The 222,948-nt window shown below is 46.8% G+C and overlaps 1 protein-coding gene and 1 long non-coding RNA gene across 11 annotated transcripts; both read left to right on the top strand.

Moving 5' to 3' along the window:
• The first annotated feature begins 50,321 nt into the window (after nt 1-50,321).
• Nucleotides 50,322-57,075, top strand: LOC122461698. Its single transcript, XR_006283807.1, has 3 exons — nt 50,322-50,403; nt 54,399-54,635; nt 54,748-57,075. It is a non-coding gene; the product is annotated as an uncharacterized LOC122461698 (long non-coding RNA).
• A 16,534-nt stretch (nt 57,076-73,609) lies between these two features.
• Nucleotides 73,610-220,974, top strand: TP63 (tumor protein p63). Of its 10 annotated transcripts, none has more exons than XM_043522574.1 (14): nt 73,610-73,628; nt 116,393-116,521; nt 118,315-118,447; nt 159,637-159,891; nt 197,961-198,147; nt 199,646-199,761; nt 200,120-200,229; nt 200,987-201,123; nt 202,069-202,151; nt 203,234-203,358; nt 214,089-214,246; nt 215,585-215,729; nt 216,756-216,849; nt 218,198-220,974. In XM_043522574.1, exons 2-14 carry the CDS (start codon nt 116,448-116,450, stop codon nt 218,492-218,494), a joined length of 1,914 nt encoding a protein of 637 aa, XP_043378509.1. In that variant the 5' UTR covers nt 73,610-73,628; nt 116,393-116,447; the 3' UTR covers nt 218,495-220,974. The 10 variants fall into 10 exon arrangements, with proteins under 10 accessions (XP_043378509.1, XP_043378508.1, XP_043378514.1 ...); XM_043522573.1 differs by lacking the exon at nt 73,610-73,628 and adding an exon at nt 104,909-105,012; XM_043522579.1 differs by lacking the exon at nt 73,610-73,628 and adding an exon at nt 104,914-105,012 and having other exon boundaries at nt 200,987-201,111.
• Nucleotides 220,975-222,948: the final 1,974 nt, after the last annotated feature.

Below are 222,948 nucleotides of genomic sequence, written 5' to 3'. Positions count from 1 at the left end.
TTGCTGATGCTTCCATTGAAATCAAAGATAAGATGCCTGCTGACTTCAGTGGAGCAGGGTCAGACCCTAAACAAGGAATTTGGCCGTGAGTTTAGTCAGAGGACTCCACAGGGCCTGACTGAACCCAGGGAATTAAAATGGAATATGGGTCTTTCATTCTGAAAGGAAGATGATTGACTAGTGATGCTGGACTGCTCCTCCTGTCTGTAAAGATATTTTGTCATGAGACGAAAAGAGGCAGAAGAAGATGGGTCTTTCACTTGAGGTTCACAAGTTCAAACCTAGCCCCAGTGGGTAATAACAAAACGTCTTTGGTCGGCTGTGAGGTGCTCTGTGTGAATTGAGGTTGCAGGCTATGTCCGGTTTGACTACCCCTGCCAGGAGGCGAATGGGATGAACTATTCTTTGACATTATCATTATTAGTATTACATGGAGCAGCTCCCCATTGAGCTAGGCGCTCATTCATTTATTCTTTGAATCTATTCCTTTTTTTCTGGTCATGAATTATCTGCATACAGACTTGGATTTTCCCAGGTATCGTCATTATTTAAAATTATTAGACAAACCCTTTGCACAAACCTCTTTCAGCCCCCGGATTGCTTGCAAACTGTTCCATTGGACTGTGTCTTTGATAACTCAGTCTCTATGTGACATAGCTCAGGGGGTTAGATCAGTGGCCTCAGAATTCAGGGGGTTGCAGGTTCGAATCTTGCTATGTCTGAGTAGCAGTCTCTGCCTTGGACTCTCCTCTATGTGACAGAGTGCTGGGAAACAGCACCTATTAGGAATCTGAGGTTGGGTGGGCACAAGCCCTCTGGTCACTGCAGACCAAACCAGTTTCTCCAGAGCAGACCTCATTAAGAAGAGCTGTCCCTAATTGATAGGCTGAGAAGAACTACCAGGCTAAATTAATCCATTAGGCTGATGGTGCAAAAGGCACTGGAAGGAAGTAGCACAGAAGGAAGCAAGTAGCTCCTGAGGCATGCAGAGAAAAGTGGAGGGCTCTGTAGGAGTAAGGCTGTATAGTATATGAGGGTGACAGAAGCCAATATTGTGAATAAACTGCACAGGTGTTTTACCAGCAAAAGGTCACTGAGCTGTGTGTGGAGATGAAAAGAGGTAGGAGTGAGTGGGCCCTGCCACGATGCATTATTGGTGGTGTGGATTCTCACTCTCCTTATTTGGTTGTCTAAGTCACATGACATTGTTTCTACTTGCTGATTGGATGAGTGAAACTTTTGGAGGACCATAAAAACATTTCCATGCAAACACCCTCCCTGCCAATGTGTGGTCATGTGAGTACTCACAAGGCTCTTGTTCTCTACAAACAAAGGTATTGCTCATATGGATGATTGAGGAAAATGAATTAATGGGGTTCTGAGTGTGGTTTAAGAGAATGCGCTCATGGTTCATGAATGCTTTTGTACGGTATTTTGTCCAGCTCCAGTTGGCGGTCTTAGGGAAGTGGCCAAAGACCGCATAGGCATAGAAGGGCTGTCTAGTGGCTAGAGCATAGGACTGCAAGTCAGAACTCCAGGGATCTGCTCCTGAGTGGCCCACAGCTCCAAAAATGAGTTGGTGGCAAAGTCACTTTACTTCTCTGAGTCTCCTTCACTTACCTATTTACTGACTTGGATGTAACAATACCTGCTTGATGATTATTAGCAGCTGCAGTGTGATAGTAACACCCAAACAAGATTAGGGACCCGTTGTTCTAGGTCAGGGGTGGGCAAACTTTTTGGCCTGAGGGCCACATCGGGGTTCCAGAACTGTATGGTGGGCCAGGTAGGGAAAGCTGGGCCTCCCAAAACAGCCTGACCCCCGCCCCCTCCCCCTTCCCGCCCCCTGACTGCCCCCCTCAGAACCCCTGACCCATCCAACCGCCTCCTCCCGGGACCCCACCCCCTATCCAACCCCCCTGCTTCCTGTCCTCTGACTGCCCCCCTGACCCCTATCCACACCCCCACCCCCTGACAAGCCCCACAGGACCCCACCCCCTATCCAACCCCTCCAGCTCCCTGTCCCTGGACTGCCCTGACCCCTATCCACACCCCCACACCTATCCAACTCTCTCTGTCCCCTGTCCGCCCCCCCAGAACCTCCACGCCATCCAATCCCCCCTGCTCCTTGTCCCCTGACCGCCCCTTCTGGGACCCCCCCACCCCTAACTGCTCCCCCATGACCCCAACCCCTATCCAACCCCCCCTGCTCCCTCTCCCGACTGCCCCACCACCTATCCACACCATCACCCCCTGACAGGTCCCCCAGGACTCCCATGCCTATCCAACCCCTCCTGTTCCCCATCCCCTGACCACCACCCGCCCGAACCTCCACCCCTTCCAACCCTCCCTGCTCCCTGTCCCCTGACTTCCCCCCCGGGACCCTCTGCCCCTTATCCAACCCTCCCGCTCCCTGCCCCCTTACCATGCCGCTCAGAGCAGCAGGCCTGGCAGCCGTGCCACCCGGCCGGAGCCAGCCATACTGCCGCGCTGCCTGCCAGGAGCTCGCTGCCCAGAGTGCTGGCAGCGTGGCGAGCTGAGGCTGCAGGGGAGGGGCCGGGGGCTAGTCTCCCCGGCCGGGAGCTCAAGGGCCAGGCCAGACGGTCCCACGGGACCGTTTGCCCATCTCTGTAAGTGACACACACACACACAGCCCCTGTCCCATACACTCATAGATTCCAAGGCCAGAAGGGACCATTGTGAGCATCTCGTCTGACCTCCCCTATAACACACCCCATAGAACATCCCCAAAGTTATTCATGGAGCAGATTTTTTTGGAAAAACATCCAGTTTTGATTTAAAAATTATCAGTGATGGCGAATGCAGCGCGATCCTTGGTAAGTTGTTCCAATGGTTAATTACTCTCACGGTTAAAAATGTCTGCCTTATTTTTCAGTCTGAATTTGTCTAGCTTCACTCTAGCCATTGGAGCGTTAGACCTTTCTCTGCCAGACTGAGGAGCCTAAAGAGCTTACAATCTAAATAGACAAGACCATCAAAGAGTGGGCAGGCAAAGAGGTCTCTCAGCGGACCAGCGGCCAAGCCAGGAATCAAGCTCAGGCCTCCCACCCAGTCTAGGGGATAGGCTGCTTTTCCAAAGCTCTGAACAGATTTTAACCTCTGTGAAAGCAAAGACAATATCCCAAGCTTGCAAAATTTGACTGCCCCAATAACCCATGGTGAGTTTGTTTGGGGACAAATGAGTAAAATATCCTTATTTTTCCATTAGCGACAGTTGTGTAAATGACAGGCATGTGAATTTCTTTCCCCTCATTCTCCCCTGGCTGGTGGTTTGTTGGAGCCCCCTTTAACATGGTGTCAGTCCCTGGATTGTGAGCTCTCTGAGCCAGGAGCTGGCTTCTTGTTCCATGTCTGTGCTGTACCTAGCACAGTGGGGCCCTGATCTGCGACTGGTACCCTTAGCACTACAGTCACGCACATCAGACCTTTTCAGGAACCTCCCCTTTCTACCCAAGGAGAACCATGAGGAGAAGTTACTTACCTAAGGCCACTGGGAATGTGAGAGGCAGAACTTGGATTAGAAATCAGGAATTAAGGGCTTGCAGTCTCTTGCTCAATCCACTAGGCCAAGCTGCTGGTTCTTAACCCATCACTTCCCATCCGCTATGCCATCCACATGCAAACTCCTCAGGAAAAGCTGCAGTAGTCCCCCCCCCCCGAAGCAGCATGCTCAGAAATGCTGGGGTGGGCCCACTCATAGTGGCAACACCAAAATGGTGTTTGTGCTTTCCTACACCAAAGAGCTGGATTTTCCCTGCGCTGATTACAGCTCCTCCTGCAGCTGATGGCAGCATTCCCACTGCAAACCCTGTCTACAGGGCTGTGTGTTAAATCACCTCTGCAATGGCAATCCAGGCGGAAATGTAACATGCACTGTGTGAGCCAGGCAAGCAGCAGTCAAACCAGGCCTTCCCAGCCCTGGGAACCATTGGGCTGGGCTGGGCTGAGCAGGGCAGGCCCCCTCTTTGAACCACGTTGGGGGGATCCCCCTCCTACCTAGGGTGACCAAAGGGCAAGTGTGAAAAATCAGGACAGGGAGTGGGGGGGTAATAGGTGCCTATATTAAAAAAAAAAGCCCCCAAATTCTGGACTGTCCCTATAAAAGTGGGACATCTGGTCACCCTACTCCCACTTGACCATGGAGGGAAAGTCCATGGTAGAAAGGGGGTGGGGGCTGAGAGAGACTGAGAGGAGCGATTCCTTGTCCCCAAGAATAGCCAGTTGGTTGGCCCCTCTGAAATCATGAAGCCAGCTTTGCTGTCAAATAAGTAAACTGAGGCATAGCCACTGAGTGAGTCAGTGGCACAGCTGGGAACAGGACCCAGGCTCCTAGTCCAGGCTGTAACCCTGGACCACACTTCTTTAGAATGGCAGCACCCGAAGGGCTTGTACACAAATTCTGAGGCGGCCCGAGCATCTCCTTTTAACTGTTGGGGGGTGAGCTCCTGTCACCGGGGCTTGGGGTGGGAGCGCAGCTCTGAAGAATGGCTGTAGAGGTAGCTGTTTACTGGAACTGCAGGATGCCTGCTGTCTGGAAATCAATGCTGGGAATAGAAACGTGGGACAGAATTAGAACAGGGCTGTCGATGGGGACATTCCAGTTTCAGGCACCAAACCAGGATTCTAGCAGTGCGTTAACTTGCAACAGCCCGGGTAGGCGCCTGATCAGGACGAACTGATCTGCAGGGTCGGAGGAGATGCACGGTGCACTTGGAAAGCAACGCTCCCCACACGCTGACTGGGCCTTGGGCATCTGTCCCGAGCAATAAACGTGGCTTCCTAACAGCCTCCCCCGATATATAAATTAACCCTTTCTTCCCTGCTGCTCTGCCTTGTCCCTACCTTTCTGGAATCTCTGCACAGGCTTCCATTCCTCTTCCCCATTTAGTTCAAGCCCTGCCTACGTCTCTGAACCACATAACATGGGGGATCCTTGCTAGGTCTGGCAGCCAAATTCCAGCTGTGCTTCTGGTAGGGTGACCAGATAGCAAATGTGAAAAATCGGGACGGGGGGGAAATAGGTGCCTATATAAGAAAAAGTCCCAAATATCGGGACTATCCCTATAAAATCGGGACATCTGGTCACCCTAGTCCTGTGATGGGACATATACAAATATTTAGTCCTGCCTTCAGTGCAGGGGTCAGGACTAGATGATCGCTTGAGGTCCCTTCCGGTCCTACGATTCTATGTGGGAGGAAATGAAGTATTTTGTCAACCCCACCTCTTTCCCACTGCTGCAGTGGTTGCCTTTCTGGATGGTATCACACCAGAACATTTGTCACCCTTTCTGCCCCACTCCTGCGCAAGGACAGTGCCTCAGGACACTGCTACAGTGATGCCAGAGTGGAGGCTTAGCAGGCGAGGGGTAACTAGGTGCCCTGGAATTGCAGGTTCAGTTGATTCAATCCTTCATCCTTCCGAGGTAGCTAAACTGAGTATCACGCAAGGCGGTCTTTCTGATGAGGTCTCCTGTGAGGATATTAAAAATCCCATGTCATTTTTGCAAAAGCACTTCTCCTAAGACAAAATCCCCCTCCTCCAGTGCAATTCATGGGTTTATCGCTGTCCTCCACCCCAGAGGTGGCTGCATGTCTGGTGCTGTCTATATACGCAGTAGATTGTGAAGCACTTTAAGATCCTTTAGAATGAAAGGCACTATAAAAATGCAAGATATGATCTGCGTTAATGATACCAGAGTGTGAGGAATCATATTCCACTAAGCAGCAGAGGGGAGAGAGAGATGAAATATTTACTTGGGCTGCATATGCCAGCTGGATAAAATAGGAACCAACATGAACTTTCACCCAGACCTGGGCTCTCTCACCTTCTGAAATTCCCCCATTGCTGCTACCTTCTGGAAACGGTGAGGGGAGAAGACCAGCCCCTGTTTTTACCAGCTGCTGCACAGTGAGAGCGACTGCATTCACAATGGCCTTTGCAAAAACCACACACAGACAAAGCCATGAGACAGTAAAACTGAAATTAAGCAGTTTGAACATGATTGGGTGACTCACACTAAGACTCAGCAAGTTTGAGTACCTCAGACCAAACAGATACTTTTCTATCTCTGTTAAGACCTCATGGGACTTTTTGTTTTTCGCATGTGTCCCCCAAGGGGAATATTTCAGATTAAATAGTTTCTTAAGTTTTCTCTGTAGCCATTTTTTGTGGCTAACAAGGTGGTGGGGAAACCCCACAACAACCGCTCTGGTTAGATCAATCTAATTTAATCCAGTGCAGCTGCATTTCCAATACGCCCCTGGCTGTAATAGTAAGACTTTTTGCCTTGCACCTTCTATTGCTATTTATAGCTGCAGTAAAGTGAGTGTTTCATACACATGTAGGCCCAGATCCTTGAGGTGTTTAGGCACCTAATTCCCATAGGAACCATCCTGATTCGTTAGCATTTAAACACTCCCTTTGCTCCAGGTGGTCATGGCAATAGAAGGTGCATGGTAAAGAGGAACTGGGCCCCGAGGAGTCTAGGTATCATAGCCATTGGCATGTTAGAAATGCAGCTGGACTGGTTGAAATCTAGGGGAGTTAGGTGCATAAAAAGCTTTGAGGGTCTTGGCCTTCATTCCACCAACACTGAGGAAGGATGTTTGATTGCTGAAACATCCAGGTAAAGGGACTTGTGTGCACCCCCTGGTTAGGGACCTCTGCTTACCACACTAAGTTGATTCCTCAGTGCCATGCCATTTACACCAGTGCAAATTGGGTGTCAAATCCCACAGAATCCAAATGGTAGCGTTTTACTCCATTTGCACCGGTGCCAAGGACGGAACAGAAAGTGGGGCCTGGAGAATATCCATGCAGAACTAAAGAGCCAGCAGCTCTCTTGGACCCATCTGGCATGGGGAGGTCAGTCTGAAGCTAACCAAGCTCCCCCGGTGCTTTGTCCCAGCAGCAGCTGGATTTCATGAGCTATCTGGAGGGATTCTTTGGAGGCTGTCTATGTGTTTGTTCTTCCATAGCCCTGATCTGGGGTTGTACAAATGATGGGTCCCACACCCTGGTACCAGGAGGATATATAGTGAATTGCAGCTGCTCAGACTCTGGAGCTGAACTTTCTCGCACTTGGGAATAGTTCAGATCCTCGTTCATGTCAGTCCCCGTCTATGTGGAATGGACTTCATTAGCCCTTTCTTCTGTGCGTCACATACAGAGCACCTGCCCTTTGGCATGCGTGAATAACGAATGGAAAGAAAGGCTTGTCTCCTTTGCTAACTCCTCCCCCCTCTCCTCCAGGTCAGGCGTTGGGCAGGGTTAAGGGCTCAGGCATTACCATAGACAAGGCTGTGAGAGCACCTGGCTCAAGAATAATCACCCCTGCCATTACTAGTCCTGAGCCTATTGACGTTTCAAAGCCGTTGGCCAACCCAGGCATTGGCAGCAGCACGTGGCGACTTACCTAGATTCAGAGACTCCTAGGCCAGAAGAGACCACTGGGATGATGTAGTCTGACCAGTTCAGAGCAGAGGCCAGAGAGCACCCCCAAAGTTATTCCCAGAGCAGGTCTTGTAGAAAAAGCATCCAATCTTGATTTAAACTTTGCCAGTGATGGAGATCCATCACGGCTCTTGATAAATTGTTCCAGTGGGTTAATTACTGTTGGTTAAAACAAAATCTGTCTCATTTCCAGTCTGAATTTGTCTAACTTCAGCTTCCAGCCATTGGATCGTGTTAGATCTTTCTCTGCTAGACCGAACAGCTTATGGTTAAATATTTGTTTCCTATGTGAGACTTACAGACCATGATCAAGTCACCCCTTAACCTTCTCTTTGTTAAACTCAATAGATGGAGCTCCTGGAGTCTATGGCTATAAGACGCGTTTTCCAATCCTTTAATCGTTCTCATGGCTCTTCTCTGAACCCTTTGCAATTGATCACCATCCTTCTTGAGTTGTGGGCACCAGAACTGGCCACAGGGTTCCAGCAACAGTTGCACCAGTGCCAAATACAGAGGTGAAATAACCTCTCTGCGCTTACTCGAAATTCCCCTGTTTATGCATCCCAGGATCGCATTAGCTGTTTTGGCCACAGTGCTGTACCGGTTCAGATGCTTATCAGCCTCCTCCAACCAAATCTTTTTCAGAGTCACTGTTGCCCTTTCCCAGCCTATCAACCCCTGCCTGCCCCGCCCCCAACACTAACCTCCTCTATCAGGGAGCTGGCAGTGATCTGTGCTCCGGCTCTTGTATATCCTGATCTCCTCGTAGACAGCAGAAACCTGGAAGCCTCTACCCTTGTCTTGATCTTCAGACATTAGGCACTGGAGACCGGTGACGTCTGGAGGTAGGTGACAGAGGCGTGTGCCAGTGTCACTGGGAGATAGGTTCCAGGCGATCACCGTGCGTCGGTGTCAAAGCCAGGAAGGCAGCGCCCACGCTGCCTGCCCCGAGGAGCCGTCACTGCCGTGTAGCTGGGGCAAAAGTGACCTCTTAGCTGAACTTCCCTTCTGTCTCAGACATGGGCAGGGAAGGGCAAGATGGGCTAGCTGGGGAGGTTCCTTAGAGCAGGTGCTGTTCTGTGAGAAACAGCAGCAGGTTGCTAGATGCAGATACAGTTTGATTATGGGATCGTTTTTAAAGTGTCCGTATGGTACGATAACAATCATAGCTCATGATCTTTCCCCGTTGTCTTCCACATTCCTCCCTCTTCCCCGGCTCCCCCCTGGGCGTGTCATGTCTGATTTAGGAAACGTACTCAAATGGTACTGCTCGCTCAAGAGCTGGCCAGAGAACCGGCCCACTTGTTTCATACCAGGCACCATCAAATCTTTCAGCTCACTGGCGCGAATATGAAACGCTCCATTAGTAATCAGTTTTGCTTTCCAGTTCTCTTATCCACTGGCCCAGTGTCCATGTGTCTGGGTTTCCAGCACCGCCGTGGAATGTTTAAATGTAACCTTCACCTTGTAATCACGGAAGTTCATGACAGGTCCCCCCTGGCTCTGCTGACGATGGAGATCCCTGGCCGTGCTCACAATTTTCCCTCTCCATTTTCTGTCAAGGGGACATTTTTCCCATCGATGGTAATTCACATGAAGAGCTCTTAGGTCTTGCTCAGTATGACGCCTCCATCTTCTTGGCCTGTCATGAGACCAGAGACCATAAGGCTGTCCATCCAGAAGAGGCCTAGCTCGTCCATCTTCCACTATGCTAACTGCATGCCCTGCTCACTGAAGTTGCTGGGACTTCACTACATTTATTATATTTGCATAGACCTCCTACTGTTCCCTGTTAGATCTGCATCTCCCCTCTCCATACCCCCAGCACCATGCCTGGGAAGAGAGTAGGGGAGCGAATAACCCCTGGAAATGCCGGAGGAGCACAGGTGTGGCTGGGCAGAAGGAGGGCAGAGGTGAGGGTTGCGGGGGACAAAGTTGATGAGGGGGTTGAAGGGTTGCATAATTAATTGCCAGGTGGGGGGAGGGCCTGGGGGCAGAGAATGAATGAACGAGACTAGTAGGGATTGGGGGGGAACTGGATGCTCTGCCCCACCAGGCAGCCATGAGAGCCCTGCAGTGAGGCCAGAATCACCTTGCTCTGTGCATTTGGGAGTATTTGCAACACTGTACCTGTCCCATGCACCCTCCCAGAGGGGAGTTCAAAAAGCAAAAGACAGACCAAAAATCCCAATATCTCTTATTTAAAAAATCCCATGATTTTCAGGGGCAATCTCAAGGTTTTGGGTCTGACTCATGGTTTTTTTAAACTTTCGGGGGTTGGTAACACTGGATCAGCCATCCGAGCATTAAATGTTGTTTCTGCTTTAAACGATGAAGAGCTATTCGTAACACAGGGAAAGAGTTGCTCTTAAGACATGTGGACATGAACATATTACGTGTACACAATACAGATGGGGAGCCAAGTTGTGTCCTTGAATAATTCCAGGGGGACTTCCATGCCCGTGCATCCCACTTTGACTTGCCTTGTGGGGTAGTTTATTTACCATGGGCCGGGATGCATCTTCAGTTGAACTCACTGAGCACGCTGGTAGTCTCCGCAATGAAACGAAACCCATTGCTGAAATCATTTATCCAGCCTACCAGATAAAACACAAACATCCTCGACTCTTAAAAATCAATGAGGGCTGGAGCCAGCTTGACTCTGGAAAGAGCCTTGGCACGGATGATAGATTGATGAGCCGAGAAAAAGATGCCAGCCACTTCCCCCCTCATTTGTGGCTTTCCAGTCCAGGAAAAGGGACACAGAGGCAGGGGTGACCGATACGCTCTGTGATAAGTGTTGGAGCGGGAGGTGAGAAATATGAGCTCCCAGAAGGAGTGGGGGAAGCAATGCACTGTTAAACAGGTCACAGTTCAGACAGCATAACCACTTGACAGGCTTTTGGCAGCAGGTTGGGGTGGGAGCAGCGCCCGCGATCAAAATACCTGTTATCGAATGCTACCCACAGGTACTGGGGAAGCACAGCCCATGCTTTGAAACTGATATTGTATCTCTCCAGTTGCTTGCAAAGGATATGGCAAGGGGCAGCGAGATGAAAGGGAGAGAGAGGGGAGATGATATGGATAAATAATTCCTGCCCTTTGCTAAAGATACAGTAACACCACAGTGTAAACAGAAAGGCTTCCAAATGCAATTGACTTTTCACCACCTCTGCGACAGGCTTAATGTTTTTTGCACTTCACTGATGCAATGGGATGGTCAGTTTCATTTTCTAGATCCATTTTAAAAACACAGGTTTTGCAATCTAAGAAGAATGCTGAGGAGCCCAGTGTTTCCAAGTCCTGTGATTTTTTTTGGAAGACCCATAATATTTGGTGTTTTTCTTAAAGCCCCAGCTCTAGGAGTCATGTGATCAGGTGAGAATCTTGGTTTTCGTTAAAAAAAACCCTGTTCCATTCTAACCCTTGTGGTTGCTAGAGAAAAGCTTGCAAATGTGAAGCAATTGTGCCCTAAAAGCTGAGAAACCAGAAAGTCAAGAGAGAGAGCCCACGATCCATCTTTTAAAAAAATCTGATAATTTTTAAGCCAACCTCGTGATTTTGGAGGGGGCCTGACTCATGGTTTTTGAAGGGTCGGGACTGTCAGTCGCGCACCGTGACACTGGAATAGTCTCGTCCGTTACAGCGTCCGTTGTCAGTTTCAAATGTAGGTTTGGCAAGGACAGTAGAAAATGAAAGCAGAACCATGACTACAAATAGAAATCCTGGTAGGCTTGGGTCTTTTAAGCTCAGTGACATTCAGCTGCCGTGTTAGTAAGCAAAACGCAATAGCACTGCACCAGGAGATAACTAGAAGGTGAAGCTGCTTATATACAAGTCGTGAAAGCAGCAGCCTAAGGCCTGATCCTGCAAACACTGAGGCACATGCATAATCCTACTCATAGGAATAGTGCCTTATGCTAAGCATCTGCACCAATCCAGATTTCCCCCTCTCAAGTGCAAAAATAAATAGCATGGGCCAGATTCAGTGCTGGGCCGCCTGAAAGACACACGACAGAAGGTGCTGCCTGAGAGGAAAGAGGAAAAAGGTTGCTTTATGACATCTTTGCCTCCCAGATTCTGAGCTGCAGTGGGAGACAAAATGGGCCCCATCACAATTGTGGCAGCTTCCCGACCACTGCCTGTGGGCTGCACTGCAGTCCAACATCTCCGTTCCTGTCAGCGATTCAGGCATGTCCTACCTCACGCCCCCCACAAAGTGGGGGAGCTTAGGGGCACTTACTTCAGTCCTACCCTGTTCCTGCATAGGGGGATTTCTCCCCCGCAATCCATTGAGGCTCCTTTACACCCCCTGAGGGGTGCATAGGAGCCTGAGGGATAAAGTCAGCCCCCATCCATGGTGATATGCAGATGTTAGACGTATGGAAACAGTGCCTATGTAATATGAAAAACTGTTTGCACTCCCTGTATCTTTTCCAAGCAGCAGGGGTAAGAAAGTTTGAATAAGGAGTGTACTGTGCTTTCCCATCGAGAATGAACACAGCCACTCCTCTATACAGGTGGATCATTTTAAATCAAATATCTGAGGCTGCACTACAAGCTGATAGATAAAGCTCTGGCAGAAATGAACCCTGATCGTTTTGTGATCCCAATGTCTCAGCAGCTCAATACTTCTGCAATTCGCTTTGACTGATGCAGATCCAAGTGCATCTCTGCCCTGTCTCCGGAGCTTTATCTCTGGCCATTATCAGACATCTACTCTTCCAAAGGAGTGGAGAGGTGATGCTAACTCTCCTAGCTAATTCCATTAGTTCCTCTGGTGACAATGCTGAGAAAACTCAGTAATAAACAAATCGCATAGCAAAATGATCTAGAGGAAGTGGTTAGGGGGTATTTTCCTGGGAACAAGTGAACCATGAAGAATCTAAATCCACCTTTGTAAAGTCTCACAAGTCTCTCCACTCCATTCTGCTTTCTAGATTGTGCTCAAAATACACATATGGAACCAGAGGGTCCCAGATCTTGCTTTTTTTCTTCTCTCTTCCCTTTCACTTTCACGGTGTCTTCAGAACAATGACAATGGGTGAAAATATCCCCATCCCAACCACGTGCCTTGATGGGCTTGTTACACAGGAGGGTTTTTTCCATTCCCAAGGGGCAGGCAGGCCTCGGTTATCACTGTAATAAAGTTGATTACAACTCCAGGGGCTTTGTTTTCTTTTGGGCTGGAACGTGGAAAGCATCCCAGCCTGGATAGACTCCTGTGATGCATCTCAACTCTGTCCCAAATTTTGTCCTGCAAAACAGCCAAAGAAAACCCAGCAAAAGGATCTTCATCAGCCATATGTTCTTTGTGTCTTCTTCCTAGTCTCACTGTACAGATATTTGGTCAGAAGAAGGCAGCTCTGGTATGTGAGCTAGTCCATCTTCCTTGCTTATAGAAGGATTTATTTCATGTCCCTAAAGGCCCCAGATAGATGGGGTTCTGGCCTGGGCGATATGTACTGTGACGACATTTACCAACGCAGGCCTCCAAAAGCTCCAGGCAAGATTGTGATTTGGGGCCACAATAAAGAACCAGGGTTGTTCAACCTTTTCAGCGCTGTAGGTCGGATGCTCGTTTTGGAGCACTTCCTTGGACCCCTTACAGAAATATAATCCCAGGTTCTGGACTCCGGGTTTTAGGATTTAGCCATTAAGGGGATTAACAAGTGCTAACGTTGCCATCAGTAAGAGAATAGCTCACCTCGTAGTAGGAAAGGCTGCAGAGATGCAGCAGCTGCTGCCACCTCTCCATGGCCATGCCTGAGACAGCGGCACGGGGAGCCCCGTGGCCAGGGACCCGCTGCCTGCCACTCGCTGGGGTGCCTGCATCCCTGACCCTTGGGAGAGCCCCTGCCAGCGTCCTGGTGCTGTGGACTGGGAGGGGACAAGAGGCCTGGGCACTTCCCCTGGCCCCAGGCAGGGCAGCTGATGTCTGGATGCTGGGGTTTTTCATGGGGCGCAGAGGACCTGCAGGGATGCACAGTACTGGCTTCCCCTGCACTCTCTGGGCTGTGCCCTGTGCAGGTACCGGGACATGTCCCAGTGCAGCTGAAAATCATTCAGGGGCTGAACAGAACCATCCCTTGGACTTCCAGTTGGACCCCCTGATCTAGGGGCTGAATCAGCAAGATGTGGAGCACCCCAGAACTGGCCCCCACTTATAGCACTAAAAGGGTAGGGCCCAGATGCACAATGGTATTTTTAACCTCCTAACTTCCACTGATTTCAGGGAGGCTCTGGGCCTAGATCCCTGGAACAATCTAGTTGCTCAGACAGCAGCAGATTGTCTTATTACCAATAAACAGGGCTCAGGTGTGGTTCCTAAATGTCTCCAGTTGGCAACAGCTGGTAGAACTAGCCCTCCAGACACACCATCTTCCCTTAGCTCCTGTAGCCTGGCTGCGAATCACTGAGATCAGGTAAGTATTTCAAAGCAGCAGAAAGGAATATGGTGTCATTCTCATAAATTAATAACATGCTTTTATGTGGGAACCTGACTGTTTTCCAGAGGGTTGTAAAGATCAAAGGTTTGAAATGGTGGATAATTGTAAGTGAGGGAACAATGAACAGCAATGGTGTATGTGAAATAGAAATGTAGGGGTAGTATCGAACCCAGGCCTCAGATCTGAACCCCCTTCCTCAGCTTTAAGGAGGCCTGCCTGAGGTCTGGATCTTGTTAGCGAGCAAGCCCACAAATCCTAAAATCCCACCTGTTCATGCTTGAAATGTGGCTCTAAAGCAAGAGGTGCTAGGTTATGTGATAGGGAGCAAAATCTGGTGTGAGGAGGATAAACCAGCAGAGCTTCTGTAGGGAAAAGTTGTTCCCCTTCAATCTACTTGCATTCTTTGTGTGTCAACAAAATAGGGAATGAATGGGGTGAGTGGTCAAGGGCTGCCACGCATTTGAAACTGGTGGAGAGCCAGAAAACAGTAAGAATAATCTGTTCTCCACAAAGCAACAGGCTGCCTGTGAGGTGAACTGGGTTCTGCACTGGATCTGGTGCTATTTAATAGTGCTCTGAAAAAAAGATGAACTCTGAGGAAGGAAAATTTGCAGATAAGTTATTTAAGTTAGACAAGATGAAAGAAAACTGCAAGGGACCTGACCAAGCTAGTTAAATGGGCAACATGACGGGCTGATGAAATTCAGAGTTGACAAATGCAAGGTAGAACACGCTGGAAAGGATGATTTGAAAAAAGAAAAAAATATCTCTTTCCCCTCCCAGTCTTCTAAAGGAACTGTAGGCACTCAAGAAAAAGACCTGGAGCCAGCTCAGTGCGAATATGTGCTGTGTGGTGGTCAGGAAAGCCACCAACCTGTCAGTATGAATAAAGAATGGGATAGAAAAATATACTGGAAATATCATGCTATTACCGAAATGAAAGGCATGCCCCTGTCTGGAAGATTGAGCCCACCCCTGAGATAGGGTGATGCATCAGAAATTGAAAGGGGCCAGAGACAAGTGCTGAAATGATTAGAAGCCTGGAAAGACTTCTGGGCCAGTTTGGCTTATAGAGAGACAAATGAGAGGGATGTGATGGAGGTGTGAATTCTAATCCGTGGTCTAGAGAAGTGGGGGAGAGTACTCCTGTTTGCCCTTCGTCTTATGAGTAAAAGGCATTACTTAAAACTTAAAGCTGGTCAAAGGAATCTTTAAACAAAAAATGATTCAAAATAGTTAACTTGTGGAACTCTCTGCCACTAGATATCATTGAGTCTGAGATTTTAGTAGGAATAAAAAAGGCTCACACATTTTATTGGGTAATGAGGATGCTTAGCATAATTGTGGTGAGAACTATAAAACCTTAGAGACAAGGGGACATAAATTCGTCTGCTGTCTCACACAAGCTAACAATCTCTTGGTTTAGGCGTAGGCTGAAATTTCTGCTAGAGGCTGATTATTCCACAACTGGCCAGTAGGGGGTGTCTTGCATCTTCCTCCGAAGCAGCTGTTCCTTGCCACTTTGACAAGATATACGTATATACAGGTCACTTCACTTCACCCTCCACTGAAACTGAATCTGGGGAGGGAATGTGGCAGTGGTTACAATGGCACTGGTGATGCTATGCAACTATTGGGGCTCTGATTCAGAGGCGGGAAGCACTGTCTGTCTCCAGGTAACTCTCTCCTTGTTCTCTCTCCTTCCTGGCCCCAGCAGCCTCCATTTTCCATCCTTACAACATCTAGATCAAACTGTCCTGTCCTGATGTGCCACGAACCACTACTGGGGCTGCCAGCTGGCCCTTCTTCATGTAAAACAGATCCCCTCACTGGGAGCTTACCCGTCACATGCCGACACAGGTTGGAAACAAAAAAGTCTTCAGTTAAGCAATTAGTTGTTGCCAAAGCTGGCTCGGCCATGAGATAATTGAATGCTTTAAGTAACGTTTGGTTCTGAAATGTAGCAATTATCTCTGTAATTAGTTGGATGTACCTTGAATGCTAGCGATTTTTATGGCCACATGGAAGAGCGTTCCGGTTCCGTGGCTGAACCGACAGCCCTGGCGAACCTCGGCTAGAGTGCCCCGCTACAGGGAGCGGGGGAGATGGGCTTGCTGGGCCACTCTGATGAAATCGATAGGTTGGTGGGAGCTGATCTGCCAGTGGGTGGTTTTGTGGCCATCTGTCTGCTAGGAATTGGGCTGAGATCACGCAGGCTCCCCACACACATGGAATGTCTTTGTTAACGCCAGCCTAGGCTGGGATCAAACTGGAGACTGACACCTGGAGGGTTCTCTATGTTGTGACTAATCCTTGGGTGGCCCAGTCCACTGCTCAGCTCCCCATACTAATGCACATTCATATTTTAAAGTAGCTTTTGTGCAGTAGCAATCTCTGTTATCTGTCTATAGGCCAATCATCAGTAAGATTGCACAGTGAAGAGGATGGTATCTGAATTTAAATAGAACAGAGTTAGCCACTAGAGGGCAGCACAATTAAAAATATGGGCCAATCTGATTCCTTCCAGCGGCGGAGAGGATTATAATTATTTACTTGGATGAGGGTAGCACCAGCTGAGATCGGGGTGCTGTACAAACAGACAGTCACACACGGTCCCTGCCCCACAGAACTTCCGGACTGACTGGCCGAGGCAGGCAAAGGGTGGGTGAGAAAACAGAGGTGCAGAGAGAGGAAGGGACTTACCCGAGGTCCCCCACCCGGTCAGTGCCAGAGCTGGGAGTATCATCCAGCCCTCCGGACTGCCTGTTGGGTGCCCTCTGTACCATGCTGCCTTTCCTGATCCTGGACAGTGTCACAAGCTCACGCACTAGTTCATTCTTTATACATTGCCTGTTCTCCTCCACACACACCCCGGACGTAATGTAGAGCCCAAACTCAAGGCCCCGATTTTGGCTATATGGGCTGCAGAATGGAGTCTAACATCACTTCATGAATGAAGACCTCTATAGATTGCACATCCCTGTTCAGTCCTCAGCTATTCGCTGGCCCAATCCATCCTACTTAGGGATGCAATGCCCTTTCTCTGTTTTCTGGACTAATCCATCCAACCAAGATTCTCGGGTTAAAAATACCAGAGTACATGTCGCTCCTTTCTTGGCCTTTGCCAGCTTGTACAGGGTGCCATGCACACAGGCAGCCAGTAACTCGTAATGTGAGTGACAAGGTCTTACAGATCTTCCAGTATATGAATGGAGAGAAACTAGCGCCATGTCCCTCCAGGAAGCAAAGGTTTTGATTTTAAAGCATACTTCTGGAGCCAAAGATGAGCACAGAGCTGTCTTCTCCTGAGCACAATCCCCATCAGGACAGTGCCTTAATGTTTGACACCGAAAACTACAGCTGTGCTCTCGGGTTAAAGTCCTGGCTCTGCCGTGAGCACGCCGTCAGGATGAGGCTGTAGGAGAGGGAAATGGGTGTGTGTGGTGCACGCTGGTCTTTCTTTCTCCTGATCTTTTGAACAGCCATGTGTCAAGTACATCTTGCAGCGTGTGTTGTGCCAATTGCCAATATGCTGCGGGGGCGTTTATTTATTGTGCTAAAATATTTTAACTGGAGGTGAGGGTTGGTCTGGAGGCAAGAAAGCAAATACTTGCAAATGCTTTGACCATATTCCGGCAGCTGGTGGAATTGTTACAGCATTTACAGAGCATCAGTTATGTGTTGGGTTTTTTTCTTCTAGACTGTTTGTACAAAGCCCCTGAAACAGCATCAAGATGTGACTCAGTGTTTTAACTTAATGTGGCATCAGACCATGGGTGGGACGCTCCGTGATGCTCTGATACAATGCCATAATGTTGTTGGGCAGGTGCCCTGGTGACCCATGGTAGGGATTTGTCTTCCTGGAGAAATGTGCCAACTCAAAACAGCCTCTTTAATTACAGGCTATCAGTGCATTGGCCTCTGCGATAACAAAAGGCAACAGCAGAAGGTGGTGGTTAAATCCTTAAACCTCCCCTTGCTAACAGCCTATGGGAGAACCTGCAGCCTTGCTGGTTGCACATAGAAGAGGTTTCACATCTAAGTCTGCAGAAGACGTTCGGGTGGGTTTCCAGAAAGCCTGGATTTTCCCTGACTTTGTGCTCGCTGTGTTAGGTTTGCCATGACCCTCCAATAAAGAACTGAAAAAAGGATCTCTGGTTCAGTTGATTAGAGAAGCCAGGGCATAGAGCTCTCCATCTGCTCTCAGGTTACCCATCATGTGCTGCAAACCCCGGGGATCTGCAAATCAGGTGGATGACATAGTTCACAAGAACAGTTTCCTTGTGTCACGCAAGCTCATTGCAGAAGCTGCAGGTATGAGGCTAGGGATACCCAGTGTGCTAGGAACACGCCAGTGCTCAGCACCTCGGGGAGCCAGGCTGTAAGGTCCCATGTCATTTAAACACCCAACTCTTTGGCTGTCACCTCTTTGGGGGCAGGGACTCTCTGTGCAGCGCTAGACAAACAGTCTAGTTGGGAGAGGGGCTACACTCTCACAGCTGTAAAAGAACTGAAAGGGAAGAGCCGGAATTGAAGCTTGTCCCTTGCTGAAAGAAATGTCCATTCACCAGATGGCAGTAAGGGTGTGAGCCGCTCCCCCAGGGCATTCGAAACATGAGCAAGTACAGTAGCAAGTTGCGTTGGTGGTTTTTTTTTTTTTTTTTTCCCGTTGCCTGAGGGAACAAATAACTCCATGCTGCTTAGCCCTGGGGCTGCCTGCTTAATAACCGCTCTACTTCAGTGGTAGCTGGGCTTTCCTAGCCCCGGCCTGACCCTGGCAGGGGAATGTAGCTGAGATCCACAGAGGGAGGAAGAGGAAGGTGGGGTTAAGGAGGGAGGGGCTATTTTTTGCTTTCCTACCATTGTCTAGGTAAACTCTAAGATGCTGTCCTTTCCTGCTGTGCGTTCTCTCTCTTGCTTTGCAGCTCTCAAGTGTTTACCATTGACAAGCTGGGAGCAGATGGACTGGCAAGAAGAGATAAATTTGACCCAAGAAGATGTCATTTGAGCAACAGCTGAGTCTCGTGTTTCACCAGATGTCCCGGCTTTAACCCCTTAGCAACTTCAAGAAGCTCCATCTAAATGTTGTCAGTGGCTTAAAGACACTCAGTTACTGCAAGAAGCCAGACCACAATGGCTACTGTTCAAACTTGCCTGATAAGCAAATATTTTAGTTTCCCAAATGCCTTGGCATAAGATCAGGAGCAGGAGAACCAGAGTGGGGCGGTGCCTACACTTCCTCTACCAGCCTTATCAAAGATCTGGAACTAGTATTCGCTGTCCTAAGGGCTTGTCCACGGTCACTTTTCACTGTGTCTATGTGTAACCAGTTGGTAGCATGGCTGGCTCTAAACCTAGCTGGTATCTACACATAGTCAGTTAGCAATTATGGCAACTAACCACATGCCACCTTTCCCCGGCAACCTAGACTAATGCATGATCCTGTAAAGAGGTTGTTACAGCAGGAAAGACAAGACCTCTGAGGAGTATCTGGGTCAGTAGGGTGGTTGGTCTTCTTCCTTCCCAGCTGTCTCTGCGTAGGGTACCCCACAATGCATTGCTTCACATCCTGCTGGTTTTGCTTATGCTGCCCCACGTACGTCTTGTGCTAGGATACTGTGGGACTGCTGGCCGGAGTTTTTCCAGAATGCAGTGGCAGGGGAGGCCATGGGATAGGTGTGGGTGTGCAAACATGAGTGCGTTGTGGGGAAAGCTGCTTTGTGGACACAACACAACTGTATCTGTGGTGAGCTGCACAGATGAGAGCGCCCCCTGGTTACCAAAGTATGGTTATGTTTACAGCACAGCTGAGGTCTTAGGGCAATTAGCAGAGACACCAGCTGTCAGTGGGAGGAACTGAATCCTCAGGTTGTTGGCTTGGTCTAGCTAATACCATAAGAGTTGGCATTTGAGTTAAAGAGGGTGGTGATTTCATAGAGATGGGCCCAAGGCAAAGAGCCCCATAAAGTTCAGAGCTGGTCAGATCCGGCTTGTGGCCTCATCTCTGGTTCCTAAAGGCTAATCAGAGCCATATGAAACTGTCGGCTCAGTCTGACTGGGCATGTGAGGAAACGTTCTCTGGGCTGGCACAGCCCAAGCTGCACTGGGAGTCTGTGGTTCAAACAGACGCGAAAATGCAGTCCAAACTGCTGAGTTTATTCATCTGTCCACATGGCAATTGACCCTGATGTGTCTCACCGTTTGGGTGCAAAGCCCTAAATTGTCACCAGGGACTTGTGTCCACTGGTGTGACTTGTGGAGCGGTGTCCCCTTCTGGTGAACTCAGCAGGGTTCCTCTGCAGATATTGGAAGGCCTTAGAGTTGGAGTCTTGTTTCTCTGTTTTCATAGCCAGAGATTTCTATTTGCTAGAGGGCAGATTCTGCTGTCCCTGCCCTCTCCCTACAGACCTGGACCACCTGTAAGATAACATGGGCAGAAGCAAGCTGCAAAGCGCCTGGCAGGGGTGGGAGAAAGAGCATGGCAGCTGCAAAATGCACCTGCAGAGTTGTGACCTACAAGGTCCTTTCCATGGCAATGGCCCGGGGAGGGGCTGAGACAAGGGGATCTGTGGCTTGGCTGGGCAAAGCACCTCTGCACAGAGCAGAGCCAAGGGCTTGTCCTGTGGTCAGCTCCATGCTGAGAATAAAGCAATGCCAAAATGCACAGACAGTTTTTTGCCGGAGTGGTTAGAGGCCCCTGGGAAATGCAGATCAGGCTCTGAGAAGCAGCAGCTAAAATATGTTGTCAGACTGAATCTGAAAGGCACCATATGAACCAACCAAGTCCCTAAGCGTGGCACGCAGCGACGTCCCAGAGGAGGCTGCAGGAGGAGCACTGGACTCGGAAACAGGGCACACAGAACAAATCCTGAGAAAAGAGCCAGAGTGATTCTGCAAACACAGGGAGCCGTAGGAGCTGAATTGGAGGGAACATGCCCAGCAGAAGGCAAGCTGCCCAGCCTGCCTCCCAAGTGACAGACATTGCACTAATGGATGATGTCCTGCAATGTGCAGAAGAAGATATCCACGTAACCAAAGGGAGATCCAGGAGAAAAACCCCATGTTCCTTACATTCAAGGCTATAAGCAGGATCTGAGATCTTCCATCGTCCTCTTATCTGGATGTAGGGCAGTGCCACGGTTAGCAGAAAGGAGTCCACGTACCCACTCTTAAGACTTACCAAAGTCAACAAACTCTTGGAAGGTACGCAGCCTACTAATAATAGGTTCTTCAAACAGCATTTGATTGCACAAGGCAACTCGATAACTTTAGCCTAAATTAACCCATGGAACTCATGGCCACATGATTTTAATAAGGCCAAAAGCTTAGTAGGATTGAAAAAAAAATATTTGTATTAGAGCCACATCCACAGTAAAACCTGATGCTATGAAAAAGTCACAACGGTTACAGATCCCAGGGGGTTGGACTAGATGACCTCCTGAGGTCCCTTCCAACCCTAACCTTCTATGATTCAGGGCAAAAGGCAATCTCGAACTGTTGGGGGGTGGGGAGTTTGAGAACACTTGTCCCTGCTAGGCAGGTTATTCCATAATTAGGCGTCATTATGGGGCTGCCTTGTACCTTCCTCTGAAGCAGCTGTTAAACCAGATGTACCATGTGGTTTAATGCAATGTGGCAATTCCTCTCATGGGACAAGCTTTGTGGAGAATAGACACGTGTGTGCTCACTCTCACACACACACACTATCTAGGTATTTATATGGCTCCCCTTTCTGTAGCATCTCTGAGTACCTTTCTTGTGTGTTGAAGACCTCGGTATCTTTGTTTTGTTTTCCCACCAGAAATCTGACACCAAGCCATTTTTAAATCTCTCACCATAAATCTTGGTATAGCTCTTCCTCTAAAATCAACAAATCCAACGCTATCACTTTCCAGCTCCAGCTTCCATGAATCAGCCACAGTGCTTGCTATTGCGTAACGTTCCCAGAGAGACCCGAGGAGAAGGGATAGCATCTGACAAGGGGCAGATTCCTGAATGGGTGTTTTTTCCTGTGGCAGTTATGATTTTAATCAAATTGTTTCCCTTGAATTAACGTAAGTAATTCAGGGCCTGGTTCTGCAGGGTGGTGACATCCCTCTGATGTCAGTGAAGGACACTTAGTACTCCATAGGATCGGGCACTTGATCTCGGTGCCATGGGCCTCCATGTACCTGCTTGTGGGGAACCAGGGGTTCAGCTCTGCCTCTCTCATGCTGAAACGAGGGGGTAGCCCTCTTTGCAGGGGTTCTGCCAAGTTCCCTACTTCATCCTCTAAGGGCACGGAGATTTTGGGCACAGTGAGCCAAGGTGCAAATCTACAGCGCACTCACCGGCCGCGCACTCTCTGAACCCCGCTACCAAGCACTGGATGTTCCATAACACACTTTGACGTAGTGCCGCTTCCGACAAATATTGAGGGCTAGGGATTCAGTGGGTGTCGACCGGCGTACATTGACTTCCATTAAGCTATGCCTGCTTAGATCACCTGAGGATCAGGCCCTTACTTTGCTGCAGGCTTTTGTTCTGTCGCGAGGCTCCAAATGTAAGGCACTGGGGGTACCCTCTTCCCTTTGTATGCATTTGAATTTGTTGCTCTTTGGACGGGCTTTCAAGGTGCAGGCCCTGGAAACTCCCAGGTTCAACAATGAGAGCTCAGAGCCCCTTGCTGCAATGATGGTGTTGCAGAAAATTTCCTCCGCAGTGTAGCTCAAACTGCCAAACTTTGGATGCCGGTATTTATATAAGCTGCCCAGCTGCTTTGGACATGTGTGCTGCTCACATGCAGATCTCAGCTGGCTTCTACTGCAGCATAACCAAAGGGAGGCCTGCAGCTGAAAAGCGTGCGTTTGCATCCCGGGTGACTTGCCAGCAGTGTGTTTAGTGGTGCCAGCACACGTGTTTTTATTATCCTTCGTACTGTCTTTTGAACAGGAATTGCCTCTGCAGTTACCGCTGCAAGGGGGAAAGCCTAAAGACTGGCCCAACCAATATCCCCGAGCCATACACCTCTGTACTTTAGGGATAGTCAACACCTGTGTCATGAGCTGTATGTCCCCAGTGCAGATTGTACCTTTGCCCCAAACCTGCCTCCTCTCCAATAGGTGCCCCTTCACCACCACCCGTTCTAGTCTCTTCATATGCCTGGTTCGTGAACTTTTCTTGGCTAGTTGATTACATAGCATTAAAAATTGTGCTCAGCTAGACAAAGATACAGGCCATTTACCAGACAGGCGGAGAGAGCCACCTTTGATCATTTTAAGCATTAAGACCATTCTGCTTCAAATCCAGCCGATGAGATGAATCCGAGCCTTCAAACGCCTTCAATATGCTGATGTTAAAGTCTAGAGACTAGATGCAAACTCTAGATCTCGGGGGATCTTCCTAAAGTGGGGAAGTTCATTCAGGATGAAAAGCGAGACATTGTGCGGAGAGTGTGTGTGTTTCTCTTTCTAATATGTTAACTGATGTACAGTATGGAATGTACCATAGGTGTTTTCCTTAGTTGCTCAATAAGACTTGGCTTTGAATTCTGCAAAGAACCTGCTGCAATCTATATTTCCTCCTTCATATGCCATTCAGGAGCCAGTCCAACTTCGTTGTGACACGTACAGTTGCTGAAGTTTAAAATCCAGTGGATCTGGGCAAAAATTTTCCAAATGGCCACCCATTTTTGAGGCCAGATTATTTTTGGGGTGCCCAACTTGAAATAGCTTTCTCCAGCATTTCAGAGGTGCTGAGCGCTTGCAGGTGTCCTAGAAAAATACACAGCTATCCAAAACCATTTTTTAATTAAATACACTGAACAGCTTAGCACATTAAAGTCTAATAGTTACTAAGCAATAGAGCTTAGTAATAAATAAAGGCTATTTTGTTGAAATGTCAATTTTTCAGAGAATTTTTAGGGCAATTCAAAAATTTGGACTGGCTGGGCAAACAAAAATTTTTTTGTAATTGAAAGCTTTCATCTGATTGGCTGAAATTCAGTATTTCAATGAAACTATGAAAAATTTAGCTTTTTTTTTTAAATTAAATTGTGTCAACATTTTTGATGGGGGAGAAATGTTTCCTGCCTAGCTCTATTAGACAACAGTGCTGTATTTTGTAATTTTAAAATTATAGTTTAATAATAAAAAAATGGCCTGGTTGTCCTCATGCACCTTGGTGTAAATCAATGGAGTTACATTGAAGTAAGAATGTGATGACATGCACTGTAACCTATTGGCTAGAGCACAGGCCTGGGGCTCAGGAAGCCTGGGTTCAAGTCCCAGCTCTGCCACTGGCCTCCTTGGTGACCTTGAGCAAGTCATGTCCCCTCTCTGTGCCTCACTTCCCTATCTGTAAAATGGGGATAATGATACTGACCTCCTTTGTACAGTGCTTTGGGACTGGCTGGTGAGGACTGACTAGATAAATTATTTACAGCTCCCTCTGGAGTCAGTGAAAATCAGACCTTAAGTGAGAAGAGAATCAGGCCCAGGGAATCACCTGGGTTCCCATCCAGTGCTGTTCTCAGCCTTGCTCCCTCCGCCAGGGTTATCGATGGACCAGCAGGGAGGAAGTTATGGCTGCTGTGTTGCTTAGATCTTTAAAATTGCTGAAGGCTAAAATGGGACTGAAAAGCAGCCAATGCAGTGAAGATTGATTGGTTGGTTGCCTCGAGGGCTGGCTGGGGTTTCTTACCTTAACAAATTTCTACAGAGTTGTAAATCTTAATATGCTTCCCGAACAGGAGACTTTATTTAAAAAAACAACCACCACCATCCCCGACTCCTTCGCTTTGACTCAACGCACTGGAATTCCTGCCGGCTCGCTCGTGAGAGCGCACTGGAACAAAGGCTGTGTTGGATTTAGCCACACCTCATTTGTGACATCCTGCAATAGATTGACTGACCCTGCTTCTCTGCCTGCTGAGCAAGGAGACTGACCGCGTCTTGCCAGGGATACGTCAGCAGGGGTCGGCTCCGATTAACATCCCAGACAAAATGCTTGCCCTGTCGACAGGAGGACTTGAACCAGAGGCCTCCGAAGGGGAGGGACAGACGATTTGCCCACTGAACCTGTCAGAAGCCAGCGTGAATTGGTTTAATACTTTCCATGTCTTGTGGCAGCTCCACAAGACCAGTCTGGCAATTGTGTATGCCCTTAGCTATTTCTGGGAATGGTGTGGGCCCTCCAGCGTGACCTGGCATGCATGGAGGACGCCATATTGAAGACTGCGCTGCTCTGTCCCTGCCAGCATGACCTTGCACGCACTGTGGAGTAGCGTGGTCTTCAAAATGATGCCCCCCCCAATCTGATACCAGACAGAACCACGTCCCGTTTTGTCTCAGTATCGGACAGTGAACAAACCACTCCAAAAAAGGACTGTTTGGTTTAAAAGCGGATGAACAGCTCCATGCCCTAAAAATAGCAGTGTGGCCATGGTGGCTCAGGCTGGCCTTCGGAGAACAGCCCTGTCCAAGATCCGAGCCGCTATTTTAGTGCTCGCACTAGGTTGAGCAGATCTAGCACATGTACATCTGGCTGAGCTGCGAATTACAGCTCCCAGCTGCAGTGTAGACCTGCACACAGACACACGCGTGGCCTTCGAAAATGCTGAAGTAACTCCTGGCATTTAAAGTTACAACGCTGACAAAATTAGAAATGGGAATTTAGCACCCAACTCATGTTGACTTACAATGGGAGTTGGGCCCATAATGGCATTTGGAAGTCTGCTAAAGGGACACTGGTGAGATGCAAATAATTAAAACCTTGGATTTGCGCCCTAGGCATCCAGGTTTCCACAGGAATGTAGTATGGTGTATGGTACTGTCATTGCTATGATTCTGGGGGTTTGTGCAGGTTTGTGGGGGGGCGAGGGGGGAAGGGTTTGTTTGCTTTGCTGTGCAGTTAAGAATATAATAGGAGCTGGACAGAAATATTTCACAAAATCTTTCCCCCTTTTCAAGCTGTTGCCATGTCGGAGGGTTCAAAAAGAACACAATTTGTGAATTTTTTAATTGAAATTGTTGAAATTATTGGAATTTTTACCTTACCAAAACCCACATTTTCTGACTGAAAACTGAAGTTTGGTAAATAACAAACGTCGATGATGATTTCAATAAAAAAAATATCAATTTCAAACCTGTCGTGGACATTTTTTCAGAAAATGTTGGTCATGTTCGTGACTTTTTGCCAAAAGTTTTGTTTTTGACAGATATTTTTCGGCCGCTCCCAAAAAACCCTCTTTGCAAAGAAATGTAACTTTCTGGAAGATGTGGCCTGTTCTATTTAGAGAGGGGGATCAGAACTTCATAGTAATGGCCCCTTGCATTTTAAGGCCAGAAGAGAGCATTGTGCTCATCTCATCTGATCTTCCGCATAACAGGGAAGAGTGGATTAGATTTTTAAAGCGTGCCGTTTTAAGGATCTGTTTGCATGTTATTGGATGGTGAAACTAGACTGGCCAGATTTGCTTCTTTGTTCAGGTTTCTGAGCCAGGTGAAAATCCCCAGATGAAACTCTTGTTTTCCTTTTGAACATTTTGGCAAACAAATACATCCCACGATGCCGTAGTGTTTTTTAAACACTTGTTAGGTCACGTGCTACTTGGCAGAATCCACCTTTAAACTGAAACTTCCAATTTCAGGCAGGTTAACTTGCTAAACTGCATCTTTCCTTTCAGGACCATTGCAGTAGCTACAGGCAACAGAGAATTGGCCAAGCAAGTTATTTTCATCTGTCATCTTCTTCCTCCTCCCTTACCCCTCCATCCTCCCACAATGCAAGAGAGAAAGCTAAACTGTACCCTCAGACATGGCTCATTAATATGTTGTGATTTCCCCCACCCAGCTGTGGTATGGCCTCAGGAGTACAGCTACGTGCTAACATAGAGAGAGAGAGGCATCCCTTGTATTGGGATAACTTAGCACTCTCCTGTGCAACACACCAGGCAGACTTTACTAAGAGCTCTATTAAATAATAAGGTATTAGGCTCTTTGGAGCGCCCCCCTGCCTCTGAGGCAGAAAGAGATGCTCTTCTTCTCTGTCCCCTGGTGGCTGGTTCCAGGCCCCCATCGCTCCAAAGCTAACCCCTTCTCTCATTTCCCTGTTCTCTAGTTTGCCAGGGGTTGCCAATGCAGGTGTCACTCCAGAACTTCCCGAGGGCTTTTGCCCTGAAGCTGTTCCATAGCTGTGCCCCATCCTAGCTATAAATTTTTCCTCGCCCTCATTCCCCGTTTACTGCATGCTTCTCTGAGAGGTTTTGTGCATGGCTGCAAGAAGGCAGCTCCGCAAACAGAGCTGCACCAGTGGCCGGCCACTTAAGCTTAGGCTGGTCAATGCAGATAGCTCCTCCACTGAGCAGTGGGGTCAAGGCAGATCCAGGGTTTTGTAGAAGCTATCCCCACCCCCATTGCTAACACAATGGAGATCGAATGAATCAAATTGTATTCAATGACTCCTTGTGCATCATCAACAGAACTCTTTATGAAGCGCCCAACATAGGCCCGGTTACAGCTGTGCAATCCCTTTGATCGTAATGGGGCAGAGGAGTGTCACTGAGGGCATAATTTTAAAACTGTGGGAGGTCTCGTTGGTCTGCAGAACTCAGAAGCTGTTGAGAAACCAACACGTGAAACTCCAGGAATCCTAATACTGTGACAGAACCACTATTCAAAGAAGAACCACGGTTTGAGTCTTCCCCTGAGGTTATGACCAACAAAAATTGATTCATCTTTTGAGTGCTCAGGGCTCCCTTTGAACTCTTTGGAAGTAGCACTTTGCAGCAAGAGCTGCCACCTGCAAAATGTCCCTATCCTGCAAAAATGCCAATGAACTATGACACGGCTCAAATTCTGAAATGCAGTTCCGGTAGGGCCCATAAGCAGCCTCAATAAAAGTCCAAAGAGAGCTTCTGTCAGCTCTGAATTGGCCACCAGAAGTTACCCCAGCAAAACGATCAGAAGTTGTCCCAGCTGACTGCAGAAATGACAAAGTCAGATCCTGGAAGCTGCTCCCTCAAAGATTGGAAAACCTGTCTCACTTCTGGCCTCATAGCAACCCTGGCAGCTCTGTTTCTTCTGTAGATAAGTTAGAAAGGTCTTTGATGCAAATAACTGTGTATGCACATGCTTGCACCTTTTTATATATCCTGTCAATTTCCCTTTAATTGCTCTTAAAAAAAAAAATTAGTTCCTGCCTGAGAAGTGAAGTTGTAGGAATCACAGTAACTAGAAGATAGAAAATACCTACTATGTTAACTCCCCCCGCGGAGCCAGACCAGTCTGGTGTCCTGAATAGAGAATACATCAGATGTTCACCACGTTTCATATTATTATTTATGTGTTTTGTAGCAGTGTCTAGAGCACGTATCGGGGCCTTCTTGCGCTTGATGCCACAGGTGGTGAAGAGACCGCACCGGCTTTAAGGAGTTCTTGTTCTAAGCGAACGACAAGTGGATGAAATGGATGACGGCGGTCTAGGTGGGTGGAGAAGCAGACTGAGCTGATAGAAACATGCCAGAATTTTCTAAAAAAAAAAAAAAAAGAATTTTCCCCCAAAATTTCTAGTGTGAAAATTTTCAGATTTTTGATAGAAAAATTGAAACGCAAAACTATTTTCAATAGAAATTTTCGGTCTCTCTGAAAAAACAAACTGAAAATTTTAACCAAAAATGTTTCCGGTCAGAATTTGTGATTTGATTGTTTGTTTGTTTTTTTAAATTAAAAAACCGGAAAATTGAATATGGTCCCTTTGAAATATTTAGCATTTTCCATAGGGGACAATATTGGGAGGTCAAAAAGTCCTTGTTCTTTGTGCTTTGACGAACAGATTTCATCCAGCTCTGGTGCCTGTTAATACACCTGATGTCACTGCATTGTTCCTCCCATCTCTCCATTCCTCTTTCGTCCAAAGTGGCTTTATTTTTGTCTAATGCCAGCTCAGTGGCAGGCTCCTCATCAAGGGGGTTGCGATGGCTCTAACGGAGACATCACCACTGCAGAGAGAGCAACTCCCCCCTCCTTCCCTCTGCCCACCCGCGTGTGCCCGCACTTACACGTCTGTCAAGGGCACCGACAGGTGACGCGTTCCCCCTCTCCACCATGTCAAGGCTAGAAAAGACTGCTGGGAGGGGAACACGGACAAATAAGGCCCTATGTGGTGGCTGAGATCAGTGACGTATTTTTTTATTTATACCCACACACACACGCTCATGTGTATGTTGCAGTGACTTCAGGGGACTGGAGGGGACTTTCCAGAAGGATTAGCCGAACGGATCTCAAACAAGGTGACGCAGTGAGCTTGTCGTGTGCTGCCTGGTGCCTCGTGTAGGATGCTTTTTAGAAGGGCTTGCGTGGATAAAGAAAAATGTAGTGTGTTTGGGCCGGATCCCGGGCAAGCTCCCATTGACTTCAGTGGAGAACCCAAGCCAGGTTGGGTCCAGTAATCTCTGTTGTCAGGGCATTTGTTGTTCGATATCGTGGTAGCGCCACGATTGGGCCACTGTTATGTGGGGACCACATGATGAGGCCCTGCCCCCAAGATCTTACAGTCAAAGAAGACAAATGATGTACACCGGGTGGTGGGGGGAGAGAGAGAGACACTGAAATATAGCCAGATTTCACATACACACGTACGGTAAGTGCCACCTATCCCCATGTGCCCCTCAAGCCCTGATTAACTGGTGGGCTTCTCATAGGCATCCTGGCAGAGCTAGGCCCTGAGGAGAGACTAGAAAGAAGGGAGGGGAAGGGCCTTTCTGCTCAGTTCAAGGAGGCCAATCCTGGAGTTAGGGGCACTGGGAGGGAAGGCCCAGAGAGGTCTGTGTTTGCAGCTGGCAGACGGGCAGACCCAGCGAGGCAGTAGCCCCAGCCAGGCTTGCACTCAAGGGACTGCAAAGCCTCCGGTTCTGGCCAGCCCCTGAGTGTGGACAGGTAAGGGTGGGGGAAGCACAATGTATGGGTGGGGGGGGGGTGAACTTTCCATGTGCTTCCTCCCCCTCAGACACCAGTGCAGGGGCCAGCCACAAACAAGGGGGCTGCCAGGGTGCGCAGGGGCTTCAGGGGCAGCTTTAGCATCTGCCAGGCTAAACCTGCCGGGATCACTGGTCTGATCCGTTTCTTTCTAGGCCCTCCCTCGTTTTCACCACAGCCACTTGCCTCTGTTCAGATGGGGCAAGTGAGCCCAGGCAGCCGGTATCTGCCTGTATAAAATAATTCAGCAAGATGCTTCTGTAACCCACACACCCAAAGCCAACTGGCTGTTAGCGAAGGCTGTGTAGCAGATTCATTTTCTCTCTCTTTAACTGGTCTCAGTGCCACTAGATGGGACAGAACACCACACCCAGGAGGTGTGTGGGTTACACTTCCGTGCACCCTAACCCCAGTGGTGTGTCTGTCCATCCCACTAGTCACTCGCCATCGGTAAATGGCAACTTTGTGTAACAACCACCCACGTGGTTTAGTGGCTGCAAATGCATACAGGGCTCTGCAGCACGCCTCACTGTACGGTGTACAGTGGTGGGGTGGCCATGGAAGGAAGGAAGGAAGGACATAGCCTTTCCCTGCTCTATGCAAGTCATCGAGTTTAGAGAGGGTGTGTGGGCCAGTGGCTAGGACGCGGGGTAGCATTTCAGTAGGCTTGGGTTCTTTTCCTGACTTGGCCATTGACCTGCTGCATAATGTTGGCCAGGTCACTTCCTTTTCCACTGCTGCTCCTCTCACCTTTTGTCCTTTCAGATTGTAAATTCTTTGGAAGGGAAGGGGAGAGGAGGTTGTAAAATTTTCAAAGCACCCAAGTGACTTAGGAGCCTAGGCCACATTGAAAATCAATGAAATTTAGACTCTTAAATCACTGAAGTGCTTTTGTCAATTCTACCTAGGGCCAGCCTTACTGTGTGTTTGTACAGTGTCTATCACAACGGGACTTTGATCCTACTGGGGTCTTAATAATACTAGTAACTGGGGTGCAGGAGCCCTGTGTTCTATTCCCAGCCCTCCCACTGGGTTTCTGGGTGACTTTGAGCAACTCCCTTCCCCTCTCTGTGCCTCAGTTTCCCCATCTGTGAAATGGAGAGAATGACACTGACTTTGTTTGTAAAGCATTTTGAGAGATACTGATGAAAAGAACTATACAAGCGCTAGGTGGTGGTATTATTATTAATTATTACTACAAATAATGGTGCCTAGTGATGGGCAGACTCAAAAATTCCTGTTTCCATGTGGACAAGCATCCTCAACTTGTAAAGTGGGGTTGACACATCTCATGAGAACAGTCCCTTCTCCCTCTCTCTCCTTCTGAATGGAAATAAATTGAAGTATATTTTCTGGCATGACCCAGAAGTGGTGTGGGGAGGAACTGGAGCAACATGTTTTAAAAGGTTCAGTTCAAATTTAGTCCTAACACATGAGGAAATCTCTCTTTAAAAGCTATTTTACCTGCCTTCAAGGGCTATTTCTCATGTGCAGTGTGCTCTCTCTCTCTCTCTCTCTCTGTTTTCATGGTAAGGATCTGAGTCACATGCCCGTTGTGGCCGATGCCATCACAGCCATGCGGTACATAACGTGTTACTGGTCAATGATACCTAGCAATATGTACCATATCCTGCATTCTGTGAGCTTCTCACATTTACTTTCCCTTCCACAGCCAGTATTTAGCAAACAGAGTGTTCTGTGCCGTGGTTACCAGCTGCTGTAGCTTAGGACCTCTGTGTAGTTTACCTGCTTCTGAGGATGTACCATGGACTCATCACTGGTACAGCACCCCTTGGGAATTCAGTGTTTTCCTGGAATCTAGCCACAACTGGGGCTGGCTGGGAAACAAGAATTCAGGTTTGGGGAAAAAGTCAAGGTTTCAAAATCGGTTTTTGTTCCTCAGTAGAACAAAACATGAGACCTTCCAAAAATGTCTTTTGGTGGCAGGAGGGGAGGAATGCAAGACAGAGGCTCTCGGGAAGAAAAGAGACTTGAACCTGGCTTCCCCATGTGCCAGGTAAATGCTTTAAGCACCAGGATATGGAGTCTGCCTTGCTAGTTCTGGCCCAGTGAATATGTATACGAAGTGGAACAGTTCCAACAGGAGAGGCTGAGAGAGGCTGTTTTTAGGGCCTGGTGGGTAGGACACATGCTGGGCTGTGGAAGCCCCCAGTTCAAATCCTAATCTGCTTGATTCAGAGCAGGAGTACAGGGTTTCCTGTATCCCAGCTGACTAGCCTAGCTGCCAAACTATTGGATACGTGTATGTATGTGGGGGTGTCTTTTTCCCCCCCACATCACTGGTTTTGACCAGAAATTCCATCCTGGACCTAAGAAACCTTCCAGACAAAAGTGTAATCAAAACAGCTACATTTGTGCAAAAAGTCTGGTTTGGCAAATCAGCATTTTTCAATGGGGGAGGAGGGGGGTCACTGAAAAATTTCCGACTAGCTCTAGTCATAACAGGAGGGGCCCCACTGTGCTTTCAGCCCCAGTCAGCTCTCAGTTATCAGTCTCTGGAAGTTCCATGCTGAAGACTGCAGAGGGCTGGTGAGATCAGTAACTTTGAGGGGAGCGGAGGTGCTGGGAGACTGCAATGCTTCAGCATCTGGAATGTGAAAACGGGAATGCTGGTGCTCCCCATGGCATAGATGGAAAACTCCCACCTACAGCTTGGTTGTCTGTCTGTCCTGTTTCTGCCCACGTACGCAAATCATTTCCTGTTTATTGTATTGCCCAAGGAATCACAGTCTGGGTGGAAGTGGCGTAATACAAGAACAAAAGGCTACTTGGTGAACTGAAAGGGAACACACTTCATACAGATCAAAGCAAATGCTCGTGCCTGTACAGCGGGGCTGGATTCTGATGCACTGACTCACAGCAAATAGGGCTTTGTTAGCCAGTGGGGCCACTTCTGGGGCAGGGTACAGAATCTGGCCCAGTATGACTAGCCTGTGGAACTATATAGCCCAATGCAGGACACGAGGCAAATGGCTCAGTGTGCTTAAAAAATATTTAAGGTGGAGTTAAGTGTTGGTTTCACTTTCTCCCATTGATGACCGTGATAAAAGCCACACTGATTCCAGGAGATCGACACCAAGTTCGTCTGAAAACCTTGTTTGTAGGCTTTCTGTAAGAATAGCCCCTGCAGTTACGCTAGATAAGATAAGAACAACAAGGGCCATCTCTAGACTGACTGCAAGCTGGGGACATCCCACCTCAGGGACTCTTGGAGAGGTTAGTGGGCAGAATCTGGCAGGGAGCAGGGAGAGGAATTCCACAGCTCTTTCGTTCTAGGGACCGTAACATGGATTTTCTATTGCTTGACAGCCCCAGCTCCTAACTCTGCTGCATTCCCTGCTTTGCTGAGTTACCTGGCTTCAGGAAGGGTTATGGGAGGGGACCAAGTCTGTAAGTAGAAAAGGATGAGTGTGCAATACATGCGTCTAGATTCATCTAAAGGGGCAGGGGGAGATTTCTCCTCCTTCCCCACGCTAACTGCCAGATGAAGGGTACCAGACTCCGAGGTGATGCGTCGTGTACCCAGCAGTAAGCAGGCCTAAGGGAGAGCATCTGATCTGCTGTCACACTTTTCCAGAGCTCAGCTTGTTAGGCACCTAACTAAGTGACAAGATATTTCAGCCGAGTGCGCCACGTTGAGATCTCTGGAAAGTCTGTGACCAGCTGTGGGTGCTGAGCGCTTGGAAATCTGCCCAGAGTCGTGGCGCAAGAACTCAAAGAGCCCAAGGAGAAAAGTAGAACTGGAAAAGCATTGAAGGCAGAGTGTAATAAGGTGCAAATTAAAACATCCCTGACCACCGTGACTTTCCTTCCTCCCAGCTGTCGGGTATATCTCTGAGCCATCGCTTTCACCTACAACTCAGACCACCTGGCACATCCCTTCTGAATGTGGCCCTGTGTATCTCTGATGCCTCTAGTCACCACACTGGCCTCTGGGCAGATGGCGCTGGCCTGAAGTCTCTGGAGAATTTATCTAGCTTTAGGATGGAACCCCCTCAACTGGAATAATATGTCCAGTTCTGGGCACCACATTTCAGGAAAGAGGTGGACAAATTGGAGAAAGTCCACAGAAGAGCAACAAAAATGATTGAAGGTCTAGAAAACACGACCTATGAGGGAAGATTGAAAAAATTGGGGTCATTTAGTCTGGAGAAGAGAAGACAGAGGCGACATGATACCAGTTTTCAAGTACATAAAAGGTTGTTACAAGGAGGAGGGAGAAAAATTGTTCTCGTTAACCTCTGAGGATAGGACAAGAAGCAATGGGCTTAAATTGCAGCAAGGGTGGTTTAGGTTGGACATTAGGAAACACTTCATAGAATCATAGAATATCAGGGTTGGAAGGGACCTCAGAAGGTCATCTAGTCCAACCCCCTGCTCAAAGCAGGACCGATCCCCAATTAAATCATCCCAGCCAGGGCTTTGTCAAGCCTGACCTTAAAAACTTCTAAGGAAGGAAATTCCACCACCTCTCTAGGTAACGCATTCCAGTGTTTCACCACCCTCCTAGTGAAAAAGTCTTTCCTAATATCCAACCTAAATTTCCCCCACTGCAACTTGAGACCATTACTCCTTGTTCTGTCATCTGCTACCACTGAGAACAGTCTGGATCCATCCTCTGTGGAACCCCCTTCCTAACTGTCAGGGTGGTTAAGCACTGGAATAAATTGCCTAGGGAGGTTGTGGAATCTCCATCATTGGGGATTTTTAAGAGCAGGTTAGACAAACACCTGTCAGGGATGGTCTAGATAATACTTAGTCCTGCTGTGAGTGCAGGGGACTGGACTAGATGACCTCTCGAGGTCCCTTCCAGTCCTATGAGTCTATGATTTCACGGGAGGCAAACCCCACCCCTACGACCAGCATTTCCTCCCTTGCTCAGTTTCCCACCCTCCCGTAGGTCTTGGCATGGAAGGAGGCAACCTGGCCCCATGACCATTTCCAGAAAAGCCCTTGTCTCCTTGGACGCCATTTCCTCCCCTCCCTCTTTTGTTCAGTGTGGTATGAACCAACTGATTCTCTCCCCTGCCCCCCGGCCCCTGGAGCAGTATGGGTGCTGCACCCAATCCTCCTGGCCCATGGTGCTTCTCCAACTCCACTCATTGGCTGCAAGGGCTGCAGGATCAGGCCCCCCATTTAAAGGCACACTCTGTCCAAGAAGAGCCAGCCAGTGTTGTTAGCATGGCACAGGGAGTCCACTGGTAAAGCTGGCCCCTCCCCAGGGTCTCCGTGGCTCTCCTCCCGCCGGGCCTGCCCCGAGGCTGCCATGGGTGTTTACGTCGCTGCGATGGGTGCTCTGAATCCGTCACCCTAAGGGAGGGCGGAAGGGGCAAAGCAGCTTGGAAGCAGGGACTCGGGACGCGCTGGCGAACGGACTCCGTGGTGATGAGGGCACCGCAATCCTAGGCCCATGACAGCCTGCACAGGGAATGTGGTGAGAGCAAAACAAACGAACTACCCATGCTCCCTTTCATGTGCACTCGGTGTGGGGGGGCCCGGCAGCTGTTCCCCTTGACTGACAGATGACAATCTTGCCCAGGCACCTCCACATACCCTCCTCCCCTTCCTCTCATCTTTCACCCCCTGCTGTCACTGCCCGTGTTCCCTGCATGACCCCACTGGAAACAGCAGCCTTGGCAAAAGAGCCAGTGAAGCCGTTACAGTCACTCTCCGGGGCGCGAAAAGGCCTGCTGCCCCAGTGAAACCTGCCTCCCTCCAGAATTCACATTTACTGGCTCGGGTGCTTTTTTTTTTTTTTTTTACAAGTTCGTTAAAGAGGTTGGGAGGCTGCTGGACAGTAAAAGAGACTGATGCAATTAAAACCAGGCTGCTGGGGGAGCATGGCGTGTGTGTTTCCTGTTGGTGGCATGCTCTTTTAGCTGCTTCTCAGTGGCATGTCACTGGAGGGCCGTGAGCAGCCACCCCAGTTTGGGCCATGTAGCCCCTCGGCTGGTCGCCTCTTCACGCGTCTCTCCTCTCATGCTGTGTGACAGTGCAAGGCGCTCCAGGGCAGTAATGTGTCTCCTATTTCAGAGTAGCAGCCGTGGTAGTCTGTATTCGCAAAAAGAAAAGGAGGACTTGTGGCACCTTAGAGACTAACCAATTTATTTGAGCATAAGCTTTCGTGAGCTACAGCTCACTTCACTGGATGCATTCAGTGGAAAATACAGTGAGGAGATTTATATACACACAGAACATGAAAAAATGGGTGTTATCATACACATTGTAAGGACAGTGATCACTTAAGATGAGCTCTTACCAGCAGGAGCAGGGGGGGGGCGGGGGCAGAAAACCTTTTGTAGTGATAATTAAGGTGGGCCATTTCCAGCAGTTAACAAGAACGTCTGAGGAAAAGTGGAGGGGGGGGGCGGAATAAACATGGGGAAATAGTTTTACTTTGTGTAATGACCCATCCACTCCCAGTCTCTATTCAAGCCTAAGTTAATTGTATCCAGTTTGCAAATTAACTCCAATTCAGCAGTCTCTCATTGGAGTCTGTTTCTGAAGTTTTTTTGTTGAAGAATAGCCACTTTTAGGTCTGTAATCGAGTGACCAGAGAGATTGAAGTGTTCTCTGACTGGTTTATGAATGTTATAATTCTTGACGTCCGATTTGTGTCCATTTATTTCTTTTATGTAGAGACTGTCCAGTCTGGCCAATGTACATGGCAGAGGGGCATTGCTGGCACATGATGGCATCTATCACATTGGTAGATGTGCAGGTGAACGAGCCTCTGATAGTGTGGCTGCTGTGATTAGGCCCTATGATGGTGTCCCCTGAATAGATAGGTGGGCACAGTTGTCAATGGGCTTTGTTGCAAGGATAGGTTCCTGGGTTAGTGGTTCTGTGATGTGGTGTGGTGCGGTGCGTGGTTGCTGGTGGGTATTTGCTTCAGGTTGGGGGGCTGTCTGTAAGCAAGGACTGGCCTGTCTCCCAAGATCTGTGAGAGTGATGGGTTGTTGTAAGAATGCTTGATAGAGATCGTGTAGGTGTTTGTCTCTGTCTGAGGGGTTGGAGCAAAGGCAGTTGTATCGTAGAGCTTGGCTGTGGACGATGGATTGTGTGGTGTGGTCTGGGTGAAAGCCGTCAGGAACAGTATCCCTGATAATGTCACGGCAAACCTGGTGGCTGAACTTTGTGACTTTGTCCTCACCCATAACTATTTCACATTTGGGGACAATGTATACCTTTAAATCAGCGACACTGCTATGAGTACCCGCATGGTCCCACAGTATGCCAACATTTTTATGGCTGACTTAGAACAACGCTTCCCCAGCTCTCGTCCCCTAATGCCCCTACTCTACTTGTGCTATATTGCTGACATCTTCATCATCTGGACCCATGGAAAAGAAGCCCTTGAGGAATTCCCCCATGATTTCAACAATTTCCATCCCACCATCAACCTCAGCCTGGACCAGTCCACACAAGAGATCCACTTCCTGGACATTACTGTGCTAATAAGCGATGGTCACATAAACACCACCCTATACCAGAAACCTACTGACCGCTATTCCTACCTACATGCCTCCAGCTTTCACCCAGACCACACCACACGATCCATCGTCTACAGCCAAGCTCTACGATACAACCGCATTTGCTCCAACCCCTCAGACAGAGACAAACACCTACGAGATCTCTCTCAAGCATTCTTACAACTACAATACCCACCTGCTGAAGTGAAGAAACAAATTGACAGAGCCAGAAGAGTACCCAGAAGTTACCTACTACAGGACAGGCCCAACAAAGAAAATAACAGAATGCCACTAGCCGTCACCTTCAGCCCCCAACTCAAACCTCTCCAACGCATCATCAAGGATCTACAACCTATCCTGAAGGACGACCCATCACTCTCACAGATCTTGCAAGACAGGGCAGTCCTTGCCTACAGACAGCCCCCCAACCTGAAGCAAATACTCACCAGCAACCACACACCACACAACAGAACCACTAACCCAGGAACCTATCCTTGCAACAAAGCCCGTTGCCAACTGTGCCCACATATCTATTCAGGGGACACCATCATAGGGCCTAATCACACCAGCCACACTATCAGAGGCTCGTTCACCTGCACATCCACCAATGTGATATATGCCATCATGTGCCAGCAATGCCCCTCTGCCATGTACATTGGCCAAACTGGACAGTCTCTATGTAAAAGAATAAATGGACACAAATCAGATGTCAAGAATTATAACATTCAAAAACCAGTCGGAGAACACTTCAATCTCTCTGGTCACTCAATTATAAACCTAAAAGTCGCAATATTACAACAAAAAGACTTCAGAAACAGACTCCAACGAGAGACTGCTGAATTGGAATTAATTTGTAAACTGGATACAATTAACTTAGGCTTGAATAGAGACTGGGAGTGGATGGGTCATTACACAAAGTAAAACTATTTCCCCATGTTTATTTCTCCTCCCCCCGCCCCCCACTGTTCCTCAGACGTTCTTGTTAACTGCTGGAAATGGCCCACCTTGATTATCACTACAAAAGGTTTTCTGCCCCCCCCCCCCTTGCTGGTAATAGCTCATCTTAAGTGATCACTGTCCTTACAGTGTGTATAACAACACCCATTTTTTCATGTTCTGTGTGTATATAAATCTCCTCACTGTATTTTCCACTGAATGCATCCGATGAAGTGAGCTGTAGCTCACGAAAGCTTATGCTCAAATAAATTGGTTAGTCTCTAAGGTGCCACAAGTCCTCCTTTTCTTTTTGTGTCTCCTATTGCAGCTCATGGGGGCAAAGTTACAGGATCAGAGAGTTGGTGGTTTCTGGGGTTAGGGATAAAACAACAGCAGAAGATGCACAGATTACAGTGCAGTCACCAAAAGGCAGTGCAGCCTTCGGCCAAGGTTCCCTCTCCAAAGGGCTGCTTCTGATTTTCGCTCCTGCTTCTGGCCCCCAGGGGTTGACTATGAGTTTGTATGAAGTGCACAGATTTATTTCCCCTTTGCTCTTTTGTGTCAGATCTTCTGTAACTTTGTCTTTTCATCGCTGACACGTGTCTGTTAGAGACTAACCCAAACCAAAGCCACGGATCTAAATGATCTTGAAGTTAGGAGGTTTTTGACATCCCAACCCAGATCTAAATTTTGCAAGTACCCTCTCTCCGATCCACCCCTGGTTTTACATCCGGCCCACCTGAGCCCTGGGTTCTGAACACTCCCAAAGTCTGAGCTGTTCAAAATCCAGAGCTGGATTCCAAGTCCAATGCTTGTTTTTGTTTCACTTTAAAATCTAGCCCTGTATGTTGACTGTGGAAGCCAGAATGTATGTGGGGTTGGGGGAAGCCTTAACCTTTTGTATTGCTATCTGTGTCTGATTCTAAACTGGCTGTGGAGACCTCCTTGGCTTTAAAGTTCTGGAGGTTTACTTCCACCTACGTGCAAAAAGAGAGGGTGTCTCTTTTACAGGAACTCAGTGCTATTCAATGGAATTCACCCAGTGGGCAGAAAATCACCCACAGCACGGAAGAAATGTTCAGGCTTGAGGACTGTAGTTTTCAGCTGCCCCATTTTCGTTGTGTGTAATGTTTTGTAGATGGGTTAACTTTTGTCAGCGGAGCCTACGTAAGGCAGTAAGGTTAGTTAGATTTTTGTTTGGACTTTCCATGTCTTCAAATGTAACACAATACCAATGTTTTGTGTGCCCCCAGAGTGGCTGCTCCACATAGAAGTTAACAACCTACCATTGCTGCTAGCTAATGGGAGTTGCTCCTTTGGCACAAGTGATAGAGGTCCATTGTAGCTGTCTTTTTTTCTTTTGGGGATTTACTATGCTGTTGAGCCGGTAGTGACTTCTTTGCTAATTGTATTTCTTCTGGCACCCAGCAGAGGAGGATAAAGCAGCTGGATCAATTATCTTTGTGAACAGGTTTGGTGGTTGTTGTTTTTTCAAAATGTCAAGGCTGGAAAACCTTGCTGTGTGAGAGCAGGAGCCACCCCCTGCCAGCCACAGGCTTGGGAGGGGGCTTTTGTCTCAGATGAAAACTGATTCTTTAATTCTGCTGAGGAAACAATAATAATCACCACCCGGAAGGAGCTTTAAGCGATTGCAGCTAACATCCAAACATGGTGAAGGGGAAACATCCCTCCCTGAGGAGTTTTCAGAAGTTGACAAGTGGGAAAATAGACTGGTGATATTCAGACCAACGGAAGGGAATACAAACCACTGCAAACTAATCATTAAGCTGCCAGTCGTTACTGGCACTCAAAGCTGCCCTTACTTACTGCTACCCCCGAGTGTGAGTGTGAGGGTCACACTAGCACTTATAGACCTGATATGGGGAAAAGTTCTTCTCTCCTAACGAGTCTTTATTTACATGGCGCAATGTCTGGGTTGCGTACGTAGCCTTTTTTACACAGCATGTTTCTACAAATGGCAACAATGACCACTGCTTATCCTGCTAAGCTGGTCTGTCTCCTTGCTTCCGTGTGTTCTTCCCATCTGTCTGGTGCATCCTTCTGCTGTCTCTTGTCTTATACATCAATTATCAGCTCTTTGGGGGAAGGGACCATCTTTTTGGTCTGTGTCTGTACAGTGCCTAGCACAGTGGGGTCCTGGTCCGTGAGTGATGCCCTTAGGTACTACCAGCATGCAAATAGTATATAATAATAATGAATAATACAAACAGCATTAAATCAAGCTTCACAACCCACCTAATGATATAATGGTGAGCCACAAAGTCTGGATCCAGAGTCAGCTACAGAGTTTGAGAGTATTTGGATCCTTGACCCCTCTGGGATTAGGGCGAGCAGCGAGATCTGGATCTAGATCCAGAATTTCCATGAAGTTCATACGGTGTTTTTGGATCTCGTCAAGAGGAATTTCCCATGTCCTGCTAAAGCTGCGTAAAGGGAATTGTGCCTTGCTTTGTGGCAGAACCAATGCACTGCGGTAGAGTCCAAGCTGCACCAACTCTTAAGCATCCTGAGTGGTATATCATTGCCCTGTTGTATATGATGGAGCATGAGGTTCCTATTCTGTGGCCCATGGACTGCTAGTGGTCTGCACATCCTGGAGGCTGGCAGGAACAAACGTGCTGAGAACTCTGGAATGCTGGACCCATGAGATGAGATCTCTCCCTGTTTGTTTTAAGGAGTAGGCCGCAGGCTGGAGAAGCTCTGGAAGCCTCCATCATGGAGGGTCTTCTCCAGTTAGGTCAGCTAGACTTTTTATTTTTTTTTTTTCTGGAACTATTTAATTTAGCCCCTTTATCTCTTCACAAATCACCTGTGACAGACTGATTTTTAGAGATGTGTTTGTTTGAAATTATTCATCAAAGCCTTTGTTGGGCAAACCCCAGCCTGTTGGTTACTCATCAAGTGCTCACCACAACTCTAGTTTTGAGTGTTCACTCATCCGAAGCTGCTGCTAGGGATGTATATGACTGGTCACCTACCTCACATGGGATTGTTTCTGCTCCCTGACTGGCTGACGCCCAAGTCGACAAAGTTTTCAGGATTGCCGCACAAACACTTTCAGTATGAATGCATCACGGCATGAGAGTTTGTGACCTTTCCTCTCTTCCCCCCACTGGTTTTGCAAAAGAAAAACTTGCTTACCAAATGCTCATGCAAAGAAAACGCCCAGGGGTCTCGAATACCATGCCACCAGAGCTGTGGCTTGATCAATCGGAGTGTTCACCATTATTATAGTTGAACAAGTCTGCCTTGGTCAGGATTTCAAAGCTCTTTAGGTACCTAACAATGCGGAACAGTGTCGAGTCGGATTTACCAAAGTCCCTCAGCAGGTTGTTAGCACCGAACTCCCAGTGATTTCTTCTTCTGAAACACCAGGGACTTGCCACAGCAGGAGACAGAATTGAAACTAGCTGGATCTGTGTTGCGATCTGCTCTGGGGCCGCCTGTGTTAGAAATATAATTCCATTTTGTTCATTCTCGGTTTTAAATTTTGAGGGAGTCTTTAGCGTTCGAAGTACCTGTATTAACTTGGGGGAGGAGCTGCAGCTGGATGTCCTAGCCTGCTGTTATGTACCTAGCTTTCCAGATAGTGACTCAGCTTCCAGAGGGTCATGTTCCTTTCCTCAAGGTCACACAGGGAGTCAAGTGGCTCGCTGGAGTTACAACAAACCACTTGCCTGGCTCCCAGTTTGGCGTTCTAATCACTAGACCTACAACCCCAATGCCAGAATTATTGGGAAAGATGCTGGTATGTGTAATTCAGAAAGACTTTCAGCAGATACAGTTTTCAGAAGGTCTCTAGCTGAAAGGGTCTAAAGGGAACTTTCCTTTTCAAAATCAAATACAGCAACTCTTTTCCCAGCCTGCTTTGGTTGCTTTAATTTCCCAACACAGGGATGTTTGGTCTGTACACAGGGCTTAATTAGTAATGAAAGAGGTGCTGGGGCTCACGAAATTAGGAGTCAGGGCTCCAGCAATTTTTTTACTTTAATAGTTCATGCGCCAAGCCTAGAGGTGCCGGGGCTCTGACCTGCCAAGCCTAGAGGTGCCGGGGCTATGACCTGGCACAAATTAAGCACCATCCATCCATTTTCTAGAATTTGAATAGCTGTCCAGTCTAGACCCGCCACCTTGCTTGTGGTCTGTGCTTTTTTTTATAGTTATTTTTTAATGACTGGTCATAATTACTGGCCATTTCAGGAAATAAATAGACCATCTACCTCTCTTTGACTCTTTTGTGCCTCCTGTTACATTCTGGGGTGCAACCAGACTAGTCAGGGGCTGCATCTCCACTTGTCCTGTAATGCTGGATTCCTTAAAATGCTCTGCTGCTGTTGCTCCCTGTCTGGATGCTCCAAGCCAGCATCCAAGCCTGCACTGCGGGTCAAGCAGCCCTCGTGCAGCAATTCCGACCCCGGTAGCCTGTTTGTTACATCACAGGCGTGCTCTGGTTTCCACCCGGCTTGGTTACTACTGGACAAGTGACCCCAACACACCCCCAGTCCTGCATTTCCCCCAAACCATCTGTCCTGAAGTGTCCAGGCCCCTCCTGGACCATGCAGGGAAATCATAAGGTTTGTTTGCTCCTTTAAAGAGACAATACCCAGCAGCTATATTAACTAGAGTTAACAGTCACTTCCATTCAAACACAGCACTGGGTTGGTTGAGATTAAAAGTAGAAGAAGTTGGTTAACAAAAGGATGTAGGGTAAGCAATGCCAAGTAAAAGAAATAAAGGTAGAGATGGTTACAAGCAAATAAAAGTGAAAACACACCTCTAAACCCCAAAATCTAGCAAGGTGCAGTCTTTGTTCAATTGGTGGGAGAAACCATCTTAGTCTTCATGCAGCTCAGCCGGATGTCTCTCAGTCAGGACTTTCCACAGAAGTATGAGGTGCTGGTTTCCCTTGTCTTAGGAGAAAGACAAAGATGGAGTTTCTCTCTGCCCCTTTATATTCCCAAGGGAATTGGCTTTGTCCTAAAAGGCCTCCTTCGGGATTCAGTCTCCTGTGTCTCTCTGGGGTGCAGGAGCCATGTTAATTCCCTTGTCTCTCAAGTTCAGAATCAAGATGACCCTTAGATTTGTTTATGTGAACTGAGGTAACCCCCCATTCCTTTGTCCAAGACAGACCTACTGATCCCCTTTACCTAGGCTAGGCTGTCATGTTTAAGACACATTTCTAGTAACATCATGCACAGGGAATTCAGAACTTCACCTATCAGGTTAACCCATGCATTTTACAATGATATGAATGGCCCGTGTGGTGGTAGCTTTCATGTGGTACCTCACAAGGCATGTTTTGTACAAATATTATTGCAGTGGTGTGGGAGTGTTGAGAACCATTGAACCAAACTGTAAACCCTGCATATGATGGAAACCGCTTCAAGACGGGGGGGGGGGTGCAGCCGCACACCCAGCATCCCTAGTTCCAGCACTTAGGAGGGTGTCTAGGGTCACCCCCCCTTCACTGTCGTATCTGAACACCACATCATCTGTCACGTATTTACCCTTGCAATGTCCCTCTGAGCGAGAGAAGGGTTTTTATCCCCATGTTAAGGTGGGGAGCTGAGCTGAGGTGACTTGCCAGGGATCCCAAAGGAAGTCCATAGCAAAGCAGGGACCTGAATGCAGGTCGCCGGCTCCTAGGCTGCTCTGTCCTTCCTCCCACCCCCCGCATCGGCCTGTTTCCATATGCTGTACTGACTTCGGTTTTGACCCAGCGTCCTCTGCAGAGCAGAGCGCGGGCTTCACCTCCGCCCTCCATGTCCTTTGTGCAGGGATCATAGCTCTGTATTTACTAGGTGGGATATTTTTATAATGTATCTAGTGACCAAACTGCCAGGGCACCCTTTCTAGTGTTACGGAAGGCAGGACATGGATCCAAGCTGGACTTCTGAACATAGCATCTTTGCTTACTATTGGAGTGCCATTGGCCACAGGGTCTTCCCTCTCTGCCCAATCAGGGTGGCTGCAGGATGGGAGCTAGCAGTATCTTGGTGACTGAATATGAGACTCTGGGGGTTTATGTCATCACTATATTTCAGAAGTTACAGAACATGAAAGCTATTCTTACCTAAGAGGCATGTTGCTGAGCCAGCTTCTCTGGCCTCACGACACCTTCTTTTTAAAGGTTTTGATGTAATGCAAATTTAAAATAAAGACGGCCCAGTGGCTCTTATTTTACTAGTGATAAAATGAAGCATGGACCCAAGCCAAACCCCAAACTTCACTAGAGGGAGGACAGGAAAGCCTTGCAGCACATTCAGATCCAAAAGTCATCAAGGGAGAGGCCCGAGCGGCAAAGTTCAGACTAGTTTAGGGTCTAGTAGCGTTTGGGGGTGTCTGGTTTTGCGTTATGACTTACATGCCTTATCATGAAGCAGATATTTTTCTGACCTAGTCCGTGCATACTGCTCATCTGTATCTTGCTGAGGCATCCGCTAGCTATCCCCTCCATGACAGTGGGCCCCACTGGAAGCCAGACATCTTGGTTAACAGCAGAGAGCATTCAGGGTCTCTGCAGCTGCCCCATCTTCTGAGAGTGCAGTTCATCCTACGCCTATAGCTGCAGCACACTGAATATTTGGGAGAGCCTTCCGTTCAAAATTGCGCTTTTAATGGGCCGTACGTACAGGCTGGGGATGTCCTAGTGCCCTCTACTGGATGGAATGTCAAATCGGAGTAGCTTTCACCCTCTAGTGGCTGCAACCTATACCGGCTGTAAGCCCTATTACTACGACTAGGGCTATGTCTAAACTACAAGCTCGGGGCGCGATTCCCTTGCGGGCATACGCATTCTTCCGCTAGCTTTCACCCATCTGTCATGAGTATAAATAGCAGTGTAGCTGCAGCAGTATGGGTACTAGCTGAGCCAGGCCGAGTACATACCCACTGGTTTCAGGTGGACTGTGCTCAGTGCGGCTAAGCCGGGACTTCACTTCCCTTACCCATGCTGCCACTGCTACAGTGCATGAGTGCGTGTACACGAGCCGGGGAATCACACCCCTAGCTCGTAGTGTAGACATTGCCCAAGGGAGATTTTACCTTGTGTGTATTTTTGAAGCAGAAAGCCCTGAAGTGGAGCCTAGCTAGTGAGCGTAAAACCAAGTGTGAATTAGGAAAACCATTATTACTTCTACCTGGGCTAGTCCACCCCCAGTGTTTTCCAGACTCCGTAATTCTAGTTAGTGACTCACTGGTTATCAATGTTCAAGCATGTTGCCTTTTCCTAAGAAATAGACTGTCTGAAATATGACCAGAAAAAATGGTGGAGACTAAAATGAGGGTGAAGTTCATTGTGTGACATTCGGCACAAGCAGAAAGTTGCCCTGTGCAAAAGGAAGAAGGCAGGACAACAGAGTGTTCCATGGCTGAATGGGAATGACTGGTTCTTTCACCAAAACTACCAGCTTTGTGTTTGATTTTTAGAGAGATGATACAAAGTCGATCAGACCCTACATTTAGACTGAAATTTTCAAAGGGTGGGTGCGTACAATGAAGCCTAAATATAAATGGCCCAATTTTTCAGACGAGCAGAGCATCTGCAGTGCCTATTGACTTGGTGCTAGGAGACTGTGCCTTATCGGAGCTGCTGCTGTTCACAGACCTATAAATCCAAACTCCTGACCATTCATGATCATTAGAGATCCTTTAGCTCCTTTTGGAAAGGGAAAGGTGTCAACGCTAGTGTCCTAGCCAAATTCGAGTAATTCCTGTTGCATCCTATGAAGTGAGCTGTAGCTCACGAAAGCTTATGCTCAAATAAATTGGTTAGTCTCTAAGGTGCCACAAGTACTCCTTTCTTTTTGCGGATACAAACTAACATGACTGCTACTCTGAAACCTAAATTCACCTGGTAGTTTCAGCTGGGGAAGCTATTAGTTCATGTCCCTTCCTAAAAATTGTTGTGTGCAGAGTGGCTGCCACATTCCACCCCAGAGGTGGCTGCATTTCAATGGGGGATGAGTGATTCTCTTGGGCCTATGTATGCTGAATTATCTGGGGACCCTTGGATGAAAGTTGCTCTCTAAATACAACTTCTTATTGTAACTCTCCCATGTGGTCATTTTAGTTGAATTTTCCTTTCACCAAAAAAATCAAACACCAAGTCCTCTAAAGCTTCTAAGTGAAAAGAGAAGGGACATGTGTATCATAGAATCATAGAAGATCAGGATTGGAAGGGACCTCAGGCGGTCATCTCATCCAACCCCCTGCACAAAGCAGGACCAATCCCCAACTAAATCATCCCTGCCAGGGTTTGGTCAAACCTGACCTTAAAAACCTCAAAGGAAGGAGATTCGACCACCTCCCTAGGGAACCCAGTCCAGTGCTCCAGTGTGAGTTGCTCTGGTCTGAGAGACTCCCTTGGGTTGATGCTGAACCTGCTTATTCTTGTATTCTAACAAGTGTGCTTGCAACGGCAGGCATCGTGCGATCTCTAGCCTACATAGAAATGCTAAGCAGTCAGCACAGGCACCCGGCGACAATATTGTGATTTGTTGGGAAGAATTAGCAGTTACAAGGAGACACGGGCCACATTCCTCAAAGGGAAACCCGAAGGAAGTGTGGTCAGAGCAGGGAGCCGGGAATCCTGGATTCTATTCCATCTGTGCTGCCAGGCCGCCGACATAAGAGGTGCCGGGGGGTGGGGGTGGGAAGGGGAGCAATTGTCCAGGGGCCCGGATTTAAAAGGGCCCAGGGGCCACCACCACCAGCCGTGCAGCGGGGCTAAGGCGGCTTCCTGCCTGCCTTCACTCCACACCGCTCCCGGAAGTGGCCAGAATAGCCCTACGGCCCCTGTGGGGACAGGGGATCTCCACGTGCTGCCCCTGCCCCGAGCACCGACTCCGCAGCTGCCATTGGCCGGGAACTGCGGCCAATGGGAGCTTCCAGGGTGGTGCCTGCTGGCAGCGGTGCACGGAGACCCCCTGGGCTCCCCGCCTAGGAGTTGCTGCCAGAGAGGTGTGCCGGTTGCTTTCAGGAGCCGCCTGAGATAAGCGCCAACCCCCTAACCTCCTCCTGCACCCCAACCCTCTGCCCCAGCCTAGAGCCTGCACCCCATACCCACTCCCAGAGCCTGCACCCCACTCCTGCACCCAAACTCCCTCCCAGAGACTGCACCCCTCACCCCCTCCCACACCCAAACTTCCTCCCAGAGCCTGCACCCCGCACTCCTTCTGCACCCCAACCCCCTGCCCCAGCCTGGTGAAAGTGAGTGAGGGTGGGGGAGAGCAAGAGACAGAAGGAGGGGGGATGGAGTAAGCGGGGGAGGGGGCCTCAGGGAAGGGACAGGGGGTGGAGCAATGGTCTTTGGGTTTGAACAATTAGACAGCTGGCAACCCTACCGGGCGGGCATGTAGAAGCCCTGGCCCATACTGGAAAAGCGTGCCTGGCAGCTCGCTGGGCACGAGCAGGGCAGGCGCAGCACCGCCCAAATGTCAAGTGGACTGGGTCCACGCGGGCGTGGCTCATGTGTGCGTGGGAGCCCATTGACTGTTCTGCCCTGGGGCCCAGAATTGCTGTCGGCTGGCCTGTCTGTCGCTGACTCTGTATGACCTTTGGGAAAGCTGCGTCACTTTTCTGTGCCTTGGTTTCCCCATCAGTAATGTGGATCTAGCCAAACCAACCTAGAGTGTGATCTCACAGGCAGTTGCCTAGACACCCTCACAAGTGTAATTCCTCTTTCACAGAGTCCCACTGAGCTCCAAGGGCCTCTGTATGGGGGTCAGTGATGGTGGGATGAAGCCGATAGCAAGGTGATGTGAAACTGACTGGTAATTAATAAAGGTCTGTAAAGAATTTTAAGGCCCTTGGGTGAACAGAGCTATATAAAGTGTTTTCTCCCCTGCCCCGTCCTCCTAACTAATAAACATCATTTTGTGCTCATTAAATTCAGAAGCAGATAAGTGGCATGTAGTTACACTCATGGAAAATTAATTCCTGAATTTCATAAGTGTTAGCAAATTTGTACATTTCCAGGAAACTGGAATTTCATGAATACCCGAGTGTGCCATTTCTTATCTCCCTTCCAGGGGCAACAAGTGTCAGTTTGCTACAGATGGCTTTGGCCCATCTGTCCTAGAACTGAGCACAGAATTCTTCACGATTACTAGGTTACTAATATTAAAACACTGGACTGCTAGTAGTTTTTAACTTGTGCTGATAGCCATTCCAGCATGCGTTGCTCAGCTTGCTTGGCTGGGTGGTGGTATTCGAATTCCCTCAGTTACTCAAACCTAGAGGAAGTGGTCACAAAGATTTTGGAATTTACCAGCATACCACATATTGCGCATCAGCTTCTTTCACGTGCAGTAGGATGATCCTGAGTGGGAAGCCACAGTGGTGCTGACAATGGGGTACTTACCTTCCCTTTGTCACCACTCCCAGTCTCCGGGGTTCAGCTAACGAATGTTTTATAGGGAAGAAACAGTCCTGCTAGGTCTCCCTTCCAGGACATGAAAGGGCTGAGGGTTATCCCTGCATTAGTCACCTAGTCTGTCTATCCATTTCTAAGGCACTGTTTCCGAAGACTTGAGTACTCTTTCTGTCTCTGAAATAAACAAAGCCCTAGGCTTTGCCCTCTAGTACATCGGTGTAACTCCATTGATTTAAAGGGGTTACTCCAGCTTTATGCACTGTAGCTGAGATGAGAACCTGCCCCAACTAAATAAAAGCAAGCAAGTCAGGATTTAGGATCTGCCTAACCTCTGCTGCTCCTTCACCTGGGACGCTAGAGGCCATCTTCAGCAAGACTGGGCTGGGAGGACTGAACCTCTGAGTGCCATGTGAGGTCATGTGCATGGCAGATTCCAGAGAGGCATCCTCAGGATTGAAGCTGTTGCAGTTGCTGTGGGTTCATTGGGTACAGGAAGCCTCACACTGAGACTAGCAGCATCCAGAGGGGTGGACTATGTGTGACTCATGGGACTGTGAAAGAGGTTGCAAGGTGTGTGGTGGAGTGTAACTGGCTGAGGGTGCAGACACCAGCTCCTGCTGCTGCCATGGGGCGGAGGGGTGCAGGGAAGAGCAGCAATATGGCAGTGTAAGCAGGAGGAAAACCAGAAGAGGCAGCCAGGTGACGCGCCAGAAACCTCAGGCAGCATGACACATCAGGGTGGGAGAAGCAGGTGAGGGAGAAGCAGCTGCATCCCAGAGGCACTTAAGGCTGCTAATGAAAGGGGGGAGTGAAAGGTGAATGAGGTCATTCTGGGGTGTACCAAGCTGGGCTGCGTTCATGAGCCCCTCTTCCACAATGTAACCCACTTGTTTTAATCCAAGATAATTCAGCGCTCACACTCGCTCACAAAGCCTGTCTACGTGAAGGGGATTTTTGTACTACGCTTTGAGGCCAGAAGCCAGTGGAATGAACCCGATAGTCCCCATGCAGATGCAAGGATCCTTGAACCCAGGGCCATCAGCAGTAAAAACACAAGCCTCTACCACCTGAACGACAAGAGTCACGCAGCTGTCAGCAGAGCAGGCTGCTGTAGGGGCCAGCCACTAGAGCACGACATGGTTGCCAATGCTAAGCCAACGTTAACACCCTAGGCTGGGTAGGGCATGCGGGATATGCTGTTTTGATTTTTTTCATTGGGACTTTTCTCCCTCTCTCTCTGTTCTTCCGCCACTTCCATTTCTCACCCCATCGTCACCATTTCTATTGGCTTTTGGCCCCTCTCCCTTGGGTCCTTCCTAAACCCATCAGCATTTGTCTGAGTCAGGATTACAAACTCGCCGCGACCCGGGGGGTTGGAAATGAGGCACCAGGGGTCAGATTCTGAGCTGGTCTAAATCGCCGGAGCGCCATCCACTTTGGGGCTCTGGCCATCAGTGGAGCTACATCAATTCTGAGCCGCCGAGAATCTGGCCTAAGGAGATTCCCCTTCCCTCGCTGTCACCAGTCCAGTTTCCCCAGAGTGCTTCTGCAGCAGAACGATCATCTCGTCTCCCTCCTCTGCCCACAAATATCTCCACTTAACACCACGTCCTTCTGTTGCAGGAGCCCGCGATGTTGCAGGACATCCTGGAAAGATGGAGACCTGATCTCCCCTGCGACTGTGTGCACCACATGCTAACAGGTTTGGCTCTCCCTTCGATCGGCTCATGGAAAGTGTAGGTGTTTGCTTTGGGCTACGATGACAAGAGAAATACCTTTGTGAGGCGAGGCCTGGGTGGATTGGGGCGTGACGCAGAGGAAGTCAGCATTCAGGGATTTGTTCTCTTTGTGTGAGACCTAGTCACTTTAATTACACCCAGAGTGGTAACTAACTTTTCTTCTTAATTTAGAGTATTAATCACTGTTAATATCTCCTTTCTTGGCTAAACTGATGAAGATTGCAACTGTAATTTTAGGGAGCCCAAGATTTATTGCAGGAGTGTCTGACTGCAGGCGGCCAGGGGGTTCTGCTGGGAGTGCTGCGTAATGTATGACAGAATGGAGTAGAAATCAGATCGGCGTGTAGCCCGGGGCAGGATACCTGGCTTCAGAAAAAGACTGTGGTGAAAGGAATCTTTAAAACCAGGCTGGGGAAAATCTAGTCAATTCAAGGAAAGATAGGGGAGGTGGAGACAGCAAGATGCAAAGAGGACGGGACTGCTGTGTTTTTTCTGATCCTGATACCCGGGAAGTCATTGGCAAAGCTCCCACTGGCTTCAAGGCAGGCACATGCTTGTGCTCTTTTGTGTCAATTCATCTTTACCTGGCCCTTGTAAAGAGATCAAATTAGTTTGAACTCCCACACAGGGTCAGAATCTCTGCAGGGTGGTGCTGGTCTGTTCTGTCCGAATCCCTGGATTAAGTCTCCAGGGGGTAGCCAGGGGATGGGGTTGTGTAGGATGTAAATTGATCACGGCTCCAGATTTGAATGCCTTGTCAATGCTATTCTCAGCCTAGCTCACGCGGCGGTCCCGCTGGTGTTTCTCTAAAAGATCTGGTCTCGGAATTACTGTGGGGCAGGTCTCTGGCCTGTGCTCTGCGGGAGGCCTGACTCAAGGATCGCAATGGTCCCTTCTGCCCTTGCCGTCTAGGACTCTAAGATTCTGATCTCCTTTACTCACGGCTAAACCAAGAGACACTCCAAATCACTCTACATCAGGAGTTGCACTGGTGCAAAATGAATGCAAGTGAGATGAGACCAGACCAGACCCACAGCATGCCCCTGCCCCGCACCGTACAGAGAGCACTTCCTGCACCGGGATGCACACTCAGCACCTTGCATTTATGTCTCGCGCTGCTGCAACAGGGTAATGGCCCAATGCCCCAAATACCTAGTGGACCAAAACCACACAGAACAATCCCCCATGTTTCTGTTGGCCTCCCAGGAAAGTTGCACAGTGAGTGCCGGGTATTTAGAGCAAATCAAAGCCCAATTTCTAGTGAGGAGCAGGCACGTGTCTTCAGCTGGGAGGCACAAGAACCACGATGACTGCAACCGACTTTAGATTTAGTTAAGTTTGAAACTGGAAGCAGCATTTTGGGGGCAGGGGGAAAGGAGAAGATGATCCTGAGCAAAGCAAAACCAGGAAAGGCTCCCACGAATTCTATCATATGGCTCCCCTTCACTGTAGCATCTGTGCTTCATGTATTTACATAAGAACGGCCCTACTGGGTCAGACCAATGGCCTATCTAGCCCAGTGTCCTGTCTTCCAACAGTGGCCAATGCCAGGTGCCCCAGAGGGAATGAACATAACAGGGAATCATCAAGTGATCCATATCTGTCTCCCATTCCCAGCTTCTGGCAAACAGAGGCTATGGACACCATCCCTGCCCATCCTGGCTAATAGCCACTGGTGGACCTATTCTCCATGAACTTATCTAGTTCTTTTTTGAACCCTGTTATAGTCTTGGTCTTCACAACATCCTCTGGCAAAGAGTTCCACAGGTTCACTGTGTGTTGTGTGAAGAAATATTTTCCTTTGTTTGTTTTAAACCTGCTGCCAAATTTTATTTGGTGACCCCTAGTTCTTGTGTTATGAGAAGTAGTAAACAACACTTCCTTATCTACTTTCTCTACTCCAGTCATGATTTTATAGACCTCAGTCATATCTCCCTTTAGTCATCTCTTTGCCAAGTTGAAAAGTCCATCTTATTAATCTCTCCTCATATGGAAGCTGTTTCATACTCCTAATCATTTTTGTTGCCCTTTTCTGAACCTTTTCCAATTCCAATATATCTTTTTTGAGATGGGGCGACCACGTTTGCACGCAGTATTCAAGGTGTGGGCGTACCGTGGATTTATCTAGAGGCAACATGATATTTTCTGTCTTATTACGATCCCTTTCTTAATGATTCCCAACATTCTGTTCGCTTTTCTGCCGCTGCACACTGAGTGGATGTTTTCAGAGAACTCTCCACGATGACTATTTGTCTTCAGGGCACTCCTCTGAGGCAGGGCAGGGCTATTATCCCCATTTTACAGATGGGGAACTGAGCCACAGAGAAAGGGAGTCTGTGGCAGAGCAGGAACTTGAACTCAGGTCTCCTGGCTCGCGCTCTAGTCACTGCACCGTCCTTGCCCTCTGTGAGCCTGCTTAGCAGAGATTCACATCGTTCTAGTCTGAGAGACGGAAAGGGTTCCTGTGGCTTGCCTGGGCACAGACTGGGAATCAGGAAACCTTGCTTCTCCTCCCAGTTTTGCTGCTCACTCACAGCGTCAGCCCAGCCAGGTCACTTCCCCATCTGTAAAATGAGGCCGTGGCCCTCGGGTGCCTTTTGTAACAGCCCTTGGTGATCTCCAGGTGAAATGCATGACGTGAGAACTCAGCACCAGGATTTCAAAAGGGCTCAGCACCCGCTGTGCACCCAACTTATATCGGGGTCCCCAGGAAAGTCTGATATTTCTACATACCTGGAATGATACTGTAAACATTTTGATGTTTTGAAACTAAAGTTTTATGTTGGTCTGAAATGAAAAAATTTGCTTCCAATCAATGTTTTTTTTAACTGGAAATGAAATTGTTTAAAGTCAATATGAAACAAACACCAAAAATTTTGAGACTTGGTCTGGTTTCTGATCTGTTGTGCTGAGCACATCCCAGTGTGACCCCGAACCCAGTGGCATGTTAGTGGATGGCCCTAGGGGTGCACAGGAGGTATCTGTGCTGATCAGGGGATGGGGAGCCTAGTACTATTTTGGCTCATTCATCCTTTGGCCAGGGGAGATTCCATGCAAGAGTCGCTGTCCCTTCTGCGTCTTGCTCCCGATGAATAAATAGCATCCCTAAAGAATAAGGGCTAACGCTGCAGGGAACAAGAATGACAGAAGTCGTAGCAGGTGGCAGCACCTGTGCCCTATCTAATTCCAGCCCCATCTGCAATACATCCCAGCTGGAGAGAATGCAACCGAAATAGACTCTGAAAGTGACTCAGAGTCGGGGTTGGGGGCGGGGGGGAACAGTATGTGGTGACCCTGGCTTCAGAAACATAACCTGCTGCGGGGGAGGGCTAGTGTCTGTGGGGAAAACTTTGGCCCTTTCTGTCAAACAGCTGTGGGTGATTCCCCTTCCGAACTCACCCTTCCCCTCCCCAAAGCTGGCTGCTGGAGTCTAGCTAGCTGGAAGGGGACGAGCTAGAATCCCCATGTGCTGGAATTGCAGAGCAGCTGCTGTGGTATTAGTGTTTGACATACTAGCTGGTCTCTGGACTAACTTTCAAGTGGCTTCTTCTTCAGAGAGATGTGTGAGCTTCTCATACTGGAGTCCCTTGTCAGATTCTCTTTTTTTTTTCCTCTCCTTTTTCTTTCCTCCCCATTTTCTGGTGCTTGTCTGAACTGTAGCCCCAAGTTTTTCAATGTTCATCCATCACTAAGACACATGCACGGTGGGCTATGAATTTCCAGGGGTCAAAGCTTGGAGAAATATATTGCTCTGCATGGTGTCACTAAGCGAGTGCATACTGCATGGTGCTGCTAACCTAGGATGTGTACCTGTGGCCGTGTTACGGACACTGGATGTGGAGGACGTACTCTGGCAGAACAATATTGCAATAGACTCACGAGGGAAACGGGCAAGGGAATGAGAAAGGTTAACAGGCCATTACCTATGAAAAAACTATAGACTGTTTGTTTATCTTAGGGTTGAATAATGACAAGAGCAAAATAACTTCCAGACCCTCTTCCTTGTTCCTCCGAGTGGCTCGAGTCCGTGGTTGGAGTTCCCTCAACTCATTGCTCGTATCTTACAAACAGAACTTAAATCAACACAGACAGTTGTGACAGCTGACACAGCCCACAGAGAGCAGCTCAGCACAATGGCAATGACTTATTCCACCATCAGCTCGGATCTGGGGCAGACAGAAGCCACGTGAAAGGAGTGAGTCATAATTTTTTTTTCATTCATCGCGGCTTTTGTCTGCTTGACAAAATGTCCTTTTGGTGTGTTATGGTCTTGACTTTATTTTTTCTTCTTTGCTTCCTCCATTCAGGATTGTCTCCCAATGACAACATCAACTCCCACCACCAAAGGGCTAGAACCTGCACAAACCACCAGGCTTCTGAAGAAGTAATTCCACATCCTTACCAGGAAATGTGTTTTGCAGGTTTATAAGCCAAGGTGTAGCTGGTGTTCCCCGAGCCTTTCTGCCCTCCTTAAAAGCCAGCAGGTGAGAACTCAGCAAACGTAACACCATAGGTAACGTGTTTAGGGATGGGCACGCTGGTTCAGGTAGAAGGAGCAATAACCCAAACTGGACCTTTGCCCATTTTTTGGGACATGACTCAACCTAAACTGGACTTTCATCCATTTCACAAACCTAAACCTGAACGTTCACTGGAACAGACGCCTGTTAAAGTTCAGAGAAATTTGGTTAACTCTCGGCTGTGTTCATGCACCGCTGCCCTCCTCCAAAGTCAGTAATTTGAACATCAGCTTATGTTGTACCCCTGGACCGCTGTGCACTTCAAGTCTCTGAGATTTACGCCACACTTGGCCTCAACCCAACCTGTTCCTTCAGCTTTGCCGACAGTGGGTTAGATAATTGGAGCAGAGGGGATGAGTGTGGTGAGACCATCCAGCCGCTTGACATGGTTTGACTGTGTGTGTGGTTTTGACGAGGAGAGTAATTGGATATTCCTCCTCTGAGTTAACACTACAAAACAGGAGCAAAGGGCTGCAGTGTAGCAGGGGTGGGATTTTTTTTTCTTACTGCACTGTGCACAGTTCTGGTGCTCGTTCCTCCTGGATAAGAGCTATACAGCAAAGGAGCAACTGGCTTCATAACCTCTTTCCCGTCGTGCTGAAACCCTAACCTGAGGAGTTCTTCAGCTACTCAGGGAATCTTCTAGGTTTCATGTTCGCCCTGGGGCGAGACGGTTGTCTATTGTATTTCCCTGTTATGATATGAACAATTCTCTTGGAATTCAGCTAGCGTCGCTAAGGGTCAGGCTGCATGGGATCTTCCTTTTATCTCCCTCGTTTCACTGACTCAAGCTTATGATGAAAGGCTAATCTCCCTCTTTCTTCTGCTAATACCCTTTTTCTAAAGGGAATCTAGGGTTGGTGAAAGGGGCTGGATTGACATCCCTGGAACCTTAAATCTCATAGTTCTCCTAAGAACAGGTGCCCAGGCAGTAACGGTGTAAGAGTTTACTGGGAATCAACACGGGATTACTCCCTTTCTGCAGTTATACTAGCCAGGCTATAATGTTAGTAGGGTAGATATCAATGCTCAGGCTTGAGGACAGAAGCCAGCCGCTAACTCTCCCCAGCCCTACACTCCCATAGCCAAGGGTAGCAGAGGGCACCGGCCCCTTTAAGAGCAGGCCACTGCCAGCTCACCTCTTCTGGAGGTTAGGCTCTTCAAGGGAGGGGGGTTTCTAGGAGATGCACTCTCCCAAGAGTGGCTGAGCTGAATGCCCCCCGACTGCATAAGACAGAAATCACATGGTGGCCAAGCTATAAAACGAGCTGCTCTGTTCTCAGGGGGAGAAGTGAGTGGCAGGAGGAGATGTCTCTCCCCCGCAGTGCATGCAGACGTATCCAGGGAAGGGGCTGTGGGGAAGGGTCAGATGGAGAAGGACACTGAGGAAAAGAGAAGCAAGAAGGAAAATGCCTGGGGGCAATATAACACTGGTGGGCTGCAGGTCCTGTGTTGGGGGGTGAGCTGTTATTTAGGGGCCTCACGCTGGATTGGCTGGAGGGCTAAACCCCAGCAAGGCCAGGGAGAGAGCGTAGACCACCAGCAGGGAGAGAGGCAAACAGAGGTGTGGGCACGTGACTCCATACCAAGAGAGGTAAGAACCCATTAGGGGGCTGTTTTGGAATAACTTTCTTTGTGTGGATTGGAAAGCTGCTTCTGCGCTATCTGGAGATGGATACTGAATTAGCTGAACTACTGGATGTCCCTAAGCGATCCCTATCCTCCTCCCTAGCCTGCCTGTGTGCCCAGCCAGGCCTCGGAGTGGCTGCCCCTAGGGGCAACGAACCAATTCATATCTCCAGCATTACTGAGCCCTGCAAAAAGGGGATTAACAGAGCTCGAGACACCTATCTAATGCGGACTGTATTAAGACGGGTAACCTAGTCCAGATACTGTGGACCACTGCGGAGTGATTTTTGTTCACTACTGACACAGACCGCAGCCTAGAGATGAAAAGCTGGAATCAGTGTAGAGGAGAAAGGCCTTGGGTTCCACTGCTAATCTCTGTTGGAGGCACAGTCCTGCCCGAAGGATAATTGCTGCTTTTTAGGGGAATAAATGAAAAATTGAGAAATATTTGTTGCAAAATTAATGAGGAGGAGGGTTGGCCCGATCTGAGCAGCAGAGTTCAGCAGTCACTCTGAGCTCGTGTGAGGAAAGGGACCAGGAATAACTTGCTGCTCAAGAGACTCTGGAGAAAGCAAGGTGACCTAGCTCCGTAAATTCGGCCTGGGATCTGGAAGGCATGCTGAGCGCCTCCCCTTTCTGCCGCCAGCACCACTGCCAGCCACCACGTGGGGTAAAGATGCTGTTCTGGTGGTGTGAAATGCTAAATGAAATATGGCTCGCACCCACTGCCGTAATGGCTCCGCTGTGCTGACAGCCAAGACGCGAAAGAACAGGACCCTGGATTTTTGTCAGGAAAAGTGCACTTAGCAAGACAAGCTGTTGGTTCTTAGTCACTTTTCTAATCGTTAGCCAAACTCTTGTGACAAAGTTTCTGAGCCTACATAGTAGATGATTGAAGTCTGTGACTGTTCCTCGCTCCCAGTGGCTACCTAGACCTCTCGGTCATTAGAGAAGAAAGAAAGCAGGACCCATTATGCTGAAAACAATAGGCACTTAGCATGGGGTTTGGCTCTGAAAAGTGACTGTAAAAATGCCATCGTGGGGTTCTGTGTTTTGTTGTTTCTAAATAGAAGTAGAGGATTTTTTTCCCTAACTGTTGGCCCTGCAGTCTCAGCCTGGGATCTGAAAGTCAAGCTGGTTTCTTTCTTCCTTATGTATCATCACTAGTGATATAAGTGTTTGCAGATGCTACTAGCTTCTCAGTGGTATCTGTACAACCACATGCCTTCAAATGACACTCTACTGGTATGGAACCTGTTGCCTTCAAAGGGGTTTGCACAGATGATTAGAACTTAATCCAGAGTTCTGCTGAAGGAATAGAATCTAGCTAGCAATCCCATATCTATGTTGGCTGCACAGGGCTAACAGGAGTGAAAAGTTGTAGAGGCTTGTTTTAGTCAGTGAAGTCAACTCTGAACGCATCTTCTGGTGATCGGAGGTTCCACTTTTCATTTGTCCCCTATTAAAATAGAACTGCCCTTTAATTTAAAATAGAATCCCCATTTGCTGTAATACCACTAAGGCTTGTGTCTTCTGAAGATACTACGGCATGACAAACGCTTGATGCGTCTACGCATGAGAAAGCAATGGTCCCCCTATGCACGCTCCCTGCTGCTTTTCTGAGCAGAATGCACTGGGAAGACATGTAATAGACTCACTAATGGCATTAAACACAGGTCAGGAAGGGGATTCTCCTGCAGCTGCTGCGGCATGGTAACAATTTCTAATAAAGGCACAACCTTTGGCCGGGTTGTATTTTTCTTCCCTGCTGTTGGTAGAGGTTGGGGTTTTTACCTGCATGCTTTATCTGTGGCTGAATTTGCCTAGCTCAGGATTGGAAGAGGGTCAATATTTCTCTGCAAGAGGTGATGTGCGAGGCTGGCAAACTGTTGACTCAAAGAGGAATTACTAATTTCTTAACAGCTTGTCAACAAATCTGTTTACTTCAGCAACCAATGGATTTCTCCAGCTCTTCAAATATAAACAGAGGGCCTGTTTGTTTTACAGGGGCACAGCCCGGGGTTATGTCAGTGCATATACTCACCAGGCATTCCTGTGGCTAAGGGCTCACTGCTGGTTAGTATAGCGAAGCGGTGCTCCAGGAAGGGGCACTGTCATGCGATATGCATACTCTCCTCTGGCTCCTTTGGTGGTGAGTCCTGGACACAACTCTCAGCCCTATGCTAGGTCTCTGCCATCTTTCTAATAGTGTGTTGGGATATTTGTTTGCATTTAAAGCAGGAAATCCAGGGCTCCTCCCGGAATTCCCGAGGAAAGGGTTGTTACCCCTCTTATTGATTCATTTAAAAATGATGTTACTATTTATCCCATTAATTTTATAACTAACTTTGCCTATCTGTGTAGGGATGGAACGGCAGAGGGGCACAGTAGAATGGGCTACCCAGCTGCTTGTCTCATGGTTGCTTGTTCAAATCCAGCCCCACTAGGTAGAAAGCAGTTAGAGTGTGAGAAAACTGGGAGAAACGGGCAGGTGGCCATTTTAGTCTGGTTCCATGTGTACAGGTATCCAGACTGTGCACACACAATCCAAATTAGGCCTGTCCCTCTTCACTAGCACTTCCCTTCGTTGTTTTCATGTCACCTCTGAGATACCAAGAAATGTCTTGGTGGAAATGCATCCCCTCCATTCCTCCTTGCCTGGACTCTCTTGATGACAGTCTTTCTGGTTGGAAGGCAAGGTAGAATTGCACAGAGGCTGGCTGCATTAGATGGCTTTTGCTCTGCTTTTTGTCTGCACTGCAATAGCCTTGCAAAAGGCTCTGCATGCCTTTTAAGCATTTACACTGCTTCCAACAACAGCAACCCAGCTCTGGTCAGCCTCTTCTCTTGCCTAATGCACTCTGCAGTGCACTTCCTAATGTTAGCACAGAAATAACGTACAGAAAAGTTTGCCTTCGGTGTGTGTGTGTTCTTTTTGTTACACTATAAATGTGTGTTGATTAAAGTCCCCTAGGGTAAGCTAGTTTGTAGCGCTGAAAAACTTGAGAGTGAAATAAAAAATCTGCTCCAGTCTATCTACACCAAATAAATAAAAATGTTTGCAATGCTCTGACATGCCCTCAGAGTCTAAAGAGAAAAGGTTCCTAACCCGGCCAGGCTCTAGGGGCAGCATTCATTTTAATAATGATTTTTTGCACACATGGCGGTTGGTCTGCTGGCAGCCAATCTAGATTAAACCTTCTAAATTTAGATGAAAATTTTTGTCAATTTCAGTGACTAATTGCAAAAATCAAAATGTTTGCAAAATATCTGCCCCACCTGCTTCAACACACATGGAGTGTGTCTGTGAAAGCCCTTTATCCATCCCTGTGTTTGGCATTTACCAAGCAAACTAGGGCACGTGCATGCAGATACCAGTTTGAATGCACAAAAGTCTTGGTGAAAGGCATGCAGCTGACAGTTCTGGGGCTTGAAGTCCTGGTTTAGCTCCAGAACAAATACAGCAAAGGCGGTAGCAGGTGGATTCTCCATCACTGACCGGTTTTAAATCAAGATGGGATGTTTTTGTAAAGGATCTGCTCTAGGAATTACTGTGAGGATGTTCTACGGCCTGTGCTCCACAGGAGGCCAGACCATGATTGCCACGGTCCCTTCTGGCCTTGGAATCTCTGAATCTATAAGGTACGTCTGCACTGCAAAAAATCCCACCTGCAGAAGCAAAACTCAGAGCCTGGGGCTACAGACTTGGGGTCACACTAAATACTGCACTGTTGACGTTCCCAGTTGGGCTGGAGCCCAGGCTCTGGAGCCTGGCGAGGGGGTTCTCCGAACTCCAGCAGGAATGTCTACACTGGTATTTTTAGCGCCGTAGTGCAAGACCAAGTCAGTAGACCCAGTCTCTGAGACTTATTGCCCTAGGGTTTGGTTTTTATTTGCAATGTAGACATACCCTGACGCCCCAGCTGAGATTAGGAGTCCGTTGTGCAAGGCGCTACAAAACACATAGACAATTCTCCTGCAGGAGCTTGCAGCCTAACCAGGCAAGATGGATAGAGGGTGGGAGAAGAGAGGCAGCTCTGTGGCAGAGAAGCACTCAGTAACTCTCCAAGGTCACACAGGGTATCTGTGGAAGAGCTGGGAAACAAAGCCAGATCTCCTGGATCCCAGTCCAGTGCCTTATGCACAAGCCCATTCTTCCTCTCTTGTCTCCAAGAACAAGCTTCACTGCTAATGTTCCTTTGTCCTGACCTGGTGCCTCTGCCCAGCTGGAATGCCGAGCCCCAGCAGCTCCATTGACTCCACTGTCAAGCATGGGCTTGACGGCAGGATCAGGACCTTAGTAATTTGGACCCAGAACAACTTCTGGTCCACCTTTCCCTATAGTTTATCCTCAGCTCAGTGAGCTCCAGCTTTATCCCCCATCGGGCTGGAGAGGGTCTGTGCTGTTACCTCCTTTAAATAATCCGAAAAGTTGTACATGTCTGCCTTGAAATAATCCAATTCACATTTAGCTCAGTTCCATTCAAAATAACCCGCAGCTGCAATTTTTAAGGGTGGTTTTTAACTGAACTCCCTTTATCCCAGGGTGTGTGGGATTTCCCCCTTATGTTTCAAGAGCAGATGGGCAGTGGGAAATTCCTGCAAGTCCCCCAGTGTACAGTTGCTCTGTGGAGTCTTGAAACTTGTATTGTGCACTACCAGTGCATCAGATGTGACTTTTTGCATCTGTATTTGCACAGCAGAAAACTTTCTATATCGATAACTGGCACAAGCTCTATAGTATTATAGGTGATAGTTATGGCATTATACAAACCTTTGAACCCTTAGCATCTTCATGGGTTGTCCTGTGCTGTGCGCAATGGCCGCTCAGGGCTTCACATCAAGAGCCCCCAAAGCAGCGCAAAAGCAGACTCTCCACTAACTTCTAGCAGTGCAGGGACTAAGACACACAGCACAGCAGTACTTATTCCATTCTAGTTGGATATTGTGTGAGTACCTTTGATATAATTGTATTGCTAAAATTGTTTTATACTGTAAAACATGTCTGGATGTTCAAATATTTATTTGTTCCTTTGTTTTTCTTAATAGGAGCTCTTTCTTTAAGAGTAGGGAGGGGCGCTTCATTTAAATTTTCAAGAGCAATCTGCGATTGTTTCTTGCCTTTGTTTCCAGAGTATGGGGAGGCTGCTTGTGTGATTTTTGAGCTTTTGGAATTTAAAGTTAGGAAACAATTTCTCATTCAAGAAAGCAAGCCTCATTCCTGAAGCTGTATCAGTTACCATGTGCTGTAGAAGAGAGCTGTAGTTAAGGTTGTCTGAGCTTTTCCATTCCAAGTCCCCATCGCCAGTCATTCATAACTTTTTGAAACTTTCAGCTACTCGGCTGAAATTTCCCATGTTTGGTCTCTGCACTAACATGAACTTTCTTGGGAAGTTTGGGCCTCAGAGGCTTAGCCATTTTAGACTAAGGGAATGGAGGTGGATAAATGCAGAACTCTTGCTACTAATCTTTTTAAACAATCTTAGCCCTGCAGAAGCTGTGGATATAAACCTACATTTTGCATAGGAAATGGTCTTCACTTCAGGCAAATGGCTTTCAGTGTTGCAGTGAAAATTGGTTTTGTTCCAGTAGAGAGCTATAAGCCCTTGATAAAACTCCCCCCCATGTACAGTGTGAGTAGCTGGAATCCTTGTCTTAGCCCTTGTCGCTGATTGAAGGTAAGTTCTGGGAGCCTTTTCATTGACTTCAAAGAGTTTTGGATTAAACTCTACATACACATGGAATGAGGCAGGACTTCCAGCCTGGTTCCCTGTACACCTTGCCTCATTCTTGATGCCCTTTGTACATTTCTTGGCCAATGGAGGAGCTCCTATTTCTTTAATGGGCCAAATCAAAATCCCAGGGTGGAATCCTGGGCCATTGAAATCAATGGATGTTTTACCATCATCAAAGATTTCATCCCAGATCGGGGCAGCTCCGAGCACTGGGATGCTCAGCGTATGCATCATAATTTTGATCTTGAGGCTCATTCCTACTTCAGGGGGAGAGTTTGAATATTTGCCTTTCTTCCTGCCATCTGTCATTGGAGCCTTGGTTGCTATTGTAAGGGGACTGTTGCCCCCTTACTAACATTCAGTTTTAGTTGCTTGCTCCCAGTACTAAAAAGGGGGAAGGGTCGATGGAGAATCAGGACCCTGAGACTGACAGCCCCCAGGAACAACGGGGAGAGGCCAATGCTCCAGGTCAGCCTGAATGACATGGTGGGCAGGCTAATCAGGGAGTCATGAGGCCAGGGAGGTCCTGTCCTCCATGTGAGCTGGATTTCCCTGGGTCAGACAGAGTGGGGTTGAGCTAAGGAGAAAGCAGGGGCCCGAGCTGAGCTGGGGAGCAGAGCTGGGCCAGATCCAGAGAGAGCAGACCTGTCCTGGGAGCAGAGCTGCAGCCCCAAAGCCAGAGGCACAGCCCAGAGAGAGCAGACTTGCCCTGAGAGCAGAGCTGCAGCAACCAGAGCCAGAGGGGCCAGAAAAGCAGCCCAGGAAGCAGGTCCGTGCTGGGAGCAGAGTCAGAGAAGCAGCCTGCAGAGCAGACCTGTCCTGGGAGCAGAGCTGCAGCAACCAGAGCCAGAGGGGCCAGAAAAGCAGCCCAGGGAGCAGGTCAGTGCTGGGAGCAGAGTCACAGAAGCAGCCTGCAGAGCAGACCTGTCCTGGGAGCAGAGCTGCAGCAACCAGAGCCAGAGGGGCCAGAGAAGCAGCCCAGGGAGCTGGAGGCAGAGCAGCAGCAGCCGTACTGAGGCAGAGTGCTGGAGCTGGGGCTGGAGCAGTCCGGGGCTGGGTGCGGTGAGCAGCTGGGGAGACCGAGGGGGACCCTGGGCAGCGGGCCCAGCACAGGGACATGCCTCAGCCAAGGAGCTCTGCAGGCCAGGCTTGGATCGTAACCCCGACAGGGCGGGGGCGACACTGGGAAGAAGGGTCCAGCCACTTAGAGCCTGAGAGCGTGTGGCCACCACCAGAGCAAGTGTCCAACCCACGGCATCCCTAGAGCACAGCCAGGGCCGGAGCAGGAGGCCTGGGACTTACAAGGAACAGACTGTGAACCCCCCTGACATTCCAGAGACACTGTTTGTGATGTTCCCTGCCACAGAGCGGGCTGATGTGTTTCCTTTAACCTTTCCCATTATTCCTTATTCTTTTTCAAATTAATTGTTGATTAAATAACTTGCATTTGCTTTAACTTGTGTGTAATGGTCAGTGGGTCAGAGACGTGCCCAGTGCAGAGAGAGTACCCCGGAGTGGGGACACCCTAGCCCCTGTCCTAGGTGACCACAGCAGGGTTGGGGGTTGAGCCCCGCAGGAATCTTGGGCCCAGCCTTGCTGGGGTTACGAGGACTCTGCCAGACAGGAGAGTGGAAGGGGCGTCCTCAAGGGCAGAGAGGCCACTGGGTAAAGGAAGTGGGAGCGAGGACTCAGATCCTTTCGCTAGCCCACTTCACCGGGGTAGTGCAGAAGCCAGGAAAGTTCCCCACAAGAGCGGGACTATTCCCCCGCTTACACTATGATCCTTTTTGGCGGGTTTCTGGGAGTGTCAGCATTCACGCAGGTTAAATCTCTGGGGAACTATTTGCCAAGTAATTAACATCCCTGGGTCTATTTGTTATCTCTCCTGAGCCATTTGATCTATTTCTTTAGAGCCAGCTCGTGCCCTCCAGCCCACCAGTGTGTGGCTCTCCCTGGGGGCCACTGGAGCTGTGTGCGCTTATCTGCAGAGGTTTTCTAATAGCTAACCCCCGAAGCGCTGTGTGATATACAGCCAATGCCCCTGTGGGCATATAAATCAGAACACCCTGCACAAAGAGATATGTAGATTATTGACCTGTCCCTGCTTCCCATACCCAGAGTCTGGGTCAGGCCCTCTTCTTGGGGCTTCAGCTTTAGAATCATAGAATATCAGGGTTGGAAGGGACCTCAGGAGGTCATCTAGTCCAACCCCCTGCTCAAAGCAGGACCGATCCCCAATTTATTTCTTCCACATCAACCTACTATAGCACATCAGTCCTCCCTTCCCCTAACCCAGGGTCTTCTGCCAGGATCTGGCTCTTCCCTACAGGTTTCCATTCTAGAGGCCTTTCACTTCAGGTCATACTCTGCTCCAGGTCCTCCCACAGGAACCAACTTGCTCCTGGCAGTTGCCCTTTGGCTTTTATGATCACCTGATCCCTAGGTGATCAGTCTCAGCAGGGAGATAGTTGATCTGTTACAGGTGAGCCGGGGGCCCAGCTCCTCTCGAAGGACCAGGCACCCCTGTGGCAAGATACCTCGACTGGGACGGTCCAGAGGTGTTTGCCCATCCTCCCATTTGCCCAGCCCAGGAGCTGCGTTGGTGAGACCCAGCGGGAAGTAATGCAAGCTGATCCACTGTGTCGTTCAAACCCAGAACTCTTTAGCTTTGGCCTTTGTGAGAAAGATGAGTTTGTTTCATTTGGTGTGGAACCTCCCTTAACACTTCTTCCCAGTGTAAATGCAGGGAGGATAGAATCAAACAAAAGGGGCACATTCCCAGCCTCTCTTCCCATCCCCAACGCCCCCCTCCACTGGGGAGACATTCGGAAAATTCGCAAGTTCAACAAACACATGAAATAGTCGTGAAAACTTGTTCAAAACTGACATACCATCTCTTTAACCATATCCTGTCACCCCCATGGGCGGAGTTTAGGATTCAGGTGCTCAGATGCGTTGGGGCCGAGGGCCAGATTAACAATTGAGGAGATTTCCCCATCTCTGTTTTTTACTGAGGGTGGGCATGTGAAATGGGAACAATATTTTCCCCCAGAGAAAATGTGACTTTGTTCCTAGCACGGCATTTTTCCCTGTGTCCCTTGAAAGCTTCAGGTCACTGCACCCAACATGCACCAGCTTCCAATACCACCCAAGACTAGAACCCCAGAGCACCCTTGATTGAGTCTGGAAAATCCTTGCCAGATAAAAGAGAGGAGTAATCCTGATAGAGTTGCTGCAGACATTTCACCTGCCTCAGCAACGCTTCTTCTTGGCACAGGTCCTCTGTCCATTTCCATCTCCAATTGTTAGCGTTTTCAGAGATGTCTGTGCATCTTCGAGGGTTGATCGACTCCCAAACTGTGAGGCTTTACAGAGCCATCTGAAGAAGTCCAGTAATGTCCCATGACCCTGTGCGGAGCTCATGGCACTTTCAAATGACTGGAGCACTTCCCATTTTTGTGTAATCTCTTTAATGTGGGGGCACTTGGGAGATCTCGAATTGCAGGAGTTCATGGTAATTTTAACTTGCTGGAGCACGTCAAGGTTCCACAGATCTAACTGTGGCACTTAAGCAAGGTCTGAAGCCTGAAAAGCCAAAGGCTGGATGTGAACGGAGTTGGGGAGCGTCTCATTTGGCTTCCCAGCGAACTAGGTGTTCACAGCACAAAATCTGCCACCACACTTGGCACGGATCGGCCACCTCCTGGGCAGGCCCAGCAGGGGAGTCAAGGATTGAACCGGCCATGGAGGCTGAACTCCCCTGCCGTCCCTTTAGGTGTGGGTCAGAGCTTGAGGCTTGTTATGGGGCAGCGATGTGGGATTTAGTTGTTTGCGGGACAGCTATGATTTTGTTTTCCAGGGCTGCCACTCAGTTACCTCTTAGCAGCACTACGTGGACACGTGGTTTTAAGATGAGCCGCATGTCACTTAACTTTGTCAGTTTTCCCAAAACAATATTAATATACCACAAAACCTGCCACGAGTATGTACACACACACACATACACACCTATCTTGATACGGAATTGGAGGAGGCCAAATCACTGTGTAGACCCCTGCACGCTCTGGTTTCTGCGCGATTGGGGTCTGCACAGTGGTTTGGCCGCCAATCCTAAGCAAGGTGAAATGTGGACTTTTTGATCCCCAAATAGCAGCTAACAGTCTGTAAGTGGGTGAGCTAACTCCCCAGCCCCGGCACTGCAGAACACTCTCCAGCCACGGGATTCCAGCCCCTTTGTTTTCACAGCTTCAGCCTTATTTCTTCAAAATAACACAAGTTCAGCCTATCAGTCATGTGCCTTGCATCCTGACCCAGGGTCTTCTTCAGGGGCTGGCCTACCCTCCGCGGGCTGTCTGCCTGGTGTCAACCCGAGCCTCTCTGCTCTGATCTCCTCCATAGCCTGCTCCTTGCAGAATTACACTCCACAGGCCTTCAGCTGAACTGGACTCTTTCCAGGCTGCCTGGCCCAACTGAACTACTTGCTGGTTTTTTATGAGACTCAAGTGAGCTTCAAGCCATGACCTGATCCCTGGCCACCAAGCATCAGCTGGAAGGCAGCTGGTTAGCTACACATGGGGCTGGGCCTAACTCCCCTTAAAGGGCCAGCCACCCTGTGACACAGACCAGTCATGTCCTAGAGTAACTGTCTGGGGCCACAGTTCAGGAAAGCATCCCTATGTAGGAGGGCACGCAAGTCCCATTGGAACTGAAGCACATGAGTAAGTGCTTTCCTGAATCGGGGCCTAAATGGGCTCCTAAGAACTGGCATGCACTGTCCAGGGTTTGGAGCCCAGGGACTGGACACAGTTGAATGACCCTGGGTCTAGATACCGCTGCTGCTCTTTGCTCTGGCTTGTACTTCAGTTTAGGGCATCTCTCAGCAGCAACAGCAGGAGAGGGACTGGGGCTGATCCTACTGCTGCAGAAAGCGGGTGGGTGGGATGGGCAGTGCCCCAGCAGTCCCTCAGAAGAGACCCGTGTGTGTCAGAGAGCTGTTAATCCTGGCGCTGCCCCCGAAGGCACCAGATGGAAGATGGGCCGGCCAGCCACGCCCTAGCAAATCCAGATGTTGGGGGCAGCTAACCACCTCCTGAAGGTATCTAGAGGGGATGGGTAATATTGACGGCTACGCTTTCACTCTCAACAGCTGCCCTAAAATATGTGGGGAGGGAGATGTGAAGGGTGTTTGGGAAGGAGTGGGGGGTTATTTGGAGGTGGATGGTCCTTGCTTTCAACTCCAAGGACCAGGAAGCAAAGCACCAGCTGGGTATGTTTCCTCGGGTCTCTGTCTCTGCACCCTAGGGAACGGTGAGGACTGGATAGGGTCTTCACTTCCCTCTCCTGGGGGAGGAGAGGGGCAGGTCTCTCTCGCCTTCCAGAAGCCTTGAGGAGCGTGTATGCCCAGGGGTCCAGGCGTTTTCCTGGCAGCAAGCGGGATTCGGGGAAGGGCCTGAGCAGCATGAACACTGGCCAGGATGGCTGAAAATGGCAGATATTCAGGAAATGAATCATTTCCGTGGCCCATCCCTACAAAATAATGCTGTTCAGTATGCCCAGAATGTACTGTTTGCCTCCTGTGTGTGAATTCTGGCACAGGAAAGTGCAATCTTATAGGGAAGCCTGAAGTCCAGGAGGTTTCACAAGTGATATGCTGCACCCATGACCTGTAGGCATTCCCACCATGCAGAGAAATGCAAGAACCTGGGCCAGCTGAACACTGCCTTTTTTGATACCTCTATCAAGGCTGACACAGGAGAAGGAGCCGGTTACCTATAGCTTGCTGCAGCGGACCGCCTAAGATGATCTAATTTAATTAATTAGAGCTGAACTGGATCCATTATTTAATGAGATCTAAGACCAATTAATCTTCAGAGCCATGGTGCAAAAGGCATTTTGTTGCTTTTAAAAAGATAATTAAGCGAGGTGTTAACAAAACCCTGCATGCCTCTGCCTTTGGAGAGGAGATTTTCTCTCTTACTATGTCTTGTTTTTTCAAAGTGCTTTGGAATGAGCAGTTAATTGTCTTGTTGCTGTTTGTGTCTGGTGTCATTGTTTCCCTTTGAAAATGCAGTCTCTATCCAAAAACTAAAGGTTGGTCTACACGGGGGAAATCAACCAGAAAAGCAATCGCACAATAAACTGTTCCAGAATAGCTCACATGTGTACACTCTATTCCAGAATAATTAGTCTGCTTTGGAAGTGCACGAATTATTCTGGAATAAATCACTTTTATTCCAGCATAGTGTGTCCACATGGGAGTTACTTTGCAACAGCTATTCTGGTCAATTACTCTCTGTACACATGCGTTTAGCCTCATCTTGCTCTATAAGAACAGCAGCACATTCCCTATCGTATTTAGTAGTTTGCCTCTGTATTAAAGATTTCTAAAGGTTATAGTATCAGAGGAAAGGAAGACTTGTGGCACCTTAGAGACTAACCAATTTATTTGAGCATAAGCTTTCGTGAGCTACAGCTCACTTCATCGGATGCATACGCATGAAGTGAGCTGTAGCTCACGAAAGCTTATGCTCAAATAAATTGGTTAGTCTCTAAGGTGCCACAAGTACTCCTTTTCTTTTTGCGAATACAGACTGACACGGCTGTTACTCTGAAACCTGTCAGTATCAGAGGAGTAGCCCATGTTAGTCTCTATCCACAAAAACAACGAGGAGTCTGGTGGCACCTTAAAGACTAACCGATTTATTTGGGCATAAGCTTTAGTGGGTAAAAAAACACTTTTTTCAGATGCCACTAAATATTATAGTGATCCTGTGTGTGTACCACTGCCCTCCACTGGACAGATTGAGAACTGATCAACCGCGTGTCTTGTGCTTTGTACTGCGGAGCGCTAATCAAGATTCTCCTTCACATCTATCGATGTGATATCGATGTGAGGCCTGTGGATTTGGAGCAAGAGGATCTGAGTTCTGTTCCCTGTTCGGCCCAAGTGGCCATGGTGTGTAACTTAATGTTAAATATTGCACCATTCGATAGCTATGAAATTGTTACAGTGGGTGCAATTTTCAAAGTGGCTACGTGACTTAGGCACCTACATCCCACTGACTTTCATCGGGACTGAGGTGCACTTGAAAATGTTACCCAATCACTACGAATCAGCAAACACTCTGCAGTATCGCAGCAGAGTTCTTGTGGACGTTTGATTCCAGGGCGTAGTTTTCAGCATCATTGGAAGGCGCTGGGATGTGCGCTGGCTTGGGGCTATTAAAAAGGTAACCTTTGGGGAAAAGATTTAAAGTGGTTCTGTCTTTAAAATAAACCTCTCATCTGTTGTTAAACGGAAAGGGTTGGGGTTGCGTTCTGACTCTCCGCTTCTGCAGTTCACGCATAACTGAGGTGGGAACGTTTTCTGTGCAATCGAGGGGCGCAGGAAGCGTGGCATGAAGTGAGAGAGGGGATTGAGGAAGGGAGACAGTTCACCGGTCGGTCACACACGGGCTCACGATGTCACTGTTTGCCTGTATGGGGGCAGGAGGGGAAAGAACTGGGGACCTGTTAAGCAGGGATTTGAAACAAGATGGGCTTAGCAGTTTCCTGAACAAGCTTCAGGGAATGACGTGTCGGGTGGTCTCTGAGACGCAGGCTGGAATTGGCTGTGTCCGTCATTCCTGTGGAAATCTGTAGCCCTGCAGTCACAGGGGTGTGGTAGTTGTGCACAAGAGTATGCAATTTACACTCTTCCGGGCCAGCGAAGGCAGCCCCGGAGAGTCACAGAGGCCTTTGAAGCCCAGTTCTGGACTCTAGTGGGCCTGCACATCTGGCGTACGGAGGTGCTCGAGGGAGCAGAGGGATTCCCTCATCGGCAGTGGCTGTTGTGTCTCAGCATTCACAGGAGCTCAGCCCCTCTGCCCAGAGACCTGATCTTCTGCTTATTGCCACCTGTCAGCAGTGTTCGCTTTACTGATCCATCCAAGTCTTATCATACGGACTGTAATCTGCAACCTTGGACCATGGCAGGTGGGACTCGGGGCTCATGGTAAAGGAGCTCTCTCTACAGACTCCTGCTTTCACCCCTCAGTGACTTTCACTTCCTCCCTTCTTGGTTGGAACCTTCTTCAGCGGGTTCCTGTGGTACTGTACTCTGGCTTCTCTCACTGCATTCTCCTTCTGCTGGGGAAGCTCCATTCAGGATGCATATTTACAAACAGTGATGGGAGTCAGAGCTTTTAAGGGCAGAGGGAACCATAAATGGGGAATCGTCGTCGAGCGGGTCTGTTTCCAGTGGGGTCCTGCAGGGTTCAGTTGTTGGCCCTACACTATTTAACATTTTTATCATTGCTGCAGAGAGATCCAAATCTGTTGGTTAAACTGAGCACAAGCAAACAATATGCTTTTTAATATGGCCAAATGTAAATGTATGTATCTAGGAACAAAGGTCATTCTTGTAGATTGGGAACTACCCTGGGAAGCAGGGTCTCTGAAAAAGATTTGGGGGTCGTGGTGTATAATCCCGCTGAACAGGAGCTCCAAGTGTGATGCTGTAGCCCAAAGAGCTAATGCAGTCTCGGGATGCATAAACAGAGGAATTTCAAAGAGGAGCAAAGAGGTTATTTCCCTCTGTATTTGGCACTGATGTGACTGCTGCTGGAATCCTGTGTCCAATTCTGGTGCCCAGAATTCAAGAAGGATGTTGATAAATTGCGGAGGGTTCAGAGAAGAGCCATGTGAATGATTAAAGGATTAGAAAACCTGCCATATAGTGATAGACTGAAAGAGCTCAATCTATTTAGCTTAACAAAGAGAAGGTTAAGGGGTGAATTAATTAGTCTATACATATTTCAAAGGGGAACTGTAAAGGAGCGGACTCACCCCTGCGGCGCCTCCTGCTGGTCGTTGGGAATTAGCTCTTTTCCAGCGCGGAGCGCCCTCTGCAGGCTGGTGATCCGCCATAGCTCTGGCCCCCATGTCCCTCACAGACCCTGGTGCCCCTTTCTCTGGAGTTCTGCCCCCTGGCAGTACCCCCACACCCTGCCTCTGGGTTTCCCCTTCCTAGGGAACCCCCAACCCACTATCCCCACCTTGCCTCAGTCTGGGCTACTGCCAGTCATCACCAAGCCCCCGCTCCCTGGGGCAGACTGCAGTGAAAGGCCACTCATCATAGGCAAGGGGTTTTGGACCTGTTGCCTTCCTCTGCCTTCCAGTACCTCCATGGGCCTTGGACCAGGCCTACAGCCTGGGGAGTTGCCAGCCTGGAGCGCCCCAGCTCAGCCTGCTCCTTCCCCAGCACGGCACCACCCTCAGTACCCGGGCAGGCCCTGCTCTCACCTAGCCTGGAGAGAGACTCCTTGGGCCTCTGGCTCACAGCCTTTCGATACAGGCCAGCTGGGGCCTGATGGGGGCATGGCCCAGCTGTCGCTGCTTCCCCAGTCAGCCATCCCCAGCCACAGCCCTCTGCAGGGCTGCTTTTAACCCCTGCTATTTTAGGAGCGGGGTAGCCACCCCGCTACAGGAACAAATATTTAATAATGGCTTCTTCGGTCTAGCAGAGAAAGGTCTAATATGAGCCAATGGCTGGAAGTTGAAACTAGACAAATTCAGACTGGAAATGAGGTGTACGTTTTAAACCGTGAGAGTAATTAACCACTGGAACAATTTACCCAGGGTCGTAGTGGATTCTCCATCACTGGCAATTTGTAAATCAAGGTGGGATGTTTTACTTAAAAGCTCTGCTCTAGGAATTATGCTGGGGAAGATCTCTGGTTTGTGTTCTATAGGACGTCAGACTAGAGCAGGGGTAGTCAATAGGCAGACAGGAGGTCAGATTAGACTAGTCTGACCTTCTGTCTGACACAGGCCATAGGATTCTGCCCAGTTACCCCTGCATTGAGCCAATAATTTGTTTGGCTAAAGCATCTCTTTGGGGCTATGTCTACATGCCCCTGCAGTTTGGACTGCGGGGGTGTGAATAGCAGTGCCCCCCAAAGGACTGCACTGAAATTCCCCCATGTGGACGCAAGCTGAAAGGTACCTAGTTCACGTTAATGTCGTCCTCTTTAAACAGGATGAAAGTAACATGAACTAGGTACCTTTTACTTCACACCTGTCACGTCCCCCTGGGGGAGTTAGTGAGCTCTGCAATTCACTCACACACACGCGCACACACACACACACACCCATGGTCCAAACTGCAGGGCCCTGTAGGAAAGCCCCAAGAAAGGCTCCAGCCTTGATCTGAAGACTTCTGGAGAAGGAGAATCCACTGCTTCCCTGGGGAGTTTGTTCCAAGGGTTAATCACCCTCACTGTTCAAAACATGGGCTTTATTGCTAATTTGAATTTGTCTGGCTTTAACTTCCGGCTATTAGTTAGTATGTCCGTCTCTGTTAGACTAAAGATCCCTTTCGTGTCCAGGGCTCCCTCCACAGGAAGGTCCTTGTATGCCGTAATTGGCCAACAGGGTGTGGTGTTTGGAACCAGGGCAGGGTTCTGCTCGTTATGGTCATTATCTTATAGAGTTGATCTTCGTGGTGAGGGATCTAACGGCTGGCTTGAAATGGTAGGAACCTTGCCAAACCAGCTATTATGGTGAGATTTCTGCCTTCCCTGGCAGATGGTGTGAGAGGGAGAGGAAGATGCTGGAGAGATGGCAGCTTCTGAACCTAAAATCTTGACTCAACCCCAGGTGGATCCAAAACTGGGAGGATGAGCCCAGATTGGGAGGTTTCGCCCTGCACACCTTCTCCTGAGAGGGTATGGGATGAAGGTTGGCTTTTGGCCCATCTGTATCTACAAAGCTTTCCTTAGTAGAGGTTCCTCAGATCAGCACAGTGGGACAGCTCACCTTGCGGAAAAACTGATATTTAAGAGTACAAAAAGAATCGTTTCCTCCCTGCCAACCCCCACCCACCCTGATCTGGCTGAGAGCTTATCACCTGTCTCCTCTCCGAAACGTTGACACTTCAAAAGCACATGCTTGTCCCTAGATCCTACCAGCCTCAAATGGTCTACCTGCTGCAGTAGGCAAAAGAAAGGGGCTGTTATTGGGCAGTAACTGGACAAGATCCTGAATCAGGAGGTGTATCCAGAGTCAGCGTTAATCTTAATTTAAATCCATCTTTCGCCTTTCACTTCTGGGGTATGTTTTACAGCCACAAATTAAGATCTGCTTAAAAGCCATCATTTTCCTGCCCCGTGCTAATGCTGATTGGTTTGTTTCTTAGGAGTAACAAAGCGTGGCAACGCATGTGGCTGCAATGGGAAGAAATTCACTTCTAGGTGTGCAAGACCATCCAAGTGCTTAAGTGTACCATTGGGAGAAAAAGGTATCACTCCCTACCACCTACTCCTGGTAAGCTTCTGTTTGTAGACTTAATGCATGTTATGTGACATGGCCTCATCTGCCCATATGCTGTGGCCCTAGTATATTGGCAAATTCTGATAGGCACTGAAATATTATTATGCTATTCCCCTTTTTTTGCCTGAGCAATTTGCGGTGTAGTGGGTTTTTTATGTTAGGAGGAGAAATTGATGTCAGAGGCAGGTGTTTCTTTGATGCAACCCTGTTTATTTTCAAAGGATGTACAAAGTCCTATTTCCCTGAACACAGGAGGAATCCAACAATGGGAGATAGCGTCTTTGCTCCCAGTCCCAAGCCTCTTTCAGCCAGCACTGTACCCAAAAAGCACGCTCTCTAGGCTTTTTTCCTGTGCTTGTTCTGGCTGTCTCCTTCGCTTTCTTTGCTCCGTCTGTGTCTCTCTGCCACTTCTCTCACACAAACAGCTCTTCCAACCAATGTGTTTTGCCAGGAGTTCTGTTGGGCCACATGGTTCAGCTTTTACTCAAGCCTCTCTGGATGCTTGTGTTTTGGGTGGCGGTGACTATTGTCTCAGCTATAAGGGTCCAGAAAGGAGCTTAATTGTTTCTTGCATTTATCCTAAATGAAGCGTGGTGGCCATGCCCACCAATTTCAATGTGGTTTCATCCAAGCCCCTAGCATAACAATGTTAGAGATTGGGGCTCTACAGTGGGAGGTGCTGTACAAACAGATTGTAAGAGACAATCACTGCCCTGAAGAGTTCATAATCTAAACAGACAAAGCAGACAAAAGGTGGGAGAAAGAGAGAACAATCCTTTCTATCTGACAAATGAGGAACAGAAAGATTAAGTAATTTGCCCAACGTCACACACAATCTGTGGAAGAGATGAGAATTGAACCCAGATCTCCTGAGTCCCAGCCCAATGCTTTAACCTCTGACAGTTAGGGTTGGTCAGGTAATTAAAAACAACCACGAATAATTCATTTAGTGATGGAGGAGGAGGGGAAAAACTCAGTTGAATAGACTTTGATGGAAAAATTATTGAAACCAGTTCAAGGGATTCCACTCAAAACATTACCTTGCATGGTGACAGGTTTCAGGGGGTAGCCGTGTTAGTCTGTATCAGTAAAAACAATGTTGTTTTCACTAAAAACATTATCTCCTGGCCTGATCCTGAAAAAAGTTGAGCACCTCCTAGACTATTCAGACCCTTCTGAGCTCAGCACCTCATGGGGTGAGGCCACGTGCAACTATCTCAAACAAGAATGCCAAGTGTGTGTCTATAGAAACTAGTAATAGACCTTGTCCAAATTCCTCCTCCATTAATCTTCAGATTTATCTAGCATAACATGACTTGAGGTCACCAGTGTTAAGATCAGCCAAAATCAATATCAATCTACATTGTTAATGTATCCGGAGCACGATGCAGCTGTCCTTGCTATGTAGGGAGCATAATTTAATCTCCCCGTGCAGTATGTATTGAATTTATTACTTGGTGGCGTTCAGTGAATGCAGAGTAGTGGGTGGGGAAGATCTGGCTTTTGGTTGTGAATTTATACTACATGCATGAGTAAAGGCACACGTCTGGTGTGCTGACTCCAAGCAAATGGTTTCAGTTCAATCCGTAATCTTATACCCCTCCTTTTGGTTGGTTTTCTTCTGTCTAGGCACTTGTATTATCGATCTGACTGGATGCTGAGATTGGTTTGGTGGAAAAAGAGAGAGATCTTAGAAACAAAGAGGAATGGAGATTAAATTCAAGTGATCTTATTAAAAATAATTAGCGTTAAAGTTTATCTTTTCAAAGATGCCACACTGAATTGTAGACTTTCCCTAGGCAGCTTCCTGATTTAGCTTCCCCAAAGGCAACCGATTGCATAGTGTCAGTGTCACCCTCTCTGAGCCTGTGAAGACACTGCTTGCAGTGCTGATTCCTGTGCTGGGAGCATCGCTTATTTCCCAATACTCTCTTCCCAGACTGACTGACGGATTGATACCACCCAGGGCAGATATGGGGACAGAAAAGATCTGACTATATCCTGTGGTCTGGACTAGACAGGGGCGTGAGTTCAAGCCCTCAGGGCCAAACCCTGGCCTTATTGAAGTTAATGGGAGTTTTGCTAATGACGACAGAGTTTCACCTCCAGATGGTGTCTTGTTAGAATGCTGGGTTTTTTGGCATTTGAAATCCAGCTCTCGATCCACAGTTTTCATCCCAAGCTCCCATCGAATGCAGGTGCCATCCCTCAGGGCGAGCTGGGGGCCAATCTTTATTCTTAATTCAGAGCAGCTACCACACTGCGCTAAATGTTCAGTGCAAAAACCCAAGGAAAAATAAAAACAGGCGGAAGCTTAAAGTTGCAGGTGCCATGTATGTTTGCAGAGACACCGACTGCCCTGCTACACCCAAGGCAATGGGAATTTGGCTGGTGGGTTGTGGATTTTTCAAATGCACTCAGCTTTGGTCTAACTCTGCTGCATTGAAATCAACGGGAGGGGTTTTTTACCATTGATTTCAAAAGGGTTAAAGTTGGGCCAATGCTGGGCGAGTGGTTTTACAAGTCCCACCTTTAAATAGAATGTCGTCCTCCATTCTTCTCTCTGAGATTATCCAGAGGGGAGTTAGGGGTGACTGTTTCCCTGCCCCGAGGGGGTTAGATCATCACCCCCTCCTGCTCAATGTAATATTTGAGGCCACTAGAAGAGTTAGTGAAAAAACACAGGCGGCAACGTATTCAGTGTGCCGCTAATGCTCTGCACTTCTCCTGAGCATAACCTGCCTGTATCTGCAGTTTGTTACTTGCTCACAACTCAACCACTCGCAAACCTGACTCTGGATTCCCCTGAACCTGGTCAGTTACAGTTGCAAGTGGAAAACACATGAGAGGTGGTGGTTTTGGCCCCCATCTAATCATGGTAGAGTGGTGCCAGCTGAGTTTTGCTTTGAGGTTTTTTTTATTCATTTGAAGAATGCACTAAAGTAAAACATGAAGTGTGAACCACAAATGAACTGATGCCCAAAGAAGGGCTCACACACCACTCTGACCTGAAACCACTGGCTTCCATCTCACTCCGCTGGGCATAGTGCTAGAACTGGGTGACATTAGCAAACTTTTATATTTATATATATAGAGAGAGAGAGTTGCATGAAGCTGTTTCAGGTTATTTTGACCCTCTTGCTTTTATCTTGTTTGCCAAATTCCGTGAAATGGTTATTTTTCTCCAATTGAAATAATGTAAAAATTCAAATGTCAACTTTCAAATTTCAAAATCTCTGTTTGTGCTGCTTAAAATGGGCCCGCTTTCATTTCGGGACAGATTGTGATAGCTTTGCTCATGATCTGTGGCACCTCTTAGTGCATGCGTGATGCCACTTTGCGGGAACCAGGTGGAGTAAAGTACGGCTCACTGTGGGTAAAGGGTTTGGAATCTGGACTGCGGGTAGGCAGGTGTGTGTGTGTGTGTCTGTGTGCGTGCCTGCAGCCTATTGCTGCCATTTCCAAAGAAGGGGAAATACAGAGTTACTGAGTTAAGCGGCTGTCATATTCAGTCCTGTTTGCCTTAAAAATAACAATGTAGGAAATGTACTGGTGGTGGAACAAGCAGTTTCCCTCTGGACTTGCACTTGGGAGGGCAAAGGATCCCAAAAGAAGCCAGCGAGTACTGAAATCTCTCAGATCTTTTTAACGGTTGGCATTGTGAAATATTGTTATGCATCTATAATTAGGGTGTGTAACAGATGGCTAACGCTTAGTTATAATTAATGTCTAATGCACAGGAAAATAGCCCAATGCAGCCAGTGATTCACCAGCACCAAAAGAATTTTAATTCCCTCTTTGCTGGGCTTAAGCTTCGCTTGGAGAAACTGGGACTGGAGGGGAATTCGGTTGCATCACTAATTTCACAGGGACCCTACTCTGTATTAAAAGTTGTGTGTGCAAATGCTTCATTATGATGGATTACATTATATTGTGCTGTGTCACCTGCTTTAGTAACTTGAAATCATGTATTAAAGGGGTGCACACATTGCTTTAGCAGCGCACCATGTTACAAGCTGCCATAGAACAGACGCAGTCTTGCTGCTTCAGAACCGATTACTCATGCTGTAGGGTAAATGATTTAAGAAGAGACTTTAATTAGGTGCTTGTAGCATTCAGGTGGGGAAACATTTTCTTTATAAAACTCTAAGTATTTATTATAGGTAGTAATCGCTTAACACCGCTTAACAACGTCCTCCCTGAGCCGTTAGCAACCTCATGACATTAGGCTGTAAAGGTTTCCAGTTCCTGGAAGCTGCGACACAGTTGCTGTGAGGTGGCACTTGGTGGTGAAACCTGAAGAGGTGTTTTGGTGAGATGTCACTAAGCTGCACTGCAATGCAGTGGCTGGCATGAGGGCCAGTGAACAAGTTCGGGGGAAAAAGTGTGAGTGGCAGGTTCTCCCCCAAAAGAATCTGGGACCATCTCGGCAACCCCTGGATGGCTGATGACAGAGAGCCTTGAATTATACTGTGCAAAGAACTTATTAACTGTTTTCTGCCTGTTCCCAAATATTTGCCAAAAAGCCTTTTCTTACCGTTTGGCCAGTTTTCTAGATAGCAGAGATTCTCAATCATGGGTTGTTATAGACCACTTCACATCTCTGTAGAGAGATTGTCCTGTGGTCCCCTCCCATTTGCCAGCACTTAATATCCCTCAGTACCTACATCAATTGCTTTAATGGAAAAGTAAACATTAGCAAGGTACTTAGTATCTATTAAGACTATTTTAGTGCGATTTAGTTGCAGAAAAGAGGCACCAGTACCATGTGTCCAGCCAGAATCTAAGCTGGTTTTTTGAGCGCTTGTCCATATATACTCCACCTTTGGTGCAGGTGCACCCTGTGTGATTAATCTTGGAGCCTTTGGCCCGGTGTGGCCATCAGGGCAATGTGCTGAGTGCCCTGGCACCCCCCTTTCCAGAGCATAAAGGGCAGAGTGAGGCCAACCGACCTTCAGTCCCTTCTTCCTTCTCCCTGGCTGTGAAATGGAACTGAGAGCAGTGACCCTGTCACTTTCACACTGGTGATTAAAACGGATAGTTCTCTGCATAGTTTCTTATTACTGGAGGTGGGTTAATAGTTAGCTTGGAATAGCTTTTTATAGTAGGTTTCTATTCTGGGTAGTTCTTTTTCTCTGTCATTTAGTTACCAGGATTCACCCCTTATGGCTGAGCAAAAATTGCCGGGGTTCAAATACTGCGCCTCATGCAAGGTGACTGTACCCCTCGGTGACAGGCATACTTGGTGCTTGTTTGGTTTGGGTGAGGGGCATATCACTGACAAGTGCTCCATTAGTCCTTTTCTAAAAGAACCCCATACACCAGGGAGGCTCATTTAAAGCTTTATCTGCTGGACCAGTGGAAGCAGCTAGCCTCGGGTCCAGATAAACAAGATCCACCCAGCCCTGAACAGTCCTCCACCAGAATTGCTCTGGTGACTGTGAGTGCTCTGATTACCTCTCGGACCTCAGCTCATGATAAACATTGCGATGATGCTTCCAGTCCTAAGCCCTCTTCGTCAGCAGAGAGGGGTAAGGTGCCACACTGCTTTTCTGAAGAGCAGAAGGACAGGTCTGCCTCTGAGGAACCCAGTGAAAGGAAGAGGCATAGATCGCCTCAGCTTTCCTCTCACAAGGCCTAAATTAGGTCCCTCTGGCGCCTGAAAACCTTCCGGTCTCCATACACCAGTCCAGGCCAAGAGCATCCTCCAACAGTCTCCACGACTGCCCGCTGGGTGCTCGGTACAGACCTTGTCGGCACTGTCTGCTGCATACCGAGCATCTCAGAATGATTGCTCATGGTGCAGACGGTCTTGACACCAAGATTCCCGGCACGGGGAAATCTAGCCATGTCTGCCTTCGCTGAGACCCCGCTGTTCTCCTCCACAGTAAATGTATTCTCAGCACTACTGATATTGGATATTTCTTTGGCAACTCACATTGCTTACAGCTCTGATTCCTGGCCATACCAGGCACTAGGGACATCCATCAGGCTAAGAAACGATCCGCCTCAGCATGGGCGGTGGGTATCGAAGGCAGGGGGATGCTGTGTCTCCCCAAACAGCCTTGTGTGGCCCCGCCCCCTGGCGCCTTCCCTTCCTGCTTCCCGGGCTGTGCTGTGGGGGGGCTTGTCCCCCCGTGGTCGGGGCCCCAGGCTGGGGCTGAGGGCTAATGGGGGCCGGCCTGCGCTTCAAGGCTCGGGGAGGCAGGTCATGCCGCCTGCTCACCCGCCCGGTGTTCCAGGGCTGGGGGCGCTCGGGCGGCCTGGGGGGTGCATGGGGGGAGGCTGGCTGCAATGGTGGGAGTGGGGGAACTCTGGGCTCCAGTGGGAGGGGAGGAGCCTCAGGCAGAAGGGGTGGTCTGGGCCAGGGCCTAGCCTCCCTGAGCCCCAGGGTTCACCTGCCGCCCATGCTCCTCAGCCCACTCTAGATCTAGGTCTCCCTCCCCAGCAGGGTCCACCAACAGCCACTCCAAGGAGCAATTGCTGGTCCTTCCTCTCATGAAGAAGTCCATCCGTCAGCTGGACTTGCTTCCATTTTCACCCAAAGAAGCTGTGTTTCCGTCTGCTCTGTCACACCTCAGTGACTACAGGGCTTTTCAAGACCTCCTTTGGATAGCGGAGATCTTGAGATTCCAAATGCAACAGTGCAGGAGAAATCCTGCGTGCTCGAGATCTTGCACAACTCAGTACTGGATAGGCTGGCTCTGCCGGTAGATGAGAGACTGTTAGAACCTGCACTGCTCCCATGCAGACGCCTGTATCTATTCCTCCAATGTCTAAAAGGGCAGACAGAAGGCACCAGGTGCCGTCTTTGGGATTTGGATACTTTTACACTCCTCCCAGAACTGGATCCCTTTTTCTAACCACTGCTCAGGAGAGGATGAAAGAGCAAAGCTCTAAGGTGGCATTGAAACAAGAACCCAAATGTCTGGGTTTTTTCCCCCAAAGGAAAAAGGAAGGAGCTGCTAGCGTCCATCTTAGAATTGCCAATTATCAGGCACTCCTCACCTACTATGATTGTATCAATTGGCATAAGATGTTGAACATCACAGACGAATTACCACAGGAGTAGAGAGAAATGAAGATCTGCAATCACAGAGGCTTAGCCGTGGGAAATACCTGCCCTTTCTACCAGGAACTTCAAATTTCCAGTACAGGGTCCTACCAGTTGGGTTATCAACAGCACACCCGATCTGGTGCCGCCATCCGAGAGATGGTGAGTATGGAGTGCTACCAAGACACCTCTTATCTGAGAGGCAACTCGATAAGAACTGCCCATTAAATTCTGCAGAGCGGTGCCCTGGTTCGCTAAAGGGTTTGGGTGTCCCCTGAGAGTTATGGATAATTGAGACTGCATGTGACTTATAAAATATATCTAATTATACTGTTGTGGCAGCAGTCACCAGATGGCACTGCTACACATAACGGCGCAAATTCTTTTTCATGGCATGCAAGCCGTGCCGTCTTTGAGGGCATGCTGTACTGTTGCTGTTTTCTGAAAGAAGTTACCTGGGGGGCAGATGTTGCAAACAGCAGGAGAGTTGCTCTCTCTTTTCATCTGTCTTACTTGAGTCGGTTCTTGGGGCGGAGTTGCTCCCTGGGAACAGGGCACTGGTGTTCAGACTGCGATTCCTGCAAGAGGGGGTTGCCTGCATGCCACTTGCGACCACCTGTGTTCCAGGGATGTAAATAGACATGATTCTGTGTCACTGATTTCTTCTCCAATAGGAAACCAACCTGAAGGAGCTTGGTATCTGCTACCTGCGGGCACAGGCGGGGAGAGAAGTTTTTTTGAGAAGAACCAGAGTTCCAAAATTTGGATCAGGATTTGAACTTCTCCCATGTCTGAGTGTGTATTGCATCTGGGTTTCTGGCTTGGCCCATTGCAGAGGTAGAATCTAGATCTGACCTTTGCTAAAGGATGTGGGGTGGGGAGAGGTGGGTTTTGATTCGTTCCCAGCCCTGCTAATTTCTACTTTGCTTATGTGTGGCCAGATTAGTGCAGGGGGTGGGAGGATGCAGGGAACTATCGTGCACAAGAGCCAGGCATGGTGGTGACTTCAGGCCTTCACGCCAAGAGGGAAATGTTTGTACTGGGGAGATAATTAATAGTCCAACCTTAACATGTGCAGTGTTAACTTGGGTGGCAGCAGGTTAGTGAGCCTCAGGCCTACACGTTCTGTTATGGTTTGTAATCACTGGACTCTGCCCTGAATCTCCAGCGTTCTGCCTTTAATGTCTATGCTCCTTATTGTCCTGTCTTTTCATGTTTCAGAGTAACAGCCGTGTTAGTCTGTATTCGCAAAAAGAAAAGGAGGACTTGTGGCACCTTAGAGACTAACCAATTTATCTGAGCATGAGCTTTCGTGAGCTACAGCTCACTTCATCCGATGAAGTGAGCTGTAGCTCACGAAAGCTCATGCTCAAATAAATTGGTTAATCTCTAAGGTGCCACAAGTCCTCCTTTTCTTTTTGTCTTTTCATGGGCAGACTTAGGACCCGGGAAAAGCCTCACAAGCCCAATACGGGGAGGGTGTCATGGATCTAAGTTATACTGGCTCATCCTGTTTTGAAAATGTAGCATCCCTGGGAGCCCTTGTGGACACTAAACTGATCTGCTCCGGCCAGCAGAACAGTTAGTTATAAATGTGTATTTATGAAACAAGGAATCTATTGGCAATCGTGCATGTGTGACTTTCTGTAAGCGCTGGTGAAAGGTGCTTTCCCCAGATGCTCAGGTCTCAGCTTATCGACAGAGCAGGTACATCATGGGCAGAAACAGGCGTGTTCCCTGCGAAGGTGTGCCTCACCTCGGACCTGGAATTGCTCCTTGAGGGCCGCTGAAAGGATGGTGGAATTACTATCACCCTTTCTGGCTTTGGTGCCTCACGTGAGGCTCTCAGCAGGGGATGGGTGTGATGGTGAGTTTCTGGGTGTGAAGCTCTCTCCACAGAGACTCATCAGCTTGCTTCATCTAGGCTGCTTCTCTTCTGGCCCCAGGGCCACTCGTGCCATGGAGCACCTTAGAAAGACAAGGCAGGTGAGATAATATCTGTTATTGGACCAGCTTCTGTTGGCGAGAAAGACAAGCGACACTGCTCTATGTAAGCTCAAAAGTCTCTCTCTCTCATCAACAAAAGCTGGTCCAATAAAAGATATCCCCTCACCCACTTTCTCTCTCTCTCTCTGTCTCTTATATCCTGGGACCAGCACGGCTACAATAACGCTTCCTACCAGGAGCTCCTTGGCAGTCGTCAGGGAGGTCTCTTCCCATTCCCTGACTGTGGTCTTTCACTGAAGCCGACTGCGCTCACCTCCTTGCAACCAGATCTTCCTTAGATGCCAGACACATCCCAGAAACCATTGCACTGATGGCCGGGATGCCTACTGTCAAGTGTCACAGGAATGGGGGAAGAGATGCAAAGGATGTTGGGATCAATCAGAGGAGGAAGAGGCTGAGTTATGACAAAGAATGCAAGAAAAACCCCAGGTGCTCCTGCCCCAGCTATCCAGCATCCAAAGCTTCTGGGGCTGCTGCTGTTGGGACTGTACCAAGGTGATACAGGGAAGCCGCCCTCAAGGAGAGTATTCCCCGCGGGGTTGACAGCTCCAACCTGGGCCTGACCCTACTGCACAGTGATGCTGTATATATCTGTGGAGTGGTGTCAGCCAGAATGCCAGACATGCAGAATGTCAGCTGGAAAGGGAGGCCATGCCCTCCACCTACACAACAACTTCCGTTCCTTTGATATACGATACACATGAGCTGCACTCACTGGGTTGCCACCTGTCCCGCCATGGGTGGGGCTGTCTCGCCTCCAGCACAACACCCCCTGTTTTTATCCTGGGCCCAGGGACCCACCAAGGCTCAAAAATGTCCTTAAACAGAGCTGCTGCTGTAAGAAAGGGAATTTCCCTCCACAGCGTGGAATTAATTGCTCCCTGACCTACTACAAGCAGGGGATGCCTGCAGTCACTCCACCGCACCCCCAGGAGCTTTAGAGGGCTATACCCCTCTCTTAAGAGCAAGGCCTGCTCTACGGATCTGAGTAGTGGACCGGGAGCCAGCAGCTCGTGAACTCGGCCTCTGACACTGTTGTCCTCTGTGACCTTGGTCAAGTCACTTCCCTTTCCTGTGTCTTATTTTCCCCACCTGGAAAATTACGGCAGCGATGTTTCCCTGCCATACGCAGATGGCATGGGAGTTCATTAGTTAATGGCAGTGACATGCTCTGTGGAGAGGGACCCAAAACGGAATCCCAGATCCCCAAACCCTGTGAATATTGGGGGGGATCGTGTCTGGATCTGAGCCGCTTCATTCAGTCCCCTCTCTATGAAATCAATCTCACACGTAGAAATCCAGAACCTTCACCCCCTTGAGCTGAAGGGATGCCTGGAGATGAACATCTCTAGCATCATTTACAGTAATTGCTGTGTGTCTGGCCCCATGTTAGCAATGGGAGGCTGGCTTGGAGGCTCCCCCTCAGTGATGCTAATGGTGAGATTGCATCATTCCTCAAGGCATACCCCAGTTTCAAGCCCATGTCATTTTCAGAGCATTCCTTTAAAGCTGGGGAATGAGGAGGGGGATATTCCCCCATTATCTACAGAGCCCCCTTTATGCTGGTGTGTGACCAGAAAAGCGGGGTGAAATCGGGAATGCCTCCGGAACAGGTGGCCTCCCAGCAGCACAGGGCTGGTGGAATGGCTCTGTGCTGGGTCTCCGGCCAGCCCCCAACCTTGGGGTCAGGGAAATGGAGAAGGGGGCTTGGCTTGACTAGCATGCTGAGTTCTTGCTATTTTCAGTTGCAAGAAATGGCCCCAGGGAAGGGGGCCTTTGTCCCTCTGCTTACACTGGGGCCTGATGGTGGTGGGAAAATGGGAACTATGTTTTGTGAAAAGTATCAACATTTGGGGGTGGGAGGAAATTCTTCAGTCTCCCATCCCGGAGCCCCCTTTTTCCCTCGTTCAGTGGCAAAAAGGCAGGGGGGAAACCCCCAAACTCAGAAAAACTGGAAAATATGTCCATGATTTAATTGAAAAATAGGAAAATGGGGGTGGGGTAGGAGGGATCCCACAATTTTCCACATACGCAAACCCAACTGTACTGTGGACTGATCCCCCAGATCTGGAGGGTGGCTTCAAGCCAACCTGACTTCCCCCTCCCCCTGAGCTGCAACAGGTTCCCCTCAGCCGCAGAGAGTGTCACAGTGAATCAGGGCAGAACCGGGAATAGAACCCAGGCGTCCTGACACCCAGCTCTCTGTGGTAATCACCAGAGAATTCAGCCTCCTTCCCTGCCATATGAGATGCTCCAAAGCTCAGCTTTTTTATTTCCATCCAAACCCTCACGTGCACTTAGACAAAACATCTTAAACGCTGCGCACTAGGGGAGTGTGGGAGGGGGAGAGCCCCGCAGCTGTCTGTCTCTCCCAGACTCAGAAACAACAATGCTGGAGTGACACCCAGCATTCTAACCCACCTACACACATACCTCCTCCGCATACCCTTATGCCACCTCATTCATGTGAGACTCCAACTGCAAATCCGTCCCGCAGACAGATCTGCAATGCCCTGGCTTCCTTCGCGTAGCGAGGAAGTATCATCCCATTGCCAGACTGTGTGACAACGTCCTCTGAGATGATGGGACCAGCTGGCCTATTACAGGCTCTTTGACCCTCCAGAGATGCTGCCACTGAGTTACCCTCCTCACAATTGCCTCTTTAATTCCAGCCTGCCAGGGTGAAATTGACCAGCCGCAAAATGGGCAGCTGCCCCGCATCTGAATTCTTTGCTCCTCAACATGAGCCTTTTTCTCCCCCATTACCAACAGATTTCCTTCAAGGAAGGATAAGTATGTGGGCTGGATGGCATTCAGCCTGGAGAACCTCCCAGCTATGTGGGAAAGGGTGCTGGCAACGCAGCGGGTGGGAGTCTCTCTTTCTCTCTCTCTCTCTCTCTCTGCCCCAGATTTCCACTATAGAGTATATGTGGGGAGCAACTTCCAGCCGAGAGATGCTTAGCACAGTGCCTGTAACTAGCTCAGCCAAAGCGAGGGGCTCCGTGTGGTTCACCTAATAGAACTGAGCAGGGAAGAAAAAAATTCCACCCCTGAGATCGAACAGCCACTGTGTGAATTCCACAAGCCGAACGGCTCTGCCTTCAGGAATGAGCATTAGCTGTCAGAGGACGGGGAAGGCCATGAAGAATCTCACCAGGTGGTCGAGGTATAGATCACTTCGTCCACAGTGGTGGTCTACACTTCCATCTTCCAGCCAGGACTGGAATAGAAGCATCCAAAGAGCGTGGGACAAACTGTTCCAGCCCTGTTCTGTAGGCGAAAAGGTTTGGCTAGATTGGAAGAAGCATCCAGATTTTGGATGTTGATCCAAAATTCACAAAACTTTGAACCTTTGGGAGTTTCCCCAGCTGTAGCCATGAGGGTTCCGAGTCATTCATGTGCCTGGCTCTAAGGTGCATGGCACCTGTTCAAGTCCTTAAGGAAAAGGCCTAGAAAGTTTCTACAAGGGATGCAATCACTAGTTGCTGTCTTTCAGATGAGATACAGAACCATGTTCCTGGACCTTTTAAGATCTTGTAGCACTTCTTACAATTATTTATCTTGCAATAGTGGGGATGTTTTCAGTGTGAATTGCAATTTAGGGAATATCTGATTGCATTCAGTCCATTTGGGATGGCCACCATCTTGGCCAATACCAGGACCATGAGTCTCTACAGCTTCAGCTAAATTGCCAGGCTCTGTGGCTGAGACTGTAACAGACTCTCATCCTCTGTGGATGAGGCACAGAAAGGGACATGCAACAAGCAGTGACCAGGAGATTACACATCTAGTATATGTTCCCTTGAAATTTCCTTTGGATATTGCTGGATTCCCCTTCGGTTCCTGGCCTAACTGTTGTGCAGTGTTCATGTGGTGATAAACTGCTGCTATGTTCTACCCCAGAGCTGACTGCATTTCAGTGGCACAGAAAGTGATGCCATTACATGCATGCTGTAGTTTTATAAAGCCCTTTGGGCTCCCTTGGGCAGAAAAGAGCTGCATGAATGCAAGACGTTATTTTGCCACATACTAGGTAAAGACTGGTCGAAACCAGAACCACAAGTCTGCCTTTCTGGAACTCTGGATCAGAATCCTCAGGTGCAAATTTCTCCCAAAGATTTTGGTCCTGGGTTTGATCCCGCACTGGAAGGGGGATTTTTCCACTTCCAATTTAGATCTGACCACAATTTCAAGGGCAGTACCATTTTTATGAGGTTTTTAATTCTATGAGAGTTCCACCATTTGGGCCAAAATCTTATGGAAACATGAAATCCTTTGAGTTGTGTTAAGAGCTCACCAGATTTTGGTGCTGCTTAATCTGACCCCCAAGGCCAAACTCTGATTCAATCTTGAACTTGACTCCTGAAGCCTAATCTGACCATCCTGGCCTGTGCCAGGCCATCTTTAATGATAGGTGAAGACTACCACAGTGGGAATAGAATAGAACAGAGGTGAATTCTAGCTGTAAGCATGGATTTCTCAGGGTATGTCTATGCTGGACTTTTCTTTCCTTTGAGGTAATTACCGATGAACTGGAGATACTTGTCACATTTGTAAAGGCTAGTGCTGACACTGATCCAAGCTGCAGGTTCTTAACCTGGGAATCAACCTGGAGCAGGAAGGTGAAAAGCTAGGTATAGGCTTAATGTTAATGGAGTCATTGCAGTGTGCAAACAGTGAGCGGATCTTGTAGACAGCCTTATGTCTGACAGGGACAGAGCCCTTGACTTCCGTTTCTAGAATTAATTACCAATCCCCCCTTTCTCCATGAACTGCACATATTGCAATGTTAACTGCCTGGACTTGGCCAGGGCTCAGGGCTGCAAGTTTATGGGATTCACAATTCACAGATGTTAGGAACTATCAGGCTGAGTGTGGGTGGAGAATGTCAAGTTTTAAATAGCTTCCCTGCCACCCTGGCACAGACAGCAAAGAAAATGTTTCCACATGACACGCTTCCAACCAAAATTTCCTACGAGGAAAAATAAAAAGCCCAGCTCTCTGTCTCTGAAGAGGGCTCCTGGCTTTTGCTCATGAGGTTGGCATTTGCGCTGACATCAGCGCCTTGCAGGTGCATTGTGGGTAGGTGAGTTGAGGGTCAGCTCCCCCTCCCCCTTCTGCTTGAAGATGCAATCCTGTTGGTGGATAGATACGTGGACGCTATTTTTTCCTGCTGGAATCCATTTTAATTTAGCTCCTGATTCATATTTCATTCATTCTCCAAAACCACAAAACCAGGATAGGTTTACAGCATGCACTATTTGAGCGAGACATGGAGGGGCTGAAGCAGTGGGAACAGAGCAGGTTGTTTCCCTCGTGTGTTTCCTGGTGGTGAAAAATAAAAGCTTGTTTTATTTTTCTTGATGGGGATCAACCTGCTTTTTATCTTTTCCCTTATCAAGGCTGATTTCCTCCTATGGACTTGACTTTGCTGCTGTTTCTAGCTGCTTTGTAACAGCCCAGAAAATAAATGGATTTATTCTTTAATTCCTTCCTGGGAAAGGTTTTTTAAATATCCAAGTATGTTGCAATTCTCCGTGGGAGAGTTATAAGAACTATAAAACCATACTGGGATTTTTAAAATTCCTTTAAAAAAGGGAAAGAATCCTAGAGAAAAATTGAAAATTTTTGTTTTTTGTTTTTTTTTTTTGTTTTTTTGTATTTTTTTTTGTTTTGTTTTGTTTTGTGGGGTAAAGGAGCAAGTGTTCAGAGTTAAATTTAATTGAGGAATTTCCCTGGGTTTTTGGTTGTTCAGCTTTTGAAACTGTGACCACAACGGACAGTTTAACTGCAGCGAGAGACTGACATGAAAATTCCCCTAGGCGACTCTGTAAACGTGTTAGCCCCAGAGGTGGTCATGAAAGCATGCAGAGCAAGATCAAATTCAATGCAGGCGCAGCGCCTAGCACAGGAAACTCTGGCCATTTGGAGGCAAAGTTGACCAACGAGTATAGCAGTTTGCAAAATCCCAGAACTGCCAAAATTAAACTCTGAGGTCATCATGGAAGGCAACCAATGGCCAGCAAGATCAGAAGTTCAGAGATCCCCGAAATGAGTTCCCAACAACAAGTGTGGCCGATGTGCACCAAAGATTATTAAGGATGTAGAGAGGAGGGGGAAATATCTCTGCAGAAGATGCCCAGCTGGTAAGGAGTGACTGTGATGCTCAGGTCACTTGATGAATCCCATTGGCCAAGCCTCTGGAAGATCCCACCCATTTGCAAGTGTAAAATAAGTCTCTAAAGTGCTATCTCTTGTATCACTTGACCTTATTGCATTTAGCCTGCTGGCTTTATATATATATATTTGTTTTGTTTTGTTTATCCCTGAAGAGGGATCGGAGGAAATGAATTTTGAACCTGCACCATACACCACCTTGCAATATTACCCTGATCCCTGCATGCAGCGGTGAGTTAGAGTGTGACATAAGTTTCTCCTATCGCAGATTTGATCCGAGTGCCTTGTGTAATTATTATCTTTTCTGCTAGCATGCAGTGGCAGCTGGGCTGCATGGGGGAAAAATGTGCCACTCGCTTCATGCTCGGTGGAGCTGATTATTATTTTTGGCTTTCTAACTGGTTATTGTTTAATTATAAACATCCGTTTAAAATATCTCCCCTTTCCTCTTTGGCTACAGAAAAGATATCTGATAAATAATGTGAAAGCCAACAATATTTTTGCCTTGCGCTTGGGTTAGACTATTACTGTGCTTTGAGAAGTATCAAAAGTACTTTCATTGTATATAGATTTGTTTTTTAAATGAAAAGGCTCCTGGCAGAACATAAGCATTAGTGGGATACCTTGAGTTCTGGGTATTTAAAACATGAATCAAGTAAGTTGTGGAGAAGATCCAAACTGTCGAAGTTTTTTTGCTGTCTTTCTGAGATGCTGTCATTTCCAAAGAATATTTTCTTGTGCTGCTTAATAGCAAACATCATGGCTTAACAACAACTCTTATTTTTAGTTTTGTTAAGCTGTTTTATAGCTTTCCAGATGATAAAAAAGCATGTCACAGAATGGGGTCTCAGTGTATCAGATTGTTTGTTTCTTCTAACAGGCGCTTGCTATATTTAAACATGCAAATGACATGCAGACGGTATTTTTCCAGTCATAAAGCAAGGAGAGGTGAAGTCCTTTCATTGTGCTCTCTTGTGGAGACACTCCTTGAAGGACAGTTTCTATCTGCATTTTGAGAGCTTGTTGGCCAGAGACTCCTGGGTTAACTCATCCTTCAGCGCTTTGCCTAATGAAGGCTGCTTATATTGCAGGGCTGTCTGTTTAAGTAAGTGCTTGGTTACTGTCACATAACCCAGGGGATTATAGAAGCTTTGTGATCTCGCTTTCATTAACAAGATTTGCCATAATGTTTTTCTCTTCCCCTACTCCACGCTGATATGTACCCAGCACTTGCCCCATGTGATGAGCCCTGTGGGCAGTGTGGAAAACTGGCAGGGAGAGAGAGAGCGCCTGAGGTTTGGGGGAAGGAGGAGGGCTGGCGGTGAGAAATAGCAAGCACTCCTTGGCTGCGCTGCCTTAGTTGGGGAATGTGGAACATAGCAGGAGGGTATTGGTTTCCCCTGTGAAACCTTCCACAACAGAAGTTGTATTGCTCTTGAGACAAACTCCGCCAAATTCTGATCTCCATGAAATCTGTGCAATCCAACTGACCTCAATGAAGCTGTGTTTGGTGCAAAAGAAATACACTACCTACACGGGGAGAAGATTTCTGATGATCGCAAAGAGCTCTTTAATCCATCAGACAAAAGCAGAAGGAGATCCAGTGCCTGGAAGGCAAGGCTGACCAAATTCAGAGTAGAAATAAGGAGCAAATATTTAAAAGTGAGGGTAATTAATCTCTGGAACAACTTGCCTACGGATGTGGTGAACTCTCCATCACCCAAAATCTTGAAGTCAAGATGGACATCTTTCTAAGATATATGCTGTAGTTCAAGCAGAAATTCAGGGCTTCACTGAGTGAGGTTCTCTGGCCTGTGTATCCAGGAGGTCAGTCTATCATAACGGTCCCTTCTGGCCTTAAAAATCTATGAAAAAGCAAATCCTTTGTCTATAGCTTGTGGTCCAAGTTTTGTGCCTTATGGTCACACTGAATTTTTGCAGATACACGTATAAATAGTGTGGGAGGAGGGTACAGGGTGATTTGGGACTGGTAATGTTTGACAGCCAGTCATATCAGGTCCCTGGCTCAAGTCCAGCCCAGAAATGCCCACAGGCTATTTGGCTATTTGCATGAAATGAGAGGTGGGCTTGGTCCAGTTCCTAGGGTTCTGAGTCTGCATTATAAAAGCCACCCCTACCATTGGCCCCTGTGTTGGCAGGCTCAGAAGCCAAAGTCTAAATCTTTTCCTTCTCATTCCTCCACGAGGGGTAAGGCATGTTGACTGAACTCTGAGTGGGCACGCTTACCTTGCTACTGCCTAAGCTGTGCTGATCCTCTGGGTAAGAGGACGTAACAGGATCTTTCATAGTGAAGCTGATCGGGATTTTTCCAGTGGAAGTTTTCTGTTGGAAAATGCTGCTTATGAAATTGAAATGTTTCACGGGAAGTATCTGCTATTAAACGTTTCCTTTGAATAAGGTCAAAGTGCTTCTTTTTGACCTTTATATGATGATGATATTATTTATATAATACAAAGTAGACAATCAAAATGAGAAAGTTGGAAGGAAGCATTTTAACCTCATTGAAATGAGACGATGCTTCAATATAGTAGTTTTGATGTTTCCTAAATTAAATCCTGGGGAATTTTCTTTCTGATTTGTGATGAAGGGAAATTTCAAAATGTCAGAATTACCCCCCTGAATGGAAGTTCCAAGTTGCAGCTAGCTTTACTTCATGAACCCCAACCTCTTTTTTAATAAACATATTTAGTGCTAAGTATACAAACCCTCCTGAAATTAGAGCTGTTTCTCATTTTGATTTAGGGTATTTTCTTAAACACGACCTCCTTGTTCCTGTGTGATGCTTTAGCCACGTATCCATGGGCTCCCTCCAGGAAAGGAGAAGTTCTGTGCTGATTCTGGAGTGTCTGGCAAATGTGCTCCCAGGGGTGGGAGTAACGGCAGGGAAAGTGCTCTGCAGGTTTTACGCTTCCCTTTGCCATTGAGGGCTAAGAACTGTGGCTTTTAGAGTTTTCCTCCATGTCTTTCCATTGCGCTGTCCCCAAACCTCTTCAATATTACAAGGGAGATTGAAAGGCAGATGATGTGAGATGAGCCCCATGGAGTTTCCTGGGCCAGCAGGTGAGTAGAACGGGGCCCTGTACCATTAACAGTTATTTCCTTAATAATACTCACATATAGCACTTGTTGTCCATAGGTTTCTAAGCTCTCAAGGTGGAGAGATTGTGGCACAGGTTGTTGAGGGGAAATACCCATCTCATAACACTTTTGAGGCTGCTTACCACTTGCTAAATGCGGCAGGTGAAACCAAGAACACTCGTGGGTCACAATAGCAGAGATGAGCTGGGCTAGCTGCAGCATACAGACCTCCCTTGATAAGCAGAATATATTGCCATGAGCAGTTCAGTGCTCCGTGACCTGAGCTCACGGCCTGGATAAAGAAATGGACCACTCAACTGGACTATTCCCTGGGCAGTAGTGAAGACATCCAAGGTAGAGTGTGTAAGTGCGCTGCAAAAGGTGCAGTTAGCAGAAGAGGCGTGTGGCTAAGTTGTTTCATGTTTTCCCTCGAAAGGATAAGATCCCAATGACTGGTTAACGTCAAAAACCAATTAATTCAAAGAATAAACTAAAAGCAAGGGTTCCATTTTTGTTATAAACCAAGAGAAGTTCTATAAAGAGTCATTCATTAGTTCTAAAGATAGTTCAGCTCTCTGGCCCAGATCCAAGGTACTTAACCACATGCATAACTTTAATCACATGATTAGTCTCAGTGAACTGTCTACTCATTAAGAAAAGGAGTACTTGTGGCACCTTGGAGACTAACCAATTTATTTGGGCATAAGCTTTCGTGAGCTACAGCTCACTCCATGCATCCGATGAAGTGAGCTGTAGCTCACGAAAGCTTATGCTCCAATAAATTGGTTAGTCTCTAAGGTGCCACAAGTCCTCCTTTTCTTTTTGCGAATACAGACTAACGCGGCGGCTACTCTGAAACCTGTCTACTCATTGTAGTCAGTGGAACTACTTGTCCATAAAATGACATGTGCTCTTAAGTACTGTCCTGGATCAGGACCTTAGATATACTAGTAACAGGTATGACAGAAAACCTACAATAATTGTGAGTCATCAAATAATCTACCTCTCTAAAATAGATGGGGGTTCGACTTTCAAGAAGTGTCTGCCTAGCTGCAGTTGAAAGCTACTAATGTAAAACCAGGAAGGCACTGTAATTATGATCAAAGTCCCAATGCTTGGAGCTATATAATTAGTTCTTCTCTCCAAGCCACTTTTTTCAGCTTAAGTCTAGATGGGGGAGTGATGTTTACAGATAAGTCACTCATGTTTTTGGAATTGATGGTCATTAGACTGTACTTTACCTAGAAACTCTGCTCCCTTCGGATTATGTTTTTCTTTGTAAGAGACGCACCTGTTAGGAGAAACAGATTAACATCCTGCTTGTCCTTACATCTGGCTCCCTCTTTGCTCATGTGAGTGCAAAATCTGTTGTCTCAAAGTCTCTGATTGCTGGCATTTCATAGGTATTCACTGGAGCAAACTCATCCTTGGTGTAGTTCCATTAACATAATGGACTCACTTACAAACTGCTTTCTTCTTTAATTTCGGTCCATATAAATCACACTGCTGATTGGCTTAGAGCCCACCCTTCTAAAACTCTCACTAATTGTTTGGGCTTGAGAAACAGTCCTTGAATCTTACTGATCACTTCTAACCCCTGTTGAATCTATGTCAGAAATATGGGTTCTTATGTCAGAAATATGGGTTCTTAGGCTTGGTCACAGTCTTCTTTATCCAAAAGACAGTTAAATCTTGAAGATTTTTTAAAAAAAGAGGTTAATGGAAAAATCTCCTCCCAGAAATTTGTTAGGGTGCATGGGAGGATGAGGAGGAAAAGTTTTAATAGCTTCTTTTACATGAATGACCATGACTTAGATTCATGGATTTCAATTATTGGAGAGATGTGGTCTCAGTACAGGCCCGGTAACCAAAACTCCTGAGTTTCTTAGATTCAAAGAAGGGTCCATTGTGATCATCTAGTCTGACATCCTGAAGAACACAGGCCAGAGAACTTCCCCAAATAACTCCTAGGGCAGAGCTTTTAGGAAAACATCCAATCTTGAAATTGATCTGTGATAGAGAACCCACCATGACCCTGGGTAAATTGTTCCAATGGTTAATTCCTCTTACTGTCAAAAATGTGTGCTTTCTTTCCAGTCAGAATTTGTCTGGCTTCAACTTCCAGCCATTGAATCATGTTACACTTTTCTCTGCTAGACTGAAGAGCCCATTATTAAATATCTGTGCCCCATGGAGGTACTTACAGACTGTGATAAAGTCACCCTTAACCTTCTCTTTGTTAAGCTAAATAGATTGAGCTCCTTGAGTCTGTCCCTATAAGGCAGGTTTTCTAAGTCTTTAATCATTCTCGTGGCTCTTCTCTGAACCCTCTCCAATTTATCACCATTCTTCTTGAATTCTGGGCATCAGAACTGGACACAGTGTTCCAGCAGCTTTTGCACGAGTGCCAATACAGAGGTAAAATAGCCTCTCTGCTCCTCCTTGAGTTTACGCATCTAAGGATTGCATTAGCTCTTTTGGCCACAGCCTCACCCAGGGATCTCATGTTCACTGATTTTCCACCACGACCCCCAAATCTTTTACAGAGTCACTGTCTCCCAGGATAGAGTCCTGTAAGGACGGCCTACATTCTTTGTTCCCAGATGTATACGTTGACATTTAGCCATATTAAAACATATTGTTTGCCTGCCCCCAGTTTACCAAGAAATCCAGATCACTCCGAATCAGTGACTTGTCCTCTTCATTATTTAGCACTCCCCCAATTTTTGTGTCATCTGCAAATTTTATTTAATTCTAATAATTACTTCATATGTGTACGTGGGCAAGTAACTGCTCTGCCGTAGCTCCCTCACATGTGGAATAAGAGAACAATGTTACTATACTAATTTGCCAAATAAAAGTCTTGTGAAAGTTAATGCTTATAAGTTACTTTGAAGGTGAAAATCCCTATATGTAAGTGCTCATTATTATTCACCTGGGGTAATAAAACAGAGATTTCCATGTTGGTGTAGGAAGGAGGCCCATTTGAATAAAAAATGCAGGCCCCACCTTGTAAACAGGGACAACCGAGAGTTATTCACAGCACAGAGATGTGCGCTGTGTCCCTTGTCCAGTTGTGAATCAAAAGGAAAGTTATTCATTCAGTGGACCTGTAGTCAGGGCTGGCCCAAGACCAAATGATGCCCCAGGCGAGGAGCATCTTCAGTGCCCCTCCCCTCAATTTGTTAAACTTTTGAATATCTTATTTTGTATTGCCTTTGTAGCCTGTTTCATGACTTTGATGCATGATTTATCCCTGTCATGCGAGACAATAAATTTGCTCACAACGAAAACAGCCCCCACAGCCCGGCGCCCCCCAAGCCCAGCACCCAGTTGCTGGGTCGCCTGCCCCTAAATCTGGCCCTGCCTATAGTAATTTTAGTGCAAGTCGCTCATCTTTCTATTTAAGACAAGCTGGGTGATATGATGATGAACCGTTGTCAGAATAATATTTAAACATAGTATCTGAAAACAAAATCAATACCTCACTCTGGCAGACAGGGCTAATCTGGTTCCACAGATTTCTTGCTTGTGGACAGTTGTACTCCTTACTCCGTAGGTTATGCTGTACTATTTAATAGCATAAATATTACTACGCCAGGGCAGAACAATCATCTAACCAGTCTGGTATCCTGCTTGTGGCAGTGGCCAGAACTTGCTGCTTTAACTGAAAGCACCAAACCCAAATGAAGAAAACCATGTGGCTTGTTATTAACGCATGTATGAAAGCATCTGCTAGGCACTAGGTGCTTTCCAAGCACGTAAGGAGGATGGTGCCTGCTCCTGATGACTAGGGTGATCAGACGTCCCGATATTAGAGGCTTTGTCTTATATATGCAACTGTACCCCTCCCACGCCCGAAAAAAAGTGTCCCGATTTTTCACACTTGCTATGTGGTCACCCTATTGCTTAAGCCCCTGACCAAAACTGCCAGTGACTTCAATCAGAGCTGGACTGAGCTTGCTCCACAGAGGTGAGGGGTTCAGGAGAGCTGGTTTCCCTGACCCTTCCCCCCTACCCACCATGGGAATCGCTTGAGTCTCAAGACTTATGAGCCCTTGTCATTTGTAGTCTAGCCAGTGTAATTGTGCAGGCCGTTCTCCTTGGTAGAAGTCTTGAATGGCTGGCCAGACATTCCCAGGGCACATCACCCACCACTGCAGCCAGATTTGCATGAGTGACTCTTGGTGTGTTACACTCGGGGGAAAATTTGGCCATAGGTGTCACAACAGGAGCTGCTGGGTGGTGAGAACTTTTGAAATCAGGTCCTAACTCTGTTTAGACCCTTATACCAGTAAATTATTCGCCTTGATAATACCCTATAGCAGAGAGTTCCACAGGTTAACTGTATACTGCATAAAGAGTGCAGAGAAACCTGTTTCAATTGGCCACTCTAAGAACCAATACAAATCAGTGCTTTAGCTGAGGTGACCTAACAAAGGGGGAACACAAATGAGTGACAGGACAACTTTAGGCTCCTGATGACAATGTTTTCTTGTATAGGTTTCACTATTGTTTTTTAAATGTTGAAGTCTGTTCATTGAGTTACCCCCTTCTTCCTGTGTAATGAAAGTGCAACAGAACACAGGCTAGGTCTTCTCTGTACCAGACATTATTGCTAGCCTTGCTTCTCTGGAGAAGAATAAACCTTTAAATAATGTTGGTCCTTTTTAATGTCTCTGTTTATAGAAACCCCGTTCTCTTTTCCCATCCACCCACTCTGGTTTGGTGTTGCCCTTTTCTGGACCTCTTCTCTCTTTATTAGGGAGACATTTTTGTGTGGAGGATACCATATACTTTTCATAGTCATTTTCGTTCAAGTTTTTTCCTTAAGACCTCGCTGCCCAGAATGTAGGCAGAAAGTGCCAGTCTGCTTGGAGATCTCTTTTGTGTTCTTTAAGGGATTAAAGTGGAACTGAATTGTCTGTTGTCTCTGTTTTTTCTGGCTCTAAAAGGGGATGGATGGAGAATTTATAAAGTCTTCTGTGTGGTCTTTTTTGCTCTGGGGAGAGAATGCTTGATTCACGGGATCCTCTCCCCTCCCCCTTTCCACCTCCAGCAAGGCTGAAAAAATTAATGAATCAGACACTCAATGGCTCATCTGTTTAGATGTGCTCATGATGTTCATGGTAAATGTTGTAAATATAATCCTTCGTTTATTTGCGTGGTCCCACCCTGCTAATAGTTAACTTGCCATGTCCTCTTTCAGCAGCTGCAATAATTCACAGCCCCGGATCCGTCTTTTTTTTTTTTAGCAGCGAATAAAAGAAAAAGCCCAGGTTTGGGCCAGATTTGCAGGATAACCACTGTGTGCAGGTGGGAGCAAGGTGGGGAATCCACACAATTCCTGTTCTGTAAACATTTCTATTGGTATTAGGTTTTATAGCGGTTCTTCTCCTGATCCCCCACCCACACATTCCCTGTGCTCAATGTTCTATTTGTATTCTTGGAAATACCCTCTCAGTCCCTTCAGAACAGTGCTGGCCAGATTTACAAATGTATTTAGGCACTGAAAGAGGCAAATGGGCACCTGGTGCCATTTACAAAAGTGCCAGTGTCGGTTAGGTGCCTAACTCCCATTGGAAGCCAATAAGAGTTAGGTGCCTAACTCACTTAACAGTTTTGTAAATCCTGCTAGGCTTCTATCTGCATTTTTAAGTGCCTAAATACCTCTCTACATCTGGTCCCGTGTGCTCAGAATTTTAACAGGAGCTGCTGGGGAACGCATTGCTGCTACGATGGGGATCCCGAAAGGGAGTCTTTCCTTTAAGATGTGGCTCTTCAAGCGAGAAGAAATATGAGACATGGCCCAAATTACTGCCTGAATTGTCCAAAGCCAGGAGAAGAAAGATGGGCCTGTAGCATATCATAGAAGAAAACCAGCAGTCGAGTGATCTTAGACTCAGACTAAAATACCAGCACAAAATGAATCTGGCTTTCCAGGGAAATAGAACATAGATGGGCCAAGTCACTTCATAACATACTCAGGTGTAACGATACCACACCAGGCAGGGTGTAGAATGACTGGCTCGTCTGTGAGTCTGCATGCTGCTTGCTTAGAAAGTGCCCGATGCTGCCTCTCTTACTCTGCATTAGCAGTACCTTACTCTGCAAGTATTAGTGGGCAGGACTTGTGGGGGAAGGTACTCCACACCCTGGGGCAGAATTCAGCCCAGATTGATTGCCGGCACCAAATACTGGCTTGACTTCCTCCTTCCTGTCTGACAGTTACAGCCAGTCAACGCTTTTCCCGTTTTGATTTTTTTGTTTTTAATGAATTTGTTTGTTTAAATTAAAATGTCGACAGAAAAAGCCCCTGAAAAATTCTGATGCAAATGAAAATATTTGTAATGTACCAATTTTAATAATTACAACTGTTTTGGGGTGTTCTTTGTCAGCTATAGTTCACATCAACAATTTTGAAGAATAAGTAAGAAAAAAATTCATTCCCCCCCCCAGCTCCAGTGATAAGGGATTGTTAATACTCTTCTTTATTTCTGTTTACATCATTTACCTATATAACTTCCTGTATATTCTATATACCTGATTGCATCACTTACCTTCTTGCAATGACTTATAACAGACTCTAGCTCCTTGCATAGAGATGCAGGGCTCCTCTGTTACCAGGTGCTTGAACCTCACATGTGGTGCTATTTAACTAGTGCTGATTCATGGTTAGTAGGTGGATTCGGTTAGGTCCCTCTGCATCTGAGGAGCAGCTGCCTGTAGGGAAGAACTCTGAACTAAATTACAAGTGTTTAAATATTCTCATTTTAGACAGCAAAAAAAGAATACTTTAAAATATTTTAAAAAACCCAACCCTTCTCTGTGGGAAGGCTCCATTTTCCATTGGGATACAGCAATAGATGCTCTGGCACTAGCCACAAGCACGTTGAAGAACTTCACAAAATAGAAGCTGGCAACGTGTAGCTGATCTGAACATCACACGTTTGAAATGCTCACCTGTGTGTCATAGATCCTAGACAGATAATGGTGATTCTCCTGTAATGCAGGAAGCAGGCTCCTGTGCTTTTGGAGCAGGAGGATCTGGGTCCCATCCCTGCCATCACTGTGGAGTGCTGAGTGGTCCGTAGCTTAGTGACCACCAGGAAGGCTTACTTGCAGTATTGCCAGCCATAAGCATTCCCAAATCACGAGTCAAGCGCTTAAAAATCATGGGATCAGTTTACAAATCATAAGATTAAAAAAATAAATGTGGTGTTCTTTGCATTTGCCTTCTAACTTTTGAGCCTTTTGGGTTCACGTCTGCAAGCTTTTCTCTACCACCATGAGGCAAGAAACTTACTTTTTAAAAAATCAAAGCTGAGATGCTGGTGTATTCACATGATTCCAGGAGTTGGTGCTTTAAGAAAAGCACCAAATATCATGAAACTCACCATAAACTTGTGAGAGTTGGCAATACTGCAGGCAGCTACGGGTTCCTTGTGATAGAAGGGTCCAGTCCTACAAACACATATCACAGTTACAGTTGTAGCAGTGAAGGAATTGGAAGCACTTCAGGTAGCATATAGCAGTATACTGGCAGAGTTTATAGCAGGTAGCTTGCTAATTAGTTCCTGAAAACACTCCTGCTTTTACTCCTTTTTTATATTTTTGTCCTTCAGAAGCCCTCACCAAATGTAACAGAACATCTTATTTTCTGTTGTTATCGACCAACCAATGGGAATAATTTTATTTTGGTTGGTTTGTTTTTATTCTCCAAAGCACCATTGGATTTCCGCTCATTGGGGTGGGGAGGGAAGTCAGCTAAGCGGAAGAAGCCAGCCCCACTACATAGAATAAAATGACAAGAAACAGAGTCAAGACTTTGCATGTACCATCTGCTTTGCTGGTGTTTCAGTTTGCATTTTAATAATGCTACACTGGGAGACAGGAAGCTATGTTTTACAACTTCTCTCTTCTACTGAGAGATGGGAATTTTCAGCATAATTATGATTTTTTTATAGCAATTCAGTGTGACCAGGCAAATGTGAGAGAGGAAGTTAAATAAACCTCCTGAACAATTTACGGAGCCAGGAATTTGCGTGATGAAAACCATGGCTACGTTCTGAAAAGCAGGTGCCTATGGGAGCCAAAGTCCTACCTGGCTCATCTTAAAATGTCTGAAATCTGTGAGCAGTAGACAGTATAAGCATTCCTGTTCTAAAAAAGAGCTGTATATGTGATGGTCTATGCCTGGGGACTCTGTCCCTCTCTCCTAAGATAATATGTATGAGGCTGAACGCCCTGAGTCCATATATAATGTGACAGTGCCAAGAACCAAATGTAGCCAGCATGATTTCACCTGCCATGCTTCCTTCATGGCTTGGGTCCCCTCTTTATACGAGGGCATGATGTCATCTCTCCAGCCTGTCACTCTGGCCTTCTCATTGCCACTGAATTTAGAGAATGTCTGTCTTGCGTGACCTGGGATGACAACAACTCAGCACCTGCTGTCCAATGTGCTCCAGTGTCTAGTGTCCTCACCAGCGGACAATCTGCAGAACTTCAAGCACTCGTATAAACAAAGCCTGAGATTTGCTTGGGAGGACTTCTGGGATAACCTGATTCCATGATGCTTCAGGAAGGTCTAGTCACGGAATTAAAAGCGTTCCACACTGGGTGGAATGTGTAAGTCACCTAGGGCAGTGGTTCTCCACGACCGGTCCGTGGACCGACACCAGTCCCTGAGATCTCCCGGACACACTTTAGGAAGGCAGCAAACCGGTCCCTGGTATCAAAAAGGTTGAGAAACTCTTGCCTAGGAAATGTCTCCTTGGACAAACAGGGAAGAGGCGGCCTTAATCCACTCTGGGTTTTGTACTGAGCTCAGTGTTGGCTGGGACAGGACCTGGGAGAGTTAGTCAATGCTGAACACACGGCAGGAGTAATCCGTTAAGCCCACACTGTGTTTCCCTGACAAGTGGGGTTCCCATCACCTGGGTCAGAGAAGCGTGCGACAGTCACTGGTTACAACAGGGTAAGGAGGCAGAAGGGAGATTTGTGGCTATAGTTAGGGATCTGAATGGTTTCCCTTCAGACTTTTGTAAGAGTTTGTGAAAGGGCCTGACCAGCGGGACAGGAGGCTGGTCTTACTTGGCCAGTGCACTGGTACATAGGCAGTAGCAGTATAAGTGTCTCCCACAGGGACCTGCCCGTGTGCAACACAGCCTCCTTGGCCTCCAGAGGAAACATGAGCTGAGCCTGTGATTGACCACATGTAGGTCAGGCACTAGGCGTAGTCCTCTGCATTAACCAGTGCAAAGTACCCAGCGCAGCTTGGTGCTGACCCTACACACACGTACAAAACTAAGGGCTCAGTTTTGTGCACTGTGGGTAGTTCCAGAGACTTCAGTGTCTTGGTGTGCTTTTGCAGGACCAGGTCCCGAGTTGTAAGTAACTGCACAAAGTAAGAGGGGTGGGGCCTGGGCGTGGGCATGGAATGGGCTCCACTCTGTACAGGGCATGTGAAATACTTTGGGAATTTCCTTCAAAAGATTCCATATAAATGTCCAATATTTAACAGTGCAGTGATTCCAGCAGATCTTATCTGTATAGACCAGTGGTTCTCAACCAGCGGTACGCGTACTCCTGGGGTGCACAGAGCTCTTCAAGTGGTACATCAATTCATCTAGATAGTTGCCTAGTTTTACAACAGGCTACATAAAAAGCACTAGTGAAGTCAGTACAAACTAAATTCCATACAGCAATGACTTGTTTATACTGCTTTATATACTATACACTGAAATGTAAATACAATAATTTATATTCCAACTGATTTATTTTATAATTATATGGTAAAAATGAGCAAGTAAACAATTTTTCAGTAATAGTGTGCTGGGACACCTTTGTATTTTTGTCTGATTTTTTAAGCAAGTCGTTTTTAAGTGAGGTGAAACTTGGGGGTACATACCACAAACCAGACTCCTGAAATGGGCACAGTAGTCTGGAAAGGTTGAGAACCACTGGTATAGACTGTGTATGTATTTGTGTACATTAAGCAGAGGATTACAAATACCTGATGTTGTCTTCTTAACTAGAAGCTATCTATTAACCATAGATCCAGGACATAAACTATACGGTAATAATGTGAGAATTCCTGGCTCTCAGTCCTTTGCTCGGGCCGGATCATGCTTTCTGAGAAGTTACATTGACACGACATACATTGGTGTATATTATGACTCTCCCTGCCCCAATATACCCAATTATTTAACCGGGTGTGTTTTTTGTTGCAAATAAAGATCCTCTTCCTTAACCCTAAAAAGAAAAGGAGGACTTGTGGTTCCTTAGAGACTAACAAATTTATTTGAGCATAAGCTTTCGTGAGGTACAGCTCACTTCATTCGTTGGGATTAATATTCCATTGGTCTTTAGTCCACCATAGCGGATAGTTAGGGCCCTATCACATTCATGGCCGTGAAAAACGTGTCACGGACCATGAAATTTGGTCTCCACCCATGAAATCTGGTCTTTTGTGTGCTTTTACCCTACACTATACTGATTTAATGGAAGAAACCAGCATTTCTCAAATTGGGGGTCCTGTCCCAAAGGGGAGTTGCAGGGGGTTGCAAGGTTATTTTAGGGGACTCGTGGTGTTGCCACCCTTACTTCTGCGCTGCCTTCAGAGCTGGGTGGCTGCAGAGCAGTGGCTGTTGGCCGGGTGCCCAGCTCTGAAGGCAGCGCCCCTCCAGCAGCAGTGCAGAAGGTAAGGGTGGCAACACCATCCCATGTCTGCGCTGCTGGCTTCAGAGCTGAGCAGCTGGAGAGCGGCGGCTGCTGACCGAGGGCCCAGCTCTGCAGGCAGCAGCTCAGAAGTAAGGGTGGCAACACCGTACCGTGCCATCCTTCCTTCGGCGCTGCCGATGGCTCTGCCTTCAGAGCTGGGCTCCCGGCCAGCAGCCACCGCTCTCCAGCTGCCCGGCTCAGAAGGCAGCAGCGCAGAAGTAAGGGTAGCAGGACTGCAAACCCCCCCACCCCAACAATAACCTTGCGACCACCCCCACCCTGCCCCCCCCCCACAACTCCAGGACCCCTACAATTATAACACTGAAATTTCAGAGTTAAATAGCTGAAATCATGAAATTTACAATTTTTAAAATCCTATGACCATGAAATTGACCAAAATGGACCATGAATTTGGTAGAGCCCTACAGATAGATGTTCCCTTTTATCCACATTATCCTGTATTTTAAAAAAGACAGCAATAACCTCCCAGATCCAATTGGCAGCCCCTCAGGGCCGTGCCTATCCTGATTTGAACCAGACACTGTTGTAATTTAGCTGGAGGTGTCCGGTTCTCTTTTTTCTATCCACTTTCAAATGTCACCAGTCTCCACTGGTGGAATTGCATAGTGTTAATTATGAGGCAGTTTCAAGTAACGTGACTATCTTGCTGAAGATCAGATGCAGTTGGCTGAATTGTCTTTACACTAAGTATAATAAATAGTTTCCTATTTTGCGCTGTGGTCTGTGTGTGTGTGAGAGACAGACATAGATGAATGAAAACTGAGGAATGCTGATTGCTAGAAGAAAGGCTGGAAATGTTAAAAGTACACCCACCACGAGTGCTGTAGTCTGCTGTAAGTGCTGCAATCGGGTGACTGCTGCACTCACAAAAAAGCGTCAACACTAATGACAGGAAAGCTTTAAAAGGGCTGAGGTTTTGTTCAGAAAAGCACCTGAAAGTTTGGATTTTTAGCCAGACCCTATCCAAACCTGTCAGGTTTGCAAATCTAGGCTCTCGAAATCAATGGACAATTGTGATGGTTGCATGTGCAAAGTAGACATAAAAGTGTACTCACAGTTATTGGCATGGCTCTATAATTTCGAAAATAGGCCAGGAAGTCTAGCAGTTTGTTTTTTTAACTTTTACTATTTCCTGTTGCTCCAAGGATCGGTTTAATAAGAAACACAATGGTTGTAATTTGTAACTGTTCTAGGCATTTAAAAAAAATCTAGCCCCCTTGACAATGTTTCTTTTGTAAATGGATGAATTTGGTGGCAAAGCCGTTCTGTGATCACAGAACACTGCCGCATAGTAGAGATCTCTGAGTCTCTTTCAAGGCTTGCTGGCTGCTTCTGTGTGCACCCTATTGAACTGTCTGGTGCAATCCATTATTAACGACGGATCAGCTGGTTGCTTGTTGATGTTAAGTGCTTGCCCAGAGGCATCGAAAGACAATTCCTTTTGATTTTAATTGTAGCTGCAAAATAGTTGTGAATGCCATTGTTATGAGGAACATTAATGTGTGACAGCATTTTAGAAATGTCATGAGGTAACTATGTTAATTGCAGTATCTTAGCTCTGTCTGCAGAAACCTTCTCTGTCTGTCCAGACTGCAGCACAAACAGTCCCTCTACAATCAAGTGTAAATGCTGTTTCTGCTCTTTTCTTTGCAGTCTTGTTGTAGCTGTATTGGTCCCAGGATATGGGTGAGATATAAAAGATATTGTCCCCCTCATCGCTAATGTCCTTCTTTCACCATTTCCCTGAGGAGAATAGGAAGGCAATTAATTTTCTTACAGCTGTGGTGTAGTAATGGTTTGTTGGGCTACCTAGAAAGCAGCTGACCTATCCCAGGGCTTCCAGAACCAAAAAAGAAAAAAGTCCATATTGGTCAGGGAAACAATGCAACACGGTTGTTCAGTCACACTGGGGCTAGATTGCCTTGATGGGAGCTGCTGGGTGCTTCTGAAAATCTGTCCTTTATTTAGGTGCCTAAATAGGCGCTGAGTTCATGTTAAAACCTGCTTCCTTTTGTGAGTGCTGGGCACTGAAAAATCTGACTCTGTGCTCTTGAGAAACCAGCCCAGGGGGTGTGTGTCAGGTCACCGGCCACGGCTTGGCTGGGTGGCGCTAGTGTGTACTTGTGTGTTGCTCTGCTGAGAGGCCTGTTTGGAGCAAGGTTCTGGGTGGAGGTTCCTGGCATGCTGCAGAGTGTGCAGCTTGCCTGCACTGCTAAGCACTGCAGGACGTCGTGGGAGAAGGCCTTTGTGCCTGCAGCAACACGGGGTCATTTCCCGGAAAACAGAGAGCTGGAGGTAGAGTCCTTGCACGATTAAGAACACAGCTTAGGTATATTAATGGCTGCTACAGTTTAGACTCCACTTACTTTTGTCTCTTGTGTGGCAAGCAGTGTTTCCACCCAGTCCGCAGGAGTATGGTCATGACGTTGTTAGATTTAGGGCCCACTAGGGACCCTGTGCCAAGCAGAGGTTAAAGCTTGAGGAGTACCTTTTATTAGTTAATTTACAGAGAGATACAGTAATGCAAACTCATGCATTTGGATTTTATTTAGGGGAGAGCTCTGTGTGTTTGTGTGTGTGTCTGTGTAAGTCCATTTCATACTGTGCTGAGTTTGCTTACATGAAGTTTACATTACTGTCTAAGCAACTGTTGGATTTATTACCTGGACTGATTGATATTTATACCTAATACGTGGGCACGTTGTGGGATTGCACCGGCACTGGACTTATTTTACAATACTGTTTGCAGTACACTCTTTATTGCATACTCGTGGATATTACTAATGCTCTCCAATACCACTGGGTACCTTGCGTACGCAGGACCAAATCCAGTGCCCCCAGGGGGCTTAATGGGATTTTTGTGCGAGTAAGACCTGGGTAAAACTGAGGAATTGGCTCATTGTCACTGTAATTGCTTCAAATGGGAAATAACAGGTGGAGGCTAAACCTAACTAAAACAGACAAATATATGTATCTCAAACAAAATGTCCTTCTGTTCTTATTGATTTGTAGGACCATAGCTTCTAGGAGCCCGGGTTGTGGATCAATGCCCCACTGGGCTAGACAACTTAAAAACATGAAACACAAAGATGGCTGCTGGGCTATAAAGCTTCTGTTGTTTGGGGAAACCCTGCATAACTCATGGGGACCTGTATCCTTAGCGAGTAATGTAGGCCCCCAAAACTAATGGCAATAACACAGGACAGTCTGATAAAGGGATTCTTATCCCTTTGTTCTATGGGCAAAGCTTTCAAAACTATAGCCAAAATGTTCTAAATTGGGTGCCATATTCACGCAGGTAGTAATGTAGGAAATTGCTTGTTCTTAGCACCTCTGAAACTTGGGCCATTTATATAGATGCTTGACTATGGATTTCAGTGCCCTTTTAGGATCTCTAGTTGAAAATATTGGCCTAGGGTCCCAAACCGTGTATCTTGAAACAGGATCAGCATCCAGACAGCTCTTACAAGATCACAGACTAGAAGGGAGTGCAGTCCCCTGCTATCACAGGCAAGGCCCCCACACAATTCTGTTCATATTAGATTTATAATCAATTTCAGCGAAAACCCTGAAGCCACAAAGGCTCAGGTATTAAGGTGATGAATTGTCTAGAAACCTATGAATAAATAATTATAAAGAAAAGAGATCTGAAGCTCGAGTTCAGTGGTTTCGTGATGTTGATGGACACTCCCCTCCTATTTGATCAGGAAAATTTTGGGCTGTCGGGATTGCTTTAAAAGATGAAAAGGCTGATGAGCAAGTTCCAGGTATCACTGGACAAATATTTCAATGGGCAAATTTAGGGCTTAAACAGATTCAGATAGAATGTGAGTTTCCAGTTTGGGTGGGTTTTTTTTTTCTGGAATTTTGGATAAAATTAAGGGTGGGATTTTTAAAGCACTTATGTAACTTGGGTCTCTTAAGTCCCATTTTCAGAGTCACCTGTGTGCTTTGGAGCCTACGTTCCACTGAAAGTCAAGTGCCCAGGTGACTTCTGAAAATGGGATATAGACTCCTCAGCACCGACCTAGGTGTTCATGAAAATTTTACCCATTGTGTTTTTATTCTGCAATGGAAGGAAGATTTTCAAATCAAATATTTTGCCTTTTTCTTTTTCTTTTTTTTTGGGGGGGGAGGAAGGGGTTTTAAAAAACCCCAAGGATTTTATTTTGAGAGCACTGAATTTGAATTTTCCATTAACTTGAAGATTTTTTCCCCCCCGAGAATGTTGTGCAGATAAGAGCTTTTCCTGTGTCAAGTGAGACAACCGTTAATTACAGTTCTCCCCATCTCCAGCTGGACAGCATTATTAAACATCTCAACAACACACTTGGGGACAGGATCTTTCAGAAAAGTGTGTGTGGGGGGGGAAGTATTTAAATTTCAAAATTGCCAAAAAATTATTTTCATTATTTAATAAATAAAAGACTGGTGGGTAGGTTTTTCTCTTAAAACCTAAAACTGGAAACCCTCTCTGTAACGTTTAACTGCTACAGTGGTGGTACGGAGACCAAGCTCTTATATAGCACTTTTCATTCAAGCACTTTACAAACATCATTATCATCATTTTACAAATGGGGAAACTGAGGCACAGAGAGACATGACTTGCTCAACATCACTCAGCAGGTCAGGGCAGAGATGCTGTTAGAACCTGGTAGCCTGATCCATAGGCCAGTGCTCTATCCACTGGGAAGCACTACCTCTAACAACTAAAGAAATACCCATGATACCTAATGAGCGGAGGTCACAAGTGACAGTTGTCAGGGTGATTCTGATGAAGCATGGAGGGCAGAAGTCCCAGTCCTCTGTGGTTTGCTGGTGTCTTTATTATGGCTCTTCCATTTCACCTGCAGAGGTGACTATCCTTGGGAGGCAGGGATGATTCCTTGCTCTCAGCTCTGGTGGATGTCTGAGGGGAGCCTACTCTGATCAGGTTACTGTCACGTGGCCACAGTCAGTAACAAGGTAACATGCACTAAGAGGGTGATGTGAAGTGGAAAATGTCACGCCTCCTATGGGTACAATAACACCCAGATGACTGTAAGTGAAAGATGCTGGTGAATAACAATAATTTTTCAGTTTGTGGATGTGTTTGTACAGCGTTTTTGGCTGTAGCTAGTTTCACTGTTTCTTTTGTACAGTCAGTTTCTTCTTTGCAGAAAGAACCCAGACCAACAGCGACAGGAGAACTAAACGCCTCTTTCCCGCTCCTCTGAAAAAGGGATTAAAATGGAAAATCAGGACATGCTATTAAAGATGGTTCTACCAGAATTGAAAAGTAGTCAGTGTCCCTTTAAGGGTCTCTAGCTCCTATCCTCAGCTGTGCATGATTGATTCTGTAGAGATGCCTTCCTGTGTTACACAGATATTTTGCTTGCGTGTCTTGAGCCCAGTTCCTCTCTCCTGCCCTGTTGCCGCTCCCAACTCCGACTCGTGTTCTGTGTGCGCAGCGCTTGGTTCACCTTGAAGCCAAGGAGTTCCTACTGGATGATAAAACTCCTAGCCCTGTCCTGCTGCCCTTCCCTATGGCACAATCAATTTCCCAGCCCATAGTTCCTGTCCTTGTCCTGATTCCCCAGGTCTCGTCTGGTCTGATATCACCGCCCCAAATTCTTTGCTGTTGTCCGTGTGTTTTCTGGGATGATGGTAGCTGAGGATCTGGGAAAATTGAATCAGGCCCTAGGGACCCAAGAAATACAGGAAGAGCTGTGACTTGTGCTCTGGGTGGGTATTTTTTTGCTACAAAAACCTCCATTTGCTGAGGATAGCTTTCCCTTCTCTATAGTCACATTCATAGATTCATAGATACTAATGTCAGAAGGGACCATTATGATCATCTAGTCTGACCTCCTGCACAACGCAGGCCACAGAATTTCACCCACCCGCTCCTGCGAAAAACCTCTCACCTATGTCTGAGCTATAAGTCCTCAAATCGTGGTTTAAAGACTTCAAGGAGCAGAGAATCGTCCAGCAAGTGACCTGTGCCCCATGCTATAGAGGAAGGCGAAAAACCTCCAGGGCCTCTTCCAATCTGCCCTGGAGGAAAATTCCTTCCTGACCCCAAATATGGCGACAGCTACACCCTGAGCATATGGGCAAGATTCACCAGCCAGATACTACAGAAAATTCTTTCCTGGGTAACTCAGATCCCACCCCATCTAACATCACATCCCAGGCCATTGGGCCTATTTACCATGAATATTTAATTACCAAAAACATGTTATCCCATCATACCATTCCCCCCCTACGCCATGGCTACCTCAGTTTCCACATGCAGGCATTTACAAAATAAAGGTCATGGGCCTAGGATGTGGTAGAGGAGTCCTAAGGTATTTGGAGCAGATCCCTGAAGTCTGGCTGCTGATTGAAACTACTTGGATCTGAAATCTGGGCTGGAAACCTAAGTAAGAATAACTAATTGTGTACCATTCAATAATACCCACTGCTGCCGGGCCAGGAATCCCCAGACACCAGTCTCTGTTGGGGTTCCATAAGCCAAGCTCCTGAAATTCAGTGGTAGGCAGGGAAATAAGGGGAAAAAAATAAAAAATATGTGATCCAAGTTTGGGGTGGTTCCTTGTTTTACTCACATTGTTTCACTAGGCCTCAGGTCCGAGGCCTATCAGGAAGTTTAGAAAGCGATGAAGTGGAGGGTGTGGGGGGAGTTCAGGAAGGGTCTGAGGCCCAAAGTTAGGGTCCAGATCTCCAGCCTGTCACAGAATATACAAGTGTTTGGATCCAAGGGTTTTTATTTAATGAATTCAATTTTATTTATTGGCCCATCTTGGAGATGGGGGACGATGGCAAAATTCAGATCTGAGCCTCCCCAATCGTTGGGGTGGAGGGCTGCTCACACAGGGACATTTTATTTTGGACCCGTCCCTAATGCAATAAGCCTGTTTGGTTATTGGGGGCCTTTAACAAGCTCTTCCAGCGTGTATATTGATGCGGGGGGGGTATGAGCCTGTCCCACAGAGTTAGGGGAATTCCAGATGACACCGCTTGCCAGATTCTCTTGCTTGTCCCACGCTGCCAACTCCGCCTCCTTCTCTTCTTGCACAGCTGTGTGCTTCATTAAATAGTGATGTCTACAAATCACTGCAGTGTTAAAATGTAGAGCAGGGGGAATTCCAGCGCTCTGAATGCTGCCAAGTTCCTAGAGTTTTAGCAGCACACTCAGAAAGAACAAGGGCCCCCACCCCTTTCAAGAACTAAAAATATGACTATACCAAGATTTGGTCAATTATGTAGACGGCTTTTGAATTCTACTGTGGTTGTATCTTGTGCCTCTTCATGTACTCGAATGGATTTCCTCAGCTGTCGCAGGGAGAGGCCAGTGTTTGGATTAGAATCACGGAGGTCGAGCCTGAGACCATCGACTCATCTCGCTGTTGACCAGCTTCGCTATTTGACCCCAGCCTTCAGGCTGTCGAATGCTAATGCGTTAACCAGCTATGCCCCCTAGCCATGCATCTAGAGGGTGTTAAGGACTAGGTGACATGTAAAGGGTTAATTACTCAGGAAGGGCAGTTTATCTAGTTAAATCACTAGAGTAAGCCACAGGGGATTAAGGTTCAAATCCTTGTCCTGTGAGTTCCCTATGCGACCACTTGATCTGTATGGCCAAGATGGGCAGAAGTGGGTACCTACCCTGAGACACCTTAAAAGGGCCTGACTTTTCAGAAAGTGCAGGGCACCCACTGCCTGAGAATCGGCCCTTTAAGGTGTCCCTAGTCAGGCATCCAAAATCACTGGTCACTTTTGAAAATGTCCGCTTGTGTACCTCAGTGCCGCGCTGGTAAAACGGGGGAATTACTGCCCTACCTCACAGGAGGGCTGTGAGGACAACGTGATCTAAGGTGTGCAAACTGCTCTGGTGCCGGGGGCCGGGTCAGTAGACGTTTATTTGGAGCTTGGCTCCTGATTTGTAAATGCGGGCAGGCTTTTTTAGAAACCAGCTTTCTAGCCCTTTTGTTTTCCATGAGATGCTGCAGCCTTTCTCATGTTATGTGAGCCCCTCCAAATGGGCCCCAGCAATACCGAGTTTGTCTTGGGAGAGAAGAGGGAAGCAAGAGGCTGTAACCCAAACTTTCCAGTCTTCAAAACCAGTTTGCTTTAGGGTGGGATCTGCTCTAGTTTGTCCATCCTTAGCATGAATTATACCCCTCTCCCCCCAGTGAGACTCCTCCAGACTTCTATACCATGGAGTTAAGGTTTATAAGCCAAGGCAATTTTGTATCAAGAGCTCATATGTATTAGTGTTATGGGGAGAAAATTCCTACCCCCTGCAAAAAGGCCTGATTTTCCAGAGATGCTGGAGTCCATTAATACTGCAGGTCAACATCTCTGAAAAACAGACCATTAAGCCTTAACTAGCTTTAGACTTCCCAATGATTTCTTATTCACATCTGTTCTCCCCATGTACTATAAACCCTACAGCTAGCCTGATGACAGTTCAGATCTTCTCGTCCCTGACACCTGTACTGAAGAGGGAAAAGCAAATAAACCCTGGCACATGCCTTGCTGGGGTGGTGTTTTTGGTTTTTCAATATCGTCTGTCAAGAGCAGGGGTTCTCAGACTGGGGGTCGGGACCCCTCAGGGGGTTGCAAGGTTATTACATGGGGGGGTCACAAGCTGTCAGCCTCCACCCCAAACCCTGCTTTGCCTCCAGCATTTATAATGGTGTTAAATATATAAAAATGTTATAAACATATAAAATATAATTATAAGGAGGGGTTGCACTAGAGCCTTGCTGTGTGAAAGGGGTCACCAGCACAAAAATTTGAGAACCACTGCTCAAGAGGCAGATGGACTCAAGCATGGAGCTTTATCTTTAGCTCCGCCCCAGACCCTCTCCTTATATAAATATGAAGCACCTGGCCCTAAGGCTGGGTGTGTCTGGTCTCAAACACAGGGCTACTTTCTTGAGGTGTTGTGGGCATAGAACGGTTCTCTCCTTTCAGAAGTGTAAGTAAAATAGGCTTTTGTGCTCCGTTTCATTAGTGGTTTGTAAACAAGAACATATGCACTGAGTAACGCTCCTATGGTAGGAATATTAACCCTGCTACAGTCATCATGGCAGTTTTCTCCTCTGTCATCATTCCCTGATATCAGAAGTGTTATTTCTGATTAAGAGAACGCTGTGCCCTCTTTCTCCTAGTGTAGAAGAGGCAGAATCGTTGTGGGTGAATGAGTTGATGCTTTGAGGTTCTCCTGTCTCTTCCTGAATCTGCTAATGACTTGTTTGATGGTAAACTAGTCACTTAAGGCTTGATTGTCAGACATTCTGGGAATCCACAGCTCTAGCAGAAGTGAATAGGAACTGCAATTGTTTAAGTATCTGATTTTCAGAAGTGCTAATCTGCTGTGCCTCACCTTACCATCTGTGTGGTGGTGGTGTTGTTTTTTATTCCTATCTGTTGGGAGAGTTAATATTTGCAAAGCCCATTTAAGCTAGTTAGAGCACAGGTGCTGTGTAAGTTTTAAAAGTGACCTGGCAGTCAGTTTCATGGCAAATTATGTTGTTTTCCCACCTAAGGGATATGACATAATTCTGCCACACAATGTAGTGTAATTCTTGTAAAATTATTGGAGAGAGATAAGCATTCAATGCACATAAGGCTTTATATGCGAGGATTGCTATGCATGTGTGAAAAGCCCCTGGAACTGTGATACAGAGCTGTGATTCCATCTGGTCTTGCAAGGTAAATAGGATTGGGTGGGTCAGTGTTTTGGAGGGGAGGCACACGAGTAACACTAGCTGATGCTGAAAGTGATCCTGGTGATTGAGTAGGATGAACTCTGAGTCAGTATGGAAGCAATGCTCCAGCACAGTGCTAGGGAAAATTGTACTGATGGAGAGAGATTGCCTCTTAGATGAGACAAAACCATGGTCCTTTTGATCACTAGAGATCCCCTGGAGCTTTTTATAAGAGGAGAGTTGTCAGCTCCAGTGTTCAAGCCAAATTACAACTTGGTGACGGTCTACATTCCACAGTCTGTTGTAACTGGATCTGGTAATTCTCCGCTTACCGTCATATAATGTTCCATTTAAACACTCGCTGTGTTTCACCTTAGAGGTTCCTACACTGAACCCAGTTTCTAGTTTGTGTGTCAGCATATGTTCCAATTGTACAAACATTTGCTACCAGGCTTCAGTCCCGTTAAAGTCAGTAGTCTGGTAGTAATGCCCAGCCGTAAGCCCTGTACGTGGTAGTGTTTGCAATGTCACACACTAAATAGGTAATACACTTTGGGATGCGAAGTACGGCATGAAAGTAACACAATCTAGTGACTGGAAGTAGCAATCCAACTCCCCGTCCTGAAAATGCTTACATGTGTGGTTAACTCTGTACACACAATCTCATTGAAGTCGGAGACTTGGCGTGACTTAAAGATGCAGGTTGGGGGGCCTAAATGCATGGAGTGAGGTCAGATGAATGGAGTTCATGCCCTGCTTGTTTTTCTGAAAAAAAAAAAAAAAAAATCATGCATTCCTGTAAACTATTCAGTACAGAGGCTGCTCTAATGCCTAGCAGGCTAAAAGGGTGGTGACGAGAGGTTAAGCACCAAATTTAGGTTTTGTGGGGAGGGGAAGGAAACACCCTAATCTGTACTACGACTTTTATTTTAAATGTAACCACTTCCTTGCAGCACAGTAACCTGGGTATTTTAGTGCACTGGAAGCAGGATGCTTTGGAAAAGCCTCAGCAAATAAATAGAAAGTGACCTGCCAATTGCCATGTCCCAGCTGAGCAAAGAGCAATACTGACTGCTCCTGTAAGATTTTCCCTCTTCAAACTCTTTGCAGATGTTAGCTAGTGAACCCATACAGCCTCCCTGTGAGGATAGGGGGGTTGTTGTAATTGCACAAATAGGGAAACCGAGGCAGAGGCACTAGCCTACAGAGGGGGAGTACAGAGCTTGTTTGTTTAAAAAGCTTTATATTGGAATTTAAACTAAAGAAATAATGGTACGTTTCTGTTGGTCTAGGGAAATGTAAAAGCTCTTTTTATTTGCACCACTTGAAAAGTGTGGACTCGTAATCTAACAGGGCCCCTTTGCAAATAAATACACATGGGATCACCCTGTGTGGGGCGAAAGGACAAACGTGTCATGTCCTATGAATGTGGCTCAGGGGAAGTCCTAGCACTAGAGGAGGGCCAGAGAGGACTGAGGCTGTACAGAATGTGGGCAGAATTGCATTCTCACAGCCAAGCTCATCTGATTGTACCCTCTGCCTGGCCACATATCATGCCTTCCTCGGTGCTGGTCACTGGAGGAGGTGGGATACAGAATCTGAAGGACCCAAACTGCCTGATACTGGATGGAAATTCCCAGGTGTTTCTTCCCCTTCTCCCCTCTTCCCCCCCCACCCCAAAAACCCCCCCAAAACAAACAAAACACAGCCAAGGCAAATTAACTCCCCAAAGCAGCATAACTGAGGGTTTGTCACAGAAGGGCTGCTGAGAATACCTGATTGTGGGCAGAAACAAAAACAACCTCTGCAAAATTCATTGCACTGCTGCGGGTTGGGATGTTTTCCTCCTCTGCCTGTGTGCCCGAAGCTGTGTGGGTTAGTTCCTAGCCATGTGGCCTAGCGCTGAGATAGCTAGGAACCAAGTGGGGCAAGTTGTAACTTGCAGGAGGACTCTGGTGCTGAGGAGTTGTTGATTAAAGGAAGACCTGTGGGGAGAGGCTTGGTGAGTAACTCTGAGCTGATGCGATTGGTCATAGTCACTTCCTAAGGGGTGAGTTTTTGGAAGTCAGTGATTGTTAGCTGCTGGCTGGAGCTCCTGGTGGGTCAGTGGCAAACAGGTTTGTGCATGCAGGGAGCTTGGCAGAGCAGACGGTTCGGTGGGTTGATAATATGTATTGACATTGATACGAGGTCAGGGATAGGTACACCAATTGTGAGCAGTGACTAAGGGCCTGTGAAGTTTGTGGAATCCATAGGTCTGTTGCATGTAGCAAAGTGAGTGATCTCTTCAGCAATGCCCAGACCCCTGTTCAGGATCTATGGAGAAGCAGAACACCTTGATCCATGAGACGAAGGGGTCAGGAACTGTGGCAAGGGGAGCTCAGGGTTTAATGCTTTTCACCCGTGTTTTCTTTGGCATTCTCAGGAGCGTGGGGCAGTTTGGTGGGGTGCTGGTGCAGGGCTTGGGGAGCGGGAGAGGAGAGGCAGGAGGCGTTGGAGCTGTAGCTGGGGAGTGGGTAGGCAAAGCAGGCAAGTGGAGGACTGTCACTCCTGTTTGTGCTCAGTGGCGTCCTGACCTGCCTGAGGCCTCTGGATCCTACTGTAATAAAGTGTGATGTGCTAAATTATATCAAGGTTCGCACACGTGCTCTTGTCTTCCTCCTCCCTCACCTGACCTGCAGAGCATGGGAGTCTGCTCTAGCGCTCAGCCTCAGAGCCTTGTCCTTCAGATCAAGCTGCAGAGACTTGCTCTGAGCTCTGGAGGTGCCCAGTTCAATACTGGACAGTGGCTGTCGTACTTCTTTTTTCTTAAGCATTTGTACAAATCTAAATAAAGAGACAGCTTTTTCAAAAGCTCTTGTGCTTCATCCCATCCTCTCTTGGACCGTGGGAGGCCAGGTTGTGTCGTAAGTGGAAAGCAAAAGAGATTGCAGCCCATTTATAAAGCTGCCTGTTCCCAAGTGCTCTCCTGAGGGCTTCTCGCTGTAACTCAGTCACACTTAGTGGGCGGGATGGCTTTTACCATAGCTCTCTCACCTGCTGTCGGTAGGACCTTCACTTGAACGCCCCCTGCTAAACGGAAAGCCCATTGCTGGCCATTCAAGGTACTCTGTGCGAAAGCTTTGCTGTCCTCAGTGGAGTTGGGGCTGCTTAAGTGTGTGATGACTTTGGCTCTGAGAGAGAGAGTGTGTGTACTTTTGCATAGGAAAGTGTTGCATTTTCTGTGTTTTGAGTGCTTTTTGTTAATGTAATCTTTAAACGTTTAATTTACTTGGGCTTCTTTTTTTCAGCAAGAAAAATGAGATTAAAATACCACTTTACATCTAATTTGAGCATGTTCGATCACAATTCTACAGTTAAAATTGCAAATAGCTCTAAAGCAGGAAAAGTACATATGCTTTTAAACCAAAAAAATGACAAAAGTTTTCTAAAAATCACCACTTTTGGCCCAAGATAAAAGCTACAGTATAATCATTTATTATTTACATAACAGTACCACTCACGGGGCCCTGTTATACTAGGTCCTATGCAGACACCAGTTAAAGGCAGTCCCTGTGCCAAAGAACTTACACTGTAAATAGACAGATGCAGGAGTGGAAACAGAGGCAAACTAACTTGTGCAAGGTCACACTGCAGGTCAGTGATGGAGATGGGAACAGAACCCAGATCTCCTGATTCTCAGCCCTGTACTCTGCCCTATTTAAGTGCAAAATATTGTGGTGATTTATGTGAGGATGACATAAAGTTTGATTGTGAGATTCCATGTAATACAGAATTACAGTGGAGTGGGTGGCTGGGGAGTGTCCTAAGTCTCTCCCTTCTAAACACATCCCTAGTATCAGGGGCTGCAGGTTGTACAGCTATGAATGTTCCAGGCGTTTAGTGTGTCTCCCTTTTTCACACAATTGTTTCTGTTGATGGGTTTCTTAGTAGTTTAATTGAGGATTCAATATCATCTATTTGTTTACTGTAAGGTTTGTGGAAACTCCAGGCCATTTCTCCTGGACGGAGAGTTACTACCGATCCACCATGTCCCAGAGCTCGCAGACAAGAGAATTCCTCAGTCCAGAGGTTTTCCAGCACATCTGGGACTTCCTGGAACAGTAAGTACCAGCAGACAGAGACTGCTGCAGACGGGCATTTGGGGGGCAGGCTGTGAGTGCAGCTCAGAGAATTGGTGTTGTAAATTCCAGAGTCCTTTGTGTCTAGGTGACTGCTAGGGATCTAGCCAAGTCCCTGGTGACTCATGGTTACTGGGTGGCCGCTGGGGGCACTGAAGCGGGTCTCAATTTGGTTCATGGTGGACAGATGTCCATTTCACAAGTGGCACCCTTGACGGGCTCGGTAGAGAAGCTATGGACTGGTTGGACATGGGGACATGCTTTTCCCCCTTGAGGGAGGCTGAGGGAACAGATATGAAACAGATGTTAGTCACGTGGCCAAACGCACGGCTGGGAGATGCTCGGACACCATAGTGCTGAGTGCGATATAAGAACTGGAAGGGAACAGAACTGGGACGCTACGCACCCTCAGGAGGGCAGGCATGTCTCATCAGGTCAGGGTTGAGGCAGGTTGATGTGGGAAGTTTGGGGAAGTTGCTGGGCAGAGCTTACTTCAGTTCTTGCAGGAGTGACCTCAGCTTTTTTTGCTGATCCAGGGTGGAAAATGTTTTCGGTGTCCTCCCCCAAACGGCTGAGGCCTCCCAGAAAGCTGAGTGGCATGGTGATGTGGCTCACCCTAGACCTAGGGCCTAGGGTAACTGCCCTGCAGGGCCCTCCTTAGGGAAAATGGTGCCCTGGGTGAACTTGTACCCCCGCTGCATCCCCTGGGCTTCCATCCATCCCTCCAGGCCCCGTTGCCTACCCCCTCCCCATTGCCACAAGCTCCCTTCTGCAGCTTCGCACCCCAGGCCTGCCTGCTCCTAGCCTCTTGACCACGGCGCCCTGGGCAGTTGCTAGGGTCGCCCACTCTGACTGAAGCTATTCCGGGAGACTTTTTTTCCCCCTAACATGACCTAACGTCAATAATTGTACTGTACCTATTAAAATCTCCCAGATTGCTTTCAGTAGTCACTGGGAGATTGATGCTGATTCCGGCAGACTTCTGGCCAATCTGGGAGGGCTGGCAGCCCGAGCGGTTGCCCACCCATCATGGCGGCCCTGCCACCCTGCTCATCCACCCTGCCTACTAGATTTCTTGAAGTAAGCCCATCGGTAACATCCACCTCTCCTTCCCTCTGACTCCTCCCCACAATGCGTCTCCTAACCTCTAGGTGCTTTGCTGAGGGGAGGGAAAGATTTCAAGGAGTTCCTGGTCTCAGCCAGATTGGGAATCATGGGAACGTCCCTTCTCCCCCAGTATCGATCCTTTGGTCCTAACCGGCTCCAAGACCTGCGGAGAGGAGGGGAGGAAAGTGAAGAGGTTTTAGTGAAACCTTCCAGGGAGGTTTGGGTTGGACTTGGGTTTCATTGGCATGGGGTTTCTGGGGAATGAGGGAGGACTGTGTCCCCTTCTTGACACTCACTGTTAGCTATAGCATGGTGAGAGGAAGGTTTAAATCCTCTCTTGCTGGCTTTGAGCTCCCTTATTTCCCCCAGTGGCTTAACAGATTTGCTGCTCATTGCTTGACTCCACGGGCAAGTCCCTTCAGTCCCAGCCCGGTGCACTAGCCACAGTGGCTGCTATTAAGACTGTTGGCAAACACTCATGCTTTATCTGAGGGGTCCCTGCTTTCCACCATACTTGGCGTAGGGGTTCTCGGTGCTACCGGCTGGCAGACACTTGGCTGTTGGGTGAAATTCTGGCCCCACTGAAGTCAAATGGGAGCTTTGCTGTCGACTTCAGTGGAGTCAAGATTTCGGTCATTGTTTTAATGATTCTCTTTTCTTCCTCTTAGGCCGATATGTTCAGTTCAGCCAATCAACTTGAACTTCATGGACGATACCTCAGACAGTGGCCCTACAAACAAAATAGAGATCAGTATGGATTGTGTCCGGATGCAGGATGCGGATGGGAGCGACCCCATGTGGGTGAGTCTGTGTAAACCTTTGCTCTGGGCCCTGTCTATGCTGCGGCAATAGCCCTGGTTCTGAATGGTGGCCTGACAGGCCTGTGGCTAACCCTTGGAGGTGCTCGCCCTGTGAAAGGCCTCGCTCCCCAGCGCTGATCTCAGGAGCCAGCTCTCTGCACCTTGCCTGGTGGCCCTGCTGGTGGAGATGTTTGCATTTGCGTTCTGTGGTGCCTCTGCTTTGAAGCATTGCTGAGCGAGGGGGGCAGAGTCTGGGAGTGCAAATGGAAGGAAGGGCCAAGCAAAGCAGGTTTTGGAGGGATCGGAGAGGGAGCTCTCTGCAGCCCCTCATTCTTGCCCTCCAGCCAGCTCCTGCCGCAGGCTCTCTCCCCTGCTTACAGCGCACTTATGTGGGCTGAGGGTTTAAACACTGGTGGCTGCCGGTATCCTGACTACACTGGTGCCTTCACCAAGGGAGCAAGGCTAAAGGAGCGACAGCAGGAATTCTTTAACCGGACAAGCAGGGTAGTGCAGACACAGCCTGAAAACCTGGGTCCCTAGCCTGGTTATTGCTCCTCCCTTCCCCCATCCGGACAGGCAAGAGTAAACGGCGATTCTAATGAGATTTGGCCACCGCTCTGTTTCACCAGCGTGTTTGGTGGTGACGTGCAGGGGAGGCCTTGGTGGTGGCTGGTTTATTTGCCCTTGGTTCTTTCTCTTGGCAAGCGTTCTGGGGGATGACGGTTCCATGTGTCGCTTTACAGGCTGGAGAGGGGGGTCGTAGCGTTTGCTGGCCGTGCCCAGCTCCTGCTTCTGCAGTCATGCCGTCTCTTCTCCTGGACTAGGACGTTCTGTGCCAAAAGCTTCCACGCGAGCAGTTCCTTTTTTGTTACGTTGCAGCTTGCGTGTTTTTTCCCCCCTGGACTTATGATTATTGCTAGAGCCAGCAGAACCAAGTTCTCCACCCCCTGTATTCCACCCACAGAATCCATAACGGTTAAGTCACAAGATCATTAGGATATTTATAGGCTAATCTCACAGGTTTCTAGTGCTGCAGCAGTCCACCATAGTGGCCGATTCGCATCCTGGCAGTGACCACCGTGCTTGTAATTCAGAGGCATGAGTCAAGGACCACAGGGGTTTCCAGGCCTTGTCTACTCCAGGTCTCAATGCTGGAAGGTAGAGGGATTGTCCCATCAGGGAGGGTACGTGTCACAAAGCCCACATGGAATGGAGATCCTGCCTCTACCACCCATGAGGGGGCAAAGTTTGGCTGTTTCCTTGAAAGGTTGCAGGGGCCCCAAAAGGTTGGACAGTTCTGGTAAAATGGTGCCCTTAGAAAGTTCCTCCAGTCTGAAAGACTCTCCCTGTTCTATGGGGATTCCCCATCTATAAAATGGGAAATTTCGTTAGAACTAAGCTGGTGGAATCGCTTAAAAGCATCGGCTGTATCTTTGCCAGCTTCCCTCCCACATCCAACTGGTTGAGTTCCTTGTGGCTTTGTTACAAAAGCCTGCGCAACTCCGCTTTCTGGTGCGGCACTGCGTTAAGGTGACGCTGCCCTGAGTCCTCCTTCCAAGCCTCCCTCTCCTGTGTGATGGCTCACTGCAGCCCTTTGGAAAATCCTGTCTCCTGCTGGCTGAAGAGCGTTGCGATTGCTGTACACAGTGCAGCCTTCGCTATGATTTGGTTTTCTTGTTTTGGGTGGCTTTGATCTCTCCACCCTTCAGGGCACATATTTTCCAAGCTGCACTTAGGGGCTGGGTTGTGTGATTTTTCATTAATGTTAACGAATGTCACGGGGATACATCACAGCACAGAGCTTTGTTGACAAGCTGCTTAATGTAATTCCGTGTAACTTGGTGCGTGGCTGTTGGTTCAAGCCCTTTAAGTGCTGCGTGCCCCTGTGTTAATTTATTAATGTACCAGAGTCTTCCAGTAAAGGAGAACAACTCCTTCGTTCAATCAAGTGTTATACAAAAGGCTTTACAAAGGAAAAAATGCATCTCAGACCTGTGCAAACAGCCTAGTTTTAAAATAGGGAAAGTTCTTTCTCCCTCTCCCCCCTGTAAATTAGCAAACAACACTTGACGGGTGACAATGCCGCATTGCAGAGAACTTGGTGTTTGCTTTGCTGTTTCTGGGGCGTGCGGAGGCTGAAGCTTGCGCTGGCAGAGAATGTGTAGCCTCGGGGCAGGTGTTTGCCATTGTTATGTTTAATCTGAAATACCTTCTAACCCTGTATCTCCTCTCTTCCTGCAGATAGCTGCAGGGCAGTAGTTCTCCTAGCACCTGTCTCTCGCGTAACCTCGGCCATGTCACTTGAAGACACGAGGTGCTCTGTGCATCTGATCGGAGCGAAAGGGTTGAAGAGGGCAGATAAACACAAAGGAATGTTGTGGTAGCGGAGGTGCCATATGAGACTAAGCTTAAAACAGAGCGATCTTTAATATATTGTCTTATGGGAAGATAAAGGCCAGCTTTCTGGCTGCATCTAAGAGATTTAAACTGGGGCAAAGTAAATAGATAAGGGCTTATCCAAAGGCAACATCTTCCATTGACTTTCCGTGAGCTTCAGAGGAGGCTTCTGTCCTTCTGTCTTTTCCATGTAGCTTATTAGTTTTTACTCCAATTAGAATTCTAAATTAGAAGCACCATCATAACACTAGGGCACTGGGGTGCTGCAATAATTAAAAATCTCATTCTTTTACTCTAAGGCTTTCCGTCCAATTGGTTAAATGTGGGGTTTTTAAACCAGGGATAGGAACCCCTGAGCCCAAAAAGGGGCGGGGGGAATACAGTACAATAACTGCCCAGAGCTCTGCTGTTTTTAAAGTAGTCTGTCTCTAGTGCATGGGACTATTACTCTTCGATATTGTTTTAAGGCGAATGGCACCTCTGGTCTTGACATGTTCGCTAAACAGACCTGCAGGCAGGCTGACTGCTCCCAGGGCTTTCTGTGCTGTCGCTGTGTCCCAGCAGATGGGCAAAGACTATTAGCATAGTTTAACAGAGCTGGAGGCTTTGGAGAAAGATACAAGGCCCTGCCTAAGAGAGTTGCCCATGTAAAGTATGCACATGGCAGAAGGTGTTCGGGTGCTAAACAGAGAGGGGCGGAGTAAGGGGCATTGTAATCCGATCATGTGGTTACTCAGAATAGGTGTGTGCCCACCTTTGTGGGGAAGTTACTAAAGAAATAAGCGACTTTTACAGTTTCACTAGAGAGGAAGGATGGTTCAGTGTTTAGGGTGCTGGCTGAAGTCCTGGGTTCAATTCCCTGCTGTGCTGTAGACTTCCTGGGGGACTCTGGGCAGGTTGCTTACTCTCTCTGGGCCTCAACTCCGCAGTGTAAAATGGAGATTGTCGCACTTCCCTAGCACACAGGGTGTGATGAGGATAAATCCATTCAATATTGTGAGGCACTTGGGTGATATGGCAATGGGACCGTAATAAGTCCCTTCGATAGCCAGGGCATCCCAGAAATGCGGAGTTTTAAGGCGGGATTTAGATGAGAAGGGGGCTGGCTGCGCTGGTCCTGCCGAGATGCCACTCTTCATACCTTTCTGAGCTTGAACGCTAAGTCTCCTCCCTGCTGTCCTGCTTCAAAACCAGCAGTAACTCCTCTGCTTGGGCACAACCAAGCTCCCCCGAGACCGAGTCCTGCCCGTGGGGGCCACATCGGGGAATGGTTTGGGCAGAGGATGTGGATTCCTAGGTGCTAAAGCCAGAAGAGACTATTATGGTCATCTGATCTGACCTTCTGCATTACATAAGCCAGAGAATTTCACGTAGCGATTCCTGCATCCAACCCAGCACCTTGTGGCTGAACCAAAGCAGATCTGTAGAGAACAGAATTATAGAGGGGGCAAAAATTCTGACCTGGACTTTCCCACAGCTGGGACGTGTTTGTGTCCCATCTGCGAATGGAAAACCAGGGAGCAAGCCCTGTGTTGGTTTATGTCAGTCGGTTGCATTTGTAATCTAGTAGGGAAACAGAAAATGGAGAGAGATAAGGGGGAAAAAGTCCTCTGTTCCCGGTGGCAGCCGGTTGAAAAGGAAGCAACGTCTTCTCCCGTGGAACCCAGACCTCCCATTTCCCCATTTTTACAGTAGAAATGCCCTGTTCTTGGCATGCTTTTTTCAGAGATGCTGGTGACCAGGGCTCTACTCAGATGAAAGGGAGCTGGAGGTGGCAGAGAGGGGAGCAGAGCAGGATTTAGGGGTTTGGGTGTGAAATAACTCAGGTAGCATCCCTTCCCTTCCGCCCCCTTCTGTCTTGTGACTGGGTCCCTCACAAGCCCCAAAGGGAATGTCCTCCTTTCCCCTGTGTTTCTAAGACCCACAACTCACTTAGGTTGGGAAGTAACACAGTGGAGCCAAAGCTTGACTTCCCAAGAGGGTAGGAGCGATCGGAGATGGGTGGACAGGGGATTCACACTCTGCCAGGCATTCAGCATGGATGGGTAAGCAGGGAGGATGCTTTGGCTAGGGGGTTGCCTGCATGTTTCCTGTAGAGCAGAACGCTGTAGCAACGACCTCCTTCCATCTCCTGGGTCGAAAGCCTCCCCTGAGAGGAAAGGCTGTAGCTTGTGTTTCATCTGGACAAAGCCCATGAGAACTGCTCTGGCATTGTTACGGCATACCTTGTGTAGCAGGAGTGCTGGTGGTATCTCCTGTCAGTGGCTGCCTCGATCTATTGCTCACGGCTAAGAGGGTCATTCCGCTAGCCCGCATGCTAGAGACCTGTCTCTCTTCGTGCTGAAGGCCCAGCTGGGATCTCTGCTGCTCACTGCAGGGGCTGGGCTCCTCATCACAACTGCCCCACACCCTGGCTGCACCTGGCAGGGACATGAGAGTGCTGATCATAGGTTGGTGTCTCTTGGATGTAATGCTGCTTCTCCGGTCAATTGGCCAGTGGCGTGCTATCAATGGCCTTTTGCTCTGATTTGTCACCATTGCAAGGAACTAGGAAACTTTATTGATAGACACAGCCACATGACCAAATGCTTCTGAGCTACAGCATCATGGGCGCTCTAGACCAGCGGCACTCAACCTTTCCAGACTGCTGGACCCCTTTCAGCAGGCTGATTTGTCTTGAGTACCCCCAAGTTTCACCGCACTTAAAAACCACTTGCTTACAAAATCAGACCTAAAAATGCAAAGGTGTCCCAGCACGCTGTTACTGACAAATGGCTGACTTTCTCCGTTTTACCATGTAATGATAAAATACATCAACTGGAATATACATATTATACTTGCGTTTCAGTATCTAGTTTACAGAGCCATACAAACAAGTCGTTGTCTATATGAAACTTTAGTTTGTCCTGACTTTGCTAGTGCTTTTTATGGAGGCTTTGGTAAAACTAGGCAAATATCTAAGTGAGTTGATGTACCCCCAGGAAGATCTCCGTGTACCCCCAGGTTGAGAACCACTGACCTAGACTATTTGGGAGCTCTCCAGCGGCTGGTACACCATCCAGGTAATACCGGTCTCTCTCTGAAGAACTCCTCTAGAGAACTGTCTAGCACCCAGTTTGTCATCTTTCTTTGAAACAGCTCACTCTTAACCTGGAAAAACTACTGTTTCCACCATAGCCCTCGAACTGGGAATTGGCCAGGGGGTCTCTTCTGAGGGCCCTGATAAGCTCTACCCACTGGCCGCATGAGTGCTGTTTGAGGTGATATAGCTGGGGAAGGTGAGTTTATGACTCCCTCTCCCTCCGTGCACATACCTTCCCTGCATGCCCCTAAGCTAGCCTTCCTCCTGCGTGGGCCCCTTGCCGAACCAGTTCAGCAGAATGCCTTTCTACCGGCAGTCTCCTTGGTCAGAGCTTTCTTAGCGGGTTCAAAAAAAAATCCCTGTTTTTAAATCCATCTTTCAGCCTCTGTGGAAACCAGGCTTGACTGCTGTCAGAATGTTCTCTGCCGGGCCTTTGTGCACGTGTTATCAGCAGAGAAGTTTTTTTGCAATTGCAGTACCTTGCATCGCGTAGTCCTTGACGGTTTGCTCGCACTGTACATTCTGCCATACCTGCAACAAAGGGCTTGTCTATGCAGCAAGTAACTGCGCGGCAAGCCAAGGTGGGAATCCACAGCGCGTCGGCTTCCTGCACAGCAACATCCCATGTGGACGTTGCTACAGGACAGTGAAAGTCACAGACTGCGGCTTGCTCTTGGGTAGCAAACTGTGCTCCAGGGCTCTTTCGCACCCTGGCTTGCTGCGCAGTTACTCGCTGAGTAGACAAGCCCAAAGAGAATTGCTGCAAAACTCTCCTGGGATTTACCCTATAATAACAGGCCATCAGTTCCAGGGTCTTCACACAGTGGCCTGTGCATCTTCCCTTCCCCTTGTCTTGCAACCTGTTCATATGGACTGTGTTCCTGGCTAATTGCAATGCTGCATCACTGGTATAAGAGCAATCAGAAGACTGGTTAGCAAACTAATTGTAGGTGCAATGTGGGATTGTGGATGCAGCATGAGTAGGATTGTAGCCGTTAGAGGGATGGGGGGAATCTTTAAGTTGTTAGGTTTCAGGGTTAACACCCATTCACCTCAATGAGAGCAGTTAACCGCCCCTCCTAGAGATTGTTTCCCTCTCTGCAGACTCTCTCAGCCAGCAATAGAATCGTAGAAGATGAGGGCTGGAAGAGACCTCAGGAGGTCATCTAGTCCAGCTCCCTGCTCAAAGCAGGACGAACCCCAACTAAATCATCCCAGCCAGGGCTTTGTCAAGCCTGACCTTAAGGATGGAGATTCCACCACCTCCCTAGGGAACCCATTCCAGTGCTTCACCACCCTCCTAGTGAAACAGGGTTTCATCAGTTCTTGTTTAGAAGGTTCCCTTAGGACGGGGTGGCCAACCTGAGCTGGAGAAGGAGCCAGAATTTAACAATGTACCTGGCCAAAGAGCCACAGTAATACGTCAGCAGCCCCCCCATTCCCAGCGCCTCTTGCCCACCGGCAGCCCCGCTGATCAGTGCTTCCCCCTCCCTCCCCGCACCTCCTGATCAGCTGTTCCGTGGCGTGCAGGAGGCTCTGGGGGGGGAGGAGCGAGGGCACGGCAGGCTCGGGGAGGGGGCGGGAAGGGGTGGAGCGGGGGCAGGGCCTGTAGCAGAGCCAGGGCTTGAGCAGTGAGCACCCCCCGGCCCACTGGGAAGTTGGTGCCTGTAGCTCCAGCCCCGGAGTCGGTGCCTAGACAAGGAGCCGCATGTTAACGTCTGAGGAGCCGCAGGTTGGCCACCCAGCATTAGGAACCCAAGAAGCTTGAAAGCTGAGAGTTTTGTGTTAACTTCTAACTCCTGTAGTAATTAGGTCTGCCAGAGGGGTACTGGTATGACTTACTGGTGCAGCCCACCTGGATTGATTTCTGAACTCCGCTGTTGATCAGTTTATGGCCTGCAGAAGCCCATATGATGATGATCAAAGCAAGGTAAAATGTACCTTTTATATTCCACTATAGGAACCACAGTCCAGGACCTGAGTCCCCTTTTGTCACTTGCTGTACAGACAAGTAACAAAGAAGCCAGTCTCTGCCCTACACGTTGGGCAGGATTCAGGAGGCAACAGATACTTAACTTTAAGCACATGAACAATCCCAGGGACCTCAATGAAAGTTAAGCACATGCTTTAAGTGCTTTGCAGGGTAAGAACTTTAGCAAGTGGAAGACGGAGGGCAGCTGACAGAGGTGTGAGATTGAAGGGCAAAGGGGAAGTGACTATACAAAGAGGTAGCTGCATTCTAGGGGCAGCTGGCTAATACAAGACGTACACCAATTGGCTCCAGGGGGCATGTCTGTATTGCAATAGTTGACTCAGATGTGATGTGTGCTTCCAGGGGCAGCAATTGAAGCTGCTTCATCACAAAAGGGCACTGGAAGAGAGAAGCATTATGTAGCGCGATCAGCATGACGGGTAGATGAACCCGGATGGCTTGTGTGGTCCTCTTTTTCCATCCCTAAACATTCCGGGATTGACCACGGAAGGCTAGATGGGAAGCTTGCAGACCGTTCAGACATTTGAGCAAACTTTTATTTGCACTGCTGTCTGTGTTCATGCATGAAAGGGTTTCTGAGTCTTGCCAAGTTTTTAATTCTTCTGCATGCAGATACATTTGTTTAGTGAAGGTTGAGATTATGCAAAAGTATTTCTGTAATGAGCAATCTTTTCCGCTTATTTTATTCATCTCTGGTGCCTGTGACCTCCCCTGCAACTCCTGTCTTGTTTTCAGCTGTATTTGTGAGCACTTCCCATTCAGCCTTTGCATTTTAATCTTACTGAATGTTTATCTTCTGCAACATATGTACCTCTAAACTCTGCTCACCAGGTTTGAAATGGGGTCACAGGTTCAAATCCAGAAAGGGTCAACTCAGCCCCTTCAGAGGCAGATACATTGGGTACTAAGATTCTTTCCACTTTGCATGGACTCCAAAGCTTCAGTGACGCTTTTGTTGTTGTTGTTAAAATATGTTTGCAAAGTTTCCCTTCCTTTCATTGCTGTCTGGCTGCTGCCCAAAGTCATCTGCATTTCTGTTTGTAAAGAGCTTTGGAGATGAAGGGTGCTCCTTAGGTGTAAAAATATTATCATTTTCCTGAAATCTTACTTTTTTTAATACCAATATCTTGAAAGTTTTATTCAGTCTTGAATGGCTTTGGATTTGACATGGACCTAAAATTATAGTACTGGGTTCAGATCTACGGAATTCCTACCATGCTTCCTTTGGATGACTTTATGGATCCACAGAGTATTCCTTGCAAGCTCCTTGGGACAGGGACTGTCTTGTCTTTGTAAAAAGAAAAGGAGTACTTGTGGCACCTTAGAGACTAACCAGTTTATTTGAGCATGAGCTTTCGTGAGCTACAGCTCACTTCACGAAAGCTCATGCTCAAATAAACTGGTTAGTCTCTAAGGTGCCACAAGTACTCCTTTTCTTTTTACGAATACAGACTAACATGGCTGTTACTCTGAATCTTGTCTTTGTGCGTCCTGACTGCACCTAGCACACTGTGTGCACTTCTGGAGTGCAAACAATCCTAAATAAAACTAACTCCAGTTAGCCAAGAGCACCGTAGGTGTTCACCGTGGTTTACCCAGTTAAAGTAGCTGCCCTGGGGAGCTGAGCGTCTAATGCAGTTTCATAAAATGAAGTAGGATTAAACATCAAAGAGAGAAGGGAGAGAAGATGGTGGGAACACAGCATTCAAAGCAATCCCATACCTCCTCTTTGAGTAGGATGGGTTCAGAACATGGGTTGGACAAGGTAATTTAGCTTCGCCAGTCTGGGGGCAGTGTTGGAAGCATGAGTCGAGTGCCCTCGCTCAGCTTCTCCGGAGACTCGGAACTGATAGGAGTTGCTGTTCTAAGCAACCTCACATCCTGCGTCTACGCAAATAGTCTACCACCACAGCAGCAACCACCCTCCCAAAAAACTGATCTTCCTGGAGCAAGCAGGGTAATCTCCAAAATTTTCCGTGATGCTGCATGTGTTAGGAAGCAATAACACTTACCATCTTCAGAGGGCTCCAGGAACATTAATCTAAAGTGATATTGATCTGTAAGCAACGAGCTCGGGGTGCTTTTGCTGCCAGTGTCTGGGAACTTGCAAAGAGGAAGCTTATACTGTTCCTATAAGAAACGTAATGTGCTGCTGTCTGTCCTGATTGGTAGGATCCATTCCCAGTTGTAAACATTGTTCCTCTTATTTCTCTTAAACATTTTAACTGGGTTAGAGCCCTTAAGTAGTAAATACCTGACTTGGCCTTGGGCAATTGAAGCTCAGACAAACCACTAAGTGTCGTAGTACACAAATGTAAGTGGACCGCAGCCATCCTGTTTCTCTTATAGTTTGTTTTCATTAGTTCATACTTACCTTGTAAGTTCATGTGGGGCTGGGGTGATGAGCAGGATGTTTCCTCATCGCTAACCTTGAATTAGAATTTGCAACCCGCTTGCCCAAATCAGAGTTTGTGTTCAAAAAGCTATATTGGCATGACCTGGTATGGCCAGAGCATGAGACCAGGCTCCTAGCTTTGGGTCAGGGAATAGAAACAGGGCGTCCAGCCTTGCCCAGGACATGGGTTCATGGTGCATTTGGTGTTTTATCCCTTTAGTCTATTTCATTGTTGTCCTGATCTCTAACCTACCCCGCACGCTGCTGTTTCCTTTCTCCCAGGGCTAGGCGAGGTTTTTCCTTGCCACTTTTTAATGGAGACTCTCTGTTTTGAACTGTTGGGTTCTTTCTTCTGCCCCCTGAGGTTGTTGAGGCAGGAGTGAGAAATGTATCTGCACTGCAAGAATCCTAATTCGCTAGAGCTCATGCTCCATGTCATCTGTGCTCTGCCAGTTGTCAGCTGCGCTAACTTTGTTCCTGTACCACGTTCCACACGGTGCCCGGTCCATGGCTTGACCTCCCTGAACTCTTCTGCAAGATACCCTCCCTGCCTACGTTTAAGCATCTCTTGGAAACCCCTCTCCAGCCATTCTGCCAGACATGAATCTAATTCACTTGTATTGTTCTTTTCATCTCTGTTTTGTGTACCCTTCCATCTGCCCTGAGTGTTAGATCCTTGGGGTGCAGGGACTCCTTGAGTGTCTGGCAAGCATCTCTCACATATTGGTAGGGCCCTACCAAATTCACAGTCCATTTTGGTTGATTTCACGCTCATAGGATTTTAAAAATTGTAAATTTCATTATTTCAGCTGTTTAAATCTGAAATGTTATGGTGTTGTAATTGTAGGGCTTCTGACCCAAAAAGGAGTTGTGGGGGTGGGGTGGGGTCACAAGGTTGTGGCATTGCTACCCTTCCTTCTGCGCTGTTGCTGGGGGCGGTGCTGCCTTCAGAGCCGGGCAGCTGGAGAGCGGTGGCTGCTGGCCGGGAGCCCAGCTCTGAAGGCAGAGCCGTCCCCAGCAGCAGTGCAGAAGGAAGATGGCACAGTACGGTGTTGCCACCCTTACTTCTGAGCTGCTGCCTGCAGAGCTGGGCCCTCGGTCAGCAGCCGCCACGCTCTGGCCACCCAGCTCTGAAGGCAGTGGAGAAGTAAGGGTGGTAATACTGCGACCCCCACTAATATAACCTTACAACCCCCCCCCCCCCCCCCGCAACCCTCTTTTTGGGTCAGGACCACCAGTTTGAGAAACTCTGGTCTCCCCCATGAAATCTGTGTAGTATAGGGTAAAAGCGCGCACAGAACCAGATTTCACAGTCCATGATGTGTGACATTTCATGGCTGTGAATTTGGTAGGGCCCCACATATTGGGCTTTACTGTAAATAGGCCCCTGGCCCAATGTCCATCTCCCTGTGCTAATGCAGGTTTTTTTCTCTATATGGAACCTTACACCCCCCACCCCCCAAAAGTTCATCTGAACGTCCGTTTGCTTGCATGGTCGGTCCATGTTCCGTTCTGCGTGTTGAGTGCTGTGTTCTTTTCTCCGCTATTTCAGAAGGAGACTGCTAGGCTTCACCTGCCACTACTGCACAGCAGTGAATTTGGTAACATTTAAATTAACCAGGGAGCAAATTAAGATCACAATGGCAGGGATGGTAAGTCAGTCAGTGTCAGGAATAGATTAAGGAGCGATTCTGGCCTGTACTAATTCAACCAGCTCTGAGGGACTCCTTCGTTTCTGAGCACCTGCAGTGAATCTAAACCTGCCTGCAGGAAAAGGCATTTTCCATTGATGGGCATGTAATCGCATGAGCTTTAAAATATGGATTGCAGAAGAGGAGTATGTGAACACCATCGTCTGTTTTGCTATATGCTGGTAAGGTAACAAAAGCTTCATCTTGCATGTCTGGGATGAATGAAACTAAAGGAATAAAGTAAAATGAAAACGGACATTGTCACAAACTGGACTTAGTTAAATTAACCTAATTATGGGGAGAAAGGCCAAACCCAGGCGAATTTTTTTTTTTTTTTTGCATTTTCTCCTGGGAAGGCCTCCTGTTAAAGATTTGAAAATAGGGATTGAACTTTGAATATTATTTTATAATAGTACCTACAGTGTCCTAGATGTTTTCCTAATGGAGCTGAAGGCGTGGTCTCTGCACTGAGGAGCACAGGATTCAAGGACAGACAGAGGTCAGTGTAATCCAGGGGACAGAGCACAGATCTGGGAATTGAGACCTGTTCCCATCTCTGCAGCTGACCTGCTGTGTTGGCCATTGACAAGTCACTTCTCCTCTTTGTGCCCATGTCCCTGCTCATTCCTTTTGGCTCATCTGTTTCGGTGGCTGTAAGTTCTCCAAGGCAGACGCTTGCTCTGATGAGATGAGGTTGTACAGTGTCTGGCACGGTGGGGTCCTAGGCTGGGCACTGTGGTAATACAGCGCATGAGAGTGGGCGAGGGGGGCGTGGGCCAGTGGCCAGTATTTGCAAAGTGAGGCTAAGTTAGGATATTTATGCTCTGACTGAAGCCATAGTGATAAAATACATTTCCTGGATGCCCTCTCTTGCTATTTGTATTCCAACAGCCCCTGGAGTGGCTCTGGGCAGGGCCCCCTTGCTGTGCTGAGACTTTACAATGTAAGGAGAGAACAGGAGACAATCGGTGGATACGATAATCAGGTTTGGGGGGTGGGGAGGAGGAGAACACATGGTAACAGTGAGATGGTTCCAATGAGTGTAATAAGCACGAAAAGCTCCATAGACTTCAGCGGGGCCAGGTTCAAGAGAAAAGGGGCATACCGCAGCTGGGAGCATGCGTCCCGTGTGGGTAGACAGACGCGCTAGCTCCGCTCTAGCTAGCGCACTAGAAATAGCCATGTAGGCAGGGTGCCTGGGCGGGGCTCGGGTTAGCTGCTGAGTACAAACCCACCCACCTGCTCCCCAGCTGCAGCGTAGACATACCCAAAGAGACTAAAATCATTGCAGCCGATGACTCTTCCTTTGTATCGGATTGACAAATGACTGGTTTGCGGAAAGTTGGCCAACCAGGGGGCACTGGTTAAAAACGAATCCATTGCCAGAACTTTTATATCAGCTGTGCATTTCCTGTAAGTAATCTGTAATTTATCCCGCCCTCGCTGTCCTGGCTTCCCCTTATCTTGTATAAGTGACACCCTGATGCTTATGTAAGAGAGAACCTGGCCTTGTCAACAGTTACTCTTTATTTTTAATAAACAAAACCAAACCAAAGAACTTTCTCTAATCCGTCACCACTCTCTGCTCTTCCTTCTTCCCCTTTGTTTAGATTATCCTTTTTTTATCCTCCGCAAGAACCTGCATCTCATGCCACGACATATATCCGTACCATTTGTTACGGCAGTCTTTTGTGTACATCAGGGAGGCTCTTGTGAGAGCGACTGGCGCAGCATAACTGCTCATGAGAGGTGTGGCTTGAATGGGGAAAATCTCAGCCTTGCAACTTTGCAATGATAGGGTTGTTTCCCTTTTCCCAAAGGGCCTGACACGTCATTCCATGTCTGCAGGGGGAGTCTGGTTTAATGGTTAGTGCAGGCTGGGAAGTCAGTTGACCTGGGTGCTCATCAGCCACAGAATTAATGTGTGACCTTGGGCAAGTCCGTTAGCTTCTCTGTTTCCATTCTCAAAATAATTGCCTAGCTTACAGCAAGGCTGGATACTTAATGCATTAAATGTTTGCAGAGCACTTTGAAATCTTCAGATGAAAGAGGTGACCAGGCGCCAAGTATGATTACTGCAGTGGCAAAGCTGCTGCTGATGTCTTGGAGGCTTTGCCTGCAGAATCGCTCGACAGTTGGGCCACAAAAGCCTATTTCAGCAAAAAATAAGCTTTATTTCCACACCATAGCGCTCATAACCTTTTTAACAGTTCCATAGACTTGTGGTGGCTTCTGTGCCATGAAACCCTGCTACAATTTTCTGGGCAGCTTGCTTGCAAAGATCTTTGTTCTCACCAAGGACTTGCTATCCTTTCAGTCATGATACACTACTTAGAGACTGCTTTAAAAGAATTTAGCATGGCAGTGCTTTGATTTATTTGCACAAACATCAAGGAATAATAGGAATGTCAGAAATAGAATACAAGGAACACTTTCTGTTGATTAAATTCTGGGTACTATCCAGGGACGCCAATTACAGTCATAGTTGTAGGTACTGTATGTAACATAAGCCTGTGTCACTCAGTACTAAATAGTAACCATACCTATCTATCATGGGCCCTGTGGTGTTCCCAGTGGGAGCAGGCTCCACTTCCAAGCCTTGTCACTGCCGAAAAGGGGCTGGAGGTTTTTTGATTGTGCAGGGAAATGGAAAGGAATGAAGACCTTGCGTAATCTTGGCTGCGTAATTGAGCCATTCAAGAGGAGTGTCTTGCTCCTTATTAAAAAGGGCTCAGCAGCTGTAGAGCAGCCTCCTCAGGGGCTGTGCCTACCCTTCCTAAACCAATATTGCAAATCTGTTGTGAAGGAACTGGTTTTGTTTCACAATTTTCCCCTCTGCAGTGTTATCTCCCAACACGATCCCATTAACACTCTAATTAGCCCTTGAGGCATTCTGTGGAGATACCAGACTGTAACAGCTCAAATAGGCAGCGTGTGCAGATGTTTACCCATGGTCAGAGGGCAGGCCTGTTGTGACAGCCAATTGGGGAAAGCGTACTGCTTTGGGGAGGGAAAGCTGAGAGATCCTGTGGGTGTAAACCGGTTGCAGAACTGCTTTACCTTCAGTGAATCTCAATTTTTCCTCTTTTATTTGAGCATAAGCTTTCGTGAGCTACAGCTTACTTCATCGGATGTAGCTCACCAAAGCTTATGCTCAAATTTCTTAGTCTCTAAGGTGCCACAAGTCCTCCCTTTCTTTTTGCGAATACAGACTAACACGGCTGCTGCTCTGAAACCAATTTTTCCTCTGCAATTTGCAAAAGTGATTGTGTGCTGCAGGTTGCGAGCAAAGTGCAGTTTGAGATTTTGTGAAGGGAGGAAGGATTGCTCTGACTTTTGAATTTTAAAGACTTGGGGACGTACGGCTTGCTTGAAATCTAGTCCGTTTTCAAAACTGCTTTAAAAGCAGTCTTGCCTCTTACACCTACCCCGAACCCCTTAGTCCCCCTGCCGATTCTTGTGTCCGTACAACCCCATTCTCCTGTCATCCAGTTGTGTTCTCTCCCCTGATGCTGTGGGGGAAGAGACACATGCTTAAGGAGAATTGACTGTGGTGAAACTGACTGTACACCAAGTTCTGTCAAGTGCACCAATGGAATAAAATGGAGAGTGGCTTCCTCTAATCTTTTTGAACTGTAGCCATTGCAGGTCCTGATCCTGCAGCTTCTTGTGTGGGCCCAGCAGCCTGTCCACGTATGTAGCCCTACTGAAAAGAGTCTACTCGTGCGCCAAAAGTTGCAGGATCAGAAGATGTTACTGGTAACATTAGAGGGTAAAGTGCTTTCTCACAAAGGTGTAATCTTTCTGTAGTTGATTAGGTCTTTTTTAAAAAAACAAAACACAACTTAAAGAAAAAAAATCTTTGGGTTACTCATATTGCTTTAGCTCAGAGGTTTTCAACCGGTGGTCCACAGACCCCTGGAAGTCTGCAGACTATACCTAAGATTTCCAAAGGGGTCTGCATCTCTTTTGAAATTTTTTAGGGGTCCACAACTGAGAATGCATCCGATGAAGTGAGTTGTAGCTCACGAAAGCTTATGCTCATATAAATTTGTTAGTCTCTAAGGTGCCACAAGTACTCCATTTTCTTTTGTGCGGATACAGACTAACATGACTGCTACTCTGAAACCTGATAAAAGGTTGAAAACCACTGCCTTAGATGGAGATATTTCTTTTATGCTTTATGCTGTTTCTTTACTTTTTGCTCTTCAACTTGGCTTGAACAATGAAAATAAATTGATTGGCTTTGCTTCTGTTTCTAATAAGTTTCACTTCTCAGTTTGCATTTGTATAGTAGGATAGGTACATACTTACAAGAAAATTTTCACTGGGGAAGAAAACCTGTGAAAATATTTCATAACTTTTTAGTTCCTCCACCCCCAAATTATTTAATGGTGTTTCATTTTAAGCATTCAGCGGTTATCTAAAGGAGGTAACAAACCAATGTAGTTTCTTTTTTCCTTCCTTTTATCTAAACCTACATATGTAAATGCTGCTGAGCTGAGCTGGTTTTACCATTCTCCTGAAGGGCTTATCCACAAGCTAGTTTGTGAAATTAAGTGGGGAGATGTGAGTAGTTTTTGCTTTGATCTGCAGGAAGTTCATGCTGAACCACCTAATAGGCGCACACAAACACACCCCGCAACAAGAACTTGCCTAATCATTTAATTGTATTGTCATCAGGCTTCTGAGACTTGTCTGTGACACTTGCCGTTGTGGCTGAAAGCACTATCACTTTAGACTTCAGGAAGGGATAATGCTACAGTGAAGTCTGATTCTTCAACAACAACAACAAACGTGTTTTATAATCCACTCCACGCTATCTGGACAGTGGGGAAACAGGAGAACTTGAATAAAGAGTTTGACTTGGCTGATGTCACGCTTGCTTCGGAAGGTTATACATTCACATGCAGTACCAGGACTCTGGCTTTAATAATGAAGCTGTGCAGTGTGCTATAAAGCTAGAAGCAGTGTACTTTGGATGATGTGTTAAATCAAGGTCTCTTCTGAGTCTGCGTATCGTGTCCATCCAGGTAAAATGGCTTCAGATGCTTTCTAGAAAGATCAAGGAATGATGCTGTCAGTATTCCAGCTGAACTGTCAAAAGTGACTAGTGCAGGTTTTTGCACCAAAATTTTGCGATACCCAGCCTGAGACCCCTTATAGGGTCCTGACTTTCAGAGGGTGGATGATTGGCACGTTTTGAGAATTGGGCTCACTTAAGGTGTCAAGTTGAACATCCACAAACTGAAGTGCTAAAATCACATCACTTCTGAAAGCTTAGCTCAGCCTCTTTGGCACTTTGGGTTTCCCCACCCCCCTCCAAAGAACAGATGAACTGGAGCAAAAAACCCAAAGTATTGAACAAGAATATTCTGACCTTAACACACAGACCATCGCCCCTTGAAAATCCCTCTAGAAAGCTGTGGTCTGTAGATAAGCACCTCGGTAGCATTCACTTCTCTTCAAAGGGGCTGCTAAGTATATTGCTGTATGGGAATCTAATCAGAGCTCATTTTAGAGGCAAAATCTCCTCTCTCTCTCCCCCTTTTCCCCCACAACCCCCCGGTTAGTTCTGCACAGCCAACAGGGGACACAGGAGGTTATACTGTATTCCATTCTGTCTCCTGCATTGTCATAAGAATGGTCCACTTGATTCAGATTTCAGGAGGTTTATTTCTAATGATAACATAAGAGGCAAAAAGATCAAGCCTTGATCTTCCCCTGCCTGGGGGCAGGGGAAAGGGGTACAAGCTGCCAGCTTAAGGAAAAAGTGTGTGTGTGGGGGGGAAGCATCCTGTAACTTGAGCGTATTTGATCTGAAGCAGTGAAACCATAAACATGACATCCCCACAATGCTGTGTGTGAAACACTTTTCTGACTGCAGCCATTCTATCCCAAGGTAGCTAAGCATGTATGTCCTGTGGTTACAGTTTGAGGCCCTGACTCGCTGTCATACTTGTGCATTCCATGTGACTCATCGGGTTTGCCTCATGCCACAGTGGTGTGTGTCTGCCTTTGTCACCTGCTGACTTTACCTTCCCCAGAAGCAGAGCGGAGAGGGGTGTACGTCCAGCTGTTCCTCTGTGACAGCTGTGCAGAGAAGACTTCTCCCCCAGTGCTGTCGGAGCCAGTGCAGGTGTGGGGGATGCAGTGCTGACTAGCCAACGCCATATATTTGTGCTAATCTTATATGCCCAGAGGAATTGTAGGCAGCTGTGGATACCTTATATTACCTCTAGGTAAATCCAGAGCTGACTGCGGCACCCCTCTGTTACTCCTGGACTTTCTCTTCCAAGAAAGACTTTTGTTCCTCTTCACTATTGCCAGGTTCTGAGAACACATCACATTCTGCTAATCTCCAAAGGGGTGTATGTGTGGGACCCATTTGCACCCATATTCATATAAGCAATGAAGTACTTTTCAGTGTCTCTCACCTCCCTCTTTCCCCCCCCCCCCCCCCGATGATTGGAATTGATGAGGTGTGTGAGGCTGGGTGATTCTACCAAGGAGATGCACAGAATTAGTGGCAGAGTTGGGAATAGAAACAGTTTCCTAAACCAACCACTAGACAATACTTAAGCAGTCAGTGCTTACCTAATGGTTAGCTCTCCTGTATCTGTTACTGAACAGTACCGGATACTTCAGACAAAGGATACCATCTCTCCATAAACCATGGAGCCAGTCTTGCAGCCCTGTTTGGAATCCCTTACTCTCCTCACATACGCTCCTGCTGGTTGTTCTCTCGAGCCTTGAAGCATGAGGTTTGACTTCAGTGTGAGCAGTCGCAGCCTGGAGAGAGTCATCAGTTGGCTGTAGGTCTATTAGTGACTCCTAGACATAAAAATCCAGGAGCACTGTAATTATATTTCAAAGGCAAGCAGTTCTGTCTCATCTGGACTCTTGTAAAAAGTGTGTTTATTTTCTCCCCGACACACCTTTATAACTGCTCTTTCAAAAGCAGGCCAAGTGAGGTTCCTTTCGTGTATTCCCCACACACAGTCTGTTCACGCCGTGGCTAGATGTCTGTGTGACAGACTCCCTGTGTTCAAAGAGTGGCATTTTCAGTAAGGCCGATGTGGAGCACAACCCTGCTCCCATTAAGGCAAGCTAAGGCTGAGCGCATTTGGCAATCCCAGCTGAGATCCACAAAGGGGAACTCTGGAACCACCAGCCTGTGCAAGTCGGCGGGGCTGCTGTTCCCGTAGGTCCCCTGTTACTTCCAAAGTCAGGGCAGTAGTCTGCCTTTTTATTATTTTTTCTGAGCCAGGTGGCAGCATGGTAACTTCCTGTCCCTCTCTCCTCCCTCCGGCACAGACAGGCCTGGGAGGGCTGAGTGAGGATCACGTAAGCCAGGCCGTAAATTCCTATTTGTGTGTTTAAATATTTAATAAATCCTGCTGTACAGAGCATCCAGGTGCCTTCTTGCTTTTGGGTGTCCTTTAAATTATTTGAACAATATGCTTCTGCTGCGGAGTAGCCAGATTTTAGGATTCTCCCATGGCAGTGCTCAGAGCCAGGAGACCATTTGGACTAGCTGCTTTTAAACATTTTTTACATTTGAGTTTTTGGAGTATTTTTAGTGCCTATTACACTTATGGATGGGGGGAAGGGGGAATATAGGGTACAGAGGAGTTACCTAAAGCAATCGCAGATAAGGGGATGACAGGTTTTGGCATTTAGTTGGTGCACGGCATGCACGCTGCCACTCTATTGTCTGCAAATGCTTTTAGGTTATCTGTTTGCATATTTGTGTGTGTGAGAGAGAGAGAGAGACATAAACACACACAGTGAGGTTTCTTAGTACTTCTGGGGGGATGGATTTTAACACCGTGATCCCAGGCCTGGCCATTTCTCTGCGTTACTATTTGAGATCTGAAAATCTGGAGCACCTCCCGAGTGTTTTGGGAGCAGGAGTGAAGAAATCTGTTTGAGAAGAAATCCCTGAAAATCTCAGCAGTAAAGAAAAGAGCTGCTCTGAGAAGCTTCTCTTGAACGCACCCATGTTTTTTTTTTTTTTCTTTCTTTGAGCTTCCAATTTCATATAAAAGTGACAGGAGAAAGTTGTAGTTTCCTTTCTTCTCTCTCCTGTTCTCTTCCCCCCACCCCCCTTCCCTTTTTAGAGATTGGTGATAAGGAATTCTAACTACTTAATGAGATGGGAGAGGCCTCTCTCCATTGGAGTGGAGGACTCCAGGTGGCACTTTGACAGATTGGACAGGTAAAGCAAAAGAGCCCCACCTCCTGCTCCTTGCTCATAGTTGGGTATATAAGGGAAACTTAAATTATTCAGAGAGGCACACTCTGAGTCCTGTTATCTTCCAAGTAGAATCACATTTTTAGGGTTTCATAGGGGGTGGGGGGTATTTGTCAAAATCCTGGAGCCAGAAGAGAGGACAGCGGCATTGCTGAATCTGACTGCTAACATGCTGTACCTGGAAAACAATGCCCAGTCCCAGTATAGTGAGGTAAGGATTTTAGGGGGTTTGTTGGCAAACTTGTATTATCGCTTGGCCGCTACGGTGATCTCGGGGCTGGCTATGGAGCATGTATTTGATTTTGAATCTTCTTTCTCTAGCGAATGGCAAGCTTGCGACTTGCAAGGCTAGGCGCTGGAATGAAAATGAAGTTTGTCCAGGCTTAAATTTGGGACAATAAACCCTGCAGTTCAGTGGGGGACTACTTATAAGCAAAATAACTTTTCCTGGCAAAGTAAGGCGAAGCAGTAGACCTACTGTATTGAATACACACACACTTGTGTTCATGTGGCTGTATGAACAGTGCCTGTGTTGACTTAGTTGTGACTTATTCACTCTTCTGTGATTGCCAAAATTGACACTCATTGTGAAAAGTGGATAATGTTTAGGGAACAAACCTAAGTGCATTACAAATATCCTAAGTTACCATTTAAAATCATAAATAAACAGAGGATCTCTGATGGGAAAACTTGCCAGAATCCCCACTGGTAACTCTCTTAACTTTGTATTCTTAATATTTTCTCTTCCAGGTTACACAAGTGAGACATTTATACGATGAATCTATGTAAACAATGTATGTAGCGAGAATGCATGTAATTGTAACCTATTGAGATGTTTTGATTTTGCATAGGCAAAGGCATTCGTGACATTTGGGCACTTGATAGAAGCATAAAAATAAAATGTGTTTAACTATTTAACTGATCTGGGGAGGGAAAGAGTAACGCCACATACTGAGACACTTGGAGGAAGTTACCTGGGTTTGAGGGAGCTCCAGCAGCAGCATTCACTTACATTCCACAGGGAGAGCAGCTGTGTTGACTCCCATCAGAATGGGAAGGGAGCGAAAACCTCCACGGAGGGCGTTTCAGATGAAAACGGTCGGCGCTGAGTGCCTCGGATATTAGACCTGCCAGCAGACAGAAGCTCAGTCATTTGGAAAAACAAAACAAAAGCCAGTCTCAGGGCAGGGGGTGATAGGAGAGGTGAGAGTCAAGGAAGAAGGGCACACTGTGTGTACGCTTGGGGTTCACGCACTTGGTGTGTGCAAATACATAAGGCAAGAAAAGGCGACTTGGGAAACGCATTGGTTTCAGTTTACAAAGTCTTCAGTGATGCGCTTTCTAATAGAGGATAAACATTCAGTGCTTAATACAGTCTTGTTCATTTCCTCCACACATTAGATGACTGTCTGACCCATTGGATTATATTTTTATGTTTCCTTCTAGGTTAATTATAAACTCTTGTTGCCTGTGCAGAGAGAACCTTTCCGAGATCATGTCTGCTTGGCACTGTGGCATTGTTTGGGTCTTAACACTATCTGATCAACTTTCGCTGAATAGCAGTGGTAGGGTTGCAGACTCCATACGGTTGACTTGCTGGGCTGGGCTGTCAGAAGCTATGCACTCGCTGTTCTTGAACAGTTTAAATGCTGTTCATCATAGCTGTGGTCAACACGGGGTTTTAAAGGCTTCAGCTGTTTTTAGCTTTGAGCATAAAGCAATGAATTTTTGTCCACTGAAATGTTCCATGTCGTGGGGAGTAAAATCAGATGACCATGGATTTTCAACAGTGGGTTCATTCTTTCTCCAATAGAAAATAATAAATCTGAGTGAGATAATTGGGGGGTTTATTATTATTATTGCTTTAATTTTTAAAATTCAGTTTCTGTGGTGTACGGCCCCACCGCTCTACGTGATTGTTATAAAACATTGAACCAGATGCAATTTCCATTTAAAATGCAGGGAATTTGGGATGCTGGGGGATAGTTGTTGGTTTTTTTGTTTTAAAGAAAGGAATCTGTAGGGACTGCTGAGATTTTAAGGAGCCAGGGGAGACAAGGTGGAGGAAAGCCAGGGGAATGCATATAGAAAACTAAGCTGCCAATAGTATTTTTGGATAAAACTGGCCAACATTGTTTGAAATATATTTTTAAAAAATGAGTCTTTAACTGAGATGTTTTTCTCCATTGCAACCCATTGTGCCTTTGGCATCTCTGTGATGAGGGGTGAGTCCCCCCCCCTTCATTCTTTTTAAGGACATGGGGTTTGTCTCCCTGTCCCAAAATGTCTCATTACAACCCTTCTTCCACTCGTTGTCGCAACACTTATTGCATGTGTACTGTAGCCCTGTAGCTAGTTCCGTGTGCTCTGCAGAAGGCAGGAGTTGGCAGTGTATGCTGCATACTCCACCTTGCAGCTTGAGAGCTAACTGTTGCATAAGACATGACGAAGGCCAGTGTTGTAGAAAGACCATTGTAATGGCTATTAATTGAAAGCATCACTTAATGGGACATTGGGGTGCCTTGGAGCAATCTTCCCTATAAATGTTGGAAAAAACAGATCATCAGACGTCCCCCAAACAAGTGAAGGCTTGTTAGGAAATGTTGCAGGGGGGATGGGATGAGCTGTTAAATGACTGTGACAGGTCAGTGAATCATAACCATCTAACTTGGGAAATGAAAATGAAATTAAGATAGGTCACAGCGTCCATCTAATCCGGCATCTCCAGATCCATTGTGTTTTCGTTCCTTGGAGCATGCAGAGGAGGGGGTGGAAGTGGTTGTAACAAAGAAGTGAAGCAATGTTAATAATGCTGAAAGAGGGAGATGAGAATCGTTCTATATATAAATGGAGGACAAATTGTAGTTTTAAGAGTTGGCTGAGCAAATGACACCTCTGCGAGTACTTAAAGAACACTTGTTGTATGCACTTCGCAGAGGGGTGCATGTCGAATGTCAAACTCTCCGCCCTAAGAGCACTTTTGCAAACGGTGTATGTAGCACAAAACAGATTAGCCCAAGTTTCAGGGTCCTTCCTGCTAGCGTTGCGGCTGTGGTGGCAGCAGGAGGGGATGATTGAGGCAGAAGTGGCCACCTGTGGGGACCAGTTTCCAGAGTGGTGCAAAGCTCATGGTGCAAATACCCTGGATGCTAGAGAAGAGACTGAGCTGTTCGGTCAGTTGTCATTTTACTTGGTCAAAGCAAATTGAAGCGTTGCCCCCCAAAAAAGTGTAGAGAAGGTGAAAATATCTTCGCAAAATTTTATATCGCTCTTTTACTGTATATGCCTGAAGATTTTTCTGCCCTTTGGGGCCGGTTGAGGGAAATATTTCACTTTATAATATGTGAGATCGCTTTTCTAGAAGATCTTAGCTTAGTTTTTGGACAGGAATGGGGAGCCAGACTCCCGAACGAAGCATGTCAAATGATCAAAGACTCCTGGTTTATGGCCTTCGTTGTGGCTAAACTAGTAATTTCCTTCGGTTTGAGAAATCAAATATATGAATAAACAAAACAACCAGCTGGAGACGGAATGCTACTAAATAGCTGTGTGTGATTCAGGGGTAGGGCTGCCTTTTCAAGAGGTTTTCCCTGCCCCTCAACTCCATCCCTCTGTGACTCTATCTGCCCCTAAAAGGCTATCTATCGGTGTCCTGTCTGTAGCTAATAGTGGCTGGATGGGTCTCCAGAGCTAATCAACTTCTAGGCCAGCTGGAGATATTGCTGTAGGGGGGCACAGTATGAGACAGTGATGCTCTACCAGATGGTGATATGGGCTCACCCTTTGATCTCGAATATCCTTTTTTCTAAAGTCTGTTCACAGTGGGGTTAATTTGTGGTTGAGATTCTGGTATGAAATAAAACGTAGTCAAGGCTTATATCCATTTGCCCTGGCTCTTAAATGTTCAGCCAAGACAGTGAGAAGAACCTCAAAAGGACAAAGCCCCAGGAGTCGTCTTGAGCGCTCTTCCTTAGCGGTTTCCTTCAGGCTAGGTTTGAGACACGGTGGTTGCAGATATCAGTGCAGACGACAAAGATCTTTTTGTCCTGGCTCCTGGGCCCTTAGCCAAGCACTGCATGAACGGGGAAGGAAACTCTGTCTTCAAAGGAAGCCACCTGGTCACTAGCGCAGGAGATCCTTTATACTGGTGAGGTGTGGGAGGGAGGTATTGGTAAGAAACAACTCCGTCTGCACAGTGCGCTTCATCACCTTGCTCCTTTTCATTTTTTAAGGCTAGGTGCAAGGACCTGGTGTGTATTGTGCTAAGGTGGGGTGGGGTGAGTTTTACTGAGCGATGCCAGCTACAATACGAGCCGTCTCCCCTGGCCTCTCAGCCACCTCTTTATAAAGCTGTCCCAGAGGTGGTTAATTTCTGATTTTGCTGGGCCGTAGCCCGAGATCTGAATTCTTTACTTCTAAGGGCAGGGGGGAGTGTTTTTTTTTTTTTAAATTTTTTTCCTAAAATGTCCTGGGTGGATTAAATTTACTGGGACTGTCAGTCCCGTAAGTGGCGTGTTTACTAAGGCAGCACTAGGCATTGCCCTAATATGCCAGGCAATCAGCAGATCACCAGCAAGGGCAGGTTGTGTGGGGTGGTGACACATTTGGTGTCTGGGGATGGTCGTGCCTCCATTTACCCCCTCAGCCTGGTGTAATTGCATTGCTGGGACTAAAGATCCCTTCCCGGGGTCGGGCTGACAGTCTGATGGCTACAAGTATGTACACAGGAAACCCCTTGTGACCGTGCCTTCTCCGGCTTGGTCTGTCCATCTGCTCCAAACCATGTGTTAGGCCCCCACAACCCTTATGAAGGCTGGGCATCCCTTTCCTGTCCTATCAGGGGTTCATAAGCCCAGACAGAGTTACAGAGGTTCATCCCTTGGTGCAGAGGAATAGAGGCCTCTCCAGGCACGAGGGGTGGGAAAGCCTAACAGCTAGCCCTGTTCCTCTCTAGGCCTCCCTGGAAGGAGGTCAAGCATTCCCCACTCTTTTTCTGTCCCTCCCTGTATTGGTCTGGGGGAACAGAACCTGGCATTTATATCTTGCTTCCTAGCAGGCCTTGGGGCCTAGTCACATGATCTGGGAGGAAATCAAGCACAGGTGAGAGCTGGACCTGGATCCATCTTAAAGGTCCAGCCACCGTTTACAGGGTCTGCTAGTTTTGTTTTGTTTTTGGTTACTGCCACGCTCAAGGGACCTTGCTCCATGACAGAGGTGCTGTGTGCCACCAGGGTACAGATAAAAGTAGTGGCCCCTCATGCCCTACTCTACCCCGCCTTCTAAATAAGGGATGAGGTTACTGAATTTGCTCAAGGGCATGCTGAAGATGGGGTTCTGGGCATAGATGGCCCAGTGCTTTGTCACACGTGGTGATGTCTGCAGTGTAACGTGGTCTTTCACAGCAATAAGCTAACTGAAGTACGTGTCACAGAGATGCAGGTAGAAAGAATGAACTTGAGCATTTTCACTTTAATATATGCAAATGAAACACAACAGTGTTTTGTCCATGTGGGCTTTTTTCATATTAACACTAACTTTTGAGTTTGCACAAACAAGTGAACATAAGAGCGGCCATACTGGGTCAGACCAGTGGTTCATCTAGCCCAGTATCTTGTCTTCCGACAGTGGCCAGTGCCAGGTGCCCCAGCGGGAATGAACAGAACAGGTCATCACCAAGCAATCCGTCCCCTGTCGCTCATTCCCACATAGTAATACCACATAGCTTTCAAAAAATCATTTGTGTGAGGAGCTGTTGACTCTGGGATTTTATATGGTGACACATGCCAACATGTGGAAGATCTGAATAGAAATCTTTGCTTTTCTCTCAAATTCTGTTAGCTCCACTCTAGGAACAATGAGAATATGGGAGGAGGGAGCCCAAGTGTGTCAGGGAACTGGAAGATCTTCTGAATTGTTGGCAAAGTGGCAGCTTGCTTCAGCAAGCAATGAACATTGAAGTACCATATTGCAAAAAGCTGTAAAAAGGCTCATCCAGAAGTGGGAAACAGGGCTGTCCCCGCTGTAGAAACGTGGCATTTTATTGAACGGAACAAACTCCCAATTGACTTCAGTCTTTTGTTGGCAAGGAGGCGAGTGAGAAGTTGTGCAAAGTCCCCCAGCTTGGGATGGGTTGAAATCCTTGGAAGTTTAGAAATTTTGACCAAAAACTGGTGAGGATTCTTCATGGTAAAAACCATTGCCATTTCAGCGGCCTCTAGTCTAGAGCCAGCAATTATTTTCATCCAGTCGGATTGGACGGTTTCCATCCTCCACATGCTTTCGCCATCCCCTGCGATCTCAGATTCCATTGACACAAGCCCAGATACGTTGTCATGGAACTTCCTTAAGAGTGTTTTCAGTTTTTTTTTATTTTACTTTGGTCTTCTGTTTTAAGACTAATAAAGTAACGGTCTTATGCCAAGTGAAATTGCTTTCCCCCCTCCGCCCCAGTATAGAGAAACAACAAAAGCAAGCATTGTCTATTGCATGTCTGTTTTCACACATGCCTTTTTTGTGGCAGCTCTCAGATTATGTTTACTTGGGGTTTTGGCTCTGATTACTATTATATTATATATGGGAAAACCAGCACTGCAAGGGTATCTGGAGGAAATGGACCTGCAAGAGGAAAGTGGTGGCTGTATCTTATGTAAGCCATGTACTCTGACTTGTCATGTCTGTATTACTTCAATTATACTAAAGATGCAATTATATTTCATTACTGTGATGGATTAAGTGGAGCGGTGTTGTGTTGCTCAAGGGCAAATCTTGCCTTTTATTTACAAAACATTCCCACTAAAATTCTGGAAATGCTTCGGAAGGAAGCTCTCCCCCTGATGGATTTGTCTGAAGTCGCAAATAGAGGCCGCTAAGCCCACTATTTCTCTGGCACCCACCCCCAGCACCTTGGTCGGAATGTGCAGAACGGGCAATGAAATGTGCGACAACTTGTCAACAGAGATTGTGTGACTCATCCAACAGGAGAGTAGCTGTCGATAATGCTCAAGTTCATCTTCTGAGGGTAAAAGCAAAGGGAGAAGCTCTTTATTTACCCAGTTCACCCAGGAATTAGCATCTTGTCACTTTTGTTAATCAGAATCTAAATTGGGAAAAATCACTGTTCTGTGCGAATGTGGCAGGTCAAGTACTTTCTGAAATATAAACTGTTCAAAAACAGATCTATGTATTTTGCATATGCTGCCATTATTGTGTTCCCATCTTAGCTCTGTTCTGTGTATTTTCCTCTGGCTGTTGTTCACCGAGGTTGCTCTCTTCAGAGTGACACAAGCTCAGCCATGTTTAGACATGTGGGTGGGTCTCTTTGGCTGAATAAACCTGCTGCTTTTGAAAACATTTCCTGTTTTGTTTTTGGTTTCTTGAGTTATATTATTAAAGGATTTCTGAGAAATCTTCAAGTCATTGGTCTCCCAAGCATGGGTTCCCATCATCCTTTTCTTTCTTGAGCTGCAGTGAGATATTGCAGCTGTGGGAGGGATTATGTAGCCGTTTTACAATAGGACAAACCGCATGATGAGATTCTAATAAGCAGTCAAATACAAGTAAAGTATGCAGAGTGCATTGTGGTGAACCTGACTTTGCCGTTTCCTCTTTGTCCCTTTCAGCTAAATCACAATGGGATCTATAAAGGATATGCCAGTTTCTACATCAGGTCATAAAGAGGGAGTACGTTTCTTTATTAAAAAAAAAAAAGTCACTTTCCAATTTTGCCTCCATATTTGCTTTTCACACAAGTTACTGCAAATACAGAGGTGGTGTGATTTTAAGTCAACTTAAGGGCTATTGCTGCGGAGCAATAATGATCAAACAGGGACCTAGGAGTCCTTTTCTTGCTGCTGGCAAAGTAAAGTTTAGGCTTCTGTGACGAGATCTGGAGTCTAAGGCAGCTGCTTTTTCCCTTCAGCAAATTTTATGTCCTAATCAACATGTGCTGGATTTTTGGTTTTTTTGTCTCTAAACTAGTGGTCGCCGCTATCTTATCTGTTCCCCATTTGTGTGTGTGGAAAGTGCTCCCCAGAACTGCTGTTACTGGAATCAACCCCTGCAAACGCTCTTGGGCCTTTCCAACAGTGGCCTTGTTCTGCGGCTTCACCGGGCTGGCAGTGGTGTAGGCAGGACAGAGGTGATGCTGATGCACAGGTGGGAGTGCTAGAATAGGCAGGCTGAAGTGTGGTGCGTTTGGCACACTTCTGAGCTTCTGCTCAAACGTCACTTCCTTTTCACTTGGAAATGGGCCCAGGCGGCAAGGCTGGAGTGTGCTCAGCCCGAGGGCCTCGCCGGAGTCTATTACAGATGTAGAGGCCAGTTCTGGAGTTTGTCTCTTGATTAAACTCCTCCCCACCCCCAGGAACTTTGGGAAGCAGCATGCCGGGGGCCTGATGAAACTGGAGAGGGTTCTAGCTTCCTCGGGGCTTATGTTGGCTTGGGGCTGGGGGAGACAGAGGTCAGGTGTCTTCCCAAGGGAGCAAGTTTAGGAGGAGAGGTGAAGTAGTTCACGGTGGAGTGGTGTGTGGGGAGGAAAGGGATGGATTGTGTCTTGGTGGGTATAAGTCTCTTCGTTTTAATCCACACCTAGGAAGCATTGCAAAAAGTTCTGAGGGTCCCTCTGAGCAGAGTGGGTGTCTGTGTGGGGCGGGGTGGGGGGCTGCAGACTGTACTTCTCAGACCCCTGCCCGGTGTATGGGTATAGGATGGCTGCAGGGGGAATTGCTGTAAATTGATAACATTGGCATGTAATATTTCAGGAGCACGTGTGAGCTGAATCTAATAGCTAGAGAGTTTTGTGTGCGGTGTCTCGCTATGTACAATACGTAGCACTGTCAATTACAGCATGTTATGCTCTCATTAACATGTTCAAGTCAGTTGTATTTGAAAAGTGAACTGATCTCTTGCCATGTTGTCAGCTTAACAATGGCTATAGTGGAAAAAGACTTTGAAAACTGAGTGGTGATTTTGGGGTCTCCAACTTGAGAGGCTGTTTTAAGGGCCTGATTTTTCACAAAGTCCTGAGCAACTGCCCATTACCCGTCAGGCTCCTTGAACACCTTGAGGTGGGCACCCAGAATCAGTAATCACTGTAGAGAATCTCCTCCCTCGGTTTTTCACCGCCATACAACTAGCTGACTGTTCTTCACTTCGGGCAGTGTATGAAAATAGATTAGTCAGTTTCACCAGCCATCATACAAATAGAGGTAAGTAGACTGAGTGGTTTTCTTTGGTAGCAGGTGAATGTGAAAGAATTTTGTAAGGAGTCTCCCCTTGAGGAAATGTACTGGTTACATGGTACTTGTTAGGTGTGATCTCTAAGGGGCATGGCTACGCTGAAAACTTCAAAGCGCTGTCGCAGGAGCGCTTTGAAGTGCGAATGTGAGAGCTCTCCCAGCGCTCCTGGTAATCCAGCTCCACCAGGGGATTAGTTCCAAGCGCTGGGAGCCTGTCTACACTAGCACTTAAAGCTCTCAGACTTGCTTCACTCGGGGGGGGGGGGGATTTTTCACCCCCCTGAGCCAGCAAGTTAGAGTGCTATAAAATGTAAGTGTAGACAAGCCCTAAAGCATTACTCAGTTCCACTAGAGTGACAAGATCTAATCCAGCCTCACAAACGTTAGTTTACATGAAGGAAGCCACTTAAAAAAATAAATACACACACAAAAAACTAACCCATTGAGATCAGCCTGATAGTTTGCTGTGTTCAAGATTCTGGTGTAAATGTGACCTTTTAAAATAAAGGGACACAGGTGAACTTGGTACAGGTTGAAACTTCCTGAATAATGTATATGCAATTGCTCATGCAAAACTACACAGAAATGGTTTGCGTGCACAGTTACTATAATTGCATGCAGTTATGGTAATTTCAGGTGCAAATGACCACTTGGTACCTTGCAGGTCCCTTGGGCAAGTGTTTACTGCAATTGCATTCATACAACTATGAAAATTTGCGCTGTGTATTTGAATGATACGAGTCTTCTCTAAAAAAAGAAAATGGAGTACTTGTGGCACCTTAGAGACTAACAAATTTATTTGAGCATAAGCTTTCGTGAGCTACAGCTCACTTCATCGGATGCTGAGCTGTAGCTCACGAAAGCTTATGCTCAAATAAATTTGTTAGTCTCTAAGGTGCCACAAGTACTCCATTTTCTTTTTGTGGATACAGACTAACACGGCTGCTACTCTGAAAAATCTTCTCTGTTTTTCAAATAACACCAGAGATTACGCATGGGCGATAAAAACTTTAACTTTGGGCGATAAAAGTGTGTGTGTGGCCAGAAACTTTTAATCTGGGTATCTACGTTTAGGCTTCTCAAGTTGCATTAGGCTTTAGGCAACAGCGATTCACATTTTTGGCTTTTTTTTAAAGCGGTCCTGAGTTCATGTACCTCATTGCGCTGTTTGGCTTGCAAACATTAAATGAGAATATTTAGTTTAGTGTCCATTGGAATTTTTAAAACAATACATGAAAATCCTGGGTGATTTCTGCCATTCAGTTTTCTAAAAGGCTGGTTTTATCAAAGTAAATTTAGATCCAGATTTGGCCTGCTGACATCTATGTAACCTTGGAACAGACTTCTGTGCGCCTGACCAAGAGAAACAATACTTGTAGGCCCCAACTGGCCACAGCAAATGTGTCCTCAGAACCCTGCGGAAGAGCTCGGTGTAAGCTCTAAAGCTTGTTTCTCTCACCAGCAGAAGTTGGTCCCATGAAGGATATTCCTTTCCCTATCTTGTTCCTCAAAACCCAACATTTTGGGAAGACTGGGTAGCACCAACTACCTGTGCCTGTGGGGGAAGCATTTTAAAATATGGCCAATTACAACTTGTTTTTATCCTTATGAGATAAGTTGAGCAAGTGGGGTGAACTCCCTTAGTATTGACTAGCGTTTCGCCTTTTAAGTCCTTGTTCTCTGTGCTCAGGAGATAACCAGCTGTTAAAAGCAGATGTGCCGTGCCTTCTCACTCAGTTTTGAAAATATCTTGGCTGATCATGGAGCCAGGGCCAAGTGGAAAAAGATTTTGACACCCTGTCCAGATCTTCGGGGTCTCACACACTTTCTGTAACAACCCTTGTTGGCCTGGAGTGCCAGTCTGAACAGAAACTAAACTGGCCAGTTACACAAGTGAGTGTGGTGTTCTCTCTGATTTAATCAATAGACTTTCACATTAGATTGTAATAATTTTTCCTTCCTTTGGTGGGTAATTTTAAGTTGCCCTGTTCTGTGTATCCTTCTGTAAATTCCCTTCGAAGCCAGTCTTCCTGAGTATTGTCCGTGTTTGCATCATGGTTCAGTGTTTAAAACGTGTTCTTTGTTAAAATGCAGCCTATCTAACTAAACTACCTGTTTCTGATTCAAATATTAGGTGACTGGAAATTCTAGTGCTTAACTGTGACCCATTTTGTATGTGTGTTTAAAGTGGATGGATTCTGGTTTAACCTAAAATAATTGAGCCAAGATGCAATAGATTATAGATGAGTTTGTGAGCCAATTGTAATGCATGGTACTATTACTGACCCTACTCTGCTGTTGTCCTTGTGCCCCTTGGCCATGTATTTTATGGATACATCTACTACCTTTCTGTATGGATGAGACACAGTCAGGCCTGACAGGATGTCTAATAATGACCTCTCAACTTAATAAAATGCTAAATGTCTAAATGACTGATAATCATTTATGGTTACAGTCTATTGAAAAAAACAGTTCAAGAACTTAGGCAATTGTAATCAATGGTTGTAATTTTCCAGTCCATTCTCTCTCTCCCTTGAATTTTGACAGAGTTCAATCAATTCCTCTTCTATTCAAATAACTTTTTTCCATTGAAAACGGTTTCTCCTCCCCCACCGCCCAGTCCAGACTTTTCGTCACTAGAAATTGTAGGCCGATATCAAACCATGATTTATGTTGCGGTTCTCTTGGTTGGTATTCGGCCTGCAAACCAGCCCCCAAAGCATGATCATTGAAATCCAGCAGTCTGTCTTTATTTTACCCCCGTTTTGAGATCTTAGCGTTCAGTTATGGCTAGATCTGTTTGCAGGATTTTTTGGTTTTGGTTTTTGTTTGCTTTTTAAAGCGAAAAACTGTCTCTACTACTTGGCTTTTTGAATATCTATTTATTGACATTCTGTTGTCCAGCTGGTAATGTGAGAGCTTTAGAAGCGTCTGGCCAGCATTTCAGTTTCATTACCTTGTCTGAAGTCTGCTGGTGTTGAGCGATATTAGTTGGTCTGCTTTAAAACTGTGGAATCTGATGCTTTGGAAGATGTGGCATCCTGAGTACTTGTGTGAAGTATGTAGGAGTAGCAACGTGACTTATAACTTACGTTCACTTTGTTTTTCTACTATTTCTTTTTAAAATGTAAATGGATTGTTTTGATCTGTGTGTGGCTTAGCGGGAGGAGGTGCAGCAGAAAAGATGCAAATGCTTTTAAAAATAAGTGGCCTACATTTTCAAAAGTGACTCTGCAGTTTGGGTGTGCCTATTTTGGGGGGAGAAGGGGTGCCCTGACTGAATCCACCTTTCAAGATGATTTTTCAGAGGCCGAATGCTTAGCTCTTTCTGCCCAAGGAAGCCCCTTTTCAAGGACCAAGAGCCTACTTAAATCTATTTTGTGCAACACTTTTTCATTATCAGAGTCTAATGTTTTATTCTTTTAAAGGCTTTCACTAGTGCCTTACTGTTGGTCTGTGGTGATTCCTGAAAATATTCGATGTATAAAAATATAGATCATTTATATTGTTATACAGATCATATCTAATTCTGGAGGTAATGTAATCTATACCCTAACATGGGCTACGCTGTCAGGTTTGATAATCCTGGTTTTAGACTAGCTCTGTTATGTGAACCTGAGGCAGGTGGTAAAAGACCAAAAATGAAAAGCATTTCTCCCTTGGGCTGTGCTTGGTTAGATGGCACCCCGCTGCTGTCTGGCTGGCTGAAAAATGTTTGCAGAGTTCAACAGGATAAGTGTTAACCATGGTGCAAAACTCAACTTGAGCTAAAAAGGAAAGTTAACTAAAGCCCCAAAGAACTATGATCTTCAGCGTCAGGTGTCGACTTAGATCCTCTTGGAAAATCGTACCATGGGGTGCTTTCATGAGAATCAAGGTGACACTCTTAGACCCCAGTTATGCAAACATGCACATATGTTTATTCACATGAGTAGCCCTGTCAAACTGCTCTTGTGCATAAAGTTAGAACCATGCATAAGTAGTTGCAGGATCAGGGCCTTCAATTTGTTTGGCTTGGATTAATCAAAAGGCTGTGCAGGAATTTTGAAATGCAAACCAAATGCTATTTTTCCTCCTTCCTTCCTCCTCTTCCCCCTACCCCGCCACGCACTTTCAAAGTGGAACAGATGATTCTAGAGAAAATGAGCAAACTTGTATATTTCAAAAAAGCCTTTCATGAATACTGTATAGTACGTTTACATAAAGAGTATTCTCTTCTGTAAATATATCAGTGTAACAGGAGTGCTGTTTATTCATACACATTTTAAAATACAGATGTGTGCCTACTCACTCAGTGAATCTGGTCCACTATCTCTAAAACCAACACCAAAGACTTAAGAGTAGCTGCTGAGAAGTGTGTCAGAATTCTAGTTGGGAATCTTTATCATACCTGAACAATGGCAGCAAAATGTACTTTCGTTCGATGAGAAGCAGGTAGAGATCCGTGTGTTTATGGATTTTAGTTTCAGGTATTGGTGCAGTTTCCCAACTGCATTTTGGCAGATTTTGTAGCTGAACTAGAGGAAAAGCTCTTTATTTTAGTTTGGCCAGATTTTGTTTGCCAGGATAAGCTCCTGAGAAGTCTAGGTACCCCCTACCAAGTATATGTACTAATAAGTAAGCGTGTGCAATCCAGATAATGTTGCAGTATTTTGCAAAATGTTGTTCATGTGGCTATGACACATTGTACCTCAAAATAGCATCCTGTAACCCCCATGTTCATCATTCCTATATGGTTGTGATATTTCATACAAAGCATGCCATGAAAGAGCATGATCTGCTGAAACCCATTGTCCTGTCCAAATATGTATATCATTAGTGTGCATGAAGTTATGAGATTTTGCTCCTATGATTGTTACTGAAATGAGTGGTAAGCTTGGGAGTCTCCACTGCTAGGTGATAAACCACTCATAGGAGGGTGTTAAATGGCCATTAATCAATAGGGGAGTTGTAATCAAGGGGTTTACAATTCGATGACAATTGGGCAAGCACCACACGATGGGGACTGCTTAACTCTTAGGACTCATTTCAGAGTAACAGCCGTGTTAGTCTGTATTCGCAAAAAAAAAAAAGGAGTACTTGTGGCACCTTAGAGACTAACCAATTTATTTGAGCATCAGCTTTCGTGAGCTACAGCTCGCTTCATCGGATGCATACTGTGGAAACTGCAGAAGACATTATGCACAGAGACCATGAAACAATACCTCCTCCCACCCCACTCTCCTGCTGGTAATAGCTTATCTAAAGTGATCACTCTCCTTACAATGTGTGTGATAATCAAGTTGGACCATTTCCAGCACAAATCCAGGTTTTCTCTTATGACTCAGTAAAGCCCACCAGGACATGTCTGGGCAAGTGTTGTCCAGGCACCTGGACTGAGGTTATAAAATAAGGGACAGTGGCATCATGCCTTGGCCTTTCTCTTCCCCCACCTACACTGAAAGCAACAAGAACACTGAGAAGACAAAGATTTCAACTGAGGAGACTGGTCTGGGCTTAAGGGAGAAGCCTGTGTATTAAGAACTGTAACATCCAGTGGGGTGAGAAAATTGCTTGATCTAAATACTGCCTAGTGTAATAAGGTTTAAGATTTAGACATTGTGCTTACCTTTTATTTTCGTTGGGAGCTATTTCTGACTTTTTTGTGCCTACCACTTATAATCACTTAAAATCGATTGTTCTATAGTTAATAAACCTGTTTTATATATTACCTAAAACAGGACATTTTGGTTGAAGTGCTTGGGAAATCTGCTCAGGTTACAAAGGCTAGTGTGTGTGTCCCCTCTGCACATGGAGGGAGGGGCGGACTAGGTAATGAACTTACACTGATCACGCTTCTGACCAGGGCAGGATGGTAGTACAGCTTTGGCGTGCAAGGCTGTGGAGCTGGGAGGAATTGGCTGGTTCCTTTCTCTGTGTGATTCATGAGTGGCTCTGGGAGCATTCATGCAATCTAGCAGGGTGTAGGGCTCCACATGCAGTTGTGCTGAGTGATCACAGCGCCTGGAGGGGTTTGCTGCTTGTCACAAGCAAGGCATTGTGAGAGACAACCCAGGGTGGAGAATTAAGGGGGAACAGCAGTACCTCAGTTCCAGGTTGTACCCCGGGGATTGCATCACAATGGCATGGCCTCCGCTTAAGGCGAAAAGATTTTTTTCCCCCCTTTTTGAACTTTTTTTTTAATATAACAGTTATTTGTATTACTGAGATTAGAGCCCTGTCATGTGGGGCGCTGTACATGCAGAGTAAGAGACCATTCCTACTCCCAAGAGATTATCATCTAAACAGAAAGAGAGAGATTACTGTGCCCATTTTACACATGGGGAACCGAGGCACAGAGAGGCTAAGTGACTTGCCCAGTGTCACACAAGAAGTCTGTGGTGGAGCACAAACTTGAACCCAGGTCTCTAGAGTCCTAACCACTGGCCATCCTCCTCCTAGCTAGAGGTGATGGAAGTAATGTATGTTACACTGGAGGAGCATAATCCACTTTCATAGTAGTTCTATATCCTTTTCAAAGTCTTAGTCTGAGTCAAATTGAAAATTGAAACCCTTCTGTCCAGTTAGATATTGGTGGAAACAGAGGCCGGTGACAAAGCCAAGCAGTGTAAGGTTATTCCGTCTTGTCATCTCAGTTACACGCTCAATGTCCGTTTGAACCGTGGTTGCAGTATAGGGCTGTGGGTGGGGTCTCTTGCATCCGGATGCATTTCTTAGTACTTGCGCAAGTGATAAATATGCTATTTATAATATTGTATTAGTTTTGTCCTCTGACAAACTGGTAAAGCTGCCTGTCTCTGTCAGCAGGAGCGCCATTAATGTTGATAGAAGAGCATCTTCAGTAAACCAGAGTACTTTAAACCCCGTTATCTCCCCGATCCCCAAAAAACTAATCCCAATCGTAGGACACTTCCGGAATGTGTGAATTTAAATCTTGCTTGAAGCTGTCACATCTGGGAGCCCTGGCATCTGGATAGTTATAACTAGCCTTAGAAACCATTTAAATATCAGCTGAATAAAGGTCTGTTATTGAAGAGGAATTTGAAATTCCACAGTACATTCCTTCTTCAGAGTGAAAACACCAGTGCCAATTTGCTTGCCACTAGTCCTGGAATTACTAGCCCTGGTGCTTTATCTTCACTGTGGCTCAGGACTCAGTTCGTATGGCTAAAATGAAGCGTGTTGCCTGGAGTCTCTTGGCCAGTAATACTAGTTGTGGTGGTTTCGGTAAAATACTGATCTGTACTGAGACAAAACGTCTGAGAAGCTAGGTTGTCTTAAGGCCAATAGTGTGGGTAGAGGTTAGTATTCTGCCTCGTCTCTGGAGTTTCCTGTCGTGTTCTCAGTCTGGCCCATTTCTGCAATTAGATTGGGCACCAAGGACGACACCTTTTTGAAGGTTTTCCTGGTGGCCGGGGAATGTTTCAACCACATAGTGTTTCTTGGTCTATCGGTGAAAGGCATGATGTCTCCGTGTCAAGGAGCTCTTTCAGGTCTGCACTTTCTGTGGATTCCACTGTACTTGGGGAGTAGCTCTGCGTAAAATTCTACTGGTAAAGCAATATAGGGGCAGAAATTATTTCCACTGTACTGCCCGCCCACCGTATCCCCGTGTGCTGTTGCTGTCGGATGTAGAGAGATCCATTGTACTTCCCTAAGAAGTGGCGGTGTTCTAAAGTTACAGAATAGCTTTTTGGCAGTGGTGATACAGGCACTGACAAAGACTAAGGTGAAAACGGTCAACTCTTCCCAGTGGAATTGTGAATGCTTTGATAAATGGATGGAAGAGAAGCAATAACGGGTCTAACAGCTGGAGCTGGACTGCAGACATGTTTTGTCATGGACATTCTCCTGAAAAGTTTTGTCCTCTTGTGTGATTTCACACAAGCCTCAATATCTGACCTCTGTTCAAGCTGGCTGATATTCGGCTATTGGAAGTGTTTGCACATTGAATCTAAAAGCTGTCTTCGTTCTAAAAATATGCTGATAGTTACTTAAGGCACCTCAAAAACTGCCTCGCTTTTTTTGTTTTGTTACACTACTTATTTTGGAAGTTTCTAAGAGGTTTACAAATCTTTCCCATGTAAATATCCGAGACAATGCAATAATATTTCAACAGTGGGCTTTCATTTAGTGAGCTGTTTTGTTTATACCTCTCTACTTAACAGGATGTTACCATGTTAGAATGAGCATCTTTACCCTCCCCCGACATGTTGGAAAACTGCCTCATTTGTACTGGGGTGGTGGGAGGGAGGAAGCATTCTTGCACATAAATTAAGTGACCCTAATCGGTGCACCTAGTGTTTTGAATGCCCCCTAGTGGTGGTACTTTATTATGCATCTGATGAAGTGGGTTATAGTCCATGAAAGCTTATGCCCAAATAAATTTGTTAGCCTCTAAGGGGCCACAAGGACTCCTCGTTTTTATTATAGTTCTACTTAGTAAAGGAAATGCCTTTTGGACCATGCTGCCCAGAATCTCTAATCGAAAGTTTGGGTGTTTGTGTTTTGAAGATGGGAAAGATTACATGTCATGATTTAATGATGACACATTTTTAAAAATTGTTTTTAAAATTCAGTGATACCTTCATTTAAAATTTATCTAACAGTGTTGCTAGCCCAAACATAACAGCATTGTCTCAGTGCAGGAACAGGAAATACACTGTGCCTAAGTGAAGTGCAAAATAAGTAGACTAGGTGGTGAAATATGAATTACATTTCTAAAAATCTTTTTAGTTCAGAAAATCTACTCTGAAGTGTTAATAGTAGGTCAGGAATTTAAAAAGGGGGGAGGGACCTACCAACAATTTGAACCTGAGCCTTTTTGAAAACACAGGTGCTAAAAATGTGATGCCTCAAACTTGACAAGTTATTCTTTGAACTTTTTAATCACTTTCTTTCCTCTTTCTACATGAACAACATTCTCACTCCTGTTAGTGAGAAACTCGCATATGGATCAATGGCAAAACTGGGCCCTGATCCTGGAAAACTTTGAGCATGTGCTTTGCTTTTCACACACGGCGTTGCGTCATCTCATCTCCACGTGCATGATTTCAAATTTTTCCCTGGGTCAGGGCCTTAAAGATTGTATCTAAATTCTAATGCAAAAACTTAAAAATAAATAAATAGCCTTTACTCTTAAAAATATACTTTGCATCTTTTTCTATTAAGGGCCGGCTTTCAAGCATGCACAAATTACCTCTCTTTCTTTGTTCTCTTGAGCGCACAATGTCTGTAACTCCTTCCTGGCGAAGGAGGCGTTTTATTACTGGCTGAGCTAATGCTCAGTTGAATTCCCGTGTAGTCCTTCTCCCGGCTGGCTGCCCCTCTGATTGTTCTGTTGTCAGAAGGCGTGTGCCTCTGAAAGACTTATCTGATTCTTACCAAAGGGCTCACGAGTGTCTCAGATACTGACCCCTGAATGCAAACAACTTTTCAAGCCTTTCGCCTGGGGCATGGCCTCCAGCTGGGATACCTTAGAGGTTTAGTGCAGTCGGGGGTATGCCAGTGCCTTTTCTTTCCATGTCACCTGGACTGGGCAGCACCTGTCCAGGGGGAGCAGGAAGGGTTGGAGGATTTGTAGGAGTCTGAGGGAAAGAAAGGGAGTCAAACAGCTGCTCGTGTCAGCGCTAGGATAAGTGTAAGGAGATTAATAGTTATTTAAAGAGCAGATGGGGACGTGGCATTCAGCTATGGAATGTGAATATATAAATGTAATGGAATGGATAGTCCACTGTTAACATTTAGACAGATGGCCGCTGGATTGAATGGAATGACGAGGATCCGTCGATTCCCTTAAGGAGTTCTTAAAATTTAATGGGATATTTATCTCTTTAATTGACATCTTGCCAGCTTCTTCAGCATCTGCACTCCATCCGGTAGAGTTGTTCTCTCTGTTATGGGTGCTTCTCTTCCTCATTACCTGCTAAGCAGCCCCACCGCCCCCTTCCCGTTTGATGAGCTGCTCCAGCAAACGCTTTTCATAAGCACGTTCCTTTTGTCTCTCCTGCTCATTAGGAAGTGCGTCAGATGCTAATCTCTAGGAGATGTGAAGAGAAGGAGTGTACTTTTTCAAGCTCTAGGAGCCTTTATGGTTTCTTTGAAAAACACATATCAAAGTTAGATTAAATGGGGCTGGGTTTTCAGGAGAGTCTAAAGGAGGTAGGAGTCCAACTGCCATTGAAATTTAAGAACGGTTAGGTGCCTGGAAAGAATCTGGACTGGATTGCTATCTACTTACTACCAATGCAGTACTTGACCCTTACATAGTGCTGCGTGTGTTCAAAATTCAACACAAACATGGACATAGACTGAATCTCCCAATCACCCTGGAAGGTAGGTGCTGTAAACTTTATTCCCGTTTTACAGATGGGAAAACTGAGGCAGTGAGAATACACGGCTAGCCCAAGGCTATACAGGAGGTCCTTTGTTCACTACTTAGAACCTAATTATTCTTAGTAGTAGAGTAGTGCCTGGAGGCCCAACCACAAGGGAGGCCCCGTTATGCTAGGCAGTACTCTACATCTAGTGAAGGATGCTAGACCATGATGGCTCCCAACCCTGTATGTTCGGTTCTCCAGACCATGCTTTACCAACCCCTTCTCCTCCATACCTCAACCTGCTGATAACCCTTGAGAGCCTGAAAGAATATGTCGGCCTTACGTAAGGGTCCTCAAAGTAACCAAGGCTGTTGACCCAAGCTTGGGAGTGTAACTGAAACACACTGTAACATACCATCATAGTCAGTCTGCCTTTCAGATGAATCTGCTGAGCGCCACTTGGTGCCTTTTTGTTTTCATTGCCATATTCTGCTCTTGGGGGATGGCTGAGTGCCCGAGAGGTGAAGGATTCTGTCTAGCAGAATACGCTTGAAACAGAACCAAAGCTTTGCAAATGTTGGATGCTTCAGCCTAGCAAATGAGTTGTGATATGTTTTTCTGTATGGTTGTAATGTCCAGGGACGTCACGCTGCAAACTCTGGCAAAGAGCTTAGAACCAGTGGAGAACAGACTTCCCCCGTGAATCCATCCCAGATCTCCTTGCAGCCCGCTGCATACTGGGATGGGAGTGTAGAGAGTGCTGTGTGGATACCCATCACCAATGAACTAATTATGGACCTTGCTATCTAAAATCAGTGCTTTGACTTAAGGGCCTTCGCCACCTGGTGCATAATTTATGGTTGTCCTGGAACTGCTGTTTGGTAAGGCTGTAGCTATCCCTAAGTGGAAGAGGGTGGGGAGCGATTAGCCTAAATGCAGTGCAGGAGAGGTAGGTTTGGAAAGAGAACCCTGCCTCTTGCTCCCTTTGCCACGGGGGTAGAGAGAGGAGTGCACTGAGGGAAAACAAGGCACGTGAGCTCGTGACGGAAAAATTGCTTCTGACCCCTGTCTCCTCCACTGCCGCCTCCTGACTGACTGACTGCAGAACTGCCCAGAGTTTCACTGTCCCCTCGCAATGTTGTGATCACCGGGGAGCTTTGGATAGGCAGGAAAAGGCCCTCTGATTGTGCCACACACAGAATCTCTGGGGGGCTCCCCATCTTTCGTTAGACACAAACATAAAGTTAAGCGTCGTCTTGTCACCTCTCACTGCCGTAGCTGTTCTCCTCCCACACCACCGCCTCCAGCCTCCCTTCTTGTCTTTCCTGGCCAGACCAGGTCTGATTTCCAACTGGAAGCTCTTCAGGGCAGGAACTTGCTAGTTTTGTCTGCCTGTTTAAATATCAGGCACTATACAAATACAGCTGCTCGCACCTTCCTGTGCACTGCTGTTCCTTGGAATGAAAGGAAACTCGTATCCAGCAAGTCAAGGGCTAATGCTCAGGAGTTACTGCAGGTGTCTCGCTTTCTGCCCTTCCCTGTCTGGTCAGTGGGCGATGTCTGTGACTAGCCATGGTGGGAATGAGACACACAATGCAAACGTCTCAAGGGCCGCAGCCCATTCACGTTGAGTAGCTCCTTAATTGGTGATGCCCCATTGATTTCAATGGGATTACTCACTGAGTGAATGAATAAGGGTGGCCACTAAATTAGGGAGTGAAATGGTCTGGGGTCAGAGTGCAGGATTATTGGGAGTTAGGAGAGCCATAGTCTCCTGTTTCTAAGTGTATGCTAATGCTGTTAATATTCTCTCTCTGCAGCCGCAGTACACAAACCTGGGGCTCCTAAATAGTATGGACCAGCAGATTCAAAATGGCGCCTCGTCCACCAGCCCCTACAACACGGAGCACGCTCAGAACAGCGTCACGGCACCCTCGCCCTACGCCCAGCCCAGCTCCACTTTCGATGCCCTCTCGCCCTCCCCTGCCATCCCCTCGAACACAGACTACCCGGGACCCCACAGCTTCGACGTGTCATTTCAACAGTCCAGCACGGCCAAGTCAGCAACGTGGACGGTAAGGCTGCAGAAAGGGAGGACCTCCTTGACTTGGGCCTAGAAGCCACTGGACGGGCTAGTAAAGAGCGATAGGATTGCAATGAGGAGACAGCTGGGAGGAGGGGAGGGGAAAATGAATCTGGGCCATGTCCATTAGGGATAAAAATCCCAGAGATTCCCTGAAAACCAAAGGGGTATGAAGTGCACCCAAGGTGCACAAAATGTGCTGCCTGTCTCCAGTTCAAAGAATAAGGGGCTTGGGCACTGAACACGGGTTGACACTCAGAATAGCGATCCAGTCCCACAGATTGAAAACAAGGATTTTAGCCCAGGCAGAAGAAGGGGTTTAGCTCTCCACTCAGCTTCCTCACTCAGTATGTTACAATCAGATTGAGTGCGCTAAGCGTGATGTTGAATGAACAGTGATGCCATGAGTGCCGATTGGCAAACTATACTCTCCTTTCTGACTCTGGGTGTGGCTCTTTCTTTCTTACCCTACGCTCATCTTCCAGGCAGGGATTGATCTCCAGTGTTGCCAACTCTCATTATTTCTGATGCGTGTGGTGGTGGGTTTTTTTTAAAACCCCCAGCTCTTGAAATCATGTGATTATGCAAGATTCTCTCTCTCTCTCCTCTCTCTCTCTCTCGGCGCCCTCCCCCCCCCCCCCCGGGGTTTAAAAACTTGCATATCTGTTAAGCTAATCTCATGAATATTGGGGGCCTAACTCATGATTTTTGAATTCTTGGGATTGGCAATACTGGATCACTAGGGAAGTTCTGTGCCTGCAAAGAATCATATCTTTGTATTTAAATGCTTTTATGCAAGAGAGGCCGTTGGACCATTTGGAGAGGAGACCTTTGCTTTCTGTGTCCAATTATATTTGAATTTGTAATTTAAGCTTTGAATCCTATATTACCCTTCTGGAAGAAAATGAATCTTTCATATATTCACATATTTAGATGTGTTCTTTCAGGCTAATGATTTTAAACCTAGGCATCCAAGTTTAAAAGGTTCATTGTTTTCTCTCTTTCACCTTAAACATTTTTTGTGGTTGGTTTTTAATGCTTGTCAGAATCACTTTATATATACACTCCCTGTCTTTAAAACTCAGGCTAAATGGGTAAATGTTTAAGATTCAGTTTTTTGGTCTTATAAAATAACCTGTAAATCTAAGACCATTAAAAATGTACGTTGGGTTTTTTAATTCTAACAGGATTCAATTTTTAAATCAAGTTAGATGTTCTCCCACAGTGCTTGCAACTAAAACAGTGTCCAGCATTCTGCTGTTGCAAGAGAGTTTAAAAAATTACATTGACCAGTTTATTTTTGTTGTCCAAATAAAGAGAAATTAAGATGGTGTGGGGACGGGGAGAGGGTGGAAATCAACATATAATGAACAGGAAATTATTCCATATCTTGAACGTTTTCTGTTTGCCTACATCGCTTTAGAGAGTGTCTAGTCTTCTTAAGGAAACCAAATTTATTTTGAAAGACAAACATAATCGTGTTCTTTCAAAAGCCAAATTGTTGTTGTTTGCCTACAATTAAAGGGAGGCCGTAAAGAAAACCATAGATCCCCTCCTTACCTGTTAGTAATCCTGCCTTAGACAGTTGTAATTCAAATAAATATGAAAATCTGGATTTCTCTTTATCCTGTGTAATTTTATTTTTTCAACTTAAGGAAATTGTGTTGATCAGTTTTACTTTCCATTTCTCCAGCACAATGTTCCTGTTGCATTTTCGGTTGTGTTCCTCGTTTGGGGTGAGGATAGATAGATAGATATATGTTGGGGTTTTTTTTTTTTTAAAGACATTTTTCACTACGTATGGTACAGGGTTTTGTAAGACGAAAAATTTGCCACCAAAACATTTGACGCTCTCCCATTAGTTGTCTCTGGAAAGTGCTTTCATGCGATGGATATGCAATGCATTTAGTTCCCCGAATGCAGCAAAGCACATGAGTTGTCCCATGGATATCAAGGGAGCTACTCGTGAGCTCAAAGTCAAGCACATGCTTTCAGTCCTTTGCTAGATCTCATGCCCTGTATCTGTATATCTGAATAGGGTAGTATCTCATCAATGCTGGGGTTCAGTTCTGGTGCAGGGGGGCATGCAGGGGACGTTTGAATTACATGCTGGTGAAAAGCAAACAGGCCTGTAGACCAAATTCCTTTCTCCCCAGAACAGCATGGGGAGATGTAACACTAGCTTGCCCCACCAGTACACTTCAGTGCTGCCCTGGAGGGGGCTGTGAGAGATGAAAAGGTAACTCAGGTCTGGTTTACACCTAAACATTAGATCACCCTAGCAACATCACTCAGGGCTGTGAAAACCTGTGCGATGTAGCTCGGTCGACCTGAGCGCCAGTGTAGACACAACTAGGTTGATGTAAGAATCCTTCCATCGACCCAGCTACCCCCTCTAGGAGGGGTGGATTAATTCAGTCAATGGGAAAAACCTTCCGTCAGTGCAGGTAGCATCTGCACTCCAGCAACAAAGCTGTAGCCCATAGTGTAGCCTCTTTGTACTTGCGGGTACCCCAGCTGCAGCACCGTAGCTGTGCAGGCTGGCTGTCGTGTAGACGTGCCCACAGTTTTCATGGCCCACTCAGCTTTGGCCTTTCTGCCAGGTAATGCTGATGAATTTAGTGCTAGTTGGTGGTGAGGTTTTTTTCTTTCTTTTTTTCTTTGCAATGTCCACTGGGGACTGGTCTAAAACCAATACAGCTCTTAAGCCCTTGAGCAGTTATTTTCATCTTTAGAGCTCTGCCCTGTTGCTAATTAATCCACCAACTCGTTTCACATGGGCCTTGAATGGGTGGCAATATGCATCTGGCTGCTTTACTGCTGGGGTGGGCGGGAGAGGATTGAAAGCTGTCTTCCTTGCTACTGCTTTAACAAATAAGAATACGCTAAAACATTGAGGAGAGAGGGTGGAGGATTGCCCCATCCTCTTGACAAATGCAGCTGGTATTAAGGTCTTGTTGGACTCTTTGTTGAGTAACTCATTTCCCCCCCCCCACGATGTGATTTCATGTGCTTTGATTAATGCCTGTCCTCTTCTTTCTCTCTAATGACAGCTTAGGAATTTACCTGACTGGAAAAGTTTTTTACGGTACAATGACCTATTAAAAGCTTAATTACGAGAAGGCCCCACCCTTAAGAACCCCAGAGTTTAAAGCACTGTTTCTGGCTTTCTCTTGCAGTTCCCAGGGGCAACAGCATTAAGAAAGGAAGCCAGGTTACTGTATCACGCTCTTTCCCCTGCTTGGGAGTGGCTTATCAGGGCTGACCCACCTTGCCCTATTGGGAACCAGAGTGTCTGTTGCCAGTGGATCTTCTTGTCCTAGCTGACAGAGCGAATCAAGGAACGGCCTTCTCTGAGGTTGTTCATGGTTGAGTCATGCTAGGTTAAGCTCATAGCTCTTGAAGGCTGCCAGTTAGTTTCCCACACAGGAGTGGCGTTGTGAGCTATGGACATTTTGCCACTAGGCATTGGCCTGAGACCACCCATTTATTTTTCCTGGGCCAGTGAACACCTATCAGATGGTAGCTAACATTGTCACTGTTGATCCAGCTGGACTGGAAGCAGTGACCTAGAAATGAAAGATGCAAAGGATGGTGGATAAGGCAACAGGAGGGTTGACTTGCACTTCAGATTCCGTGGTGGGCTTTTGATTAAAAGTTGACCAGAAATCCCAGTGAGAAGCAGCAGTCGCTGTTGGGTGAAACTTTGTTTCATTTCATGTGGATAACAAGCAATGAGTCTTTTGAATTTTATCTCTGAATTCTCTAATGACCATATGGTAGGTATTCCAGTAAGATGCATTGTCTAATCCAGTTAGTTTTTCCATTTCTATACAGCGTTTAATTAATTAAATTAATGACAAATTAAGACTGGATTGTGGAGGACTTCAAAAGGGTCTCTGAGTTTTGAATTCCTTGAGAACACAAGAAGAGGTTCAAGTAAATCTATATTTTCAAGGACAAACATTAAAATCCTTTGAGGTTGGTTTTTTTTTAAACAGTGCTACCGATCCAAGAGCTTAAGTTAAATAAAAATCAACTGAAAGTCAAGCTATAAAACGGAACAATGTCTTATTTTTATTTGGTAATGAGAAGTCAAGGGTGTATCATTAAGCCTGAGAGAGAGCCCTTCCAATTAAGGTGAAGTCTATGCCATATGACGTGTCATTCATTGTGGGATACTTGCACGCCGTGAATTCCCATATACCAGGGCTCATGATGACTCCTCCCATATTTGGAAGCAGAAGAAAACAAGACGTTTCAAAAGTGTTACACCTGGGATTGTTTTCTGCACAAGGAAGAGTCATGTACGTCTGACCCCACCCACTCCAGTAAAAAACACACTGACTTTTCCTGTGCAAGATGTGGCAATCAGCTGTCACTAGCAGAACCAGTTGCGTGTAGAAAAGACTGATTGCGGTAGGAAAATAAAAATCTAAAGAAGAGATCAGGGTGAACTAAAGTTAACAGTATTGCCAAACTCAAACGATCAAAAATCACAAGTCAGACTGTTTTAAATTAGGAGATTGGTTTAATAAATCCTGAGATGTTTTGGGTTGTTCTTTTTATTTGCCCTTGGATTTCAAGACTTGCAGATAAACATGCTTCACATTTTCATGCTTTTTTTCTGTAACTACGAGAGCTAGACATTTCCCCTACCCTTCTTTTTAAAGAAAGCTGAGATTTTTCGCGTAGCCTCTTGATTCCTGAAGCTGGGGCTTCAAGGAAAACACCTACTATTGCAAGACTCATGGGAAAGCCACAAGTGTGGCGACACAGAATTAATTATATTCCCCTCCAGTAGATTGGGTTTAGCAGAGATTGGTCCTTGCAACATTTTGTTACAGAATACAGAACTCTGTGAACTTTGACTCTCAAGTTCGGGGCAGGATTGCAAGCTGCTGTTGTGTGCTCATTAACTGTGTCTACAAATCTGCTAGCTGCACATACAGGTGATCAGCTATGCATATAAATAACTATTTGCTAGTGCCGTTACTCATCTTGTTTGTGCACAATCACAGTAACTGCATCCAGTTTTAAAAATCAGTCTTTGAAGGATCAGTTTGAAGCAAACAATGCAATAGCTATTCTAATCCTCATGGAAGAAATGGGCCCGCAATATTAAGGTGGCTTCTTTAACTGGACCAATGGTTTCTTTTTTTAAATAAATCACTGCCCATCCCTTGCTAATCAGGGTTCTGCACAGCACATTAAAAATAGTAAATCCAAATTCAGGCAAAAAACAAACAACCTATATGCCAACAGTATGGTAAAGTAGCTGGAAGCCAGAAACTCCAGTGTTAAAGATGCACGCACGGCCTTAACTCTGCCGCCCTTTTGAGTGTGTGTACATTGCAATAGCCTTTAATTACATGATCACACAGTTATCTCCAAAACATTGTACCATTTAGTATACGTTCGCCTCAGACACACATAATTACTTAACATCTTGGAGTCATCCTTCTTGAAGATATGACATATGTTGTATAATGCTAAACGTGTACCTAAGGCTGAAAAAAACCACCCCCATGTTTGATACTATCACAGTATATAAAAGGTGAGCGTTAAGAGTTCACATGCAGTCTTAACTTTTGGTGTTTCTTGATCTTTGAGGGCTCAAATGTGCTAACTTACCCTTTTAGTAACAGAGTGTTTCCTCGGTTTCTGGTTTTCCAGTCTTTCCTTGGAACCTCCTAGATTTTTAGAGAGGAAATAGAGGAAGGGGGCCTTGCTTTGGGACTTTGAAAAATGGAAGAACTTCATAGAATATCAGGGTTGGAAGGGACCTCAGGAGGTCATCTAGTCCAACCCCCTGCTCAAAGCAGGACCAATCCCCAATTTTTGCCCCAGATCCCTAAATGGCCCCCTCAAGGATTGAACTCACAACCCTGGGTTTAGCAGGCCAGTGCTCAAACCACTGAGCTATCCCTCCCCCGCTTCAAACAATTAATTGGCACCTGTTTGGGTAGGTTCCATAAGATGGCACTACATACATAGTACTGGTCTGCCCCATCCCATGCAAGTTAGAAGGTGCACATTGAAAAACTCTCTCTCTCTCCCCTCAGTCTGAAGGTTTGCACAACTCCCATAGTGCATCACAGCAAGTCCTGCATCTGTTTGCCTTTAAGGGGGCACCCTGGCTAATTCTTCCACATTCTTGGATGGGGGCACCTGCCTCAGCCCAGTATGCTAGCCAGCTAAATGGTCAACGTGCTCTTGGAAAGCCTTCCTTTAGCTCTTGCTGTAACAGCTACAGTAGGGCGAGAACTCCCCTTCAACATTCAAACAGATCACAACAACCAGGGGAGCCATACCTGATGATGCATGAGCTTTCAGGCCATGGGAGAACATTGAAACGTGCCTTCATTGACAAGGTTTTCTAACATGAGCAAAAACCAAACAGGCAGCGATTACTTCTGTAAATGGAGGTCCCACAAATCTGCTTTCCAGATGAAAGCACTTCAGAAGCCTTGTTTACATTTGTTTTCCTTGGGGGCATGGTCGAGCCTGGCAGTAAGGCTGTAGGCATCTTTTGAGGCACTACAGTTTGTCCTGTGTCTTTTTGAAGGGCTGATTTTTTGCCAAGAAAGACAGGAAACCCGCCATCTAATTTTCTGAAGGAGGTGCCTCCTCATAGTAAGGAAACATTTTTGTGCTAGCTAATCTGGAAAGAACTAGTTCACCCGTAAAAACCAGTTCAGGAGGGGCCTGAAAATCTATTTTTGCCTTTTGCACCATAAAAAGATCTGAACACATCCTGATTCTTATTCAGAATAATAAAAAATAGTAACCAGGGCCTCGTTCCCAGAGACCTTCTGGTTTGATTGGTCGTATCTTTCCATGTGGCTGTCTATGGTTTCAGAAACTTGCCTAATTTGGCATTTTTTTACTTTCTCTTTCTCTGTATATATTTGTTTTGTCTTCCATCCTTTAAATACTCTAAGGACAGTGTGGTCACACAATTTGAACAGTTATTTGTAGTAAAGTTTTTTTTTTTGTTGTTGTTGCTAATATTAATCTTTAATATTTGTATTATGGTAGTGCCTCCCCTGAGAGCAGGGCCCCATTGCATTAAGCGGCTGCTCAAGAGACACTCTCTCCCCCAAGCATCTTACAGTCTGATAGACAAGATAGTGACTTGGGTAAGGTTACACATGCCGGTCGGTGTTACAGCTGGGTATAGAACTTGGGTCTGCCGAGGCACTGCCCACCAGACCGTGCTGCCCACCAGACCATACTGCCTCACCGTATAACAAATAAGTCAAATAATGTGCTCAGCACCAAGAACGTTTGGGTTGCTAAACGAAATACAATGCTTAGGCCCTTCCCGAGAAGGTTCACAATCTCAGGTTGCCCAGTGTTATCCATGTACGTGCATGGAGCACTGTTGACTTAGCTATGGACCACCAGTGCTCTGTGCAGCCCTTCCTGTTCCAACGTTGCTAAAAAGCAAGTTAGAGAGGGGGCTAGGGTTGGCACCGGGGGTATCCCTTGCATGGTGGTCCACAGAATGAAAAAGCTGAGCCACCATTTGGTAGAAATGAAATTCTTTGCTTTCTTCTGTCTTTAGTGTATCAAACGGAGTCAGCAAAAATCTCATTCTCTGCCGACTTTCCTAAAAACAAAAATCTAAAGCTTTCTGGTTCTTAATGAGAATTCTCTGTGTCTGGGGCAGCAGGAAAAAGTGTCAATTAAATATAATTGTCACCAGTGCAACCCGAAAAGCCCCACCTTTCATAAGAAAAGAATAAAAAGAATCCTAAGCCTGGATTAGGATCTTGTACTGTATGTATATTATAAATATAGTTAAAAAAAATCACCGTGTGAAAAGAAACATATGATTCAAACATACCATTGCGCCTCTAGCAGTATTGCCAGAGGAATTATCTTTACAAGGAACGGCCACAACCTGGAAAGGGGCCATCTTTCAAATCAAATCTGTGTGGGGCTTGTGGTTTCTGGGAGCTAGGCGAAGTAAGGGTTAAAAACATTTACAGAGAAGAATGTCGACTGGATAGCGGCTGGGTGGGCATCTTAAAAGTAGCAAGAGCAGGAAAAAATAGTAGCCCCCCCGCGATTTCTTTGCCTTCTGTTGTTCACTCTTGGTTAAAACTTGGCATATGTCTAACAATGCTTAGCACTTACGTAGTGCTTGAAATCTTCAAAGTGCTGTATAAACATTACAGCACTAATCCCTGCAACACCCCTGCCTGGTGGGCAAATCAGGGTTATAATCCCTGTTTTAGAGAGGGTGCGAGCGAGAAGCAGATGAGCCAAATTTTCCAAATGTAGCCACTGAATTTTGATGCCTTGATTTTATTTATTTATTTATTTTTTCCAGGGGCTGCCTTTGGGCTGATTTTCAATTGGCTGAGTGCCCTCAGCACTCGCTGACTGGACCAGTGAGCGGTCAGCGCTTCTGAAAATGAGGCCCTTGACATCTCAAGTTGGACAGTCAAAAATGTTGGCCATAAAGACTTGCCCGAGGTCCTGTGGTAAACTGGTGGTGCAGCGCAGGGGCTGTGTCCCAATCAGACTCATCTGTGTCATGTGGATTGGGGACCGTTTTTAAAATATAAATGTTAGCAACATCTCTCTTTCCTGGTGGTCTTGGGTCATTGTACAACTGTTGTTTCCCTCCCTCCCCCTTATTTCAAACGTGTCCATTTTTAGAGTGTTTTTTTAAATAAATGAAACATTAAACAAAACTAAAAAACTTTGAGGTACAAAGATATATGTCAAGTCATTATTGTGTAATTTAATACCTTAATATTTTGGGGTGGGAGGACAGCGTTTAAAATAGACCCTTGTTGCACCTGCCAATATTTGCAAAGTATAAAGGGGGATCCTTGGGCAGAATACTTCCCTCTTTTAGCTCAGATGGAACACACTGGATGATGTATCTGCCGATTTGGGTTATTTATAAGGTGGCAATTTTCCTTTTTTATGCTGTAGACTGGACTGCAGTTCCAGAATGCACTTAAGCACCTACCTAAGTGTGTGTGAAGTCAATTGGACTACTTGTGCTTAAAGTTAAGCTCTTGTGCTGAACTGGGGTGTAGGGGAGTGTTTTAGTAGAGCAGGCTGCGATAAGGGTAAATATTCTGCTTAAAAGACCATCCCAGATAGAGGTGGTTTGTATATAGAGGGAGCATGAACTTCCATTGCACAATAACTGCTTTTCTTAAGGTTTTTACTATGTAAAGAAGATGTGTAATGTCCATATTTTCACATAGCATATTAGCTACCAAAAAGAGCTTCTATAACTAGACCTTACAGTGTGTGTTTTGATTTATTTTAAACTTCATATTGATATGAGGATGCATTTACTGTCCTATTATAAACAGGAAAACTTTTGAAAATAAAATTCAACACATTTTATATACCAGATTAATGAAATTGATGTGGAAGGGGCAGGTCTGCTGTCTAATACATACTTTGATACCAGGTTGTGGGGGGGTTTGTTTTGTTTTCTAAGCTAGCAAGCTACATACATGTCTGATACACAGGACCAGTTTATAACTTTCTAATGCAATACAAAATGTCACATTTAGGTGACGGTAAAGTTGCATCACAGATAAAAATGAGGAAATCCAGTTTTATGGCTGACCTTTCTTCGCAACAGTGTGATTATTTTTTTTAAGTATGGCTTATTTGAACATCCTGGTTCTGTGTTACAGTTAGTCTGCTAATGAATATGCATTTTTAAAAATCGAGTGTGCGCTCGCTCTTTCTGAGGGAAACACTGAAGTTATTGACCTAGTTCCTTTCAAATATTTAAAGCACATTTTGGTAATTTTTTTTTCAAGAGGAAGATCAAAAATATCTTTCAAGTATATATTAAAAAATCATGACTTTTGGTCTGGATTGACGAAGGCCAGAATGTCTTTGCTCCTGAGTCATATGAAGTGTGTGATTCCCAGCGGATAGTTGTCCATATCCCTAGCCATACCAACTCAGAGTCCTCACATCCAGCGTGGAAGCCGAACTACCTCTTCAGCCCTGTTCTCTGCTGCTCCTCAGGCTGACTCTGCTTTGTGGCAGTGTTATCTAGAGGTCTGGGCTGGGGCTCAGGAGACCTGGGTTCTATTCTTGGCTCTGCTACTGGCCTGCTGGGTGACCTTGGGCAAGTCACTAGCTTCACGGTGCCTCAGTTTCCCCATCTGTAAAATGGGGACAATGATACTGACCTCTTTGTAAAGGATTCTTGAGATCTACTGACAAAAAGTGCTAAAGAAGTACTAGATATTATGTATTTTTATTTGTTTATTTGTGGTTGAACTTCAGTTCTCAGGGCCTCTAACTCATCACATTTACCTAGCAATAAAAGTTCATTTAAAATATTTTTAAAGTTTATAAACAAGCCTATTGAAATATTGGGTTTTGGCCCTGGCTTAGCTGGTAATTTAATGCTTCCTCAGCTTTATGTCTAGAGTGTCAACACTGTAAGGCACACCAGAGGGAAGTCCTCATGCAAGAGAACGGTTTGAGTGTCTGCTTGAATGAAAGCCGCTCTTCCCTTTTGTGTGGCTGGAGTGAGAGGAAGTCAGAGGACCTTGCACTTCAGCCAGCAGAGCAGTCTGATATAGAGTTGGTAACGCTCTTGCTCTAGCATCCCTGATCCTGGGTGGCCATTGGTACCATTTCATCAGTCTCAAATTGGTCATCGCCCAGTTCCTTTCCCTGAGTGTGATCTAGTCTACTATGGAACTAGGGCTCCAACTCTCCCTCCAGACTTGGAATTGGAAGAGCAGCCCAAGCCTAGTGGTGGGTTGAGGTGCATGAGAGTGAACAGAAGATACACAGTGGCAATGGCCCTAGGGTCCAGTTCGGAGGCCAGCCAGTAAGGAACAGGGAACCCTGGGGCGCTGGCTTCTGGAAGTTGCTGTCTGCATGCCAATAGGAGAGAGAGGAGAAAACTTCCCAAGAGATGCTCACCGGACACTGAACATGAAGCGATGTGTTCATTAATCAGTTATGTGCTGATATATTTTATGGTGAGTTTGTTTCCCATTCTTCCTGCTGCAGACTTCTCAGGTTATTAATTCTGAGTCATCCATTTGCTGTCCTATCTCCAGTGTTCTTGAAGCATATCTGTGCAGGGCATTGCTAGATTTCTTATTAGGCAGATTTTGCCTTGTTTAAAGGCCTCTCACTAAAGATCATCATTGCAGACTCCTACCTAGAAAGGAGCCATGGGTCCCTAGAATGGCCATATGGGGAAGGAGCACTGGCCCAGATTTTTAAAGGCATTTAAACTTTTGAAAACAGTGGGAGTTAGGTGCCTACAGACAAATCTGATCCATTGTAATTAGAGGGCATATGTCACATGTCATTTTCATTAATGTTAAACAGATATAATAGAAGATCGTGAATCCTTTCTTCAAGGAACTTGACCAAAACCAGTTGCTTTTAAAGCCGACATTCTCCTCTGGAAAGTGACGGTGTAAAAATGGTCCCTCAGTTCAGTGAAAATATGCTGACTTCTGTGAGAGAAACAAGTTTTTACGAAAGGCCTGGATTCTCCATCTTCTGGTGCAGCATCAGCAAACTTGTTCACTAAGTTCCAATCAGTGAGATCAGGCAAATCCAGTGAAGGAAATGGCATTGCATTGGTGTCATTTGCATGCAAATCAGACCACCCGCCCTCCACAAGCCTTTACTGTTGGCGATGCTTGAGGTGTAAAGAACCCATCTTGATGTGTGGATTCCAGGTTGCATTTGCAGGCCTGGTCATTAGCAAAACAGGTCCACGTAAGTACCTTTGATATGGAGTCATTGAGAGACCACAGACTTGGCACACCATGATCCCATTGTTAGTCACTTTACAGTAGAACGGTACTCTCTTATGGAGGCGTCCTCTACTAAAAGTGAAGCGGGATGGTGTTCTACATTTGTGGGCAGCTTATTAAAACAGGGCTAATAAAGAGTCTCTCTTGTATAGGGTTTTCCTGTGCACTTTTAAACGTAGTGTGCATTGTGGTTTTCCATATTGGCTAGTGAAGTGAGGTGCCTAACTAGAGAGGTCTTTTTTCAGAAAGTACCAAGTGTCGCCGCTCCCCAGAAATCAGCATCCTTTGAGGTGTCTTAAGTTGGCAAGCCAAAATCACCTTTGGAAATCTAGGCCTATATTTTTGTCTCCTGTGTGACACAATCTTAGTGTAATCTGCTCGCTGAGGAACTAGCGCTTGTGGGCTTCGTTGCAAAGCACAGCTTAGCTTGTATATGAACTGCTACTGTCCTGGGCCGTCATTTGGCAATCTGCTTAGTTCTCGCTTCCCTGCGTAGGCAGCTGTATCTGGGGGCTTGGCCATCCTGGGAAAACAAGGGTGTAACCGTTAGCTCAGTCAGTTTTATCCACTGGTCATTCCAACCCAGTTACACCTTCTAGGGATCATCCATCCCTCAAGCCTCATGAGGGAGAGGCTCTTGCCTAACTTGTCACTGACTCACTTGCCACTGTATGAGCTAATGTCTGTCTTGTCCCTGTGAAATGTGTCACTAGGCAGCCCTGAAATAGAACAGTAGCATTTTTATGGACCCCTGGCATTGTTGGGGCTGTGATGGGGAAAACATTGACTGCTGACCCTTCACTCGCTTCCATTTATCTACATTAGCAGCTCTGATCCTAGCACATCTTGAATAACCAGGTGTGTTTTTGCTTGCACTGCTGCAGGTACGTTAGAGTTAATAACAATAAAAAAAAATTAAATAACCTTTGAGTTTTGGCCGCAGGCAAAGTAGGTGAAACGATGTGTTTTGGAGATGAATGTTCTTGCAGGAGGCAAGATGTAGCTTGCAGAAGAACATCTGCAACCAATCCATTCTGTATGAGATGGGGCCAAGACTTGTTTGTCTCTCAGTACCTGTTCAAACATGTAGCACAGCAAAAATTTCTAAACCCGCTGTGGAGGGTGGGCCAGCAGAGAGAGAGAGAGAAATCCAAGCTGAAAGCTGATTAAATAGCTGTGATTTCTTCATAAAACTTTTAGACATGTTGTTAATTTGATTAGCAGCTTTCAGTGCATAATAGAAGAGAGCTTGATTTTTTAAAAAAATTTTTTAAAGTGCTCACATTGGTGGCCAGAAAGTATCTGGTTTGGCTAAGATCAAATATAGTATCAGTTTAATGTCTACAAAGACCTATCTCTGAGGACTTTATTAGGGAGACAGTCTCTCCAGAGCTAGATGAAAGGGACTGGGAGTCAGGATACTTGGGTTTTGTTACTGATTCTCTTCTGACATGCTGAAACCCATCACAGTAGCATTTAACTTCAAAAAGGGGAACTACACAAAAACGAGGAAGCTAGTTAAACAGAATTAAAAGAACCGTCACAAGAGTGAAATGCCTGCAAGCTGCATGTAAACTAATTAAAAACACCGTAATAGAAGCTCAATCTAAATCTATACCTGAATTTTTAAAAAAAAGACCAAAAAAGTTAACTCACTGACGAAACAACAGAGTAAAAGAGGCAGTGAGAGGCAAAAAGGCATCCTTTAAAAACTGAATGTCAAATCCTACTGAGAAAAACAGGAAGGACCATAAACTCAAATCAAGTGTAAAAGTATAATTAGGCCAAAAAAGAATTTGAAGAGCAATTAGCAAAAGACCTAAAAACTAGCAAAGGAGACAAAAAATTAACAGCAAAGTTTTCTTAAAGTACATCAGAAGTAGGATGTCTGTCAAACAGTCAGGGGGACAACTGGACAATAGAGGTGCTAAGGGAGCACTCAAGGAAGACAAGGCTGTTGGGGAGAAGCTAAATTAAATTTTTGCATCAGTCTTCTCTGCAGAGGATGTGAGGGAGATTTCCACACCTTGAGCCATTCTTTTTAGGTGACAAATCTGAGGAATGACAGGTTTCAGAGTAACAGCCGTGTTAGTCTGTATTCGCAAAAAGAAAAGGAGTACTTGTGGCACCTTAGAGACTAAATAAATAAACAAATAAATTGGTTAGTCTCTAAGGTGCCACAAGTACTCCTTTTCTTTTTGCAAATCTGAGGAAGTGTCTCAGACTCAGGTGTCAACAGAGGTGGTTTTGGAACAAATTGAGAAATTAAACCGTAATAAGTCACTAGGACAAGAGGCTATTCACCAAGAGTTCTGAAGGCACTCAGAAATGAAATTGCAATATGAAACTCATTTGTGGTGTGTAACCTATGACTTAAATCAGCCTCTATACCAGATGACTGGAAGATAACTAATGTAAAACTGACTTTTAAAAAGAACTTCAGAAGCGATCCTGGCAATTACAGGCCAGTAAACCTAACTTCAGTACCAGGCAAAATGGTTGACTCTATAGTCAAGAACAAAAATATTAGACACACAGATGAACACGATACGATGAACTCTGCTTTTGTAAAGGGAAATCATGCCTCACCAATCTCTTAGAATTCTTTGAGCATGTCAACAAGCATGTTGTTAAGGGTGATCTAGTTGCTGCATCATACTTGGACTTTGAGAAAGCCTTTGACAAGGTCCCACACCAAAGGCTTTTAAGCAAAGTATGCGGTCATGGGATAAGAGGAAACGTCCTCTCATTGTTCCGTAACTGGTTAAAAGATAAAAACAAAGGGTAGGAATAAATTATCTTTGCACAGTGGAGAGAGGTAAATAATGAGGTCCCACAAGGATCAGTACTGGGACTAGTGCTGTTCAACACATTCATAAATGATCTGGAAAAGAGGTGGCAAAGTTTGTAGATGATACAAAATTAATCAAGATACTTAAGTCCGGAGCAGACTGCGAAGAGTTAAAGGGATATCACAAACCTGGGAGCCTGGGTAAAAAAATGGCGGATGAAATTCAATGTTGATAAATGCAAAGTAATGCACATTTGAAAACAACATCTCAATTATACATACAAAATGGTGGGGTCTAAATTAGCTGTTAGCACTGAAGAAATGATCTTAAAGTAGTCCTGGATCGTTCTCTGAAAACATCTGCTTAGTGTGGCAGTCAAAAAAGCTAACAATGTTAGGAACCATTAGGAAAATGATAGGTAGAATAGTAAATATTGTTGTCTATGTGCTCTCTCCGGATGCTGTCCCAGCCCTGTGCAGATAGTTGGTTCAGCAGACCTTGATAATATTACCCAGAAAGGACCACCGGCACGGTTCAGTGACGAAGGCAGTCAACCAGGTTTATTGCCCTCATGATACAAGCGCCCTGGGTCTGTGGTTACAGGTAACCTAACACAAGTGTCCAGTGGCAAGGAACAGTTCAGTCAGCAGCTGGACTTTCTGCTGTCCCCAAGGCCGCACAAAGGGTTAAGGCCAGGCACCCCAATATTTACAGACTCAGACAAGGAACTCTCGTACCATCTTATGTGTTTCATGACAGCTACTTGTTACCACCCCTCGTATCATGCTCCAGGTGTCTCGGGCACAACATCCCTATTCATTATTTCTAGCAGATCCTTTTAGGTGGTAGTAGGCCAGGATGTCCCTAGGTTAAGCTTTTGGAGTGTGGTCTCCCACATATCCAATATCTGTTGCTTCCTAGGGGTGCCTGTGTTTAGCCTGTGGTTCAGTCCTCAGATCTTGAGCCAGGCCCAGTGCTCCAGGCTCTTTTTTGCCTACAAATATCATCATGCCACTAAATATCATAATGGTACAGTCACATCTTGAATCCTGTGTGCAGGTCTGGTCACCCCATCTCAAAACAAAATATATCAGAATTGGGGAAAAGTACAGAGAAGGACAACAAAAATGATGAGGGGGATGGAATAGCTTCCGTTAAGAGGAGAGATTAAAGAAGCTAGGACTGTTTGGCTTGGAAAAGAGACGACTAAGGGGGGATATGACAGAGGTCTATAAAATCATGACTGGTGTGGAGAACGTGAGTAGGGCAGCGTTATTTGCCCCTTCACATAACACTAGAACCAGGGACCACGCAATGAAACGAATAGGCAGCAGGTTTAAATCAAACAAAAAGAAGTACGTCTTCACACAACGCACGGTCAACCTGTGGAACTCGTTGCCAGGGGATGTTGCAAAGGCCAAAACTATAACTGGGCTGAAAAAAGAATTTAGGTAAGCTCATGGAGGATAGGTCCATCAAAGGCTATTAGCCAAGATGATCAGGAATGCAGCCCCATCTTCTGGGTGTCCTTACACCGCTGACTGCCAGAGGTTGGGAGTAGACAACAGGGGATGGATTACTCGATAATTGCCGTGTTTTGTTCACTGCCACTGAAGATCTGGCACCAGCCACTGTTGGAGGACAGGATACTGGGCTAGATAGACCATTGGTCCAAGTATGGCCATTCTTGTGAATCACGTTGGTCAAGTCTCCAAAACTCTAGGACATGGACTCCTAGTGAAATACACACTTTCTCACATGCTGCTGACCATGATCCTGTTCGGGCAGTAAGAACCAAATACAGAATGAATGCTCAGCAGCCGCAATTTTAAAAGCTTATTAATCCACCTATAATTTTGTCCAACGTACAATACCCCCGTTGGTGTAAAGTTTCTCTCCTTCCCTCTCTCGCAGCCCCTCCTAGAGTGGGTGTGCTGGAATGGAGAATCTGACCCCCTGAGTTTGGGTTTCCTAGCGCTGGATCCTGTAGCTCCTGAAAAAGGCTTGTTCAGCCAAGCATGGGTGCTCTGCAAAGTCCATGATGTGCCGGTGAGTTAAAGAAATCCAGTGCGTAAGAGCCTCTCCCCTCCTACGGCAGTGTGGCCAGGCCTTGTCTGTAGTAGACTTGCTGTGTTTGGAATGAATGCACTCTTGTGTGTGCGCACATGCATGCTCACGCCCACAGTCACATGCATTTGTCGGCGTCTGCCAGGCATCCTCTTGCAGAGGGTCTTCCTCAGACCCCAGGAAGCTTTATATTTTCTTGCAAGCCACCAAAAGGCTTAAGAGAGCCCCATGCTATGGCTTGAGGAGAGCAGCAGTTACTGGGTCTTGGTCCCCTTTACCAGTAGAGATGCTCAGGCTGCTCCCCAGCGCGCATCTCCTGTGCTCCCTCAGGATGCTTTTCCTCCCTTCATTCCCTGTGTCTTCACAGCTGTGTTGCTGGGACGGTGCCTTGAGCAACAGCACTGCCTATCTCTGGGGAAATCATTTTTGCAAAGGGGGTTCCAAAAGTGTGGGCCTTCCTGTTCGTTTGCTTTTTGGAGCCTCCCTTGCAAAAATGAGCACAGGGCGGCTTGAGCATGGAGCCCTGGGAGGCATCTGCCACTTGCTAAAATTATGGGCTTTGTTCTCTCTTTTTTTTTTTTTTCCCCCGGGAAAGCCCTGCCCATCGCAGGCCTCCTCCGCACACCTACAGTGCATGTCAAAGCCTCACCTTTTACCTGAGCTCCGGCCTCTAATTTATTTTCCAAATGCCATCATTTAATTCCCCCTCCAAATCCATACTAGCGCTTTGAAAAAGCCCCTTTTTTTTCCTTGCAAGGGGATTCCATTCAGAGCTACCTGCAAAGCCCCAGTCGAGAATGTGCCTGCGCTTTCTCTTGACTCCACAAGCAGCTAATGTTGCGCAGCTGCAAACTGTACCTGCAGGAGTGGATGTTCCATGCAGAAAATTAGCTTAGGGAGTCAAGGCCACATTTTTCTTTGCTAATTACAGGATTAAAGATGCAGAAGTTTGGAGCCAGCTGTCAGCATGCCATGGAAGAGAGCCTTTGATGGTTGCATCTGACTAGAGATTAAATAAATTGCATTTTAAATAAAAAATGCGGTAACTATTTTAGTCTAGCTGGGCCCCCAAGAATAACTCATGCCCTCTAACGCTGGGCAGCTGGTATACTGTGGCCCCTAACCAGACTGTTCATAATCATCTTGTTGTCCCATTTGTTTGTACCCACTGGATGTCTCTTGTCTGTACTTTAAATTGTAAGCCCTTCCAAGCAGGGACTGCTTTGAGTTCGAATGAGACCTCCCTTCCACTCCATAGCAGAGCTGCATTTATGTGCCTCTGGTACGTTTCAGCAAGGTTCAGGTACGTCTCATCCTACGTCATCCTTGTGCTTAGCTCTTCAGAAAAACTGAGATCCAGATCCCCAAATCCCATCTGACTCCTTTGTGCCACTCAGGTGTAAAGCTAGTGGAGTGCAGGGGCAGGACTGAGGATAGAAGGATCGGGAGGATGCAACTTAACTGGTCCCCAATTGGTTTATGGACCATCATGGCAGACCTTGTGGCAGACTGTCCCACAGAAAGTCTCTTGTCTGGATTGTGGCATATTAAATGCCTAGCTGCAAGTCATAGAGTCTTAGAGATGTAGGGTTGGAAGGGACCTCAGGAAGTCACCTAGTTTATTCCCCCTGCTGTCACGTAAAACCAAGGAAACCTAGACCATGCCTGACAGGTGATTGTCCACCCTGTTCTTAAAAACCTCCAATGGTGGGGATTCCAATGGCCAGAACTAGCTGGAGTTTTAAGGCTTGACAGGCATATTGCCATTGAATGATATTCATAATTCTGCAAGCTAAGAGACAGATAGAGGGATGCTCAGATCTCATGCATTGGGGTATGACTGATTGCTTAGGGGGATAGGAGTCAGTTTTCCCTTATGTACAGCATTGCTAATAATTGTGCATTCTGAGTTTTATGGAGGTTTCCTCCGAAGCACCAGATGTGAGCCTTGCTGACGGTAGGATATCGAAGGATATGAGCTAATTATTTGTGCTGGCATTGCAACTTCAGATTGTCTTTGTTTATCTGTGTTCAGCGTGGGACCTCTCGGTGCCAGAAAGATGTTGATAAATTACTGGGAATACAGAGGAGAGCACAAAATGAAATCAAAATGCTGGAGGGATGTGATAACCATCCACAATTATAGTACACCTCCCTTAATTGAGAAATCTGATTAAATGGGTCATTTCCCAAGGAGCTGCCCACCTCCCATCCTTGTTGTTCAATGGCAAGGGCTGCTGCTCATTTGGGAAAGTGACTTTAACTGGGGCGATCCTGCCCCCTGACTGCCCAATTATGCACACCCTGGTCCATCCAGAGCTTGCAATCTGCACAGGGAGCGCTGCTGGGACTCTCAAGCTATGCAGCTGTTTCCATCATCCCTCTGGTGGTTTTTCTTGGAAAGCAAATTTCAGATTTGCAGCCCTGGAGATTTGCACCAGAAACCTGCTTCAAAGAGTTTAACCCTCGTCCAATGGGGATAACCGAAAGACCTCATGTGATCTATGGGACCAACTGAAACTATGCAAATGGCTAAAAATCCATGTTCTGATTCCAACCAAGGCCCAGATCATTCAGTAAATGATTTCAAGGGGTGAACGAATTTGGGGATCTCCCTCTGTCAGTGCTCAGAGGCAAAGGCACTGGCTGAATTGACGTGTGCCGAGTTGATTTCCCCACAAACAGATCCATGCAGGCAGCCCCCTTCGTCCCTGTAGAATCCTGTTGCATTCAGTAGGGTGATGCAGCAATCTGTCCATGGAGCTGGTATAATATGAGGCCTTAAATCTCACTTGTCATCCTTCTGTGTGGCTTTCCATGTCCCAGTCGCAATGTTCCCCCCTGCTTCTCCTGGCTGTACAGTGTGGAGTGGGCCTGGGACTGGGTAGGCTTCGTGCATTATCTCAGGGAGACAAGGAAATGGGGAACACTCCACTGACTGACTGACTGGTCAATCAAGGTATTTGAAGGTGTGACCTGGTGGTCTGCCCAGCAGCTGCAGAGATGTGGCAGGAGTTGTGATTAAGGTTACTAGGTCCCTGAATGTGATTCTTTACAAACATGGTGTTCCCAACAGTGCCCAGGGAGCTGAGGCCGTAGTTCAGCAGGGTACTTAAGCAAGTGCGTGACTTTAAGCATGTGCATAATCCCTTTGAAGTCAGCTGGGCTGCTCCCTTGCTTGAAGCTCTGTAGTTGCTTGCGTACCGGGCTGAATCAGGTCTTGGCTCTGAAAGCAGTTTCCAGAGAAACCACATCAACTAAAGCTAACTCTGGGGCTGTACTTGGCTGGCTTCTTGTGGTAGGGGGAGCATTTGGAGAAAATACTGTTGACAAGGCAGGTCTCAATCCTGGTTACTCTCCACATCCTAGTCCTCTCTTCTCACCGTCCGCCCCTGTCCCCCGAGTTCTATTGTGTAAATAATACTTTCCAGCGTTTAACTTGGTCTCTGCAAGGTTAACAGCAATTAGAATCACAGCTGTTTTATTGACATCATTTGCATCCAAATCCATTGCTGCTTTCCTAGAACTCTTTGAAAGCTGTGGAAAGCTCCCAGTTAGATTTTTCCCCCACCTCCTCTTCACCCCCTCCCCTCCAATCATTCAAAACAAACACCCCGTATTGGTCAGGAATGTAGGTGTCCTAGCAGAAAGGGGTATATTTAGTTTTGATGCTGTGCGCGTATATCCAATTGCGCCCCCTCCCCTCCAGAGTAGTAAAATTCTTGCTCCATTATAACGACTGCCCTCCGTAGAGGATCCTTTTCAGGGGATCTCAAAGCAGGTTAGGAGCATTGAGCCTCACAAATGCCCATGTGAGAGAAGGGGAGTACTGGTAAGGAAACCGGGACATGGATGACTTGTTTAACTGACTTGCTCAAGGTCGCATGGTGAATCCGTGGCCAAACCCTAGGCTAGAACCCCGGCATCCTGGCTTCCAGTCCTCTTCCTCCCCCAGTTCGATACGTCCTAGCCAGGGTAGCATTATTGGCTGTTCCGTTGAATGATTGATGAAACACTCTGTAAGTAGCAGGAAGAGGAGCGGATTTGCATAGACATAATCCTGGAAATGGTGCATAATGTATCAGGGAACAGGACTGGCCCTGGCGGCTCATGTGGAGAAAACTTGTTGTTACCTGTACTTGGTTTCAAATGGAGAACAAGGTGCAACTCAGAAATTCAGTGAGAACCCAGCGTCCCTCTGGTAGAGGAGTCCTGCTCACCTTTCCTGTCAGGAACAAGAAGATGTTGAGGACTAACCTTTCTACAAAGGAGGCCCATAAATCTGTGCTGAAATCCTACCCTATGGAATGCTTCAGATTTACAGGAGGAAATCGCCGCTCTCAGAGCAGGTGCGTGTGCACACTCCGGGCTTGCTGTTCCTGAAGTCAAAGCAAAGGAACAAGGCGCTCATGTGTGCGCTGCCAGCGAAATAGAAGACGTGATGCTACTTGTAAGGTATGCACAAGACAAGACCAGAGGCGCCGTGCAGCTTTGCTACTGGCGAGAGCTCAGTTGGGACTTGCCCCCGCCCTGTGGCCTGCAGCATTTATGGAGAAATGGGGGACGCTGCTACTTGCTCCAAAGCGTTGCCTGATGGGAACTACCCTCATCTTAGTTTTTTTGGGGGGAGGAGCGTTTGAAGTGAACAGGAAAATTACTCACCTTAATTATGCCTTTTCCTGGCCCTGCCACAGCCTCGAAAGCCTGATGGATTTAATTTTTTTTTCTTTTTGTGTGTGTGATTAATACTCTTGTTTGTTAGAGCATGGAACTGGAGAGGAGTCTGCACATTCCCCTCGGGTGGAATAAATGGGAAAAAAAGAGGAGTAAATGGATCAAGGGTGGGACTCAGGGATGAGGGCGGGGATCACAGAACCTTCCCCTCTGGGACTTTGATCCTTTGGTGCTAATGAAACATGAAATGGTTTTGTTGGCTGGTGTGATATCTATTTGTGGACATAACCGCTCCCTGATGGTTCATCAGCAAGGTTTGCACCTGGGTTCTTCGGCCCCTGGCCCAGCACAGACCCCTGCCAATGAGCTAAAGGTGTAACTCCCTTAGCTGGTGGTGTTAATAGTAGGCTGTAATCCTGTAGTGGGTCAGCCACTAGAGGGCAATATGAAACTCATTTTCAGGGTGTAACATTGAGTTATAATACCTGGTGCTTAACCCAGTCCTCGCTGAAGCCTATTCTGCTGTAAGTTTTTTAGATTGCAAGCTTGTAGGGGCAGAGACAGTAGCTTCCTCTGTCTAGAAAGCCCCTAGGATGTTGTGAGTGTGACTGCGTGTAAGTAATAGAACCACATTCTAGACAGCGTGGTTCAGGTTGGTGCATCTGTCTTTCAATCTGGCTTGGGTTTGTGTATGCCAGAGTCCCTTGGGTTATAACTCTACAGAAACCCGCACCTCTGTGTGGTGCCACCTGATAAACAAACTAGGGGAGAGACTGTGTAGGCCCGAGCTACTCTGTTTTGTCAAACATACAAATTCAAGATCCGATGAGTTCATGTCAGCTTTTGAGAGGGAATGTCCTACTTCACCAATCCCCACCAGCTTCTGAGGCTAGCTGGAGACAGCAAGCAGCCTGAGAATCCCCTCTTTTGAATAAGATTAACCCCTGTTAGCAGTCTGCAAAAAAGCGCTGCTGTCAGCATCTTTCAGTGCCTGGCACACTGTAACCAGAGAGCTGGTGATGCCAAGGCATCAGGCTCCCGGTAGTATACGGCTAGGCTAAGAGTTTGCAACAGACTTGCTTGAAAGCTGATCCTCTGAATCAGTTACTGGAGAAGGGAAGACACGAAACACGACAGAGGAGCTGATGTGCCCAGGATTCAAATTGTGGGCCGAGGTGTGTAAATGAGTCTGACTTGCCTGTTAAAGGAACCCAAAGATGGTGTTAATTACACCCACATTGACTCCCTCTAGACCCCACGTAACCAACATGCGATTCAAACCAGCCTCTTCCTTCCCCAGCACCTCGGAATCAGGCCCATGAATCTAGGGAGAGTCTAAGTCCATCTAATTCCCCTCCCGAGGGGCAGGGAGCAGAGGGGGAGGGCAGGGGCAGCAAGGAAAGCAGCTACCAGGGAGCGTTTCTGCAGGTAGCCCCCCAGCCTGCTTCTACCCTCCGCTGCCTTGCACTCTTTTACAGCAAGCTTTGTCGGCCCAGGCTCCCTCGTAGCCGCCCCTTAGCTCAGGGGTTCCCAAACTTTTTAGTAAGGCGACCCACCAGCGACAGTTTCTTTTATTCATGACCCGCCTAGGCTCCAAAATCATAGACCAATGTTTTCCTCCCCCTGCCAAGGGGGCACCGACCGCCCGCAGCAGCATCCTCTGCCCCGGCACTGCTACTCTAAACCCGGCCAGGAGGGCAGGCCCAGGTGGGGATGTGGTTTGGAGAGCGAGCCTGTCCTGCATTTACCGTGCAGCAGCAGCTCCTGTCCCGCGAGGCCGGGCCTGGCTCCCTGCTCCAGGCCTGAAGACCTGGGGTCGCAGCGCCGCTCGGGTTTGGCCTGGTGCTGTTCTGTGTGCCAGGGCACAACGCTGCTCACTCCGCTTTGGCTGTTGGGGCAGGTGTTGCACTTTTCTGCCACCGTTGTTGGATGTCGCCTGACTTAGCAGTTAGCTGTTGGTATCCTTGGAACCCGGATAGCCCGGATGTGTGACTAAAGCAAACCAGCCATGCTACGTGCAGTAGAAGTTGGGAGTTTGGCTGTAACATTCAACCCCTCCGAGTGCCCTGCCTTCTGGGGTATTGCTGGGAAGTACGTTGGGGTACCTCTGCAGGGCTGGGGCACCCTTGGGCTCCTTGTCAAACCAAGATGGCATCTAGTGCTCACTGGGACAGACTCACCGTTTTTAATAACCTGGTCTCCCCTCTGGCCTGGTCTCCCTCTAGAATAGCAGTACTGTAATAGAAAACATGTTAGTGATGCTTTGGAAACACTAATCCTCACAAGTCCCTTGGAGGAAGGTAAACGCATTTGACAGATAGGGAAGCTGTAGTGAGTGTCAGAACCCAGATTAGAATGACGGGCTTCCTAGTTTGTTGTTTTCTGCTCGGCCCACTAGATCATGGGCTTCATGTTGAGATGTCAGAGAGAACTTGTGATTCAACTCCTGCTACAAAGCATTGCTCAGGCCAGCTTTGCAGGGGTCTGCAAGATTCGGTCTGTACTGCTGTCTTCTATGCAGAGCGTTTCAAATAGGCATGTGGATTGATGTGGCTGTACAGCGCCTAGCACAATGCGGTCATGGTCCAGGATCAGAGGCGCTACAGCAATGCTAATAAATAACAGTTAATCTTTCTATTGCGTGTGCGTACAGTAGTCGACAAGGGTGGATCTGTGGTTTGAGGATGGAACCTATTTTGGTCCCAAAACAACAAACCACGGTGCAGCTGGCAAAGTTGTGCATTGCATTGCATTGCATTGTTGCGTTGGCTTTGATCCCACGTTCAGATCTCAAAGGTCAAGACCCAGATGAATGGTAGACTGGCACAAACTAACCCCAGAGCCTTGCACAGCTCCGTGATCCCAACACCCAGTGGCCAACAGGACCACTCAACTGTGCCTTGGCTTCGCTACTCTGAGCACTCTCCCGAATAAGTGTGCGCAGAAATAGTCAGTCGGTGGAAAGACTGTATGTGCTGCTATTTTCCTTCTGGTTCTTTCTTGCCACCTCTTTTACCCAGTGATTCTGAGTTGCTTTGCTTTTCGCTGTCTCAATTTGTCAGCCTGGGTTAACAACCACTTTTGTACCTTTAAGGAGGGGAAAAAATACTTGCTCGGAAGTGTGATGTCAGGTGATTCAGACAGTGTTTCCTCAGGCAGGATGGACCATGAAGCTCCACTGGCATGATGCAGCATGCCTGGACAACGCAACCTGAAACAAGCACGATCTGGACAAAAATAAGAAGCAAACCTGAAACCTCTTCAGCTGCGTTTTAGAACGGAACGTTTACGCTTTCTCAGCTGCACTCTGTGCATGGAAGAAGGGAATCTGAAATCGTTATCGTGTGCCTGGCTTAAAGCAGTCTCTGAACAAAACAGTTTTGGGTCTCAGTATTTTGAGAAGTTGGCATTCTGTGCTTGTTCTGTGCAGCATGGCTTTGAAAGCCGTAGCTCGCCTGTGTTGTAGGGAGTGGGTGAACCGTTCTGGGCACATCTTTTCTAGATTTGGCCCCAGTTCCACTCTCACTGAAGTCCACTGAAAGACTCCGATTCCCATAAATGGGGGTTGAATCCAGACCTTTCTAAACCAAGGCCCCAATCCTGCAAATACTCTCGTGCTTAATTGTAATCACATTGGTAGCTCCACTGACTTCAAAGGAACTACACAGACACTTCAAGTTAAGCATGTGCTTAGTGTCTGCAGGATCAGGACCTGAGTGACTTGTCTGTGTCCTCATTAGCAGATACATCTCTCAATGCAACTAAAACAGTTTACATTAAAATACAAAGAAATAAGCATAGTTTTACCTGCAGCAACCCTGCTTCTCTATTGGATGGATTTGAACCAGTGATTGATCTTTTGGGGGAGATGGAAGTATACAGGGGAGAAGAATGAGATGAGATTTTAAAGAAACCTCTCCCAAACTGCTGCTCCGGTTCCCTTCCAAAAGGTGCTACGTGTTCTGAAACTTGATGTACAGATTGTCAGATGAAATTGAACTGTTCATTAACTTTCAGTAATGAAAGTGACTTTTATGGTCCAGTTCTTAAATGTTTTAAATTCTCACTGTGCCAGCATACCCATTCTGCCAAAATATTAGAACACATCGTTTTTATTTACTTATTTCACAGGGAATTCGTCTTTCTGATTTTGTTTTTGGAGGTAGTGGGGGAAATGAAATTATTAAAATAATTAAAATTAACCAGAGAGCATTGTGCTAAAATCTAACTATTGTAAAACCTCACTTTTGATAGAATAGCAGCCAAGGTTGGTGACATTTGTCATTATTTATTATTTGTATTGATGTAGAACCCAAAAGCCCTCGTCCTGGATCAGGACCGCAATGTCTGGAGTGCTGTAAAAATCCAGCACAAAAAGATGGTCCCTGCCCCTAAGAGGTGACAGTTTAAGTATATAATCTTTCAGTAGGGATACACTGCACACTTTGGATGCTCAGTAAGTCACTGCATCTGTCACCTTAGTGTGAGGGTTGTTTTAAAACTAAAATGAAAATAAAGTAGCAAATATATTAAAGTAACACCAAGAAGGATATTGATAAATTGGAGAGGGTTCAGAGAAGAACTATGGGAATAATTAAACGGTTAGAACATGCCTTATACTATAGACTACAGGAGCTCAATCTATTCTTTTTTAACAAAGAGAAGGTTAAGGGGTGATTTGATTATAATCTGTAGGTATCTACATGGGGAATAAACATTTAATAATGGTCTCTTCAATCTAGCAGAGACCCTCTTCAGTCTAGGGTCTAACACGATCCAGTGGCTGGAAGTGGACGCCAGACAAATTCAGACTGAAAATAAGTTGTACACTTTTAATGGTCAGAGTAATTAACCACTGGAACAAGTTACCAAGGGTCGTGGTGGATTCTCCATCCCCAGCAATTTTTAAATCAAGATTGGATGTTTTTTGGGGGCAAGTTCTGTGGCTTGTGTTATACAGGAGGTCAGACCAGGTGATCGCAATGGTCCCTGCTGGTCTTGAAATCTATGAATATGTGAAAGAAGGTGTCTCACACGTGCAAAGCAGTGTATAGCAGGGAGGGGCTCGGATACAGAGCTGGGAGCAGGCTCAGAACCCAGATAATCATTCTGCTAAGGCACTAGTACTCCCGTGTGCCTTGCCTACCCTGTTATGCTGAGTCAGGCTGGTGCATGTGACGGCCTGAAGGGAATTCAAGAGGCAGTTAATGATGTTTTGCCATCCAGGGGTGCTCAACATCGTTCCTGGAAGGATGAGTTAATGAAACCACGGCTGCCTGTAACTTAGAATGTATCAGCTGCTATACAGTTCAGTTGAACCCTAAGGATGGGTGTTGGAGGTCGCTAGTTCCTATTTCAGTAGGATTTGGGGCCTAACTCCTATAGGCTCCTTTGAAAATTATAGGCTCAGTGTGCTGTTTTGAACAGAGATTTGCCTGTCTTTAATTCTGTTGCATTAGGAGTGATAAATGAAAGATTGCGGCATGTTCAAGATGAATTTCACTTTTCCCATTATGCAGCAGTGGCTCCAATTGCAGAGGAAGATCCCCAGCGCTAATTGGGAGCGGCCGGTGTGTGTAAAACGTATTTATAAATACGGGAGGTGGGAAGGAAATGGTTATCAGTATTGGCTGCTGGAGGCTCAGTGCAGAGCAGCCTCGCAGCTAACGGGGTGCTGTCAGGTTGAACGTCAAATTGGGTTTTGCTTTCCACTATTAGTGCAGTGTGCTCACTGCTTGGCTGCAGCGTCTTGCTTTTGTGGTGCAAGCTGAGAGGACAGCAGTTTCACCTTGGCCTGCAGTCCGTTTCCCTTCCAGGTTTACATGTGCACACAGCTACTGAGATTCCTGGGGGCTTGGAAAGTTGTCTCGGGCTTTGTGAAGATTTGTTCTTGCAGACCCTGACTTGTGGCTCCCTGTTGACCTGACCCTTTCTGTAGGATAACATGAAAAATCAGCTCAGGGCTGCAATCCTGTGCTCAGATCCATGCAGGCTGACCCTGTGTAGAGCCACACTGAAGTTGGTGGGACTTAACACTCTGTCCTATCTGGGCAGACCCTTGTTCGGATTCAAGGACTTAGGATGTTTTCAGTTGAGAGATGGATGATCTAATATCCACCCTGTAAAAAAACAAACAAACAAAACTCCTGTATATCCATATGATCTAATCTGACTTCCTGAATAATACAGGCTGGAAAATTTTACTCTGTGATTCCTGCATCCAGCCCATAACTTGTGGTTGAGTGAGCGTGTAATTTTCAGAAAGCCATGTATGTTAGAGGTGAAGCCAGTGGCTGAGTCCTCTTGATACCACTATCCTGAGTGGGCCAGGAGTTAGTGTTCATACTGTGTATGCAACTCTAGATTCAAGAATATGTTGGGGGTGCTTCTTAATTTTGGGGTAAGAAAAAAAAATCTCACTATAGAAATCACTTAATGCCATGAGATTCCTGTACTGTATTTAGTAACACCGGGTCAGATACTGCAGTCAATGGGCATTCTGTCTGTATAGGGAGGACTGCAGGATTGGCCCATTGTCTTCAGCGTCAGTTCATTGAGGACCCCCTCTTCTGCACAAATTTCCCATGTGAAATGATGTATCTCATATATGTTGTTCTTTAGACAGTGGTTGTGCCCAAAATGTACTAAATTCTTTCCAGACTCAAAGGAGAATGCAGTACTTACCCCAAAGAGCCTGCAATTAAAAAGACAGAGCCAGATAACACAGTGAAAATGGATGCAACATACAAGCAGAATGTCCAGGGTGAGGGTAGATAGATTGTTTGGTTGTGGTAAGTTGAGTGGTTGCATGAAGTTTTTTTAATTTAAATTTAAAAACTTTAAAAAAATAATTCCAAAAGAGGAGAGAAATGCATTAATGAAAAGGTAAAGAATTCAAATACGTAAACCAAAAAAAATGGAAAAGTTACAGCTTTCCGCAGCAATCATAACATTGCATTAGTATGTTTGGGCAGTGCGACCTGTATTGAACACTGTAGGGCTGTACAAAGTTGTGAAAATGTTCACACAGTTATTCATAATGTATGTTTCAGGATTTTTGCACTGAAGGTTGTGAAAAGTCACACGTTCACACGTTTCCATGTGAAAATAGATCTTTACCAACATGAAATTTTGTAATAAAAATGTTCAAAAGTTGGGCATTTTTGCTTGAAAATAGACTCCTTTGAGGGTTCGTCTCTCTTTCATTCTAGCTGCTCCAGTATTCCATCTCCGCTGACTCCAAGCACAAGTCCTTGAATGAATTTATACGAGCAAGAGCCAAGGACAGTAGCATTCAGTTTAGGAGGGTCGGGGGGTTGAGTATTGCCAAGTCTTCCACTCTTGAACGTATAGTGGCAGATTGATCTTCCAGTGTTTTCGCTCATGGAGTTGAAGAAAGCAGAGAATCCTGCTGAAAGTATTAAATAATAATAATTTAGTTGTGCGGATTCAGAGACTGAATTTCAGAGGGGCCAGCTGTGTGCTCTCTCCGGGTTGAGACTGTCTGTGGACTGGAAATGTACATAACTCGGGGAGTTCAGGATCCCCGTCCAGGGATCAGAGTGGCCTTCTCTCATGGCAGCTAGCCTGCTGGTACGCTTTCCAGCGATCCTGGGTACCACTCAGACACGCAGTCCTCCAGAATCGAGAGACTGTGATCCCGTTGTGTATTCTGTATGCACCCTGCTTATATTTTTCTTTCCTGGTTGCCTCCTGCAAGTGATTGCGAGGTGAAATATAATTAGTAAGAAATCCCAGCAGCTCCAAAGTGTCAGACAGAGAAATGGGTAAAGGGTTAGCTGATCCCTCAGAGGGGGTGGGGGGAACCCAACACACCCGACTCAGTTCTGAATTCTTGCCTGGAGGCTACAGTTCTCCATTCTTCTCCTCCTCCCAGCCACCCCTCCCCATCCCCTTTTACCTAGGCGGGCCGGCTTTTTTTATTTTATTTTAAAGCTTCCAAGGTGGAGCAGCTGCCATTGGGGTCCAGTCCAGCGTTAAGAGCATTTAGTGCTGTCGTGCCCCAAGGGAACAAAGAATTACTGTGACACATTCCTCCCTTCGTCGTCTTGTGGTTTGCAGTGTAAACGCTCCCCATCTCTCTCCTGTGGAGCTGCGTTCTTCCCCCGCCCCCACGCCAAGCCCCCCTTCACGGTTGCAGACAGCACAGATATGAGGCCCACCTGCCTGATGTCAACATTTTAGTGGGCGCGGCCGGGCGAAGAATGCGCCGCTCCCAGCTCCGTTCAGGTAATTAATCCCTGCAACTGACAGGTGGCAACAGGCGGCCTTTGGCTGCGGCTCTTGGGGGAAAAGCGCTTGGAGGAAGGATTTTAATAGCTCATCAGCGCAATTCGTACATGTCTGGCAACCAGCAGTCTGCAGAGCGAGAGAGAGGAGTGGGGAGCAGGGGGGGAAGAGTGCTCGGTAAAGGGAGTTACAGTGAAGCTGAACTGCAAAGGAGCCCTTTCGTTCAGAGACAGCCCCTCACATCCTGTGTGTCAATGCGAGGATGTGGGGTTTTCTCCACGGTCACGCAGACTCCGCAGCTGCCTATGCAGTGAATACACCTGTGCCTAGGCACTGCACAGTGTCTTATTCCTACACATTTTGAGGGGCAAAGGGTGATCTTGTGGCTGGACATTGCACAAGACAGTCTCTTCTCTGTGCCTCAGTTTCCCCATATGCCAGAATGAGGGTGATGTGTTCCTCCTTTGCAAGTATGTTAGGTTTCTTTCAGCGTGGTCTGCAAAGTGCATGGAGAGTGCAAGAGAAGGGCAGCATTGACTCTCCCTTGACGTGAGGAGCCACACCTCCAAAAGCACTGTCTTATTTTTCCTCACATAGGGTCTGCTCATCAGCACCCTCAGCTCCCGTTAGCTTTCCTGGTTTCCGTGTCCACTCAGGCTCAGCCCCTGCCTGGGGGGAGGCTCTCAGGTGTGTTGTGCGCGGGACACATGACCACTGAGCAGCAACTTTGGTTTCAGTGTTTTGAATGCAGCAGGCGTCTTCGCCAGTAGGAAAGGCAGGTTTAGTAGAAAGCCCTGATCTCCCTTCTCTTTCCGGAGAATGGAACCTGGCTTTATACAGCTCTTTCTGTACCCAAAGCAGCAACAGCATTGGCAGTCAAGACAAGGATCTCCTGAGTTTATAGGATGGATCTTGCAGCAATGCTGAGTGTGAATTCTCATGGGAAACCCAATGTGATTCCCCCCCCGTTCTGACTGAGCTTCTGTTGGATCAGGCTCTGAATTCAGACTAGCTCACAAGCATCTTGTTCATACATCTTTGGTGAATGGCAGATGTTATAAGCACTTGCCAGCAAACATGGCTTTGGTCTCAGATAATCTGTAGATTTTATTTTGGGTCAAGAGGGATTTTCCCCTCCACACCATTCTAATGTCAGAATTACTTAAACTGGCTTTTCTTAAGCCGTTTGCATTTATTCCCTAGGAATCTGTTTGTGTAACCTTTGGCGTTGCTCCTTGGAACGCTTTTGCACATAGGAAATTAAGCTTCTAGCAGAGTGTGTTGCTAATGAACAAACGATCAAAAAAAATTAAAAAACTGAAACCCAGTATTTGCATGTGTCTGAATTTGCAAAATGCATGTGTCCGAATTCTCTACGCACTGTGTGTTTTGGCAGCTAGCAGAACAGAGAGACTCAGGTTTCAGAGTAACAGCCGTGTTAGTCTGTATTCGCAAAAAGAAAAGGAGTACTTGCGGCACCTTAGAGACTAACCAATTTATTTGAGCATAAGCTTTCGTGAGCTACAGCTCACTTCATCGGATGCATTCAGAATTGGTTAGTCTCTAAGGTGCCACAAGTACTCCTTTTCTTTTTAGAGAGACTCAGTTTCCCCTCTGGTGACAGAGGACTTCCTATTTCTCGGACAGTATCTCAGCTGCAGTGTACCGGTGGAAAACTTGCAGGCAAGCGGGGTCGTGAATTTGCAACTTAAAATTAATCCCAAACTAAATGAGCTTTACTAAAAAGTGAGTTGCTGGGGGAAGGTTGTAAGTTGTTTTTAACCATTATTGTTCTGAGTGAAAGGGACTTGAAGATAGAGGATCTTATATTCACTAGCTAGCATCCTAGATTCTATTCATATTCATAAGTATTCGGCATTAACAATGGGCACTCCTGGTGTTGGGTGAGCCCCTTTCTTACTTAGAAGCCTGCTGGGCCACAGGGACTTGACTAGCTTGGAAATTGAGACGGACCTTAAAGAGGTACTTAAGATCACAAGTTTCATTGACAAAAGGAATAGCGTTCGATATAATATACTTAGACTTCTGTAGGGCATTTGATTTGCACACCGTTTTGATTAAAAATCTAGAACGATATAAAATTAACATGGCACCACATTAACTGGATGAAAAACTGGTTATCTGATAGTCTTCAAAATGTAAACATAAATGTGGAATCATCACTGACTGGGGGTGTTTCTAATGGGGTCCTGCAGGGATGGGTTCTTGCCCTACATAATGAGCATTTTTATCAATGACCTGGAAGAAAACATAAAATCGTCACCGATAAAGTTTGCAGACGACTGAAAAATTGTGGGAATGGTAAATAATGAAGGAGGACAGGTCACTGACACACAGCGATCTGTTAATACAGCTAAATGTAAATATGCACATGTAGAACAAAGAATGTAGGCCATGCTTACAGAATGGGGGACTCAATCCTGGGAAGCAGTGACTGAAAAGGACTTATGGGGGTGGATAATCAGCTAAACTTGAGCTCCCAATGCGACGCTGTGGCCAAAAGGGCTAATGGGATCCATGGATGCATAAATGAGCTCTTGAGTAGGAGTAGAGAGGTTATTTCACCTCTGTATTTGGCACTGGTGTGATCCCTGCTGGAATCCTGTGTCCAGTTCTGGTGCCCACAACTCAAGAAGGATGGTGACAAATTGCAGCAGGTTCAGAGAAGAGCCACGAGAATGATTAAAGGATTAAAAAACCTGCCTTACTGAGATTCTGGAGTCTATCTCCTTAGTTTAACAAAGAGAAGGTTAAAGGGGTGACTTGATCACAGTCTGTAAGAACCTACATGGGAGCCAGATGTTTCATAGTGAGTTCTTCAGTGTATCAGAGAAACGTATAGCACAATCCAATGGCTGGAAAGCTGAAGCTAGACAAATTCAGACTGGAAATAAGGTGTAAATTGTTAATAATGAGGATAATTAATCATTAGAACAACTTATCAAGAGTCCTGGTGGAGTCTCCATCACTGGCCATTTTTAAATCAAGGCTGGATGGTTGTCTCAAAGATATGGGTGTGGAAATGTTTTGGTGAGGTTCTCTGGCCTGTGCTATCCAGGCGGTCAGATGAAATGATCTCAGTAGTCCCTTCTGGCCTGGGAATCTATGAATTAAAGCAGCATGTCAGGGATTTTGCTGCATCAGAGTTCTGCCTGGGAGTTCATTACTCTATGGAAAGCCCACGCGACTTGTGTTGCACAAACAGAGCAGTTCCTTCCAAGAGACCCTTCCTTTACCTAGCTGAAATTGCTTCATTTGGGAGCTGAAAGGTTTTTCTTTAAACCTTTTGTTTACCCACCTTAAGGAGAAGGGGGCTTGTTGAGAAATCAGACAGGTGTCGGCTGATGTGAGCTGGCATGTGTACGCATTGTGATACTGAATTACCAGTGGGGATGCCAAGAGTGTGTAATATAGTATGTCTGCTCAGGCAGGTGGTGAGGGCAGGGCTGGAGTCATTGGAATGTTTTTTCTTTTCCTTTAAAACGTATTATTAGTCAAAGAGCAGAATTTACTGTTGTTTTTAGCAATCTGAGTCTGCTTATTTGGACATGACACACGGAGCTTGAACCCCAAAGAAAAGGCTAAGCAAAGCTTCTCATTCTCTCTCAGCTGAGGGCATCTAGCTGGGCTGTATTTCTAACGCATTTGTCTTAAGTAACTGTCTGCTCTGTACATGGAACAGAAATTCTCTCCGGCGTGTTCAGGGTTAGCTCCCTGGGCTGGGGGGTTGGTTCAGCTCTTGTTCCCATTAATGGATAACAACAGTTGTCGTGCTTCAAAATGACAGGCCAGTGTATTGAGCAAAGCTAACTTACAGTATTCTCCTCCCAGTCAGTTTCATTGGTATACTCTTACCTGCATATCCTACCATTTGGATTACGTAATACGAGGGAGCTAGGATATTGACCTTGTAAAGCATCTGACCAAGTTGGTCCAAACTTGCCAGTTTCCACTTATTTATACCATGATATTAATTTCTTCCAAAAAAACAACAGTGCAAATGAGGATGAAGTGCTGACTCTGGCTTAATTTTCTGGCTTCTGCCAGTTCTAGAAGAAAAGATTACAGTATAAAAAGTCTTAACTGGGTTTGCTAGTCCATCTTTCAGCCCATGCCGAACTGTTCATAACTGGGCACGTACTGGTCCACTACCATTGGGATATTTATTTCCCTAGCAAATACAGCTATTGGAACAAAGTCCAGATATTTCCTTTCTTGGTTTCAGAGCCCATTACTCAGTTACACCTCTTTGTAATCCTGAAAAATAACTTCTCTCTCTCATGTCTATGCTTTTTTGTAGACTTCTAACCCCTTCATTGTCACTTAGACCAGTATGGCATGTTTAGTTCTTTCCTCACAACCTAGTCCCAGGACCCATCTGGTAACTTTTGAGGACCATCTGTGACCTCTCCCCAAATTGTCCATCTCTGTGTCTGGAGTTGAGTACGCTGTTTATGTTGCAGCCTCAGTGATACTTCACCTCTGAATTGCAGCACGCAGTGGTGCTCTTGCATTGGTATGTAGGTGCTTCAAAACAGCTTGACCATTGCTTCAGTCAGTTCCTGCCTTATGCCTTGTGTACCAGGGATGTTACTGGGCACACAAGCAATTCGGCTGCAGCTCGTGCACATCTGAAGAAGAATCTGCCTGAGAGGTCTTCCATTTCATCCCAAATATACACATCTTCTGTGTATGCACAGAGCGCTTCTGTCTCCAAGGTTTTCACTGACACAAACCTTCTTTAAAAATATATTTCATATCTCTGTTACATAGATGCAATAATATCACTGACCTGATTAGAAGTCACCGTGAACGAGCTGTTCCCGTCTATTGTGTCAATAGAGAGAGTTAGGACTCAAATTACAAATGACCACAAAGGGTTTGGCAGGGGAAAAAAGCCAAGGGCCTTTATTTAATATCTGACAGCAGGTACTTTATGGACAGATTTACACTGAGCTTACAGGACTGTGGCCTCTCGGTGACTGTAGGCTGAAGGGCCGTGTTGCCCAAGATGGCTTTGAATGCTGTGTTTTGGCTGGGATTTCCAGAGTCCTATCCCTTGTGCTGCCCTGGTGAGACTTGAACCACTGGCCCAGTCAGGGAGCAGTAAGCCTCCCTGTCCTCTCCTCTTCAGTGCCCGCTTGCCTTTCTGCTCTTGATATGGCTCCTAGCTCCTCTTTGCAGTGCACGGATGATGCCTTGAACAAAGAACAGATTAGTAGACTATACACTGGGAGCTGCATGTGGTGTGTGAAGTGTCATGCTCGGCCCGGTCCTGTGATGCGCTGAACTCCAGCCTGTGTCTGTCAGAGACAAGTACTCGGGGCCTTGTGAGAACAGGCCCCAGAATCTTCATTATCGCTGCTTAAACAGGGGGCCTCTCCTCTCCTGGGAGGAATGAATTTTTTCCAAGTTTCCGTCACTCGTTCCATTAAATGAGATCTAACGCTCCAATCCACATCATAGAAGATGCTGTACATTGTCGCACAGGTTAAGGTGTTATCTCCAGCGACCTGGCCAAGTTTCATGAGGGGAAGGTAGATTCTGTCTGCTTAATAATTTTCCCTCCAGTTTTATATGGATGCAATATTCTTTGTTTTTGTCCTAAATCATCGTGTTAAAAACCTGCTGCATTTCTCTCCAACGTTGGCTGCATTTCTTAAATCAAAGTGATCCCTCTGTGCATATACACACTGGGATTCTCCTGGGTGAAAATTGCTAAGATTTCCCTTTTTGAAAAGAACAGCAGTCACTCAAAGAACCTGACTTGAAAGATCCTGCTGGTAATGTAATGTTACCCATTACACCTCGTTTGTACCTGCCCTGGACCAGCTGAAGTTCTTCCTCCTCCTTGTTAAAAGAAAAGGAGTACTTGTGGCACCTTAGAGACTAACCAATTTATTTGAGCATGAGCTTTCGTGAGCTACAGCTCACTTCATCGGATGCATCCGATGAAGTGAGCTGTAGCTCACGAAAGCTTATGCTCAAATAAATTGGTTAGTCTCTAAGGTGCCACAAGTACTCCTTTTCTTTTTGCGAATACAGACTAACACGGCTGTTACTCTGACTCCTCCTTGTTGTTTACCTCTCCAAACACTTACAAACATCTAGCATGTTGTCCCCTACAGCACATGCTTTATCCTTCTTATTGAACCATGCTGGGCTGTGCGTGGTTTCAAAGCTGCCTAGGGGATTTGGACACTTAGTTTCCATTAGTGTTATTTGGCTTTGTAACCTTAGCGACTTCATTTGACTCCATAAATTCTGAGCCGCAGCACACAGGTACCACAGTGATGCCATGATTAAAATTCTGTTGCTTAACTTCCCGATATTTTAAAATGTGGATGGCTCTTTTTTAAAATGTTCCTTTCTTGGGGATATGGTACGGTAGCATTCGGACTAAAATAACAGTGAATTAACTGTGCAAGGAATTACTTTTTAATAAAAAAGAATAAATACGAAATTACAGGTTAAAAAGAAGCCTTTGATAAGTCACCGTCTAGATTTGTGTTTCGCAACCTGTCTTTGTTTGGCACATTCTCCATTTCCGCAGGCTGGGTAAATCCTTTGTGTGTTTAATCTCTAGCCTGCAGGCACATAAAACAGATTGCATAACTTTGTCTTCACATTTTAGAAAATCTGAAAACTTAAAACGTTTGCAGCACCTCGACTGCAATGGTGTCAAACTCCTGGGCAGTGGGATGGCCTTGAGTCACTTCCCCTACTCCCCAGTTCTTCTGACTCTGGTTTTCTTGCATGTTGCTGCGAGTAACCTTTGAAACGCACATAATCCCCCGAATAGCAGTCGCTAATCCCTTTGCTGCCACATGACCAGCCACCTACCCATATGTGTGCCAGGCTCTCCTGTACCGGCAGGATGTGATGGCCAGCTGGCATCGGTTACCTGTTGGCTCCTTGTTTGAACAATTGGGAGCAGGTAGATGAGCTGTTGCCGTTAAAGACATTTTAAAGAAAACAACCACTTTGGGGCTTTTGCTCGCATTCCACGAGAAGAAATTAATAGAAGTCAGTGGGAGAATGCCAGGAATTTCTGTGGTTCAGGTGGTTAGGGAGGCAGTTCTGTACTTCATAGATTCCAAGGCCAGAAGGAACCGCTGTGGTCACGTAGTCTGACCTCCTGCGTAACACGGGCCGGAGAACCGCTGTGGTCACGTAGTCTGACCTCCTGCGTAACACGGGCCGGAGAACCGCTGTGGTCACGTAGTCTGACCTCCTGCGTAACACGGGCCGGAGAACCGCTGTGGTCACGTAGTCTGGGAGGGAGGGAATTGGGGAGTGTCTGTGGAAGTATTTCATGGAGCAGAGAAGACTGGACGCTACCTTCAGGGAGAGAATCCAGAGAAAAGGGTTTAGGCTCTGAGCGAACTAAGCGTTTAAGAACTTGCTTAAATCCATTGATAATAGTGGGGTGCACCTGTGCTTTGCTGAAGTCTCCCTGAACCAAAGGGACTTATGTGCTGCGGTGCTGAGCTGAACTGGGGCCTTACTGTGGCAGACACACCGATGGAAGGGGGAGGGTAATAGTTTTATTTGTAGCTAACATAGCTGGAGTCTGATGTGTTCCTCATCCACATGCATCTTACTTTCAGGAGAGGGAGCTGTACTCTACTGATGAGGGCCCATGTCTTGGACTCTCTGCCCGAGTTCTGTTCTGGGTTCTGTTCCAGGTTCTGCTGGTGACTGTCTCTCTCTTTGGGCGAATCACTTCAGTTCTCTATGCCTGGCCTCCCCACGTGTAAAAAGATGATATACTTCTCTGCGGCGAGGGGTAGTTAGCACTTTGAGATCCTCGGAGCAAGGTTGCCATAGAGGGGCTACATAAGGTCACCGTTAGCACGCCCCTGAGGGAAGTGCATATTGTATAAATAAATACTTCGGGATGGGTCCCACTCGCACACTTCAGACTGGGATCTCCTTTTCAAATACCCTCCGAGTTGTAGGCGTGTTTAGGTCCATGATTTCATTTCAGACTACTAGGGAGATAGGAGATAGGAAGCCCACTTGCAAAATGTGATGACAGTTCAGATCTGCATGCTGGTCTGGTTTTCAAATGCTCCTGTGGCTCAGGGCTGTTCTGATGCAGGGTAGTTAGAATTAGGCCATCTCCATTTCTTTTCTCAGGTGCGGTGGCTGAGGGGTTAAGATGGTTGATTACAGTCCTGAAGGTTGTGGGTTCGAGGCTTGTTCAAACTGTCACTGAAAGGCCAGGTCTACTTCACATAGCGGCATTGGCTCTGGGGAGCTTTGACTTGACACTTCTTTTGTGTAAAATGCATGGAGAGTCAATAAATAGAGTGGATCCACAGCCTATGCCCAGTCGCAAACCAAATAGCCCCCGAGCACGGAGCGTTACAGCTCACGTAATTCTGCAGCCTTGACTCTCTGCCCATCTCCGACAGCTGCAAATACGGACTAATGTTGCTCTTGTCCCCCTTCCCGTCTAGTACTCGACCGAGCTGAAGAAGCTGTACTGCCAGATCGCCAAGACATGTCCCATCCAGGTCAAAGTCATGACACCGCCACCACAGGGCGCCATTATCCGCGCCATGCCAGTCTACAAGAAGGCCGAGCATGTCACTGAGGTGGTCAAACGCTGCCCGAACCACGAGCTGAGCCGGGAGTTCAACGAGGGTAAGGCGAACATCACGTGCCGGGCCAGCACCTGCCCTCAGCCACACCCCCCATGCGTGGGCATCACGTGGCTGTGCCAGAGGGTACGGCATGGCCTGATAGGATTCTAGGCCCAATGTTAGAGGGAAGTTTTGCTGAGTAACAAACCCAAGAGGGCCTGACGATCCTCCCTCCTTTCTGTGTGGTTGGAGGCTTCTCACTAATATAGCAGTACAGCCCTGGGAAGGCAGGGCTAAAATAAATGACAAGGCTGCCCAGGCTGGGTCAACATCTGACCCTGTGCCAAGCTGGCGCAGACAGCCTCTTCCTCAGCCCTGCCCTCCCCTCCCCAATGCTGCCACCCCTCCCCAAACTTGCTCCCTTTCCAAGAGGCAGCTGTTCTACTCAGAAATGGTCTCCCATGCTATTGGGAAAGGAATCCGGTAACGGGATGCAATATCATCTTGAGTCTTTAATCCATGTCTCAGAGATGTAGGGATGTTTGCCTCAAGGAGGATAACACCCATGTGCCAGCTTCGAGCTGTAGACTGTCCTCCTGTTCGTTTTTAGCATTATCTGATCAGGATTAATTTATTAACAATCCATTGTTTCTTAATTTATTACTTACTCCTGCTGTTAGTAGTTTGCTACCAGTTGTTTTAAAGATGTCCCGGGTTTTTAACTTTTCCAAACTTAACGTCTGTGTTGTCTCTTACTCAAGTTCACGTGGGTTCGAAAAGCATCTGGTTTGCGGCCCAGATGTGGTGTTTATCTAGCACCCTAGCTGTGCATGGCAGTGGACAGATCCTGCCTTGGGGAGGTTACAATCTAAACTACTAGACAAGGCAGTGCAATGAGCAAGGACTCTAGTTGTTTGGCCAGGGGGTTAGGGACAGGAAGAAGGGAGATAAGAGTTCCGCCCAATGGGAGAGCATGCCTTTCAAAGACTGCTATGGATATAATTTGTATCCCTTTCTTTTCACTTGCACCTTGTCTAGTCGTCAGGGAGGAGTGGCAGGAGGCAGCCATGTTATGTAGGGTATTGATTGGAAAGCGAGTAAAAGGAGTGGGGATTTCAAGGATTCCAGTTGCTTTGTGCACAGGCTTTTCAAGGCCAGGCATGGGATGAAAACCTTCATGGAGTTGCTTTCTGGAACAAGGCCCCAGATGTGTTACTGTGGAGCTGTCAAAGGCATGGCAGTGCTTCCTCTTGAGAGCCAGAAAAGGACGGTCCAGTGGTTAGTACACGAGCCTGGGCGTTCAGGATACACGGGTTCAAGTTGCTGCTCTGCTACATACTCCCTGCATGACGTTGGGCAGGTCTGACTCAGGTCCCCATCTGTGCAATTGCTTCCCTGCCTCTGTGACGTGCGGTGAGAATAATAATCACATCCGTGGCCTTGGGGGCCAGCTGAGTAAGGAAAATAGCGTGTCCTAGGCTTATGGAAGATCACGCTCCCCTGGGCTTGAGCTTACTTTACAGGAAAACTTTCCTTCTGCCTCCTCCCTCCATCTGCAGGGCAGATCGCCCCTCCCAGCCACTTGATCCGGGTGGAAGGAAACAGCCATGCTCAGTACGTGGAAGACCCCATCACCGGAAGGCAAAGTGTACTCGTACCCTATGAACCACCGCAGGTAAGTGTGAGATCTGTGCCCAGTCCAGTGTTCTCCCCTGCATTCTCTAACGAAGCCTGCCCCTCATGGAAGGGAGGGGACTTCTGAAAAGCTCTTTGCTTTAGTTCAAGGAGAATTTGACTCATTCTTCAATCCACTCATTTCATCCTCCTCCTACTTACAGAGGGGTTTGAAGCAGGACCCCCTCCAGGGTCTGAACTTCCCCAGGCTCTGAGAAAGCTGACATCCAGACCCAACCCTTGTGGTTTACGGCCCGTCTTTGATAGGACGTGATATAAGTGTAGCTAGTGGGGGAAAGAGGAATACACAGCTCCTTCCATCTGCAGTCACCCCTTTATCATGGTTTCTCTGTGTCCAGGTTGGCACCGAGTTCACGACGGTGTTGTACAACTTCATGTGCAACAGCAGCTGTGTTGGCGGGATGAACCGCCGCCCGATCCTCATCATCGTAACGCTGGAAACAAGAGAGTGAGTAGCACGCAGCAGATCGGTAGCACTGGAAGGTGGAGTGAGAGAGCATTGCCCTATGTTTGCCAGGCGACATTGCTTCCCTGTGCCCATCCTGGTCAGGAGGGTTTTGTAGACTTCCTAAGAATGAGAGAGGGGAGAGAGCAGAATTATTTTCACCCCTCTTTTTACATGTCAGGGTGATCCAGTGATCAGGGCATCAGTTGAGCCTCAGGAGAGCTGGCGTTTATTTCCAGCATGGCCTTTGCATTACTCGCTATGTGACCCTGGTGTGTCATGTAGCCTCTCTAGGCCCGCTTCCCCATCTCTTAAATGGGTCTAGTGATGCTTGCCCACCTTTGCGAGCTGCTTTGAGATCTACAGAGCAAAAGCCCTGTCTGTGCCGTGCTGCTTCGTGGAGGCAGTTGAAATAATTCCGCGTGTGTCTAGTTCTGAGATGCTCAAAGGTGGGAATTCCCTGTGGCTGCATCACGAAGGCAAGCAGCCGTTCGGCGGCTGCAGTACTCTTGCAGGGATTCACAGAACGAGCTGAGATGCAGTGATCAGCGGGTGGGTCCGTTTGTGTGGTTAACAGCATGTATGGGTGCACAGAGCAGGTAGCTCAGCCCCCTGTTAGCTAGTCTCTAGTTCAGACGTGGGGCGTTGTGGTTGTGATCCAGGTAGGGGGTGGGAAAGCTTGCCCCGTTGTGTTGAGTTTCAATGTGCATATGCATTGCTGGGCCTGAATTAACGCCTTCCCTCTTTCTCCTCACTCTAGTGGACAAGTCCTAGGCCGCCGGTGTTTTGAAGCCCGCATTTGCGCTTGTCCGGGGAGGGACCGCAAAGCAGATGAGGACAGCATTAGAAAGCAGCAAGTCTCCGACAGCACAAAGAACGGTGACGGTACGAAGCGCCGTAAGTAGCTGGCACAGCTGGGCTGCTCGCCGCCAAAGCTTTCAGTGCACAGGGAGCACACTGGCTTTGGTACCAGAGCAACTGAGATTGGAGAAGACTGAGCTGGAGGATGTTGGGTGGAAGAGCAATTGCCGCTCTCTTAGAAAAGGCTCTTTGGAGGGTTTCTGCTTGAGCAGTGAATTAAACCTGCTAAACATTAATTGCTCTCAAACAAATTGCCTCTTTGGTGCAGTGAGTGGGCCTGCTATCCCACCAACAGCGTTTATGTCACTGGTAGCATGCAGATTCCCTAGCAGCACTGAAATCCTGTCCGTTGGGAATAGTGTTACAGGTATCCTAAATATGGAACACCAGTCTGAGAGTTGGTCTGCTACCCTTCCACCGAAGGGGGGCTGGACTTGAGACTCCAGTTAAGCCCGGACATTAACCCAGTCAAACAGCCCTGGTTTCCTGCATACTCAGTGTTTCCACTTAGCCAGGCTCCAGAATTAGCTTGGAGCAACAAGCTGTAGAGATTTACCTCATCAAGACATTTTACTTCTTTGCCACTCAACCCACTCTCTTAAAGAGTTTTATGGGCAATATGGTAATGATTCACTGGGAGGTAGGCAGCCCTGAGATACTTAGATTCGTTGTACTGTCTGGAAAGACCCAGTTGTTGTCCTGAGTGCAGTTAGTTGTGGATTTTCTGTTTGCCCAACGCTCTCTTGTTGACTCATTTCCCATTTGTCAAGGCCATTTATACACGATCAAAGATATGAAAGTCAGCTCCGTACTTTCGTAGCCACAAACGGATGCCTCAAGTCACTTTCACGCCCTGGCAGGTGCTTTTTAGCCAGCAACCTTTTTCAAACCTATAGGTCTTGAGCACAGAGATCTCACTGAAAACCCAGCAGCAGTAGACATGCCAAATTCTAATCAGGCACTGTGGGGTTTTCCTTGCAGCTTTTCGGCAGAGCACACATGGGATACAGATGACATCTATCAAAAAACGTCGCACTCCAGATGACGAGCTCCTGTACTTACCGGTAAGCTTGGTACTTGTTTTGTTTTTTGCCCATGTTCCTCTAATTCCTTTGGCATCATCTAAATGAATTGAGGTAAACGAGCTGTTTATTTAGTTCTAAGTAAAATAACTACATCCATGATGCACAATTATCAACAGATTATTGGCTTTAGGGGTGAGCAATAGCTTTTTCAAATCTGCACCTTAAATTCACCCTTCAAGTGAGCAATGCAAGACCCATTGCTTGAATTGTTTAAGAATGGCTTGGACAAAGCACCCAACAATGTCCAGAGGGAACCGTCTGCAGTGGCAGGTGAGTGGACTGGATGACCTAATAGATCTTTCTCCCCTCTCATTTCTGAATTTATGAAACTCCAGTTTCCTCCAGCAATAATGGACTGGACCCTTTTCTTGCCAAGATGGATGGATTTTTTTGCTTTTATGAGCATTATCAGCACTACAGAGAAAATGATCAAAATGAAATATGCTGTAATAAACACAGGACAGGAATAGAAATGAAGAGCAAAAAATGTCTGTAATTGCCAATTGACTGGTTTCCTCAGTGAGTAATGTTGCCCTTGCACTCAAAGCTCAGTGCACTTAAAAGAAGAGGTGAGCCCAAACCAAACCCTCAAATCCAAGCACCCCTATTCTTGGGGCATGTGATATTAAAATCCAGGCCTATTGAAATCTCCTCTCAAGAGAATGTAATGTGGGATTTTTTTCTAGTACCTACCGCTGCGTTATCTAAGAGGGCCAAACAGCTGGGTCTGAATTTTCCTGGTATATTTATACGGAGCCAAATGACAAGCTTTGATCTAAACAACCCCCAGATGTTGAGTGTTCGTAATCCAGACCTGGACTGTGAAGCTTCAGTCGATCTCCTCGGACAGGCTCAGCAGTCAGACCCCCCTGTATAGACCATGGAACTGCAGGTTCAGACCCAGCGTCTACAGCGTGTGTAGCCAGGGTATTTGCCTCCCGCTTTGCTGTGGTTTGTTTGGCTTTAGCAGAAGATCACGGAGGTGGCCGGAAGTCCTACCCTGTGGCTTGGTAACTTTCAGATCCAAGCGCTTTAAGTGTTGCCTTATCCCCACCGTGCAGGTCCGGGGACGGGAGACGTATGAAATGCTGCTAAAGATCAAGGAGTCCTTGGAGCTCATGCAGTCCCTCCCGCAGCACACGATCGAGACGTACAGGCAGCAGCAGCAGCACCTGCTCCAGAAGCAGTGAGTACGCCAGCGGGGAGCTGGTTGGAGGGAGAGGAAGAGAGAGGGTTGCCCGGTTGCCCCCCCCCCCACTCGGCCACTGATGTGGCGGTTAAGAAATGCCCCAATATCCTCTGGTTTACCAGCCACTGGCAAAATCCTGCCCAATAGCAAGGCCTAGAGCAGAGAGTGACTCTTTGGTCAGATGCAGCAGGAGGAACCAGTCATCACTAGGGAGGGACTCGAAACAAATCCCTGGGTCCAAAATTTTAGAGGAGCCGAGAGCTAGATGGCAACTCCGCAGCTTTCCCCTAGCTCAGTAATAGGGCAGTCGAGCCCTCCCTCCAACTCGATCTAGTCCCTTGTTCTCACAGACGGTGTGCCTTTGACCTTATGAGATGCATGGCGAGGAACGGGATGCTTGCTTCTTAACTGGAGTGCCCAGGCTGTGGACTGACAGTCTTGAAGTACTTTTTGTCCAGCCCCTTCCATTAACCTGCCCGCAGACAGAAACTTAGCGAGCACTGACAATAAGTGGGCTAAGCGATACGGGGCGTGGGCCATGCTCTGTGGCGACGGGAAGATACTCCACCGCAGCAGCTCACCCACCCTTGGAATCTCTCTCTAGGAGCGCTCTTCCAAGAGCATGATGAGCCGGGACTGTGAAGAACGTTTAGACGGGGCAGTTGTGCCTTCAGTAAATTACTTTGCTATCATTGATGGACAGATGCTATGCCTTAGTGGGAAATTATAATAGTAGGTTAAAAATTGCAGAAGTAAAAGAGGCTGGGGCAGAACAGCTGTGTCCGTGGGGTGTTTAAGGCAGTAATTAGCGCATGCATCGGGCCCCTCGTTAAAGGATATCAAAGCATTTACAAGCATTAATTTTGCCACGACTTCTCTAACTTCAGCGTGAGAAGCTGTCATTCGCCCCATTTTGCAGCTGGGGAAAACTGAGCCACCGTGAAGACTGTGGCTTGCCTACAGTCGTACTGAGTCTGTGACACAGCTGAGGAGAGACCCCAGGTCTCGTGACTTGCACTGCTTGCTTGAGAACGAAAGCAGGCAGCAGAAAGGAGCAGTGTGTATTGTATGCACCCACCCATGCAGTAGTCTTCATTCCCGCTGGTGTACCTTCACCTAGAGGCTGTGTCATGGAACACTGTGGCTAGGGGCAGCATGAGACAGGGCTGCCCAGAGGATTCAGGGGGCCTGGGACAAATTGCCCCACTTGCCCCCCCCCGGCGGCCCTGGCATGAGACCAAAGTACCTCATAAGTCCCACTTGAGCCCATAGGGTACCTAGGCCTTGTCTTAGGGCTTATGTGGCACCTAGGCCTTGTGCGCGCTCTCTGGACAGTGGCAGGTTTCGCCCCGTGTGTATAGAGGATGCGCTGTGAGTGCCAGCTGTAGTGTTATAGGGACGTCAGCCAGGTCTTGGGCTGAAATGGATGGAGCGTATAGGCCACTTGAGGGGGCTTTCCTGTCTACTTGGTGAGATTCCCATTACGTTTCAGCAATCTGCACTGAATGTTTGTCTGCGTCATAGAGGCTAGCTGTCGACCAGTCTGCTTGCACCCAGGTATACTTTTGTGGCTTTAAAGGTACCCCTGATACAGCATTTCTGTATGAAAATGGTTTTGTAAGCGGAAGAGGATTGATGTAAATGACACCCTTCCTCTCGCTGCTGACAGAGTTGCTTTGCCATAATTACTGTTTTTGCTCTCTCAGTATCAGTGAGATGGGTTCCTAGCAGGCAAAGTTGGTATTTTTACCTTTAGAAACTGCCTGTGAGTGTGAGTCCATCCACTTAATTTAATGAAACCACTTTCAGCACATCTCCTGGTGCTGCTCCAGTCGTGTGTTAATTTCTCAGCCCCCAAGTGTGCCCAGATAGTGTGGAGAAAGATTAAGAGCTTTTAAGAATGGAGGAGGAAAGTTACCCTTCAGCATTTGCACAATCCTAACACAGTAATAGCTGATCTCTCCTGGAAGGTGGCCTATAGTCCGTACTGAAAAGTGCAGTAAAAATATCAACTGCTTAGACTTGGTTGGCTGTCTGGTTGGAGTGCTTTGGCAAAGCAGCAGTGCACCGGGTCAGCTGGATTCATTCCAGCACAAACAAGCAAGAACCAGAGACCGTTAGGGATAAAGAACCTATGGGCTGGTGGCCGTTACCACCCGATAAGGCTGGGGGTAAAGGAGTTTCCCAGGTCTCAGCAAAGGGGTAATGAAGAGAGGAAATTCCGGAGACCCTGACTCAATGACATGGTCTCGTCTATGAAGTAAGGAAGGTCAAAATGAGCAAATGCTGCTAATCTGGTAGGAGAGGTTTAGTCACTGCATGTTTATCAGGGCAAGATAAACCGTGACTCATTTTTCAGGCTGTTCTTAAAGAAAAGGAAAATACTTCTATGTCTAGGGCTATGCTTTCAAAAATGTGTGCTGAAGCTGCACGCACAATTAGGAGATTAGAAGCTACGTATTGCACCTGCAGTCACCCATGTGGATGGTGTGTCTGACTGGGGTCCCACTGGGGCTCTGTGCAGCCACTGGGGCTTACCCGCATCTGATTGCGGGATCAGGGCCCTGGCGTGTTGCCTGTAGCTGTACGTTCCCCGCGTGCGGCCGTGCGCGCATGTCTGGGCTGTAATCGAGCTCTGAGCAAAGAGAAATGGATTTCTTTCAAATGACTTTTTAGAACCATAGTTAAGAGCGGAAGTCCCGTCCCCCTGCTTTCACATTAAAAGTTTCACCTTAATCTTTAAAGGGGTGTGGCTAAGGATTGGAAAAAGCAAAGGGGAGAATCACAATAGCGATATAGTAAGTGTTTAAAAATCAATAAAATGGATCCGCTTGGAAAAATCCTGTAAGAGCCTGCAATTTTCATGCAAAAATGTCGGACTGCATTTGGCAGATAGGAAATATAATTGTCTTAATATTTTGGGGGAGAGAAGAAAAGCCTAATGGTGATCAAAAAGTATAGCATCTGACAAGGTAATCAGAAGATACTTCACTATAATTACATTGACAGATACCCTTCCTCCCTCTTCCTCTCTGTCTCATATTTCTTTCTGTCTACTCATTCTTTGATGCATGGTTTTCCCTAGTTTACGGGCATGCCAGATACCTTCATGATCATAGGTGGGGGATTACCAACAGTTTTTGTCCTGCATATGCCACAGACAAAGCCTTGAGTGCATTTTTATAAGACCAATACATATTTTAATTTGGAAGACACTTTGCGTTCAGTCTACCAGCCACACCAGTTTAAACCACAGACTTGCTGCATTACCAGGGAATCCTAGAACGTAGAGATGGGAAAGATCCTTCCACCAGTTGCTGTATAGAGCCCTCCAATATTCTAGCTGCAAATGCAATGAGATTTCCTGTTTCCCTCAAGAGATTATTCATGAGTCTGTAATGGACATGACCAGGAGAACGCTTTCTCCAATTCAACCAAAATTTTTCGGTGTTCAGTTTCGCTCTGGTACTTACTGTTCAGGTAGTGCAAACTGCCCTTAATTTGGATTGTCCATAAATTGATTAAAGCAAATTTAAAAAGTGTTCCTGAAATTAGGAGCCATCTTATCACTTCTTTCCCAGCAAAGTACCTCTGCAGTATCAAAATGGCCGTAGCTTGCAGACCATCGACTGGCTTTCAGTCTACATGCGCATGCTCCCCATTATCCAGGCCCAGGGAATTCATTTTTCAAGTCAGCGTCAGTAAGGCAGAGCAATCCAAATGCTTGATGTGGTCAAACTGCGGCATGAATTTGCGAAATTGCGCTGCAGTCAGTAGAAAAATAACAATGTTATCAGTGACGTTTCCGTTCGCACCTTGGTCTAGTTACTCACCGTTAACTGTATGAATGCTAATGGTTTGCCTTGCATGCCTTATATCGCTTGCATGCATTGTAAGCTCCAGGCATTTGGATGGTGCTCTGACTGGAGGACTATCACAGGGAAAGGGAGCAAAAAGGTAGGGCTACGTGGGAGGAAGTAGCAGTATGTTTTATTGTGCAGATGATATAGAGCCTCCCCCCACATGCACCACATTTAAATAGTGTGGATCTCAGTGCTACCCTGTGCATTATATTCCATGTTGCATAGAATAACCAGCCTTGGAAGTGTGGCGGTGGTGTGGTTGGTAGATTAAGTTAATGTAACCTTCTTCCAATAAATTGGATCATCCTCCTGTCTGGTACCAGCCTCTGTTTTTAAGCAAACAAAGTGTGGGGTGGTCTACAGTTAGACCTGGGTTTTTCCCCCAGCTGTGAGTGCTCTTTCCCGCTCATGGTTGATCAGTATGTTAGCAGTAGCTGGAATCAACGCCAAAGACGTATTTGTGCCCCGTGATTTGGAAATTGAATTTCTACGTCCATTAATCATGGCGCTCTTTTTCTGTTACTTTCCTTCATTCTTGGGTACTCCTACTAGGGCTGTCTGGCATGCTGAACTTTCCTATCCAAGACCCTTGCATGCAGGCCCTGAGCCACATGGGGTTTCTCTTCCCTCTAGTCCATCCTGTGATCATGAAGGTAGAAAGAAGGTGTTTCTCTTCTGGGTTGTTTATAAAGGTCCTAAGCCTTCATCTTCTCTTTTCTCTGGTTCGTCCTCTACAGTCTCCTTTCGGCCTGCTTCAGGAGTGAACTCACGGACTCCAGGAGAGAGCCTCCCAAACAGAGCGATGCCATCTTAAAACATTCCATCCCCCCAAATCCATCAGTCTATCCATGAGCCAAGCTGTGGGGGGGGGCGGGGGGGGTTTGGTCCAGCTCATGGGACTAGGAACTCTGTGGCAAATAAAAAAAAAAAACAAAACAGCTTGTTAGAAACAGAGAAAATAGTGAAAACAATCTTTTGAAGGGACTCAAACTTTGCAAGAATAAACCATTCTGCAGATCTCTTAGCTATAGCGCTAGCATTGGGAGGTCTGAAACCACAATGGCGCCTTCCTCAATTTTTTTTTTGTAATATGTTTGTTAAAACTCTCTACTGTTACTTTTGCTGTATTTGTGAAACTCGTGAGAGTTTCTCTGAGCAGGTCTCAATCGTAAAATGCCTCGTCTTGTTAAATTAAAGATGTTTTCACTCGGGGTGGTGGGACGGGGGATATGTTTAAGAATAAACAGCTGGGGATTGTGACTGTTGGTCAGGTAATCCTTGTTTTAATGCTGGTCATGCAGTCGTAATGCAAGTAGTTAAAATATTTTGTACTGCTGGACAGATGGAGGTGATAAGCACATTAATTAGCATAGGCAAGAATTTTTTTTCTTAGAAATATGACCTCCAACCTGGATCATTAATTGTCTCTCCTTGATCATAAAGGGTCTGTTCCACAGCCCACTGAAGTCAATTGAAAGACTCATTGACTTTGTATCAACCCTACTGGGACCAATCCAACTCCCACTGAACCTGAAAAGGTTTCTGAAGTTAACAGACTTCACTGGGGGTTGGACTGAACCTACGGTGGATTGTGAAGCCCTAATTCTTCTTTGAGGTGCTCACATCAGCGTGGATCCCACTCTAGGTACGCAAGGGCCTCTCAAGATAGGAATCTTCTGAGTAGCCATATCCATTGGGCTGCATCTGCACAGTGATCTCCTCCTGTTCCCACCAGCCAAGAGCATGAAGTGTGTCCACAACCTCCCTCCCGCACTGCCCATTGTGGTGACACAGCTAATGATGTTCGCTTGCTACCCCCTACTGTTTCTTAGATTTAACTTGTTCAATAGATTTCAGTCCTAATTATCCTTCTACACTTCATTTTCCAGTCTGGTTATTTAACAAAAAACAAAAAGCCGACACGTTTGGTGCTTAGCACCTTTCTCCGCTAATGGCCGACTCAAGGCCTTCAGGCTGTGTCCATCTTGTGATGGCTTAATTCTTCTAATGACCACGGCTGTTCCTTATTCTGTCTTGGCAAGAGCCACATCCCGGATCAGTGCTCCATGTGCAACTCCTTCTTGGCGAGGACTCTGAAATCCAGGGGGTCTCCATCTCAAATTCTGCCTCTCAGAGCAATCTGTGAGGGTAACTTCTGGTGCAGAGGCAAGAAGTGCCACCTCAAAGACAGATTTGACCTCTGTTAAATCCTCATGCCCCCACTAGCCAGAATGTGACACAGAGGACCAGGGCCAGCAAGGGTCATCAGTGTCAGGCAAGCACTTGGCACCGACGTCTGCTCTGGCACTGGAGAATGGTACAAGAGAAGGCAGGACAGACCTGGCTCCTAGCACTGGTCCTTGGTGTCTCATGGGTAGAGTGACCAGATGTCCCGTTTTTAAAGGGACAGTCCCGTTTTTTGGGACTTTTTCTTATATAGGTGCCTATTACCCCCCGCCCTCCCTTATTCTATTACCTTGACAGAGTGAAACCCTTCCGGCTATTTGCTTATCTCTTCGTTGCCATCTCTGGTGCAGCCAAAGGTCAAGCAGTCTCCTCCCAGAGACTATCCAAACCGATCATGCTGTGCCTATCAATCTGCTACCAAATGGCTGACATATCTCTCCCTCCCCATATTACGGCTCATTCCTCTAGAGCTTAAGCTGCATCCTCTGCCTACTTCGGGTATGTCCCCAAATCTGAAATCTGTGAAGTTTCCATGTTCCCAGATCCCATGAGGAAACAGAGGGTTGCGGCCTCTCTGCTCCTTAGACCCTTAGCCTGGTGGGTGGGCATCATGAGGACGCCACAGTGCAGGCATGTCTCAGCAGACACTGCTATTTCAAAAATTCCTATCTTGCACACTCGCCTCGAGTGGGATCCACACTGGTAACTACATGTGCAAGAACCACACTTACTATCCGGTAAGTAACTGCTCTTTCATGTTGGTGAATGCTTCTTATTGACTTCAGTTGGACTATGCATGTGAGTAAATGTTCACCAGTGTGAATCAAGGTCTTGTGATCTAGGCCCTAGCACTTGTAGGATTTGCCCAACTGGATTAGACCAGTGATCCATCAAGTCCAGTATCCTGCCTTTGACAGGGGCTAATACTTCCGAAAGTAGCCCTGCCAACCCTGCCATGCTTTGCAAGTGGAAACGATTCTTTCCTGACCCTTCCAGGTGATCAGTTGATGTCCTGAAATGTGGGAGTTGATTACCCTTACAGTAGCTTGCATAACTACAAATGCTGTTGGCCACATGCCTAGTTAGTCTCAGTACAAAAAAAGAAAAATCCACTGCAGTATTCGACTTTGTCCCTTTCGTCTCAGACTGTTCCAAGAAGTGTAATAGTCTGTTGGTGAAGTCCTTATGCTTTGATATTAAAATGCTTTTCGTTGGCATTGGGGTATCAAGCAGATTTTAATGCTCCTCCTTATAATCTTCCTTAGGGCGCATTAAACATCATCTTAAAATAAAGCTTCATCCACAAGGATTTTTAATAAGTGTAAAGAAAAAAAAGGGAATTTGGGGGAAACAAAGCAATTTCTTATAAACAAATCTCCAAACGCCAGGTGGTCTACTGTGTGTTTCATGCCAGGAACTACTTTCTTGTGTTACTGAGGCCATTGCTACGTGGATGTGTGATGTTAATTTTCAATAAACTTTTGCATCTTGGTTTATCTTGGGACTTTTCTTTTTCTGTCTGCCTCTTAATTTTCTGGGTATCTTCTTTCGTGATAAAATAGTTGAGCTGAAGTGCTTATGGGCATAAACATATGGAGCCTGATTGTCAGCTCACGCCTGGTTTGTACCTACGACTCCATTGGCTTAAGGGAGTCAGACCAGTGTAAAGCAGGAGAAAGTGAGAGGAGGATCGACTCTGGGTGAGACAATTGTGGGCGGTATTTTCAAAAGCGTTCAGCATTAGCTCAACTCCGCTCTCACTGAAGTGTGAGCAGGTGAAGCCTTATATCCAGTGCTGCTTTTGAGACACCTGCCCAATAGATCCAGGCACCCCCCAAAAATCATCTTACAAGCATTGTATTTTTTAGAAGTAAAACCCCTCCCAAGCTTTACTAAATTCTCTTCTGCTGACACTCCATTGGCCTGACGAGTTAGGCTGGTGAGAGCTTGTTACGTGGTGATTGGCTGCGTAAGCATCGCAAGCAAGAGATCTGGTGCACCAGGCATCCGCTCAGCCCTGTGGTGCTCATGTTATCCAGAGCCTGGCTAGTGTAAGCACCCAAACTTGTACCTTAACTAAACCCCCAAATCCAAACCCCTTTTGAACCTTAACAAGGCATCAGTCTGGACCTGAACTTGGTGGCTGGCCTGGACTTTTATAATGGTCAAACTGAAACCTCTGATATAAACCAGCACCCCTGCCCTGAAAAGTTGGCTCTGAATTTCAAGGTTTGGATTCATTTCCCCTTGGGAGCTGCATCCATCACTAATGTTAATTGTACGTGCCTTGCGCTGTTGCTTTTCCTTGGGTCTGTAAAGTTTATTTTGGATCTTGTCCTACATTTGTGCCCCCAAAATACAAGGTCCCTTCACGCGCTTCTGTAACTCCTATAACTGTGTTATTAGTAAAAAGAAAAGGAGAACTTGTGGCACCTTAGAGACTAACCAATTTATTTGAGCATAAGCTTTCGTGAGCTACAGCTCACTTCATCGGATGCATACTGTGGAAAGTGTAGAAGATCTTATTATATACACACAAAGCATGAAAAAATACCTCCTCCCACCCCACTCTCCTGCTGGTAATGGCTAATCTAAAGTGATCACTCTCCTTACAATGTGTATGATAATCAAGTTGGGCCATTTCCAGCACAAATCCAGGGTTTAACAAGAATCCAGGTTAAACCCTGGATTTGTGCTGGAAATGGCCCAACTTGATTATCATACACATTGTAAGGAGAGTGATCACTTTAGATTAGCCATTACCAGCAGGAGAGTGGGGTGGGAGGAGGTATTTTTTCATGCTTTGTGTGTATATAATAAGATCTTCTACACTTTCCACAGTATGCATCCGATGAAGTGAGCTGTAGCTCACGAAAGCTTATGCTCAAATAAATTGGTTAGTCTCTAAGGTGCCAAAAGTACTCCTTTTCTTTTTGGCGAATACAGACTAACAGGGCTGTTACTCTGAAACCTGTGTTATTAGTCTGCACTTCCTCAGGCTCCAGGTATTGCATCCTGTTAACAGATGTCTTCTCCACCCAAAGTAGCAAGTCTAAAAAGTGCAGGGCAGGTGGAGACCGCCTATCTGTATGGAGGTAGGGCTTGGATGCTAAAGGTTTCAGTAGGTCATCCAGAAATTAGGGTCTTTTAGTTTAAAAAGAAAAAAAACTCTATACAGGCAGGAAACTTATGGTGAAGTCCACAATTCCAGGTGGTCCATGAGATCCCACACGCATTCACACAGAAGAAAAGTCAGTTCCCAGGAATCCAGTGTAATCAGGTGGAGAACAGATAGGTGGGTTTCCTGATGGGAAATAATGGGGAGAAAGTTCCCCCTCTCCACAGGTACTTCTTGATTGGAATGCAGCAAAGCAATCACTCAAGCGCTGTAGCTCCGCCAGGCAAGAAATCATCTTGTTTGGGAAGCTTGCCCAGTTCCCAAGCAACTTTGCCCCCAGCATGCTAGATCTCTGCCCAGCATGCAGGGGATGGGGCTGGTCTCTTATGACAGCGTGACGTGCTGATACTGCCAGTTGCACTATTAGACTGGCCTTAATGATCATTTTCTGCATATTCAAAATAATACCCAACTCCTGATGGAATGCCATGGCTGTAACGCAATCTGGGGACTGGGCTGCCATTCATGAGCACTTGGCTGTGGCACTCTCTCAATCTTCCAGGATGAAATCCTGCCATGCAAGCAATCCAGGGTCAGGAGGGGAGAGATCTCACAAGCAGCTCCCCCGGGGCAGGCCTGTAACAGAAGCATCTGTTAATAGTAGATGGAGTGAGGCTGTTTGCTTTGGAGGATTTGGAGAGGGTTTGGTTGGTTACCTTCTAGTTTTAGTGCACGAGGAGACTGCTGGTTTTAGTCCGGTTTGGAGAGTTGTCATTTGAGGCTGATGTTTTTTCAGAACAGCCTAAGGGATTTGGACACCTGATTCCCATTAAAAGTAACAGAAGCTGCATATCCAAACCCCCTAGGCTTCTTTTAAAATCTCAGCCTCCATAGAGATCAAAAGCACCTACTGTCTCAGCTGGGAACTTCTGGTTGTAATGCACACCTGGAAATAGAGGGTCAGCCTGATGCTGTGAATCCTCCGCAAGCAGTTTTTAAAAAGGCCCATGTAATAATTGTTCCCTCACTTGAAAACTATCCCAGTGTCTGCATCCAGCTGTCGGTAATGACTAGTGCTGGTCGAAATAGCTTCATCCTTTTTTTTTTTTTTTAAATGAAAGTGGATTTTTGAAGAGAGATTGGCGCGGAAGAATATTTTTACATAAAATAAATAAAACACAAATAAACGAAACAAAAAAACTCTGAACATTTTTGGTAGAAATTTTCTGGGTTTATTTAAAACCAAAAACTGAATTTGTACCCAAAACAAAACACACTCCTCCCTCCCCCTCCAAAAAATTTCAGTTTGTTCTTCCAACAACCCCCTCCCCCCAAAAAAAATTTCTTGGGAAATTTGTGGTGTTTAGTTATTTTTTCAACATTGCCGACTGAAAAATAGATATTTGTCAACGAGCCGTCACAGCAACACCCATGTGATACCTGTAATTTATACTAAAATAGAGCAGATAACCCTCCTCCCCTGATACGCACAAGACTTGGCTCAAGCTCCTGTCTCCTCCCTAAGCTTCGACACCCTTAACCTCGCTGTTATTTTGCAGGACTTCCATGCAGTCGCAGTCGTCGTATGGCTCCAACTCCCCACCACTCAGCAAGATGAACAGCATGAACAAGCTGCCTTCGGTCAGCCAGCTGATCAACCCCCAGCAGCGCAATGCTCTGACCCCTACTGCCATCCCCGACGGCATGGGAACCAACAGTAAGGGGCTGGCTCTTTCGCTTCCTGTTCTGTTCTTGCTCCCCATCGACCTCTTGGTGTATTTGACGAGGGGGTTAGGAACGGGGTGCAGCGGCCAAGTGATCTCTCTCCATGTCCCAGCACCCATCTCCATTAGCTCCTCTCTGGCAATCACAGCAGAGCGGCCGAGGTGGAAACACCTTCCCACTCAGAACGGCAGTCCCTTCTCCCTCCAGGTCGGGGGGTACATCTGACCTGTCATTAGGAGGCGTAATTCCCAGCTCGGGCAGACAGATGTGTTAGCTCTGCACGTCATAGCGTGGTAAAAATAACAGCAGGGTCCTGGCAGCACGGGCAACGTCTCGGGCTGGTCGACAGAGTCCAACCCTGCCCAACCACCTGGGTTGCTGCGACCACGCTATTTTTGTCATGCTAGCTGGAGCATCGCTAACGCATGTCTGTCTTTGCAAGCTGGGAATCACACCTCCTAGCTGCTGCGTGCCGCGGACGTACCCTGAAGCATGTTCGTGGGGGTGGGGCGGGGGAAGCATGCATAGCTGCTTGCCCATACTGCCCCTGCTCTGCAGAGAGCAAGTTTCAGGTTCCAGGGCTGTCGATCCAGCTACGTAGATCAACCCAGGTTGTGGAGCAAAGCCTGCTGCCCCCGAGGCCGTGCTGGTGCACAGGGCTGGGCTTCTGGAGATCTGGGATCCTCTCCCAGCTTTGTCGCTGACTGGCTGTCTCTCACTGGGAGAGAACCTGGCCTCTCCACGTCTCGGTTTCCCCATCTGTGACATGCTTGTCCCGCTTCTGAGGCCGCTTTGAAATCACAGGGTAACAGTGCTCGGTGCTGCAGGCCTGACGTGCTACTGCAGTAACCTCTTCTGCTTTTATGGGTCAGTTGCCTCCCCTTTCCCGCTCCAAAGAGAAGGTGCAGCTTTCCCTGGGCTCGTGAAAACGCTTCCTAAGTTCAGAGAAGATCCGTGCAGCTTGCACCTCTGATTGCAGCCTGTGGGGCACAATCCCAACCACAGAGTGGTGCTCAGCCGCTCTGCCAATCCCGATGCACCTTAGGGCTGGGGTTTCGGAGGCGCGAGACTCCCGGTGATTTTCTTAGGGGGCGTCGTGTCTCTGAAAACTAGGTGGCTTGTTCCCTCTGCTCCCTTGCCTGGATTGTCATCTACAGTTACACTAGTTAGGAGAGAAGACTTGAGAGCGCTCCTTTCCCAAGATAACCCCCGTGATATAGCACACTGGGGTGCTTTGTGGTGGCATTTCCGAGTTGGGGAGCTGCCCTGGAAGGCCCATTGGGGTGGAATTCCTAGGTAACAGTTCTCTCCCTTTGCTTGTTTCATCTAGTTCCCATGATGGGCACCCACATGGCAATGGCCGGAGACATGAATGGTCTCAGCCCTACGCAGGCGCTGCCTCCTTCCCTCTCAATGCCGTCGACGTCTCACTGCACCCCGCCGCCTCCGTACCCCACAGACTGCAGCATTGTCAGGTGAGCGGGAGCAGGCCGGCGAGACCCAAACGCAAGGATTGTAGAAAACAAGGCCTCGTGCATCGGGGGCAAAGTGTATGGGCCACACGGTCACCTGGGCTCTGTCTCATCCCCCTCTGTGGGGCTATCGGATTGAGCCTCCCTGGGGAGGATATGAGAGGAGCAGTTTCAATAGAACACATCCAAGGGGTAGGTGGTCCTTGGTGCACTGACCGGCAGCACCATCCACACCTGCGTTTCCAAGCTTCTCAAACGGTAGTCGACTAACACTTACACCCCTCCCACTCGGAGGTAGGTTCTGCAAGGAGCATCATCCCCATCACGCGGGAAGGGAAACGGGGCTACCAGCCCAGGGCCTACAAGGCTGCTGGAGTCATCGGTAGTTGAGGGTGCTTGGTTTCTTGCGGGATCAATCAGACTGAGGGGATTTTCTCATGGTCCCACAATAAGACGCTATCAGGGCTGGGGAAAGAACCAAGGGGCTTCTGACAGAGTCCTGCTTCCTCCTGGGTACCCAAACAAGTAGGTTAATGCTTCCCTTAGCCTAACGCTGACGGTTAGGATCGGATACGTTGTTTAGAGGCACATCTGAGTCTGTGTAATGCATTTTAGCCCTGGATCTGCTGAGTGAAGCCCTCTCGCCGCACACTGCGTGTCAGCAGGGCAAGCTCTCCCCTTAGTGAAGTACCTCCGCTCTGGCCCGGAAGGACTACCCCTACGGGGGCTTGCTCTCCGATGCTTGTGCTGCTCCCTTACCTCTCTGCTCAGGTCACCGGCTGCCACGGTGGCACCCTGGGAGGTGGACGCCTGTCTGCTAGGCACTGGACTGAGAGCCGTCCCATGGCAGCGATGTCTGGTGTCTGCTGACCTCAGCCACGCTGGAGGAGGTGACCCTGCGGGGGAACGTCTCCGCCTCCCACTGTCTAACTGCTGCAAGGTGGTCGAGTCTTTGGTTATGCTACGGTTGGGCTATTGCAGCCAGGGTGATCCTTTTTCTCTTTCCTTCCCTTCCCTCCTCCCCTGCAGCTTCTTAGCGAGGTTGGGCTGCTCATCCTGCGTGGATTATTTCACGACCCAGGGGCTGACCACCATCTATCAGATTGAGCATTACTCCATGGATGTAAGTAACAGTCACCCTTTTGTTTGTGTGCTCTCTCCACCCCATTGGTTGGGGCCGGGTGGGTCAGAAATCCAGATTCCATATTTATTAGAGAGAGAAAGAGAGATTTTTTTTTTTTTTAAGGGCAGCTAGTTTTAATCCTATCTATTGTGAACCAACGAAGGCTTCTTAGGAGGCTGAGAGATTGAACCCCTCCCCAGTGCAGTAGGGTAATGGCTTTGCCTGGCGCAGAGTATTTGACTCTATTTTGGCCTCATGGTTGGCTCCAAACCCCACACCCATTAATTCTCCAGGTCTTGGTTTCCGTTTATAAGGGCTGGAAATACCTTGACTTACCTGCAAACTGATGGTCTCCAAAACAAAACAAAACAAAAACAAAAGTGGCTGCCCATACATCGTCTGCATTTTTCCTCTCCTTGCCTCTGTTTCCCAGCCTGACCCGACTGATCTTGCCAGGTCGCTTACTGCTCAACTCTGGTCTGGTGCCACCTGATCTCTTTTTTCCCCTCCAGTGTGGCTTCTTCTGCCAGGTTGCTTCCTCTTGTCCAATGCTGTTGCTCTCTGCTGGCAGGCTGCCCACCCCTCTCTCGCTCCCCAGGGCTTGGCCGGCTGGGGTGCTGTTGCTTTTGCAGGCTGGGCTGATCTTTCCTCTCCACGACTGCAGCTAGAAGAGCTGATCCCAGCTGCACACTGGCTTACCAAAACGACTGTGACCTCATTGAACAGCTGATGCCACGCTTACTAAAGGGAGGCTGAGCCGCCCCTGCTGTATGCTAGCAAGAGAAGTGTCGGGATGCGTAGAGATGGCCGCAGACACGAGGCCCTCTAATTCACATACCCGTACCAAACTTTGTGGTGGTTTGGACCTGGAGCAAATTTAACAGCTGAATAGAACTGATCTGAGCCCAGAGGCCAGGCCATTCTTCGGCTTACAGAGAAATGGTCAGATTCTCAGACATGCTGAAGCCTTCCTGCCTCTCCCATGGCCTGAGCGGCAGAGCTCCTGAAGGTTGTTGTGGGAGACCAGACGGAAGAGGGTTTCTCACTTTTACGCCTTGGTGGCTTGTGCCCGAGCAAGTGTTTCTGCTCAGCTGGGCTTGTCTCCTAGTGTCATTTGTGTGGCCTCCACAGACGTCCGTTCAGAAAGGGCAACCCAGAGAACCGCCTGCTCTCTGAGTCTGGTAGTGTTCTAACCCCTTGCGTCCTGGGCCATAGCAGGAGAGGTGGCTGGGCAGCCCAGGGGCCATTTCCCGGCATGTCCATGGGAGGCAGGGTCTGTGTGCTGCACCTCGGGGATGGCTGGGTCCGATGAGCCATTGCTAAAGGAGATGACCTCTTTGCCTTCCAGGATTTGGTGAGCCTCAAGATCCCGGAGCAGTTCCGCCATGCCATCTGGAAAGGTATCCTGGACCACCGGCAGCTCCATGACTTCTCCTCCCCTCCTCACCTCCTGCGCACCCCCAGCGGCGCCTCCACCGTCAGCGTGGGCTCCAGCGAGACCCGGGGGGAGCGGGTCATCGACGCGGTCCGCTTCACGCTCCGCCAGACCATCTCCTTCCCACCCCGCGACGAGTGGAACGATTTCAATTTTGACATGGACGCTCGACGCAACAAGCAGCAGCGCATCAAGGAGGAAGGGGAGTGAAGCCGCCAGGGCTCTGCCTCCGCCCCACCCCACTCACGAACTACTCCACCCTTCCCGTGTCTTCGTCCACTCGGACTGCACGTGAGCAGAAGGGCAGAGGAACCTCACTCTAGCTAGCTTGCCCCCAATCCTGTCTCAGCCGCGTTCCTGGGCTCGCGGCCTCCATCGCGTAGCCAGGGAAAGAGAGGAGCGAGGCGGGATGCGGATAGTGGTTTTCGCCATTGCTGTTGGCTTTCCTTTGGGGAGAGGGGAGCGGGGTTTGTCTTTTGGCTTTTGAAACCTACGTGCACGGGCGTCCTGACCCACACCTCGTCTTTCTCATCCACTCATTGTAATTTTTTTTTTTTTTTTTAAAACACGAGAAATGTGCCTTGATACCACAGAAAAATCAAGGGGGAGTCCCTGAATGCTTCACTTAAATGGCACTTTTCTGCAGAGCTGAGCGCTTCCTCCATCCTCCAGGGAGGTGTGCCGCTCAGTGCTTCGGTGAGCATCCCATGGGCCAGCTAATTCCCCGTTCCTGTCCTTCCCCGGCGCTCAGGAGAAAACGCCTGCTTCCTCTCTGACTCCATTCCCCTTGGTTCTGAATGGATGTGAGCTCTGTGCTCATTTCACTCTCACAGACAGCCTGCCCTCCTGTTGGGGTCTTTCCTTTAGCGGTTTTGCAGTTGATTGTTAAGAGCCTTACGAACAAGGCTTAGATGTGTTTGTAGCTTGGCAGGCTGGTCTGAGGAGGACACAATGTTAAACCTCCAATTAAATTGAGAAAGAGTAAGTCAGAGGCTACAGGCCAGTTTGTATGGCTGAGCTACTGTAGGCCCAGACAATCCCTCATTAAGGCTTCTTTAGGGTTGAATGGTTTCCTTCCAAGGAAAGCACAGCCATCCTAGAGATGCCCATAATAGACTGAACTCTGCTTCACTGCCAATAATTGCCTTGAAACAAGTATTTCCAAAGCTCTGTGTGATGCCATGAGTGTTACTCTTGCACAAAGTGGTGGTTACATTTGCAGGGTTAAAACCCAGCCGTTGGCTTGTTGGTCCAGCAGCTCGTGTGGTGTTTGCGGTGAGAATACAAATTACAAATAACAGGAGCATCTGAACCCAACGGCTGTTTTCACAAGCAGATTGGCCAGTTGAAGAGAGTCCGTTTGTAACACGGAGCAGCAAATTCAAAACGGGTCGCGTAGCTCCATGAAAGCAGGCTTTCCTTTAGAGCAGGCCTCCATTTCGACAGGTCAGAATACCACGAAGGCAACTTCTGAGTGAGTTGCTTGCTTTTCTGTCACACCACAACTCAACGCAGTGCAGACGGTGCTGCGGTACCACGTACTTCCTTTAAGCAAAGCAGAGCTCAAAGCTTTTTAACCTGCATGTCTGCTCACGTCTAAGTTGCTTTCAGTGACTGCCCCTCGGTAACTCCCAAACACTGCCACGTTCATTCTGAATAGCTCTGAAACCATAAAGCGAGATGGTTACCCAGTCAGGTCTGTGTATAGATATTTTTTTTTCTATATGTAATTTTTGTTCCCTGATTTTTACTTCCTCTTGGGTTACCGGGTCTTCCAGAACCACAATAAGGTGTGTGTTTGTTTTTTGGTTTTTATAAATTGTAAGCATTTCCCAGTAAAATAATAATGTACCTTTATAACATGATAGCTATGGAACAAATATACTATTTGTATTTTCATACTGAGATTCCTGTTACCTTGATGCAGTTGAAAGGCGGGGGAGCCACAAGCCTGTGATCGTTTTATTTTGTAACACTTCAAAGAGGAGAGTCCTAGATTTCAAAGTACTTAAAGCGCACAGCGTGCAAACTTCATGTGTGTAGCTTGCTACAAAAAAGGGGAATAATTCTGCTCCTGACTCAATGCAAGAATTGATTTGGTCATGCACTGTTAACGGGAGGAAAGCATTTTCACAACTAGTTTGCAAAATCATGGGGGTGAAGTAGATTTGTCCCTCTTCACCTCGGTGGTTTTGTGATTTACATGGCAATATTCTTCTGAGCTGATTCAGGATTTTACAATAAAAGCCACTGATTGTAAAGCTACTGACCGTAAAGTGAATGTAGTAGATACTGAATTAGATTTCTCAGCCTCTGTGCAAAGAGGGGCCTTCAGCCCTGGTTTTTCAATTCAGCAGTGAGGCTGAGCTCTTCATCTGCGGTATCGTTAAAGATTTAAATATATGCTGTGAAAAAACCTTCTGTGCATCTCTCCTGTGTACCACTATGGAGCCCACTTTGGTATAATCCTGCATCTTCAAGAGAGTTTGAACTGCTGTCGCTTTTACCCTCCCCCGAATAGCTGTGATTTTTTGTTTTGTTTGTTTTTGCTAGATCAAGCCTATGGGTTAATTGAGCTGATGATCTGCCAGTGCTTGCAGCAATGCTGGTGTTGCCTACACCAAAGGCTTGTGTGTGTTGGAACACCCTGTTGAAGCCTATGGAAAATAAAAGTTGAATTGAAAATGAGACTGAATTTCCAAACCATTTTTGTCTTTCCCTTGCGCCTTTCCGGAGATGGTGGGTGGCGATGCATTCCCTTCACCTGGCACGTCAGGCAATCACCTCCTTGATTTTTTTTGAAACCACTGCTGCCCAGCCCAGTCCTGGGGACCCTTTTTATATTCTTGGAATCGTAGAGTTAAATGCCCAAAGGGACCAACCAGTTTGACCTCCTGGGTGTCACAGCCCCTTAAAATTTTACCCAGTAACCCCTGTATTGAACCAGATAATTTGTGTAACTAAATCATAACTCGCCAAGGCTGGATTTGAAACTGTCCCGGGATGGAGAATCCCCTACTTCCTTTGACAGTTTGTACTCTCGCTGGTAACTGTGTGGGCCTTATTTCCTGTTTGGATTTGTCTGGCTGCAGCTTTCAGCCAGTGGTTTTCTTGCGGAGAATGGCAGAGCTGCACCGAAGAGCTCTCCAGGAGCTCTTTACACTCACTCGACTTTGGGATAAGCTAAGTGCATGGAGCTCTTTAAGTCTCCCATTGTCGGGCATTTTCTGTGGCCCTCGGATCATTTTTGTGGCTCTTTACTGGGCCCTCTCCGATCTTTTAATGCCCTTTTTCAAGAGTGGGCACTTCTCTGCGCTGGCAAAACAAGCAGGAACACGAATGACGGCCTATATCTTTACTAGGAGGATTACACAGTTGGCCGCTTCTGTCGGCTGAGCGCATTGCATACCTAGGAGCTCCATCCCGCACTCCCCCACCCAACTCCCTGTGTGTCACCCTCCCATCCCCCTCTATTTCCAGGACACTCACTCCCTCCCTCGTGCCGGGGCACTGTGTATCCTCCATTCCCCTCTTCTCTCCCATGCCGGGGTCCCCCTCTTCCCATCCTGTGTGGTAGCCACGGGAGCTGAGTAATTGAACGACTGCCGATGGGCATGCAAGCAGATTGTTATGGCCACTCTCCCAGCCTCCCTCCTTGCTCATCGGTTTGTCTCCCAGCAGGAAGCTTTGGTGTTTGCAATCCAGCCACAATATTGAACAGAAGATTGGTATGTTTTGGCCAAGAATTCACTGAATGACTTGGCAGATACGAAACCAGACTGTTTTGTGGGACAAACGAGGTCTTTCAATACACACTTCAAATCACTATTTTTTTTTCAATCTGCACGAATATTTTTTTTAAGTCCAGCTCGTATCTGCTTGAAAGGAGTGACGTGTTCCTGCCAGTCTGTGCTGTGATGTTAGAAAAGGTACTAACCCAGCAGGCTTTCCGTAATGATCACATCACTGTGCATACATTTCAAAGGGATGATCGCTGTATTTTATGTGCCTTGTATATATTTTATTTCTGCACACGAGATGAACTCTTGTCTGGTTTTTTGTGTGTGGGTGATGGGTTTTTTTAATTATACTATGAACATTGATCTCCTGGGATCACGTTATTTCTGCTGTTTGCAGTGAGGTGATGCAAGTCTTTAAAAAACAAAACTTGCCACTCCCCGCAACATGCAAAAAAATCTCCATTGCATAGAGAAATGTCTTTTGTCTTGCTCTTCTGTAGCTCTACTGGGACTTGCATGGAATGAATTCAGGGCTGGTTCAAAATGCCCCGGTACCAGACATCCTGTTAATCACTAACCCAGCACAGCCGCTATAAGCGGTGCTAATTCTCTCGTGCTACCATCCCAGTGGTTCATTGACCTGGGACAGGGGAATCTGATAATGGACTGAGAGTAGCGCAGCCTTGTCCAGATTTTGCCTTTCTGCTGATGCCCAAGGTGCTCGATGAATCACCCTAGGAATGAACTTAGCCCCAGCAGCTCATTCCAGAGGCCACTGAAGGGTTAGCTGTCTTGGGCGACTACTAGCCTCTGCCGGACTTTGAGCAAGTGCCTGGGATAGGACAGGTGCAGGGCTTCCATACCCTGAGCCATCCAGTCCCCAGAACGACCAGCGCGTCTGTGGTCTCTAGAAGTTGAAAGAGG

Source organism: Chelonia mydas, chromosome 9 (genome assembly GCF_015237465.2).
Source record: "Chelonia mydas isolate rCheMyd1 chromosome 9, rCheMyd1.pri.v2, whole genome shotgun sequence".
NCBI lineage: Eukaryota > Metazoa > Chordata > Testudines > Cheloniidae > Chelonia > Chelonia mydas.
Note: the sequence above shows the minus strand (reverse complement) of the source record. Positions and strands in the feature narration are given on the sequence as shown.

Excerpts from the sequence above, each read along its gene's own strand:
- TP63 (XM_043522574.1), top strand. The coding sequence starts at position 116,448 with ATGTCCCAGAGCTCGCAGACAAGAGAATTCCTCAGTCCAGAGGTTTTC. Across the intron at positions 199,762-200,119 it reads TACCCTATGAACCACCGCAG|GTTGGCACCGAGTTCACGAC; the intron begins GTAAGTGTGAGA and ends CTCTGTGTCCAG. Across the intron at positions 201,124-202,068 it reads CGGTGACGGTACGAAGCGCC|CTTTTCGGCAGAGCACACAT; the intron begins GTAAGTAGCTGG and ends TTTTCCTTGCAG.